Source organism: Corvus moneduloides, chromosome Z (genome assembly GCF_009650955.1).
Source record: "Corvus moneduloides isolate bCorMon1 chromosome Z, bCorMon1.pri, whole genome shotgun sequence".
NCBI classification, from domain to species: domain Eukaryota; kingdom Metazoa; phylum Chordata; class Aves; order Passeriformes; family Corvidae; genus Corvus; species Corvus moneduloides.
This window is the reverse complement of record NC_045511.1, coordinates 57,682,698-57,959,488: the sequence shown is the minus strand read 5'-3', so window position 1 is coordinate 57,959,488 and position 276,791 is coordinate 57,682,698. Positions and strand designations below refer to the sequence as shown.

General features: G+C 39.6%; 1 protein-coding gene across 1 annotated transcript; it reads right to left on the bottom strand.

The window, feature by feature from the left end:
- Positions 1-145,678: 145,678 nt before the first annotated feature.
- MLLT3 (MLLT3 super elongation complex subunit) lies at positions 145,679-267,350 on the bottom strand. Its single transcript, XM_032096795.1, has 12 exons — positions 267,129-267,350; positions 266,463-266,643; positions 207,870-207,952; positions 202,936-203,079; positions 190,751-190,870; positions 182,342-182,947; positions 166,214-166,292; positions 162,443-162,575; positions 160,816-160,915; positions 157,886-157,957; positions 156,031-156,102; positions 145,679-149,293 (listed from the first exon to the last, which is right to left on the bottom strand). Exons 1-12 carry the CDS (start codon positions 267,138-267,140, stop codon positions 149,162-149,164), a joined length of 1,734 nt encoding a protein of 577 aa, XP_031952686.1. The 5' UTR covers positions 267,141-267,350; the 3' UTR covers positions 145,679-149,161.
- Positions 267,351-276,791: the final 9,441 nt, after the last annotated feature.

Below are 276,791 nucleotides of genomic sequence, written 5' to 3'. Positions count from 1 at the left end.
ACAGAGAACAATAAAGGTGCACTGAACACACAAGAAAACGTGAGAATTGCTTAGCCAGAAGAGTCCCCTACTATTCTGATCTTCTGCTTTTAACATTAGTATTTCCCCAATAAGCTGGGCTTCATTAAGTAATTGCTTCAAAATTCACGTACATTGAAACAGTTACAATGCAGCTCTGCCCTAGCTGATTTCCTGCGACATGTGCTGGAGATCAATTAGAGTACACAGGTGATGCTCTTTTGAAATACCAGTTGCACTCCTCCTCTATGCCATTGTTAGAAAAACCTTCATGGTAATCCATGGATAAACCAAAGTAATCCAGTGTAGGCGGGCCAACAGCTCAGAAAGACCCTGATGGGTTCGGGGCAGTTACAGAAGAACTTCATGTGGAAGTCCTTGAAAAATGCAGAGCCCAGACAAGAGCAAGGATATTCAGATGGGTTGGGTAGGACAGAGGTTGAGATCTGGGAAGAGTTTGGTAAACAGCTCAGTGACACTTCTCTGCTTTCAGTGAGATCCTTTGCACATCCTGAAAAACCCTACTGTAAGACGTGAACTCTCAGTCTCTTTGGGGTAAAGAATAACCTTTTACAATTTCCTTTTTCTACCTTCTTCATTTTGAACTCTGGGCTGTTTGGGTTGCCCTAGGCATTGATGGGAAACCTGTAAGTTCTAAAGGCTTAGGAGATGGCAAAACCAGATACACCAAAGTACAGCAGGCATCTTAGAAACTATGTGGCCATGAAAGAGATGTGAAAGGTTACAAAGATATTTCCAAAATTTCAATAGTTTCTAGTGAGAGCCATAGCTGAGTAACACACACACAAAGTGCTCTTTAAGGCCAGAGTCTGCATGTGCAGTGTACATTTATTTCATGTTACATATTGGGAGGTGGTCATTAGTGGCTGACAGTTGATAGAGGGGGCCTGTTGACTATCACAACTTGCGTTTGTTCAGTCTCAAGATGATGCAAGGAGACATGTGGAGATTGCTTTTAACTGTGCTTCTAGAGACCCCACATAGATAAGAATTAATTAAAATACAGATTTACTTCTGTATCCACGTATGCAAGTCTTAAATGAAGTAGCTACATCTCAAACATTCAACGTGTGCCTCCTATACAGTGGTGACAGGGATTAAGGGTAGGCATGCTTATACAGTATCTTGTGACTGCTGAATTGTTGGCTTGCAGTCTGTGAGAAGTGGTCACTTGAAAAAATACCTAAAATGGTTTCACAGCTTCGCATATGGCCCAGAGGCAGGCGGAGATATGTGCGTAGTACCCCGATTTCTATCAATTTCTAAATTAAAAGTGGAAGCAGGTGACTTTTACAAATGACCACAGGGAGAATATGTAGAAAATACACTATAATTATGCTATTATATTCCCTATCGCTATATTATTTACTACCCAGAAGTCCATGTATCTGAATTCTAATATCCATCTGTTTCTCTGTACTTGCAATGATTTTTCTCCCAACAATAAATATGTGTTGCAAGCCAGGGACAATAATATCTGTAACAAAAATTATGTGGCTCACAGTTGGGTATCTTTACCAATGACTTAAGTATTTGGAATCAGCTGACCCATTCTCATATAAATGCAGCCTAATAATTAGGAGAGAAATAAATCAGCACTGTTAAATTGGTAAAGAAGGATAAAAACAATAAAAGAAATCCCCTTTTCCCCCCCCCCCCCCACAAACTTAAACACCAGAGTATATCCTGGTTAAATACAGAATAATTAAATTATTTGAATGAAACAATATTTGCCTCACAGCTGGTTCAATATTTGTCCTTTAAAGAGAGGAGAGAGGGCACCTCTGCTAAGTATTTGGATTCTACACACACACATTTGTATATAGACTAGGTTTTCATTTTTATTTATATTTATTTATATTTATGCTGAATATGTAGTTTTGAATACCTTATCTGTAGTTTACTGCATCATATGTGAGGAGTCATCTGAATTCGTAAGCCACTCTTCGTCACCAATTCCTATTTTCAGGAAGCTCTAAGAAGTAAAACCTTTTCTTTTTTTTAAACAGTATTTTCATTTTATCTATTTCCTTGCTGTTGTAAACCTTCAACTTGGTAAAAGCAAGCACAGAGGTGTTTTTTGTGCTTGAGAGGGAAGGAGGAGGGAGTCAAATGAAAAACCCTAAATAAAAACATGTCTAAGTACCCCAGCAGTACCTTCTAAAGCTGGAAGATAAAGCTGATGAGGAGGTTACCATGACTACAGAGGCGGCATATTTGAATGAAAATGGATGTTAAGCTTTTAAATGCTAATTGCAGTTGGGAACAGGTGACATTTGAAATATCAAAATTATTTCACACTTTGCAATTTGTAACAAGTGAAATAGGATGGAAAAGGTGACAACATAGAGTTAAATTAAAACACTAGTTCTGGTTTCAGCTGAGATACAGTTAATTTTCTTTGTAGCAGCCACTGTGGGGTTATATTTTGGATTTGTGATGGGAACAGTGTTGTTCAGTCAAGGATGCTTTATTACTGGTTTTATTACACAGCCTTTATTGTTCCTCACCCCACTCCACCAGCAAGACAGCTGAGGGTGCACAAGGAGCTGGAAGGGAAAACAGCCAGACAGCTGAACCCAATTGACCCAAGAGATATCCCAGATCATATAGTGTCATGCTCGGCATATAGAGCTAGGAAGAAGGAACAAGAAATGCTCTTAGTGATTGTCTTTGTTCCCAAGCCACCATCACATATGATGGAGGCCTGCTTTCTTGGAGATGGACGAGCTCTTTCCTACCCATGGGAAATGATGATTGAATTCCTTGTTTTGCTTTGCTTGCATGTGCATCTTCTGCTTTACTTTTTAAATCATCGTTATTGCAAACGAGTTTTCTCACTTTTATCATTCCGATTCTTCCCACTACCCTGATGTGTGGTAGTGAGCCAGTAGCTGTGTGGGGCCTAGTTGATGGCTGGGGTTAAACCACAACAGTCTTTTTTGTCACCCAACGGGACTCTCAAAGGATGCAAGATAATGTTTGATTGGGATGTGCTAGATTGAATTTATAGCAATTATGCTGCTTAGCTATTAATCAACAGGCTCCAGTGCTTGCCATGGGGCTCACTTGCCCAGCTGTATATTAGAGTCTAGTGCTCGTTAGTGACTGCTTTTCACTTTCACTGCTTGCCATAGGGCTGTTCTGCTGATCATGTTATTCTGCTGGCCTGGGAACATTCTGATAACAGCCGTGGTGATGCGTTTGGGCTGGCAGATGGCCAGGGCATCACTGCTGATTCTGTGCTGCACTACTGGGCAGGCTGGAACTCCACTGTGAAATCAACTGAAAGGCACTGTAACCTGTGAATAAGTATACACAGGAATGAGCATGGCACCCCAAAGTGTCTGTGGCCATGGATATGCCTGTGCCAGGGTATGTACATCTTGAAGTATCTGTGGCCATGTTATGCTTGTACCACTGCAGGTACAACTCTGAGAGGGCTGTGGCCCAGGCATAAATCCATGCTGCAGCAAGAACACCTTGAAGCATGCATGAGGTCCTGCTGGAGCACCTCAGTGCGTGTAGCGAGGGAGAAGCCCATGGCAGAGCAGGTATGCCCCATGAGGGACTACAGCCATGGGTAAGGCTTTGCTGGAGCAGGTTTGGTCCTGAAGGGACGGTAGCTGTGGGTGAGGAGCCCTTCCGTCTCCTTCCCCCAGATCTATATCCTGAGCATGATGCTATATGGACTGGAATATCCCTTTGGTCAGCTGGGGTCAGTTGTCTTGGCTGTGTCCTCTCCCAGCTTTTTTTGCATCCCCAGCGCACTCCCTGGCAGGGTGCTGTGACGAGCAGAAAAGGCCCTGACACTGTGTAAGCCCTGCTTAGCAGTAATGAAAGCATCCCTCTGTCATCAACACTGTTTCCAACACAAATGCAAAAGATAGCCCTTAGTCCTTATACCTAACTCTATCTCAGACAAAACAGGAACAACATGGATATGGTCTTTATAATTAAAGTATGTTGAATAATTTAGTTGTTAGTAATAATAAGCAAACACATTGCATATAAACCATAGTGTTTATAGAACAAAAACTGTTTATATCACCTGAGTAATACATTCCTGAGGAATATATTGAGCAAAATTAATCAGACTTCTTTAAATTAACTACCATAACAAGTTTCCAGTAGCCCACATTAAAGGGGACACCTAAATTTAATATTCAGTAACTAGAATTCTCAGTGATGAGTAAATCCTATGAGTGCCTTCAGATAGGAATGTTAGTTATTGGCACTCCATATATTGGGAAACAAAACATGAACATATACACAATGGTACAAGTTCTTCACTAAAGTCAAAACCACAAGCTAAAATGGCATGTAGACCAGTATCACTGTGAAACTATTATAGTTTGCTGTCATACCATCAACTAGCCTGGCTGTGGGATTTAGCTGTAAAAGACGCAAAGTGTGTACTTTACCTTCAATTGTAAGTATTTGCTTACTATTAAGCCTCAAGGACCATCTGACATTTCTGTTTATCTTGCAGTGGGTCAAATATTACTTACTAACACATGCCTTTTGAAACAGTCTTGGTACTATTATTATATATCATGATCAGTTGTAATGAAAACTTATGTTTTGTAATAAATAATTTATCTTAAAGGCTTTGAGAGTTTTTGAGGGTTTTTTAAAACTTTGTCTATTTTATTTGTTTGTTTTTAGAAATATATGAGAAATCTGGGGTCTGTACCTGTGTACTGCATAATTACAATCAGCACCATGAACAACTTTATTAAGGAGGCTAAAGCTAACTGCATTTTTTAAATTCCAGTTCCTGCTAGTGAATAATGTGATAGGAAAATATAAACTGAATATAACTTTGAACACAAAAGCTTTATTGGCCACGTTTGCAGAACACTAAATAACATGTTTTTCTAATGTAATATTTAAAATATTAATTAGACATAAGGCAATTGTAAATGTTGTCATTATAACATGCCAGTCTCCTTAAAGGACAGTCTAATTAAATGAAAGTAAAAATCTTCCTTCTCTTCATCTGGGCTTGAGAGGACCATATCAGAGCAGAGCCACAACAGTCTAACATTTAGTGCTATGACAGAAGAAAATACTCTGTGGAATATCATTATTGAAATCCGCTAAAAAATCTGGGTATGTTATACACAGATCATTATTTTTACTTACAGGGTAGTTCCAAAAAACCTATCAGTATTGGGCAACATGTCTTTACCTTTCACATTATATTCTCTTTCAGATGGCATAAGTTGCTCCTCTGAAGCTTTTCATATCTGATGTAACCCCACAGATCTTCCCTGAAATCAACAAGAATGTTTATTTCACTACAATCTGTGGCCTACCAGCCCCATTTATAAGAACATCTGCAAGGTGGCAAGTCAGTAGAGTTAGGAGCAGTTGCTGGTTTGGTTCCACATGTCACATTGCTTGAAGCCTCAGCTTGAAGCCCTCTGCTCCCAGTGACTTGTAGTACTGAGGAGTGCCTCGGGGGCAGAGGTCAAACTTGAGTTACAGCTCTTGGTTTCTTACACAGTTTATCTATGACTAGGACATTGTCCAGAAAGAGCTGGAAAGGAATGTCTCCCACTGATCATGCTCTTCTCACAAACTAAATTGTCTTTGTTGCTATACCATCACACAGCAATTAGCTTTTTCTACCATTTCTCTATCCTTATGTTCTCATAATCCTTGCACTCAGTGAATTACAAGTTATTTGTCTTCATCTCTGCAGTAATCTAGTTTTCAGGTAAATTCTTACACTCTTTTGGATTTATTTCAGGGAAATAAATATGAAGCAAAAATTGTCCTCAAATAGTGAGGTTTGAAACAGTGAGAATTTGTGAACTGTGCTCAACTATGCACAGAGGTGGTGTACAGAGGAGGCAAAATGAAAGAGATAAGAAAATTTTATGACTGAAGTCAATGCTAACACCTTGACACTGCCAGTGAAAAGAAAGGAAGTTCATGAGTCATTTCCCTCTTTATTGCTAGGTCCTTGCGTGCGTAGTACCAATTAGCCTTGCTCGGTTAAAGAGTCCTGCACACGTGCACTGAAAGTGCTTATATCATGGACTAAAACATGCCCAGGTCAGTAGACAAGAGACTCCATCTATCAGCAGAATTTCAAAATTCACAGTGGTTGCAATAGGAACAAAATCTTTGAAAGAACAGCTGACATACTGGACTTTGTGTTTGGTAGTGGTCAAAGCACTGAGTTGTGCTATGTTGAATTTTAGAGTAAGGTGAAAGAGTAATTTAAAGCAGCACTAAAGAATTAGCCCAATGAAAAGAAAAAAACCAGACTTCTCAAACTGACAATGGGATCTGGAACCAGAGTATAAAATAGAAGTTGGAACCAAAATAAATTGATGATTTAAGAAGCTTTCAGAAGACAAGACACACTTTTTTTGTTTTAACTGGAAGACTCTCTGTCATGAGTTAAATAATTCAAGTGTGTGTAGTCTTCCTGCATTCATTAAGAGCTTTTTACAGAAATACACCCCAAAATGTATTCGAATTTCTGAAGCTTACAAACCTGTATTCTGTAGAATTATTTTGATCACGAATAAAGAGCAGTGATCTTTTTGATTTTTAAGAATTAGAATAACAAGCCAGACCAAATAGTAGTTCAAGAGAAACAGCTGAGAATTATTTGTATGGTTGAGATTTAAGATAAAATACAAACACAAGATCTGGAACTATCCATATGTAGTGGTCAGGTTATTTTTTAATCCATCTTGATTATGATGCAGTTCAGTGCACAGGCTAAGCTAGAAATAAACAAGTGAAACATAATTTGAAGGTGGCTGAAATATTCAAAAAGCTTAAATGCATCACCCATTAGACATTCTAAAGGTCACTGTAATATGTTCATTACATTAAGAACAATTTAAGAAGACAGATGCAATTACTTGATCTGTGTTTGTTGGGGATTTTTTTTCCCATATATGTGATCTTTAGTTCTAAGAACATCTGCTCTATGTCGGATTTAAGAGATGTTGACTTTTGCAACTCTCTGCAGCTGGACCACCAGCATCAGTTCCTGCAGTACCCAGAAGTCTCCCTCCAAATACCAAATGGCCAATTCTACCTTGAATGTAATCTCCAGTGATAAGTATTTGCCACCAAAAGATCTGGGAAGGTGCTGCTCCAAACTCGTTTTACTACTGCTTTCAGGTAGTTTTGGATTCTCTCACTGACATTCACTGGCTTGTGGCATCTTGGTTTGTCTCCTTACCTGTGTTTAAAAGACATTAAATTAACCTATAAGTGCAAAATTTATTCAATTTAGCTCCATTTTAATGTCAAGAATGAGTAAAGATCTTTACCGATTTCTCTAATCACTGGGAAAGAGTAGCCTTTTTATGATCTCTTGTCATTTAACGGTAAATGGTATGCACCATGCCCCAGGTCAAAGAAGACCTAACACACAGTTAAAATTAAACCAAGCATTGTAAGTGCAGTATAAAATGCATGTTGGCTCCCTTTTAATCTTGGTGCTCTAGATTTGTATTTCTCAGCACCAGCTAGAGAAAGTAAACTAAAAATATTCTTGTGGCTTATAAAGTCTTTATCACACACATCCGTGATCATTTCTGCAAGTGGAAGTCCGACTCAATGTTTCAGCAGGTAAGTGAACAGTTACAAGCTCAACATTGGATGATAACAGCAGTAGATCCATCAGTTTAGCTAAACTTGTAAATGTTCTGAGAAAATGAAAGTGGGTCTAATCAATGCTGTTGCTGATCTAAGGTGAACTACTCCAGAGTGGGTAAAAGGAGAGTGACTTTACAGACCTTTTGTCAGTGATGGTATTGCAGCTGATGCTACACCGGCAAGGTTTTCAACTAATTAAGAGAAATGGTACTCCTCACAAACCAACTGGCAACTTTTTGCACACAGGCTCTGGCTTAGGATTTGATACAGCAACTTTCCTCAGTATGGGCTGTACAGACAGCTTGAGACACAAATGCTTAGTGCTAAGGGCATTCTCTTCACCTTTAAAAGGATAAAAAGTCTGCTTCTGCATACTGTGCCTGTAGGGAAACTGGGAGGCAAGAAAGGGAAGTGGCACATTGGAGTACTCTCCATGCACCTGGGAACTGCACCGGGAGAGCCCAGGTAATGACAATCCATTAAACTTGTCCTCCCTCCCTAAACATGTAGAGCAAATTATTGACAATCCTTGCTGACCTAAGATTTTTCGAGTCATCTTGCTGGCATAGAGCAAGAGAAAAACAACCTAAAACCTGAAAGAACATGTTCAGATCTACTGCAGGATGTCTTGAGATAAAAGCTGTAGCTCTTTACTGAAGTTTTCCCACCTTTTGTAACGCACACTTCTGTCATTTCTTTAGGAAGAACAGGCCTGGAAATCAGTGTGGTGATACTCAGCTATTTCAGAAGAGTGTAGCTGATTTCCATGCATCTACTGAACACAGCAGGCCAGCCTATGCTAGTATGGTTTTTTTTTCAATAATTAGTTTATTGTCAGACCTTGTTGGAAGAATAGTGAATTTGTAAAATGACAATGTGAACATGTTACATGGCAATTTTGCGTGATTTGGGGAAAAGGGTGTGCTGTGTGCTGAGATTTTGTGTGTGCTCAAGCGAAAGATTGGAAAGTCCTCCTGGCAAAAAGAAGGCCAAATTGCTAATCCACTTTTTGGGGACAATTTCTTCTTTTTGTCCTTTAAGGGGACTTTCTCATACCTCAGGTGTAGTAAGAACTTGTAGGGTCAAGCAGCACCAATAGTGGTGTTCAGGAACAAAGGGCTGGGTCTGTCATTACTTGTAGATGCCCTACATATGTATGAGAGGTCTGTGTGGCCTTTGGTAGCATGACCATTGATGCTTCATGGTTTCCACGGAAATTTACTATTTCAAATCTTATCCTTTGCATACGGGCTGTTTGCTTTATTGTACCCAATTACAGATGCACCGATGTGAAAAGGTTTGGGACAGGCAAAAACACAGTGTGGCAGGGGCTGCACCTTGCTGGAGGGACATTTTGCATGTGGGAAGTAAGCTTGGAATGGACACACGCAGGGTTGAAAGTCACTGAGGTAAGTGTAAGAGTTTATAATGTAAATAAAGGATTTGTTGTTTAGGTGCCTTCAGAGCAGAACTAGCTCCATTCTGTGGCTTGTGTGGGCTTGCCTGCAAACTGTAAGAGCCAAATCTACTTCTGCAAAGTTGTTCCATCTGTGAGTAATTTCCGTCCCTTCTAAAGGGCCTGGGAACTATGTTTTGTTTTATTTAATCTGTGGCCTAGCTAGTCCAAGATTTCAAAATGGATGAATCAGTTGGGGGATTTACCTGAACGGCCAGGGTGGTGCTTAACTCCTGCCAATCTAGTTGTTACTCAGTTTTATCCCAGCTTGATGTTTTATTCTGGGGAAGTGAGAGGGAAAAATTTGGTTGCTTCGAAACAAAGGACTTTGCTGGCAACAGAAACTGGAAGTGTAATTATTTACTGGATTTGTTTTCTCATCAGTTACATTCTGTCAGTCATTTTGTTGAACTGCTGACTAATACATTTTAAAAGCCAAAATTGAATATGCAGACATGATACACTCTTCATATGTAGGCATACTAAACTCAGATTCTATAAAGTTAATTTGCTGAAACTTTACTTGGAACAGAAATTAATGCTTTCCCTTAATAAATTAACATACCTTAGAGCCAAATAGTATCTCTCTGCTCTCCAGAAACTTACATTTCCCACAAATAAGCAGAACACATGTGCCATGAGTTTCAGGGGGGAGTAAAAGGCACAAATTTGAGAAAGGGGCTGCAGGGAGAGAGGTGAGGACCAGGGTGCTTCTGCTTTCACGCGGTACCACATGCTCTACGAATGTGTATATGAACAATGAAATGGAGATGTACGAAGGAAATGTCCCATAGAAGATTAGCCTGAGCTGCCAAGTGGTGTTGCACAGCTGGTATTGGGACTGCTTCTGGGGCAGTCCTGAGGATCCATGGGCAGGTAAGAGCTGTCTGCAGGCACAGGTCCTGCAGAGGGGAGGCATCAGGCAGGGACCAGCCCTGCTTCCCTGTTGCTCCTCACAGATGTCCTGGCCCATGGGTGCAGCACGGTATGTTGGAGACCACCACAGGCAGAGGGAACCAGCTCTCGGCATTCCTCGGGCTGCTGTGAATTCCCAGAGGAGGGCTGCATGTTTGCAACCACCAGCAACCAGATTGTTGCAGGTCCCAAAGCTCTGGAAGAATGCACGCTTTTCTGTGCAGTAGTTCAACCACTACAGCACACCTCCATGAGATTTCCAAATTTTCCTAAAGCTTCAGCTCTAATAGCATACCTGTTTTTTCCAAAGCATATTACTACTTTAACATTTTATAATACGCACTGTCAAATACAATTAAGCTTTCTAACTCTTTATATTTGGTCTCTTAAGTATCTCATCCTGTTGCTGGGACTTTCAGGAGGTAGTAATTTAGTCTTTTCCTACAACAGTTGATATCCTGAGTTATGTTGATGTGAGTGTTGCCAAATTTGGATCTCCCAGGTGCTACAGCTCATCTCTTCTCCTTCTTTCTTCTGAAGAAAAAGGTATTAGCTATTCTTTCAGTAAGTCTATATGACACTCCTATGATTTCCAATAATTAAATTCCACCACAAATTTATAAACATGTGGCAGCCCCCATAATTTCAAATAGTTTGTGTTTTCTTGGGTGCAGCTTTGCCCATTTCATAATAATTCTTCTAATTGTCAGATTCCAGACCTCAGTTTATCAACATATTCCCATTTTCAAATTGATGTTACCAAAAACCTCTGTAGTGGCAAACTGTGATTTAGGGGTGTTGTCTTGCCATTCAACAGTGCTAACTACCTTCAAACTCTCACATCAAATGCCATTTAAGCTGGCTGATTTATTATTCCTGTATGACATTCCACCAACTTTTGGAACCAGTTTCAGCAGGGTCTGTCAATTATGAAATCTACTTTCCCAGCAATTATTTAAGCTGATGACTATTATACAACATTCCACTGTCAGACATCATCAGGCAAGAAAAATTTTGGTAAGCAATCACGTAGTGGTCTGTGACCCGTTTTCCAAAAAAGTTTTTTCTGAGGTGTTAGAATAATAATGTGATTCCCAGTCAGCAATACCCAGGTTTTGTAAAGGGACCAAATTTTTCCTGATATGCAATGTAAGTATTTTTGGTACTGGCTTGGCCTGAACCTCTGACACACGGACAAATTTTAACTTTTTTTATTGAAAACAGAGTTGCAGATGAGACTTTCACTTTAGTTGTAATTATGCAACATGATCTGCATGGCAATTCTTGCTTTTACAAAATAAAATTTTCCTTCTGTGAGTATGAAATTTAAAAAGACCTGAATTAGAAGAGTGGGAAGTTCATGTTTTCTGCCTAGCAAACAAAACTGCATTGTTTTTCCTAGCATACAGGAAGCAACTGAGAAAGATTGCTTAAGAAATAATTTCAGAGGCAATGTACCACACAGAATGCATCTTCAGCTCCTGATTATAGAGGTGATTACTGCTTTGGCCCTTAAAATATTATTTTCCTTACACACACATGCAGGTCCAATGCTCATGTGCTCTTCTGGCTTCATAATTAAGAAATCAAACTTATTCCTACATGAGAAACACAGACAACAGGAAGATGAGTTGAAGAGTGTCTGGCAAGAAAGACTTTGATAAACAATCATGTAGCGGTCTGAGGTCCATTTTTCAGATCTGCAATAATGCTGCTTTTTATCTTCATGTTTTCACACAGTTGTATACTCTTACATTATAAATTACGAATTTGCTGATCAGATTAAAAATATGTACCTTTGCGGAATGATACTGATGTCGTCACACATTCTCATTTAGTGAAGACATGATGCTTTCAATTGCTGCTGTGTTTCTTGAAGTAAAAAGCATATGGGGGCTCATCCTGTACAGTTAAGAAAATATAATTATGCATATCATTAAAGATATCTTCTGTTGGTCCCACTGAGAAACCTTTTAAAATTCAAACAACTCTTTAGCATGCACTTTTGTCTTTTAAGAGGGTTTTCCTTCACTCAAATACCCAAACAGGACCAAACCTTAACTGCTAGAGAAAGTAAGGATGAAACCTTGATGGCTGAATGATTCTCAGACTGCTGTTAAGAAGTAACATCACCCAAGAGACAACACCCTGCATCAGTGGAGTAAAATGGCCAAGGATCATCCCAAAGACAAAAAATCCTGAATTCTACCCATACTAGTATCATTGCTAGTATGGGTAGTACTGCAACCAGGACAAAAATACTGTGTTTTCTTCTCAGTTGTTCTTGTTCTACACTTCAGTAGAGTTATTCCAGGTTTATACTGAGCTGGTCAGATTGACCTTGCTAATTACTTTAGCCACAGCATGACCTCCACCTAGAACAGGCTGAAATCTAGGACAGCAGCCAAGCAGCCTGTCTGTGCAAAAATAACATTTTTGGAATTCTCTCCCTGCTGATCTTTTCACTGCGTGCTACCTGTGATATTTTATATAATCCTAATCAATGACAGTTACATTATTTTGCATTTCTTAGAATCTGAATAATGAGAACACACTGACCGAATAATTTTTCTCTTTTTTCTTTTGCTTTACTGTGCTTTTAGGCTCACATCAAAGCCTTATTCTGTAATGTAAAATTTACTGTGTCAAGATTGAAAATACTGCAGAAGAATGCCTTTACTGAACATACTAGGGGGGAAAAAACCCACAAAAAAGTATTATTAGTTTAAATATTTTGGCAATCCTTATGCTTGTCTTCATCACAAATTAAGTTTGAGTCATATCTTTTGGATAACATAGACCTACTTTTTTCTATGCTTATATATAATATAGATGTTGAACCAAGATGAATACATCTTGGTTCTGCACAAATAGCACTTGCATGTGTTTAAAGAAAAAAAAACATTTTAAATGCAAACTTGGTAATAAAACAGGTGAAAATTTAAACTTTATTAAATGTACCTCTTGGCAGTTTCCATTAATTCACTTAAATTTGTTTTAGTTCTATTGTTCTAGTGGACTGAAAACACATCGAGATGAGTGAGAAAATGGGCCGTTCTGATGTCCATAATCATGTATTCCATGTGTATAGTAACAATTAGGTCTGACCCCAGGAAATAATAAGTCTGGTTTCAAAACCATCACAGGGACAAACAAAAAAACAACCAAATGTCTTGTGTCTATTGGTATACAGAAACCATGGCCATTGCAAGATGCTGTTGTGATTTTTTTACAAGAACAGTAGAAGATTTCATCTGGAGAGGTTATTCCCCCCATCAGATGAGCTTTAATCCTATTTTAATCTCAGTGGGCTATATTAAACAAAAGCAGAAGGTCTGGATGTTAGAACAGATTAGCCTTGACCTTACTGAGATCAGACTTAATAAGTAATCAGGTGTACATAAATGCCATCTACCAGGGCTTCCAATGATGCATTGTGGGTAGTGATAGAGGGACAAAGTAAAACTTCCTTGTACTACGGTGCAAATGAGAAATTATAGCAACCACTGCACTGCTAAACTGTGCTGAAAGGCATACAGTTTGTAGTAAGTTCCCCTCTCTCTATCAAATATTTTACTGTTCCTTAAGGATGAAAATTTACTTCCTGTAGGTATTAAGAAAGGGTGAGGACAAAAAGCTCAGGTGGGACCTGCAAAGGACTAAGTGTTTCGAGTGTGTACAAACTTAACAATACCATCAGTAAAAGACATAAACTGTATAAGGGATGACACTTTTTTAAAACTCAGTAGATTCATCATGATTTTCAGCAGAAACTCTCTCAAGCAGCCACTCATCATCTGATTATAATTTATATTTTCATTGCTGCAAAACCTGTTACATATGAGTGTAGATAACCTTCAGTACAATACCCTGCATTATCACCTAATTTTGCATATGGCAATATATTAAAAGGGCAGCATATTAAAAGCTTATTAAAAGTTCACTCAGAGAACTCGAGATTTTACTCACTTGAGAAACACAAAAATTCAGGTACATTATTAAATAAAGATATTGAGTTTTCATTTCATTTGCATGCTGTACAGCTGGCCTTTGTTTGGTCCCATTTGCAACCAAGTTTTTAACGATTATCTTTTTTAAACTTGTGATATTATGGTTTTTTTAGGCAGTGGTCATGTTACAGTAAATCCAGTTTCAAAGGATTGGTCCTAAACCTTATCCACATAAAGGAAAGCACTGAATTGGTCTCTCCACCAGAGCTGTCTTCTACAGGCAGTGTAGGTGACATAACACAGTGTCACATATGCTAGCTAATTCAACAGAAATGGGAATCATGCCTTCCCCCCGGTCTAGCTCAGCTTTCCTCTGCCAGATGATCTGCTGTTGTGCAAATCTGACCTTAATCATCATAGAACTTCAGCCTAGTGGCTGAATCTGCATTTTCCTTTGTTTTTCAATACAGGTACTATTTATACTATTTTCTATTTACATAGTATAAACCACAAAAAGCATGCTTTGTAAAGAAATAATAGATACCTTCAAAATTATATTTATTAAATACTCCATAATTAACACTAATCTTAATACTTGGGCTATAGCTTTCATTTCCATATTTTTATTTGCATTCTCTGTTTCTATGTCCAACATCATAATCTTTTAAAAAATATATTAATTTTATTTTGGAACACATATAGAATCACCTTAATCTTTACTTCAGCCTTGCAGAGAGACGTACCATGTCTTTTGTTATATTTCTAAATATAGGACTGGTGACTAAAAAATTTAATTTCCTTTGAAAGTTCAAACCTACTTCATATTTTAGCAATACTAATTTTATTACTACTTTTATTACTACCTGCACAGGTATAAATTCCATGCTTGGAATTCTTTTTTCTCCTTTTCATTGTTTTCCTTTCCCTTTCCTTTCCGTTCCCCCTTCGCTTGTCTTTTTCTTTGTCCTTTCCTTGCCTCTTCTGTTACTCTTACAGAATTTTCCATATGTTTATCTCTTCAGTAAGGTCTTGTAACTTTCCTAGAAGATTAGGCATAAGAAAATACCAGGCCTGCTATGTGTTCAAGTCCTTCAGTGCTACTAATTTCACTAACAAATCTCTTCCCCTTGTTTTAATGAGGATGTCTTGGCACATGCAAATTTGTTAGCCAGTTTACAGTGTTAGCAGCTTTGAGAAATATATTACTGTTGAAAAAGCAACACAGAGACAGATAGAATTGCTAAATTGACTGGAAAAATAAAATAGTTTTGATATCTGTAAACAAGAATATGGTTTCCCATTTGTCCTATCAACCTAGTACATTAAAAGAATTTTCTTATCCTCCTATCTCTGAAGACAGTCACCCAAGACAGTATTTTTCATCTCATCTACCTGTCTGCTCATATGCTTGTCTGATCTCTTTTTCAACAGGCTTCAGCCACGCTGCCTTGCAATTTTATGACAAGAGAGCTCCTGCTTAACTACTAGCAGCTGTCCAGCCTCAGCATATCTGCTGTGGAGTGGTGGGGTGTAAGGTACAGCTTACAATTACTATCCAAAGATCTGGTTCATCTCTGACCCTTTCAGAAGCTTAGAGCTTATAACAGTTGCTTCTTATTCCGGACACCCTCTTCAGAATTGTATTTCATCATTGACAGCTGTGTTTTTTCACACTGAGCTGTGCCTTGGGTACTCAGCCTTGTGCCTACCCTGGGGGGTGCCGCCTCCTCAAGGGCGAGCAGCAGAAACCCCTTGCTGTGCAAGCAGTAACTGTGGTGAGAGCACTCTGCTGATTCTAAGTCTGTCAGCACTGCAGTGGGCAGAGAGCTCTGCAGATTAGAATCCTCTGGGTCAATGAGTAAAACTGAGAATGAAGAGGAGCAACACAGAAATGTTTCTCCATTCCATCCAGAGAATGACAAATTTGTAAAACAATCAATAAAATGCCTAGTAGTGGCAGGATTCTTATTGCTCCCCCTGAAGATAGCTTCTTATTGTATTCTGATATTGTATTTTGATAATGATTGTCAAGCTACTAAGACAAAGATAAAAAAACCCCAAGGAATTCAAGACAGAAAGAGAAGTGTGAGACAGAGGTACAGAGATGACGTAACACTTTTTTTTTTAAATAGGCCTCTTGTCCATACTAGGTTATTTTTATTACTGTTACTGCTGTTGTTGGCTCTTTCTTTCTAAGTTACAAACACATAGAAGGAAGGATGCATCTTCCCAGGTATGAAATATGAACAGACTTCTTTACAATCCACATCTGCTTCTCCGCTGGCTTCTGATCAGTGGCTGGATTCCATCTGCAACAAGAAACAAGCAGCAGAGACGTCTCTAGTGAATCTCTTATTTTTAAATAGCACTGGAAATAAACATTGACATCTGGTTTCTTGCCAGCTTGATTCAGAAAATAGTAGAAGAGTTACAGCAGGTTAAACCAGGCATTCAGCTATACAATGGGGTCAGAACAAAGGGTCTTAATCAGAAAAAGCGGTGGCAATCACAGAGGTTTTGTGTAGGGAAGTTATCATTAGTACCCAGAACACTTGGGGGTCATGATTTCTTTTGTCACACAGGTATCACAAAAGGTGTGTAATCCTACACACACACACACATGCATGCACACACACACAAGAAGAAAGTACTTTTTTACTGCAGATGAGCTTTGGGAAACACAAAGTTATTTCCTAAATCAAGCCATCAGAAGTAGCTGAGTTATGGTAGGTCCCTGTGTTGGTACTCATAATCAACTGCAGAGGTGAGGGGAAAAGTGCCTTCCACTGGGGTAGCATGTTTTACGGTGCATTTCCTTCTGATAAACAGCAGGTAGTTATTGCAGTTCAGTGTGTGCACAGGAATTTCTTTAGCTACTCTTCTTCACCTAGAGATAAAACTGCTCCCACTGGCATCTCCGAGAGAGGCATCTTCCCCCTCTTCTCCAAATACTAAGCAGAAGTCTCAAGAGACATCTCCCAGTTCTCTGTCCATCTGTTCATGGCTTCTTAAAGCAATTGGGAAAAAAAGTCTCTCTCTGCTACTACCCACGAGGTATCAGTAACTGCTCTGTACACTTTGCGCTGTGAACTAGTCACTGAAACTCTCAGACTGTAGGTGCTCTTTAAGGTTACCCTCATGTGTCTGCAAGCCATTAGACAAGTTTTGTTTCATTTGTGAATGCGGGAAGCTCTGTGGGCAGCTCTACCAAAATGGTTGTCCGGAAGATTGCTTGATATAGAAGCCATGTCTTACCACTCCTGCTTCCCAGAAAGGGCTGGACATTGCCTGCCAGAGTGGAAATTATGTAAATATGGGATTGGGGCTCTGTAAGTATGTGTGTCTATTTTTTAGGCTTTCTTCTTTGCAAAAGGGTCTAGGGACTGCACAACCCGCAGGAGACCTGCAGCTGCAATGCTTTCGAAGCTTTGCCTGTGCCTACTGAGATCCTTGGCCTAAAAGCTGCTTTGCTCAAGCTTTCATTAGGGTCTAGGATTTGGCTCTTCTGAGAAATTCTTGAGAATTGTAGAAAAAACTGTCACCTTGTTTTCTGTGTCTTTTATAAGAGAGTCTGTCACTACTCTTCTATGTGCAACCTGTCCCTGGATGAACCGTGCTGAAGAAAGGCACTTTCCCCTTCACCAGGAAGAGCAGCCTTATGTAACTTCTCCTCACTGATTGCACAGATGCATTCAAAGAGCCCTGTATAATTTATTCGCCTTCTCATATGCATAGTTCCAACAGCACTGACATGATGTGGCATTTTTGCAAGTGGTGTGGAAGTTACTATGAATTAATTGTCCAGGTGGTCAGGCTGGATTTTGAGCTGGCAGCAATCTTCACCCAGTTGCAGATCAACACAGCAAGCAGTGGTGGGAAATAGCTGTGCTTTTTAAGGTCCTGCTTTGCTGCTTCATTGCTCTTTTTGCTGCTGTTAGCTGAATGGTAGCCATTTAGAAAGATGTCCATTGAAGGTGTTTGAATTGCTTTTAAAGCGAGGTTTCAGTCTTTACCTTCAAGTGGAAGTTACCTCTCTCTTCCAGTGCCCCACCGCCTCCTGCCATTCTCCTTGAAGAGTCGCCGCTGGGGCTCTCAAAAGAATCATGGAGCAGGCAGAGTGGGCAAGAGGAAGAGCAGAGCAGATGCCAGAGTGTGAGTTAGTGTGGCACTATGCTGTGGGTACACTGGTACCAGTTGTGCCATGGAGTACACTCATGGGCATATGTTTCAGTCTGTTTTCCCTTCTCTTAGTCCAGTATGATTTAAGATCAGTAGCTCACTAACACCACTAGAGACAGTGTGTACAGAGATGTTTTTGCAGTTTATCTAGATGTAGATTTACGGAATGTTTTGCAGACCACTAGCAGCAGAGTTATGGTACCACACATCTCAGCCCCTGGGCACTCACTGGATGCATCTTAACTTGCTCTGTTGTAGCTTTACTGCTTTACCTGTGAGATGGATACTTCTGTGAACAGCAGTCATGCCTTGGATTTGCACCGCAGACATACCTCTACTGGGAGAGGTATTGGGGTTGTTAGCATGCCATACACTGCATGAATTAACATCACATTTTGGAAGATCCACTTGGGATAAAGAGATGTTAACAAAAAAAAAAAAAATTAATTCACAGCATTTTCCATCTACATAATTATTCTACCCATAATGAGAACTGGATCATCATAGAATGAAAAAGCTTTTAGTTTTAAAATGATGATTTACCTGCTTTATACACACACACACACACAAAACCAAGACAAAAATACTTTGTTTTTTTCTAATAAATATCCTGTTCTTCTGTACATGCAAGTCTTTTTCTTAACCACTTTTTCCCTTGGTTAATAGCCTGGTATATAGTATGTTCAATAATTCAAGACTGAGCTAAAAATGGGTTTGGTCTACTTTCTTGGAATATCCTCTGGGAGTATGGAGAAGAGAACTGGAGAAGCAATTATTTCATGCTGCAGCTGTATATTTAACTGCTTTCTTTCTCACTCAAGTGGCATCTGCATTCTCACAGCTGAGGTAATGGAGGAAGTTAGGACTCTTAAGTGCATCTGTGAGTCGCGGGAGGTGATTATCACAGCAGCAAGAAATTTACCTCCTTTGCGCCAGGCAGTTCCTTGTGTGGACGATTTCTGATTAAAGTGTCCACTCTCCAACACGCGCCATCATCTGTTTACTAATGTCTTGATTAAGAAGTTAATTAATTAATCAACTGATGAAGGCCTTCACGCATCTGAGGGAATGGAGGCTGCTCTATGATTTGCCATATTTCTGCAGCATACCTATACAGGTGGAAGATAGCACAAGAATTGTCACAAGAGCCTACTTCCAGCTGATCAGTTCTCCGGAGGTAATACTTATGCTTGGGGAACCAATAAATGACTTATTTCCTTTGGAAAAGTCTCCTTGGAATCAGCCTTTCCCTTCAATTTGTTGAGGGCTGGCTTAGTGGCAATCACAGAGTAAAACAACCCTAGCAGAATGAGGAAACAGTAAGATGTAAGATGTAAAAGACAACGAAGATCAAGAAGACTCTGGTCTAACCTGGCGTGTACCTTGAGTGTGAAAGACCATCCTAGTTCCTTGACAGAGCATTTCAGCCACTTACCTCTGAACACCAGGACAAGAGAAAATGGAGCTCTGCTCTGTAACACAGCCATGTAAACTTTCAGAACACTTAATCAGTAGATAAATCAGTTACTGAAAGCAAAATTACAGGAGCCCATGACCTATTACACTGAGGTTCTGACTCCTGGGACTGATATATTCAGTGCAGAAAAAACTTGTGTCAGTGACAGCTAAAGAATCGTGTCAGACCAGCTCAACTCTCTTCAAGCCTCTAGAGCTAACAGCAAATGTATATTTAACATTTTTATAAGGCATGCAGCTTTTCACTGTAGAGGAAATATGAAGAACAGGTACAGTGAAGACATATGACTTTTGGCCAATGTGACCACTGAGCACAGTTTTGAGGTAAAAATCCAAAATACACAAATGGCTTCCAAAATCATAAGATTAAAGAAATGCAGAAAAATACAGGTATTCTTTAGTATATTTTTTCCCCAACTGACCCAAAATCCTTGTAGAAATGCAAGTAGGTTAAATATTTGCAGGTGGGATGTTGATAGTTACAGCCTGTGCCTCTTCAAAGTTTGCCAGCAGAGCACTGGCAGAAAAAGCATTTTGCAATGCTCAGAAGATGAGCTCAGAAGGTCTAGTTCTTTTCCACCAGTAAGAAACATGATGCTTTAAATTTTGCCAATTACTTTTTTATGATCATTGTTAATAAGTAATACCGCAAAGACATGATTGAGGGTGACATACACTGCATCTAAGCTTTTAAACTATTATGAATGCTACAGAGACTCCATCTTCTATATCTTATTCAGCACCTTAGGCTAGCCTGATGAAGCCTCATTCCATTTTGTCTCACTCTTTTCCTACTCTTTCAAGCTTCAGAAACCTTACCAAGTATTCCTGCCTTTCACCAATGACAATAAATGCAAGAAAGCTGTTAACAGAATATAGTAAGATTAATAATCATGCCAATTTGCCAGAGAGGCAACTGAGAAGTCTGCAGAGACAGTCCAAAGTAAATTCCCTCATGACACAGGAAGAAGACAACCACCTCAGTGTGAAAGATCAAGGTTTCATTGAAACCAGCAGCTGAAGAGTGCTGCCTGAGGAAGAGCCAGCTCGCAGCAGCACTTTCCCAGTATGCTCTCCCAGACAGCAGTGTTTTCAGGCTCAAGGACATGTTCTTTTTTTTCCCCTTCCATTTAAGGGTCTTGATGATTTTGTTTTTCATGAACTTCTGTACTCTTCCCCTAAGCCCATTAAAATTATCTCATGGCTGTGAGCTCCACAGCTTTATTCATGGGAGAGGTAAAAAAATTGGTGAGGTTTTAGCTTTATGCTTTCTGTTTCACATCTTCTTTTGACAGAAGAGATGTAGATACCTGCCTTTCATATCCCTCACAAGAATAAAGACCCTATCAATAGCATCCCCACTCATCTCTTTTTCAGGCTGAAGTGCATGGTATGTCCTAGTTCTTCAACAGCCTAGAAGAAGGAAAGTTTCTCCTTATGCAACGAGAGGATAAAATTGAAAATGCTAGACAAAGTTGTCTTCAGTATTTCCTCAGTCTAGTTTTAAAAGGACAAACTCCAGAAGGCAGTTTCTTTCCTGTAAAGCTTTAGCTAAACAGTGCCAGATGGGATTGCACTTCCTGAGGTGTTAACAAGGACATGGCCTGTCCTCTCCAACGGCACAGGCCCCTCTGCTTTCAGACAGCAACAGTTCAGTCTGTGCTATTGATCTGGAAGTGTCAGTTACCACAGGAGGACAAGCTGTTTTATCCCAGGGATATAAATAACAATCTGAGCATATGGAGAAGAGAGTGCTCTTGGTCTAGAACCAGCTTCATATTTACAAGCTTAGTTTTTAACATCTGGTCTAGGTCACAGGGACCAAGAGCATGCCCTGACACTGAGATATTGTCCTTCTTACGTTCTTCTTCAGTCTTCTGGTACTTAGATCGTGTAGGTTTCAGTATTGACCTTGTACTCTTACTTAAGGTGAAGGCCACTCTTGAACAGATGTAGCTGTTAGAAAACATGCTTTTCTGTTTCCTCACAATACTGTGTTACCTTGACTAAGGGAAGAAAAAAATCTGGCTTTGGGGCCCAACTGAATCCATAGATATGGTAATTTGAAAGTGCTTATTTGGCAAATAACTTAACAGCTACAAGACAGGAAAAAATCAGGCTGCTAACAAATTTTGCCATCAGTGTTCAGCTACACTACAACTTACAAGTGGGAATAAATTGTGACCTTCTGAACATCTACAGCTAAACCAGTAAAATTCCAGGCACAAAAACCTTAGTGCATTTCCCAGAAAATTCAGTACAAGTACTTTGTGGTTCGTAAGAAAATTTATGTGTAACATAAATGTTGACCACACATTCACTGTTCTCTTCTGTGTCTGTACATTCACATGTTGCATGCTTTTAACATTATTTCTTAAGACAAATGATAATGTTCAGAGAGAGAGGCAGTACTACTGTTGTTGTGCTATTTTGGTTTGACACATTTGCACAGGAACGTTTGCATTTATTACACACATGGTATTCACACTCCAGTCCTTACTAAGCAACCCATTTCTTGGCATAGTATGAAAGCTCACATTCTCAGGAAGATATGAGGAATCCAGGAAATTTGGGAAACAGGTAAGGAAGGATAAAGCCTAAGTATGTTTTGCTCATCTTTAGGCTTAAGGTTTTGATTAATATTGCTAGGAAACTCCCATCTTGTCAAGTGAAGTACAGGTTAGAAGATATTTGCGTGGTTTGAGCTGGGTGTAGATAATCCTCCTTCTATCTCTCTCAAAATTCAGGAAACTTTCATTCATGTTTCTATTTTCAGGCCTGAAAGTTAAAGAGTTAGATTAAAACTGTGCATTTAAATAATTTGTTGCTATGTGTCCACAAGTTATTTCATCCAGTCCTTTGACTATAGAGGCGGTAGACCGTATACCCCTCTGCAAGGCAGCATTTCAAATGCTGCACTGTTTCTGCATGCACATGCTGTCCAGGGGTGTCTGTCTCCAGTGGCAGGATAGCAGTGCCCTCGGCACAACAAAAGGGCTGTTTCCTGCCACAGGAAGGGTTGCCATACCCTTCCATGGCTGGACAACCCTTTGGCACAGGCAATTCTCTGTCTTCACCAGGGACTTGGAGTTGGAGGCAATGTGCACCTGCAGCCCAGAAAGCGCATTGTATCCTGGGCGGTATCCAAAGCAGTGTGGCCAGCAGGACTCCTCTGCTCTGCTCTAATGAGACCCCACTTGGAGTGCTGCATTCAGGGAAAGGCTTCAGGATGAAAGACAGGAGGTTGAGACTAGATAGTAGGAAGAAATTCTTGACTGTGAGGGTAATCAGGCTCTGGAACAGGATGCCCAGAGAAGTTGTGGATGCCCCATCACTGGAAGTATTTAAGGTCAGGTTCGATGAGGCTCTGAGCAACCTGGTCTAGTGGAAGGTACGCCTATCCACGGCAGGGGATTTGGAACTAGGCGACCTTTAAGGTCGCTTCCAATCCAGGCTATACTGTGATTCTATGGAACAGTGTGTATGCATCCAGAAAGTGTCCACCACCAGGCTTTCTCTGGGTACAGCGTGGACTGCTGTTGTAGACATCAAGGTCCTTCAATCAAGAGGGAGATAAGCAGATTAAGGCTATTACTGCAGGCAGTAAAGACGTACCGATCCTTCAGAATTTGAAAAAGCCTGAAAGGTTTTTTGCTCGTGAACTGCTTTTTGTGCAGACACCCGCGCCTCGCTGACTGCAGAGCGATCATCTGCAGCGTTTTACCACCACCCAGTGGGGGCCGCGGGCACAGCCCGGGACCGGAGACCGCCGGGTGCATCCTGCAGAGCCACCTCCCACCGGCCCGGGTGTTTCCTGCAGAGCTCCTCTTCCTACGGACCCAGGGGTTCTTTCGCCCACCGTGGGCACGCGTAGCTCCCGTCAGTATTCACTGGGTGTACACACCCACACTCAGAGAACACGGGGCTCTTCTTTAAAAAGTGTGTTTCCCGTCTGTTTCATGTGCAGTGGCCGATGATGCAAGTTTCTATTGTTGGTTGTTGTAATAATACCAACAACATTGACAACGATAAAGATAATGATAATTATGATGATAATAATAATAGTAGTAGCAGCAAGAACAACAACAAAACCAACAACATTGTTGGGGGTTTGGGGCAGGTGTTGTTTGCTTTGGTTGTTTGGCAGTTTTGTTATTTGTAGGGTTTTGGGTTGAGTTGGGTTGGATTGGGTTCTGGTAGTTTTTTTTGGATGGGGATGGGTGGGTTGGTTGGTTGGTTGGTTGGGGTTTTTATGTACTTCGTCACAGAAGAAATAACTGGCCTTTGGAATTTCATGTGGTGAGTTGGCCTAGTGATACATTTTTGAAATTTTCAGTTATTCAGCACTGAGTCCTGTTACTGGTTTTTCATTCTCTAGCCACTTCTTAGTCTAAGCTGTAAAAATGGCTACTCCAACAGTCCCACCTGGAAGCCATGTTTGCTGAATGCAAACACAGGACCGTATTTTCTTGCTGGTTGCTATCATTCTCTGGTGGTTAAGGCACTCACAACAGCTAGAAAGTTGCTTTTTTTGCCCCAGTAAACTGTGAAAATCAGCAGTGAGCTTGGGGCATCCCGCACACAGCTCTCACAATACTATGTGTGGGCAAAACAATGCCCTTTCACTGAAACACCTGTACCCTGACACCAGCAGATGTATTGCCTTGCAGTAGGCTGCACCAAAGCATTGCACTGGTCTATATGTAAAGTTTGGTAGCCACAGTAATGAAAGGATCTATGCGATTCCTTTTGGCTTCTTAAGATGAAGCTAATAGAACTGGCTAGATGTTGTAGCAGCATATGGGGACCATAAGAATGATCATATCACATCAGATCAAAGGTCTATCCTGTTTAGTGGTTCTGTTTCCAAGTGTAACCAATAGCAGATGCCTGAGGAAGACTGTAACAGCACAAGCATGTACTGCTACTTTTACACATTGCACACTTGTACTCCACAGATCTTACTGGTCTCTGAACCTGACTGAGCGCACTGGCCTTTCGTAGCGCTCTGTACTTCAGCTTCTCTTCCCTGCCGCAGGTAAACTTTTAATGCCCATTGCTGGCAGAATTACAGAGTTCCAGTTTGATTGTATTATTTTTGCTTTGAAGCCCTTAGTTCCTGTTCACATTTGATGCCTTTTTAGAAGAAATGGTAAACAAACTCCTTTTCCGGCCACATACGATGTTGCGGTTTTCTTTTATACTCCCTTTTTCATTCCCTTATGAAGCATCTACCAAAGAGTTCTTCACATGTGAAAACCATCATACCTAGGATCACCCTTGCTACCCTTTTACTTTTCCTAGCATTCCTGTACCTTTTTTTAAGCTGGGGAACTCTGGCCTAGACCAGAAATATCATTAGAATTGTGTCTGAATGAATGAACTGCATGCAGAAAATGGAATCCAGTCCTTTGTGGAAGGGTGTGCTGGGTGAAGAACAATGAAAAAAGGAGTCACATGGGACACAATCCACTATTCCAGATATTAAACCATGACCTAAGTTTGGAAGGTGACAAAGTGGCTTAAAACCTCCAATTTACAAGTAAGTATAGGAGAAACACAAAATACAGGTGAGTTTTTTACAGTGATTTCTCTGCTGAAATAGGAAATAAAATACACAAGAAAACTATTTTCTGGAATGCTCTCTTTACGTCTCAAGCCTGCATGGTGGCACCACTTCAGGTTTAGTAAGTTAACTTATCTACAAATTTACAGGTCCACTACATCTGAGAGAGCACAATTACACACAATGAAGCACACGGGAATTACTTATTTGTTATGCAGATAAGTAAAGAACTTCTTTCTTGTCATGGCATATTTTTGGCTTTAAATGGAACATCATGGTTCTTGAAATAAGTTTTTCTGTGCACAGATTAAAAACATTTCCTCTTAAGTGCTGTCTGCTTCCAAAGATGGTTCTTTTTCTTCTTGACAGGCACTGAGGCACCTAGGAATATCACACTTTGAAAATTGGAACCACTGGGATAGTCACATGTTTACTCATTTGCTATCCTTCATTTATTACAGAAACATCGGCTACAACAGCAATACTCTGTTCTGAAAAAGTAGACCTCTACCATATAAGGAAAAAATAATTCCCTTGGACTATAACTCAAGGGAGGACTGTAACCTTCTACCTCTTATTTTCAGCTTCAGGAACCTGCTTAATATAGTCAGCGTGTAAATGCTGTACTACACAATGGAGCCTTTTGGAAGCAAAGTGTCATCTCTGCCCTGTTAACAGCTGCAAGGGAAAGTCCTAATTCCTGTAGTCATATGTGCAAAGTCAGGGACTTTAAAGAAGGCTGTTAAAAAATATCCAGATAACAAGATCACTTTCTTCTCTACCCTTAAGAAACATACATACTAGAAAGCACTAGCTTTCTCTCTGAAGTCCTATTGAACTGTTCCCTGCAGTATTAGACAAAACATTCCACCAAGAACTGTGACTCAAAAAGGAAATATCTGAGCTCAAAGAGTTAATAAAGCATGTATTTGAAGTACGGCATTAGAGGCTCGAGGGAGCAGACATGATTCTCTTAACCATGGGATTTGAGGCAGGAAGAAAACAGACATCTAACATTGCTGGGGATACAGATAAACTAGACAACAGATCAAAACTGCCACAGACAAGAAGCATGGTACTTTCCAGAAAAAACTGTTTCATAGAAGTAGATTGACAAGATGAGTTGGACAATAAAATGACCTTAATATCATGAGGAAGGTCAAGGCTATCTCACATCTAATATACAGGGTCATAATTTCAACTACTGCCATGTTGCAGGGAGGATAATAAATTCTCGGTACTCTCATCCTGAAAAAAAAAATCAGTGTAATTTAAAATAAAAAAATAATTTAAAAAAATTTAGAGGAGTGGAAGAAAGGGTGGCTTTTTTTCCAAACAAGCACAATATAAAAAAAAAACCCCAAAGATATATGAATGGAAAAGTTATACTTCTGTGTATCTCTGGCTCAGTCTTTTCACTAATTTTGCTTGAATCATATAAGTATATTTGAAGAAAGACTATGCTGCCGAAGAGCTGTGGACTCTAGCGTGCCCATGAGGAACACAAGCAGAGAACAGAAGGTGCACTGTGTGGAGAGAACCAGAAAGGGATACTTCCACCAGTGTTTGTAACATTTGTGATTGGAGGTTGGCCTGGGAATGAAAAAATTTATTTTGCAAGCTCTGTGGTGGAAGGAAAAAATAGGGAGTTGAAATTGATCTCTTCTGAAACTACGAGTTAGTATCCTATGTTCATTATCAAACTTACTAACTCCAAAATACACTTGTCTTAGTCATGAAAAGGTGGGAGACTTAATAGAGTAAAAATTATGTAAGGCTTATACAGCAATAAAATGCACATAGTGTGTCAACCCTGCAAGTTGTTAGAATTCTGGCCTTTATTGCAGTACCCATCTAAATGTATTCAATCAAATTGATAAATAAGTTAGATGTATTATGGGTAATATCACTGGTGTATTTAACTCAGTAACTGTCTGTGTTAAACAATGATTTTCAAACAGTTTAACATCTTATACCAAAATGGACCACTATGTATAAAGGCACTGTCAGTTCAGACAAGTCAAATACTTCACCTTTTTTGATTCATAAGGAATGGTGTTAAGACAGTTATTTCTCAATCTCTGGATAAAAGGAATGTCAAAACAAGACTGAATTTGCAATCGTGCTGTGTGACTTTCCTGATCCATTTCTTATCCGGTGTTTAGAGAAGACTCAGTGCTTTTGAGGTGGGAGGAGGAAGGAGGGGGAAGAAGCTTTATATTGTCTGGGAGTCTGCAGCCAAACAAATGTACATCCTGACTGATTTAAAGGGTAATTCAGTTTGGAGCTTTTCACTCAGCACCTGGCAAAAGATAAACCAGAATAAGACATTAAAGAAAGTTCATTATGAGCACCCCAAACTCCTGTACCTTCTCAGTGCTCTATTCCTCTAGGAATTTTTGTGTAATTAATGCCCACATCTTTGTCTTCAAAGGTCTCCTGAAATGTGATTCTGCTTGTCTAAAACACAAACAAAATCTTCAGGGGTCTGTACACGGCAGACTGAAGTTTTAGAGTTGTTAGCCAGGGATAAGAAATGAACTCCACTGTAAGACAAGGACTCATCTTCACAGATTTGTTAACTGCTGCTGTTTCGCCAAGACTCAAGGTAGTGTGTAGCACGCACACACAGTGATTACTGGAGGGAAGGTGAACCCGGTTGCTCTGTGCCACTCACCGCTCAGGGATTATGTAGGTTTTTAACGAGTTCATCTCCCAGTGCAAGAGGTTTATTGACCTTGATCTTGATAGCTCAGAAGCTGCACACTAGAGACAAAAGGCATGTTACATGTGTTATTCATGTTTCTCAGTGCACCCCACCAGGAAGCACTGTGTGGCACAGTGGAAACCCAAGAACTGACACAGGAGTCCCATAGTGGCTTTGCAACTCAGTCAACACCGGAGCAGGCTATTCTGAACGAAAGGAGAAGGCAGGATAAAAAGCTGAGCTGTTAATACCTGCTAAGAAGCTCCAGTGCTTCATTTGCTGCGTGAGAACTGAGCATGACAGAGGTGCCTGTCACCAGAATAGCTAGGAGCTGAAGCCCACTGCCACAGGTGTCCTGGCTTCTCCCACGCAGCCTGGGCTATGCAGGCACACAGATTACAACGTGTTGCTTTTGGAAGGCCTCATGGAGCAGGTCTGCACTGCCCAGGGGCATGCAGACCAGGCCAGAATAAAGCGCAAAGGTTAACGACATTGCTGATTAGAGCAGTTGTAATCGAGTTAAGGACATGCTTGTTACTCACTTAAGGTTGCGCTTGACTTAAATCACAAGTCAGTCAGTGTGTGGCTCTCCCGTTATTTCTGCCTGAGGAAGGGTAAAAAGCTCCTGTTACCTTAAGAGCACTTGTGAATACCTTCCTGTTGTGAGCCAGCCGAGTGTAATAAGGCTACCAGACCCTGTCTGCCAGAGCACCTTCAGATAACTCTTTTCAGCTGTCTGCAGGGAAAGTGTCAAGGCTAACACAAAAACACATAAAATGGGCTTTCACATTATGATCCTGCAGTGGGTAGAAGTCAGGAAAGGGGAAAGGGCTGTAAAAATCTCTAATGAGCGATGGCTTCTGCAGGGAAGAAGACAGGGACAGAAGAAAAGCCACAGGCAGCTGCAAAATCCCTTGATGTGGTTACAGCCATGAACCCAAAACTAAGTTTGTTTCTTTCATGGTGCTCATGAAAGAAGGAGATACAGCACATTGTGCACACCCATTGTGTCTACCACTGTCAGTTTCTGAATATCTCACTGTTCATGAAAGTGGGAACAAATCTCAAGATTTTATTTATTGCTGATATGGTCACCAATAATGCTTTCAATTTTGGAATTTTAAGAAAGACTACAAATCTGCTGTATTTTCTTAGAAATTTCCCATTTTACTGTCAACTGGATTTTGGCAGCAGTTGAAAAAAATCATGTTTATAAAATAAAAGTAGGACTTTTAAAATAGTGATTTCATCACTTGCTTACATATCAGTTTTCATTTTTTGCATACCTATGCTTTATACATAAAGAGAGATAATTAAGCTTTTTCTACCTATATTGAAACAAAAACATCCCAGAAGATACTGAAAGATGGGATCTGACATTTCCCCGCCAGTTTTAAAATATTCTAAAACCAGAGATTTAAGAGAGATTTTGGAGTTAAAAGAAAACGTAAACAGACATTTATATACATATACACAGGTGCAGAAATACATGCACACACATCTCTGCCCACAAGTACATACCACGTGTTAATAAGATATTAAAATATGTATATTTCACATCGTTTGAAAACTGCTACCATGCTATTGATGTCTCAGCAGCTTCACTGTAAATGTCATCCTTTGTAACCTGGTATGACAAACCTTTGCATTATTTCAGAGATATAATACTGTTTTTTCATGCTGATATACTCCTTATACTCTCACACTCTTTCACTTTCATACACTCCTTACACTTTCATATACTCCTTAATGATTATTCCCACTCTTACAAATGTTGCTTTGAAATCAAGGCACTCATGCCAGCTTTCTGTTATGACAGCGAATAAATTCTTAAACTTTTCCCATATTAACATATGGATCATCTGTTCATGGTTAATTTATCTCCATCCTTTCATGCCAATTTTTTATAACACTCCATGTGTATTTCACTACACCTATCTATGTCGCCTTTTTTTTCTCAGTGGTACTAATTTCCTGAACAAACACTGAAACTGACTGAGAGCTGCTCCTTGAAGATCCTGGATGATGGCAGCTCTGAGGGATGTATGTGAATCCTTGGGAAAGAGAATCAAGCCATCAGGTAACATTTTAACTGCTGGTTCTGAAAGCTTAGCAGTAGCACATGTGGGACTCCCTCTACTTCAAATGTGGTTTAGAAAACCTTCACAGCAGATCTTACCTTGCAAAGGACTGTTTTGGTGATCTGAACATTAGCATTGCCTACAATGGTTCTATGATGTGGCTTATCCTTCATGAATACTGTTCACTGCTGTAATAGGCTAGTAGACTACACTGCCAGTAGCAGATCATCAGGAAGGTAATGACCATCTAATCAGTGAGTTCAATATACATACTCATATATATACTCATATATATATACATACACAATATATATACTTTATAAGTATATTGATCCCTTACCTTATCTTCTTGCAGAGTCCAGCAGTGCAGGGGAAACTGGGAAGCTAGCTCCTGGTTTTATTGTGATCCTGGTCATTCTAAGAGTAATTTCCTTGTCTTTCAAGGAGATAAAGCGGCATATATTGTGTAGGCAGAAGAATCTGTGTTCTTGTCAGTGACACAGGCCACAGAGGTCAGTGGCACTCGGGCAAGCCCGCTTGAAACCCCTATAAATTTTAAAAGGTGAATGAGACAGATTTAGAGACTGGATGTATTCTGCCTGTGCAGGAGGAAATATAAAAATGCCACTTTGTAAGGGGAAACAGAATATTAAGTCTCATAAAAACCTTTAAGAGTCTATATAATCTCCCCAATGAAGGAAGAATTCTGCCCACCCAGATTTTGTTTTACTGGAAGGACATGGAGAAGGGCACTTGATATTAATGCATAGAACACAAGTGAGTCACCAAGGCAAAAGCAAATGCTATCTTTCATACTCCTCTTCTGCCCCATTCCTCTTTTGTCACCACCTATTTAGATGCAACTCCTTTAGAAGAGGCATTTTGTCACTGACGTAGTGATGAAAACTTTCCCCATACCTCCTTTCCAGATGTTTCTCACTCTCTGTTTCAAAATAAAAGTGGACACAGGCCCAAAGAAATACATATAGTCTCACTCTGTTTAGGAATAGATGTACTGTTTCATGAATTATGAATCTGGATTAGGTTATTCTCTAAGTTTCATAAAAACTATTCTTGTCAGAAAACACTTTGGAACTCTTCTACAGCAACACACTAAGGCAGGTCATAAAACATCTTGACATCGTCTGGATATACAAGGAATAAAATATTCCTCTATTTTTCCATTAAAGTAATAATACTGGATATTTAAAATCAATTTTTATATGACTATGTAGTAATATATACATTGAAGAAGTGCAATGAAAACAGAAATATTTGATATGCAAGGAGATGGGGAGCCTTTTTTGCCTTGCTGTCTTTGGAGTGTGCCCAATCCACTTTTCATCCATGCATTCTGAAGTGCTACCCAGCAGGATAGTTGTGTTGTAATTTTTCACAGTGACAATGAGTCTGACAGACAATTGTGAGATTCTTTAAAACCTGTCTCAAAAATATAGAGAATAGGAAATTGAACTTGGGCTTTCAGATTCCCAAACAATTTAATCCCATCAGATATTGCCCCATATTTTAATAATTTTGATTTTCCTGGAATATCTGTGATCTCCTTAAAAACACTTTTAAGTCAGTACCAGCTCATAAGCCAGCCCTGCAATCTTATGCAAAACCCCCTTTCAAAAAAGGTGACAGTCAAAGAAGGATACCACAAATCTTGGGACCTGCTCAGGATTTCCTCTAGGATCTAGTCTCAGCATTATAAGAAAATGCACTACATTGATCTGTATTTTCTATATTAGTTTTAGTTTTTCAGAAACTGGTGCCTGCAAAGTTTCCTTCACCTTCAGCGATAACAGGAGCGTATTCCTACAAGGAAGCACTCCAGTCATTTCATATTTGCTAAATCTATTGGCTTGTACTACTGTGTCCCTTCTTCTGTGCATTTCTGAACACATACAAGGACCAGTGCTTGCTCCTTCCTGATCAGCCACATACATTTAATAATGTTTGGCATGGCTCTCTGGCAAGGTCAAGTGTGATCTGCAGAGATGCAGCTAGAGTGAGGAAATGATGAGAGAGAAAGGGTAAACCACAGAATAACAGATGGAAAATTTGGGACATATTTTAAAAAGTTGGTAGTTTCCAGGAAACTCAGCTGGAGACCAAATTGAAAAATTTCCAAGCAAAAAGATAATACATATACACATGGTACTCATCTGCTGTCGTTTAAGAGAGGTGTCACAGATTTTCTGAGGGTAGATGAGGACTATTTGGAAGTGGACAGTTTTCCCAGCCCCTGTAACCCCACAGGCTGAGACTATTAAGATACTAGATACCACTGGCTCACAGTACAACTTTGAGCCTTCTTTACAGCACTGATGGAAGATTTGTCAAAACCAAAAGTGTTTTCTATCTTATAAAACTTTCTTATTTCAAAGGGAGAGAAAAGCAGGGATGCAGACCAAGAGAAGGCCTATTTTTCCCACTGTGGCAAACATGGTGGATGTACATACCACGTATACATCTGACTAGAGTAAATAACCAGTGGGTGCTGTTGGGAGACCATTACATGTCTGGGATGTCAACAGAGTTTGAACTAAGAAAAACAAGAAGTGAATCAGGGTTGAAGGGAACAGTAGTGCAAGAAATAGACATATAGATCTTCACATTTATTCAATCTTATTAATAAGCTATTTTAGAATGATAAATGTCCTAGACACAAATACATACATCATAGAGAAAATACAGACAGAATGGCACAGCATATCTTAGTTCAGTTTCCTCTGAGCTTTTGCAATATCATTTATAGATGTGAATTTGAGATCAATATTTAAGATGTAAAAAAGAATCACATTTTGAAGAAAATGAGACATACAGCTGAATGACCTTTCTCCCAGCTACTTTTATTTGACTTCAGGAGTCAGAACACCACTGAAGAAATATTTTGTTCTGTAGAGTAACCATTTGTCAGAAACAAGCAGGAGGGACAATAAATTGCAAAGCAAGGTCAGAGCAATTTTGCTTCCAGCTTCCCTGATTCAGTGACAATATGTTTTCTTTTGTCAAAGCAAAGAAGGAAGGAAACTTTCTTCAAAAATAAAAATGCATAGAGCAAGACACAGCAGTATTTCTGTGAGGATGAATTGTCAGATATCAGGAAGAATGATCAATTTATATTGTTTTTTGAAGAGATTAAGTGTCTGCATCTCCTTCAATTAAAGGGACTGTGTTGCAGGAAGATTCTTAGTTCTCTGACTTCTGGATGCTTACACTTTTCTTCTGTTCCCTTCAACTTGTAGACAATATAACCTTATTTCCCTAGATGGGATCAACCAATTAGCATGTATAGTGCACATCTCTACTTAAAATAGTTCAGGTTGCCTGATTTGAAAAGATAAGAAGATGGAAAAAAGCACTCTTGCAGAAAATGCATTATTTTGTTATTTACTATTTTGTTATAACTATTCTGATAGGTGATAAATGATGCCTCAATGGTATTTGCTTCCCTGAAGTCCATGAAGTGAGTATGAGGTGACATACTAGAAAGTAGATGTCCGAGACTGGACATGATGGGTCTGAGCTTTATGGAAAGAAATTTGTTCTCACTTTTCTTAGGCCCTTGTACAGTGTCATGGTGGCCTTAAGCAATTTTAGAACAGCTTTGCTACATAGCATGGCTGGATGATTTGTAATGTCCAAGCTTCATGAAATTTAAGTTCTTCCAGAATCCTATAATTGGATTATGAAATTTCTCATCTGCAGGATTATGCCTCTGTAAAGGAGCTTGTGTTAGTTGAATCTGCATGTTGGTAAGTCACTGTAGCTTGTGCCATCCATTACATAGAATCTACTTTCTAATCTAACATAGATATAAATTCTAAAATCAACCTAAATTTTAGAATGAATCTAAGTTTGCCCCAATAACAACTTCCAGTGATCCATGCAGCCTACCTGTAAAATACATTTTATCACACTTCTTCAACTCTAATTTATTTTTAAACCTGCTACAAGAAGTCTGGACATTGAATAATTAGATGTAAAAAGGGCTTTTATCTCCAACACTCGTTTTTCCACTATTACTGCCTAACAAACTGAAAAATATAATTTTCTAGAACAGCATAATTACAGCAAGATTTGAGGCTTGGTAGTTGTGACATCTTTTCAGAAAATAACTTTGGGGACTGGAAAAAATCATCCAGAAGTGAACAGTTCACCCACTCTCTGAGAAACATTATAGTAAGTTGTGTAATCAGACAGAATGCAATTTAATGATCTATTGTAGCATACATATATTTAAATTGTTCTATATTGCTTTTTTTGCTTGTTCCTCTTTCACCATAATTCAGCATAAAATTAATATCAAATCAGTGTTTCAGATTCAGGGATAGAAACAGCTAAGCATAATTTCCAATGCAAGCCTGGAAGCAAGGTGAAAGGCAGTCAACAGTATCAAAGTCTGTCTGTATCTATCTGTGACTGTGGCCCAAGAGCATTAAAACGCATGATCATTTTTCCACAACTAGTGAAGCTAAGTATGTTATAAGATGGCTATAGTGAAGGATTTTTTTCAGCTTGAACAGTGCCAATACCAGGATTTGTGGCTATAGTCATAAGGAATGCAAAAACAATTCTGCAGCTCTATAGTGTCCTGAACTGATTTGTGCAATGTTTGCTCGGGCTTTTGCTCTGCATCACAACATCTGAATGCTCCATGATCTGTCCTTGATAGGGGGTCTCCTGAAGCTGGGACCTGAAATCGTTTTCATGTAATAGGGCTGGTTCTGAGTACTGCAAGCATGATTTTAAGAAATTATATTAAACAATGCCACAGCTTTATTTTTTTGACAAATTGTTTTGTATGCTTTGCTAGAAAAAGTCCATGAGGCTGCCTTCCAAATACTTCACTATGATGACTGTGTGCTCACCATACTGTACACACTTACATGTGACAAGTACTTCGCCAATAAACACATGAAGTCTAACACAGACAGAATATTTTCTGCCAAAATAAGCCCAAGCAAATACTTGTCTATTGCTAAATTTCAACAGGGGAGAAATTCCAGCCAGGGTGACTTAACTGTTTAACAAATGTAAACAACACTTGGGGGTCTGAGAGCCTGATTCATGATTTTGGACAAAAACCCGCAAAAAGCAACACCCCACCCATCTGGGCACCATTATACACTGGCAGGACTAAATTCCAGATCCCCACTTGCCAGCTGATTTTGGCAATGCTTTGGCTTGGTGTGGCATGACAACAAAGCAAAGGCTACAAGTCCTTCTTTATCAAGGAGGTAGGTGTTAGATGTCTCAAACCCCCATGTACCGCTCTGCCTTTAAACAATGCAAGCACACAGAAAAAACAAACTAGTGATGTCATGATGCATAGAGATAACTATATCACCAATCTCAGTCCAATTCCCAATGGAAAAATATGTTTACCACGGAAAAGAATCCTTGAAAAACAAACAAGCAAACAAACAAACAAAACCCCAAAACAAAATAAAACCCCACTAAAATTATCACTAATTAGTGATGTTGTTGCTAGTTTCTGGACACTGAACAAACCCCTAACAGACCCAGGCATTCTCCCCAGATAAGCACTGAAGTGAAATAAAACTCTGAAAACCATTACATTTTCCTGTATCCTTGCATTTGGACTTCTCTTTTGTCCTCCAGCCCATTGAGGCTTGCATTTTCTTTCAAATTAGGTATAGAAAGTGTCTCTTTCTGGTGACCTCACCATGAGATTATGTATAAGCAGAAAGAGAATCGGGGGAGACAAGGTTCCCACTGTTTTCAGGCTCTTCACCACACTGTGTTGCACAAAAAGCCTAGCCAATATTGCCTGCTTTTGCCAGCAGAGGACGGTACCTCATCTGCTCAAGTGAGACCTGCTGCCTTAGTGGCAGTCACTAAGGTTTCCCTTGCAAACCAGTGATACTTGCTCTGCTTTCTACAGTTTCAGGGGAAAGAAATGCAGCAAGATTATCTTGTATTACTTTGACTTGGCCTATAAGCTTACTTTATTTACTTGTAGAGGGCCTTTTTTATTCCAGGAAAGGTTTTCCTTTGTGAATTTATTGCATGCAATGATAGTAGATGCTATGGAGACAGATCTCTCTCTGCAGAATAGTGATGGCACAGACCATAAAGGCTGTAGTTTAAGGTCCAGTTCTGAGGAAGCACTTGCATGAACTGCCATGGGAGCTGGGATCGCAGCAGCAATAGGACCAATTATGTCCCATGAATAGTTTCTGGGCAGTGTTTTATACTGTGCATGTGTACATCTCTTCGTCCAGGTGCTTTGCAATCAGATGATCATTCTCAGCCTGCCATAGTTATATGACTCATACTTAACTATTTGACATGCTTCTTAGGACACCTGTGTGAAAAATGTATTCTTATTCTCATATGGAAGGGGACTCAAGCAGGACTTAGGGTAGGATTCACTTCAAAACAGCTGTTCAAAAATTAGCATTTTCCTATTTCAGTGAAAGTAACACTGGCATTTTCAGGTTTCGGTTCAGCCTCATGATACAAGTATTTCTACTGTACAAGTAACTGCTCTTTTAAACTGTTTCTCATTCATTTTGTCTGTCATTCAAACATTTTCTCGTTGAAAATCAGACCAAGAGAGCTGACTCAGACCATACATCTTACTTTCAAACAAATAAAAAGGCAATATTGGTCCTACCATAATTGGCTAGTCCAGCAGCTCACAGGAAGTCTGTGGTGCTGCAAACAGTCACCCTGAGGTTTCCTGAGGCCTAGACCAGAGGCTTAACCACTGAGCTACCCTAACCTTTCTTTAGTAATTGTCTGGTGCATACTAGTTGCCTTAAAAAATCGAGCCACATGATGTACTGTGGAAATATGTCACAAATCATGTATGAGGAAAGATATTGAGATAGAAGCATTTTAAATAATTGTAGAACTCATAGCTCCATGGAATTCATTATTTCCTCTTTAGTCCTATCAATGGTACTAAGAAAGATTTCTGAATGAAGAATACAGACTGGGCCTCCACAAGAGCATAAATTAAAATCACATTTTCTTCCCATTTGTATGTCTTTTCAGTGTACCTACATAAAAGCTACTGAATTTATAGGCCCAGAGTTCCAATTTACCTATATATCAAATACACACAGAAATATTGGCTTTGTTTCTGCAGTTTTAACTTGCTTCAGTAGTGGTCTGGGGAGAATATCTAAATGCATTCAGGGTCTATTAAGCCTTGTGAAACTAGGAGCAAAGGCAACAATTAGTGAGACTTGTAGTGCTTTTTTGTGACAAACATATTTTTCCACTGGGAATAGGACTAAGATCAAACAGTTTCTGTGTAAGGAATTTTATAGGCATTAAAACACAGCAACTCTTCTGGAGTGGATTCAGACCTACAAATAAAAAGATGCATGGTGCTATTTCCAATCTCTTTAGCTTGTGTTTTCTTTCTAAAACACAGTTCAACACAATACCCCATCACAACTTGTGGGTATTTTTTATTTTCATAATATAATTGCCAAAAATCAGAGCTCAAAATGTGTGAGATTTGACAAGTAGTACTGCAATTATTAAACATGGAAATTATTTAATTGAGCACAGTTAAAATAATATTAAGCTAGGTAGTAACCAGTTTCTTCTTAAACCTCTATGTCATCGTAGATGATTTGGTAGCCAAGTATTGAGAGAATCCTTCCTATGAGGGATCTAATAGCCTCACAATAAATCTGTAAAAGTACATACCAGAATAACTCCTTTTCTTTAATAAAATCAATTTTAAACAGTCATGAATAGATTCTAAGGGTGAAAAATCATAACAAAAAGCCAGGAAAAATTAAGTATTTCAGTGGGGACAGGTAAAAGTCCAGATTGCCAAAAACTCCACAGAACTAAGTGCCTCACAAACAGTGATATAATGAGAGATGTGACATCTCAACCAGCCACTATTGGTCAAAATTGAGATAGAGAAACTTCAGTACGTCTCACACTGGAAGTTATCAAATAAACTTTAGATTAAAAATTAATAACATTGTAGGCCTGACTGAGCTGTCTGTGATAGCTGAACTGTATTTGTCAAACTTAAAGTTTTTAAACTTGAGTTGAATACTTAGCATTGCTGAAAGGGGTACTATGTGGGCTGCGTTCAGCTTCACTAATAGAGGCCAAATAAGAGGTGAGGGGTCATTTATAAGGTTGAATAAAAATACAGAGAAACCAACTCCTCTTTAAAACTGTCAAAATTCTACTCTTGGGTAGTAGAAAATCAGACCACTTAAGAAATCAGGCTACTCCAGGGTCCTTAGAAATGCAGGAAACATTGAACTACTTAATAAATTTGCCTATGAACATGAAATTGGGAGGAGCTCGGAGGAGGGGCAGAGAGGACCTGCAGAGGGACTTCAGCAAGTTGGAGAACTGGGCAATCATCAACCATACGAAGTTTAACAAGGGAAAGTGCCAGATTTTTCAACTTGGATGGGGTAACCCTGGTTGTATGTATAGACTGGGGAAGGAGAACTTGGAAAGCAGTGCCATCGAAAACGACCTGGGTGTCCTGGTCAGAGGCAAGCTGAACCTGAGTCAGCAGTGCCCTGGCAGCCAGGAGGGCCAGCCCTGTCCTGGGGGGCATCAGGCACAGCATTGCCAGCCTGGCAAGGGAGGGGATTGTCCCACTCTGCTCTGCACTGGGGCAGCCTCACCTTGAGTGCTGGGGGCAGTTTTGGGCACTGGAATATAAGAAAGACATTAAACTGTTAAGAGTGTCCAAAGAAGCCATATGAGGAGTGGTGAACACTTGGTCTGTTCAGCCTGGAGGAGAGGGGACTGAGATGAGACCTCATTGTGGTCTTCACATCCTCACAAAGAGGGGCAGGCACTGATGTCTTCACTCTCATGACCAGTGACAGCACCCAAGGAAATGGCATGAAGCTGTGTGAGAGGAGGTTTAGGTTGGATATTGGGAAAAGCTTCTTCCCCCAGAGAGTGGTTGGGCACTGGAACAGGCTCCCCAGGGCAGTGGCCACAGCATCAGCTGATAAAGTTCAAGAAACATTTGGACACTGCTCTCAGGCACATGGGGTATTTCTTGGGCTGTTTTGTGCAGAGCCAGGAGATGGACTTGATGATCCTGATGGGCCACTTCCAATTCAGGTTTTACATGATTCTGTGATTGACCCCAGAATGAAAGGTGGGCACATTGCTGAAATTGGAAAGAAAGGTTAAGGGTAGGAGAAAGAAGCAGGAGAGAGATAAGAGATGTTGGAGGCTGGGGTGACTATACTGGTGCTTGGAGGAAACCTAAGCTTGTAAGGCAAAGACAGTTTTGCATCAAGCAGTTTCTTGCTATGGATCCCTTTTTAACCATCCTGTCCCAAGGGATGAACATTACCGAAGAGAAATATAGAAATATCCATCTTATGTATAATCAATTTAAAGCCTTGTCATTTTGGTTATAGCTCTGTTTTCAATGAGCCTCAACCATCTGGTCTAATTGAGATTTTTGAACACCTCATGAAAAACAAACTCATGAATCTCTATGTTTTACACATCTGAAGTACTTCCAAGTACAGTTAAGTAGCAGTGGGTTCTGCTGCTAAAATTGCAAAGCAGGAATACCCTTTGGTGATTTTGGGGTGGGGTTTTTTTGGTTTGCTTTTTGTTTATTTGGTTTGGGTTTGGGTTTTGTTTATCATATATTCTTAAAAAACCAACAGCTTATATTAACTGCACCTTTTCTGCTTCAGGGCTCTCTCACATCAGCTTCCTCCATTTGCAGTTTAATAACACAAGTCCAGAATTCATGTAGATGTTCAAAAGGCAAGAGAAACAGGTAAGGGTTATGGAATGCTCAGAAATAAAGTAGTATGAATCTTCTCCAACCTGACTCGGCATGGTATTTATATTCATGTTCTATTCAGGAAAGTTGCATGCTCATAAGGAGAACCCTATGCTTGTACTACAGTCTTTAAGTACCTTTAGTTACTGTAACAAAGTTACCAAAGAGAAAAACACCAGCCAAAAGGCTGTATTTGCCTTTGAAGTATATGGCATTATTTTTATTTTGTCAGCAAAAATGTGTGTTCAGAAGGAATGTTGCCATCAGCAAACACTTGAGACTTAGAATTAAAAAAAAAAAAAAAAAATTCAAATTATTTCCAGCATGTTCAAGGGGTGAGGATGAAGTTTCTTGCCTTTGATTGGAAGAAGTCAGTAGGGGCAACATGTTAAATTGATGAAAAGTCATTTGGGAAATCAAAATTAGTACAATGTAAACTGACACTTTAAAACAGGAAGGACAGATATATCTGTCATTTGTCTCTAAGGAAAATATTTAATGGTATTCAATGGTACATTCAATGTACATATGATGAGATGTTACAAATGTGAGACACAGGAGCCAAAATACTAAAGTTCTTTGTATTTTTACCAAGAATACCTTGCTGACGAAATCTAGCAAGGAGCATTGGTCAGTGTAGTGACTGTAATGTTATGAAGAAGAATGCTGAAATTTAAACAAGACCCTTAAAACTGCATTGTCTATCTCTTAATGCACAAACTCATAATTCTATTTTGCTACAGGGAAGCACTTTCCTGTTATCCAGGTGCACAGGTAAAGCCTTTGTCTGTGGGGAAGCCTGCCAGCCAGCTGGCATACCTGACGTGATCTGTCCTGCCCTCCACACCTGGGAAGTGCTGGTGGGATACACATTGACATAACTGGGCAGGAAGCAAGCTGTCTCTTCTCTGACTGAGCTTTCTAAACAGATCAGTTCCTCTACTCAGAGGTGGCCCTCTTTCCCCCCAGGCCATTTCTTCTCCACTTCAGACTCTGCAACTTGACTGTAGTCTCAGCCTGATACAAAATCCTGCAAGCTTGCTTTTCTGTGAACCTAATAATTTGTGTGGAGAATGCTTTTCTTTCAAACCCTGCAGGCATATAGCTGATGCCAACAGTTTATTAAAACTGGTCTGATTATTCCGGCTGGTATTTGAGGATAGATGAGTTTGCTTTGTCTAATTTTGAAAACCATCTTACAAATCAGAGATTTGAAAGATGGACTTAGGTTTAAATGTTTTTGAGTTCCTCTTCTTGTGATGAATTGCAGTAAAATGTTATAGAGAAGGTGAAAAGAAGTTAGAATGAAACACAGCAGACAAAGTGAAAAAAAGAGAAGGGTGCTCTGAAAACTGAGAGATGAAGAGTTCTGATTTTAATGTCAAGCATGGGTGGTACAGCCAGGGAAGGATTTTCCATCAATATGGAGTGGATGAAACCCAGACTGTACTTCATTGGAAGAGTGGCAGGGTAGAGGTGGAGGCAAAGAAGTGTAATGCAAAGGCTTTTAATTTAAAGCATGCTTTACAAACTTTAAAAACAACCACTTAAAAACATACATCCAAAATGGCCACTGTAGTTCTAAGCACAGACAAATATCTCAAAGGAACTGGCAATTTTCAGCCCCTCAGCCCATGCCTGTTTTTTAGTCAAGGTGAGTCTACCCTTGAAACATCACAACAAAGAGCTACACCAGCTGATGCACCTCCTACTGTCCCCAGACTAGCCTCTTCTGCTCCTGTATCTGGAGGCTGAGTGTGCACCCTGAGCCTCTGCGCTGCTTTGCTTCATGACATGCCAACAACCCTTTAGTCGTCCAGCATTCACTCCTGACTTCTGTAACAAAATACCTTGCTCCTTGGTGTGTTTGCTGTGTTGCAGCACACATTGTTCATGACAGATATTTTTCAGTGGTAGCCACCGATAAAACCTCATCTAGAATTTTGTAGTCAGGGTCTGCTGAAAGGAATTCACACTGGAAAGGTTTCAGAGAGAAGGGTTCTAGCAGAGCTAGGCAAGAATATCAGAGCAAGGCTGAGAGGGATGTAGCTGGTGTATGCACAATCTGTGGGAGAAGCATTATTTCTAAAGAAGTCCAGCTCAAGGGAAAAGAATGTTATGAGCCAGTCATTTCCCTGGATATCATCTGGGAATTACAGTAGTCCTCATAAACTGAGTAACAAGTCTCTGGGAACAACCTACCCATTACAGCTATGAAGACCAAAACCCTAACTAATCTACATCTGCACCTTGATAAATCTGTGAAAAAGAGTTAGAAACAGCAGTTGCAGGGAATTGCTTGATGACAGCAATCTGTTTGTTGGTGAGATCTTATAAATTAAAAAGTGAACTTTTTTGCATTTTTTTCCACAGGAAGAATGACAAATAACTAAACATCTGCAAGTAATTTTTGAGATTTACCAATTGATTTCTTTTTAATATAGCTAATGTACTACATTCATTTGGCATATTTCTTTGTTTTGATAAATGTCATATAACATGACATGATCTTCTATATGCATTAGAACTTATTTTTGCAACCAAGCAACCATTAGAGCTTAGTTTTGCAACTTATTTTTGCACTCTTATCCAAAATTTCAAGTTTGCCAGACAACACCTACTTTCCATAAAACAACTTCATTGCCTTCAGTAATTGCACAAAATGGAAATTAATTACTGATTGAGTCCCACCTGAGGTTCGTTATCATTTCATGCAAGACTCTAAAGCCTATTTTACATACTGGTACAACATCGGCTGTTTTACCCCGTACTGTCTGAATCTTCCCTAATGACTGAAGATGTATTACATTGCACCTTCAGTAGATTAGACTGTTCCTCAGCAACATTCCTTTGAAAATCATGGGAGTAAATAAGTTAGTTCCTGCAGATATAAGGTGATTAACTTCAGAAGTTGCTGTTGAATATCCTCTTGGATTAGTGATGGAAATGGGAGGATTTTATTGTCACTTGAAGAATCAAATATGTCACCCAGCTGGTTTCCAAATGCAGAACCCAGAATTCCATATGGATTGAAAGCTGAGTGTCTCTGCTAACCCATCCTGCAATCTGCCATTGTTCTCTGATAAATACCAGACCAGAAAAAACTGATGCTCTGAAATGATGACCCAATACATCCCAAGTGTTAGAGTTTGCCAAGGGTTCAGGAAGATATGTTGAATCTGTCGTGTTTCCACTAGTTTCTGTTTGGGGGCATATCTTGTCCTCTAGACATCATCACCGTTGAGAAGTGCTTTAAAATAGAGAAGCAATTAGAAAGGAAAGAAGAGGCACATTTGCAATTAAATGGATATTTGTTTACTGGTGGAAGTGGAGTTCTGTTGACGTCACTGTTTTTCACTATTCTGAAATGTATATGCACCACCTTTGCTCTTTAATGAAGTCCATTGGACAGCAGCTTCTGGGAAATTTTTCCTTTTTCTAATTTAATTACTTTTTCCTGTTTCCCTTTTTTGTCTTTGTAGTTGATTTAGTGCCATGCAGTGTCCCAGATGGTCAGTCTGGGAAGCAGACATGGACATTTTCAAAGAGACAATGTTGATTCCCTTTGGACTCAGAATGACCTCCTCCTCCTACCACCCCCATCACCACTCATTCACAGATTTTAATCCCCAATAAACACAGGATTTAAATATGGGAAGAAAGGTGGGCCGCAACTTGAAACCAGCTAAGGACACAGGGAACCATGGCTGGCATTGGCAGAGTATCATTTAGTGGAGTCTGGTACCATTGTTTGCAGCACAGATAAAACCAGCTGGCCATGTTATGCTTGACGAGAACTGGACAAGGGAGGGAGGATCATATGTGAATAGGAAGTGGTATGAAAGGAGATGAAGAAAGAAAGCTGACATGCTCAAGACAAGGTCTGAGAAAGAGAAAAGTGATGAAAGCCTTCCTGGCTATGCCAACAACAGCAAAATTCATCACCCCTTTCTGCCCTTGGGCAAAATATAGAAATAAAAGGAGCTTTGGAATAAACTCACCACAGAGGAAATACAGGTACTGTATACTGCAAGGTACTAACTTTCTTGGCTGCATACAACTGTCTTATGGACATTTCTTTAAAACCAGATATACATCAGTAGAAAGTTCACCTTTGTTATTTTATCACTCATTCTGAAATGGTAATTTTAGTACTACATAAGAAAATAGGGATCTGCCTTTAATTTATGCTCTTGAAGTTGAGAAAAGTGAAAGAAAGAGATATTTGATCTCAAAACCAGATAGTTTTGCAGCAATATCAAAGCTGAACTGTTGTTAATTTTGAGAGTTCTGAAAGTGTAGCTAGTTTTCTATAACTTCTGGTCATTATTCCCACCTCTGAATAAAATGAAAAAAAAAATTACATAAGTTTGAAATTCTTTGATTACTTATGGAAATTAATCACTAAATAACTGTACCTGAGGGCTGTAATTACAGGTATATGAAATAATACTACACAGGTAGAGATTGGATTTTTTTTTTCTAATATATCGTAAAGTTTTATGCTGTGTTTTAATTAAAAGCAGAAGATTTTCACTATATATGTAGTGTCAAGCTATAATTTCTTCTTAGCATATATTTTCTCTACCGTGGGGTGAAGGGGTAATCACAAAATAAGATGATGAGAAAATTAAAAAGTATCAGTACCTATTCCTTTGTTTCAAGAATGAAGCATTTTTACAGCAATGTAATGTTACAATCAAAATAGGTGACATAAGGGGGAGTGCGCAAAAACCACAGAATTCAGCAAACGTACTTGATAGGAAATTAGGGCATAGCACCAAGAAATCTTCCTGAAACTGCAATTCAACATTTTGTTTAGAAAATAAGATATGCACAGATACGCTTTTTCCTTCTTACAAGTCCATTGGCCAGCATAATAGGGGTATACTTGCCTCAGGAATATCAAGCATTTACAAACACTGTGAAGATCAGTGGCTGGTAAAATTAGAAAGAATCTATTAGATTCCTCCACTGAGACAGGATAAGCTACAGAGCTATTGCACTGCCCCTGCCTATTTGTGCCCTTACTCAGCTTTCAATCCAGAGAACATGGGTGGAGAAACTGGCCATAGTGGGAGAAACAGGACCAGTGAGTTTGAAAGAAACTTGCAGAGGAATTAATCTTGTTGTGGTATGGCGTAGGAGCGTAGAATATCAATCAACTGAAAAATGGGGTTCGTTAATTCCAACGTTTACAGAGCAAGTTGCTTTGATTAGCAGTTTTGATCAGACAATCCCCAGTGAGAATTTAATTATACTAGAAAAATTATGATTAACAGTTCAACAGTTAACTGCTTTCCTTCTTCAGATACACATCATGCTAGGCTCTTTTCTGTTGCCCACACAATGTTAGTACACAGACGGTGACAGTCAAATAATGTTGTTCCATATGCAGAAAAGCCTTAAGGAATTTCCTGCAGTCAGTAAGATATCTATTCTTGTAGTATGTATCACAAAATGTCGCTGTGCCTCAATGTGATTTAGTGTGGTCCCTAAAGGTATTTGGCAGTTTTTGTGGTCTGACAAACTCCCTTGAAATCCAAGCATGTCTGACTTTTCTTTGGTGTGCCATCCTGCTTAAATGGGACCAGAACTGCTCCACCAGCTCCTATGCACAACAGATGTTAGGTGCATATCACACATATATGTCAGCTGTACCTACATGTAAGTCATCCCTATTTCAGCATCTTCCTCCACAGATGTCAACCATGCCTCCTCCAAATTCAGTGATCTCATCTGAAAGGTTCTAAAAAATGTGTAGACATTAAAGCTGCATAGTAGAAACAAACAAGATCACTGCCTTCTACAAACTCTGCGGAAACAGGACTGGAGGAAAGGCCTCTGCTGGGTTGCAGCAGAAGCAGAGGCAACTGCTAGAGGAGTGCTTCTGTTTAGTGATGGAGGGGCCAGCTTGCACAAACCTGAATTTTTTTCTGTGGAGATTTCAGAAGAGAGACAATTAGCAGTGCAAAAAACCAATATTCCTCAGCAGGCTCCATGGTGGAGCTGGAACTTCTCTATTTCTCCCCAGAACTCTTGGCCATGTTGATCTCTTGCTGCTTTCTCCATGATTCAGTGACAGTTTGTTTACATTTGAATATTCCCCTTCAGTTCTTGTTCAGACCCCCACAGAAATCAGTAATAGGCTTTTAATTACTCATTTAGTGAATGAGAAGAGTTAGGTGGACTGCAGAAGGCTTTGATGATACTTAAAAGGTCTTGAGTTTTCTCTAAATACGAACCCAAGCTGATTTCCCAGAGTGACTCTTCACCCACTAAATTCTGGCAAGGTTTCAAAACTTTGACCATCTTTCCTAATCCTGATTCTCAGGAAGCTCCGACTTTCATTGCAGGCAAAAATTGAAATACTACCTTCCCTGCAGTCCAAACTCCAGATTAGACTGGGCACAGAGCTGATGTGGGCCACATTTTACTCAAGACTGGTCTCTGGAATGGGAAAGAAAGTAACTTAATGAAGAATTTAATAGTAGTAGGTACCACAAACCTTCCTGACAACAACTTTTTGCAGGACACAGGATAACCTATTTAATACCTGTAAGGTTCTGTTGTAAAATGGGGGAAATGGGAATGAAATAACGTATTTTGTTGTGTGATCCTCTGGCCAAATGTATTCACATTTTACTGAGATATCCAAGGATGGTTAAACAGATTTGACTGAGCAAATTGGGGCATTTGGTTACCCACAGGATGATTCAAAGATGAAATCTGGGCATTTTAATAGACTAAAATTTTCTGTATTTGTAAAGAAAAAGAGATAAGACGCTGCTTGTGTGAAATTATAAAATTTAGCATTTTCAGCAGAAACAGTGTCTCCTATTAGTACTTTGCAGCTGTGCCTGTACTGAAACAAAAATGTCACTGGTATATTTAAAGTTATGGGACCATATTCTCTACTACTAGGATGTAAGCAATTTTGCCAGAGTTCTCTGAATTCAGGCATTGGTATCTCACTTTAATGTCCTTAAATCTGTCTTGACATTAAGTGCTTAAAGAGAGCCAGAGCAAAACTCCTCACTGATGTGTTGGAACTGGAGAGACAAGAACTGAGATCTGAGGAACAGAGCCTGTAAGTTCCACTGAAATCCAGAGCTGGGCTTTGGAGATGTTTTCTGAATGCAAGGTTTTGACCAAGAGGAAAGCAGGTGTAGAGCCCTCACCAATGCCCTGGTCACCTGACAATCCTTCTCTGTTTGTAGGGATCTCAGCTGGGACATCACCTCTGTTTGACATCTCCAGGTCACAGCTACCAACAGCCTTGCAGTGACGAAAGCCATGCGGAAACAGGGGATGTCAGTAAAGCCATTGGGACTAGAAATAGTTTTTCAATCAGTCAAGTTGCCTTGGTTTTCTGGATTCACTTTAATTACCTGCATCCCAAATTTCCCATTGAAATAATGTTTAGCAAAGGCCTACATTTCCATGCAACTGTGAAATATACATCTGGTTTCCAAGGCAGCAGGTAATCATTAGGGGAAACTGATAGGAATGCAAAATGAAACGATGTTTACAAACTGCTCTTAGGACTCATCTTCGCGCTCAAAGGCACTGAAGAAATATATGCCAAGCTTATGCTGAGCAGCAGCTCTTGTTATCTAGGCAAAATTCCCATTAGCCTCCATGCATGCAGGTTAACACACGGCATTTTTACATCCCATCTCCATCCAGCTTCTGGGTCAATGCTCCCTGTACATGTGTGCGGCCTTGTGTGAACCATGTTCCACTAATCTGCTTAGCTGGTAGACCAAAAGTGGCACAAATTCAGTTATATTTAAACTGACTAATCATGTACCATCTTTTCTGCATCTTGGAAATTACAGAGTAAGATATCTCATTCAGGACAAGTTATTATAAAATCAGATTATACAGCCTATACTAAAACCACAGTGCCTATATTAAAAGCATCTGTGCCTAATTTAAAAGACAATTTACACTTATTTCCTCATTTACACTCTTATTTTTCAGTCCCCAAGCCCTTCAAACATTTTCCAGTTACTTTCAAAATTCATGTTTCAAGTTCTTGAACTTGACTGGTGACAAGCTGAAAACATTTGCCTTCAAATAGTGGCTATCATTTTTGTTTGACAGTAATGACACTGCTCTTCCATGACCTCAAAAATTATGTTTGTAGCATATAACAGCCATGTAACTTACCACCAGCAACAGAAGGACTCAGTTAACTGCAACAGGAAGTCCAATATGCTGAGTTTGTCATTCAGAAAAACAGAAAATAAAAAGAGAAACAAAAAGCAGTCAAAAAAAACAAGCAGCAAAAAATTCCACCCCTTTTCCCAAATCAAGGCATTTTCACCCTCTTTAAATGTTCATCTGCTCTTAGGTATGTATCCCTGATCACTACAGACTCAGAGTTTTTAGGGAACATACCTGTAAACTGAAAATCAGTCCATATAAGTTTGTAATTTTCATGTGAAATGTTATGGTCAGTCTTTGATCTCTTGACTGGTTGTCTGTGGTCCTCTTAAGGACAATTTTTTTATACATTAAAAACATAAGCAAGAGAATGCAGTAGTAATTACATTCTTAGGTAATTGGTATGTCTTTTTAGGGTGGCCCAGAGAGTTATATTAGCTCTTTGAGCTGTGTAGTAACAACTTGATATATAGGGAATAACCCACAGTGCCTAATGTTTTACGATAAATATTTCACGGAAGAAAAGTCAGAGTAAACTACATGTATCACTTTATTGGCAGCAATCTACAAAAGGCTAAATCAACTGGATATGAGAAGGAAGTAGTCTGCATTGATTTGTATATCTGGGGAATTCCTTCTAATAGGAAAGTTCTTAGCTGTCATTGCATTCTATATGCAATGTTAAACCAGCAGTAATACTGACTGACCCACGGCTGCTCCATAAAAGCTTCCAAACTAAGAAAGGGTGAGCATGAATTCCTGCAGAAACTTTTTTTGGACTTTTGTAGATCACTTATGAGATGCTTTGCTGAGACTTTTTAACATACAAGCAAAGCTTTGTCCTGCCTTGATGAGCAGAGAATCTATCATCGTGCAGCTGTTCTTAACAGACATTTTTGTCAGTCCAGGTACATAGGCAGACACCTCCATGGTACTGGCCTGATGTTCCAAGACTGGTGCCAGGATAGCTTTATTTCTGATGTTTGACAAGAGGGAATAAAATTCTCTAAGCCTGGTTTTGGTATGCTTGTCTTGTTTATGCCATCTGAAGTGAATGGATTTCTCCTTCAAAAGTTTAATCCTGAAGACATTTGTCATGTACAGCTCAAGAGACCAAGTAAAGCTCACGTGAGTCAGAGATAAGCCACTCTCAGCTGGAGCCTCTGAACTTCACAATGATAACTAGAAGTTAACAAAATTGATCCAAAGCAGACCATGTACAGAAATGTACATGTACAATATGGCTATTTCTACTTTTTTTCCCAGAACTATTCCTCTCACTAAAGGACATGATTTAAGAGGAAGGAGAAAATCTGAGCTGCCAACAGCTGCTGTTTCAGTAGCAATGAAAGTGTGGTTTGCATGAGTACAGCCTTCTGTCAAGCACTTGCATATTGCAATGGCAGAGGTGACTCAAAAACACAATTACAGGGAGTATGAAGGGAAGGAAATGGGGCTGGAAGAGAACCTTCATAACTTTGACTTGATGTTAAGAGTTTAACATTCAGGAGAAATCCAGTTCTCAAGTTCACTCTTCCTTGGATCAGCCCTCATGCTCTCATCCTCAAGCAACTCCATGCACACATTCATTATATGCTATTCCTGTCATGGTGAAACCTCCTCCATCTTCACCACTTTTCCATTTTACTGTCCTCTCCTTCAGTCTCCACTGCCTCATTTTCTTTTTAAATTATATCAGTCTGTGAAACTGTATGTAACTTGCCCACATACTGGATGAAAAGAAATCTCTTGAAATCATATGTTCTCTCCAGAGACTAGGGTTGATTGAGCTGTGATTCTACCTCAGTTGTTCTATCTTCTTTGTGATTTTCTGTAAGAAGGTTATCTAAGTCAACAGCAAACTAAGTCTGTTTAATTTAGCCCACAACTAACATATCTGTAGGGCTAAACAGTACAGTATTCATAGCAATATTTTTCTGAGCACGTTTTATTATAATAATTGGTTTTTGTTTTTTCTCATGTTTAACATCATAAAGAGAACTACACCATACATTCCATCTCCTATATATTGTTTTTTGATTGCAGGTGGCATTGGCTATCCTGGGGGCAGACAGAAATAATTTTGAAGCATAACCTACTCATGGTAAGATTTTCTGCTAAAAATCAAGGAAAGTAGGGAAGGTTCTCTCTCTCTTAATACATATATAGATACATTCATTTCCTATCTTCCGAAACTATAAACTTTCTCATTGTCCATTTAATCCTACTAAAGTGTCTACTCTTAGTGGTATCTTGCTGCAGTGAGTATCACAAGCTAATTATACCTTATCAGCAGTGGTGGAAAGAAAGCCCTCCTTTTTCAGAGATTAAGTTATGCTATTAGGACAGACATTGCACAGATACTTGAGTCTTTCACAAGCGCAGGAAAAGCAATTGAAGACATTTTACACTCTGTTTTTTCTCTGCTACTGTCTTGCACACATACAGGTGTAGCAGGAATACTGTACCATTCTGATAATTGCCAGGAACTCTCTCACACACAGACAGATGAAGTTGGTCTGATGAATACAGTGAAAAAGCATTTGGTTTTAATTAAACTCAGTGGCTATGTCTCACCATTGAACAAGAGCACTGAACATTTTTTCTCAAGAATGCCCCACAAAGATGAGTTATTTTGTGCCTGTAAGCCTTGGAGAAACACTTCAAGACAAAACTTAAATCACTGTTTGTTTTAAGTAGGCCCAATAGGGGGATGTAATAAAATGTGCTCACCCCTGTCCTCCATGCAACATAAAAGCAATGGGAAACTGTAGGGTCTGAATCAGCCGTCAGGCAGTTCCCACTTCATTCTCTAAATGGAGCAATAAGATTTATATTGCCATAGTAAAATAAACATTGCTGCAGTGTTGATGCTATCTGGCAGAGACAAACTTCACTCTCCAATACACTCCTGCCCTCCCTGATAAAACAAGGGAGAGCTGCATGTATAGTAGCTTGATACTCCCCCCTTGCCTGCTACAACTTCTTCAAAAGCCCTGGAGATCAATGGGAGGCTTTCCCATCAATTTCTAGCTGGCTTGTGATAAGACCTGCAGTGTTCAGTATGTGCTACACCAAAGCACATACTGGAGTGGCTGTCTCTGACCAAGAGAATACTGCTGTAGCAGGAAGCTATGTATTTAGTCCACTTATGGTGTGGGAGACATGGTCACCTTCAGTGACAGTGAGATGTGTCACAATCATCTCTCTTTGCCTCAGTTTTCCTTGTTAGATAGTCATCACCATCTTCTGTGGTCATGTACTTTGTCACACACAGGTGGGAAACTGTTTAGGCACGGACTATAGTTAACATTAGCCTGGTAAATTCAAACAGAAACAGAGTCTGCTACAGTTAAATTTGTTCATATGCCATCACAGTCAGTTCCTGTGCTGGATGAGGTGGAAATAGACCTGGTCTCAGAGCCAGAGAAGACATCTTCTGAGGAATCATATACAAATACAGGCCTGGGGGATCTTCATCATTGAAATGGTTCTATGTGAACCAGTTGCAGCACTGGAGGAATCCCTGCATAAGAATATCAGTGTTGGTCCTTGACTTCACCAGTGTGGATCTGGGGGACAGAGCAGCCTTGAAATTATGTGTACTCCCAACCCTGTTTACTTTACCTGCCTTTGGATAATCCATTTAAAGAAAGACTGGGTAAGAACACATCTCCACAAGGGGCCGTGGAAAAATAGGCTGTGAAAGGCCAGCACTGGATTATCACAGCAGCAAAGCTGTACTGCAGTACAGTGTATTTGATCCTCTTTGCACTGAGGGTAATGAGGAAAAGGAGGACCATGAATATGATGAAGGGCCTTGAGGGGAAGCTCTAGGAGGACTGCCTGAAGTTGCTTGATTCTTCCAGCCTGGAGAAGAGGAGCCTGAAGGAAGACCTCATCACAGTCCTCATCACAGGAACAGAAGAGGAAGGGCAGGCACTGATCTCTTCTCTGTGGTGACCAGTGACAGGACCCGAGGGAATGGCCTGAAGTTGTGTCAGGGGAAGTTTAGGTTGGATATCAGGAAAAGGTTCTTCACCAAAGGGTGGTTGGACACCAGGACAGGCTCCCCAGGTCATAGCACTAAGCCTGCCAGAGTTCAAGAAGCATTTGAACAATGCTCTCAGGCACACGGTGTGATTCTTGGGCTGCCTTGTACAGAGCAGGAGTTGGACTTGATGATCCTTGTAGGTCCCTTCTAACTCAGGATATTCTATGGTTCTAGGAAATGTTTGTAGAAGTTTATATAGTCTTTGTAGTTGCCTTTACCTATTTCTAAGAAGCATGAGCAAGACTAAGAAGAGGAAAAACTCTGGGCCAGAGAAAACTTGTAACTAGAACCAAGGTTCATAGCTATTCATGGAATTATAGGAGGGGGAGAATAGCAGGAGACTAGAGGGTAAAAAGTTATAACCTAGATAAATAGCTTGATATACTCCTCACATCTCTGCTAACTAGGATTTTTTTACCTCCCCTTGCTTCTCATGTCTGAGAGCATCTCCACATCTACAGCCACTTTTGGATCGCCTTTGACTGCAGCTGCCCTGCAGTTGCCCCTGAGGCAAGACAGTGGTCACAGAGATGGCAAAGGGCTTACAATCTGCCAGAAAATGACTTCTACAGTGCTGGAAGAATCCTTTAGCAAAAGGGCAGAATATCATCAGTTGTCTGGTACTGGGTTGATACTACTATCTATGATACCACAGTCTATGAAAAAGCAACTCTTTCATCAAATACTGACAAAGGTCGTTGAGAGTTCTATTGCTGAGCCTTGCTTTGTAGTGCTCAATCAAAACTCCAGGCCTTGTCTAGTAGACTCCAAAGAGGTCAATACAAACAATTTCTTTTGGGATTGACACCTTGAATTTGTCAATTTATTTTTAAAAGCACTCAGTTTAATCTTCTTCTTAAAAACTTGGCTTCCCAGACACTTTACATTCTGCCAAGAACAACTTAACAGAAATTCTAGGCCTCCTGAGAAACAGCTGCAAAGTTTATGCTGGAGATCCTTGGCAAGGTCTTCCTCTGAGTAAAGCCAGTGGTAAACAATTTCAGTACAATCACTGCTTTGGCATTGTCAATAGATGTTCTATGTTTTCTCTTGATTACATCAAAACCAGGATTGAGTTCAATGCTTGTCTGAGCTATCATAGTTTTCAAATAAGGACTTTCTTTACAGAAAACACTGGGAGAAAACATTATAGGAGATACTACAACAGTGACCACGAAAAAAAATTGTGCAAAAGCAGATTCTCATTGAAAAAAGTCCCCTTACACTGCAGAAGAGGAGAAGTATCCATCAGATACAGCAAAGTCAAATGACTGGCATTTTTATTTGTTGCAAGTTAAAATGGCATAGTGTACCTGATTCTCCAAACTCTGAAAAGGAAGGCACATCAATGTAAGGAAGAGATGAAGGTCTTAGAAATCAATCCATTTGATAACGCTGATAGTGCTACATGGAAAAAGTCAAATACAGCATCATTAGGTAGCACAGTAAAGACACGAAGCATAATTTTGTCTGGTTTTATTTTTTTGTCCCCTTTTCCATCTCTTGCAATTCCATTACCTCTCTAGAGAATAGCTTTATGGGAACAGGAGGGGTACAGTAAGTGTGAGGTGGGCTGATGAGCTGATGGTAGGTAATAATAATCAGAGGTTAAAAATTAGTAGTTTCTTTCAAATTATATTTACTTTAAAGGACACAACGAGGCTTTTTTGGCTCATTTTCTCTCCTGCAAAATCATTAGCAGGACTGCACATAGTACAGACTACCAAAAGTAGAAACACCAAGGCAAAACAGTTCATTTAATCTGTAGGCAAAGTAAAATATTAATTACTGGGAATAATATAAAGAGGTACCATGCTGAACAACATGGTTCTTCATGAAGCACCACGGATGAAACACAGATAAAACAGAGACAAACATACATCACAGATTCAAATGGGGCATAGAGAAGACACCAATAGACAACTAGAATGACAAGTAAATAAGACTTGAAGGTAATATAATTCAAGTGTCAGGATTATCATGTGTTGTGGCTTAGGAATGGTGCTCCCAAACCAGTGTCCCCACTAAAACTGCCCAAAACCATACACCATTCCCTCCCTCTTCCTACTGTAGCAGGATGGAGTTGAGAATTGGAGGCAAAAAAGGCAAAGGGTTCATATAAGAACAATTTACTGAAAAGAGCAATGAACAGTAACAGCAAAAATGTTAGTATCAGAGGGTATAAGAAAAAGAAAATTCACATGAAAAAAATAAACCAATAATAGAAAGTACCAGACAGATCGTCTACCACTTTTTCTTGACAGGGAGGAACCCCTTCTACTCAGAAAAAAGTCCCTTTCTCCCACCCCTGGGACTGACATGAAGTGGTACAGAATAAACTCCATGTCCTGGCTACCCCCTGTCCCAGCTACCGCAAAAAATTAATCTGGTTCTGACCTGAACCAGATCATCATGGGTTCTTTGATATTGCACGTCTGCTTGGTTTTCTCTCTCTTTTTTTTTTTTTTTCTAATTGTACTTATTAAAATCTTTAATTTATTTTTCTGCTTCTAATTGCATGGATTTATCATAGTGATTCAGGTAAACACTGGAAGAATGATTCATTACTTGACTCTACTCTCCCTCAATCATAGTGACCAAAGGATTCTCAGCATTGCTCACATTGTGTTGAAGTAGTAAAGGATCTCTGGCTAAATGAATCGGGTAACTTGCTCATACATTACCGGGCAAAGAATTCAGGATTTTTGTTCTACACTGGGCTTCAATCCCTGGCAATGATGATAAAGCTGAACTCAAGCCCTTTGAGAAAGCCATCAGGGATAGAAATTGTTTCAAGTCTTTTTGGTTATCTCTCTAAACTCCTTTCATGCTCTGTTCCATGTCATACTTGCGCTTCATACAGAGCTGCATGGAGGGCAAAGGCTACATGTGTTTCACTAAGCTGCTGGCGACAATGGAAGGGGAGCTGAAAGCACATATGTGGAAACAGAAATAGTGAAATAATGGCAGGGATTGCACACGAACATACCAGTGGTGAGCATTCTCTCTATTTTTATGGCGCAAGTTTGGCTCCCATGATCAGCATAGGTATTATGCATTAGAGCATGGAACAGCAAATGGACAGGCCATTTTAGTTCCAGCAAATGGCATGAGTAACATAACAAAATGTTACCCTACTTGTGCTTGTGATCCGGTCACTGGTTCATTGTCGATGGTATTTGCTGTAACATGCACTGGGAATTTTCTTGCAATCTTGGCAAACCTCACTGTACAATTAGCATTGCTTGCTTTTACAGACAGTTTTTAAACACTGCCATCTAAATACACCTCAGACTGCTCCAGCCTTTCTTTCAGCAGTTCAGGGCTTGTGCCAGTAGGATTCTCTTAAAATGACTTGAGAACACAGAACTTGTTAACAGTAAGAGTTGAAAGCCTGCACCTCCTCATATTTAATCCTTCACTAATGAATTCAGGAATCTGCAAAGAAAAACTTATATTTTTAGCTTTTGATTTTAACTACATGCAGGAGGAGAACAACCACCAAGTCTGAACTCTTATATATTCCTAAAAAGTGTGAAATAGTGCCGAGATTTTCTAGACACTACCATCCTGAAGTATAATGGTCACCCAGGTGCCAGACACTTGCTCTTCTTAGAGGAAGTAATTAAAAATATGTTCATTAAAACACATTATCACATTCAAATTTCATATTTGTCCTAGATATCCTAGGAACAGATTTTAGAGCAACTTATGTAACACGTAGAGTATTGACCAGTGATAAATTTGCAGCCAGGTAAACCAGTAATTTTCATGCTAATTCTATTCACTGAATCAGCTGCCACTATCAGTTACATAGCTGTGATCCAGTCTGTCTCCTGCAAAGGATTAGCATTTGCAAATAATTTGTTTCTCTGTTATTTATTTTATGTCCGAAAGGCATTTCAATGCAGAGATTCACAGAGTACAATCCTTTCCTGTTCAACATTTCCACTGAAATATTGGTCTAAGGTCATGGTGAGCTGCTTGAAGAAATATATTAAAAGGTTTTCAATTTAAAATTTGTAAAAACTGTGCTGGAAACCAGAAAAACACTGAGGTCTGGCAGCAGCCCAATGGTTTAAAACACTTTGAAACAGCTGTTCCAGGGACACAAAGGAAGTCTATGGTCTCAAGTCTGAACAAAGCTTTTAGAAGAGTATTGCATTTCACACAGTAGGAAAAGATAGCACGGCCATTACCAAAGGTACGTGGAAAAAGACAAGAATCTGTAGGAAAATACTTTAGCTATTTCTTTTGTAGTTATTTCCATTGTAGATATTTGTTCATTGTCTGATGCTAGAAATCAGGTTGTCAGTTTTCTTTTGACAGCAGCTTTTTCAATGTTCCTATGCCTTTTGCAGCCCACCTGGTAGGCTATGTCTGAGGAGAGGTTGGCAGGACTTCAGATATTACTAAATCCAAGTACACTGCAAAAAAGAAAGCTGGGGGTGGAGGCTCTAGTTCTGTGATTACCTCTGCAGGTTGCTGGGGACCCTGGGAATTTTGAAACAGTAAATCAATGAGGAATCCCAATATAGTTCTTCTGAAGGGAGAAAGGTTTATCTTTAATACATCCTCTGTGTCGGAAAAATTCACATATCTGAATTTTCACCCAATCAACTCAGAATATCAACTAAAAATAGAACAAGAGTAGGAAAATGCAAACATTTCCTCATTCTTTGAGAGGACCCCTGCACAGACCGATCTTAAGTGTCATTTCCAATGTAAAATATTCTGTGATTCCGTGCTGAAATCCATTTCTCTACCTGCAAAGAACACACTTTGTTAAAAACTGTTTTACTGCAATGTGCTTCAGCTGGGAAACGCTTGTCCCTGTGCGCCATTTTCCACTGCTGGGCATGTTGCATGGCAGCGCACAACTGGCAATTGCCCTGTGTGGTAAGTGGAGTTTGCTGACTCTGGCTGTGCTACCACAACTTGCTCCTTCGCTGGGGCCGCTTCCAGGCAGTGGGATTAGGATAAAAGCTCCCCATGTGACGCCTATTTCTTTTCCAGGCACATTGCAACACTTGGCTGGCACGAACACAACAACAAACCTGGGTTTACATAAAGAAAGGTAAATAGAAATAGAAAAGCTATGTGAGAACAATGTAGCTCTGTTAAAATTCTATGAATAATTGTAGCCTTTGGATTGTGTTAACTGCTGGACATTGGACAGAAGTTTAAGGGCATGGATTGTTTGTCATTTCTTATTGTGGGAGAAGGTTTCCCATTATTTTCTCAACTTTTAAACACCAAGAGTAGAACGCGACACACACTTTTCTGATTGCAATGAACTTGTATCTCTGAAGTGAAACCTGATTTATGTATTGAAAGAAGCAAATGAACATGTAAGCAATCCTTCCTTCTTTCCTCCAAGATCAGTAGAAAATAAACCCAGTTTCAGGTTCAGGAAAAAAAAATCTGTCTTAAATAAACAATTATAAGCACTGAAATCTAGAAGCGCTGTGTGTGAGAGGAGATAAAGCAAACCAGAAATTTTTTACTTCTATTTAAGCACCTACAGAAGTGATAGCCATTTGCTGAATATTGACAGAAGTATTTGTTCAATGTAAAACTGAGACTTAGACAGCTGTTTAACAGAATTTTCTTCATAATTTCTTCATCCAAGTTATGGCAAATTTTCAGCCCAAGCGTTAGTTAAAGGTAAAACTTAACAACTCAAAATAAAAATGAAGAGTGGGAATTTATTAGATTGGTCTTCAGAAGCATGAGGAATGATTAAAGGAGAAACAGAAGATAAATGGCTTGCTGATTAGACAAGAGTGAAGAAGGAAGAAGATAAGACCATTTCCCTCCAGATTCACCAGTGCAATTCTAAAAATTAGGAAGTGGCCTTCCTGCACTTATCCATGGAACTGCAGCTTGCCAAAACCAAAGCCAAAGTTGACCTCAACAATAGGTATATCTTTCCGAAGGAATGAGGGAATACCCATTTTTCATTGCTTAAAAGGCCATAAGAAGCCCAATGGGTCTGTGTAGTTCAGCTTCTAAGCAAAAGCCACAGTGAGCTCTCATGACTAACTGTAAGATCACAGTGCACTGCATCTTAAAAGTACGAGGACAGCCATGACCAAAAATTAAAGTATGTAAAATTCTAACCAGATTTGGGAATGATCCATCCAACCAAACCATAGCAAAATTCTGTCTCTGTGAAACACTCTGCTCTCTCCTGACTTGGATGGTATTTATGACACATCTGAGCACCCCCTCAACATCTGGGAGAGGTGGAGACAGAGAAAGTGGGCATAATGGTCATGGGCCAGCCTGAACATTGTGATTTCCAGTTGTCCCTTCCCTCACATTAGTTAAACCCAACACGTGTGACAGCTCATCCTGGCTCCCTGGTGTAAGCTTGTTGATACATACAGAGCAAAAATCCTTCTTGAAATTAACATATTACCCCCAGAAAACCAGGAGGAGAAAGAAAAAGAACATCACAGGTAGTCTTGACAAATATGACTGCGCTGCCTTTTGAGAATCTGGTTGATGGCTTTAGCAAGTGAGAAGGTGAGGAATGCTGCAGAGTCTCTCAGGCTGCTTTTCACATCTGGTGAACATTAGGGAGGAAGAAACATGGGGGATGTATTCTTGAAGAAAAAGGAAATAAATAAACCTGTGTACAGTGAGAAATAAATCATGAATCACAGTTGGAAATATTGTGCTCTCCTGGAGAAAAAAAGGGATGCTTTTGACTTTGCCCAAGCAAGTTTTAAAGAAACAAGGTAACTTTGGATTAAATTGTTTCTAGGTTTCCAGCAGTTTCCATTGCTATTTCCTTTGAATTTCTCAACTCTTATTTCAGAGCTGCAGTCGCTGACAGCTCTAAGAATAACTACCTGCTTTCCAGTGAGTCTTTATAAGGAAAGCTTTTTCTAGGAAATGAATAAGGAGTTTTGCAGGACAAGAAGGAAAGAATACATAAAAATAGGAGAAAAGCAAATCATGTTTGTTTAAGATGCATACATATTTCTTCTGAAGTATTCAATTGTTAAAAGACTGAGAGACTTGCTGTGACATTTGATCTCCCAACTATTCTTTACTCTACAATCTTGTGTTTTAGAAAAGTGCAGTTTGAGGGAATTCCATCAACCTATATATATTTTCCTTTCTTCTCAGAGAAAGAGGTACCATTGAGGTCTCCAGTGTTATTTCAAAACCAGTTAGCTCTTGGCTTTTGAAAAAATAATTTTGAGAGTGTAAGAGATTCTAACCCCACAAAGTGAAATTAAATGAAATTCATTGAATCTTTGTGCTCAAAAGAACACACACGCATAAACAGATACAGATATAGAAGTGCTCTACCCTGCAGAAATACATACTGTGGGACAAAAAAAAAAAAAAAGGCAAAAAATGAAAGGTGAGTTGTATTCGATTCATATTGTTCATATTCAACACTAACTATAGAACAAGAAAGCCAATTAGATTTATTCCACCAAAATTAAGTCTAGTAAAAGATAACCCAAGTTTCAGGAAAGTTCATCTCTGATTGGTATAGGATGTCAGAATGCAGGATGTGAGACGATACATGAGTATGTCCAGAGTTTCAGAACTACATGAAAAAAACTATTAAGGAACAGATGACCTGAGCAAGAACAGGTTAAATAGTGACAAGTACCTAACTACAAAGGCAATTAAAGTACCTGGAAATTAAAGTACAGGGAAAAACCCTGGAAAGAGAGTAAGATTGTTATCTGAATGGGACTGTTGCTGATGACATTTCCCAAAAAGCAGACTTTCAGGCCACAGAAATGTTAACATTACATTCTGGTTTGTGTGGATACTGCTATACTGAAGGATTTCTATGTTGAACTGCTTCCATGGAGCTGCTTTATGGTAGGTTTGGATAGTTTCCCTTCTAAAGCATGTTGGAAATTTAAGAACCATAGATCACTTCTATGCCTGCATCTGTGGAGAAGCATTTTACGTTTTTCTTTGATAAGCAAGTTTTTTGGAGAAATAGAGCAGAGGGGTTTTGGATCCAAACACAGCATATGAGAACAAAGGGACAAACTATGTCAATTTTATACTTTCACTTGAAGGTTACTCTGATGTCATTTTGAGCTCCCTTATCTTGGTTTATCTCAGTATATTACAAATAAAGAAATTATATTTACATGCCAGAAATTGTAGAAACATTTTATTTCTTTAATTTTGGCAACCAGCCTTCAAGTAAACGATCTCACAAAATGAGTTTTGTGCATTTTTGAAAATGAACTAATTGAATTAATTTTGGTTCACCATTCCACATAACAGTATTGACAGATACCAATATGAGTACAAAGAAGTTCCAGATGGGCAGACGAGTGAAAAAGGAGCTACAAGTTTTAGTGGGGAAGGAGAAAATATCTCTGTGGAGCCTAATACAAACCTTTCTGTTTGTTCACCCCATCAAGAATTACAAGATTTCATAGACACATGAGTAACAACATGAAAATATTCAGCAAAATAACGATGCCCAATTAAAAGAGATTTGACTGCGACATCACTCAAATGTAATTATCTATTTTTGAGAGGAGTCAACAGCAACATTTAAGTATGTATATACTGTACCTCACAAGAACAGTTGTGTACTAAGATCTAACATTATTCTTGACAATGCTCTGGAAAAAGACTCACATTTTGCCTTTAAAAGGATGCTTGCTCTGCTCCACAGCTGCTAAAAGAAATGTTCACTTCAGAAGGCTCTAAACCCAGAGGCTTTTACCATCCTCAGAGTTTTATTTTATGTAAATGAAAGAGCATACATCATTGTGTCAAACAATGTACATTTTTATTAATCTCCCTCTAAAGACAGACTGGCACAGTGTCCAACTCCCACATGTGTCTTGCTTTCTTCCAGTGAAACTGCTGTCAGGGTGTCAGCTGCTTAAAAAGAGCAATATAAAATTAACAGATAAGTGAGAATGATAACTTAGACTAAGTATTAAGAGGACAGGCAGATAAGAAATGGCAGAAGTGCCATAAGACATCACAGAAACACACACAGGCATATAATTTCATTATTATAATGTACAATCCTTGATGTAATGCTTTACCATACTCTTTGAATGGAAAAAAAATCGTAAATCTTGTTACTACTTCCATAAAAGAATTTTCTTTCGGTGTCAGATAATGACAGCACTTGAGGTGATCATGCCTAAGATGAACCTTGTGGATCCTTTCTAACTCTGAATAGCCTGTGGTTCTTTGATTCTGTAAACTGAAATTGGTTTACAACCTCCTGTGCTTGGTTTTTGTGATCTTTGACTTGCGAGCTTCTCGTTTGTTTAAGCCGTTCTCTGCAATGGGAGGCACTTTCCACCCTGAAAGGACAGGCTTGTCTTCAAGTGAGTGTGCAGCGATTTAGATTCTGCCCCACTTACTTTGTCCTGAGAGAATCCATCCCACTGAAGGATTGATGCTCCCTCAGCAGTCTGCTGCATTTTGTTTCAAGTGACTCGTGCTTAAAGTGGTACATCCAGCAGTCCAGGTCAGAGCAAGTGGATTATCCCAGTTTTTAAGTATTTTCTTAAAGAAAGACCCATAGCGTTATTGAACACAGAGTGGTATAGCATTATTAACAAACCTCCTTTTTGCAGTAGGTGCTTACCTGCAGTTGCTCACTACAGCACACAAACCCAAGACAGCTGTGGCAATTAACACTGAATAACTCAATCATTGTGGCTTAATCAGTATTGAGAATAAACCTCAATTCTAGTTGTTCTATTGGCTTAATGATCCAAAGAAAATGTAGAAATAGGATTTTATGTAAGTATTTTCTTAGGGTACCTGTTATCACTGAAAAGTCCTTCTCTAGCTTGTGACTTTTTAGGCAGCTTTAAGTTGCCTTTTTTTTTTTTTTAATGTCTGCGTGTGTATATGTGTGCATTTTTGTGTAATAACCATGGATGTTACTAATTTTAATAAAACACATCCCCACCACCCACAGTTTATCTTGGGGAAGGATTCCGTGCAATATTGCTCATGAATACCCCCGTCCTTGCTTCTTCCAAGTACTCTAACACTGGAGTCCCTTTTGGCTTCTGCTAAAATAGTATACTATGTCCTAGCAAGGAATGGTTTACAGACAAAAAGTAGCATATTTTATTGGATGGAGAAATATAACTGAGGAAAAATAGGACCTGTTGAGTTCTTTGGCACACAGACATTGCGCAAGGTGCCTATCTTGATGAATCAGATACCCAGGTCCTTCTACTTAGAAATATGACTCTGAATGCACAGTCATAACAGGTATCAATTTATTCAGCTATATCAACTTCCCTCAATAGTGCTTGGACTGCCTATGACTGTGTCATTGTTGCTTTGCTGCTTATTCTTATGGGAAATTTTGCTTAGAGCTCTCATTTCCATACTGCTGTACATGCACAAAATTTGAGTTTTTATTCATACGCACCCTCAAATCTTTTTCTGAGCATCTCACCAGCACTTACCTTACAACATTCCAGACATTTAGGAAAGTAATTATAGTATTCTCCTAATCACAGAAGTAAAGACTTTGAGACAGAGAATGTGTCCCAAGTCACCAGGTAAAACCAATGCAAAGCTGAAAACATAAAGTGTATTCTCCTGGTTGGCCCTGCAGTCTCTAGAAACATGTTATTAAGGCTGCTTTGCAATCAAAGCTATGACTACAGCAGGAATAGAAACAGTAGATAGATTCACTTTAACCTAGGAACACTAGCATGATCTTCAGCAAAGGCAGTGCAAGTCAGCTCTAGACTGTGAGTGGTTATTTATGCCGCTAGCTTGCACTGATATCTCTGGTGCTGTACAATCTGTGCTGCCTATAGAAAAACAAGCAAAGCTAGGCTTGTAAGGGCTGAAATTGTCCTTCTGACTGCAGTTATAAATAGCTGCAGTCCATTGCTACATATTTGATGTGAACCTTACAAACCAAGCTTGAGTCCACCTCCCCCACAAGACTAATAATTTTTCCATCCACCTCTCACAAGAAGAGGAAAGAATCCATTCAAACACTTCAAACACTGTTGGTTTTTCAAGCACTGCTGTCCCTGTCACCTCCTAATCAGCATTATAGCAACCAATTATTTCATTATGGATTAGCTGTGAATGGATGTTATTCAGAATCAGAAGGATTCTATGGCAAATCCACTTAGGGAACATGTTATGCAGGATGGGAATGCACCAACTCTTTGCAGCTTCTCTTGCATTGCATGTAAAAGTAGTTCTAAAGAATACAGCTTCTTGGAAGGACCATCAGTCAGAAAATTTCTGTATGGAGAGAGCCCTGGACAGGACAGGAAGTCACTCTCAGTAGTTGCAAGGAGGAAAGAGTCAGACTGACCGGAACAGAATGCATTGGGCTTGCTCTCCTTTCTGACAGTGTTCCTTTCCATTCTCACCACACATCTTCTCATCAAGGTTTCTCTGGAGTTGCAGCTGAGTTTTGGAGCCAGGAACATATTCTAGGCAAGAGGCTGCAGGCTTCCTTCTGTCAGCATTGAAAGCACCACTGACAACATAATTTGGATTTCAGCACACATCCCTCTGTTGCTTGCACTTCACTTTTCATCTGGAAGCATAAACCAAGAAAGGGGATGGGTGTTAGATGCATTTTCCTTTCACATTGTCCTCATCTACAATATCAAACCCTTTAATGGATAGCTACTCAGAGCTGGATGGCTTTGTCTTTGATCTAACTGTTGGCACTGTTAGATGTTCAGGTGATTTAGAGCCTTTCTGCAGACTGCACGTTCAACTCCTAACTGAAATAGAAATATTTGACCTCTGTGGCTTCTCAGGTGTCCCTGGTATGTAGAGATGAGGAAGGAGAAAAAAAGAAAGAAGGGAAGAAATATTGTGTTAGTGTCAGGATGAGGCTGAGATCAACAGTCAAATAACTTTTCATTCTACCCCTCTGGTTATCTGCACATTTTTATCTGTTCTGATAGTGTAAAGAGTGGGAGTCGCTATGAGTATGCAGAATCTTGAAAAAATCCTTAGGTCAAATCAGACTTGCTAATGTTAGCAAAACTGTGGCTAAGTGACTTGAGGACAGAGGAAAATGTTCTAAAATGCATTTTCTTCCTGATTTCAGATCTTTGAACCAATCATATCTGCCACTCTACCGACCAATTCCTTCACGTAGCAACAACTTAGGCAGGTCCAGAAAACACAGTATGAACATTCAGAACTACAGCTAATAACTCATAAGAAAAGAGGATTCTATAGCAGGAGTAAGCCAGAGGCAGCCACCAAAGAGTTACTACCAATTTACATACAGATAAGAATTTCATCCAAGATATAGACATAGACATCCAGGACATAGACATAGAGCATAAATCATAAATCACAGAAAATAGAAACATAGAATGGCTTGTGTTGGAAGACAACTTAGAGATCCCCTCGTTCCAGCCTCCCTGCCACAGGCAGGGAAACCTTCCATTAGACCAGGTAGCTCAGAGCCCCGTCCAACCTGGTCTTGAACAGTTCTCTTCTGAGAAATGACAGCAGAAAGAACAGGGTAGGAACTTACTGTTTCTTACCAGAATACTTTGCTCTAGGCTTCTTTTGATATTATTCCTTCTCTACTGTAGGATTACAGATGCATTAACAGTAAATGTGCAATCGATTCAAGCCTCCCATTGTCTAGGAAGAATTTTAAATTTAATTTGGGAATATGTTGATGACTTTATGATATTACGGTACTCATGCAAAATATCATTAAACTCACAGTTGCAGACACTTGTGAAGAAAGAACAGTAATCTGCAAAAGGTGATGGTTGTGACTGCTGCTTTAGTAATTATTCAATTAGGAGCAAATTGCTATGCACTAAGGCATCAAATAAATTGATGGTCACTAATTTGAACTTGATTGAGAACACTGAGTAGTTCAGACTATCATTATGTCCTCTTTGATTGGGAAGGTTTTTTGCTCACATGTGGCAAGATTGTATTCCTTAAGGAGAGTGACATCATTCAAATATTTGATGTGACGCAGAAGTAATTTCATTGCTTTCTCAGATGCATTTTAATTCTCTTAGAATGAATCTCCATCTGTTGTTCTTGATAATGAGCAAAGGCACCCAATAACCCTTCTGGTAGAAATGGTGTTGCAATGGGAAGCAAGACCTCAGCTTTATCAAAATGTCAGCATCATATGAAGGAACTTTCATGGTGTATTGGTTCCCAAACCTGTGTAAACAGCACTGGTGAATCCCACACTGGATGATCCCAGGTCCAACCATGGCAATTCTTCATTTCATCACAGAGAATTTTGAACGGTGTGGTTTAGTTCATCAGACAGTGGAGAGTTTTTAAGACCACGTTTGAGTGATTGTTGGTAAGCCCAGACACTGCCAGCAGGTATGCTGCGGTGCAGACAGAGTGCTCACAAGGCTGGCACTTACATGCAGATGCCTGAGATCTTTAAGTGAGATCTTCATTCAGATGTCTCCTTTTGCCTAAGGAGGAGACGTGCTATGTCTGCTGCTTCTTCAGCAGAGTTTGTCTTGTAAGGGGGAACAGGAAGGAAAAGCAATTTCTGCACAGAAGCAATGCTCTAGCCATCAGCCCTCCATCTCATCCCTACATCCCCAAGAGAGGGGAAGGGCAAGAACAGGAAAAGAGATTGAATAAGTCAGATTGCATTTACTGTCATATTCAGTCAAGACAGGCTTGTGCCAATCCCTGATGTGGGGCGTCATGGTCAACAGTGCCTGTTTCTCCATTACCTTCTCACACTTTCCTGTCTATCTCAGCCCAGCCTCTCAGTCTTTTATGGCCTTACAAGCGACAAAGGAGGTGGTCTTGTCCATCTCATTTCCAAGATTTGCCACCAAAGTTATCTGCCCACATAACTAGGAGGTCAGCTGAGCTGCCTGTCCCTACTAGTGTTTGTCTTCCCCAGCTCTTCTTCACATTCCACCTTAGAGTGCAAGCTTCTTGGGTCACTTGGAGCCTGCCACACATTGTTTGAAAGATGTTTCTCACTACGAAGCATTAAGAACAGCCAAAGCAATTAGACTGAGGGGGAGATGGACTTACTATCCTCTTGATCGCTGTTTATTTTTCCTTTGTTTCTATTTATTTATTATTAATTTCCACTGGAATTTTATAGCTGCCAGCTGGCTCCCAGACTGAGAACCAGCAAACATCCTGGGGAGTTTCCAGTCGCACTTCTCTGAGCATGTATCCCACACTGTACTTCAGGAAATTTTTCAACAAGGTTTGTTTCAGTGCATAGACCCAGATAGACTGGGGGAGGAACATGGCTGACAAATCTTGTCTCTCCCACTGTCCTTGGTAACAGATCTGAGTTTGTTCCAAACAGTAGCTTCTTTTGTGTTAGTACTTTCAAGGCCCCTCCCTTCATATGTGAATATGGTGGTAGCACTCCTCACTGGAGGCTACCTCACTGGCAAATGAGTATCATCTTGTTATTTCTGTGCAGATGGATATAATTATGTTATTATAACCTATTATTAGTAAAAGGCCTCAGCAGAAAAGCCCGAGACTTCCTTAAGCTTCACTCCAAGCAGCAGCAAAGCTGTTCTTCTAAGCCTACACTAGAAAAGATACAAATTTCCCAGGTCTAAGCTATGCAAGAATTTTAAAAGTGGAGAGTTGCATAATAAGCTAGGTTTGAAGTATGGTTCTGACTAAGTAACATTAGACAGTAGTTTTTGTCCAAAATTGAGACTGGAAATGCGATCAGTTTCCCACTGAAGGTGATCACAGATACTTACAAGTTATTAGGATAATTTGCTCAGGAATGCATAATTTAAATTGTCACACATATTCCTTGTTCAACAATAAGACTGTAAGGGTTCTAGGTAGGAGCTATGCTGTATAAAAGAGCTATATAAACAGTTATATAAGATGCTGCCATCTTCATTCATAGATGTATATATAAATGATCTAAGTTCAGTTTATGATTTTAAACAATTGGCAAAGTTTGTGAAAACCCAGGTGCCTCAACTATTCCAGGTTATATTTAGGCATTAAGAAAAAAAAGTGAACTGACTTTTAAACGTGCTGCACAAAGAACCTCCAACTGCAGTCAATTAGTGGCACATATAATTTAAAAGCACATCCTGACCACACACGAACATAAAAACTGCAGTTGGCCAGATTGCAAGCTAGTGCGTAAGCTTTATACCAGTTGAGAGCCCACCCTGATATTTCAAGAGATTTTGCAGCAACGATTGTCTTCAGGTGGATCTCAAGTCCATCATCCAAAGAAGCTGCTTGTCCATTTCTCAGTCCTGGCTTTGTTTTTAGGCAGTGTAAATGTTTCAGATATTCAACACCTCTGAATAGAAACTGATAGAAGTGTTTTCATGCACTTAATGTAGATGTTGTCATTCAATGAGTTAAAAAGAATACCATTAAGAAGAAAGAGAAAGGATTTTTGCATGATCTAAAAGCACTATGACATGCACATAACCTTCACTGGACATTTCAGAAACACAGGCCCCTTTCGAGAAATTACTACACCTGTCATTGGACAAACAGGAACACCACAAATCTCTTCCTAAAACAAATATGTGTGTGTGTACATGCCATTTTGTTATTTATCTGCAGAACAGAAACATGGGTAAAACTGCAGAGATGATACTTCAGTAGCCACCATTGGAAAAGAGTTTCTAAAAACAAAGTGAAATACAGAATTCTGAAAATACATTCCAGTATGGATAGTCTAGGTGGACAAATTCTGGGGTTTTTGCCCCTTCAGTAGAAACTTTTGAGAAAGAAAAGCCTCTACTACCCAAATCAGGTTTTGAAAGTCACAGCTTCTCCTATATTTCAAAGTCCTATTCAGCTAAATGGACAGGATATAAGAGAAAGGAACTATCACTAACACTGCTTCTCCATCCTCACGTAGACATTCACCTTTACCACATCAGACAAGGAAGGTGTAGAGAATGTCTGTCTAATGTGCAGAAACTCTTAGAGGAAAACTCCTAGCAGGTTTTCTCTCATAACACTCTAATAAAAAATCAGAAGGAATGGGCACTATCTATCGCACAATACCATCTTTTCTTCAAATTCCAAACATAAACCACATGTGGCTTGTGTTGCTTCCTCTTCCTTTGCATTCTTTACAGATGTTGCATTTCTAGAAATACTCCTCTCAAAACAGTCACTCTGTTTTGACTTTTTTTTTTCTGAAATGTGTTTTTAATTTTTATCTCATGCTTTCTGGAGTTTAAAGGGAAGCATTAAAGATGACCTAACACAATGACTGTGTGTTTTGTAAACATAGAAAGAGAAATTTAGAAGTGTTGGCAAATAACAGTGAAGGCTAAAACACAAATAAAAGTAATTTTAAAACCAGTATAAAAATACAGTTACCAACTTAACAGAAAATCAATCAGGTGTAAACCCAAATTCTCTTCAAAGACTGTAGATTTTTGAGTTTTATTATAGTACTATCCTCCTACTGACATCCTCCATACGCACAGCAGAAGTATATTTCCAAACATTTTTGGTCATGTTAAATGATCTGACTCCTACAGTAAGGTGAAAGTTGAAGGAAATGGGATTATTGGAAGAGCTATGGAAATGGTCATGTCAATTTATCAGAATCTGGACTATGGTGAAAGACAGGGACTGTTTTACGGAGGAGAGCTCCCGTTCAAGAACATCAAGATAAGCTGAGTGGGAAAAACATGGTATTAAGAATGGATTAGAGGATGACAATTTTGATCTGTGTAGAGGTCATGATGTTTCAAAAGCTATTATTCTTAATTGACACAAAATTAAAGCTTTCAAAAGCCTTTGTGCAATGCAGTGGTAAAGAAAGCTGCATTTTCAGATAGAAAATATCAAGTGTTTCATTTAGATCCTTTGCCTCTTTTTCTCTCATTACAAAGTACTAATAAGACAGGCACTTCAAAATTATTTCTGTTGAACATTTGATCATAAATGAGGGGTATAAATACTGGTGCTCTAAAAAAAATCAGCTTTTTCGAAAAAGAGTAATATCCTGTTGAGAATACAGTCTGCAATCCATTTATGGAATGGAAGCAAGGAACAGAGATGGTAAATGGCTGCTCAAGGTCACAGAGAATGTTTTTTGAATCCAAAACTCCAAACAATACAGTACCTCAGTTACAAGAACAAACATCCTCCCACTGTACCCAAAACTAATGAAGGTGCTGGAAGCAGAAAGCACACATAATTTTTCTCAAAAGCTGCCAACTAATATAAGAATTATCACTTGCTGTTAAAGTGTTTCAGATCTCTCTTTGAGATATGTATTACTTATGCTCCACAAGAGAATTTATTGCTAACAAGGTCAGCACCAAAACCACACACCATCAAAATGCCTTTGTGAGTGTGAGGAGAAATTCCACCACATAGATTTCTTGAGGGTACAATGACACAAAGGTAGAACTTGACCTCAGCAGTGATAATAGATAAGAAACTTGAAACACAAATGTTTTCTTACCAGGATGTCTAATGCCTTGCTGAGACAGTCTGATCTTAAAGTACACTGACTTTTTAGGATGAGAAGCACAAAGTGTCCCAGATACAGATGTCTTTAACTCATCATCTGTCTGTCTCTTAAGACAAAGTCCAGTAAGATTTTTTTCTGAGAAGAGTAAGAAGGAATTTTTCAGCCAGCTGAGCTGGAGCTACAAACAATTTTCTTCTGTCTCACATGAACATGGTGGATTTCACTAGTACAAGGGCCAGGGTGCAGAAGGCAAACCCCCAGCTAAGGGGGTGCACCTTGCTTCTGCGTGGACTGCACCACGATATCCCACCCTGGTATGAGCACAAGGGGCTTGCCAAACAGCCACCCCTACAAGCAAGCCTGCACTGTAGGATCTGTAAAGTTGAAGCAGCCATCTGTGGGCAGACCGTGGAAAACCCAGGACCCTCGGTCATACCCATAGCACCACACCAGCTGTTTCCAGGTGACTGACCAGAGTCTGGACCAGCGACTCAAAGGGACTCCTACTCAGCCCAAGGATTTGTTAATTGACTTCCCAAACTTAACAATATTCCCAGACTCCCAGTGTTAGTCTTCTCCTCCCTGCTCCCTGGCCATGGTGTCTCTCCCTTATCCATTTCAAAATATGCAGATCTAGTTACCGCTGGTTTTCAAAGGCAAAGAAGAAATATTGCTAACCAAACTTCATACCCAGAAGTTTGTTTGCTAAATGGCAAAGACTCCATCCTTATCCCTAAGAGACCATCTTTACTTCAGAGGATGAACAAGAGGTACCCTGTTCATCCACAGGAGACATGTGAAGTCCTGTAAGCATGGATTAGAGCAATAGTATTGACACACTGACAGTACATCAGTCCCTAGGACTGCCACTGAAACCTCTGTTTTACATCTTATCCTTGTATTTGGTCAACTTGAGGTAAGCATGACTTTGTCAGTTTTAGGTGTACTATGCTACATTAATTTTAATTTCCTACCAGATGCAAGAGGTCTAACTATATCTACTCTTTGTACATCTTTCAACTTCCTGTATATAATGCTACCCATTGAGGGTTTGTGAAAAGATACACAATTCATTGTAACAGTCCCATCCACTAGGTTTTTTCCCCAGCCAGCTCACCATGAGAGTAGTCCACAACTATTCTTCTTAACTTATGGAAGTCCTCTTTCATCCCAAACCTTGCAGTTCAAACTCAATCAAATCTCCCTCTGAAATCACGGCCTGAAAGTTTATAGAGTTTGGTCCAAATTTACAAAATCATTAATGGTTTATATCTGAATTAATGGGGGAGGGGGGGAGGGTATTCTAAATTGTCCCTTAGGTTACATCTCCTCCAAAGTGTCTACCTGTTTGTAACACATGTGGCTTTTATGTTTCTGTGTACTAAAGGATCTGTTCAGCAGCTGGGACTGTGAAACTGGGTTAATGTAATCAGCTACAAAAAAGATGCTGAACTGGTTGTGGAAACTTATTTTAGATGAAAAGAAAAGGAATGGCCTTTAAAATGCTGTTCAGAAGGGCATGGGGGAGGAAAGCAGAAGACTGCTTTTTGTACGCTGGAAAGCCTGATTCTATTTTCTTTCATTTCCATGAACAACGTATCATTTAAACTTTTTCATCTCTTGTCAGCTCTGTGGAAGACCAGACATAGGAAAGAAATCCAGGCCAGCAGATAATCCAGGCAGAACATAATGTTGATTGCACAAATCTGATTAAAAGCAGAAAAATTAAAAGATTCTAAAAACAGAGAGAACCACAAAGATTAAAACAAAAGAGAAAAACATTTTGCCAAGTCTTGACAGTTAATGCAGTTGAGATTCTTAGTTCAGGATCAGCAGACAGTCAAGGTTTCAAAAGTGGAAAAAACCACAGAATTTGATATTTGTTGGAGATAAGGACAAGACATACAGAAAAACAAGAAACCATGTTAAAACTGGGCTGACATGCATTTCTCTCACGAGAAAGTGGCACAAAACAACAGAAGTATTGTGAAATTGAATTAGGTTTTGTGTTGAAATAATGAAACAACTGCTATTTTTTACTGATTTTTACTGGTTTGACAATCTGAAAATCTGAGCAAGCAGGGCTCAGACAGGGATATAGGAGCTGGGATTCTCTCTGTCACAGCTCAAGGCTTCAAGGGCATCAGAGGCTCTGGCTGCCAGACAGCTGCTGCCCTGCCAGATCAAGGACAGTTGGAGACTTCATTTTTAAGCTGTCTTGCCTTCCTTGCTCCAGTGGCACTTGCTGGTTTTCACCAGCAAGCTTGTGCATCACAAGCTTTCCTTTTTTAGGTTAGAAAGAAATGGCTGAGTTGAAGCACTAGAGAGGACAGTTTGGGGCGATCCTTCTGCAATGACTTGCTCTCATGGTGATTCCAGAGAACCACTGTCAGCTCTCAAAGTGCTTTGCAAAATAAAGCATTGCTTTAGCAAAAATCATGTTGCTAGGAGCACTGTTGTTAATTTCAGCCATGGAGCTAAAGTCACTGTAAGGGACAGGTTCTCACCATTCTACTAGCATTCCAGATTTCTTTTTTTTTGCAAAAAAAAGCAAAGCCATATGTGCTTCCACCCATAAAGGCAGAGTGACTTTAATTGTCCTCTGAAAATCATGATTGAAATCACCCTGATTTTGCAAGCCAAAATTTGTCAAAATTGCAAAGGAAGCACTGCACTGCAGTTGCCAGAGAAGGGTGATTTGTGTGCGTGCGCGTGTGTGTGTGTGTACACCTGACACTCACACATGTGTGCAGTGGAGGATGGCTGGCTTGGTGCCACCATGTGCTGTTTACCTGTGGAGGGGTTCACACTAGGCAATAAGCAGGAGAAAAGGAAGCAATGTCTTTCTAAAGAACTGAATGCACTGGTGAAGCTGAGCAGACGCACACAGCAGATCTTGCTAACTCTGATTATCAAGTTTGTAATGCTGAGTTGTCAGTTCTACTACTGAATTTACTCTCCCTTGGCCTTTACCCAGAAAAAAAGACTAGGTGCTTCTCAAGCCATGCTCATTAAAACAATTGCTTCCAAGATCAAGGAAGCCGATGTGACTAAGTTGTTGTTGCAAAAGCGCTGCTTTCAGCTTAGGTCCCCAGTGCTATGACACTAAAATTACTCTAAGCCTCTAAACACACAGCAGACGTTGACATTAGTGCAAGCCTGGAGCTTGTTGATTTGCTTCTGAGCAGTGACCAGCTTACTGATGCAAAACACCAGTACTGAAGTTTGAAGAGACTGGGGTAAGGCAAGGGACAACCTTGCAGCTCTGACACACACATGCCCGCTAACAAGTAATAGATTCAGCTTCTTTCATGTCAATAAAGGTTTGATAGAGCCCAACTTATTTGGTCAGACAAAGGGACACCATGTGTACACAAGAGAAAAATGTGCATTTGGCAGGGAATGGGGTCAGATCACTTGTAAAATTCTGAGCAAGCTTTCCTGAAAAAAAAACCCCAAACATTTTCTCCTCAAATAAATATTACAGTGTGTCTATGCTTAGTAATACAATATTAATATTGAATTACACTTCATGTATCAGATGAAATGAATCCTGACATAAAGCTTTAGCAGAGAAGTTTCCTTTTTCATAGTTACTGAAATGCTTTTTACAAGTGTTAGACTCTCCCCCTCCCAAAACTTCTCTCACGGGTAGTGAAGTGGGTTGTGTTTTTTTCACGCAAATTGCACGTAACAAAAGTGAGGTAAATGTGATCTCGCAGGACACTGTAAATACATAGTTAATATAAGCACCTACTCCCTTGAAGTGCCTACTTCTTGGTAGAAAGGCTCTGCTATTTTTTTGATTGTTTTGCCAATAATCTGGAATGTTTCTAAGGAGGGATCTAGAAAAGACAGTCCAATGCACAGGAAGGTACACTAGGATAATTTTCTCACATTTGACACGATCAAGAGACCCTCAGTAACCCAAACCTGTAGTGGATGGTGATTGACATACTGTGACTAAGGAGACAGTTCTAGGTCTTGATGCCAACTCAGACACTGCATCACCAGCCTTGAGGGGCTGATTTTAAGATTGGAGGGGTCATTATTGCCTCCAGTACAGGCCATTGCAAATCTCATGCATCACAGGCATACTGTGTATCAAGGTGCCCAGCTTTAGACAGGATCCTAATCCACTGGGCTTTTCTGATAGATAGGCAGCCTTGTCTGATGCTGTTAAAACGGAGCAAAGGACAGTTTGCTATGGGTGACATGCAATTAGAATGGCATTTTGTTCATGTAAAAAATGTTTTGAGGTCTGATTTTGCCAGTCACACAAAAAGTGACAAATGCTCATTCAGCAGCCTGAAATAAATTAAAAAATTGTTATTGTTTGCCAATATGTGAAAAGGAGCTGCCTATACCAGCGTGGCAAAGGAAGAAACTGAGAGGTGAAATTTCATGAAGCTGGTTTTTAACCAGTTAAGTAAAGATTTAAGTAATGAAATTTAATGACATTATTAAAACTGTCTGAACACAAGGGTGCCCTAAAGCATTCATACCACTTGTTTTGATATCCCAAAAATGGTGAAGTAGAATTGATCTATATTCATAATTTTAATTTTATTTCAAATTTGATACTATTTACATTTTAACACTGTAGCAGGTAGATATGTAGGGTGCTGCTTGTACTCCTTCTTTTCAATGAAATAACATAAAGCAAAGCTGTGCTTTTCTGCACCAAAATGCATCAAAATTATAACCATCTCTCTTTAAATTATTTTCATTAAAGATTACTTTCCGTTCCACACCTGAACTTAAAGATTTACCTGATAATATGAAACAGGATTTTCATACTGAGGATTTGTTGGATACTTCAGTTTAAATGGTTCATTAAGTTGAAAGAGTAACACACAATTTTCCCTTTCATTTAAAGGATAAAATTGTCCCACTTTCATTCCGTAGGTGGGAATAGACTTTGACTGATGTAGGCTAATACCTAGGTCTGCCTTTATTTGCAGAACACACTGGCTTTATTCAGGAAAGATCAGCCATAAAATTATGGACACTCATGATCAGAATCAGGACACTGACATCATTTATTCATGTTACACCAGCAGTATGAGCTCCAGTATTTTGGAGTTGTTCTGTGTCCCATATTCTCCTCCCATTCACAAATAGCTTTTCAAGGCAGCTACAAAACAGATACCTTTTTTTTCCCTAAGATGTCCTTTTTCTAATTAAACTGGGCCTTAAGGGAGGAGAAAAAACAAAAGGGAGAAAAATAATCCTTCCTCGCCTGCAAGGTACAACATGTTTTCAGAATTTAGGGTCTGGGAAAACCATGTTGGATTGACTCCAGTTACTTGTCTTATAGAGGGAATATCTATCCCCAAAATAACTTTCATGGTTGTTACTTGCCAATTGACACAAATTAAGAACAGACAGTTTTTCATTCAATTTCTTCTTTTTTCAGGTCTCTAATTTCATATTTCTGTTACAGCTTCCACATCTTATTCTCCACCTCCCTCACTTCCTTGTATGCTGCTATAAAAAGAAGCCTTCTTCCTTCTTCAGAGATGAAAGCTCTATTCAGAACTTGAGTGTGACTAATGGAAAGCAATGTTTTCTAATATAACTGAGTGAAGAAAGGTTTGGAAATTATTTTCACCATGTGTCCTCACATTTGTTTTAATGTACCGTTGTGTGATTCACAGGCAATGTTTAATTAATTCTGTAGAGAAGTAAAATATTGGCTTTCTGTAGCATTCTGTTTACTAAGAATAAAAAAATAAAGAGTGTACTTAGATCAAAACATTCACTTTTCACTACAGCTAACAGCAAGAAGGAAAAAGAAATTGTTTGGTAGGTCTACAAAAAACAGGGGTGTCAAGGCAGACTGAGGTGAAATTAACCTACCTCTAAGTAAGATCATGTGGTTTTAAAATCAGGTACCGGCACTGGAAATAAAACTACTTTTGTTTCATCTTTCGTCGTATATAAAATTTAAAAAATGCACCTCATCACTTTGATGGTTACTTGATATCATATGGCAGGAGGCCTTTCCCTTCATCGCTCCTGTCCTGGCAATCAGAGAGGTATGTGGACTGTAAGAGGGCACAGATTTACAGAGAAAGGAACGCATGATGGGAAGTTGAGGCCAGTCAATATAATTGACAGAATAAAAAGACCATTGTAATCACTCACATGTTACTTAATATTTTTTAGCAGCAAGTGCACCTGTCTGTACTCAAGCACCTTTTATTGGATGTTAACCAGGTTTTCAACATGGAGCTGGAACAAAGAGCAGCACACCTATTAGAACTTGCACTATGGGATCTCTAAAAGTCTCATATGTGCTGTTGAACAGCAGCTTGTAAAGGAATAGCCCAACTCATTTTTCTCTATCATCTGACAGTTTAAAAAACCCTATATAAATATGATTGGGAATCTTCAGTGCCAGTGAACAGCCCAGGTGTACTCTAGGACATAGGAACGGTGCAGGCCCATTTCTGTTGATGGGCAACTTCAAAAGTTATTCTGAAAAAACATGTATATAAGAAAATAAATTCAGCAAGGAAACAATCAATTATTTTCTGAAGTGTTGCTAAAAATAAAGGATGAGAGGGGGAATTTTGTGGACTTGCACTAAATAAAAGCAGAAAGAAATTCAAACTGAATTTTAGTAGATTTAGCAAACCACTGAGTAATGGCTTAAAATGTTTTGGGACTGTTTAGGAATGAATACTACAGATCTTCACAGGCCATTAAGTTAACATAAGCCAAGAAAAAGACATAAGTCAAGAAGCCTACGGCAGTTTCATAACAATGACCAGACATCACTTGTATTAAGCCGTGTTTCTATTATTGTCTATTAATAGGCAATTAGTTACAGCATAATGTGACAAGTATACTTTTACTCCAGATCAAGCGGCTAGCTTCTTTCATTTTATTTTCCTCATTACAATTGATGAAGAAATAAGAGAAGAATTACAATGCAAAGGGCAAGCTAGGTGCAATTGCCATGTCTGCTCCATGCTGGGCTGAAATTCCTCAGTGGACTGTCTTGCATCATATAAGGTATTTGCATGCCCCTGGAGTGTCATTTATTCTTAATTCCTTTATGTAAATTGATGCAGTTGTTTGGCTTGTGAGCAGCATGGTGTTAGTTTTTACAGCTGATTGCAGAGTTAAAGAGTGTTAAGTTTAGAAATACATTATCTCAACAGAAATATTCCGGAGCTATGTCCTCAGCTAAAATAGTTACATGAGGGACAAGAGGCCTGGAGAAGCCAGCCCTTTATGACAATGTGTAGGGCAGGGTCAATTTTGTTGTAGAAAAGATCCTAGTTGGGACTATTTATGTTAGCATTCAGCTTTTGTTGAACACCTCCCTCATAAAATTGGCCTCTCTCTGCATATTAATAAAGCTTTTTGTTTCTCTGTACTTCTCATTAAGAGAGAAGCAACAGATTATGCCCATGGGTAGTATTACTGCTGTTCAGCTCCCACCTCTCCTATTAAGTATTCCCAGGCCATTAGATCTGTGGTAAAGCAACGTTGCCACAAATTTTCCAGGGGAAAGACTACAGCACAAACAGACTCTCAGGGAGAAAAAAAGAGGTGTCCTAGCTGATGGCTAGGCTTACACACAGAGTCCTGCAGCTCCTTCCATATTCAGGGGACATCACCAGCTGCTGAAAACCTGTTTGTCTAGGGGCCTGAAAAGAATCTACAAAGCAAATGCCATGGTACCTTTGGGCACAGGTAGTGCTGGGAAACAATGTAAGATTAATACAAATGAATAGATTTGAATGTACTGAACAGAACTGGTAAAAAACCTTACAGCTATGTTCTCAGGTATTTGTGCAACCTGCTGATGGAACTGAATGCTAAAAATGCTCATAGAACAGGTTTAACAGCTCAGCCTATCTTGTCTGTCTCCTATATAAAAACCAGATTTTACTTCAGTGTAGCTTCTTTCTCAGCCACAAAATAAGACTTTAATTTTTCCTATATGTGCTTTCACAATGACTTTCCATGTACTACTTACATGCAGTTTTGAATACACACTGTCCAGTGTCCATGGCAGGCTTAATGAGACCAGGCAAACCCCCACATTAATTCAGTTTTCCTTCTCTTAAGACCCAGACAAACATGTCTGCAGCACACGACTGCACCAGCTCCCTTCAAGCCCTGTTGAGCTCTGCTCTACTGTGGAGTACATAGATGACCTCTGTGGACAATCTTCATGTCACCTATGTGTCATAAGTTACTGGGGTAGTGAGGGGGTAGAGGGGTGCTTCTCCTTTTGTGCCCCTAGAAATTGAGAACCCTTAAAATCTTTGATGTCTTACAGGCTTACAGTAAATAACTGCAAAAAGGCATAATAGGGAACACATGTCAAAGAGGCAACGTTTTCTAGTTGTAGAAAGTATTGGGAAAACAGTGTGAAAATGAAAGGATGCATTTGTACCAAACATTACAAAAATGATAAATAGAATTTTTTTATACTTATAAAAATTGTTTTTAAAAGTTATGGCTATCCAGTCTACCAAGTAATAGACAAAAATATGCAATTAATGTGACCAATAAAAAAGTAAAGCCTTTCCCCATCCCCTTAATTCAAGGGTAATAATTCTTTAAATAATTTTTAAAAAATGTTGAAGATCACTTGTGAGAGGTGAGGAGAGAACAAGGTGAAGAGCAGTTATTTCCTTTCTCTATACACATTGCTATGGAAAGAACTGAGCTCCAAAATTTCCAGATGGGTTTTCCCTGTGATGGAAAGAGTCTGTAAGTTCTTGACATTCCTCCTGAGTCAGCTCTCCCAGTAAGCCAGTCCTTTGCAGAGCAGGGCATAGCAGCATCTACTTCTGCTACAGTGGCATCCAGGACAGTGAATGGACTCATGAAAAATTTCTGTTGTGGAGAGTCCTTCATTTTCTTGAGACAACATACAGTTTTGCAGCTTAACTATGCTGCCTTTAGGTATATGTCTCTTTGCATAGTCATCTACTTAACAGAATTGAAGCTTAAGACACCCTAAATTTCAGCTTATCAATGCACCAAATGCATGGTTTTCTTGTGCTTATAAGCAACAAAATAGTCTGCCAAGTGTAGAAGAGCAGGTAAGCTCACACAACACTCTTCCTGATGTGAACAGCAGAACGGATGTAACTGAGAAGCTGACAACACTAAACAGTGGCAAATTCTGTTTATCTGTGATTGCTCTTGTCCCCTGTCACACTACTGACTTCATAATGAAAATCTACTATATTCAAAAAATGTTAAAAGGAAAGGAAAAATGTCAAAGCCACCACACTGGATGAATGCCAATGCACACAGTTATACATATACAAAAGCAGTTTATTCAGAATTTCTTTCCTTTCAGTTTGGAGGCCCCATGGCACTGATGAGAACTCCGTGCAGTTGCATACATTGTACTTCACTGACTGGGATTTTCTGTGGCTGTGTTATTAATGGTAAGTAGTTGGTAAATGTTTGAATCATGGCACATGGAGATAATATGGAACAGTACTCCCTGTGGTATTGTAAATCTCTAAAACTGATTCTTAAACTAGTTGAGATGCAGTCTAGGGTTGCTTGTTCAGGCTTAATTTGACTTATCAGCTATGATACCATTTGTATTTGAAGAGAAACAGCTGCATTTTCAGCTACTAAAGCTGACTTGAACACTTTATATACAAGACCAGTTGAATCAACACAGATACAGTCTCTTTCATATTCATTAACTGTCCCAGCTGAAAAATGTTCCAAAGCAAATAAATGAAGCAAACCCAAGCAATAATAGAAGTATAACATTTCAGTGAATGGAAAATTATCTGGTTCTGAAACCAGTGAGACCCTTCCCCACCCAAGCGACAGAAAACCTTTTATCCCGTCATGCAAGTGACTAATGGGTTTCTAAAGGTCTTCTAAAGAACAACACTACTCCCTGTGTCTTAAAGTCACATACCACTACCCCTCAGAGAGGGCAATAAAAATCCAGGCCAAGAAAAGGCATTTTTTCCTGCTGCTGTTTTGGTTTTTTGGCCACTGGATACTGGGAGCCACCAAGCTGGAGACTCATATATGCCTGAGGTGGACTACTGCACTCCCCCACTACCGCAGGCCATGCATCCCAGGGGATGATTTTCAGGATCTCATGCAAAACTGCAGCTGAGGGAGACAAAAAGGGACTGGACTTAGTATGTTCAGGGGGCTGGTAGTGTGACCATCCTGGAGACTCCAATGCACTTTTTTTCCAAGCAAGAGACTTGTCACAAGCTTAAATTAAGAAATAATAAATCAATTAATTTTATTGTTGTCTCCAGCCTAATGCACATTAGCCAAAACTAATCATGATATCAAAAAAAGAAGTAAGTTTAAAATTATGCCTGGGAACATGCTTGGAAATCACACTCTTGTCTACCAAGAGAAATGAAGGCGCTTGGAAAGTGCTGAGGAAAGAAATCCTCGTTATTATTGTACTTTAATCTCATTATTACTAGTTTTGCCTGTGCTGAAGGGAGATGAGGGAGATGAATAGCCTCTGAACAGCAGAGGTCGCTGGGCAAAGCCCTCCATGTAGCTAGCCAACAGCTTCTCAAAGCTTTATATGTGGCACTGACATCTGGCACGAGCAACCTGAATACATCTTTACATAAAACATGTTGGAATAACGCCTTTCCATAGGCATTTTCCAAGCCTGGACAATACTGCCATCTGCGTCAGCCCACCTCAGCACAAGACAGAACCCAAACGACGTGGACAAGGAACACTTTTGTTTTCCTTCTAAAGACATCTTTCATCAAACACTGAACACTGACATGCTGCCAAAGCTCCTTCCTACAAACAGCTTCAGAGAATAAACACATCCAGTTCCAAAAGGAATTTAAATTTTCAGTAATATTTTTATATATTTCATTAAGCAGAACAGAAATCCTAAGCAGGATGGCAGAATGGTTCCCCAAGCAGCAGGTGTGTTGGCAGGTTGGAGACCTCAGAGAGTGTAGTTTTCACTTCCACTCACAAGGCCCAACAGGGGCCAAATGATGTCTTTATGGAGATTTTTAATTCAGTATTCTCATTTCAATGGGGCACAGGGGACAAACCTAACATGTTATTCAGTTTACAATGCAAGATAAAATAGACAGTAGATACTTAGCCTTTAAACTCAGATAAGCAGTAGAGAGCAGCATGTAAATGACACTGCTTAGCTGGAAATCCAGGATTTCTAATAAAGAAAAATAAACAGTCATTAAGCATATATTGTATCCGTTTCACATAATACACAGCAGAGCATTATAAAGGAAATTGGAATAATCAACTGTACCCTTGTTTATACGAGCAAAGTGAGACAGAAATCTAGTTTCCATTATGACACTCCAATTGTGTGAGCTGGATTGTGAGATATTGAGAACGTTGTGAGATGCTAGTAAGTCAGGTAGAAACTGTTTTTTAGTAACATCTGTGGCAGTTACTAAATAGAAATTAAACAGAGGTGAATTTAAGTGCGCAGGTAATTGAGAAACACACAACAGTTACAATAACTGGATTTGAACTGAAAAGCAATGCTTCTCATCTTTTGACTAAAACGTTTTTGAATCTCTGTTACTACATAACTGCACAGCAAGAGTAATGAAGCCCAGTGAAGAGAAATTCCAATGGCTTACTGCACAACTATTTCTCTTTTCTGCTAACTTCTGGAACAACAGAAGTGACATCTCACTCCATTCCTGACAGATCTGAGACGACATAAGCCGTCATCTCAGCAGGGAATTCATCATGGGCAGTTGAGAACTCCAGCTACCTAAAAAGCCAGTATTCAGTAACGAGACAAATCCACTCTGGGTAAAAGGGTGTGGGACAGGAGCAAAATATAAGTGTCTGTAAAGAAAAGACTGTAAGAAAATTATTTTGTGCTGTGGGACTTAGAGTCATCATGACAAGAAATGGATTCTCAGGTTAAACCCTGTCCCTAGGAGTCAGTACACCAGGCAGAATAGCAATGATTACCAAAGTGATGTTTATGTACAAGGACACACGGGGTTCTCCCTTGTCAGCTGACAGGCAAAGGATGTCCCTTCATCACTTCTTGATCACCTGTCAGGCAGTTATCATCAGTGCATTCCAGAGACTTCATGGATTGCTTGTGTCCTTTTGGGCCGTCTCTCCAGCAGTTACCAGCGTGGCTGAAGTCCTCCATGAGGACCAGGACCTGTGAATGCAAGGCTTCTTGCAGGTGTCTCTGAAGGCCTTGTGTACTCACACTTCCTGATTAGGTGATCTGCAGCAGACACCCATCACAACACAGCTCATATGCTGGTGTGCTCACTAACCTTCAATCACAAGCTCTCAGCTGGCTCACTGCCCATGTTCTGTCAAGGCAGACCTCCATTCCTTCCCGCAATTCTCTCACAGAAGGGGCTTAAACAAACTCCTTACCATCATCTTCCTGTCTTGTCCCTCTGAAAACCTGTATTCATCCATGGCAATAATCCGGTCATGGGGACTATGCCACCACACCTCCAAGATTCCTGTAAATCCATAAACCTGCGGAGGCAGACAGACCTCTAATTCCACCTATGTGTCCCCCAGCCTGTGGAGGGACAGACACTTCTGACAGGCAGTCAGTCATGCTGGCTTCCTACAAAACATGTGATGACTTTCCCTAGCTATGGTGTTTAGTCTGAATAGGGTGCTATGCTATTTAGACTGAAAGCCCCAACATGTAAAGGTCTTGCTGATACAACACAGGCTGTACAGAGCCATTCAAATCAGATTATTCACATTTTCCATTTCAGTAATGGAATATTACTATGGACCTGTCTACCAAACAGAAGTACATATGCATACACCTATAAAAACAAAAAAATTGTACACTAGCAAGAAATACCAATTCATAATAATGACAGGCAGCACACGAACAAAGAGCTAAGTTAGCTGCCTCTAGTAAGATCCAGTACATCTGCCTGAACAATAAATTACTGTTGCTTTAGTGGGTGTTTGTGAGAAATGCAATGCCATTTACTCCCCACATGTAATAATTTTGGGTATTTGTTATGGTTTCATGTTATGAGAATGGCTGCTCTGAAATAACCAACGGATGTATTTTACAAATCCCCAATGAAATGAATGGTGCATAGAATAAATAAATCTCCTTTTGTATCTGTACAGGGAATCATATAATTTGGTTTGTTCTTTTGCTTTCCTCAGGATGGCTGAACACCTGCGTACCTATAGAAACTAGTGAAAGAATTCCTTATTTTGTTTTGCTTACACATGCAGCCTTTGCTTTATCTATTACACTGTCTTTTTCTCAACCCATGAGCTTTCCTACTTCTACCTTTCCAACTCTCTCCCCCATTATATGGCAGGGGAGAGAGCGAATGGCTGTGTGGGGCTCAGCTCTCTGCTGGAGTTAAAGCATGATAGAACTATTCTCCGCAATGGGTATTCCCTCCCCTGATACAGCAGGGGCTGATATACCTGAACACAGTCAGGCAATATAGTTATTAAATTGCCTGACTCCACCTTCAGTGCAGGTACACTGACATCTGGAGCCTGGTGGTGCAATTTCTTTGCACCTACACCCATTTTCTTTGGCAGCTTTCCAGTACACACCACAACAGATAATAATCCAGCTACTAAAATATGTCTCTAAAAGAAACACAAAAGAGTTAGAGAAGAGTCACAGAAGACAGAATGATGAGACAGAAATGGTGTGACATTAGGCTGGTGTTCAGTCAATAATGGGACTCCATAGGGCTCCATCTTCGGCCCAGTTCTCTTCAACATCTTCATAAATTAATGACTTGGATCCAGGACTTGAAGGAATACTAAGTAAGTTTGCCAGCAACACTAAACTGGGAGGAGCTGTTGACTGCCTTGAGGGCAGGGAGGCCCTGCAGAGACACCTCAGCAAATTAGAGAAAGGGCAATCACCAACAGTATGAATTTTAGCAAGGGAAAGTGCCAGATTCTGCACCTGGGATGGGGCAGCCCTGGGTGTAGGGACAGACTGGGGAATGAGATTCTGGGCCTGGGTGTCCCGGTCAATGGCAAGCTGAACATGAGTCAGCAGTGCTCTGGCAGCCAGGAGGGCCAACCCTGTCCTGGGGTGCATCAGGCACAGCATTGCCAGCCTGGCAAGGGAGGGGATTGTCCCGCTCTGCTCTGCACTGGGGCAGCCTCACCTTGAGTGCCAGGGACAGTTTTGAGCTTCACAATATAAAAAAGACAATAAACTATCAGAGAGTATCCAAAGGAGGCCAGTGAGGATGGTGAAGGGTCTTGAGGGGAAGTCGTGTGAGGAGTGGCTGAGGTGACTTGTTCTGTTCAGCCTGGAGCAGAGGAGACTGAGGAGAGACCTCATTACAGTCTACAACTTCCTCACAAGGAGAAGAGGAGGGGCAGACATTGATGTCTTCACTCTCATGACCAGTGACAAGACCTGAAGAAATGGCATGAAATTGAATCAGGGGAGGTTGAGGTTGGATGTCAGGAAAAGGGTTTTCACCCAGAGGGTGATTGGGCACTGGAACAGGCTCCCCAGGACAGTGGTCACAGCACCAGCCTGACAGAGTTCAAGAAGCATTTGGACAATGTTCTCAGGGCACATGGTGTGACTCTTGGCCCTGTGCTGGGCTGGGAGCTGGACTTTGATGATCCTGATGGGCCACTTCCAACTCAGGAAATTCTATGATTCTGTGACTACTTCTGTTGTACCTCCAGAATGTGAGGAGCAGATTTTCATTAATTTCACTAGCCATCCACACTACCTTCAGAAAGTAGAAACAGAAAAATCCAGACTCCTGTAAATTGCAGTTTTGCTCTCAAAGAGTATTTATTACATAAAACAGACCTCAGGAGGTTTAAATATTCATGGCTTAAAACAACAACATCTGCTCCTGTTCTATCTAGCCTAACACATCTTATGAATACAACCCATACCTTGCTACGGCTCCAAAGGTCTTAGTGGTTCTTAGAAACTTCAGCAAATCTGTTAACTGCCTACCAAATCTAAAAAATAAGATATCTGGAGAATAAGAAATTATCTAAAGAAATAAAAAAACACTTTTATTTTCTGGATTCCACTTTAGGGACATAAAAAACTTTCCACTTCTAAGGAATGTTACCAAACATTTTCATATTGAAAATGAAATTATGATCAGACTGAAGACATGGCTACCCATTTCAGGAAACGCTTCAGTAACATTTTTATTTTTATAGCCAGTAAATAGCTTGATGAAACCACCACAAAGCTGGTAAAAACAAAGTAGAAATAGCAAAAGACTATTAATTTGTGGTTTGCACAAAAAGGAAATCTTCATAATCTCTACTTGTAGCCGAGTACAAATGGACAGGTTAAAAGCGAGTGCATTAGTTCTATTGTAACACCTTTTGACAATTTATGTCAAGAAAACAAAAAATGATACTCAGATTGCTGTGGTTGTCATAAAAAGTAAGAAGAGAACCACAAAGTATGCTATTATGTTCACTCATTATTAGTATCATTATCTGAATGTTCTTCTACATATCTTTAGTTTTCCAGGACCATCACACTTAGCTAACGGAAGGACTATTTGGTCCTGAAATAACACAGTAGGAAAGATGTAGACAGAAAAAGCTGCATTTGCAAGAGGAAATATAAAATATAAGAATTCTGGAAAATAAAAGATAATTAGTATGGCACTAGTAAGCCAAAGGACTCTGTCCCCACATTGCTGACAACAGCTATAATGTAACACCAGTCTGCAAGACAGTAAAAGGCAGTACATCTGGCACAGTTCAAAACATAAAATATGTCTAGTTTTTCGGAGTCCCTATATATGGCATATTAAGATTACTGTGTTACTACTTTCTAGAAAACTGAAGTTATTAAGTTCTTATAGTTTTTTTCTCTCATATAGGAGTGCTTGGTTCTCATGGGTATACAAAGAGGGGAAAGGGCTCAAAGACAAATTATTCAATCAAAAGCATGGAGCATAGGATTAGGATTCCCTAAATCCTATATTCTCTGTATCAGGTTCATTTCTTTTCATGGTAAATGTAACAAAGGTTTCTCCTTCATCCTTTCATTGCCTTTCCCTCCTTGTCTGCTAGTCTGATCCTTCATTTATGGCAGTGGAAATCTTTGAGGAGACTCTGTATGAATTAATCTTTCTGCCTCAAATTTTGGTGCTTACAGAAGTCCCAGTATAGACACCTAAAAATCATCCTGTCTAGAAGACACAAATTCTTCTTTGGAGAATTCAATTATTCCATTTTGGTGTGAATAGGAATTGGAAGAAAATCAACAAGTAAGTGTTATTGACAATGCTTGATAAAGCTGATTATATAATCATCCTAATTCTATATCCATGTAGAAAAAGAGGTCAGAGAATTGAAAATTGCCTTCTGAAAACATGTTCTGGAACAACACAAAGCTACCTGCAGAAAATTTATTTTGAATTTGTGGTCCTGTCCAGTGACCAATGGCATGTTAAATTCTCACAAGGATATCCCCCAGACATGCTGCCTGCTGTATGTGGTAGACCCTGTGTGCTGACACCATTTTCTTTACAGGAAATTCATTCACAGAATAAAAGTGATATAGCTGACAAGATGGAAATATTTCTCTCTTTATAATATTCTGCCTCATGGAAAAGCAAGTAGGCTTTTTCCTGATTATTTTTGGCAGAGGGAAGAATCCCACTGCCTTTATCTCCAGCATGGTATCTGGAACAGGACTACAGTGTAAAACTTCAGGGTAGTGTTGCCAAAAACATAGTTATCCCAGCACACTTTCAATATTTTCCATAAACGTAACTAATTTTTTTTTCAGCTCCTATCATCATCAGGTGTTTTCACAAACTGGGCTTCTGTACACTTCTCTGATCTCTTAATTGCTTTCTATAGTCCCTGAGTAGCAAAGTCCTTTCTGTTTCTTCTCTAGTCTTTCCAGTGAATCTGTAGACTTATGCTTATTTTTGTCATAAAGGCATGAGAATGTGTTTCTCCTCTTCTGCCCACTCTCTGAATGTTTCCTTTGTACTCTGAAACAGTCAGAACTTTTTTATATCCAGCTGAAATTTCTGCTTCACTGAAACCTTGAAAATATGTCAAATACTTTTAAGAAATTAATGTATGTGTCTGTATCATTGAAAAAACCTTTTCTTATAGCAAATACCCAGGCAAAAATTTCAGCACATTATTGATGATATCTTAGTAACCAGTGAACACAGAATGACATGAACATAGTGAGACATGAGCAACATTTATTGTGGATAAACTTCTCTGCTTAGCCTAGGCAATTATAATTTGTACAACTTAAACTCTCCTCTTTACTCATTTGTCCATTCATTAGGATCCAATGATTTAGAGAAGCTGGACAAGGCTTTACCCTACTTTGAACATGATTACCTAGGTGATTGGGAGAGATTGCAGTTAACCATATTCTTCTTCCAGTGAGCTCATCACAAGGCTCCCAGCATCATTTGTGACTGACTCCCAGCACCTGGAAAGAGTTTAAAGAGGCAAACAACCACAAGTTATAACCTGGATGCAACTCTCTCACATGCAGTCGCACAAATATGACAGCGCAAATTTACCTGTGTGGCTTGCCCTGGGCAGAAGCGTTTTTCTGACAGCTAGTTAAACAGCTCATGTCCCTCTGTAGTCCTATGCCAGAGTCCTGAAGACTCACAGCATTGGAGGAAGATGTCTCATTACTAGCAGAGCAATAAAACACCTATTTGTCTGTACACAAAAATTAGTTGATTTGTTAAGTGGTACTTGAAGGTAAAATCAGGTAATGTTTCAAGAACATACAAATCTCCAGATTCATGCCACTGCAAATAAGTATGCTTACCATCCCAGGACAACTATTTTTCTCTTTGGGAAATTATGTGACAACCTGTCACTGAGTCTGGATTTAATCCTTTAGTCTGGACTATCGCAATGGAAAACAGCAGCTTCTTACCAGCAGATGTCTGAATTTAGGCACCATTTGCAGAGAAGCACACTGTGGAAGTACTGATAATCCTCTGCTTCAGTAAACATACTGCTGTCTTCAAACCTGCTGCAGAGAGAACTAACTCTTGAATTAGGACTGTTTTGTATGCCTACTTTAACAACAGAAAAAAGGACTACAAACTGCTATCTGTTCAAATGTGTGCAGATACTGAATGATCTGTAGATGACAATCAAAATAAAAGATCAGATATCAGACTCTAATGATCATTTGATCTCCTCATGAAGGAAAACAAGGCGATTTCTTGGGTGATAACAGCGATATAACTGTGCTGACACAGAGCCGACATCTGTCAGAGCAGTGATGTCGTACTGCAAGCTGTTTGTCAAACCAGCCGGTGTTCTGCTGAATGGGGCTTGGTGCACTGACACTGTTGGCTACAGACTTCCTACTCCCTTACACATTTTAGACTTTCTACCTTCATATTGCAGAATGTGAACCAAACCTTTTGAGTTCTTAGAAAAATTTCTACTGCACAGAGAAGCAGAAGAATTCTCAGAGATCCATTATTTCATTAAAACCAGAAAGTAGAGATGTTTGCTTACATATTTTTACAAGGAAATGCAGAGCCATCACCAGAATCTGCAGTAAACTACATTCAGAATTTTGAGCAGCCTATCATGTAGGTGATATTGTGATGTACAGTTTCATATGGACATGCTGGAGAAAAATCTGAAAGCATAATAATTAGAAAGAAGTAAAATTCTGTTCATACACATTTTTCGAGTTATCAATAATTACACTGTGAGGGTACTTTTAGAAGACAAGCACCTCCAGCTGGCATATCGGGCTATTTCTTTTGTTGGCTTTATCTGAAATTTATAGTCCTTAGTTACCTAAATAAATGAGAAAGAGAACTCAGAGAGAATAGAAACGAACATGTGTGGATTTAAAAAATTATGCCTATTGATAAGCCTTTAAAGATTCAAGAATACCTGAGAGGTATGATGAGAGAGGAAAACATGAATATTTTATCCTTAAAGTTCTTAAACTAGAAGATTTTATAATGCATAGCCGAATTATTCAAAACTTAAAGGTTAATTCTTTTTTAAAGTAGTATTGCTATCTGGGACTTGCTTACCCTTTTCAACATAATCTTTATACTCTCAGACTCTGTTTATTCTGTGAAGGCCAGAACTCCCATACCAACAATGAAGATGTCATCTATTGTCATGAAGCAAATCAGCAGTTTCAGACTTTTGGATCTTGGCAACAAGGCTAATCAGTCATAGCAATCCGAGGGAAAATAATCCAAGGGCAAAAATGTTTGAAAAAATAGCGCTTTCAATGAAAAAAATATAAAAATACAAAAGTCAGTGCCCTCCCATGAGAACTTCAGAACTTTTCAGTAGTGCTGTTTTATGGGGAAGCCTTAAAAAGCAATGTTAGATCTATCTCTACCATGAAATTTATTTGACATTATGAATCTTACAGATTGTTTGACCTATCCATTTTGAAAGATCTCATCAAAAGAAAAGCTTTTAAAGGCTTTAAGTTTAGCATAGCATGGTACTTCCTTTGGATAGCTAACAATGAGCTTGACCAGAATGCTAGAGTTTGAATACTACATATTCTCCTTTGCATCTAAAGCTAAAACCTCTTTTATCTTTCCAAGTAAAGCTGCTACAGAATTCAGCTTTTCATGCAAGTGGCATATCCTTAAAAACTTGTCTTTTCAATGCAAGTCCCTGTACTCAGTTTACCCCTAAAACTGTGCCCCGAGAAGAACTGATTGACCAAGAAAGGAAGAAAGTCTCAGCTGTCAAATACTAAATACACTGAGCTGTCCCACTCGGTGGAGTCTCTGGGTCTAGAGAGGGTTAAAGTCAGAAGAGCAATAGAGTTAGTGATGGTTGTGAAAGAACTGTGAAACGTTTTGGGGAGAATTACAGCTTAATCACTGCCTCTGCTGTGCCACAGTGATACAGGTGAGTTAATTTCACATCCACACAACTTTCTGTGAGATCTGATGTCTCACAGCTGCACTATACCACAGTATGTCCAGCAGCAGATCTCATGCAGGGAATGAAATTAACTTATGTGACTGTCACTAGTCAGAAATGTATGCACATCATCTCACACTGCTTTAAATTTTTGAATGTGATTACTCCACTTAAAATTAAAGGAGATCAGAATCATACCTCACCTTTCTCAGAATCAGTCTCACCCACACAAAGGAACATGATCAGAGGAATGGAGCACCTCGCTTATGAGGAGAGACTTGGGATTGTGCAGCTTGGAAAAGAGAAGACTTCAGGGTGACCTAATTGCAGCCTTTCAGTACCTAAAGAGAACCTACGAGAAAGATGGAGAGAGACTATTTACAAGAGAATGTAGTGACAGGACAAGGGTGAATGGCTTCAAACTGAAGTAGGATAAGTTTAGATTACATATTAGGAAGAAATTCTTGACCGTGAGGGTGGTGAGGCACTGGCACAGGCTTCCCAGAGAAGCTGTGGATGTCACATCCCTGGCAGTGTTCAAGGCCAGGCTGGATGGAGCTCTGAGCAACCTGATCTAGGGACACGTGTCCCTGCCCATAGCATGGGGTTTCAAACAAAATTTTCTTTAAGTTCCCTTCCAACCGAAGCCATTCTCTGATTCTGTGATAACACACAGGAGAAGCAAGGCTAGGAGGAACTCCTAGAGCAACCTCTCTTGAATTACAGAGTGGTGGCCACAGTGCAGGATAGTAGGAATTTAGTTCAGAAAAATGCATGGGAAATCCAAACCTTTCACTTTTGGTGCATGTTATTGATGAAAACCTTTCATGAGCCATTCAGATGATACCATTCAGAGATCACACACAGAGAAGCACCACATAGGGCTCGTAAATAGTCTACCTCGCCCTTGCTTTCTGAACTTGTGTGCCTTGTAACTTCTACAGTTGTTCTAATGAGGTCATACAGCCAGAGAAGGAAGACTGGACTACAGTTTTGCTGCTCCAGAAGAATCATCATACAACCGATCTCCTAGTAGTGTATACACTTGACAGTGCTGGTGCAGAGGGGCAGTGTAGACTGCAATGTCTAAATGCAGTGGGCTACCAGTCTCCCCCACTTGCTGAGCATCTCCATTGGAGGAAGAAATACTGGTAACACAAAACAACCAAAAATCTTGCAGAAGGACGAAGAAAACTTGAACTGGTGTTTCCTGATAAACAGAAGAATGAATTTTTAAAAAACCCTAACAAACAGGGCAATGAGTAACAGCCAGATAGGAACTCAAAGACATTTTCAGAAATAAAATGCTATTCATTCTATTGTGATTTAGGGATTTAGTATGAGACTACACTTCATTACATTGCCTTCTAGACTCTGCTTTGCTGTGAAACAAAAATACACTTCAATGAAGACCACAGCACAATCTAGTGCTCAAGTCAGCCCTAAAATTGTGGGCTTGGCTCATAAATTCACATGAGACAAATTAGTATTTAAAAATATTTTTGTTTCAAGAGATTGTCCATATCAAGACAGCATCATACACCTTGAGGAAAGAACAGTACTTCGGTCTCTTGAGCAAATCAGCATAATTTAAATTATTTTTGTATTTTTTCCTAAAGCATTCTTGAAATTCAAAAGCCTAGTTGTTGAAACTAGACTATATTATGTATGCATTTATCTAGCTTCTCTTTGCAGGCCTTTCTTCTTGGCAGGGTTGGTATTGAGGGACATTTCCCATATAGTTGATTGGTGCTGTATTTTCTCTATTAGGCTGGTACAACACACAGGAAATTTCCTAGAGAGTCCAGTTAAAATTTTGCTGAGGAAGTAACACTGTTGTTCACTTATGAACTTTCTATTCAGTTTTAGAAAATAAAATGAATTCTACATACTTTTCCATCCAATCAAAAAAACCTCAAGACCTGGGTTTCTCACTTCCACTCTCACCTTGGATCACAAGTAACTTGCCCACAGCTGTCTCAGTCTGTGATGAGGCACACACCTGCAAGTGGTCTTTGCATCTCATCTGTTCCTCCTAGAAAACAGAGGTCCTATGATACATGTTTCTAATACTAAGCCTAAAATCGTAGCTGGAAATCTACAGACACACCAGAAAGCAGGTTCTTTGCTACAGTGCTGTGACTAGAAAGAGACAGTAGCAGCAGAATGAAATTTCAAGTGAGGTACTGTAGGCAAGTACAAATATTAGCACAGAATTCCTGTCATTCTTGATAAACGTTAGCATGTCTGATTGATTGCATGCTTTAAACACAAGCCTCTATATTAAGCACAAAATTCTAGTGGAAGCTAGCCATTTTCACCTGAAGAAGATTTAAACTGAGCTCTTGGTCCTAGACATTTCTTTTTGACAAGGCTATGACAGTTTTGTTGCAAAGCTGTGAGAGCAAATGGCAAGTGTCTATAGTCTAAATTTCACTATATCATTGCACAATTTCTCAAGGTGTATTATATATGTAATAGTAAAATCATGGAACTTGAATTTGTAAATAAGAAACAGATCACACCCACAGACTGTGTTTGTGTATGGATTTCTGACATGAAAAGATATACACACACCTTAATTAGATGTCACAACTGTAACCTTACCCTTGCTTCTAATATGTCTAAAAAAATCCTAGAAATCTAAGACAAAGGAGGGAAGTTTTCTATGGAAATTACTATTAATTTAAACACTTCCAAGGTCAGCTCTGTTCTGCTGAATTCAGCCGGAACATTATACCATAACTATCTCTCATCTTGACCAACAACTCAAAATTTGATATACATAATTTATAAATAGTTGACAAGCAGATAATTATGCTCTTGGCATTGATTTTTTTTTGTATGAGGCACCAACTTCTTTTCCTGATAACTATAGTAATTAAAAATGGATAAGATTAAGAGACATTTATTCCAGACTTAATTTTATGCTTTTGGGCCTTCAGCTGCATTCATGAATTACCTTCATTTCCCAGCCTTAAGGCCTTGGATCTATGTGTGGAGAGCAGTAAATAGTTTCCTAGACAACAGAAAATCAGTGGAGTCTGTTGATGTCCAAATTCAGGGCTCTGAGCAAAAATGCAGCCCAGAAAATCCTAGATGATCTGTGCTCACATTTCAGTTTCACTCTTTCTAAGTAGAGATAGCTACAGAGATTCTGGGTTGTGCCCGTTCCTGTTTCTGCTTTTTTTTTCAGAGGTAAAACAGAGGGTCCATGATACAGGACAAATGACAGAGAAGAACTTCTTCCGTGAGCAAATCTTGATGTGATCATTTTCAGTCATTCTTCATCCAGCATTTGAAACAAATTCCATTCTCCCAAATTGAAGGCCCCTTTCCCACTTAAACTGACAGATTTTGGATATTATAGATGCACAAACTTATCAGGTGTCCTACCTTCAAATTTACTCTATTGTTTATCTCACTTACTTTTAGTGCTGATTTTTCATTCATCAGAAATGCACAAAATCCGGATATTTGAAAAGACAGGAAAAGGGAAGCAGGATGGCATTCATAGCTAAATACACTAACCAATGTGATAATATTTAAAAGCTCATTTGCACAGAGACTTCCAAAAGCATAATACCTCTGGAAGATGAGAGCACAAGTGCCAAAACAAATGGAGAGAAAAAGCTGGTAGTGTTTTCCATTCCTAAGCTTCTTCCACAGCTTTATGCGGCTTTTTATCCACTTCTGTATTTTCAGAAGTCAGTTTCTACTCCTCCACTTTATCGTATCTGTCTCCACTGCGAACTTATCAGCTGATCCCACAAGAAGTGTTTTTCCAGAACTGTCTGTATCTCCACAATTCCTCAGATTCTGACACCAAGTCCATTTGCACATACTATAAAAGCATCTAGCAGCTTTTAGTGTGCTTTCTAGCTGCATGTTAGCAAGACACAAAACACAAACAGCTTTTAAATTTGCCACATGGCTTTTCACTTTCCCTCTCTTGTTCCTTTTTCTTGTTTCGCAGTAAACTTTGATTCAGCAAAGCACCAAAATTTACCATTGACTTTAAGATGTGGTTGTAATCCTCACCCAAGTGGCTCCTCCCCACCATGAAGACAAGTGTGTGTGAGCACACAGAAAAATGTGTTTTGCTGAACTGGGACCTTGTACTGTAAGTCTTCCCGGGAGGCACCACTCTTTCCATGCATTTGCAAAGTACTTAGCACCAAGACTTAAGACTGTATGGACACTTGAAGGTGCTCCTCAGTGAACAACAGTCACAGTGGTGGCAGCTACCAAACTTCATCATTTCACAGCCACCTAGAACTGAGAATCCAATGATGTCTTTACACATCAAAGAGATTTGCTGGGAAGTCATAAAGATTGATATGACACATTTAAATATACATTGCTATGTGGTAGAGAGAAGTCTCCTGAAGCCTACCATGTTCCCAGCACAGAGGTGCTATAGTCCCAGCTCATTCCAAGCATCTGGAACTTCGTGTCTAGGGAATAAGAGACATTGCAACCTGGATTATTGGATTTCAAAAATTTGCCTCCAAAGAAAGGCAAAGGGTCACATTTTCAAGGTGAACAACACCTTGTCAATTGCTTGAAAATACCTAGATGCACTACCAAGAGCCCAGTGTTCTATAGAGAAGGATAGATGAGTCCAGTAGAGATGGTGGGTTATACACTGCTAATTGACAGATCCCTTATCATTGTGACCTTCTGCAGAGATTACATAAGTATGTAAAACTGAGACGGTCGCAGCAGCTAGCTAGCTGTCAGTAAGATTTGCCTAATGAGGCAAGAGTTCTTGAATTATCTGTGTCAATGTACCCCTCTTAGTTCCACTAAGCTAATGGATTTGTGTGTGCTTTCCACTGTGAGCAAAAGCTGAGGTTTGTTTTTTAAGACTGTCATTACACATTTTTGAGGCGGCATGGTCCACATGTTTCCCATCCTAGGTACAAATACATAGATGGTACCAGATGTTGTCCATTGGACAGAAAGGAGCTAAGCTCCAAGCTGACAGCTGTAGCTGATGAGGTCATCAATACAGTTTAGAGATGGAAAGAGTTCAGTGGAAAAAAACATGTCACTTCTTCTTTTTCTCTTGTTTGAAGTCACTGAGCTTCAGGGTTCAGGGGAATTGTTGCTTTGACTTTATTCTTCCGTAGACGGGTGGCTGCCTGCCAGTGGCAGCTGCATATAGGATCATTTGCATTGCATGAGGAGTCTCTTGTCTAAAGGGAAGCTCTTCCTTCCCTTAGATCATCTGCTTCTTTAGAGTCAGGGCCACTGTTTCACACAGATTGTATTCTTCCTTTAATCTTTTCTCTCTGCTTTCTCTGTCGTCGTTAACAAGTATCCAAAGCCAGGTTTAGCAGTCTCATCTGGGATAGCTGAAAAAGGCAGTCAATGGACAAAGAGGGAATTATTTGATATTCCTGTGGTTACATACTTCTATGAGAGGATTTTTGCAGTGGACATATGCTCTCTTACATCACCATGTTACAAGCAGGAGTCTAAGAAACTGTTGTTTGCTGCACACAGAATGGATATTTAACCTGTCTTGGGAACAGTGTTCTGTGTTTGCACCTCATGTAGACAGTGGGGTACCCCTCCCAGAGCCCCACATCAAACAACTGAGTGCCTTTCATCTCCAGGAGCAATGCAACTCATTTCTTTTGCACCTGACAAATCAGGGACAATCAACTATTTTAATGGGTTTTGTGGGGGAATTAAAGAGTGAGGGAGAGAAAAAAAGTTCCCCTAGAATGATATTATAAAAGCTGTGACTAACATATTAGCAATTTGGCTTCATACCCTGCACACGGGAGAGTACCTAAAAGTAAAATAAGATTAAGTGACTGTGATATAGCTCAGGCGCTCAAGTCCAAACTTGCTGGATGGTTGCCTTTTCAGATCTAAGGCATACACTGTAAACACTCCTTTCCATATTTAGGATATAAGTTGTCTTTTTATCTTCTTTTGTTTCCTCCATCTCCTCTTAGCTCCCTCCCAGAACTTTCAGTACACAAGAGTAGGTGCTTTCCTGTTGTCTGATACAGGTTTAAGATTTGCTGTGCATTGCCTCTCTGGTTAAAGACAGACAGCAAGACCCAGCCACAAGTAAGGGCTGTCTCTGAATTCCAGTCTGTAGAGTAATTTTGCCTTCAAAAGGTAAGAATCTTATAAACTATAATAAAAACCACAAGTGGTCAGAACTAATTACAGTGGCAATAGCATTTTAATACATGCCATCTCATAAAGGAGAGCAGACATGGTTTTAATAAGATCTTTCTTAATGTAATCAGCTAAGCTGATGAGAAAAAAAAGTGGAGAAGTAGACTCTTTAAAAGCCTTGTTAACCTCCTCTGTGTTTCAAAACTCTTTTGCACCCTCCCAAAAGAAAGGAAGAAAAAGAAACAAGGAGAACAATCATGAGAACATGCTAGACAGTTTGTGAGTTCACTGTGTCTTTGCTAGATACACACACATCAGGGACTGACTAGAAAGGGGAAAGGAAAAAAAAAAAGCACAAAACCCCCAAAAACAGCAAGAGGAAGCATGTCCAGGCACCTAATCTTTGGGAACCTAGCCAGATTTCATTTATAGCCAGCCGAGTCAGATTTGCCAGCTGAGACTCTCTCCCTCTCTGTGTCTGTAAACGGGTGCAGACATGGTGAGTCAGGAAGTCACAGTGAATTACTGTGGAATACCAGGAAGAACAAAGTGCTGTTAGCAATGGTTGCAACCCAAACACTATCAAAGATCTACTTTTTGATTGTGATTTGTTCTAAAAGCAATTCAAGCAATTCCTGAGTATCCGAGAAAGAAAGATGGGTCTGATTATTGCTTGTTTTATAGGTAGTTTTTGTTTTTGTTAACAAAAGGTCTGTTAAACCCCTGGTGCATAGTAACTATAGATTCCACTTGGTTCATTCCCTTTGAAGTCAGTTTGCTTTTGTTCTTTACCTAGCTTGATGCAATTTTCTACAAACTAATTTGTATGCAGCCCTTATCAGAACCTGCCACCCAGAATTCTGTATGTGAATTTACCATCAGGAAGAATGAATTTTCTGTAGGGACAGAGATGGATTTTGTGGTGGGAAAGTTGGGGATAGAACAAATATAAATATAGAAAAGAAGAAGGAATTCGGAAGGAATTCGGAATTCGGAATTCGGAAGGAAGGAAGGAAGGAAGGAAGGAAAGAAAGGAAGGAAGGAAGGAAAAGGAAGGAAGAAAGTGAAAGAAAAGAAAGAAAGAAAGAAAGAAAGACAAGAAAGAAAGAAAGAAAGAAAGAAAGAAAGAAAGAAAGAAGAAAGAAGAAAGAAAGAAAGAAAGAAAGAAGAAAGAAAGAAAGAAGAAAGAAAGAAAGAAAGAGAAAAGAAAGAAAGAAAGAAAGAAAGAAAGAAAGAGAGAAAGAAAGAAAGAAAGAAAGAAAGAAAGAAAGAAAGAGAAAGAAAGAAAGAGAAAGAAAGAAAGAAAGAAGAGAAAGAAAGAAAGAGAAAGAAAGAAAGAAAGAAAGAAAGTTATTGCAAGCACAAGTAATAAATATGGGAAGCTGAAAATATTTGGAGAAAGCCTGACAATAGCATACCTCTAATATGATGGCAGAGCAGAGGGAGGGATAAAGCTGCAAAGAACAACTAAAAATCATGCTTTCTTTAAATGTCCTGCATTTTTCAAACTATTCTGTACTTCTCATGCTGTGGTATCCAGCAACTGAGAACTAAAATATTCTGCAAAACCCTGAAATACTCAGAGACTCAGAAAAGCAGAACAGCAAAATTATAGGCTATGTCTAGAGAGTAGAAAAAAAAGTGATCTAGAATCCTGTCTGCATTACATGGTTAGCGAGACTTGTGTTCCCTCTGCTTTGCTGTCACTTTTTTCTATTATCTACCATTGAAAATTTGCATTCAAAACTAATTTAGTGAGGACAGTAGAAAAATTTTTGTGTATACTAGCTACTGCTCCTGTGTCAAGGCCACTTATGGGATTGTGCCAAAATGTTGCAAAAAATTAAACCAAATTACTTCTAGGCTGAACACAGTGAATTTTGTTTTGAAATCATCTAAAAGAATCACATTTAGCCTTAAAAAGAAGAACTTTTATAAAGAAATACTAACAACAGCCAGAGTTACAATCAGTGGAAAATATTTTGGAAGGGCTATTAAAACTCATACTTTAGGGCTCAAGCCAATTATTTATCATGGGCCAAAATGAGACTTAATACAGTGGCAGGGAAGGAACAGGGCAGCTTAATCCACATCTGCTTGCTGTTATTTTCCACCACTGTCTTTGAATGGTCTCATCGATCTGAGACAGAGGAGTCTGGAATAGACGGACCTGAAGTCTGATCTATTCAGACAACGCCTGTGTTTTATTAGGCTTATTTTGTTTAGCAGCAGCACTGTTTCTGGCATTGCACTGTTCCCAAATACAGAGAGCCCTGACTAAGCTGAATCATCATGAGATTGAACTGATGCTGATGGGAAAGCTCAACACTCTGCAAAGCTCATCATTTCTCACGTGACAGTGCCATGAAAGCTTCTGCCCTCAGCTAGCCCGATGCTCAGTATTCACATGGCCTTCCCACAGCCCCTCTGAGTAAGAAGCATGTTTCCTGCGACTGCCCTCAAGAACACCCCACCCCTCACCCCTTGTTGTTGGACTTGGCAGTTCATCCCTGCCAGCAGAGGTGTTACACTGTTTCAGAGTTGGTTGCTGCATTTCCCTGTAAGTGGGTGAAGAATCTCCCAAGGGTTCAAATGATGGTAAGGTTTCTACTCTGTAAGGTGACTATGCAGAGACCTTCCCCACAGCTCTCACCTTCCCCCAGAAACTCAAGCTCAACACTCAGAGACCTGCCTGTGAACAGCCCAGCTGACCATCTGGCTCTCCTCAGCCTGCATCACCCATGGTGGCTGCGCTCCACATGCAGCCACAGCTCAGGTCCAGCCTTACTGAGCCTTCCATACATGTCACTGAGCTCTCAGAATCAGCCCATTGCACCTGCTGCTCATGTCTGGAAAGTAAGGCTGAAAAAGAGACTACAAACTGTGAAGCAGCTTCACTGCATCTTGAATAGCCATTGAGCCTTGACTAGCCATTTCCCACCCAAAACCAGACCCTGACTGTAGAAGCAGTACTCTCCAAGGACATGGTCTCCTGGTGGGCATCTCTCCCCAGAAGTTCACCCACAAATTGGAGAGCTGCTTGGAGCTAACGTCTTGGATTTCAGGATGAAGTGTGTTGTCTGAGAGGGTCAGTTTCTTTCCTCTTCCGGCGTGTTGGCTAAGGGGTTAGCCATGCCCTTCTAATACATAGACTCAAGCAGGAGGTGGTGGTCCTCCTTCTGCTTGGCCTCAGTGTTGTCTGTTTAAGGTTTGGCTTCAGGCTCAGTTTTGGCTCATTTCCTTGTGCTCTAAAGAAAAGCAGTAGTGGCAGAGAGACTTCCTTCAAGTCGTCATAAAAATGGCAGATGAAGATGGTGTATTCAATGGTTATGTTTACTTTTTAAACAGATGATGCAGAGTATTACAGAATCATAGCATCATTTAGATTTGAAAAGACCTTCAAGATGATTAGGTATAACTGCTAATGAAGCACTGCCAAGCCTGTCCAGCTGCTCAGAGGCCAGAAGTCTTCTCCATTTTCCTTTTACTAAACAATTTCACTAAACCATGAAGTCATGAGTGCCAGGTGCCATGCTTTGCTGTGAATTTGGTGCTTCCTTCTAGATTCACACAGTGAATTTTAATGCTATTACTGGACGGAACAACCTGTTTATCACTCATGAAAGACAAGGTTTGCTTAATTACAGTTTCTACATGCTTCACATCTAACTGACTTGCTACTGTTATGCAGGCTAGTATATAAACATCAGCCTCATTGGTTAAAATGAAGTCTTCTGCGTAATCAGTCTCAAACTTAAACCAGGCAAGAGTAACTATAAACCACTTTTTTTTTTTCCATTAAAGATCTGATTTTCCTCATTTCACACTTTATCTAGAAGTAGTGATTTGCTTTACAAGCCGGACTTCGCTAACTCAAGAGATTTAACTTTTAGTTTGGTTAAACTGGGATTGTCACAAGTGTCACTTGAGCCCTGAAACCCTGATAGTGTTTCAGAACTTCTCATTCAGCAATTGAGTAACAAGTATTTCTGCTAATGAACAAATTTTCTTTACTCAGATCTACAATTTTTTAAAACTGTTTTTCCTTATTCAAGTATCATTCAAAGCATTAAGGGCTCCACTGAGAACAGATTTTTTTCTGCATCCATTTTCATTTCTTTCAATTCCAGGAATCACAAGATACACATAAAAAAATTTCTTGTTAAACCCTTTTATTTGTTAGATATTGAAAGAATGAAACTAGCTAGCCTAACAAGCTCCCAATGGTGCTACTGTTGACAGTGCTTTTCAGGTCTGAGTGAGAGAAAGAATTCTTTTAAAACAGAATTTGTTGTCAGGGTCAGTAGGCACTTTGGGCTGTGTTGCATGCTCAAAATCTCTCATTATATATCCTGCATCTCTGTTAGCATACTAGCTAGCATACTTCTCCAGAATTCATGGGCCCGCTCTATCTACACAAATTTCTGAAAAGTGGCATTTTTGAGAATATTTGTGGCACTCTACAAAAGATACTGCAAAGTAGGAATGCTTAAGATTTACTGTGAGGAATGAGACAACTCTTGGTTCTTAATTAAAATAATTAAGAAAAACTTACTAAAAGAACAATCAGTAAAAAAAAAATTCCAAGTACAAAATAATTATAAAGCCAAAAAAAAACCTGGGTCTGCAGTGATTAGAGACCTTGTTGGCCAAACCGGCTCAAAAGTCCCAAGGCAGAGGCCTTAGAACGCTGGGGTGACTTCAGCTAGCCCAAAGTCAGAATGATTAAATTGCCTTTTGAAAGAGATAGAGGCCTGTGCTCCCAGCATAATGCTTCAGCAGCAGCTCATGTGAGGTGAATGGCACCTCTGATCTGGTGTCCAGCAGTTTTATAGAGTCTGGGTCCCACCCGTGACCGCCCACTGTCCAGCCTCCATGGTCCTGGATGACTGGTGGTGTCTTGAGGTGAGGTAATCTCAGTCTGCCAATGGCTCACTGTTGTCTAGGGGAAAAATTTCATCGCCTCCAAAGGCGGGAAAAGTCCTCATTAAAATTCCAAGTTGCCATGGTGCTGAGTTGCAGGACAACAGCCAGGTTCTAAATACAGCTCTTTGTCAGTTAGAAGGTCTGCTTTTTGGCAAAGCTCAAAACTCACTTAAAACTTAAAAAGATTAAGAACACTTGGTAAAAGGTCTAAAACTGGGTTATAAGTATTTCAGAGAACTCTTAAAAACAGGGTAATTAACTTGGACACATACAGGAATTAAGACATTGTGGGTTTTTACACTTTTTAGGGACTAAAGAGGGGAACAAACTTGTGGAACTTTATTAACAAGGGATTTTTAACGAGGAATTATGTGAAACACTCTTTAATCAACTAATTAGGGGAATAACTTTGGAACTTAATAATTCTCAACTGGGTTGATGGGTAATTTGAATAAGCAATTATTAAACAATTAACAATTAAAATTTGAAACACTTAATATGCAAAGGCCAACACTCCATTTCATATATGACATTTAGCCACTGTCAGGACCTCAAAACAGGGCCTGATCTACATTGACAGGACAAAACTCTCTAAGATCAGTGCTTTGTGCTCAGGTCAGGTTTTCCTCCTGTGCTGGTTTTGGCTGGGATGGCGTTAATGTTCTAGATTTGTGCTGGAGAGAGTGTTGATAACTCACAAATGTTTTCATTATTTCTGAGCAAGTGTCAGGGCCTTTTTAACTTCTCATACCACTCCATCAGAGTGGACTGAGGGTACACCAGCAGTTGGGATCCCAGATCACATGGTGGTGTGCTCATTTTATAGAGAAGGGAAGAAGAAGGAAGCAGGGGGGACATTTGAAGTGATGGTGTTTGTCTTCCCCAGTCACTGTTACACATGATGGAGCCCTGCTTTGCTGGGAATTGTTGGACACCTGCCTGCCCATTGAAAGTGATGATTGAATTCCTTGTTTTGCTTTGCTTGCATGAGTGACTTTTGCTTTACCTATGAAATTGTACAGAACTCATGATGTTTTTTAACTTCTGCTCTTCTGGTTCTTTTCCCCGTTCTACCAGGGAGGAGTGAGCAAGTGCCTGTGCCTGTAGTTGCTATCTAGGGTTAAACCATGACACCCCCAAATATGCAAACAAAATGCTGTGCGCTGACTCAGTGCAGCAGGAGAGGGCAGGGAAGTGTTTGATTGCACTTCAGGTGGTCTTTCTACCCTTACGTAAGGCTTCAAAAAGGTTGCTGATACACTGATACATGAAGCTGATGGACAGGGCATGTGGAAATATCTCTACGAGTCATCCCCATTTTCTTCAACAAAAGTCATGAAGAATCTGTAAACCATGATAAAATTACCTTTGTTGCCCACAGTATTTATTAAAGGTATTTATTAAAAGTGTTACATGGGTTAGCAAGCATAGTCCTGGAAGTGATGTTCTTGCAAAGGGGTGCTTACAGCTTCCTCTATGACCTAACAGAACCTATCAGCTGGCCAGTTTGAATATGGACAAGTCTTTAAGCCACTTAAAATTGTGACCACCTCTGTGATACACAGTTAAGAATAGACAAACCATCCCACCCACCCCCCCCAGCTCTCTCTCGTTTCCAGTGCTGGGACAGGTGGCTGCGGGCCCCACGCAGGGGCCAGCGGGCCCAGCCCAGGCCCTGCTCGGGCCAGGCCGGGCCGGGCCACGGCCATCCTGGAGCGGATGGGCCCTGTTCCACCCATGGAACACCCCCCCCCCCCCGCCCCCCCCCCCCCCCCCAGCCCTGCTGTGGGCAGCTGGAGGGGCTCGGCTCCCCCTCTCCAGTGCGGCCAAGATTCAGCTGAAGCTGCACCGCTGTCCGGCAGAGATCATGTGACCAACAGCAATAAGCAAAATTCCAGCTGCAAGGCCGAGGTGAGATTAACTCTTTTAGTGCTATGAAGAGCTGAAAACCTGAGGGAGAAGAAAGAGGAGATGCTTAAAGCTGAAATTCTGTTGTAAAGCTATGATGTATCAGAGTACCCGTTGTAATTTCATGAAGGCATGGGGGTGGAGCGCTCAACTTGTGAGCAAAAGCACCTGTGCTGAGATAGGCAGATGCTAAAGCAGCTGTAATTTCATGAGAAGTTTGAACAGGGAGAGATGGAAGTGATGAGGACTTTTGCTCCAAATGGAAAAGGAGAAAACTTCAGTTCCTAGAGATGCTCCCAGAGATAGTTCTAGAGATGAAGATGAGGAGGACCCTTTGCTCCCAGGGAAGGAGAAGGGCCTCTGTTCTTAGCAATGAAATGCTCCCAGAGATGGGTGAAGAGAACTTTTGTTTCTGAACAGCTCAACCTTAAAATTGCACCCCAGTAGCTCAATATTGGACCCTTGAAAACAATTACGGGAAAAGCTGCAAGTCGTGGGAAGGGACTCTCACGTGATGTGAGCAGAGAAGCAACCCAGGTGGCTGTCTCGTTGTGATAGTTTCTCCATAGCATGAGCAAGAGAGACTCCTCTTCCTAAATGGACTGAACAAGGTTATTATGGAAGTGGTAAACAGACTGAACATCTCAAGGGTTGTCTTTTTACATTGTCACTTGGAGAAGGGAGAAAGGTGGGGGGAGAAGAGTTCTGAAGGTGTGGTATGATTGGTTTTTTTCCTCTTTTAGGTCTGTAAATAAACTTCTTTATATTCTTTCAAGTTTGGTGCCTGCTTTGCATTTCTCCTAATTCTTATCTCACAGAAGGTAAACAGTAATGAGTATTTTGGACCAAACCACTACACTAAATTGGTGTTTCTGCCCGGTTACAAACCGAACGCGCTACAATGGCTTACATAAACAAGATCATGCACTGTCCAGTATTTTAGGAAATCAGCTGGAGTTTCCTCATGTTGGCAGGATCAAGGCTCAAGTGTTATTTTGAGAGTTATTTCAAGATACTGCCTCTGTGTGTGCTATGCCTCCACCTCTTCTATTTCTGGCCACTACAGGTATCTGCAATAAAATGAAGTGACTAAAGCATAACAATATTCATTCAGTCTCTCCCTGTTTTGAACTTTTATGTATAACACAACAGTTTCCCCATTGTATTTGGTATGTGAAGCTGTTTCATGAAGTTACCCTTATTTATAAAGAGCTTTAAATTGCAGCCTATTTGCAAGAGTTTTGTTTCATATATTTAAACACGTTTTTGAGACTGGACCTGCAGACCATTTGACCATACAACGTACATTACAGCACAAACAAAACAGCTCTTGATACCACACACAGAAAGTGTGTTACATGGCAATTCAGCAAAATGGACTGTCTTGGTGGTGAGTCCAGCCACTTGCTACATGCACCAGACCTGGAAGGGTGGTCCTGCAGCAGCACATGCCCTGACAAGATGAGTTCAGGTGGAAGACTGAAAGGATACTCCTGAATTTGTCTGCAGCTTCTTCACCTGGTTCATCAGCAGAGATGTAGCATCACTCAACTGATTTGCACATTGGCTCCTAGCATTTGCAAGCCCATGCTGAACAGTGCAGCCTGGGATATACCACAGACCCACTACTGTAGCACTGGCTTAGCAGCAACGATGCAGTTGTGCTCATTGTCAAAGCTGTCCTTTGTGCTTCCTCCTGCCCTAGCAGCATTGTCACAGAGATACATTTGCAGGTAAATCCCATTTCAGTAAACTAGGTCAGGGAAGGTACGGTTTGCAATACAGCCTTAACCAAAATATTTCTTGATTTCAAATCCAGTGCAGGTGCCTCGTTGCACTGGTAGAACTTAAAGGGGCAGTCACTAAAAGGAGGGAGGAAATATTTATGTTGATATCACCCCTTTCTGTGATCAAACAGTTGTGCTCTTGCACTGGGAAGCCTGCAGATGTCCAGTAATGTGGAGGGTACCCGGTGTTTGGGCAGGTCCTGAACACAGCCATAATATTTGGAGAACTTTGCTGCTTACAGATGGCTGAGCAGAAAACTACGAAAGGTCAAAGCTGGAAGAAATTGTGTCTTGGAATCAATTCAGCTTGTTTATATAGACCTTCCAAATGCATACCTGATGTACTCTTTCAGAGACCACTGCTACTATCAAGCATTTGATGACAATAAAGTTGTGAAAGATTGTCAGGAACATTATTTAATCTCCTTCATATTTTATTCCTCTATACCCAGGCTAAAGCTAGAGGTAGCTCACAGCAGTAGCTGATGGATTATCTGACAAATTGTTCAAGAAATTTGGAAGGGATTTATTAGTCCAAAGCCAGTGTACACTAGAACCAGACAAACGATCCAATATTCCTATTCCTTTCTAGAAGCCAATGAGTTTATTATGGAGGAGAGCCGAGAACTATTCTGAACAGTGCCAAATATTTTCCAGAGTCAGAAACTACTGAGAAGAAAGCTCCTTTTTACTGCCAAATGCCTGAGGCCAAAAGGGAACATGGATAAATTTCCCTGTGAGAAAAGCTCAATCCAGCAGATGTGGAGGAGAGACATTTGGGCCAGAGGGGCCAGGTGGGTACATGATGCCATGTAGAACGGTAATACCTGCTTCTTTAGGCAAAGTATTTTAAGAAACTACAAGAAAAGAAAGAGTGTAACTCCTAATGGCGACCTCATTAGCCAGCACTCAGGGAGAAGGGAGAGGAACAAAGAATTGCTGGAAAGAGAGAGTTCCTCCAAACTTCAGGTGGCACAAGGAGGACATAAATGATCCATTTGTTAGATTCCAACACACATCAGAACTGTTTATCAGCAGTTATGAGGGGATTACACAATAAAACTTTCACAGGCTTCCCCCTTGGTGGTCTCTCTGCAGAAGTTAAGATCTCAGAAGAAGTAATTCAAAGACAGCCTGCTTTTTTCACCACCAGCATGGTTCCCAAGCACTCCTTACAACCACTTTTGGCCACCTCAGCCTGCCCTCCCCTGAAGTTTGGATTCATTACTGCAGCCCACCATGCATCTTGATGCCCATTAACTTGAGCTGGTGTCAGACCATATGCTTGGAAATGCCACTGTTTCCCCCTCTTTCCAGAGGCACTGACAATGCAGTGTTTCTGTGTCTTTCACCCTAGCAATCACCCTTTCCTCAGTGTTCTTCCTTCCAGCTGGCCACAGCATTACAGCCCCAGCATGCCAGCTTCATGCATGCCCCAAAAATGCATGGTCATCTGGTGACCTAGCCTGATGCCAAAGGCTGTCTATCACAGATTACCTGCATGAGACTGCTCAGTAAAATGCTTTGCCTTTTTAATAAAAATACCTGAATTAGATGTTGCATTATAAATTTAATAATTCATTCTCTTAGAAAGGGAAATGCTTTGTACACAGATGGTCCATCTGATGTTACAAAGAAGTGAAGTTATAGATGATTATGGGTGTGTCAGACCACCAGATTAGTCATGGCTCCTTCTAGTAAGAATTGGCGTTTGTCCTCTTGATAACTAACAATAATTCGTGATAACAGAAAGATAATTACGAGTCAAAGTAATTACACTGTGCAGGTAAAATATATCTGAATAAAAGCTTTGTCAATAAGGTGAGATCAGTAAGAAGAATTTAGCCATCAATAATTTTGTGGTCGTATCCCTTAAAGATGACTAGTTACAAGACAAGGTAGCAGCCCTCTACGTAAGGCAGTCATAGACCTGCATGACAACCATTAATGGGGACCAGATGTTTAAACACAGAGGCATGACCTTGCAAGACTTTTGGAAACATCTAGGCAACCCATATGAAGAAGTTATTCACTTGGACAATAGGGAAAGATGTACTTAGGCACCCTAGTCGAGCACATAGTAATTATTTAAGTCATATATACAGTAGTGTGCTGTTCTGACCTTCTCAGATATCTCTTGGAGAAGGTCACTGTTTCATGAAATGTAATGAGTTTTAGAATTAGATCCAGTTGCACTTTACTCATGCCCTGACTTTAGAGGTTCTTAGATCAGCCTGGCAGGAGGTCCTGAAGAGAACATTTTTACTTGTCTGTGCCAAGTCTCCTCTAGTGGTAGCTGCAGACCAAAAGTGCTGCACAAAACTAGAAAGGTGCTATTTCCAAGTATTTCTTTTGAAGCAGGTTTTCACAATACTGTATTGCTTTGTCAGCTTTGAAGAATAAGAGAATTCTTTGAGTATAAAAGGCTGACAGCCAAAAGCATCTGCAACAAATAATGATGCTAGAAGTTGTTTTCTTTGAAGAACAAACAGAATCAATAGGAATTTAGTACTAAGTGGGAACTTCCAGCAAACAGAGCAAAAAGAGCCGAGAAAGCATACATTTTCTCTCCAGAAGGACATTGGGAAAAAAAAAGGAAAAAGAAAAACAGAAACAGATCTAACTCATAGTGAGAGAAATGAGACCTTTTGCTTTACGGTGGCTGTTATTGGCACCCCTCACTGCACAGGCAGAATAGCAGCAGTTGATCTTTCATGAACAAGACTTAGCACTGCTGAGATGCATAAAGAAAACACAAGCCTTGCTCTTTCATAGTGCAAGTAGAGATATTGCCCATGAAGTGTTCTTGTAGTCACTCATTCAGAAAACAATTTACTGGGATATACAAACTGTGTCCTGAATTGTTCTGGGCAACCTGTAAACTGGAGCTGTTTAGCTTCAGAAGCCTGGGCTGAACTTTTTCCTGTAACATTTTATTTTGAATACAGATATGATGAAAGAATCATAGAACGGTCTGGGTTGAAATGGACCTTTATTAAAAATTATCTAGTTCCATTATCCAAATTATCCCTGCTCCATCCCTCTAATCATCTTGTTGGACCTCCTCCGTACTCTCTCCAACAGGTCCTTGTCTTTCCTGTGCTGGGGACCCCAGAGCTGGATGCAGCACTGCAGGTGGGGTCTCACCAGAGCAGAGAAGAGGAGCAGAATCCCCTGCCTTGCTCTTCTGCCCATGCTGCCCAGGACACATTTGGCTTTCTGGACTGCCAGGGCACATTGCTGGGTCATGTCCTACCTCTCCTCCACCAGCAACCCCAAGTCCTTCTGGGCAGGTGTGCTCTCCATCTTTTCATCCCCCAGCCTGTGTTGGCACCAGGGATTGTCCCCCACAAGATTCCCATGGACCCACTTCTTGATCTTGTCCAAGTTCCTCAGCATGGCATCCTGTCCTTCAGGTGTGTCAGCTGCACAATTCATCTTGGTGTTATCTGCAAACTTGCTGAGGATGCTCTTGATCCTTTTGTCTATGTCATCAATGAAGACATTGAACAACATTGGTCCCACTATGGACCTCTGAGGGACATCATTCATTAGTGACATCCATCAGGACCCTGAGCTATTAATCACTACCCTCTGGCTGTCACTATCCAATCAATTCCTCATCCACCTAAGAGTTCACCCATCAAATCCATCTCTCTCCAATTTAGAAAGAAGGATGCTGGGGGGGTCTGTATCAAGGACTTTACATAAGTCTAGATAAATGGCACCTGTAGCCCTTCCCTTGTCCAGTGATGTAGTTTCTCCAACAAAGGCCACTAAACTGATCAGGCAGGACCTGCCCTTGCTGCAGCTGTGCTGGTTATCTTGAATCACTTCCCTGTCCTCCATGTGCTTTAGCACAGCTTCTAGGAGGATCTGTTCCAGGATCTTCCCAGGCACAGAGGGGAGGCTGACAGGTCAGTAGTTCCCAAGGTCCTCCTTTCTAAACTTTGTAAAGATCATTGTACCATGTTGTCCTTTTTCCAGTCCACTGGGACTTCACCTGACTGCCATGACTCTTCAAGTATCATGGAGAGTGGTTTGGCAACTCCATCAGTGAAATTGCTCAGGACTCTGGAATGTATCTCATCAGGTTCCATGGACTTACATACATTCAGGTTCCTCAGATGGTTATGGACGGGATCTTTACTTACAGTGGGAGAGACTTTGCTCCCTCAGTCCTCATCCTGCTGTCCATCTACTTGAGAGGTGTGAGAAGAGAGGTTGCCATTGAGGACTGAGGCAAAAGCATTTTGATTACTTCAGTCTTTTTCTCATTCATTGTTACCAGGTTTTCAGCATTGTTTATCATTGTTTACACCTTCTTTGTCTTTCTGGTTAATGTACTTGTAGAAGCCTCACTTTAGCCTTCCTTATCCCATCCATACACAACCACACTGAAAAACACCTTTAAAAAAATCACAGAACCTTAAGTATGTGCACTAAAAGGGATTTTTTAAAGGCAAAATGGTAGGGTCTCACGTGTATTTTACTTATTCATATTGCCTTATCTTACCTCCATTTTCTGAAGAGCCAACAGAGATGCCACAACCAAGGCAAACTGTCTTTCTTCCCTATCTCCTGTTTGGAAACCCTTCCTCTCATTGGTTCTTTAGTGCTGGCTCAAGGGGGCAGGAGAAGAGCAGAATAAAAAGAACCTGAAAAAGAGTCAACAGATGGCCCTGGATTGCAGTGGAGATGGAAAACAAATTCCTCTGACTCACAGTAAAGCAGTTTGAGCAAGGTTAGGGAGTGAGGAAACATGACAAGCCAAGAAAGAAGCAGCTGCAGCAAGGGGAGGAGTAAGCATGCACTCAGTAGTCTTCTGTTTTCTACCAAACAGAAAGGCTGGGCAGCTATTTCACCCTCCTTCACCTGTCTCTACCCCTGCCCCTTTCACTTATTTCATGTCTCTTCAATCCATATTTAATCTCCTGGTTCCGTCTTTTTATACTTCCTCACAAGAGAATTTGGGCTGCTGATGTTAGAATTGCAATGTTTTCAGTTCCTTTTGATGGTTAAGGGCTAACAGAAATTGATCCTGAAAAGTACAACACAACAGAACAAACCAAACAAGACTGTTTCACATGGAAAAATATTAAGCTTCAGAAATGGAAATACTTTTTGGCCATGCTGTGGTTTTTAAAAACTTGCCTGTTGAAGACTTTCTCAATCCAAGGCAAATTTTCGAGCAGAAGCTTGAGGAATAACTTTAAGGAGTGTGATTTTATAAAGCCCTGTCTGTGGTAGGCACACTGAGCACATCTATATACTGCAAATATGACCTTAGCCTCTTAGTCTTCTCTCTTTCATTTTTTTTCCAGAAAAGTTTCATTATGAGTCTGGTTGACATTTCTGAAGAAAGGGATTTGAACTTCCCTTAATAGCCCTTGATCTATTTCATCACCAAGGACACTTACAAATTCTCATCTGCACATGTGAGTTGCCCAACAGATAGGCATGTCATAATTCACTCCTGTGAGGAAGAGAAAGAGGCCACTTACAGGGACTACTGGTCTGATCAGAAGAAAGTGCAGGCATTAGAAGTCCACTAGCTTAGACTAAAGATAGCTGGGAGGAAAACATGGCTAATTCCTTAGTCTCCAGTCCATTCTCCCCTGTTGCTCTACAAGAAGACTAAAGTCTGATTCCAGAGCAGATTGCAGATTGCCTCCTTATGTTTACCTGACTGCCCACAGTCCCATGTGCTTGCTTGCTGTTAGCTGAAGCTACACCAATCTCTGGTGACCCTGCACTTAACCTTGTCCCAAAGCTGTGAAGACAATGAAAGTTGCAATAGAAAACAGTGGCCACCAGCACTTGCTGTCAACTGATTTTGATGGAAACCGTGGAGATTTTGGAAGGAGGGCTGCATTGAGACACCGTAAGCAGCACATACAGGAGTCAATGGTTTTTGTAATCAGGCAGCATCAGTTTCTTTGTAGTTTTAAGCACACATACTATATGGCCTATTTGGGAGACACTCCATGCTATGTCTTTCCATGCTCACAGCACTAAAGCTTTGAAAATTGCAGTAGGAAACATGTCATTGTACATGGAAACAAATGCCTGAAGTCAGCTCTCTTTGCTGTTGATCCTCAGAGGGACAGATCTGCTGAGGAACTGAACTGTATTTTGAGATGACATGATCTTTAAATATTAAATAATATGTGAGCACAATGATGTGTGCAGCTATGCCATCACTTATAGACTCCAAGTGCTGTAACCTTCACCTCTCCCAGCCACAGGTTAACTCTTGCCTACCAAACTCCATTTTTTTCCAAAAATAACCACTTTTTTTGTGCAACAGCTGAACATAATCTGGCTGAGCTTTCTGCCAGAGGGTTATGAAAACTGAAATTGATAAAAGGATTCCATTTGAGAGACAAAGCTAAATGCCAGCACTGAGTGAGTGGACAGCATTTCTGGTGATGTGTGTTACTAGGTGATCCATGTAAATGCAATAAATTTATAAACAGAAATTTACTTACGAGTATCTAAAATATAGGCCTGCAAATCCTCTTGGAGATTGTATTGGGTTTGCATGGGTAGTGTTTTTCGTAGCAGGAGGGGCTACAGAGGTGGCTTCTGTGACAAGCTGCCTGAAGCTTCCCCTGTGTCCAGCAGAGCCAATCCCACACGGCTTCCAGAAGAACATGTCACTGGCCAAGTGACATGTCACTGGCTCTGTGACAACATATTTAAGAAGGAAAAAAAAAGTGGCTGGAGAGATGTATTTGTGGCCAATGAAGAGCTGAATGAGAATATGAGAGAGGAACAACTCTGCAGACACCAAGGTCAGAGCAGAAGGAGGGACAGGAGGTGCTCCAGGTGCTGGAGCTGGGATTCCCCTGCAGCCCATGGTGCAGACCATGGTGAAACAGCTGTACCCCTGCAGCCCATGGATGGAGGATCCATGAATGTAAAGATCCACCTGCAGCCCACAGAGGAGCCCCACACTGGAGCAGGTGGATGCCTGAGAGGAGGCTGTGACCCCATGGGAGGTCTGTGCTGCAGCAGGCTCCTGGCAGGGACCTGCAGACCTGTGGAGAGAGGAGCCCATGCTGGAGCAGGTTTCCTGGAAGGACTTGCGACCCCATGGGGAACCTACACTGGAGCAGCCTGTCCTTGAAGGACTGCACCTCATGGAAGAGTGACCCACGTTGGAGCAGTCTGGGGAGGACTGATGCCCATGGGATGGGCTCACACTGGAGATGTTCATGGAGAACTGTCTCCCATGGGAGGGACCCCACACTGGAGAAGGGGAAGGACTCCCCTTCCTGAGCAGTGGGAGAAACAACATATGATGAACGGACCATAGCCCACATTCCCTGTCTCCACACACTGCTGGGGGGAGAAGGTTGAGCTGGGAAGGAGGAAGGGGTGAGGAGAAGGTGTTTTCAAGGTCTGTTTTTACTTCAGAGTATTTTCCTGCTCTGATTTTTTTAGGAAAAAATGCAGTTAATATCCCAAAATTGAGTCTGTTTTGCCCATGACAGTACTTGGTGAGTGATCTCTCTCTGTCCTTATCTCAACTCATGAACCTTTCCCTGTATTTTATCTCCCCTGTCCAGCTAGGGAGGGGAATGATAGAGAGGGTTTAGTGGATACTGTGTTAAGGAATGCTGCACTCAACTACAAATCTTTACTTAAAGGTGGGGTTTGGGCGCCCAGTTGCGAGCTCTATGCTTGTATCTCTTCTGGGAGATTTAAATCTCTTTAAAAGCCTGTTGTGGACCAAAGTTTCAGCTGCATTGCCCTCCAGCTGTAGCTCAAGTCAATAGGTTCAGTAGGACAATAATATTTTGGAAAGCATGTGTTCTGTAAGAACACCTGTCTGCAAGAAACACCACAACTCTGCTTTCTCACATGAACTTGCATACATGCTCTTTTAAAATGCAGTAGCCATGTTTCTCCCTTATTTTTATGACTAAGTACCTTACAACATGCAGAAATAATTAAAAATACCAAAACTGCAGGATCGATTACAAAATACACAAAATGGCTACAAGCAGCAGGAGATCCGTTTGAAACTTGCAGTGAAGGTACAAAAGGAGCTCTTCTGAGCCCCAGCTGCAGCCACCAGAAGCTGCAGTTGACTCTGCTTGCTGTCCAAAAGTCATAGGTGTATAGCACACCAACAGGTGGGTAAATGTGAGTGGATAGGGAGAGGGGAAAATGGTGTGAATGGTAAGTTGTGTGTCCAGAGTACACTTACTCAAATACATTTTCATTCACATGATACACATTCAGCTAATGAATTTACGTAAGCTGTATTTTGAGAGATTTAATTAGGAAAGCATTTACTACTAAATTACTACATGAAGGACTGTAAATGGGAAGTAGGGAACCTGAAACCAAAGAGTTGATCTGAAGCAGATTTGAGAAATTTCTCTGTATGTGCAAAGATAGTAATGCAGTAAGTAAAAAGGCACTGCATTGAGATATATTTCTGTCGTTCAAATGGCTCAATTTGGCATTGCCCTTTAACTTAAGCTAAAGTTTTTGTGACCCATTAAGCAAATGCACTAAAAACAAGGATTCTCTGCAGAGGCAGATTTAGGTTGAAAAGTGGAACTTTGCATAAAAGTTCAGCACTCAGCTTCAGTGAATTGTGCATCATAAAACCCCATGAGCACAGGAGGTGCTTTAGGTACACACCTACAGTCTGCACCTATAGTTTTCCCATCACAGAGAAAGTCCTCCCCTAACGCTACACACACACAAACACACACACCCTCCACTCTCTCCCAGCACTACAGGCTCTGCGTATGAAATACAGCCACTCTCAAAAAGCCCAAGGTTTTGCTGCACCAAATGGATGATCCTCATCTGTTCAGAAGACCTGCCAGATTGTCATAAACAATGGGATTGTGCCAGCCAGATGAAGACTACTCTCAGAGGGTATTTTTAGATCCAATACAATACTTTTGATCAGTCACACCCTCAGTTTCCTCCCCTCCCAAAAAGCTTTTCCTTTTGGGCCATATGTTAGGAGATGTCTCAAGTTGCATCTTTCCTCCACAATGTCAAAGTGATGACAGGTGAATTGTCACCCTAAGTGCTGTGTTGTATCAAAGGAGCAGTTCCAAAGCTGCACTCCAAATGGCTACAGAGGAAACACCCTGGTGCTAACTAAAAGCAGTATTTAGGAAAAGTAAACACTATCTAACCTTTCTCTCTTTTATCTGCCAAAACATTCATTACTTTCTTCATTAATTTTGCTTGTTTGGCCCTCACTGTTGAACTATTACTATGGCATGGTCTAATTATGGTTACAATATACATATGCAAGTCACTTCTTTTGCTAAGCAGACTGGATTGGTTTTGTTTGGTTGATTGCTTGGTTGGTTCTTGAGTCACATATCACACAAGCCACTGTGTTTTGGACAATTTTTCTTTATTGTCTATGAAGACAAAGCTCTGTTTAATTCAGGTTTTAACATCTTCTAAACCTTTCTTAATCACATGAGGTGAAATCTTAATTACTATAGCTTACCTTTCAATTTCTCAGTGTACACACTTTCTAATTATTTACAGCTCAACATCACTATCTCTATAGTATTTATATTCTTCTGAATTAAAAAAAACATTGTTAAAGAACAGACTCTCTAATGGAATAAATGAACCTAGCTCCACTCTCTTCTGTGTATTGACATCAACTCCACCAGCAGGAATCCAGCATTCAAATGGTAAAAAATGTCACTCTTCCCTTTCCCTATTATATTTTGAAAAAGAACAAATAAATCATTCTGCAACTGTAAGAGTATCATCACAAAGACACTTATAAGACTCATGCTTACAAAACCTTTCCTTTCATTCTGCAAAACCCTCATAGTCTAGTCATTATTTATTATTATTATTTTTTAAGAAAGAAAAGTTATGCAAAAGTTCATAAAAAATCACCAAAACAAAAGAGCAACAGCAACATCACTGAGGCAATAGAAATAAGCGGATTTGGACTTTCATTACAGCCTGGAGGAAAGTTTTGTATTGAATTCATTCTTTAAAAAAAGCAAAACCGAAAAAAAACCGAAAAGGAAAAGAAAAAGAAAAGGAGGGGGGGCGGACAAGAAGAAAGGAAGACTGAACAAGTGAGAGTTTTGTTGATGGTGGTAGTTTAATGACTTCCCTTTTCGGTGCTCTTTGACTGCTTTCCAGCCGCTCCCCTCCTGGGCCCATTTCTGTGGCACACTGGGCTTGGCTGGGTGCCAGGGTGACAATCAATGTCTAAGCAGCCTCGTCGGCCAGAGATTATTCCTTGGGTCCCTTTGTTTTATTAGTGAGGAGGTGGGGGGCCACAGGGGTGATTTCTAAACTGAAACAGGATGTCCCGCTGGTGTCCCAGGCTGTGAAAGTCTCCATTTCACCGGCTGTACCAGTGATGCAAGATGGCTTAAGTTAATCCAGTGAGACTATGCTGCAGATTTCTTCTTTAGCTTTTTTCCTTTAAGACACAAAAACCTCAGAGGGATGCCGCCTTAACAGACAGCTCTAGGGAGGCTGTTCCTCAGGATAATAAGCCAACTAGAAAGTATCATGTTAAAACATGTATCTGAATATACCTATTATCCACAGACAGAGCTTTCCAAATTAACTGTGATTCAGTCTTCCAGACAATTATACAAGATGCTTCAAGGAAATAAGTGACTGTGCAGGTATGCAAAATCACACACAAACAGATATTAGTCAAAGAGTTCTCAAATTCAGGCTTTTAGTTTTCTAATGCCTTGTATCGCACATGACATGTCAGCAGGTTAAAAATCAGAAAGTAGTAAGTTCATCAGAATTTTGTTCAGCATCTATTGTTTTTTAACAATAAAATCTCAAAAAATTGTATGGTTGTTATGCATGAACAATATTTACTGAGTATATTTGTATTGTCTATGTTTTTTATTAAAGAAAGCAAAGAACAGAGCAGTGCATTAGAAAATATTCTAAATACAACATTGTTAAGCTCTTACACGTCTTTACAGAAGGCTTTCTCTAATAAATAAGTAAAGCTTTTTCTGTATATCCTGCTGGTGTAAAAAATGTAATTCACACTACAGCCATTTTTGGCTGGTTTAGGTAAAATATGCCATCTCTCATTACGAAAGGAGTTTCTTTACTGTTGTCATCAGAAATGGTTTGTAAACATAGTGTCATATTTTACAGGTCACTTCTGTTCACCGAGCTACATTTTTGTATGGGTACTAAAAGCTGACAAAATTTAGAAGATTCAGCCTTCGTGGTTTCCCAGCCATTCCCCAATCGAGAGACCACCACACCAGACAGAACTTCAACCACTTGCACAAAATTAGTCTCACTGGGTCCACAGCAAAACTGGTGTTGAGGAACAGTCTTCCTCAGACCCAAAGTAGCAGCTGGTGCCCTGCCCTGAACTATTCTGGATATGTACCACAAGAGTGATATTTGGTTTCCTACATAGCCCAATGGATTTCAAACAGGTTGCTACAGGGAAAAGAAAATTGAATGCACAGTTTATGTCCACACTTCGTGGATACAAAATGCAACAACATGGATGAATGTGGAATTACCAGAAGAAAAAAAAATACATAAAAAAGACAGGTAAAAATGACCCCTCTACCCTTACATCCTTAATAGCTTAAAAACGGAAAATTAGAATAAAGGAGAAGGTTCGTCAGCCCAGAGAGGCTGAATGGGTAGACAGGCTTTGGCTAATTCTGAGGCATGTTGCAAAACACAGTATGCAGATCTTAATTTCTTGCTTGAAACCTTGGGTGCTGCTTGCAGGCAACATAAGATTAGGTGTTTCCCATGTTGACAGGGAACAGCTGTATTTCACAGCTATATTTCACAGCCACAGCTAGGTGCCTGGGCAGGAACAGTGAATTCACAGAAAATGAGGCTTCTATCAGTCATGAGTTTCTCCCATCCACAGAATGGACTCACTGCAGTTTGAAGACACTTCTCTATCCTTGTGATACTAACTGTCCTGCATTTTCCTGCTTCAGCACTTAACATGACTGGAAACACTTTAATAGTTTAACAGGAATAATGTTTTACCAAATATAGAGATACTGTAGTTGTCATGGAGACCTTGTAAAACTGGAATGGAGAGAGGAAAGCAGCATTGTCAGTACAAATTATGTGAGATGTGACCCAAGAGGCAGTGCCTGTATTACAGTGTAAATTGCCCTCAGTCCAGTCTGTAATCCAGGCCAGCTCCCAAGACAGCTAAATATCATCACACCTTGTGGTAAGTGTCTCACACTGAACACCTTAGTGAAGAAAAGAAAAGCAAAACACCATCAATATGAAGATCTACATGTTTGAATCACTCTGAGATTTCCTTATTGCTGGGCAAGGAGAATGTGTACCTGCCAGGCAGATGCTTCAGGACCTACCTACATTCTGGGAAGAGCCCAGAATGAGGCAGCTTCCATCTTTCTTCTGGTTTCTTTGCTGTTTTATTTCCACACACCATCAGTTATGCTTTTCATATTTATTTTTATTTTAAAAAGAGCACTCGACCCATTAGATGTAATGGCTGTAGTCAAGTAAATAACTTGGAAACATACATATATTACCTTTTCCGCTTGGGAAGTAATGAGGATTTGAGGCAGCACAGAAGACAGCCACTTTCATTTCACAGTCAGGGTGAAATATGATGTATGCACAAGCATATGCTCACATTTTGCTTGCTGAGCATGAAACCACTCCTGAGGAAGGAAGAATGAAAGTTGTCAAAATTTCCCAAGAGACAGACACACAGCCGAGCATTGCAAGCATCTTTCACCTTCATTGCCATGCAATATATCTGCTATTTATTTCCAGAAATCAAACAATATAACAGATAGACATTTTTTGCTTTTATAGCCATATAAATATGGTGATAACCACACCACAGAGCTGTGGCTACACTCAGAGCTGAAAAGGAAACTTGTATGTCCATAGGTCCCTGTTCAGCATTGTTCCCTATATCCCTCTGAGGCTGCACCATTTTAACCACTAGTAGTCCTACCAGCATTGCAAAAGGTCATTATCACCCCTTCCCTTCTTTAGAGACTACTTTTCCAGTTCAAGAGTAACACATATGATCATATGAGCACAGATGCTTATATGAGCATGAATTTTAATGGCTGTGTGAAACTGCATGCACAAAGTACCTGAGTGAGGGCACACTGACAATTCACACTGAATGAATGCAGCACAGATTATTCCTTTCCTTATGATCAACTTTGGTTAAAGAATTATTTCAATTCTTAGATCCCAACAGCTAACAACAGAGAACTCTACTGTATAACAGAATTTCTTTGGTGTTATTTTGTGATTATACACACCAGAACAAATTATGATCTATAGGTACACAGAAGACTGTTCTGGCTACTAAAAAGGGAATAAAAATTACTGTGCACTTTAAGTTACTAAAGAAAATTTTGTGGGACTAATTGGGCTCAAAAGCAGATTGTTTAGTTATGTTATGATACAGTCTTACTTTTTTTTAAGTCACTGTGATTCTGACATGTCAGAATTTTTTACCATAAATTGTATATATATATTTGTGTATGCCTGAAGATAACTTAATGTACATTTTTGCTGTCTAGAGCAAGATTTACAAACCTACAGAAGATATTATTACTGATCTCTGATTTAATCTCTGATGAAACCCAGCCATGCCGGAAAGTAATTTGTAAAGATCTCCCCAACTCTTGGGACTCCTTTCTCTCTTGAATTTGAGAAAGCCTCTGACAAGCTCCTTTTTCAGCTAGCCCATACTTTTTTTTAAGCCCATGCTCCACTGAGACAGCAGAACCAAACTACAGTAAGCATTCAGAGCTCCAAGCTCAGTTTTAGAATTACGGCTGATTCTGCAGATGCTGCAGAACTTGCGTACAGTGAAAGTAGTGGGGATTGGTTCCCATCTCAGGTCCTGTCACAGTGTCCTGGCCTACTGGTCCCTGCCCCCACTTCTTGATAATGTCAGACAGCTGCAGCAATAACACATTGCAGCCAGCACAGCCTGCATGCCACTGCTAGTTTTTCATGGCTTTGTAGTAGACTTTATAGGCAACACACATTCTGTGTGTGTGATGAGAGGAAGGGAAAAAGTGAAAACAAAATGTGAAGTGTTATCTTTTTTCTTTCAGGATCAGAAAGATCAGATAGGCAACATTCAGCTTGCAAAGACATCTTTGCAAAGAGCTGTGTTGAAAGAAGTACTCTCACATCACAGGGTGGAAGGACTGCTCCTCTGTGTGGTTTTCCAAAGGTTGGAACAATCAATTTTACATTCTCACTTACTGTTCCCCCACCAGAGAGCAGAGAGTCCACAGTGTCTGAAGCAGCTATTCTTCCCCCAGGCTCCCTAGAATCAAAGATAACTGGACACTGAGGGTGACAAGGCCTGCTCATGTGGGGTGGTTGTCATGTTAGCTTTCTTTTTTCTTTTTGTTTCATACTCAGAGCTCCTAACATTTTCCAGTGATGGAGCAGAACTCCTGGCTACCTGTTCCGTAGGCAACCACAGCATATCTTCCACCAAGCAGTCACTGTGCTGTGCTGTAAAACAGTGTTGGAAACACAAATGCTGCTTTGAATATTTAATATCACTGAAGATCCAATGCAGAGTATTGATCTGCTAAAGGTGTAGAGAAGTCACAATCAAATTATCTTTTATTTTCTAGATAAAAAGCAGTGAAAAATATGCAAGCACTCAAATATTCAGCAGTTCACAGTGATTGTAACATCTTTCTTCTATAAACATCCTCTTCTATTGTTAACATTACTGTTCCCTTTCTTAGTTCATAAAATCATAGAAGAATAGAATATGCTGAGTTGGACAGGACTCGCTAGTATCATCAAAGCCCAGCTCCTGGTCCTTCAAAGAACATCCCCAAGAGTCAGACCATGAACCTGAGAGCATTGTTCAAACACTTCTGGAACTCTGTCGGGCTGGTGCTGTGACCACTGCCCTGAGGAGCCTGTTCCAGTGCCCAACCACCCTCCAGGTGAGAAAACTTTTCCTAATATCCAACCTAAACCTCCCCTGACATAACTTCAGGCCATTCCCTCAGGTTCTGTCACTGTGCACCACAGAGAAGTGATCAGTGCCTGCCCCTCTGCTTTGCCTCATGAGGAAGCTGTAACTGCAATGAGGTCTTCCCTCAGTCTCCTCCAGGCTGAACAGACCAAGTGACATAAGCCAATCCTCATGCCTTCCTCTCACAGTTCTTCACTGTCCTCGTGGCTCTCCTTTGGACACTGTCCAATGGTTTAATACCTTTTTTATATCGTGGCACGCAAAACTGCCCCCAGCACTCGAGGTGAGGCTGCCCCAGTGCAGAGCAGAGCGGGACAATCCCCTCCCTTGCCAGGCTGGCAATGCTGTGCCTGATGCCCCCCAAGACACAGCTGGCCCTCCTGGCTGCCAGGGCACTGCTGACTCATGTTCAGCTTGCCAGGACCCCCAGGTCCCTTTCCATGGCACAGCTTGACAGCATCTCATTCCCAGTCTGTCTGTACATCTGGGGTAAACCCATCCCAGCTGGTAATATCCCAATCATCTACAATTGAAATGTTGAGTCTATTATTTTTTTTCCATTTTTTAATTTGTTTTTTTTTGTTGTTTGGGAGGGTTTTTTTAGGGGGGTTGGTTTGTTGTTTGAGGGGTTTTTTGTTTGTTTGTTTTTATCTAAAACATGGCTCTGATTTCCCAGCAACAATATCTCAGACATGCTGTTTGACAAATCTTAGAAAGTGCCTTTTTAAAGCATTATTCCAACATGCTTCACAATATGTTTCCATTTTATTCTTTAATATACAGGTTACATTTAACTAATCCCTCGTGTCTGTACTGTGTGTGAGACTGGCACAGTGTGGGTGCTCTGCCTTTGCCACATGCAACTGCAGCAAGTCAGCTGTGAGGTAGAACCCTTGTGGCTGCAGATGAACAGAAAGGAACCCATATATTGTCAAAAATTCAAAATCATAATCTTTCAAGCATTCAGCGGCCGAATACAAAATTGATACTTCAGGATGATACTTTGTGATACATAAAAAGACAGAGACAGAGAAAAGGAATGTTTGCCGGAACAATGAGTTTCTCTGTTCAAGGCAATGAAAGAGGGAAATAACAAGCCTCTGTAATTATTTTAAACGCAAAACACTTGAGGTCAGTGTTTCCAGGGTCTGTAGGTTTGGGATTTTTGTTATGCCTTATGTTTTTTATTGTTTTTTCTTTTATATGGTGACTCTCCTTCATTTCTTTGGTTTTGGGAAGTAGTAAAGGTGGCACTGAAAAAGTCTTGTTCATGAAATCTGTGTTCTGGTTCCTTTTCTGCCACTGACCTTTCACATGACCTGAAGCAAATAATTCTAAATCTGCTTTTTTCTGGACCCTAGATAGCTGGTTGCCAGTCTATTTTCACAGATAATAACTAACTTTAGGGAGTTCTCCAAAGGTTTGAAGATGTTCCTCTGTAATGCAGTAAAGACCAGCATTATGAAGTCACACTTAGCCTTCTATGAGGTGGCTATCTCAGTGGATGAGGGGCATCAGTACATCTTGTTTTCTGTTGACTTTAGCAACACTTTTGACACAGTCTCTTGTAACTACTGAAGTCAGATAAATGGACTGTGAGACGTTATTACAACTGGCTTAACTGCCAGGCTTAAAGAGTTGTGTTCAGTAGCATAAAGTCCAGCTGCAGGTCAGTCAGAAGCAGTGTGCCCCACGGGTGGATCCTAGGGCCAGTACTATTTCATTCCTTCATGAATGTCCAGAAAGACTAGACAGAGTTTGCAGGTGACACAAAACTGGGAGGGGTGGTTGCTAGAGCAGCTGGGTACCAGCTCTGGATGGGTATCAGCCATCCAGAGGTATCTGGACAAACTGGAGAAATGGGCTGACTGAAATCTCATGAAGACCGACATAAGGACATGCCAAGTCCTGAACCTGGAGAGAAGTTAACCCATGCACCAGCACATGCCCAGATGTTGACTGTCTGGAAAGCAGCTTTTCAGAAGGTCCTGAAGAGTCATTGTGGACAGCATCTGACTGACGCAGCAATGTGCTCTGACAACAAAGAAGGCCAACAGCCCCCTGTGCTCCATTAGGAAGGTGCCAGGAGGTGGAGGGAAGTGATCCTTACTCTCTGCTCAGCACTGCTGAGACACACCTTTGTGCTGGACAAGTTCTGCTCTCCACATTAAAAGGGTCACGTGGAGATAATGGAGAAAACACAGTAAAGGCCAGGAAAATGGTTAAGGAACCAGAGCATCTATTGTACAAGGAGAAGCTGAGAGAGAGCTGTGGTTATAAAGTCTGGGGAAGGGCAAGCTGAGAGGCATGTGTGTAAATATCTGAAAGAAAGGTGTAAAGAAGACAGAGCCAGACTCCTCGGTGATGCCCAGTTAAAGACCACCAGACAAGGGATGCAAACTGAATTTCAGGAAATACCACCCAAACACCAGAAAACCCTTTGTTGTGATGGTCATGCACTGGACCAGGCTGCCCAGTGACTTTGTGAAGTCCACCCTTGGAAATTCTCAAGTCCTGACTGGACTATGACCCAACTAATCTGCTGTGGTTAAGCCTACTCTGAGCAATGTGTGATGGTCTAGATGATCTTCAGAGACCCCTTCCATCTTCAGCTGTTCTGTGATTCTGCATGTGTTGATATTAGCCTTGCAAGCTAGTGGCAGAGATATCTGCCGGTGGTTAGTTGACAATAATATTTTGCAAAATTTCTAACAGAAAACTTACAGAAGTAAAAATCTTTGATGTTGTTTTTGTTGGAATAGCTACTCTGGTCTGTGGTGTGGTGGTTGGCATTTTTTGCCAGGTGATTTAAAACGGACAAAAAAGCTTTTTCATCAATGATGTAACAAAAACAAATTGCTACACTTCAATTCAATTACATTCTTTCTATCACAGATCTGCTCATATCATGCCTGGGTCTCTGTTCACCAGCTGTTGCTTCCTGAGCCTGACTCATCTGCCTGACCATGGCCCTGCCACCTTCAGCCTCCAGGGACATAGGATGATTCTTCCCCTTGGTCAGGAAAATGTCTGTGTGTTTTCTCTGCTACATAGACCTTGCACAATATAACTCTGCTTTTGAGACAACTAAGAAAGATTATGCTGAAAGGATTGTTACTATGGGTTCAGGTATACCAGCAGCACTGTAATCTCTTCCAGTATACCTTTCAGCATGATTTCAAAAAACAGTAGCTTGTTTAATGGCTCCTCAAGACAAATCTGTCTCAGCATGCCCATTCCTAACAGGTTACGGCTGAAGAGAAATATCCCATATGGATTACAAACAGTCGTCTTCCTTTTCCAGTTGGAAAGATACCTAGAAATACAGATAGTGAAGCAAAGGATTTCCAGCTGTGACTTTCTTCTTGAACTACACTATGTCAACAGGATGTCATAGAAGAGATTAAGAAGTTGTCGTGAGTTGAGATAGTTCTTTCTTTCTTTCTTTCTTTCTTTCTTTCTTTCTTTCTTTCTTTCTTTCTTTCTTTCTTTGTGTTCTCTGGCTTAATCAGTCAAAATTTAGAGATAGCAATGCTGTGCTGAGCTATAGTTAATGAAAGTATTTGAATCGTGCCTGTGTGAGAAGCTCTAAATTCACCCTGAGAGAGGAAATGGTACCCTGTTTCTACATGGATTTTTTTATTGGTATTACATACATGGTATTGTGTTTGGCATAACCACAAAAAATAACACATTCCACATTACAATTGCCATCTTTTCAAGGAACATATGTCTATTTTTCCCTGCTTTATGCAGTGAAGAAAAAGATAATATAATGCATTCTTTTTCATCATCTCATAGACCAGAAACCTGGCCACGACAACCAACTTAGGCTTTCCAGACCTGTTGCATTTGTAGCTTAGGGTAGCTCCTGAGCTACAAATTTCCATACAGAAATAAAAGGCAGAGATAAATTTCTTTCTTTGGCACTTTTGACAGTGACACAGGATAAGACTAATCCCTAACATGCAAAATTTAAGCACTTAAAACTGGTATCAACCCTTTGATGGTTCCACTTTTAAAACAAGCACAATAGATGCAATTTCATCTATGTAACATCCAAGCATATCCATCTGCTGCTGAGGCACAAGGCTGTTTCTTTTAAGTAATGATTCTTGTCAGTTATTTTGAAGAGAGGGCTTAGAATATATTTTATGCTTCAGTTTACTCTGATCACAGCAAAGGTTTAACCCAAAAGGCACCCGAATTTTTACAACAGGTTGCACATATTTGCATATGCTTCAACACTGCTCCAGAGGAGAGAACAAGAAAGAGCAACTTACAATTCCCAAAACAAAATGAAAACCCAGGTTCCCAAGGCTGTCATAACATTTTCTACTGAGATTTACCATGGCTTTTCCATCAGTTAAGGAGATAGTACATAATATAAAGGCCAAGACATCTTCTCCCTACATGAGGAAGTTGGACTGCAAAAACACTGGCAACAAAACAAAAGAAAATTCATCAGCTAAATTAACAGATGTGATGTATAAAGTCCTTTACATTTATTAGCCTACAATGTGAAGATGAGCATGTTATCAGGATTCCTTTTTCAAAAATGGAACACTGCTGGCTAAAAGTATCAAAATGTTTAGTATTTAAATAAGGAATCCAGGCATTTCACTGTCCGCTCCACATGAATATTCTACCATGAGGGCTGCAGTTGTTTCAAATTTCCTACTTACACCAAGTGGAATTGATGCCAGACAGCAGGTTTGCTTGTACAGCTGAGCTAAGTTTACAGCCCCTCTCACTTTTATGGACCCAGAGAGCTGACTGGCTAGTATGCTTCATCCACTTGAAATACAATCAGGGCACAGCATGGAGAGCAAAACTGTTGCCGAAGTCAGAAATTACTACATTTGTGTAATTTTGTTTCCATAAAGCAAATAGTGTTCCCAGTGTCCCCAGTGTTTTCAGTGTCTGCTCTTCAAAATTGTCATTCAGTTCATCATGCTTATTATGCATAAGGTCGTGAGTGTTACTGAGCGTTACTGAGTGTAATGTTTATAGCTAGGTAGCTGAAGTTAATGTGATGTCTTTAATAAACTGCTGAATTTCTGCATCTACTGTTAGCACAGTAATTACAGGAGGTAAATAATGGAAAAATAATGTTATCTTTAACCATATGCCTACTTTTCAAGGAAGACTTGTAGTATAGGAAAAAGCATATCAAATGTAAATAAACTGTCTGGACCTTCAACATGAGTCCTAAGGAGTGTTTCAGGCATCATGAGTTTAAGTCTGACCTCTTTGATTTTTCTTCTTGAAATGGTCATTAGCTTTTCATAAAGCAACAAAGAAAACAGAAGTCATACTTCTTTTTTTTTTTTTAAATAAGAATAATATTGATATCTTTTGAACTGTAACATCCTTACTTTTAACAGACTACCCCTAGGCTGAAATTTTTCATGAAAAATATGAGCTTCTAAAAACAGCAATTATATCAAAAGATATTACAAAACATTTGCTACTTATTAAATCCCAATTTGAACACCGTACACCAACATAGTTGTTCGGTAATAACGTAATATTTTCTTCACTGAAGTTCCATTGAAATCCCAGAAGTTGTCCCGTGGAAGCTGTAGAAAAATCATAACTGGCATATCCAGTATGAGAAGGAGATATCCCAAACCAGAACTCTGGCAGCTTACAGACAGAGTGGTAGCAAGAAGTCTCACAAGGCTGGATGCAGCTCATGAGCAAGTTGTACTAATCCTACCCATGTCTTCCCTGGATGTGTACTATCACCAGTTGTTAGGCATTTTAACTGGTCTGGTCTGATAGTTTCAAAATGCCTTACCAATGTCTCCCCTTTCCCACGGCACAGGAGATGTCTGAATAAATGCCAGTAAGAGTTGCACTCTTTTGCCATTGTCTGCCACATTAGTGGGCTTTGACTCTGAGGTCATTATATGCAGCATTTGAATGCCACAAAGTCTGGGATACCGGATTTCAGCAGCTGAGCTGTGCATAGCTCCACAGAAAAGCACAGCATATCATTTCCCTTTAAAGTATGACGGGAAACTGTATAGGCAGAACATAGATTATCTGAAAGTGGTGCTTGACAGAGAGATCCAAATGCAGCCTTCAGTTACGACAGATGTCCACAACTAGGATTCACTGCATATCTTATTAATGGCCAAAGTATGGTTACACAGACTGTGTATGATGAGAAACCAAGAAGTAAATAAAGTGGCATTTAATTTTGGTCTGTAGCTGAACTAAGGTATTTGGTATAGTCCATTCTAAGGATTATTGCTGCATGATAATTATGCTTTCCAGATGCAAGGGAGGATGTCAAATATACTGCTGGGTTGTACTGTCAAGGTGTTAGAGGTAAAGGTTTTGATTTGGAGGATGCGTGAGGGCTAGGTGGGCAGCAGAACATGACCAAGGGAAGATTGCAGAACCTCCTGCCAGGAAGAGATGTTATCCGACACCAGTAAGGGTCAAAAATGTTGCAGAGTAGAGGCAGTGCATGCTGGACTTAAACAGACACCTTTAGAATATGTCTAGAGATAATAATTCTGAATTGCCATGTGGTAAAGCATAGGTTTCAGATGATTTTTGTAGGAAAATACGTTCAGAGATAACTGAAGGTATGGTTTCTCATCTAGCCGGTCCATTTCAACATGTTGTAGGATGGTATCTGACACATTCTTTCCATGGCAGCAGCACCATGTACTACCAGTCCTACTAAAGGTGTATGGACAGAAATTCGCACAGTACAGTGTATTTTGCAGGTTACTGCTGTCTTGTAACTGTGCTAAAGAAAGTACTGCATGGGCATTTAAGAAAATAACGTGGAGTGCACTCATTCATGTGTTAATATGTCTGTATATTTTCAGCCAACAGACCCTGCACCTTAGCAGGGCACAAGTGTCAATGACGTAAGTTCACAAGTTACTTTGAAAAAAGGTAAGGTTTCAGAAAAAACCTCCAAGAACTAAATTCACAAAGATTTCGAAATAATCAAAGGCATTTCTGAAAATCACTGAGTTTAGCACTTCTCTTTGTTTAATCAATAAGCTTGTGCTAGTGTTTAAAACTGGTTATATTTTTATAAGCCAGGAAAGCATTCATAAGGTCATATCATTACACCGTGCCATATCTGTAATTTGTAAAGCTTATTGCATACTATTGCTTCTGATTTTCATCTTCTAAAACAGATCGACATAAAACAAGAAGTAGGAAGATAGGTCAGTGCTTTGCCAGGCAGACAAAGTTTGGAGTTCTCTGTTAGATTCAGTTCAGGATTAAAAGGATAAAATTTTCATCTCCATTCACCAAGGGATCAGACCTCTTTTTAATAGCTCCTCCTGGTTCTACAAAATGGTTGACAAACCATTAAGCTAGCATCCAAGACATCTGCTGAAGATAGGGCACTAACTAAAACACAGAGAGTAATTCCTAAATATCACATGTTGTTGCCATATTGAAGATATAAGAGAATTACACAGAATCACGGAACCAATTATCTTGAAAAAACCTCTGAGATCATCAAGTCCAACCTACAACCCAACACCACCTTGTCAACCAGACCATGGCACTAAATGCCACATCCAGTCTTTCCTTAAACCTCCAGGGATGGTGATTCCACCACCTCCCTGGGCAGCCCATTCCAACACCCAATCACTCTTTCTGTGAAGAAATTTTTCCTAATATCCAACCTAAACTTGGCCTACTGCAACTTAAAACTGTATCCTCTTGTCCTAAATAAATCTAAAGTAAGAATTACTTTAAACTTGTGCAATGTGCCTATCTGTATTACGGCCACAAATAATTATTTAGAAAGCCATGTGCAAAGTAGCTTACTAAATAGAGAACATAAAAAATGGAAATCTTTAATAATGATGAAAAGGTTCCGTCCAAAGACCTGTAATTCTTACCCTTGAATAAAAGAAAATTATTTGTTAAACAGGCTTTTAGATGCTTTAAGGCCAGGGTATCATTATCATCTTTGCATTGCAGATCAAAGACTGAAAGAATGTGGTTTCAGATACATTTTTTTAAACCAGAGTTTGGGTACAATGCCTGCAAGGTACTTAGGATAACATCACAACAGAAACAGTTTTAGTTTCTATTTGTTCCTTTAGAAAAGCAATGAAACTTTAAAAAATGGGTCTTATGATAGCAGGGAAAAAAAATCCCCCAAAAAATGGCTGAAAGAATACTTCTTCTCCATTCCAAACTTTGATGTACATTTTGATTACTGCTTGATTATAACATCTGCTTGGCCTGCTGAATCCTTACTTCAGGCTTACTACAAGGTAGCACCTCAGTGAATAACTGTCCTAAGTGAAAAGGTAAACATTCTTTCAAGACTATTTTTAAAGCATTTACAGTAACAGGCTATGGAATACTAACCTTGATTTATGGCATTCTATTCCCTAGAATGAAATTATAAACCATTCAGACTGTTCCCACATTTCAATTAACATTTATGGGTTTCCTTATTTGCAAATAGAAGTCTGTCAGGGAATGGATCTATCAGAACGTGGTTAGTTCATGAACCCAGTTTTGAAGGAACTGCTTATAGCATATAGTCTTCACATTCTGATCTGTTGGAGATACTCCACGAGGCCCAAATCCATGACTTTGCTCCCTATTGTCCATGCTACCTGTCTACATAATCTTCAGTGTGCTGTTTTTACAGATCCATTGGCTATGTAAAGCTTGATTTTCAGAAAGGCTGAAAATTTACTACATCAACAAAACTCAAGTGTTATCTAAATTAATGAATAATATTGAAAGATATTGCTGTAACACTGTATTACACCTTATATAGTGGCTTCTACCTATTTAAAACTGAGGTAATGAAACCTAACCTTTGAGTGGGACAGTACTTTGTACCCCACCCAAAACTGATGGAAGGCCATGAAAATGCTGTAACTAGTTTTACTGAGCTTATGGCCAAATGCTTTGAGCCCATTATTTATAACAGAATTACCAAAAATATTCACGGGGGCTTTATTCATCACATAATTCTATGCTGCTTTGGTGATCATTTTCTATGGTGATTCTAGGTGGGTTTTTCACAGGGTTTTGATTTTTTTTTGTGGGCTGGGGGTGGTAATTGCCCAGCAATTGTCTAACTATCTTGCATGCTTCTCAGTGTGCACTGACTTTACAAGGCATAACAGATTTAGATCACAGCCATTAACACTAGAAACATTTGTTTTCGACTCTGAAACAAGAACGGCTTCTGAATATGTGGGATTTAAAATTTAAGACACACAATTCACATATATTTGTCTCAATGATTCCTTGACTGTTTTAGTACCAAAAAAAAGTGACATCTGAAAAGGCAAATCAAATGTACATTCCTTTGGGAAAAAAACAAAACCAAACTGTGCAGATGTCTCCAATCTTCTCCATTTTCATAAAATATGAGGTGGCTGAGAATGAGTCAAGGGGAATTTAAGATCTGAGTTCTCTTTTTAACTTTACAGATGTCTATTTCATCCAATTTTTTTCATTATGATCCATAGTAAAAGAGATTCCTTTGCCTTTAAAAGCAGAAAAAAAGTAAGATGTGAAGCTAGATGATGAAGACAACTAAAACCCAGTGCAGGTGCATCTAATGGGGAATATTGCCAAGATCTTTAGAACTTTGACATTTGGTTTTAGAGGAGTGAGTGCCTAACCCGTGCAAACTGATCATGATGGTGATCCCTTCATCAGAGATGGGGGTCCACTGGCTCTCAGACATGACACTAGCCTGTGGCAGACACTTTGCATTAGCATGCTTTGTGTATTTCATTGCTCTTTACAGAGTATTTTCAACAAAGAAAAGCAGAAAAGCAGATGGGAAGTTTTTCCTGTTCATTTTACTCAGTCCATCTTGTTCACTAAATACAACAGGAAAATAAATATACTCACTTTCTCTTCATTTCCTCCTTTTAGTCTTATTCCCTGTCCCCAAATTTGCCAACAAGACATTCCTGTGTGTAGTTAGTGGTTGAGGAGAACAACTATCTTGTCTAAATTAAGCTGTGTCCTGAAGTCTGAAGTTCATAAGACAACATTTTTTTTGGTAAGAACTAGTTAATTCTTGTTTGTCATCTGTTCTCTTTACCTTCCTCTCCAGGATTTTCAGTGGCTCCTGTGAGAAACAAGGCCTTGGACTATAAACACCTAGGCCTGACAAGGATTTCTGTATCGAATACAGTTAAAATGGGTAGTAGTATAACAATTATGGACTCCCCAAGATCTCACATACTATAACTTCCTAGTTCCCCTTAAGCAAGAAAAGGGAGACCCTTTCACCTCACTTTATTTTTAAGAGGTTGCAGTGAAAACTAGTAACCAAGCAAAATACAGTGGATTTTTAAACATACATATATGTGTATATATATATATGTTTATATATATACACACAAAAAAACCCTGTGGTGCTATCTTGCCTTTAATATTGCTGGGGAGGCAACATTCAAGTAGTTGTTTTTCTTATTTTAGCATTTATACACCAGAATCTCAGTGCAGGGCTGAATCTAATTAGCATAAATGCAACTATGTGAAGATCAAAACCCATGAAAATGTTTTGAAGATTGAAAAGGCTGGAAAAAAGGCTTAATTAAATACAACCACAATGTGCCATTGGTTTGGAGAGAAACCTAAACAAACTGCAGGCTTCTAGATATATGATTCCATTTTAGGAAACCGAAGACGGTGAAGTCTCATTTGCTCTAAAGGGACTAACACAGAGACATAAGACACTTGCTGGCATAGAATTACTCACATTATTCAAACTACCTATAGCTTGTTTATAGATTACTGCATTTAGTGCTATTAACTTCAAATATGCTGATTCTCCGTATCTATCTTACAGTATTAGTGCAATATTCATGAAAAGATTGCTCAGTAAAAGAAAACTAGAGTAAAAAAAGATAAGTAATCAGCTGAGATAACTTTCTCTTCTGCTCTGCATATTTATGCATCATTTGCTTAAAATGAAATTTCAGTCAACCCACCACCCACCATTGCAGTTTTCTACTGCAATTATATTTTATTTCTCTTTGAAAGGGTGGGGAGTTAATTATCAGCCATTAGTAAATTTCTACATCCTCAACAAAGCCATTGACAGAGTAGGAGAGACTTTTCTTCTGCTATGAAGTTATTGCATCTCATCCAGTTTAAAACCTGGTGTCTGTATCTTTCTTCATATTTTACCCAGGCTTTAGCTTCGTTTATATGTATGGTATGGCATGGAGAAAACACAGAGCCAGCAAGGAGTGAGGGTGGGAGACTGAGAGAAGCATGGGAGCGCTCCTCAGATTGCAAAGTCAGACACAGCAAAGCAAGCTCATGGGTGTCTGGAGCTACAGACCTGAGAACACCAGGGCATGGGACAGGAAGGTGACACTTGTTCTCCAAACAGCTCTTTAGATGTCTGCTGCCAGGGGATGGTTGTGGACAGCTGGGGTTTCTCTGGCGAAGCACCTCTGCACAGACGAGAGAGCAAGCTGGAGGTCTCAATATTCAACAACAGAGCCTTCAAAGTCTGAAAATACAGACAGCTCTGCACTCGAAACTGAGCCCCTTAAGATTTGAACCCCTCAAAATTTTAATCAATCTTCACAATTTTTTTTTTGTTGTTGTTCTAATCTGTAGCTACAGCTATAGAGTTATGATTAGCAATTGCATTGTGAACATTGTGTGCTTGGACAATCTTCTGATTTAGGGAAAAGTGAAGACAATCCCAAGATGAATGGGCTGTCTGGGCAAGAGCCACCAGGAGTGAAATCAGCAGAACTGATCAGTAGCTGAGGTTAAGGTAATTCTGACAGTGGGTGATTACGACCATTGACTGATTGACCACCTACTCAAAATGAACCCCAAGCTCAAACAGAGACACAAATTGCACACGTGGACTAATTAGCATGAGAACTGAGAAATATAACTAGCAAACAGGGGTTTGAATAGTAACTAATACAAAAGTTATGTAATTTGCAATCAATGAATGCTGATGCCTTTGTTTAAGAAAATGTATATAAAAAGTGTGAAGTTCTGATGATTGGTGAGCCAGCCTTTTTATGGGCTACCATCTAGCTCCCTACTTTGTGCAAACTAGAATAAAAATTGAAATACCTCTCCTCAGTGTGTGAATTGGTGTCATGCACCAGATAACAAGCCTGCGTTCAGGACAACACACTCAAGTACCATTAGCAGTGTCAAGAGAGGGTGGTGGCATTTTTTTCACACAAGCTCACTCTCTGGGACACTGCAACACAGTATTTTCAGTTTTCTGTAGGCAAGCACTTCCTTAAACAGTGTTTTGAAGAAACAGTGTGTTGAAAATAAAAGCTGTTGGGGTGGCTCACCCTGCTCTCGGGCTGAAATCATCAAACGTCAGTCACCAGAAGAGATCACTGCGGTCTAGGTTACCTCCCCCTGGGTGGCTCCCAATCCTAAATTACCTCCCCCTGTTCCAGAAAGTTCTCCCTTTTTTAGTTATTAATTGGTTCCCTGTTATGACTCCTGCCTCCCTGTTTTCCCCATTTGTTCTGAAAAATTGTATCCTCCCCTCTGCTTGTACCCCATTGGTTGTTTTCTCTTTCCCTGCCTTACTCCACCCCCGCATAAAGGGGCTAGCCCGCGTCTCCTCGGGGCTTCGCTGGTCCCTGGACACTCCTGCAGATAAACCTGTTGGAACTCACACCAGAAGCCCCTCCCGCCTTCTTTGCCTCCGGGCTAATGCCAGCCTGATCATCGGCTGCCCGACAATGTGCTTCCTCTGAGAAGGAGCCAGCACACGCACCCATCCCACGCCGATTCCACTGAGCCGTCCAGCGAGGACGCTGTGGAGGCCAACGCTGCGTCCCCTCTGCCCGAGGGCAGCCGGGGCTTGTGATTACAAGCCCCCGGTTGCGTTAAAAAGCCTTATTCATTTTATGTCCACAGCCCATTGCTGCTGAAGGAACACCACAAATGCCAGGATGACCTAGAGAGTCACACATCCTGTTCCACCTCACTATTACTCTGCTCCTTGTCAGCCTCCCTCATGGTGTTTGAACCACGAGCAAAACATAATAGTAAAGACAAGAAACAAAGGAAAAGGGAAGAGAATGGAATCAAAACTGGAAAACAAAGAATGTTGGGGTCTCCCCCCCTGCCATGGAGCCCTGGGAGATGGGCCCTGGGGGGGAGACACGGGGTTTCCCTGTCCCTGTCTCATTTCCCATTGGTTGGTTTGTGTTCCCTGTGTGGCCAAGGACCCTCGGGTCCCGTGACTGCGGAGCTCCTGAGCAGAGTCCCGGCCATGCGGCTGGAGAAATAAACATCTCTGAAACATCTACCACGAATCTGTCCATATATACTTTGTTTCCACGGGACTCCTGGTTTGATATATGCGTGTTACAGTAATCCCTGCTGTAACAAAAGAATGCTAGAAAAAAGAACTATCTTTTTTTAAAAGCCGGTAAATTATTGTTTCAGAACAAAACAGAATTTTTAGTGAAAGAAATATTAGTAAATTAGAAATTTTAATAAAAAATTAAAATTAGAAATTTTAATAAAGAATTTTTAGTGGAAGACAAAAACCTTAAAGCTAATTAATGTTCCAAATCAGTTACAGGCTCATATTTTCACATGCATCTGAACAAACAGTATACACATTTAGTCATGAGCTCTCACAAAGACATTTAAATATGGTTTAATTGTCCCTTTCTTTCTCCTTTTTTTTTTCTTTTTAACTACTGAAATCATCTTCTTTAATTGCATGCCAAAGCCTGAGAGTGTTTAGTGGCACTTGAAAACATTGACCAAATAAGCAAACCAATTAGATTAATTTGCACCAGAGGTACTGTGTGCTTTTGGATAATACACAGACGGAAAAAAAAACCCCTAACATTTACTAGTTTTAAAGCTCTGTTTGCAAAGCTTTGTTTGCTTTAAGGATTATGTCTATGTATCCTGCTACTCTTGATTTTCACAGAAGAGGAATGGGATGTACACATCCTGTCACAATGTGGGTCCACAAAATACTTTCCAGACTGAAAAATACAGACTCAAAAAATATTTATTACTTCCCATTTTCAGTCACAAAACAATTCAGAAAACATGCTGTGCATGCCTCTGAAGAAGGGAGGGCAGAAGAGAGGATCACAAAATAACCCCTCAAGTAATTAGCAGATTATTTATATTTACATTTCAACTGTGCCACAAAGAGACAAATGCTTAGGCTTACACACAGGTTCTAACTTTTCTACTCTACTTTTGAAAAAGTTCTCTACTTTTTCAATCCTTTCTTTCTTTAGTCCTCCCCTTTCTATATCATAGGAAGATCGGTAGGAATTTCTTTTTGGGATTGGCACCATGTAGTCTTTAAAGTTACCCAACATTTTAAGCATCACATGTCTTTTAAATTCCTATATTTCTCCTTAAAAGTTTGAACTCTGCATCCTATGCAACAGTCACGGTAGACCGTTGCAAATTCTCTAAAGACTTGTGTATTGCAGTAAGTGACTGGGTATCATGGTTGAAACAACTAGCCCAACAGCTGTTGCAGAGCTGGTGGCAAAATGGAGAAGTTATACAGCTCTTTTGAGCACACCTAATACTTCTGAACTGTATTTAACTGAGAAGCAATGAAAGAAAAAAACTGACTGTAAATATTTTTTTCTTATTTAAATTTATTAATAATAAAAAGAGCTTCAGAAGTCCCCTGTGAGATAAAGGAACACTCTTGTGTTACCATACTAAATCTAGAACTGAAAAACCAAGAGTCTGATGATGGTCAGAGGGAAGCTGACTGTAGAAGCAGGATTAGGTTCCAATAATCATTCCCTCATGGTGCTGCTGTGCATAAATCTGTGTCTCCATCAAAACTTGTAGTAGCTGAGGATGTATCGTCAGCTTAGCAGAACTGGTAACTTGGTGCACAGCAGTTAACAAGGATAGAGTAGTTGCAGTCCTAGGTTACATTAAAAAAATGTAACCTAAATTGACTACATAAATGGTCCATGACTTAGGTTCCATATGGCACCATGATGGACAGGGTCAAAAAATCCACTAACCTTCCCATGACAGCTGCTTCTTGCTGTAGCACAGGCTTGAGCACCCTGTTTGTAGTAACTGGAAGATGAGATCACTGAGCATGGACCGTGCACACTTTGAAATCCAGTCAGATCTCCTACTTTGATGAGGACTTGCTATGAGGTATGAGAACAGTCTATGGCCCGTGTACAAAGAAAGGGGATTATTTTGATCACATGTGAGATATGCCTTCCCAGATGGGTAACAAGAGAAGATGTCAGGAAAGATGAACTGATTTTCTCCATGATAAGATGGCTAACTACCCTCAGCTTTCAATCTCAGACATGAAAACGTTTACCTTGCAGACCGGTTCAATCAATGCACTTTTGCATTCACACTTCTAGCCCAAGGTCTGTGATAGTATGGCACTGTCTGGAATCAGACCTGGGCTGTCTAGCCAATGAACAATGGGCTAATGGAGACTCATTGAAAGCGTGTTTGATTCTGTTTCAATCATTTGATCTATTTGTTTTCAAAAGCACAGCACACAGATTGAATAGGTTGGTGTTGCTAACTTTCCCTGGTACAATAGTCCTTTTGAAATTGGTGCATAGCTTAAAACAAATTCAGTGCAATTGCTCCTGGGCATCTCAATTTTTCTTATTTTGTTTTGGTTTTGTATATATATATTATTTAGATGGTAAATTTCTCCATGATGTTCAGAGACCGATGGAGTGCTGTGTCTACTCACAGTGCTGTGTAAGTAATAATTCAATCTCCAAAGTATTGTAAAAGTGATTTACAGTGAGTGACAATAAGTGATTCAATAAGTGTTTCAGTTAAGGCTGTAGGGTACATAGTAAACCTCTTGCCTGCAAAACCTGTTTCAGCTACTGTGGCTCTCTGCAGATCTGTAAAAATTCATGGTTTTAGTTACATAAATTTGGAGACAGCAAATTCACCTCAGAGTTTCAGATGCTGTAAAGAGACCACATTATTAACAATTCATTTAAGCATTAATAACCATTACTTTTTTATTAAAATATTTACCTATATGAAATCAACTTTTAATGTTTTCGGCAATAGTAAGAAAATAAAACTCCAAAACCTCAAATGTTCACTAACAAAGAATAGTGAAAGAAAAGTTTATAAAAAAGCCAAACACCCCAAACCTTTATGCAAAACCAGCAGACAAAACACTAAGTATTTTCAGGTGCATTACCTTTCAGACTAGTTTTGCAAATCTCAGATGCAGGCTGTACAGAAAGTGTAGCAAATTGAATGAGTTCTCTGTATACTCCTCCTGTGATGCAGAAAGAATAAATATTGACATACTCTGGCTGAATTCTTTACTCTTGATTTTAAAGGTTTATCAAAACTCTCTGGGGACTGCTGTGGAGTTATATATTGAAAGCATAGAGACCTACTGCTGTATCTTAATTTCTTGAGGTCAGATATTGTGATCCAATATTGTTACCGACTCAGGCAATTTACACCCAGTAGGAGGCACTTGGATGTTTTTCTATAGTCCCAATACTACGGTACGTGATTTGGGCAATCGATATTCATGACAACATGACACATATATAAAATACTTAGGCAGGTGGAGAACAAAATGGGGTAAAAGCCTCAGTGACTGGGGGACCCTTTTGAAGAGTAATGTTAATGTCACATATACTGTGGAAAACTTTACCATGTTGTTTTGGCAAAAATTTTCAAATGGTTGTCATTCCTGTTCTCTTCCAGAAATGACAGAACTGTGAGGCATAAAATCCATAGCGTTATTCTTTCATCTCAGAACAGAGAGTGCAAGCTCAGACTTTTAAATGCTTTTGATGCTTTTAAAGCCAATACTCAATGCAAAGTATGTTAAACCAGTTTAAAAGAAATGGCTTCTCTATCATGTTTCAGCATTTGAGGTTGTAATACAAGGCAGAACAGTCTGAGTGCTATTTTTTGTTTCTGTTGCCTTGATAAGGTAAAGACAAAAAGAAAAAAAACCTAAACTACCAGAGATAAACTGGAGGATTACCAATAGACATTAAGTAGGACATAATGAATCAGTAGCTCTGCTGAGAGTTTAACAAAGGCATCATTGTTCTGCCACAAAACAGGGGTGAAAGGTTAATCAGAGGCAAGAGCATACTAAAATTTGGGGACAGGAAAAGATATTAAACCTTCTGAAAATATCAAAAGCTCACTTTTGAACTTTTTCACCCTGCGTCTTCACCTCCCCTGAAACAAATCAAGATATCCTGATCTCATTAAATGATTGTTTAACTTTTCTCAGAAATGTATTCCATACAGCCTTCATTCTCCAAGTGAGGAAAACCTGTCATTTTTCTATATTGACTCAATTTCCTATGGTACAGGCTGCTTTTGTGTTTCAGCTTTTGAGCACCAGAAAAACTTTTGGCAGTTTCACATTCAGAGCCACTGTACCGTGATTTTGAAAGACTCCATAAAACCATGTCTGATATTCCTCCACTTAAGAAATACTCTCTGAAGATTAGCCCCACAAGACATTATTGTATTGGTTTGCATTGCTCTTACTCCTTCCCTCTAGCAAATTAACATACCTTCATCCACATCAGTCCTTTGAAATTTTTTTCCTAAGTAAATTCTAACACTATTGTTAATGTCTCATGCTCTCTCACCTCAAGTTGTATATATGTCAACACCCTGCATTCCTGCCTCTCTCTAGCCCAGTCTCCACCCCTGAAAATTTCTTATGGTATTCCCATTGAAAGCAATTAGCAGCACCAAAGCTCATTCCCTCCTTCCTGTTAGCAGACACAGTACCTTTCCTCTTGGCCTGTTTGCCTGCAGGCAGGACAGTTGCGAAGACAAGTGTTCTCCGTTCTTGTCACAGGTCCTTGGCAAGGGCACTCCATGTGCCTCCTTTCCCTCCAGGAGACAAAGCCAGTAACTTCAAGACTGCATTATTAATTGTCTTTCAACTTTGGTGCTATAACTGTTCCTACCTTCAAAGAAAGAGTCTTCCACCTCTTTTTCTTGTATGTACCCTTTACACTGCACCAACACTGCAAATGGGTACCTTACTATTTATCTATTCTCTCTGATCAGCCTCATATTTGAACAGCATGAGTCAAATGTTTCACCAGTTTTCTAATGCTCCCTTTTCTTAAATTCTCCTTCCAACTTGGAGGAAATTAGACAATTATAACTCCTTAATTTAGAACGTATTTCACTTGAGATTTCAGTACCAAACAGTCCTTGGCCTGTTTTGAGATACAGTGGCAACTTCATGCCTTCTAAATGATTTCTGTTTTTTCTGGCTTCCACTGAAATTTAGAGGACAAATTTGGACAAGTCTTTTAAGACATTCTGTGGTCCTTCTGGATCACACTGACCATCTTCTTCTAAGACCACCTATAGTATACATGGAAATAGACTTGAAGCTGCATCAGAGGAAGTCCAGACTGAACGATGGAAAACACTTCTTCACCCAGAGGGTGGTTGGGCACTGGAAACTAGTTCCCTGTGGAAGTGGTTGTAGCAGCAGCCTGACAGAGTTCAAGGAGCATCTGGAAAACAACTTAATCATCTAGTTCAGTGTTAGGTGATCCTGCGAGGAGCAGGGAGTTGCACTTGATGGGTCCTTATGGGTCTCTTCCAACTCAAGATATATTCTGTGATTCATCACAAAGTACTTTGGTAGGAGGAACAAATGTCACATTGGGAAAAAAGAAGAGAGCATATCCATACTTTGTACTTTATGCATCTGTATTAAGCAGAGAATACAGTTAAATTAGAAACTTAAGTTGCAGTTAAAAGAAAAAGAAAACCATGCCCTGCAGGTACTGAAAGAAAAGGGGGGTGTGATTCAGTTTGGTATGAAAGTAACCAAAAGTATATACCTTAAATAGCGCAAACTGGACACTTAGAATGAAGGGAAGATCACTGATTTTAGGGACAGGGAACCAGGGACAATTTTCTGTCACGTAGCATTCTCAGATTAAAACCAAATGTCATTCAGACATGAGTTGTAGCTCAGCAACACACAGTTGGGAGCAACCACACGGAGAAATTCAGCATGTGTTATGGAGATGCTTGATATAAATGATCGCTAATGACATGTTGGACATGAAAACTCATTCACCAGATCTCCTGGAGCCAAACAGATATTTCTGTTGGGTTTTACGAATCCTACTTATCATATAATCAGCCTGGATTTCTTCAAGTCTTTCTATAGCTTCACTCCCATTTTACATTTCACCTTTTATGGTAAAAGAAGTCACTAAAGCAAAAATTCTCTCTGTTGGGAAAACTTCTAGCGTAAAAAAAATATTGTCCAGAAGTTTTTATGTGTCATAAGTCCTTGACCTTTCAGGGAAAGTTCAAAGAAGACCACAGTCCTCTTAATCCTTTATGTTACACAGAATTTGTTGCTAAACAAACCTTACATTTGCTTCATCAGTTTAAGTTTGTATATCAATGTGTAACTAGGTGTTGTTTCACTAAAAAAAGGGTATTTGTTGCCTAGTTTTCTGGCATCTGTCTTGAGAGAGAATGGGGGGGAAAAACCCCACTAAAACTCAGCAAATTATTTCTCTGTTTATATATCTTCAGATAAAGAATACATCCCCAGTTCTCCTCCAGACCCTTCGTGCTGCTCTGACAATAGGAAGAGACAGAAAACCCTTGTAACTGGTTACCTGGCACCCCATTCATGAGAATAAATGCCCCAGACTGGATGACAATTGCTTTTCCTACTCTAAACTGCACAGCAGCCATGGTTGAGACTACATATGATCGAACTTTATGGTCTGATAACTGTCCAAGTCATAATTATCCAGATTTTATTTAGTGACCATGGATAAGCTTGTGGGATGCCCAGTGTCTTCTTAACCTTGGATTTTGCTGAAAGGGTCTACCAAGCCTTCATGTCTAGGGACAAGGCTCAAGGAAGAAAGGAGGTACTAGGTGTCAACGAGGAGTTCTAATATCTCTGGAGCAATCCTGTCCCCCATATGTGCATAGGACCTGAAAGAACACATCAACAGGTGCTAAGCAAGCTGGCTGACATCCCAGCACAGCTATACCCTAGCAGCTTGACAGGTCATGACTATAGGAAGGCAAACGTAGTACCTATGCCTTACAAACAGAAAAGAAGTGTGATCTAGTGAACTACAAGCCAGTTATCATCTCAGCTTCTGGGAAATTCATGTAGGGAATCCCCTTGGAAATTTCTTCCAGGCATACGAAGGTGGTGGTTGTGGCAAGTAGCAACATCATGCATTTACCAAGAGTAAAAGGTGAGAGCAGTGGATGTCATTTACCACAACCTTAGTAACCAACCAATTCTGCCGTGGTATTTCCATATTCAGGTTCAGGTGCGGACGTCTGGGTGGGGAGACAGCTGCATGGGTAAAAAAAGTGGTTGACTGCTTAGGTGTAAAGGCTGGTGATTAGTGGTTTGTGCTCAACCTGGAAACTGGTTAGGGGTAGCATTCCCCAAGAGTCTGTTGGGATCTCTCTTGTTTTACACCTTTATCAGTGTCTGGAGGGAGAAGATGTCATGCACCTGCCTCAGCTTTGTATGTGACACCAAGCTGGGGTGCCTGTAGTCAAGCACTTGATGGCAGGGCTGCATGACCTAGACAAGTGGGAGGAAGGGGATGATGATGACCCTGTGAAATTTAACAAGGGCAAATGTTGAGCTCTGCTATGGAAGGCAGAGTGCTGCAGCACTGCAGACTGGGTCTGGGGAGCAGCTCTGAAGGAACAGACAGGTAGGAACCTGAACAGGTGCCAGCTGCGTAGTATGTGAGAGCCATGGATCATCCCCTCTCCTCTCTGCTCAGACCACATAAGAAATAATAATTTAAATACAGGAAAAACATTGTCAGACTGGTGAGAGTAGAGGGAAGGCCGCCAAGATGGTGGGGCTGGAGTTCTCTCTGCAAAGAGAGCTTGTAGGACCAGGGCTGGTTCAGCTGAGGGGAGGGATGACTTTGCGGGCACTGACAGGAGGGGATGGAAGAGACACAGTCAGGTCTTCAGCAGTGCATGATGGGAGGGTAAGAGGCAGCAGCCCAAGGTGACGCATGAGAGGCTCACGCTGAAGATGAGGTGAAGCTTTTTCCTATGAGGACGGCCCTGCAGTGGAGCCAAGGCACAGGGAGGCTGGGTTGCCTCCTGGTCCAGACCCTCCAGCTGAGCTTGCTCTGGGCAGAAACTGGAACTGGAGAGCTTTCCACATCCCTTCCTGTTTAAAATATTATATTATTTTGCTTTTCTGCTAACCTACACATTCTACCTCATGCACCTACCCTCTTTTTCTCCACAAGAGCCTTGGATTAGAAAACCATCAGGCTGTGGCAAAACAAAAAGCATTCAGGAGCTTTCCAGGAAAGTTAGGAAATCTTTATCACTACTTCAATGCTATTAACTAAAATAGGTTCTTACTAAATTCTAGAACGTGCAATCAGTTCATTCTATTTCCTGAATTTCCCTCACAGCAATCACAGATTCATTCTTTAACCAAAGCTACCATAACACAAATATCAAAACCATTACTAGTTCAAGACATCACAGTAACCATTGTGGTTGGATAGTCAGGTTTTATATCTGCTCTCCTTCTAAGAAGAAACAATTGGAAGTTTACCATGGTGTTGGAGAGACTCACTGCCCAGTCAGCCATGGTGACACAGCAGCATTATGGGTTTTCCTATTCTACACACACTATAAGTTCAGTAGGAAGTCTGAAGGCCACCTTGTGATTCCACCATTAAGATCTTGATCCTGCAAACACCTCTCTGACAGCCAGGTAAGTCTTACAAAGAAGACTGTAAACCACATGTATTTGTTGTCACAAGTCTGGGAGAAAACATAGCATGATCAACTCTTTTAATAGATATTTCAAAATCAATCACCATACCACAATGACAGAGGCACATGAATCCAGTGAAGCATGCTGCTAAGATGGGACTGTTCAGCCTAGAGAAGTGAACACCCAAGGATGATCTTGTGAAGAAGACACATCAATACATATGGAAGGTCAGGAGGTGATTAGAGACAGCCAACAGGATTTTAGGAAGGGCAGATCATGAGTAAGTTAATGGCCTCCTACAGTGGAGAAGGGAAGAGCTAAGGATGCCATTTACTTACACTACTGCAAGGCCTTTGAGAAGAAGCCCTCCATAGCATTCTTTCTACTAATTTGAGAAGATGTGGGTTTGATGAATGGACTGCTAGTGGCCAAAGAATTGGCTGGAGGGCCACATCTAAAGAGTTATAGTCCTCAATGTGCCAGTAACAAATTGCTACTACCATAAACCTCAAGGGTCTGGACCATGAAAAACAGTATATCTCCATCAAGTAGTGCACCCTCAGCAGTTTCCAGGTGACAGCAATATGAACAGTGCAGTAGATGCATTGGGGACATACAGAGGGACTGTGAGAGGCTTGAGAGGTAGGCCTGGGCAAACCTCATGAAGTTCAACAAGGCCAAGTACAAGGTTATGCAGCCGAGTCAGGGCAACGCCAAGTATTAAGTACAGGCTGGGCAGAGAATGGAGTGAGAGGAGCCCTGAGGAGAAAGGCTTGGAGATACTGAAAGACAAAGAGCTGGATGTGACCTGGCAATGTGCGGTTGCAGCCAGAAACCCATCCACATCCTGGGCTGCATCCAGAGCAGCGTGGGCAGCAGGGCCAGGGAGGGGACTCTGCCCCTCTGCTCTGCTCTGGTGAGACCCCACCTGCAGTGCTGCATCCAGCTCTGGGGTCTCCAGCATATGACAGGTCCAGAGAGGGCCATGAAAATGGTTTGAAGCACATCTATGAAGACAGGCTGAGAGAGTTGAGGTTGTTCAGTCTGGAGAAGAGAAGGCTTGGAAAGACCTCATTGCAGCTTTCCTGTAACTAAAGGGGGCTTATTTGAAAGACAAAGATACCTTACCAGGACCTATAATGACAGGACAAGGGGCAATGATTTTGAACTGAAAGAGGGTAGGATTAGATTTTAGGAAGAAATTCTTGACTGTAAGGGTGTGAGGCAGTGGAAGAGGTTGCCTAGAGAAAATGTGGATGCCCCATTCCTGGAAACATTCAAGGCCAGGTTGGATGGAGCTCTGAGAAACCTGGTGTAGTGGAAGGTGTCCCTGGTCATGGCAGGGAAGTTGGAACTAGGTAATATCTAGTAGTCTCTTCCAACAGAAACCAGTCTATAATTCTATGATATAGTAAGTGCATTATTAAACATATAATAAGAAAAATTATTGTTAGTATATAAACCAGAGCCAACCAAGTGCATTTGGACTATAAGGCAGTATACCAAAATTGTTGAAAAGGCTCCTTTAAAATGACTTCCATTTCCTGTGAATAGAGGGAGATCTGACCCAGCTTTGGTCCTTGGCTAGAAACTACTTATCCAGGAAGAAGAAAAGCCTGTTCTTAAAAGAACAGTTACATAAGGCTTGTAAGAGTGTGCCTGGATGCAAAAAGGTACATTTAGTTTACTTGAACACTCAGTTCCTGAGAAAGGGCCAACACAAAGAGCTTCCCAAAGAATCTGACAAAAGCCCAATGGGATTTCCAAGGAGAAACCATGGAGTTGGACCAGACGTTCTCTCAAGGTCCCTCCTAACCTCAAAAATTTTGTGAAGCAGAGTCAATCTTGCTTTCCTTGCTTTAATTCCATTTGAAGAAGAAACTGTAAATCCAGCGTTGATTTAGGCCACCAGAAGTTCGGCAGATGTTTAATGCATCACATTGTCATGGGAAGAGCTTGAGCCTTGATGTTTTATTGTTAGTGTCACTATCTTTAGAATGTAAATCAGGAATTAAAGAAGACATTGCATTGATGGAGGGAGAACAAGTCTCTCTTGCCCCTTCCTCCCCCACCTGCCCCCCTGCAAATATAAATCTGTAACCACAAAAGAGTAAAGAATAAGAAAATTCATCTGAGCAACGAGCACCATGGTTAATTGTAAACATAATTCAACTTAAACCAAGGCACTGCAGAGTTCTATTCCATAGTTGCAAGACAGTAGCAAGTGCCTATTGCAGCAACCTATCCTCATACCTGTGACAATGCAAAGAGAAAGGGGTGTTTAGCACAGAAAAAGCCGACACTTAAGTTTTTACATAGGTGGTGAGCAGATGTCCAAGGGAGCTTAAGCAAGAGATAGCCAAAACTAATTGAGTACCTTAATCACTTACTTCACTTCATACACAGGCTGAGATTCATGCATTTCTACAATAACAATAAAAATAACATTTCTAGGCTGCCCTGCTTGCAGTGGTCCAAGAGACCATCAAGTCACATCTCGATCTTAGACATGTCCACTTTAACAGAAGCTTATTCTTAATTCATCCAGTTAATTACTATACACTGTGCTAACAAAACCTGACACTGATGAAAACAGTTTTAACTTCTTATGCGCAAGACAATTTTTAAGAGAAAACATTTCAGAGGCTCATACTTGCTGGACAGAAGTAGGACAAAAACCAAATAGTAAAGGAGTCACTACCACGTTTCACTTTTGTTTTATGCCCTTCCCAAAGAAACAGTCACATCAGAACAACCCCACCCCAACCCTAACCAGGTGCCTAGCAAGCGTGGAACTTACAGTCGGGGACTAACAGAGTTGCAAAAAAAAAAATTAAATGTTTAGCTGAATAGGCAAAGTGAAAACGTAGCTGCTCATAAAAGTTGAAAGAAAACTGCTTCATCTTGGATAGCCTGGGTGGTACTGGCTAAGCATATCATGAATGTTTCCTCTGCACCACTCAAAAACTAAGCCCTCCTGCGGCATTTTGCACCATTTTCTAGACCACCCACTCAGATGAGGATACACAAACCACATGTGCTAGGAATGTCTGCCCTGCACTGAAAGCAATATCAGCATTATGACCTTATTCGTCACACAGCCAGAGCTTTAATACAAACTTGCTTGTATTTTCAATTCCTTTGATTCTTTAATGATTTGTATGTAGTCGCTGGCTATTAGATGCTTAACGATTTGAAAGAGGAATGTAACTGTAGGAAAACCCCAGAATTATCACAGTAGAAATATTTTTAGCAAATATTTCCTGTCCTTTTCCTCCCCGAAAGAGATAGGCTTTATTTCTAGGTCTTACTAAAAAGCTGTATCTGACATCTTCACAAACCCACTCTTTCCTAACCAGGACTCAGACCTTGCATTCTGTCTCTCTGTGAGCAATGATAAAAGGTAATAATTTATTCCTTGCTGTGATGAGAAGGGTGAAGCTTACTAACAGAAATCCCAGCTTTACAGCATCTGTTCTCTGAAGGAACATAGAAAAATGCATAACCCATTTGATGGGAAGATTCAGGAAATGGTTACTTCCAGTCAGAATTATACTGAATGATAATAAAAATACATCTGCTGCATTCACAGGCCTACATTTGACTTCACTCAAATTTCCAGACTGGAAAAATTAAAAGTAAATGAAAAATGCAAGATTATCACTTTGCAGTACAATCAGTCTGGCTGAGGTAAAACATAAGACTGTAAGTCAGATGCAATAGTGAAACAAATGTGAAACAGACATTAGCATCCCAAACAATAAAACAGCCTAAATGTTTTTATGTTGCTGCAATCTCAATCTCCCTCTGCTCTACTCACCAACAACTGCAGCATATTTTACAGTAGCAAACCAAGGCAGTTGTATTACTGCATCTCTTCTTTACACCTTTTTTTCTTTCCCCCCACTCCACCCCACACCCCAGGGCCTTGTTCTCACTGTGGTAATACTTCTCTTTCCTGTCTAGTCACAGTGGCATTTCTTGCTGCTCAATCAAATGCAAGGCCCTTACAGTGAGTATGCTTTGATGTTAATTTATCTGTCCAGACACAGAGCCAGCCTTGTAAATTTCATTGGTTTACCAGCATTAGTGCACTGATTAACTCCCAAGCATGCGCTAGAACACTGCAGATATACATGTTTCAGGATATATGTGTTTTAGTCGCTGTTATCTGTTAGTAAGGCTTTTATGCGCAGCAGTAGAACTTCGTACAGTGTACAGAACAGCTTCCTGGTGTACACTACATTCTGCTGTACACTGCTTGACAATTAAGAAAACCATCAAGACTCATTAAAACACATGCTTCACACTTGCTGAACTTTGGACCATGTCTTATTTCACTGCTTATTTTTGTAGTTCCTGCTAGCTCCTGCTGTGGCTGAAAACCCAACAAAATTTTCATCGTGATGCTTAGTTTCTGCAAACCACGGACCAATGAGCAAACACAAAACAGACTCTGTAGACTGAAATAAGAGTTTACTAAAAGATAGTTTGTCATTAAACTGCAAGTGGTAAAATAAGGGATATGGTGTATATGAACAAATCAAACATCCTATCATCAGAGTAAGATAATGCATACAAAAACCCCAAATGAACGAGGCAGCTTTCACTTCAGACAGTTCTACAGCTTTCCCATCAATTTTGTAAATTAAGTAACAGGTCTCGAAATCAATGGGTCATTCAAGACACCCCAAAACACTGGTATAGCTTCTAGGAAAGGAAGATTGTACCAAGTAAGGACCAAGGACTCAAACTAGATTGTGAAAGTACTTTATTTCACTGTGAGAATGGGAAAGAAGAACAATGGGTCAGGCAAAACCCAAGAACTTGTAATTTCCTTCCCAGAGACTAAAAGTAACTTTAATAGAAATACACCGGGCTCTCCAAATGCAGTGTACTGTGTGCATTTTGTTTCTGAAATTGAAAGCACAGACTTTTCCTAAAAATACCAAACCAATGAAGAGAGAGAGAAATGATCAACCATTTCTTACAGTCCAAAGCTGAAGACTGAGCACGGGTTTAGTTTTACCTTGGAAGACTCTCTTCACTTCAGTGTACGAGAGGAGGAAAGGAGGCCCCTTCCTCATTTCTAGCTCTTTTTCTTTAGCATGGACTAAGATGGCCTTCAAATTTAGATGATACTGAAATTTTTGTAAAGCCTCTCAGCTGATTAGATTTTGTAAAAAAAAAAAACCAAAAAACCAAAACTTGTCTACCCAATTGGACATCCACTTTCTGAGGAGGAAAGTTACTAGTGAGAAAACTGTCTTTGCTACTGGATACAACTACTGCTCTAGTAACAGTGACTCACACTGAGGATTACGTTAGATATTGGAATTTACTTCTAATCTCTGCCTGTCTGGTCCAAATTCTCTCATAGAACTGTTTTAAACAGCTTTATGTTAAGTAAACTCCAAAACATTTGTTGCCAAAACACTCTAACCCATCCCAAAAATCAATGCTCATAGATGTTACAGACTTCTTAACGGGTCTACCCCTTCTAAAGGGTATCTTCTTGTTTTTCCTTTAAGAGAAATATGAATGTCTGAAATTAGGTGAACATATTTACTTTGTCTCCATATACAAAATTAGATGAAAATAGCTAACTTTAAGATTTAGATCAAAACTTAGTCACTCTATTTCTATCAGAGTGTCGTGAAAAAGTCAACACACACATTGACAACAACAGGCTATTTTCTTCTCTCTCTCATTGAATTAGAAAATTTAAGAGTTTAAGGACGATCCACAGCTTGCATGAAATTCAGCACTGATTTGATACCGTAATTGCTGTCATCTCCCTTTTATGCCTATTCACCTAGTTTCTCTTTTCCTCTCCCCCTGTTCTCAGTGTATAATAAAGCTTATCTGGTATTTTAAGGGTAAAATGATTCATTTCACCATTTCTAAAAAAACAGTGCAATAGTCGTACTAGAAGTATCCCCTTCTGAAACTCAATGAGTCTTTACCACAAGACTTAGTTAGAAAAGTCTAAATGGACAAAGTTCCATATACATCTGGTATAACTAAAAGACAGGAAAGTTGAACACACATTTGTAGACCAAAGGTTTTTAAGGTTGCTTTTAGATTACCAAACATTTTTATATAAAACAATCAATAAAAATTGAAGTTTATCCCCTTTACATGCACCCCTTTTCCCTTCCCCATCGTCACCTGCCTTCTGTCAATAGTAAAGTTAACATTACACTCCCTCTCCTCCATCCCCTCCCCAATTGCACATTAAGACATGGACTTAAAAGAACAACATAACGCTTCAAGTATGCTTCATGCCAATCATCAATAAGAGTCATAACATTACTGAAAAAGTACACTTATTCTTCGGAAGCCTAAGGAGGACTTCCTGTGGAGTATGATCAAACAACATTTTAAATAAGAAAAAAGCCCCCAAACCCAATACGTATCGTGCCCTTTCAAAAAGAGTAAAGTGTAAAATTTTCTTTGGACTTAAAGAAACAGTATTGAGATTCACCATCTGAATAAGAAATAACCCCAATAGTTTTTCAGTGCTGCACAAACTGTGCACATGAAACAGTAAGTCATAAAGATACTACTGTTCAGCTCTACACATAGAGACTACATGTGGCATATAAGCATACACATGACATACTGGCCTGTCTAGTAACAAGATACATCTTTTAGTCTGGTAAACCTGAATAAACCTTTGCATCCAGAAGTATTTTAAAAATTATTATTTTCTCTTTTCATTTAGGAATTTGGATTTTTAATATAAGGATGATGATTTCATCAAGAAACCATCAGCAATGTGAGAGCATGAAGCATTGATGTGAAACTGAGTACACATACTCTCATTTGATGCATAAATGAGGATCCTGATTTTAAGAAACAATGGATGGTGTGAAAGAATACTCATTTTTATAGACAAGAAATTCTTCTGGAAACATAATCAGGTTATTGAACAGATACCAAAATCTGGAAAGTTTAAAAAGCATATATGCATGTGTGTGTGTGTATATATATATATATACACACACAGGTGTGGTACACATATATATATAAACACACACATCTAGATGATATCATACATGTATTTATTCCAACATTTAACTGTATAACAACACATTTTTTTCATTTCAAATAAAAGGTTTTAATTTAGCAGTTGTAAAAAAACAAATGAAATAAGAAAAAAATCCCCAAAACAAACTAAGCAGATCATATACTATATGAACAAACAAAAATGGTATGCAAAAAGTTTTATGGTAGAAGTGAATCACACACTGGCAGCAGAAGAGTGTTGAAACTCAAAGTAATAAATAGCTCCAAATTTAGCATTTTCTACAACATTTTCTTTAAAGACAGGACCAGTACTTTTTCTTCTATGATGAGCTCCTGCAGAACACCTTCACTCTAATATATATTTTATTTTGCAACATTTAAATGGACACAAGAATGTAGACTGCAAGAGTTGCCATATTCAGGACAGTATACATAACATTTTTTGTTAAAAGTCTTACTGGTTTATTCACTGAGGCTAGACAGCAAGTCATATGAACCTATTTGGTGCACTTTTTAACCATGGTCAATATCAGTAGGCAGATAAAATCAAGGACCTGTAGTCCAGCTTGCTGTGGTCCAACCCACTGTGGTAGACAGGAAACGAAATATAGGACCACTGCTTGGTCACCAAGTTTTTATCTTGTTTCCTGGAACTGCAGAGGTGGAATCAAGACTGTAGTGTTTTAATTGACTAAAGAAAGACAGCAAGAAGTGGCATTTTAATATGAATAATGTTACTAGGCTTGTGAAAGTACTGCATCAAAAGAGCACACAAGGGACCCCACTACTTGCAATATCTGGTAGTGTCACTCAGTGACTCACTGACTTTAGGATACATGTATGCGATAATAAATAGATCAGTTATGTAGTAAGGCAGTGTGTTGAACATGCATTCATCTTGTGGACTTGAACACCACAGAGAGAGATACATGATATCATACACATTCATTAGGAACAAGTATTTTTTGTTTGTTTTCCTGTGTTTGTTTTTCAAGGCTATCCAGGCAAACTCTTCCAGAGCATTTTCTTCTTGAGAAGAGTGGTCCTCTGAGTCTCGTCACTTTTTCTCTCCCTTATCAAGAGACTGGCTTTAAGGAAAAATAAAAGCTGAAGAGGTTTTTGTTTTTTTCCCCCTCCATTTTGGTCGCATCATTCTGCAAATGTCATTTAAAGAACAGTTTTTGATGCAGCCATATGCTGAATCCTCAGGAGGTTCCAGATGTTTCCAGATAACTCTGTAGTTTACGGACTGTGGTTTTGTCCAGTGAACAAAGATCAAAGTCAAAGGTTGTATTTGTGATATGAAAGTGTCCAGTTTCTTCTATAAGATTTACTATCTGAAAGAAAAGAAAAGATGCAGTTGGAAATTCCAGTAGTTTTACATGCCCAGTGAAATTATTAATAAGTACCATGCGAAAGGCCTAAAATGAGTCAAACTGCCCCAATATTTGCAAGTTTAACCATTATCCTTATCATTTGCTTCCTTTCTGACATGCATTATGTCAGGTCCAGACTACAGTACCTTGGGTTTTCTTTTTAGATCATCATCAACCATAATGTCAGGATACCTATCTGCTGTTCCAGCAAACATTAGCATTGACAACGTATTTTTCAAATGTTCAAAGAAAATCTGCTTATTTTCTAATTCAGTTTAAAAAAACAAGGGGGGTGGGGGGGCAACATTATACCCTTAAGCTCAAACAAGTAATTTTAAAAATCCCAGGTAGATCTCTGAAATATTTATTATGAGCATAGCTGCTAAGCAGGTTACAGTAGGAAATAATTGGCATAAGCCTTTCTGCAAGCAAGAGAAAGAAGTAAATCCTTAGAGAGTCTAGTCCATAATCAAACAAAAAATACATTCAAGAGCTCTTACATGAACTGTTAGTTCACACACTAGCAGTCACTTTTTGAGTGACAGAGTTAAATCTACTTTTTTTTTTAGCTATATCAACCATGGAAGGACTCCTAGCAAGGTCATAACATCACTTAGGTTGTGGGGTCTTCATCCTCGGAGATATTCCAAAGTCACGTGGCATAGTCCCAGGCAACTGGCTCCACATGACCCTGTGACCTTCAGAGATTCCTTCCAACCTCAAACATCCTCCAATTCTGTGAAATCAACAGCAGATACCTAACTTGTGCCTTTATGCAGTTGTGACATTTTTAGTCTCTGAACTGTAGCCTATAATTTTAAAGAGTGCTCATACTCAACACGGAATTGCTGTAAAAATAATTCCAGATATGTTAAGTTCCAGGATGCACACCTACCTTGGAAAAAACACTGAGCATCTTGAAAAGCCAAAGCATTATTTGTTATGGAGGGCTAACACAGCGCCAACACACTGTTGATATAAATCTCTTACGTGCTGTTTTGAGACAGACATGCCAAGAGCACACAGAAAGGTACCCCACCCTGAAGCAGCCTCTGGGTAGCTCATGGACCGACAGAGCAACACTGCTCTTCTCAGTCCTTCCAGCCACCCCTTGTGCAGCACTCAGGCTGCACTCCAAGTCCTGTCTGCAACATCCAATTTGAAATCCATTTAGTTTTGGGGCTTCCACAGGCACCTCCACTGAAACACTACTGCAAGATATTCCTTGATTGTTTTGAGCTTTATTACTCTGACTGCAATTCCTTTTCCACAGCTGGAGCAAATACAGATGTATGCACACATGGGTTATAGAATGTACCTTAAAAAGACAAATATGGTAGGAATAACCAGCTTCACAAAGAACAATGAATTTAAACTAAACATTTTGTAGTTTTCTGCTCTCCATGTCATTATATAAACAGATATTTTTTATTCTCAGACCACAGAAGTAAAGACTATGTTGATGATAAATGAAATATGAAATGTGTATTGTCAGGCATGGAATGACACAGCCCAGGACAGATTAAATAGACTGGAAACAAGATGAAATAATAAAAGGAAAATGCTTGTTACAATGAAAATCTCCCTTTTCAATCAACTTTATTTTCAAAGGTGGGAAAAAATAAAAATAAAATCCATTTAATTTGGTTTGCAGCTGTCCAAAATTCTTAAAGTACTGGAAAAAAATCCTGCTTTTATTAACACGTCATTTAAATCTGTACCTCTTGGTTTCAATTTCTTTTCCGTATGGGAATTTTTAATCTAAAATTACTAACTTAATTTGTTCACTTGTTGATTCACAGATTCTTGTAACACTTTTCCATCCCCTACTGTTCTGCAATTGACATGAGAAAAAGAAATCCAGTGGGAAAAACTGATTGATACCAGAAGCAAACTTTGATATGTATTGTTATTCTCATTTTTGGCACTCTCTTGAGCCTCATCTAAGAAAGAAGCAAAGGTAAGCAGTCAATCCAGCCTCCTTTTGTAAAAGTTCGGAATCTAATCTTCGGAATGCTCTTTGAATATCCACAGTGAGACAAATAAATGGCTGCACAAGAAGTTTACAGAAGCAGAGGCCAAGAAAATGTAGCTATGTTGAACAGCTCTGTCTAATGCTTGCTTGTGTTACTGTGGAAGACTACCACCCCCGAGTAACCCCCACTGCAATATACTTGATTTTAGAAACAAAGATTATACAAAAGCGTTAACACATGTATTTTTAAACAGCACTGCATATTTTAAGAAATGGATAAGGACTTCTATTGATCAAGTTCCACTTTGGGCTTTTAAGCTCTAGGTCAAGGGAAACATAAACATTTTAAACATATCCCTCATCCAGCCCCCAAGAGAGATACAGTCGCTATGTCTGGGCACCTGGCAAATGACTGAAATGAACCCCAAAGGCTTTAATGGATGTACAAAAATGTATCAAGATAAACCCAGACAGCTCAATGAAAAACACCTGCCTGTGTGCCAGTCAATGAGGAGTTCATGACTTACTACTAGTATTAGCATATGCATCCTTGTGCTATTCAGAAATTCTTCAAACAGAATAAAAGGTTAAGATTAGTTGCTAGGATGTCTGACAGTTCTAACATTATAAATACAGCATTAAAATGTTTTATTCTGAGAGCTCAGCCTGCTAAGAACAAAAATACCCCATTTGTTCCTGCTGTATAAGCTTTGCTTTTCTGCTGTAAATTACGTCTCTGTTTACATAATGTCTCTCCAGCTCAGTTTCATCATTATCCATCATAGTATAACTATTTATCAGCCTTTAAACAAGCAAATGAGTGTGTTTGTATAAGGAAGCCAAAGTGCAACTAATGACAGTCATTTTTCAATTTATGGAGGGTTTTAGGCCATGTGATAGTTTCCAGACCTCCAAGCTGCCCCTGGCAGAAAATTCTAAGAAGATAGTTGCAAACCAAAGTTAAGCACCTTGTGGACATGAGCAATGTAATTTTCCGCCATGCTGCATACTCATTTTTTCCTTATGCCTGTGCTGCCTAGTGCACTGGCTTTCAGATTTTTTACCCGCTGAAGATATGACTTCTGATGCCTCAAAATAAGATACAAAGCCTTACCAGAAATGTTACTGCCTTTTGTGGGGTCATGCTAACATTTTCTGCACTGAAAATGCAGAGTTAGAAACACTGCTTTAGCTAGCCAAATTTGAATATATTGGACATGCAGCATTAACATCTGATTGCAGACTCAGTTAAAAAAAAAAAAAAAAAAAAGCCTCAGCACTGTAAATTCCAACCTTTTTCTTTACACTGGAAGATGTGGTAGAGAAATTTGTTTGTAAATGTAATTTCAGACCAGTTTCTGTCTTGACAAGGTCCAATATTCATATAAGAACTGCTCAGGTGATTCTCAAAGGACTAATTTCTTGGTCAAATGTTCTTTTTCATATGTCTTCTCCCTCTCAGGAAATTCTTGTATGTCTGTAAGTAGCGTTTAACATCAAAATTACTTCACTATGTATCTAGGCACTTGCAGTGCAGTATCACATCTCTCCTGTCTTCTCCCTTTCTCAGCTTCCTTTAACAAAGTGTCTCAAAGAGAAATGCCTCTCTTGGTAAAGAGCTACATTCACAAACAGATACATTTTTCTCATTTCCAATTTGGCTGCATTCCTGTTTCCTGTCATGCCTATGGACTTGGTAACAACTGGGATTGGAAAAAAAAAAAAAAAAATCCTTTTCATGTCCCTCAGTGTAAGTTTGAGAAGCCGGTGCTTTTACATCATATCAACGCCTTCACCATTCTTTTGCAAGTCCCTTCTCTGAAAATTCTTTCAAAGTCTGTGTGCAAGAGACTTACCTGCCCTAACATAAACTAACAAGATGACAACTGCCATCCAGGAACACACGACTCCATCACCATCCCACTTCACACCAACACTACCTCTAAAATGCTTGCAGCTGTCTACAATTTTCTGTTGCATATTTTTGCATTTGATCCCTCTTCTCACGCAGTAACCATAATCCCGTTATGCAGTTTTGCACCTTGCTGTTCTCACCTCTGTACTTCCAACAATCTCTATATCCTTGTATTTCTTAGTCTAGAAGTTTCATAGTAATTCCTAGAAACTTTCTCAGCTCTGTATCTTTTCAATTTCTGTGCATACTGGAAGTATTTTACATTAACTACATAGCTGCAAAGCAATAAGGACATGAAGATGGAACGGCAGATTATTTTTAACATAGAGAAGCACTGATTCTCTGCAAGTTATCCATTCAGTATTGGGAAGATATTTCTGTAAATGGTTAAAATCATATGAATTAATGAATTGCAGAATATTAAGGGATTAAAGGTTTTAGAACTAAGCTGTGTTTCGTTTTATAGCAGCGTAGACCATTCACTAGTGAAGACATGCTAACAGACTACTGGTAAGTAACTTAGCTCTTCCACTGACTCCTGGTAGACCTCTGTAGCCCGTATTATGCTGTTACCAGGAGAACTGAAGCAATGTCCCAGCCTGCAGAGTCTGGCCATAAATCCAGCTTTCACTGGGGCTGTACCAACAGCCTGCAAATTCTCTGAACCACGGGAAACAATCTGCACGAACAATTTCCCCCAGGAAGGCAACACCAGTTCTACATCAACCAAACCTTCATAATACAAGTAATAATGTATAAGTAATCATGGATTACAGCATTAAAATACCTCACTGTGAATGCAAGTTATGAGGCAAAGTTCGTGAATGAATGCTTTCTCTGGTTTAGTAAGTAGTCTCCAGAGGAAAAAAAACCGTCTAGCTTAAAATGCATAAGAATATACTCTTCTTTTTCGTTTACTCAGAATAGGATACTCTAACTTTCCAGCTCAGTTATGTTTCTTTTAATATGATTTTTCCTTGTTTTAGTAACATCCCACAAAGCTTACTATAACAGTGCTCCAATATTAGAATGAAGACAATTTAGAAGACAAACCCATTATTTTTCTAACAAAGACAAATACTTCTTCATCACCAAATAAATGCTGCTAGTGAGAAAGAGAATGAGGGGTTCAACTCGAAGCACTTTACTTACTTTGAAAATATTTCTTAGGATGGCTGAATAATTCCAATTGGAAAGGATTTTGCTAGTCCCAGCCCCTGCTCAGAGCAGGCTCAGTTGTGGAGTCAGATCTGGCTACTCCAGGCTTATCCTGTCAGGATTTCAAAAGCTCTAGACCACCATAAGGGGAAAAAAAGAAGGTTTCTTGCTTGTTGCTATATCTGCTTTGCATAAAATGTTTTGAAGTTGATTTTCTTTTTCAAAATTCCACATGAAGCCACCTAAGCCCTACGGTCTGGTCTGGAGGCTGTCTATACAGCCCCAGTGAAAGCTGGTTTCATGGCCTGACTGCCCAGGCTGGGTCAGTGGCTCAGTTCTGCACTGACAGCTGATAACAGCAGTACTGGCCACAGATGTGTATCAGAAGCGATACCATTTGGAAGCTATGCCTTGGATAACTGGGGAAGTAAGTGCTCAGGAAGCAAAGATAGGGTGTGAATTTACAACACAGAGGCTTTTCCAGATTCAATTTTCATGTGAACTCTTTGAGAATTAATGAGTAATGTGAAGTGGACAAGGCGTTGCAATTCCTGTCTTTTAGCTTCCTGCAAAATAATTTCCCAATGTAGATAAAAATTTGGCTTTGCCACCACTCCGAAAGCATGCTTTGAACTAAAGCCTTTGTAGTAAAAGGAAACTTGGAAGGCAAAAATACATTAAATATGAAGGGTAACCAATATGCATCATTGTGTGTTATAAGATGAAATCTGACAAAGCTATCAGAATTCATCTTTAATTAAGAATATCCTTAGCCAAGATTTTTCTTTTCAGTGACCTCTCAATAGTTTCCTCATCTTTACTCACAATATTGAGCCTGAACTAACAAAGTGGTTAATGCTGGAGCTTGCAAAATATTGTTAATACACTTAGTCGAGAAATTTGACAAGTGATTGCAATCATTTAGAAGTGGTAAAAATTTTCCTCTTTACAACATCTCTGAAACTGGGACATAACTGTGTTAAACATGATAAAACCATCTGTGCTACAATTGCACCCGCTTTGCTGACAGTGCTTATTGTTTAATCTTCACAATTTGCATCCCAATAGTACCTGACAATCCCACTGAAAACCAAGAATACTTTCTTTGCTCTTACTGTTGCTTAACATTTCAATAAATTTGAAGCCTTTTTGGTTGTACACGTCCATATTTTGCTCGTTCTACGACTTCAGAAGACTCAACGAATATATTATATTTTTCTTCAAAGTGGACTTTGCTTTGAATTCCATGTTTTCTGCTTGCCATAAAAAAAAACCACTTTGATTGATTCTGAGACAAGGCTGGTCATTTTCAGGAAAGAGGCAACAAGATTTTTTATCAAGTGACAGTGCACAGCTATATCCATTGTCTCATCCTGTTTTCATAATTATTGATATAGTATGTTAAGAAACGTAACAACAAACTTAAATTTAAATTTTAATTTTTTTTTAAAATCTGTCATTTAGAGAGACAACACAGTTTAAAGTAAGTGCAAAAAATTCCCCAAGCTGCAGTGTAACAAGTAATTGACTTCTGTGGACTATACAGGCTTATTAAACCTGATTACAGAGTTTTAAATAAAGGCAAAAAAAGAGATGTGACTTCACAATTTCAATAAGCACACTGTGATAGTGCATAAGAGTGCTCCTCACCTGCTGCAGTACATGTCTCTCTCTCAATGTCATTAATCTTCTGTGGAGCTCTACTAGTTCATCAAGATATGCCTAGAAACAAACCCCCCCCCCAAACAACTTGTTAATTAAGTCATAGCAATGTAATTCATAAACTTCAGATGACTTCAAAACCAGTACAAATAGAAATCTTATTTTAAATCTTGGAATCATATCCTGAGTTGGAAGAGACACAGAGGGATCATTGAGTCCAACTCCTGGCTCTGCACAGGGCACCAAGGGTGACAGCATGTGTCCGAGACCATTGTCTATTGTCTGAGTTTCTTGAACTCTATCAGGCTGGTGCTGTGACCACTTCCCTGGGTAGCCCATTCCAGGGCTTGACCACTCTCTATGTGAAAAACCTTCTTATAATATCCAACCTCCCCTGACTCAGCTTCATGCCATTTCCTCGGGTCCTGTCACTGGTCACCATGGAGAAGAGACCAGTGCCCACCCCTCCTCCTCCTCTCAGTCAATGAGGTCTCCCCGCACAGTCTCTCTTCTCCAGGCTGAACAGACCAAGTGAGCTCAGCTGTTCTTTGTAAACCTCCTCTCTAGATCCTTCCCCCATCTTTGCAGCCCTTCTTTGGATGCTCTCTAATAGTTTTAAATCCTTCTTAAGAGTATGTCACCCAAAACTGCACACAGGACTTGAGGTAAGACCAAACTCTTCTTTGAGGTGTATTTTTTTATTAATAGTCGGCATTCCCTAGCTCAATACAACCCAAATATAAATTTTTGTGGCTTTTTAAGATACTTGATGCTGACAAAAATCTTCTTAGGTGGTCATTTGCTGTCGAAGATAATCTCTGTATCTCAACTGTGCCAAAAAGCATCAAAAGACTGGGGATGCCAAAACACCATCTTTAGAAAACATATCCCACCTTTCCACGTAAGAACCAAACCCAAAGTCTCACAATCGAATCAAACTTTTTCTCTAGAGGTATATAGTTATTTCTTTTGTGTCAACAGGGAGATATAAAGAGAGAAAGACTAAGCAAAATTAATCCAAAGGTAAATTCCAGTGCTTCTTCCCTGGGATGACAAACATGTCCCACCTCTCCCCCCTGTTATCAACTTTCTCCTTCAGCCTGAGCCATCAAAACCTTTTTTTTTTTTGCTTGTAAGCAGAGAGAGATATGGCACTCAGCCTAAGCAACCAAAAAGCAAACCAAAAGATCAGAGTACACAGATAAAAATCTAGATACTGCAACTTGCATCTCTTGCCTCATGTTATCACAAAATCTACACTAATACCAGCAAGAGCCTTCAGAGAAACTTGTCCATAGTGGGCAATTGTGCTATGTTCACTCACGGAAGGATTGAGAGCTCTTGCCCACAACCAGTAGACAAATCAAGCTATCCCAGTGTTAAATGGTAACAGTTGCTTCATGTCATTTTAGTTAACACGCTAAACCACACTGCCACTTCCCGAAGCACAGCCTTCAGAAAGGATTCTGGAAAATAGATGTGGTTTTTGTTTCCCTGACTGATTGATTTCCTGGCTAGGAATGCATCTGTGAATTCTCATCTACATCTCATTCCTCTGTGAAGCACAATACAAACTCGTGGTGGAGAGCAGATAAAATAAACAGATGGCAGATTCCCAGCTGGTGAAATTTGCCAAATCACCTGATTGAAAAGAGGGAAAAAAAAATTCAAAATAGGAGAGAAGTTAAAAGAATTACAGAAAGAAAAAAGAGAAAGATCTGCACCTAAATGAATCCAAATCAAAGATGTACTAAGATTTTCATTCTGTAACAAAGATTGGCATTTGGTAAGCACATTAGTATCGTATTCTGGAGTATTTTATTGCTACCTCATCATTATTTACCTTATCACAATCCCCATTCTTCATTTGTTTATCTGCTTTGTTTTGCTTTATTGGACTTTTCACTTCTAATATCTGGAAAAGAAAGAAAATACTGTAAAAATTAAATGTGTCACTGGATACAATTATATATGGAAAATTCTGCTGTTAATAACACAAACTCAAAACTGAGCTTTTCATTCTTTAATCTGTGTAACCTACTCATATTTTTTAGAACAAAAAGTAACTTACAGCAGAAAATGCTGAGGTACAGGAATGAGGTGATAGTGATACTATTAATCCTTAAAAGAAGAAATTTCATGTCATTTAAAGCCTTCTCACCACTTTTTTTCCCCTATCTTTCGCGTGCTGGTTGGACAGGAAGTGACTCGGCAGATACAAGATGATGCTGAGGGTCTCTCCAGTGCCTTTGAAATGTCACATTATCACTGTACTTTTCCTGTTCTTTTTTTCCCCCCAATGCTATCTCTTTTCTTTGACAACAGAGGTTTTGAAACAGTCCTTGAAATGACTGCATGAGTTGTAACTGAAAAACAAAGCGATTGAAAGTAATTTCTTTTGCATTTATATGGTATCCTTCCTTCAAGGCCACTCACATCTATTTACTATCACACATACAAACCAAGATGGCTTCATCTGATACTGAAACAGATCCAAGAAGAGCACATTAGCAAGAAGCAGGACACCATGCATGATTTGAAACTTTTAGGACTGAAGGCAGAAATATTTGGGGGAAAAAGAACTGTTGATTGTTCTTTCAGTTTTTTCCACAGAGAACACTTTTTTGAAGTTAAAAGAAAAATCACCATATCATTCCCAACCTAGAATATAACCAGTTCTTCTGAAAAACATCAAAGAAAACTAAGTAATCACAGATAATGGGAGATTACGTTTCACCCTTCACTGTAAGTGAGACTAACATCACTAGCATGATTAACTCCAAAACCATACTGAACAGCCACAACACAGGATAAAACTCAGCAATTAAAACAAGGAAATAAAGCCTGTAAGAACAAGTCTTCTAGAAGCCTTGCTGACATTTTTCCCCAAGTCCTCTCTCATTTCTACTTCCCTTGGTTTAAATGACTAAACTGCATATATGCTCCCCAGGCTGACCAGCATCTTAAGAATACACCTGGCAGACAGCTATTTCCCTATCTAGAGAGAATGACTGCAGATATGAGTTAACCTTACTTGATTTACTTAGCCGAGAGTGGTGCATGTTCAGAATCAAAACATACATTTTTGAGGAATTATTCTAGTCCTTTTGTTCAACACCTTCTGGGGTTACTGCTGTGTAGGCCAGGAGAAGGAAAGTTTTGTGTTGAAAAAAACCCCCACCCAACCCTACAAAAAAACAGACCTTTAGTCATGGATTCAGAACCTCTTAGATGCTTTTATTGTTTTCACAGGAAGAAAATTCTTGGTTTCAAATAGAACCTTACCAAGAACACAATATTATTTGAAAAAGCTGCTTCCTTACAGTGCTCTTGATGTGTAGTTAAAATTTAAGATCTTAAGCACTCTTGTTTAGATGAGATACAGCACTAATCACATCTGAGGAAGCTTATACAAATACTAACTCTGTCTTAGCTCTTCAGTTCTATAAAGGAACTTAGTCAACACAAACCTGATTTCAATCAGTAAAAGATATCATCCTGCAAAGCAGCACTACGCTACCAAGAAGAGATTTCAAATGTGGCTGTAGTTCACACAATTTGAATTCTCTCAATGCTTCCCGAAATTTCCAATTTGCAGCTCGATTACAAAATTTAGCTCAATTAAAGAAAAAGAAGAAGATTTGTGACATTCAATTTTAGCTGGCACACAGCTATTGTTTGGAGTGTCTAAATGTGGAGGCAGACCTTCTACTACATCACCAACAGGCAAAGGAACACAAAAGGTGTATCTGAGTGGGCTGCTGATATTGAGACTTATGATTACTTAAAAATTACTTGGGCTCTTTAGAATCCTCATTAAACAAGCCATAGACAGATTTTTTATTTTTCTTGTGCTTATGTGTCTAGTAAATGCAATATTCTTTATCCTTATTAGCCAGCTTTTATACCTCAAGACTATATCTTAAAAACTTGTAACTTTTGTATGGACATCTTAGAAGAGCCTACAGCAGCAGAAAATAAGAGTATTTTCTGGACATGGAATCACCTTCTCTCTGTGCACAAAGTAACTTCCAAAGTTAGTGAGGCTTTTTTCCCCCAGTGTACTTGAACTTAGCTAACATGTATAATAATATTTGAGGTTTGTACTATAGCTTGCATTGGAAATGTTAATAGAAAAACAAGAGCAAGTATATAATATCTGCCAGATAATTGAAGCAATTATAGAGAAGAGAGATAGAAAACACCCACCCATGAAACTCACCCTCTAAACCATGAACTTGTGTTAGTACACGTAGACACTATTCTAACTATATCATAAGCGTAAGTAGCCATTTATTGCCAGTAAGTGTCCTGACAGCTTTGTGTATGACAATTGACACTGGGAATGAATCATGACTCCTTAAAATAACTGACAAATGGGGTATTTTATTTTGTAATGAATGTAAGTTCTTATACTTAATTTTATATTTAGAGAGTCTTACTAACTGGGGGTGAGGTACCTCCCAAAAGCTAACTCTCATTTATCCCTAGAGTATTTTGCAACTCCAAGTAATTTACTTTCTTTTCTTTGAAAAACCAAACTCCTCTATGTTGCTACCTCAGAAATAACAGCCATGTTAGCTCTTACAAATGTGGGACAAGTACTCTGATGCAAAGTAAAAACTATTGTGTCTTCTACTGCAGTAAAAAAATACTGTAACTTTCTAGATAAACATTGGTGGGGGGGAGGGGAAGAGATGAATCAATAAACTCTTGAGTTTGATGCTAACTGTATCTACTGCTAATACAAAGCCAAACTGCATTTTTTTTTACCTGGCTGTTGCTGGTTTTCAGTACAGGTGGTGCTGGCTCATGATGCAGCGGTGAGGAAGCTGAGCTGCTGTCACTATCGCTGCCATCACTCAGACTAACCCTGCAGAAAAAAAGAGCCACAGCATTACACCTGCAGACAAAGGGCTGTCAAAGCTGGTGAGCCAGCCTCGGACTTTGAGGTGGAGACTTACAATGACCAATCCCTTGCTAAGCAAGCTACTGTTAATCAAGGTCACATGGAAGAGAGGCATATGAGCAGGGCTGCACTCCAGAAAAAACTCTTCATAGCACAAAGAAGGAGGCTGCCTGCCTGCACTTGGCTGGGATGAAGTGTCCAGCTAACAGCAGCTAATGTTACAGAAATGGTAAACACCTACAAAATTGAACTGCTGCTCCCTATCTCGGTTCACATCTATGTCAAAGAAAGAAAGTGGTCCTTAGGGATACTTTTCTGCTCTTCTAAAAGCTTTCCAAACAGCTGTACTTCCCACCTGAACAAGTGTTTTACTGAAAAGTTCCTTGTTTATTGTAACACACTTTTTCCTGATTAAAATTCAAAAACTTAGCACCTCAGGAGAGGTCACATGAAAAAGCCCAGTTCCTAATTAGTTTCACCCTTCATTTACTTACAAACAATAGGGAATATTTTTTGTTGGGAAAAACCCCATTAGTTTTTTGGGATAAAAAGACACAGAGAAATAACAGCCTTACAGTTCTATTAAAAAACTGAAACAAAATCTCCACATTTGGAGACAAGCTGAGCTTGGAACAATCCTTTACACAATCACTGACACCAGCAAGTTCTCAAACTGCTAGTCATCTTGGTCTTTTTCTCCTTGATTCCAGCTGCTAAAGTACATCAGGGAAGAAGCTGACATTCATTGAAGTTCTCCTATTACCTTCCCATTCAAGCAGTAGCTGGCACTGGCACTCAGGTGCTGTGCACTAACGTAAAACCCTCTGAATTACATAAAGAATCTAATATGAAATGTGTTTGAGAGAGACAGTTTCAGGTTTTCCATAACTTTGAACACCATTTAGATGGAGCTTCAAGCTGCTTGAACAGCAGATGAATTTTGGAATGCCCTCTGAAGGTTGCAGCAAGGATGCAGAAGCTTTTTTTAAAAATCAAAAATTAAAAAAATTCCTGTGACAGATGCTTGCTTTACCTTCTGATGCACTTTTACTCATTATTTACTGCATGCAGCACAAAATTTACTTGAAATTCAAATTTCATTGATTTAGATTCAATTTAACAGCTTAATCTAAAACAGGTAAGCAGAGCGGTCTTGTGACTATGTATAAAATAGCTCATTCAACAGCTGAAGGACAATTTCCTCTAATTCGGGCCAGAGAGCAATTATAACTCCTCTCAAGTCACAAAGGCATGAAATCAAGTGAAGTCAAACAAATGAGGATCATCATAACCGTATTGATTAGTACAGGAAGAGTTTGTATCAGGAATGGCTAGTTCTGTTAGTTTTTAAAAGGGGCTCTTTTCCTCTAGAAAGAGTGAATTTTCTGCCCATTTGCTATGCAGCACTCTGAGAACATCAGACCTCGCCTTGTTACTAACAAGCACTACACGTCTTGGTCAGCAGGCTACTTGCAATCACAAGACACTCACCTGCGACTCCTGCTTCCTCCTCGTGTATTTACAGGTTGCTCCAACTCAGAATCATTGTCCTTCTCATCTGCTTCATCTGATTCATCTTCATTATCATCTGAATGCAGATCTTTCATTATAGTCCTCAAAGGACCTGAAACAACAGAGACAATAAAGTACAATGAAGTTTACTTCCCCGGGTTTTGGGCAATTCACCCAGCTTTGAAAACTACCTTCCCCACACAGTGTGGAGAGAGGAAAGTCTTAAACAAATTAAGTGATGCACTGGGGGCTTATACTGCAGGGACCTGTCCACTTATTTGTGAATCTTTACTCACAAGAGCAACTCAGTCAGCTTCAACAGACTTACTCATGACAATGAAGTGACTCACATGTTCAAGTGTTAGAACAATTTGCAACCTAGATCATAGCTGAAGTAAGTAAAATACTGCCATGACAGGAGAAATTGACATGAAATGTATGCTTGCTAGAAGCATGCTTCTTTTGCATTGCTCGGATTTAGTATTTTTTGCTTTCTCAAAGGGCATTATATGTGAGTAAAGATCTACAGGGACATATTGATCAGTACTAGTACATTTGTTAGGTTAAGCCATGTATTGAGAAGTTGGTTCTAACAAATCATTCTGACTAAATTATACTGTACAAGGCAGTCATTTTGTCTTCTTGGTTTTTATATATTTAACTTCAGCTGTTCCCATTATTTCAGGGTCAATTTCAAGTTGAGTAAGCACTTTGCCAATGTTGATTAAGTACAATCAATCCCACCCAACACTGTATTATCACTTTTTCTGCATTTACAAAGCTTGACTTGCTCACAAAACTGCATTAAACTCAGTTTGGGTTTTGATTTTTACTCTTTTTGCTCTAAGAGACAGAGCAAGAGGAGTATGTTTCATAGATCTGGAAAGTGTAACACTACAGCTACTTGAAATAAGAATGGGCAAAAGCAGATTAGAAGAGGGAGGAAAGTAAAATTCATTTAACTAACTTCATTTAACTATGAAGTACAGACCATCTGAGACATCTGAGACAGAGAAGCAGTAATTGAAAGCACCAGTGATGGCTGTAGGAACAGCAATTAATATTATGGTTGTGTAATTCCTTCAGTCCAAGAAACAAAGTACGAAGAATTAAGTAAGAAACATGAACAAAGTGAGCCTGAGATGAAACTTTCAACTCTCTATTTACTAATGGGGAAACTGAGTCAAGGGGTGTCCTCCCTGGTGACTGCCAGCAGAGAAGGCAGACATCTGTCAGTCAGTGCCATACTCATAACAGGGACAGTGTTCCCTTCATGGGAGGAACAGTTTTACGGACTATTCCAGACGTAAAAAATGTTCAGGCCATAGGCATTTTGACTAGTTTTGTGCAAGTGACTTCAAAGCTGATTTATCACTAATGCTGCACTAGAACTTTTGTAAATTGGCACAGTTTGGACAGGTTCAGAGCACTGAACCTTTTCTCTGGTTTCACACCCAACCAAATGGTGCTGATGGGCAAATTCCTGGTTTACCAGACATCTGTACAGGTGACAACACGGAAGTGTTTCTTGTCCATGCACCTACTGCTGATATGTAGAAGCAGCTGAGCTGTGCTCCATTTTCTGTCCCTGTTTGGATCTCAGGCAGACAAAACTCAGCTGTTTGCATATGACAACTTGTAGTCTGGCTAAATAAGTTATCATCTGACCCTTGAAGGAGGGAAAGGGCTTTTATAGGAGCAGTAATAAAAAGAAACTTGGACTCCTGAGAGACATCCATCACTGACAGCCCCATAAGCCTTGAACAACCTGTCATTCAAACAAGTTCTCCCTTAGTGGAGGAGCATGTCTGGGAGCCTGAAAAGCACGTTGCTAGCTAACTTTTCAGCAGACTTTTCTAGCAATCAGCAAAGCATTAATTTTTAGGTCTTTTTTTTTTTCTAGCATGGATAGCAATTTTCTGCTCCTTGCTAACACTTACTTTAAAATTCCATAACAATCTTTTTAAAGGATTGAAAAGTTGCTACCACCTAAGAGATCAGAATAGTTAAGGAGAAACTGAAAATTAGGAGTTGCCCATAAGCAAGTTTTCTTTGTAAGGAAACAGAGAAATATCAAAGCAAGCCCCAAGGACAGAAGAACTTGAGGAACCTGAGGTTAGCCCGCTGCTTATGCAAAAAGAGGTGAAGGAAGTTCATGCTGTGGTTTTTTGACACCTGAGTAAGCACTGGAATCTAAATGCAACCAAAAAAGAGCCAACAGACCTGGCAAGTAACTTCTGGTTAAGGGAAAAAGCATGGCTTCTGACCAGAGCACAACATACAGGGTGAACATGCCATGGTATGTCTGGTGCTCTATACCTCTGATATACAAATTCATGGCCTGGGCAATGAACACGCTTAGTTAATTGGGGTTTCTGGAACTCCCAGAAAGAAGCAGGAACCACTATTTACTGTGGCAAAAAAGAGAAGACATATATATACCATTTGCACTTCAGAGCTGGTCACATCAGAGGACAAATGTCCCATCTATTCTAGAGAACGTATAAAGAACTGAAAGACAATCTGTGATATGTCACATATGATCCTGAAGAGATGGATGGGACCGTCTGCTCAGAAGAAACCACTAAGTCAAGAAGTTTGTCCCCAGCAAAAGACAACAGATGCAGAAGAGGGTATCCAAGTCATTTGGCTTATAATGGACAGGTGACGCCACTAAGGAGGTTTTCATGAGAACAAAAATGGGGGTTCAGCAGGAAGTGTATCTGTTTACTCTTAGGTAAAAATCAACTGCCTGAAACCAGTCATTACCACACTTCACTTCAGCTCTTGCTTTCTTTTGCATGGAGTAACACTGCCAGAAAACATTAGACAATCAGTACCAGCCACCTGCAGAAAGGCAGAAGGACAGATATGCATGATGTGACAATCTGTTTAAAATCAGTGTGTCTGAGGTACTAATGTATTGCCATAACCCTAAATCGAGTCTACCACTGAAGAATATAAATGGCTAAAACAAACAAATTTGTTTAGTCAAAGGCTGCTTTTTTAATGCTCCCTATCCAAAGAACAAAACAAAAGCTCATTAAGAATGTATCAGTTGTACAATCTTCTAAACCAGAGAAAGAAGCCAACCAGGAACTAAGTAGTTTAATAGATCATGGAGAACGAATATCAAGTTCTTTATAGAAAACATGCCTTGGCAAAGCCCCCAGGAAAAAAAATGCATTCTTTACTGAGTTTCAAGTAAACTGAAATCATTAGCCAGAAAACCAAAATGCAAACTTTAAGTCTAACCATCATCCTTCCCTGCCATGTATCTGAAGTAAATACTGTATGCTCTTAAAACTTCCCAGTAGTATGGGACAATCACAGCCTTTGAAAGGGTCTACATAAACACATCTGTGGGATTCTGTTGGCTGCCCATGGGAAACCACACTCTTCCAGAGCTTCAGATAGAGCCAGGTGCCATGCCAGCTAACCCTGCAGAAGGACAATTCCGAAAGAGCTGCTCTTTCGGTTTTAGCATCTGTTAAGTGACTGGCAAGTATTTAGCCCTTCAAAACAACCAATATTCACACCCTTTTCTCAGATTCACAGTTTCTCTCTCTCCTTTTATTTTGCCCTTACAGCCACATCTGAAAACAACTGCAGAAAAGTCTCTAAATCAAAACTGTGGCCAGTTCAGGCAGTGAAACACAGGAGAAAAGAGGTAATGAGATGCCATGATTCTGTTTCTATTGGCCCCTTCATTTCACACATTCCGTTCAATTTCTTTTCCTTTATTGGTACCTTGTTGTCTGTTGTTTTGAGATGGTGTAAAACTGGAACTGGAACTGGAGCTGGAACTGGCAGGACTGGGCTGTTCAGACTTAAAAGAAAAAAAAAAAGAAAATAAATAACATTTTAAGAAACATTTTTTTGCCAAAAAAAAAACCCCTCTTACGTTAGTTACTGCCTAAAGTGTTCTGTCAAGAAAAAAGAACTGTGAGGCCAAATAATACTCAAAGACCTTTATTTCAGGTGTCAGTGAGGCAAACATTGTTGAAATTACTATTGCACTCACCATACATACACACTACTACATCATGTCTAACTGCTAAAGCCTAACAAGAAGTTTCCAATGCCTTGTTTGAAAGATTATACAACATGAGAGCTGAAATGAGTTTATAATGAACCTAAGGCATCTCTGTCATTGTCATATGGCAGACACAACATTTTTCAAATTAGCAATGACATTGTGGAATTGAAAAACAAAAGACCTGAGCAGACCACACTAAATGCCCTCAGACAGTTTTCTTTCATGTCCCTTAGAAAGTAAGTCTTAGTATAGGGATTCAAATTAAACTTTTATGCTGTTACTGAATTTCTGCTAATCCTAACAGTTTCCATATGTATCAAAACTCTGCAGATTGTAAATGTGATTGACCAGAAGGTATGCCTAGTTACAAAGAGAAATGATCTAGATTTTACCAACTAAAAAGAGAACCAAATTTTTAAACAGGGTCACTAAAATCAGTGTATATTATTTAACAAACAGTTCTACACATTTTTTTCCCTACTTTTGTTTAAAATGTGTAAAGTTATCTTTAAAATTCATGAGAAAGTCCTATTACTTCATGGAAAAATTCTGTGTGTTTTGCTCAGTGTTTCTGGCTTATGAGGGCAGTACTGGAGAGTCTTCATTCCTGCTGCCAGGTTGCATGTTTCCGTATACTTTTTGGCTGACTCCCAGACTCAGTGGTACACACTTGCACACTCACCTGTGTACGTGAGACAAAGTATGAATCTGGTATGTGGGCAGAGGGGATGCTAACTGAGAACACAAAACATAGTGGCCATACAGAAGGAACAGTGAAAATCAGATTAGGAAATAATGGTCTAAACATCTACTATTGAAAAGAAAACCAGCTTACACTTTAAATTTTATACAACTGCATTACCATGATGTGTTATCCAGGCTAACAAACATTTTCTGACTCTCCTTGCCTTATAATTCAGACAGAACTAAATTGTTCTCAAAAATGACAGCAGAAATATCCAGTCTGTAAAACTCAGTTTTCACACACACAGGCTACCTAAGGCTAACAGCTGCTTTTTCTCCATAAATCAATCTATTGTTGCCCTTTATAACAGAGGGGGCAGATTTACTGCCTTTTGTTGCCTTTTCTCAGGATGAGAGGTGCCTATTTGGGCAACAGAATGCTTGAGAAAAAAAACCATTAACATCTGCTCTCCTTAAATTAACACCAGCTCCAGTTCTCACAGAGTCAAAATACAAACTCCATACCTGACTGTGTGGGTGTATGCCACTTATGTGCAACTGAATCAGCCCTGTGCAACAAAACCAAACCCAACCAGCAACACAACCCACTTCAGTGTACTGAGAGAGATTCTCACATGGTCTACAGCATCAGACCTTTTTGAAACACACTGCAGCATCACTTGACACTGCTCCAAAAATCATGTACTTCTCAAAAAAATTTTTTTTTCCTTCCTGAGTTTCTGTAAAACCTTACAAGATTTTTAGCTGTAAAATAATCATGGATGATATAAAGCAGATGACGCAGTGATGAAGAACAAGAGTCAATGCAAACTTTAAAGACGTCAGCAAACTAAGCAAACTAAACTAAGTTCAGTCTTCTAGCTTCAGGCTACTCTTATACATCTGGTTTATCTGTCAATTTCTGCTTCTTGCAACAAAATTACAAGCTGAGAACTGGTTTCTGCAGATTTCCATTAACTGTATTTTTCCTTTATTAACTTCAACATGAATGTCAACTTACTGAAGATCCATTCCCTTAAAAAAATAGAAAACACTAAAAGACTATAATATTCAGCTTTCAAATGCTAACATTCTAAAAATCAAAAAATCACATAGATGCAGAGACTATTTCACTAGTAAAACTTCACTACTTTCTTTTTTAACCAGTTTACTTGAAATGAAAAAAGGGGAAAAGGCCTAGTCTCATTACAAGGGCTGAAAATATGAGTGAAATTGCTCCATGTCAAAATTTTCTCCCAGCATTAACTAACTTGGTCAGTATCACAAGAACAAATGAATATTAATACGCATAAAGTTATATGTTTTCCTGGTAAAAATTTTGCTCTGCTTTAGCAAGATCACTTTGAGAAGTTAAACCACAGAAAGTCCTTATGAAACACATATCATCATCCATACATATTTTAAAAGGGTTCCTAATAACTTTTAAAACTATTTACATTATTTCCTTAAACAACCCTATCTGAAAATTTATTTCAAGAAATACGGATTAGTATAAATATTAAAACTATTCAGTATTGGAAATGAAACCTTCATTTTTTGACTGAGAAATCTGGGTGAGAGCGCACCCAGAGGAAACAGTTGCTTTTAAGCTAAGAATGAATGTTATTAACAGAAAAGACTTGCCTTTTCAGAAGGAACTAAAAATATGCCTTCCATATATGAATGTGGATTAGTGCCAATAGCACCCATGCCTCTAGTTAACAGAGGGTGTCTTTTGTCACTTAAGCAATGCTTTTTGACAGTTTTACAGGTTCTTATCCGAAGGACTTTGGTATTTATTGCTTTACACACTTGGGCTTTCTACTCTCATCCCCTGGTTCCCAATCACCAAATACTTAATTTTTCAATGGGTCTGAAATTAGCTAAAGTATGTCTTTCAACAATAAAAGTTTAAGACAGTATCAGGGAAGAGCTTTTCTCCTATGGCCTTTTCCTGTTTTACCAGTTTTCTCTTTCTACAGACACGCTAACGAGAGTTTGGGCCCAAACTGTTCATTAGCGCAATGACCCGATATGATTTATCTTTGACATTCTTCGACAATCTACTTTGTTTTAGTGCTCTCACAGTGATGCACAGGAGACAGTGACTTCTTTATTAGGCTTGATTGAGGGATCCTGTGCTTTGAAACTGTTCAGCAAAAGAAGGCAATTTTCTTTAGCCCAAGTTTTCCCTGAAAAGGTATCCTTTTTACCAGTGATTTTTCTAAATCACTTAACTTCTCTGCCATTTCCAAATTCTTGTCTGTTTTTACAAGTAATTCAACAACTCGCTCTTGAACTGCAAAAAACTTTCAGGCAAACCCACTTGTTTATGATAAAGGATATAATAGATCTGTTTCTGTAATATTTCATGTTTGTTCCAATGTGTACAAATTCTTGGGGCTGTCTGGTGCAGGGCCAGAAGCTGGACTTAGATGATCCTTGTGGGTCTCCTCCAACTAAGGATATTCTATGATTCTGTGACTCTAAAAATAACCCCCATCATTTCAAGCCCCTTATTAATTCTTACATCAAGAAATAGAAGACATCTATATGTATGTTGTTGACAATGGTTTTTCTTGCCTTTCCCTGAACCATTCTTGAAGGAAGCTTACAAATTGTTTCTTGAAGTAAACATTAAGTGGTGTAGCAATATCTCATTTCATATCAGTCTACATATTTCTTATTTTTTTATGCATGATAGTCTAAAGACGTAAGTTTCCCAGTGCTATACACACTGAGAAGTCTATACACTTGAAACTACTTATATAGCTGAGCATTGCTTCCACTTTGTGCAAATTTAGAATTTCTGGGAGGAGGAACATGCTCCCAGCAGGACAATACTTCTTCTCTTCCCTAACAGGACTCCTGTACTTACAGCTTCTACTGCCTCTTAAGCGCCCTATCAGTGAGCTCAGCTTTTAGTAGAATAATTCAACCTATCTGTAGCTCACACAAGAGGTTCCCACTGAACATCATAAAACAGCTTTTCACTGTGAGGGTAACCACTCATGGGAACAGGGTGATTTTGGCATCTCCCTCCTTAAGAGATATTAAAAAAAAACCCATCTAGAGAGGGTCCTGGTCACCCAGCTCAAAGTGGCCCTGGTTGAAGAGGGCAGGTAGACCAGATGACAATCAGAGGTACCTTCCAACATCAACCAGTCTGTGATTCTTTGAATTTGAAACATATCCTTCACTTAAAATGTAGCATCCAGAAAGTACCTTAATTGAAAATTAGCAACTCTTTCCTCTGAACAACTGCACTGGATGAAGTGGGATTTGCATTTCCTTAGAGACTGTCCTACTGAAACATGTATCTAATTTTGAAATAAAATCCTTTTCCTTCTATTTTTATGAACCTATTTTATTTTACCTTTATAGATAAAAAAAAAGAATTGAGACAATGCTAACATAAAAACTCACAAATACTCAACACTTAGAGAAGATTCATGCACAGGAGACTGAGCTAAAAAAATGCAGATAAAAAAATTCTTTTGCAGAACACTGTACAATAAAACTGAAAGATGAAGCACTAGTGAAGATTGTTCTGTAACCTGTAGGGTATTTTTGCTGAAAATATCTTACTGGAAAGAGTGGCAGACACATAGTAAAGCAAGCAAAAAAGTACAGGAGGGAAGATCAAGGTTTGTCTTGTAGAACAGCTGAATACTACAGTTTCCATGGATTTCATGACTACAAGATAATGAGTGAACTAAGGATAAAATAAACTAAGAATGGGTATGGTCACATGAGTATGAACACGGTCCTTAAACATGAGAGGCAAACTGATGGAAGATCTCATCAGATAAGCCTAACCAAGAAGGATAAAGACTGTCCCGAATATGTAGGCAATGATGGCAAAGACAGGGTTATATGAAGGCTTTTGAAAACTGGCACTAACCACTGTGTTATTTAGACCACATTTTCCCAAAAATGTCCAAAAAGACACCAATATTTGTGAAGAATTGATAAAGTATGAGCAGCACAACATGGGGAATTTAACAGTTTTTTATTCCATACAGTCTGAATTATATGGAAAAAAAAAATGAGGCCAAATGATATAAGATGAAGATATGCTAAATAAATCACTTGTTTGAAGAACATTGCTCATTTTATAAGCTCAGTGGCATGACAGCCCTGTGATGAGAGGATGGCAACTGTCCCTCTGTACTTCTTTAACTGTGGAAAGGCCAAATTAAGCTGACAAGCAATAATCTGATATCGATTTTCTGAGAGTTTGACCTAACATTTTAAACTTTCCCTTTGAGAACTTCCACATATTCTATAAACAAAGCTGTCTTAAGCCAATGAAGGAAATGTGCTTTGGAAAGAAGGTCTAACTTCAACTTTAGTACTAAATACAAACCAGAAAATTCAGTCTAGGCATTAAAGCCAAGGTGAGAGTTTCATTCAACTAATCTACATCTTCTGCTCTAACGGGATTAATAATGTTAGAAGATAGGTGGTAGTTGTTCTGGCCAGCCCCTACAGCTGCTGTGTTGGAAGCCAAGACTTCCTGATTCCCTTCTCTTGCTCTATTTTATCTACTGTGCCCTGTGTCACGTATCAGCACTGAGAAGGACAGATGCTGATGCATACCCAGTTCACTGTCTGGGAAATTAAACAGACAGTTTGCTGTCACTTTTGGGGCAGCAGGAAGGTGGTTCACCTAAATTCTCCGAGATATGAGGTTTTAATGTCAGGAATTCACATACTCCTATTAACAAAAGGAGCAACTGAAGAACCATCTACATGTAAAACTGCTTTTATGGGTATAATTATGTACTATGGTACACTTCTCCACATCAGAAATTTGGTCTTCTCAGCAGGTACTCAGAGACTTTACAAATTCACCACAATTCCCCTCTATTCTTATGTAGCTCTGTCGAACACTCCCAGCATGACCCTACACTAAAACTTTACTATGTGGAAAGCTTGTCAAAGTCATAAAAATCAAGTAAATACAGACCTAAACATTTGAAAAAGAACAGCTTTTTTTTCCTGAAGTCATGCTGCACAGGCTCACAGGCTCTTGAACTCACGTCCCAGAAAACCGAATTGTTCAAAATTTAACTATAAACTACAGAGAGATCAAGTGTAAATCTTTGCTGGCCCTGTCAGTTTTACAGTAAGCTTCATTGTATTTACTTTTCCATCAAACTTAACTTGTGGGATTTAAATGATTATCTGAAAACCTCAGCTTTTATTTATTGTGCATTCCAGTTCCAGTGAAAAGCTGTAGAGAGAAAAATACAAAAATGTATGTTGTCCCCTAAAAAATTCTCAAGTCTCTAAAACAAAACAAAACTCAACTCCTCAAACTATTTTTCAAAATGTTGTAACTTTCAGTCAATCTTGTGATACTGTAAACTGAACAATGGTTTTTAGATGTCATGTTTGGCAACAAAATGCTCTATAGACATTTTTTTCTATAGAAGATCTGAGACATCTGATAAGATGTTTCCTAAGCACTCACTCTGCAATAATGTCATGTGTTTGTCTAGTGTTTTCACAAAAGATCACCCATATTATAAACACACAGATCATGCAACACTGATTCTCTGAGAAAAAACCCACAGAGCAGATTTCTGTTGTCTTATCGGTCCTCTACCATTTACAGCTGACACATCTGCTTGCTGTAACTTTGCCTACACAAGTACTTTTACAAAAAGAATACTACAAAAAGTGATTCTTATTTAAAACTCCTTATCTCTGCTTCTCTGATTTAAAATAAGTTTTTGATAGTGCAATCTGAGCTTTATATTAACAGTTTTGCTTCTGTTTCATAAGACATAAGATTGCAACACACAACAAAGAAAATCTCTTTCAAAAAATAAGAAAATCTGGTATTTGTTTATATTTAAATAACATTTAACTCAAATCTCAAATTATAATTAATGTAGTGTAATGCATTTGTAATGTAATTGACAGTTATCTGAATAGGTACTTTAACCACTGAATGAAGTTACTAAAAATATTGGGCTATAACTACATTATTGGAAATACTGGCTAAAATAAAATCTCAGGTAGGACAACCCACATCAATCTTGAGTTTTACAGTGTTCAAAGGATCAAAACCATTGTATATGGCACAAACAAATCAAGTTGAACCGTCTCATCTACCAACTGCTTCCTTTAGCTAAAATTGTAACATTTAACATGCAAAATTTTATTTACTCTTACTAGTCCTCTCCCAAAGCAAATTTAAGCCACCAAGACCAACAAGAATGGCTTCCTCCTCTGCCGTTTTCCTGCACTGAACCCAAGTAACTTTGCAACTGAATTGTTATTGTCCAGAATACTCAGACCATGGCATTTTACTTGAAGATATTTTACTCTTCCTGTAGAAGACACAATGCAATAAGCACTATCTTGAAACTGCGTCCTTTTCATCAACAGAATAAAGCTGCATTGTAATAACTAAAATCCACTAAAGCAGCATGGGCAATGGAAAAATATCATTCATATACTGAAAGAAACTAAAATTGTCACAGCCTGTATCTAATTCTTTTCCTGCCACAGTTTAGACATTACTTTTGCAGCCGATAATTCGTATAATGAAACACAAACAGGTTACTGTATGTAACCTCCTCCCACTATTTAGGTAATACCTAACATGACCTCACCCAGAGCAGCAAAATCACTTGGTTTACTTCTGTCCTAATCAAAACTGTTCACCAAGTATGATATTAAACAGCATAAATTTTGCAATGGTTTTCTGATTGGGGTAATCAATATTGAGGCACTGATCCAGCTACTGCTGGCCCCAGTTCCTGTCATCCCATGATGTGCGAGTCATCTTTCCTTGGGGAGCTCAGGCACCGGTGGAGTTGCCTGCCTGTTAACGTCAGCAACAAAACACAGCTCTGCTGCTGATGGGGTACTTATTATCAGTTGCCTTTAAAGTCTCCTTTCATGTCGCCCTGAGATGATGATACCAGTTCTGAAGATATGTAAACCGATTCTGTGAAGTGTAAATAGCTCCATTTATCCTTATCTTCTAACTCTGTTGCATGAAACATTAATTCTTACAACTCAGAGCATCACTTCCTTACATTTGCCAGATGGCTTGCAACACATTAAGTACACAGTAAGCAATTCCTTCATGAAAGTTACCCACAGCAAGAACATGTAACATGTAGGTTTGAAAAACCCTACATACATGTTCAGGACTCAGGCAGCCCTATCTTATTGTGCTACACATGTGCAAGGACTGCCATTTTCATTATGATAAAGACATTAATTACCAAACTTCTTGGTCCCTTCACAACTGCACAGTGTTACAACAAAGGAATCTGATCACCAAAGCTACATGCATCTACTTGTTTTCAGCCCCAGTGGGAATGAATGGCACGAGATATTGCTGCTCAGAGAGGGGCACTAGAGACCCCACTAACATACACAATCCCAGAGGAAGCACAAAGTACGCATTTTTATTTTCTAAAGATTTCTATTTTCAAGGGAAGATGACAGCCTGCTTAGAAGCCTTCAACAGAAAATGTTAGGTTTAAATACTAACAGAGCTGGATGTTTCACTCAAAGCTTTTTTGGGTTTTAGGTTTTTTGGGTTTGGTTTGGTTGGTTTTTGGTTTTGGTAGGAAAAAGTGTCATCTTTTTCTAACAAAAAATGTAAGCTGTACTGAGGAATTGACTAAGTCAAAACAGTACTAATGAATAATGACTCAGTGAGTTAACACAAATTCACACCAACATTCTTAAACAAGTTTTCTATTGCCGATGTGGTGATCTAGAACCACCTTCAGTGAACACTCAAAATATTAATAAAACTGGTTGTAGGTATGACACTTCCCTTAAACAACAATAGCTGCCTGGCAGAGGAGTGGATAATGTTGTCAAGAGGGAAAGGCAGCTGCCACACAGAGGGCAAGAATGAAAAATGCTTGATTACATCTGCTTTTATTTATTTCCTGTACCAGGCTCACATGCACACTTCGATACTGGAAGAACAGTGACACACAGGCAACACCATCCCGGAGTCTGGGCCAGGAAAACGATGTCTATCAGAAGCACCCCTTGCCCATTCCAAGAGGGCCCCCCAGCATCCCTCTGCAGTGCCAAACACCCAGCACAACCCCAGGGCTCCACAGCACAGGGAGGTGAACAGCAGTCCCTCCCTCATGAGTAGGCAACAGACTGTCATTCCTTCTGCACAGGCATGAGACAGGGTACACGCTCACTGCAATAGTAAGCTCAAGCAGCCTTTATCCTGTGTTAGTAACATTTAAACTTCAGGAGATTATTGAGTCCTTAAAATATAAAAATTAAATCGTGTAATTATGGTGTCTCCTGGAGAGTTCATGTCAGTCATCACCAGAGTACAAGCCTCTGAATGGGAAGAGTTAACAAAATTATCTAATGAATTTCATGGAGAGTTTGGCAGCAAACTTTCAAAAATACATGAGTAAACCATGCCATTTTTGCCCCCAAAAAAAGAACTGTAAACTTACTGGTTCCACATAAAACATAAAAGAGCATAAAAGCCTTGAATAGATCTAGCTATTGTAGGTAAAATGCCAGCTGGTAACTAACAGATGTTGGATTTTATTTTAACTATGTGAAGCCATTCTTCCCGATCACAACACAATTTATATAAGTAGATAGATAAAGCAACTTCGAAGCAATAAAATCCCAATCAAGAAGATCTCACTTCATTATGATTAAAATAAAATATCCTGTCTTTAATATTTTATTATTTTGACTGCAATCCACCTTGGCCTCTTGAAATTGTCATTACTTTAATGGACATGAGACAAAGTCTTTTTATGCCACAAACTTCCCCTCCCCCCCCCGCCCAAACAATTAAAGTATTGGCACTGCACATAACCAATTAAAACCCTTACTTTTGCAGCATAGCAGGTGAACAGGATTTCCAGTGCTAAAACATAGAAAATATGGCCCCAATTCAAAACTGCATTGATGCAAAAATTTGAGTTTCATGTGAGTAGTCACAATGAAGCAGATGTAGTCAACACTTTCAAATGAACTAAAATACTGAAGCCTGTACTAGTAGCTTAATAATGATTAATGTTACTTCTGTGGTCAAAACGTGACATTGCCTAAAACTAAAAAAAGCCCAAACAGACTTTGCCTCAAGAATACAAAATGTCATGGCTCTCATAAGATTACTTTTGCAACCTGAACATATAATCGTATCTACAAGAGTTTGTCTCCACTGCTTTATTTCTAAATTCTTAACATTTCTGCAAGCCAGTGATTTCCAAACACACTGCTAACAAAACTATCTTGCTTTAATGTTTGAGCTTGCTGCCCAGAGGATCTCTACTTGTCTCTCATGCTGCTTCCTCATTCAGCAATAGCTCATCTCACCATATACAGAACAGCCTAATATGCACCTAGGTTTTTGTGGGTGAAGGCAAAGCATTTTTCATAGCATTTTAGCATAGTAACACCTAATTAACACAGGCTAAGTATACCAACTGAATGGGGCCATACTACAGTAGATGCTAATGGCCACAGAACATAATTGTGCCTACTGCCACATCTCTAAAGAGGTCTGATTATCTCTGGCCACTATTTCTCTCTGAGGATGTGTCTGGATGGAAACACCTCACATTGTACAATATTTACCTATTTGTGACAACTGAACTACCTCCTCGACACAGGAGTACTATGTCCAACAATACCACATGAGTGGCTGGCATGGTTTAAGAGCAGCATTAATTCCTGGACTAGAAACAAACAAACAAAAAAGGCATTTAATTATCATGCAAAAAGTGAAGAATGTAAGGATATGACAGCTGCAAACCCACAGGGCCTGGTCTGCAGTGAAGGACATGATCAGTATTAACCCTGTTCTGCATCATTAAACATCTTGAGAGTCACAGTTTCACAAATAAAATAAAACCTATCTTCTCCTTTTTTTTTTTTAAACCTTTGGTAATTACATGAAAACGGCACATGGAGCTCTATCTCACTACTGTTCCTTCTGACTTTAAATACTACCTGAAAAAGCTTTGACTTTGGCTCTAAGCCCTGGCAGAAAGTAGGCTTTTTCAGCTAACAAGGGTCTGGAGGTTTTACAAGACCATGGGGGTTTTCAAAATGTTCTTCCACTTTTGCAATAGTCAAATTATTTCACCATGTGCCAGATTGAAAGCAGCATTTTATGGATTCCTTTAAAAATGTACTCATACTCTAAGGCTGCTTTAGGACATGCAAGCAGTTAATTAAGTACAAAGGCATAGTCTGTGTGATCTCTACTGTATTTTCATTATTCTGTAAAGGCCTTCCTGAGAAGGAGATGGGATTTTTTCCTAAAGGCAAAAGATCCACTAATGTGCTCCACTCTTAATTATTGAAACTTACCCCTGAGCTGTCACATTTTCCTAGCATGCATTTCTGCTCAGATTGTATTTCCATAGGTTTTGACAAGGCAAAAGGCTGCTACCATTACTAATGCAGTGACATGTACAGGCAAAATAATCACACCAGAATAAATTCATCCAACAGAGACACATGGACTGTCTAAAGAATCCACCAAACCACTGTCATGCATGGCAGACTCAAAGAGTTGTTATTCAGTTCTCTACAACTGGAGATACATGGAGAATATTTAATACCTGAGCAGGTATGTATGATCTGCCCTATCTCCTTTGTGCCTTCCTGGTGCAGCAACTTCACCAACAGCCAGGTAACATTTTTTCCTTCTTACCCATCCAAGCAAAACCAGCACTAACCAAACAAGAAGTATCTGAGCATCCCTTCTGAAATAGCTCCACAGCTTAAAAGAGGCAGCTCCAACCATGGAAAATGCCTCACTCACATCCAAAATTCTGTATTTCTCATATATCTCGTACACCAGCTTGCAGCTCACACAAATATTACAAGAACACCATCATATTTCAGACTGGCAGCAAAATCAAGGTCAAATCCTTTTTTTTTTATCATGTTGCTGCACTGTCCCACACAGGAAGCAAACAGGTGGAGTTTTTATTAACTAAAACATCCTGTAATTGAATTTAATAGCAAAATCTTTGGAGTTTTGAAGTGGACTGTGTTAACATGCCTATGCCTCAATAAAACCATAAATCTGCATGCTTTTACTCTGTACCTTATTTTGTATGTTTCATACCAAAGCCAGTAAAATAGTTTTTCAGCCTTTATGTGTGATTTCTAAACGAACTCAAAAAAGACCCCACGCTCTTTGAATACCTAGTTGATCACTAACACTGAAGTCCAAAACTTTAATTCATGGATGTATTTGAAAAGTGACACTTAAAAAAGCAACATGAAGAGAAACACAGACATTTGTTTCACTTGCAAACAGCTCAAAGTCAACAGAAAAACAAAATTAAAATAAATACAGCAGTGCGCCACACTACAGTGTATGCCAAACAGACCACAGAGGAATGATCATATATGGTTTTGGTCTAAGTCACACACAGAAAGACTATTAAGCAAGGGCAGAGAGTTTATCACTAAGCAAGGGTGATTCCCTGTATTTCCCGTGAATTTTACAGAGCTATCTGAAGCTCAAAGAAGACTGACTGACTACAGGACACCAAAGGACAGTATCCGGCTTTCTGAAATACCCTCGAGGCAACAGCATGCTAACCTGTCTTGAGCCTGAAAGGCAACTTTCAAGGGACAGCTCCAAGGGAAGATCAACCATTGGCAGACACACTTAACGACCTGAAAAAGAATGCACCTCTCTCAGGGGGTGCTGTAACTCTACATCTTCTACCTCATGAAGGCAAAGGCCATGTTTCAAGTCTGCATGCCCAGAACTAGGTAGAGTATGATGCCAGTACTGTGAAGCGTTGAGCACGCTCTTCTTTTTTGTCTGAAATTCAAACCCATTGATTGATATGATACACTCCACTCCAATTCACTGAACTCAGGCTGTATCCAAAGAAGTCAGGGGAGCAGCAGCACTGCCATCCTGTAGCACCTTCCCAGTGAAACAACACCTCTGTTTAATGATGCTTGTAAGATTCCTTTACCACAGGGACTTTTCAGAATGTCATCCTTATTTTAAAATCCCAAATCCAAACTTCACAATTGAGAACTGATAATGGACTACCTCTAATTCTGAAAACCATCCTGTATGTGACCAGCAACAGTAAGAAACTTATTTCTGCAGGAAGGTCTACATTCTATATTGCACCTCTTATTACAAATTTATCATATTTTATAGGTAAAGTTATGCATATGAATATATGCACATGCAATACCAGTAAAGAGAACAGTCACCATTTTGAAACACATGTGTTTGAGAATGAGACCATCTCTTACTCCATGTAGTGAAGAAACTTCAAAATTCTTAGCAAAGTTATTCACAATTTCATTACATCCAATGTATGAACATTCCATTCATACAGTATTATTGTGTTTGCACGATGTCATAAATAAAACTTGAACAGAAAAAATGCACCTGACTCGAAGTTAGTATTTTTGCAGCATTCTAACAATTTTCTTTTAGGTACTGATTTGTAATATAATTTGTTATACCTAACCTAAATTTGCTGAATTGGGTATAGTGGTTTTGCTTTCTTGAAGACTCTTAGGAATAAATCTGGATACTACCAAATATACTCCCAAATAATGATAGATTCTTTGTTCATCAGGGCTATGATATCCACCATTGTAACTGTATCAGAGTAAGAAATAACATTTCACTTAATTTTACAGCATATTATTATGCCAGGATATGACACTAAAGAAGCATCTTCCCAGCTTCAGGCAACTATGTTTGTTAGTATCATGAAGCCTTGACAGATCTGAAATTACTGGTATTGTATAGAAAAAGCATTGTCGTATTTTTACTCCCATTGCTCTCTGTGTAACATTGCAACTTCTCACCTTTTTCTTTCCTTTAATATGATTATGTTTATAGGATATACCCTTTATGGATTTAGCAGTAAAGTTTCCTGAAACACTTGGAAACTTACCAATACATACAAAAAAGTCCAAACTATTTCTTCCAACATACAGAAAATTATCTCTATTACACTGCTTGGTCACCTTTCATTAGATTCCCTGGTTAAAAGTGGTAAAATGTAGAAGGAACAACTCCTTGTGAAATTCTGCAGACATTCACTAACCAGGCTGCCCAGCTCTTTCTCCCACAGCACTTGCCAAGTGTGTGACTCAGGCACCTCAGGGGATTATTCCATGTTTCATGGATAGTTTTTCTTTAACTAAGGATATTACTGACTTTCTAAATAATATCCCATCACTGAGTGGAGCCATACTCAACCTGATTTATTTAAGGACCACAGTCCAAAAGGGGCAGACATCCTTTTCACTCATTCAGATGGGGAGCACACTGGCCCCCTTATGGAAGACCTGGGTCACAGAAGACCATGATCTAGTACGTCAACGTTAAAATACATGAGAGCCCAAACCAGCAGGATTTGCTTCTCTTGGCGTGGACTTCAGCAGTTTGCCCTCTCAGTAACAATGGCTTACAGACCTAGAAAACCCTGAATCTGCTTTTTAGCTTTAGTACAGAATTAAGGAACTCCTTAGGTCCTACAGGTCAACGGCAGACAGATGATGCACTTTTGGAAGTGTACTTGTGTCAGCCTATGGAAAATACAGAAGTGCTCCCATTATACCATTGGTAGTGGGCAAGAGATTGCAAGACAACAAAGAGGGAAACACCTATCAGCAACTAAAAAGGATCAGTTTCAACCACTGTCCAGATATCTTCCACATATCAGTTATTTGCAAGTTGCTACACAGCATACACCTCTGCAGAACCTTTTGTAAAATTCCAGTTACATTGGATTTTCTTGTCTCAATTCCTCTGTCTTTGAAAAAAATAGAGAAAAAAAAAAAGTGTATGTGCCCCTACATGGCATTTATTTGAATGAACAGGAAATCCAAAAATCTATTTTAACTAGCCAGCTATACTGAGGATAAATAGCGTGTCTCAAGGCTAGTGACAAATTAAAATAGAACATTGAGCTTTTTGAGAACATGAAGAATAATTCACACCAAGAGTGACAAGTGTGTACATTTTCAGGTTTAAAGACAAACTGGTTAAGTTCCAAGCTATAATGAGAATGCCACTCCAACCACAGAGTATCCCCAGTGTCACGCTGTAAAGCAGGGCCTGTCCTATTGTATACCTTCTAAATTTTACAGCCTTTGCATGCCCTGAGGGACCAGTCATTAAAAGGTCACTTCAGAAGTAAATTACCTTCTCCCTCTTGGGAAGTTTCTACAAAGTAAAAACCTAATGCTGACACCTCCCATGCAGCAGGGCATTTATTGTCTGCTCCAGAGAGGGCAAGCAGGGTTATGAATCTGATGGCAATAACAGAGGCACAAATCAGGAAACAGAGAAACGAGAGAATTTAACAGGAAAGGCTGGGAAGAATTCCTCTCTACCATGCACACTTCAGCTCTATCCATAAGCACAAATAATGGCACCAAACAAGGCTTCTCCTACCATGCCCTTCCTTCTCTAGATGTCTCTATAAAAGATGCTTCTGAAAACCAAAGTTTGCTAGGCGAATGATTAAAATCCTAGTCTTAATCATAAAACTAAACAGCAAATCACACTTGAAACATATGAGCAGGCACAGTAGACAAATATTTTCAAGAAAGCAAATTTCCATTAAAATGCCTTTCTTCTCGGTAAGCCTACTACTTGGGATAGATTCTCCTGATCAGAGTGAGATTCTAGGAACTCCTCCTCCTCCACAAAACTGGCATAATTGACAGAACTGCCTCTTTTAGCAAAAAAATAAGTAACTCTCTTATATAACTGCAACCATGTCCTGGATTTACTGAACTCTCTAACACCTGAAAACAAAGATTTAGAATGTGAAATACAAGCACTGAAATCCATTTCCTTTTCTCTCAAAAGAAATGCTAATTTATAAAGAACATCAAAAGAGCAATATTGTCTATAGATATCTCCCATATGCTCACTGTCATAATGTTGACATTTAGTAATTGAGTAGATTTGAATAGGCAATACAATTCAACTAGAACAAGCATAAGTTTGAACATGGCCATCAACATCCCTCAGTTTGGACAACCTGCCAGTAGACAGGAAAAAGAAAGGGATGAACACAAATTTGGTGCACAGTCCTGCAGTCTGGGAATATTCAGTAAGTACTGAGTAAAGTATTAAGCAAAACCAAACAACCACTTACATCAGATTTGGAGGACACATTTTCCTCCATGTCAGAATCACTGGGATCTACAATATCATCAAATGGTGGCAGAGAAGGCGTCTTCCTTTCCAGTGCATCATTTTCAATTTTGACTCTCCCCACCTTGAGCTGAGATTTATCCTTTGTCTGTTTTTTGTCAGCTGAACAAGTAAGAATCAGTGGTGCGGCAGTAGGAAAACTTTTAAATAATGAATCCGAGCTGGGTTTTTTTCTTTTTCTTGCAGAAGATTCATCAGCGTCCAGCATAGAGGGCCTTTTTGTGAGAGTCTTCTTTTCTTGCTGCTGCCCACATGTTATGGTAAGGACGGGGGTATTTTCAGATTTTGGCTCCTTGGATATCGGTTTGGGTTCCTTGAAGGCCATCTTAGGAACCATTTTTTCATCTTTTAGTGGTTTGTTTTCTTTGGGTTTCTTAGAGGATTCTTTGGAAAATTTGTTATGTTCCCTGGAAGGTTCTTTGAAGGCACTTTTTTGTTCTTTTGAGTCTTTAGAAGTTTTTTCTTTGTGCTCCTTTGTTAACTTCTGGATCTTTGAAAAACTGTTACTGCTGCTGCTGCTATTTATGTTCAGGATCCTAGCTGGGTCCTGCAAAGAGAAGATGCAAAATTTTACTTAAAAAAAAAAGGAAGAACCCTTAAATCCTCAAAAGGTAGACACAATACAGACATAGTATTCATATTAAAAACTTGCAACTGCAGGTGAGTAACCAGGAATAGCAATAACTATATAAGAACAGATAGAAACCCTTACATTTGGTCAAAATATCTGTTACAAACTGGTGGAACATGAGCAGTTATCACTGCTTGTCAATATCTGCAACAAAAGTTAGTTTTTATCCTAGGCATTATACCAGTCCTTTTAAAAAACCTTGTAAGATTAACATAAAGGCAGTTTAGGAAATGTTTATCATCACCATTACCTGTGAGGAAAATAAAAACACAAAGAAAAATTAAGATATGAACATAAGATGTCAACAGAATTACTACAGGATCAGAGGAAAACACAATGACATTTCAGGCAAAGTTTGACTTCTCTACTGTGATCTTCCAGGTTTTGCCAGATCTTTTTCCTCATAAACAATAACAACTCTGGGTCCAGCCCAGTTATGGAAGATTTGATTGGACAGACAATAGTCACTGCCTTTTTATGGAAAACCTCCTAAAGCTGAAAAAGCTTCCTTCTTTGTAAATACTGGAATCTCTACTGAGCCTTTAATTGTATTTTTTTTTAATAGAACTGTTTTAAGTGAGAAGTGTTTCTCAGAATGTGGTGACTCAGAGGACCTATAAGAGAGATAAAACCAGAAGCAGCAGAGCAGTATCATTCCTCACTCAGCTGAATTTGAAAAGTTGAAGTGGCAAGGAAAGTGGTCATCTGCAGCTGGAATGAGAAGGAATCATCCAGAATGGGTCATACAGGATCCTTTCTTCTGAGAATTAACACCTGGCAATCTTTAAAAGACAAGAACATTTCCAGCACTGCCCTCTTTCACTGAAACTGCCAGCAGTGGGCTCTCAGTATCTCAAAGACACCCAGTAGACTACACTGTTATAAACACTAAACCCAGTAGACTAACTGCACTGTTATAAACACTAAATACGTGTCCCACTCTATACAAGACAAGGTCCATTTTTATACTACTTCAAATCTGCAAAGTGACATTTCAATTTACAGGAACCTATGGTCGAGAAGTTTACACTGCTTACTTTCTTCCAGGCTGATTATAAGCATTTCTATCTGTATGTTACCCAGAAAGTGAGAAACTTTTAGAAAGAAACACATTAATGTGTATTGCATACACCCTTTTCCTTTACCTAGAATGGATGTGTATGTAGATGTGGTGTATCTGGCTGTCTAAAACTGCCACAGATTTACAGAACTGTAGAGAGGAAAACATATTCAGCTTGTCTTCCACCTTACCTAACCACCCTTTTACCCACAACACAGACAGAGCTGCAGAACTGCAGTAGAAAGTAAAGGACCAAAGCAGGACACAGCCCGCCTCATCCTCCACAAGGGCTGACTAATTTTAAAATAATGCACACAGTACAACTGCTCTGAAAAAAAACTATCCAAGAAAATGAAGCAGAATTAACATGCTAATGGAAGTCATGTCAATTAGAGGAGAAAAGAAGACTGAGACTACATCCACTGATGTGCTTCCTTGTTCGTATATAGCTACTTATAACTTGTCCAATCAGGATGTGTTAAGTCAGTGTTTAATACTCTAGGACCTGAAAGGTCTACATGAAACATGTCTAGAATCTGCCATATCTTCCTTCTCCTCTGTAGCAATAGGTAGAAATAATTAAGTAAAAAAAATTACTTAGAAATGCTCTCCCTTTCTCATTACCTTATTTAGCGATACACTGAGTTTCCACGCAGTGGTACATAAATTATTCAATTCCATGTTTTTATGAGATGCTTCTTGCATATGTACTGCAAATGTATTTTTGTGTCAGATTTGGTAAACAAACTATATGTTTATATAACACATATATCAACATTAACATTGGCCAGAAGCATCAACAATGAACAATACTATAATGACATTTGAATGTCTAAACATAAAGCACTTCCTCATTTCCCACACCAGCAATTAAAAAACAACAAAAAAAAGCACTTAGCACTCCTTGAGATGTTTTACTTGAGTCATAAGACCTTTCCTTCTTTAAGATCAGAAAAAAAAAAAAAGTTGACTATTTCCTTTGATGCAAGACCAGCACCAGAAGTTGACTTATGAACTAATTATTAATGCTTCTAGTGTCACATCACGTTCTATCATGCCAGAGCTGTGTTGCCCTGGGGAAGAATAAAACATGTGTCATTACTAAACTAGATGGAAAAAACATCTCTCTTACTGCTCTCCTTATGGCACATTATTTTACATATAGCACACGTATTTTACATTTCAGAAGGAGAGTCTCATTTTAGAGGTTTTCCAACAGATGAGATCTGTGAAAATGGTTCTAGGGCACAGTACTATTAAAACCAAAAGAAACTTGAGATCTGTCATCTTTTCAATTTTAAAAGCAGACTTTTTTCCTCTTCCTACAACATGGAAGCTGATATTTTCATAGACATCATAGTACAAATAAGTGACATACTTATGAGATATACCCCTCTTACACGCTCTCTTAGAATCACCCTTTCTTAAAGGCAGCCAACCCACTGCTTTTATATCTGCATTCATTTTCTAAGTAAAAAGAGTATCTTTTCTTATTTCCTTAATTTCTGCAATGACCCAAAAAGAAGCCAACAATAACACAGAGGAGACAGCAAGAGGAACATAAAATCTGTATGACAGAAAAAAGTCAAATTATATTCACCAGTAAGTTATATCAAACCTAATGATGAACACAGGATGCTGGTGGGGATGAAAAGTGGCTGAATATTCGTATCATGTACAGCATAGATCTTAATGAAAATCAGAATGCACTTTCAAACCATTTTCTTATTTATCAGAATCTGACAGTGTGTTGAAATCTTTCTTTCTTTTCCACCTTAATAAGTGTTGCAAGAAATAAGAGTAAATTAAGTAAAACAAAACAGTCTTTTCTCAAGTTCATGCAAAAAACTGGGATCATGGGGTTTTGACAGGTAATATATCTGCACACCATAGCTTACATTTGTGTATTCATCAAATACACAAGCAACCCAAGTCAACGTTAGCCTTTGGTATGTTGCATAACAAACAGCATGCAAAAGAATAATACAGGAACACAGGCATGTCAAAATACCTGCAGATATCATCTTAAGCCAAGTAACATCATGTACATACAGTATCTCAAGATTCATAGTACTGCTATATGAAAGGGGCTAACATATCTTTAAAAATATGTATTTTAGAAAGCACAATAAAAATCTAAGATTTTATCAGCAAAGGAAGTCACTGTGCTACTGTGACTGGTGTACTCAATTCCTGCTCAGATTTTGGCCAACACAGCTCATGCTAAGGCCTGAGATGGATTCTGGGAACACACAGAGCATATTGTAGGCAGGACAGGTGGCCAAAAAAGGTAAAGGGCCATTACGCTGCCATGTTCACCTGGAAATTGCTATCTCCTGCAGCCATCATCTTTGGCAGTTTCATCACCATGTTCTAACTTACAGGAATTACAAAAACCATACCTCCAATCTGAAAGGCATAAAGCATCAGCTTATCAGGAAAAGCCCACCTTTGACTACCAGCTGGACTGCTCAGGCTTTCACATTTCCCACTGTGAAACAGTGTGCCAACATTGTGACAGAGGAGGAAGGATAAGCACCCTCACACTCAGCTAGGTAACCTTATTTTTTTATGGATGCCAAGTGCATGGATTAAGAGTTACATATCATAAACTAAGAAACTTTGTGATTTGGGAGGTGAATTCACTTTATAGACTAATCTGGGCAAAGGGAACACAACACTGTGTTTTCGTATTTCTTAACGGGCTCATGAAATTAAGTTTAAATCACAGAGCACATTGTCCTGTAAATTTGAGAGACACAAATGGACTGTGATAGCTGCTCAATAGGTAACACATTTGCAGATTAAAACAATTCTGTAACTACAGGGCAAAAAATGCTGCTGAACTGTACACGTTACAGAGTTGGGTTCTGACTTCACACCACAAAATGTAACTCCCAATTTGTCTTAATGTGAGTTTGAATAAGCAGTAATTTCTGGATACCATTGCAAACCTCAATTGCTGACAGGCATTAGGAACCTAATTAAGAAATGGAGCATTTGGGAGGGGCAGAGGAAGAAGAGGGGCAGGAGCAGTTCATTATATTTTATGAAGTCATTAAATTGAGCACATTGGCATGGCCTTGTCAGTGTACTGTACTCTGAGTTCAGATTACAAATTTAGTACTAGTGATCATAAAAAAGTGCATTGTTTTCATTTTTAATTTTAAAATTTTATGCCTATTGAAATTATGTGTCCACATTAAGCCAGTGGACTAGAATTTGTCTCAAATATGCCTATTGCTCTCAAGAGGAAAAGAGAAGAAAGATATCTAAAAGTATTTCCTTTCCTAATAGTAAAAGCAAATTCAAATTTCTGTTGAATACAAACTTGTTTATTATTGAATAACAACATTAGCTGATTGGGGGGAGGGGGGGAGGGTGTGAGGCAAAAAACCAAGAAAGTGAACTACAATATTTTGAGAACCTCCAAAAATACTGTAGGGTAGGAGGTGAATTTACCTGCTTCCCACAAAAATTTACAAAACTTTCCACACTTCAACTTAGCCCAGCCCACCAAACCGTTATGATCAGACATCAGAAGAATCAGAAGCAGATGGAGAATTGCAAAGCTCACTGGTTTAACAGTGAAGGCCAACTGGGGGAGCATGAAACAACTTATGTTTTATCTGGCCACACACAGGAATAAGAGCTTTTGTTTTCTTTGTTTATAAAATAAATCTCATTTCATTACAGCTGATACTACAATTCATTGCAAAAGCCATAATCATTCCCTCCAAAAACCTAACCAAGCTGCTTCTCTATTCTGTGCATGTAATATTTATATAATACAAACAGGCATAGTAATAGCACTGATTTAAAGCAACACAAGTATCTGCAGTCAGCCTGCAGCTATTCTTATATTCTGAAAAAATGCATAAAGTAAAAGTTTTCATACGTGTCTGCCGGATATCTGTACTTCCAAGATTAAAGCTCTTGGTTTAGAATCAAAATACCGGGGCTCACTAATACCATCCCCATTAAATTAGATGAAAAAAATCACTTCAGAAATACAAACATCTCTACTTAATATATGTTTCAGAAGAGAATGTGACAGAAACTGACAGTTGTCTCTTACTTCATACCATATTGTACTCTTCATAAGTGAATGGTAAACCAAGAATACCACTTTGTTACAGTGGTTTTACTGTTGTTACTTAAATTCTTATCTAACCATAAAGTTTATGTGGTACTTTGCAGTGGCAAACAGATAAGCATAAGGTTCTGTTTTTTCCATACTTTAAATTTAAAACTGACCTCAAAGTTAACTGTGGTATTCACAGACAAAACAAACCAAAACTAGGCCAAGCACATCAAAGGGTTATTGCTGCAGCAGAAAAATCCCAAACTCCCCCAGTGCAGACATCTGGAGTACACTTTTGGTACACGCAACTTACGCCCAAGAACTATCAAGACTTTCCCAAGAATTATCAAGACTTTCCTGCAACTCTTATTCTAGAGGTATATTTAAATGAAATTTGGACACTGAAGTTTTTCCATCACTGGGGTTACTCCAAAAGACAAAAACAAAAATCTACTTGTACAGTTGCTGGAACTTCCCTACACTCCAACCAGAACAAAAATACTAAACACCAAAATTCAAGGCTTTTCAGCTCCAAGAACTTATTAAAAACCCCCAAACTTTACTGTTACATTAAACCCAAGGTTATCTTGTGTTTCCATTTCTCAAGAACAGCGTATGATTCTCAGCAAGGCAGATATTTACAAGTCTTTCTTTATGAGATAAAAGAACAACTGCTCTTAAGTGTGTGTTCCAAGTTGGACAGGCTGAACAGGAAAAATCAAATAGCCACATATTGGATATCCACATATTGGACTGACAAAACTAGTGTCTGAAAAAACATCTCTCCCCACTATTAAAAATTCTAGGGATGGAATCCTGAGATGTCATGCATGTCTAACCTCCTCAGGCTTGACTCACCTAACTGCATGCTATGGGCCAAACTCTGCAGATGTTTGAGTTGCTTCAGCAAGAAATGACAGATTTCAAGCATTAGTTTATATGGCCTAGTGCAGCAAATACACACTTCACACTGCTTCACTCCATCACACTCCACACTCGCCAGTTTTCCACATCAGACAGAAGTTCACTGTCTAAATGTGGTTTGGAAAATAACATCCCAGGTTAACACTTGCTTACAAAACGTTGAGAGATTCAGGACTTACCATGGTGTATGGTTACTAGGCAGAGCATTAGTACAGGACTCAGTATCATGTCAGTACCTCTTTGAAGTCCTTCTAGAGGTGTTTGGGTTGCTTATTGACCCAAGCCTCAGCACACCTCCTTTGGCATGCAAAGCAAGACATGGGTGAAACAACATTACAGCCAACTCTTTAGAAGTGATTGGAAAATGAACTCTGGAGAGCTACCTACCAACATCACAAGAACCCCTATCAGAGAAGGAAAAGTGTGAGACCAACTCTTGTTTGGTATCCAAGTAGATGGAGGTACATCCTAGTCTAACCAGCAGCACCTTGCTGCAGCATCTGGTGTAGCCAGCTGCTTTTCTCTGAGGCGTTAAACACTCATTTTAGCATGCCAAAGTAAGCACCTTCAGTTTAATCCTCAGATTATACCTCTGCTTCTCATGAGGAAAATAACCACACTTCCATATATTCTTTAAATGTTGCAAGACCACCTGCATTAGAGATTGTGAGGCACTGATGTACAATACACACCAGGCAGAAACATGTCAAAGAACATTTTTTGCCTGTCCTTGCTTATTATGTATCCCTACTATCTTTTCATAGGCATACCCTTAATTCATTACCTGACAATTCATGCAAGATATGAGATTTGGCATAGATAATGAACATGAAAGTTATTAATAAGAACTGGTATTGCTCCTTGCAGTACATGCACTGCAAGATTAAGTACCATAACTCAAATCGACAAGACGCTACAAAAGAAAATAAAAACCCAAACAATTTAACAGAACAAAGAAAAGGCTTGCGTTGCACTTCTTATCTGAATAAACAACAACATGTTGTTGAATAAACAACAACAATGCTATTTTCCCATAGCATTGGTTCATTTCATGTCAAGAAATTACCTGCTGTTTCAGAAAATTCATCTGTATTACTCAAGAGGTTCCTTGGACTATAACTTTTTACCATATTTTAAGTTGGGGATTCAATTTGATGTCCTAGAGACCAATGACACATTGCTGTCTTTGAAACATCTAGAAAAGAATTAACTTCTGGAATTTAAACAAAATAAAAAATCCTAAAGAACACAACTTCAAGTTTCACTCTACACAGTTATCCTTAAAAATGCTTAATAAATGAAATGATTATTATAGTATTATCTAGAGTCTTTACATTTCCATGGATCACACTTCCATCACTGTAATCCTCTAATACTACAAGAGACTATCACAATTCCTTCTGGAAAAGGAGGAAAACAATTTTACAGGCACGAAAACCAGAGAACCTTCACCGGCACTTGTTCTCATAGCCATCCTTGTACCGCAGTATTTTCACACGGCAAACAGTACGTACACAGCAAAGAAATATCAAGACCTGCTGTCATTGGTCTACACTAAAAGATTGCAAAAAAACCTAGAATTTTTTAAATTAACTTAATTATCAGGAAAATCACCACTGGTTCAACTATCATCTAGTAAATTAAGTCTCACCTTTGGCCCATGAGATGATTTCTTCTTCACTTCAGAAAAAGACAGTGAGTTACTGGGAAGGCTGGGGAGATGAAGGCTCTGCCCTGAAGAAAACGATGTGCCATCTGACATTACCATCATCTGTCATAAGAGGGAAAGCATGTCAGTAAAACATTACCACCAACAACAGAGTCTCAACTGCCTAGCAAATCACATTGGTAGGAGAATAAAAGTCCAACATATCCATGTCAAACACATCTCAAGAGGGGATAGTTTAATGGAATCACACTGGTAATTAATTAATTTTCCCCAAGAGTCTGTTTTGCCCATGATATTAACCGGTAAGCAACCTCCCTGCCTGTGTCCTGACCCATGAACCTTCCCACCCTATCCTCTCCCCCTGCCCTGTTGAGGAGGCAGAGTGAGTTACCAGGGTTAGCCAAGGTTAACCTGCCACAAAGAAACACTGTAAAAACAGACTGAGGTTTTAAAGTAAAAGCAGTACGTCTCTAATTCCAGCTTTTAACTTCAAGCTTCTGCGTTATCTAGAGTACAATAAACTGGGTGGCTTGTAAGCAAGCAGACAGTTTGCTACTAAAAGGGTCTAGCTCCCTTTCTTGATTTTAAAGACTTAAGTACAAACAGATCATTTCCAGAAAGCACACGTAAATCAGCCATTACTGAGCGGTTACCTGACATGTAAAGATTAATCCTTCCATCTGTGGGAAACCCAGCTACCATCTTGTCTTCTGCTCCAGTGTTGCTGTGCCTGGATTTTATGATTCCTACCACAGCCATTCATTTATCTATTGTTTCAAAGCTCTAAATGCCAAAGACGGCTTTACCTGCTGTCTGACAAGCCCTGCAAAGCTGGAAAGAAAATGCAGAGCTCTGCACCTGCAAGGAAACATCCCTCTCTTCCCACAAGCTCAAAGTGGTGCTGGTTTTGGGGATGCCATATGTGGTTACCCTTGCCTCTTCAGACGACCAAAACATCCTCTGACTCAGGGGACAGGAATGAGCTGACCCATCGCATGCCTCAAGCACACTACATTAAAAATACTGGGAAATCAAGGATGTAGATATGTATATTCAAATGCTACCTCTCCAAGTCAGGATGATATTTTATTGCCTACAGCTTCCTGAAAACAGGATTTCAATTTTAAAAAAAAATCTAAAAAAATTATTTAAACACCACTCCAAATGAATCTTGTTGCAGACCACCTTGCTCAAAAGATACATGGTAACCTGGGGAATATTAAGAGACATATCTAGGTAACAAAAATTACTTTTTATCAGCCTGTTTTCAACACTGTAGCTAGATTCCAAAGGCGGAAGAAGACGACAATTAAGCTGTTCCAAACCAGAGCCTGCCAAAAGCCAAAGTCTGAAAAATCACCTGTCCAAGAGCAACGACGTTCTTCTTGTAATCATGGCAATGTTGATTGCAATTAGGTATTGTGAATCACAATAAGTGATCCTTTTGCTGGAAAAATACTTTTTAATCTCAACTTGCCAAGGCCTTTGGTTGCATTAAACTCAGCTGTATAAAAGAGAAGGCACAAGCTCACAAAGAACAATCACCCAGAAGGAAAATCTATAGCCACATGTGCACACCATAAACCTGCACAACAGGTAAAGAAAATGCATGTCCCCATCATTATTTTCTCTCATAGAGCACGTCAAATGGGTGTTAAATAATATTGTTCTTTAAGTGAAATTCCGCAGTATTTTTTAAAGCCACAAATTTTTAAGAACATATCATTTGCATAACACCAAACAGTCATTCAGAAAAAGCAAAGTTACCCATTAGTTACAGAGTTTACGCAGAAATTTTATTGCCCAAAGTAGTTTTGTTCATACATTCATATGACAAAAAAGATGCATATCCATGTGGAAGACAAATTTAGTCAGGAGAATCAGCGTTTGCCCTACCCTGAAATTAAAACCAAAGAAACAAAAACTTTGCCAAAATTCTTTCTCCTAATGTTGGAAGCTGCCATTTTCTCCCTGAAGCATAGAAGTCTGACTCACTGAAATAAACTCACTGAGGTTTAACCACTGCATAAATTTTCTTTTTAAAATTCAGAAGCATTGTAGTTTAGAAATATTCACATATTCATGATTGTACACAGGCATTCTTAGAAAGCTGACTATTTTTTAAAGTGCATGGACTTCTAAGATAACTGAGTTTCTGGCAAGTATTTGGACCATTAATAGTCTCCATATTACAGACTGTTTCAAAACAGGATCACAGTCTACAGAAAGATTTAGAGGGATGGAATGAACAGCGTTAGTACCATGTGAGGTCTGATTTGGTAAGTCCAGTTACACATAAGAGAAAATAAATCCTTCACTGGTTTTAGGAAACAAAATCTGGACATATCAAACCACAAACCCTACAAATTTCACAAACCCTATAAAAAAATACTACTGTAAATTCCAAATTTTTATGTGATTAACAATGCATGCAGTTAAGACTGGACTTCAGTTCAGACTACAGACTATACCACCTTTAAAGCTGACAAAAAGATGACAGGAGACCAAAAAGTCTCATGTAAAATTAACTCTTTGGTGCCTAGATAAAAACCACACACTTCTCTTTCAAACAGATCTCTGACAGAAAAATTATATGCTCCTCATCAAAGTCCCCTATATAACAACAACAAAAAAATTACTTTGACCTCTCAAAGAAAGAAGTTAATATTAACACTAACTAACATCCAATATGTTTGTTTTCTTTGTCAAGATCATCTATGTAAAAAGCTCCTATATTACCAACACTTTTTTGAATTAAGATGTATTTCCATTTCGGCTAAATTTAGGAAAGTGACAACTACATATCCAGTTTAAGGTTATGGGAAGACGTCTGCTGACAGAATTACAGCAATTTCTGCAGTGGGTAACTGCCCTTTGTTCCCCCGTTAGTCAAACACAGAATCACAGGCTGGCAGATGTACTTCCACCAGCTTTCAGAGTAAGTCCCTACTTTCACATTGCTTCTACCACACTGGAAACACATGCTGCTTCACTGTGGGCCTGCCTGTGTACGTGCCTCTATTAAGCCAAGGCTACACCAAAGATGGAAGAGTGGGAATGAGCATATCACAGCAAGACACTACTACTGCAGCAAGAAAAAAAGCTCACTGATCGCATAGCAATAACTCTCCAGCACAACCTACATGCACTTTTTTCACTTGTTTCCTCCTTCCTGCATTGCAAGTTTCCTGCTATCTTACAGCTGCCTAGAGATACACCTCAAGAGAAGGGGGACATGGCTGCAGCCCATACTTGAGCCAGGCAGCCAGGGGCACCTGCAGCTGGTACTTGTCTGCACCCACAATGAATCACTTCAGTGACAAATCCTTTGGAACATGACTAATTCTTCTTCTCAGTCCCTTCTGAAATCAACAGGTCAGTGGGATCAGCCAGACTAGTGGAATAAGACATTAAGTACTGGTGTCAATGAAGCAAGGTGAGACAACAGTAGTCTTTAAACAAGTCAGTTTAGACAGCCATATAACCACACTCTGAATTCACAAACACGCAAAAAAATGAAGCTCTAGTTACAGTTTTGCTGTTCCCTCAAAGATTTTGCTTGACTGTATTTAGCAGAGCAGAGATCTAGCTAACTGCAAAGCTTGTCTTTCATGGGACAAACAATGACTGTAATAGAATGTGTAAAAGTAGGGCATTAGCTGGGCTTGTTCACAAATATTTTAAGTGTTTTTATAAAGTGTGGATTAGGATACCTGGTACTGGATAAGCACTAGAAAGATGGCCAAGAGAGAACAGTTAGTTTCAGAGTTTAATACCAGGGTACATATAATACAGGAGCTGCAGAATAGGCTGTATGGAGAACCATGTCAAGGGAGGTGATTATCCCACTCTACTCTGCACTGGCGTAGCCTCACCTTGAGTCCTATGTGCAGCTGTGGCACCTCAGTACAAGAAGGACATCATCAGACTACTAGAATGTGTCCAGAGGAGGGCAACCAGTGTGTTGGAAAGGCAGCTGACACCACTTGACTTGTTCAGAACATAAGGCTGAGGGATGACTCCACTGCAGCCTACAACTTCCTCGAGGGGGAGCTGCTGATCTCTCTCACATAATTTAACTGCTCTGCTGGTAGTGCATCTTCCCTCTAGCTCACCAAAAACTCACTTCACCAATCTTCAGCTGTTGAGCTTGTATTTAAAACCTTTGTCTACCAGTTGCTTTAAATGAAAGACAACTTCCAGGACAAGGGCAAAGGAAAACCTACTTTTCCCCCCAAAACAGTGCATAGAGGAGAGCCACTGATATTCACGTTATTGGCTAGGAATAATCAACCTGAAGTGACCAGTCTCCACAACATTTGAGCTGCTGGCGTCTTAGAACCATAGAATGGTTTGGGTTGGAAGGGACATTAAAGATCATCTTGTTCCAATCCCCCAGCTGTGGGGCAGGGACGCATTTCACTACATCAGGTTGCTCAAACTGCCATCCAAACGCCCTGCAACACGGCATCCACAACTTCTCTGGGCAACTTGTTCCAGCACTTCCCCACCACCACAGTAAATAATTTCTTCCTGATATCTAAACTTACTCTCTCTCAGTTTGAAGCCATTTTCCCTTATCCTAACAACACCTGCCCTTGTAATAAGTTTCTCTCAGGGTATTTCTAAGGGCATTCCAATTGCAAGACAAGTGAGTGCTATGGAAAGAAAAACTGCCATGCATTTAATTTATGTAGTTCCATCACTTCTGAATGGATCAGAGAACAACTGTGCACTACCAATAACCATAATGTAATAAGGAACTCTCTTCCATCATTCCTATTCCAGCAATTTGGAGAAAATTATTAAACTGTAATACCTTGTGAATTGTAGTAGCTTGTACTAAACCTACTAACAATTGATTCTGAAGTCTCCTTAAAGAAAAAAAAAGAATGGACATTTTGAAGACAACATTTATCTACCAATATATGCTTGACAACTTGGAGTACCCATGTACCCAACAAGAACAACTCACTTTCAAAACAAGATCTTGCTTTTCATGTCCTTATAACATGAAGAATGAGGAACAATCTTAAAATGTTCCATGAAAGCTGGTCTTCTTTAATTGCCTGTTTCTACAAATGCACACAACTGCAGGGTGCTGCACCAGGGCCAGGGCAACCTCTGGTACCAATCTAGGCTGTGGGATGAACAGATGGAGAGCAGACCTGCTGAGAAGGACTTGGAAGTGCTGGTGGAGGAGAGGCTGGACACAACCCAGCAATGAGCACTTACAGCCCAGAAAGCCAAACGTGTCCTGGGCTACACATCCAAAGCAGGGTGGGTAGCAGGGCCAGGGGGATTCTGCCCCTCTGCTCTGCTCTGGTGAGACCCCACCTGCAGTGCTGCATCCAGCTCTGGGGTCCCAGCACAGGAAGGACATGGACCTATTGGAGAGAGTATGGAGGAGGGCCGCCAACATGATTAGAGGAATAGAGCACCTTTCCTACCAAGTACAGGCTGAAAGAGTTGGGACTGTTTAGCCTGAAGAAGAGAAGCTTTGGGGACAGTTTATAGTAGCCTTTCAGTACCTAACGGAGGGCTACATGAGAACTGGAGGATGACTTTTTAGCAGGGACTGTTGCAATAGGAGAAGGGATAATCATTTTAACTTCAATATGGTAAATTTAGACTATCTATAGCAATGAATTTTTTTTACAATGGTGAACCATGGAACACATTGTGCAGAAAGGTGGTGGATGCCCCACCCTTGGGAACACCAAAGGTCAGGTGTGTGGGGCTCTGAGCAGCATGATCTAGTTGGAGATGTCCCTGCCACAGCAGGGGAGTTGGACTAGATAACCTGTAATGGTTCCTTCCAACCCAAACTGCTCTGGGATCATGCCAAGCCTGATGCATAGGAGTCACAGATCTACCACCCCACACACGTATTTACACAGTCAGGAACTGTGTGAGCTGTCACAGGTCCAGACCAACACAATCGCCTTATTAATGCAAATTAGAGCTCCTACAGGTGAATGAGCCACTATCAAAAATCTGTTGCCTGTCTCCCAGTTTTTAATTTTCCTGAATGAAAGGAGGCCATCAATAAGCTGCAATAATCAGATCCACAGCAAGCTACCGGTTGCAGTTTCATTTACTGCGCTGCTCATCAAAGAACACCCTCATACAGCATATTCAGAACAGGCAGTGAGCTTTACCACAGTGTGCTGCAGAAAAATTCCAACAGCACTTTCAGTAAGAGCTACAAGATACATATTAAAATTCCGGGAAAAATGAACCATTACTACGGCATTTCGGCAGCACTCATCACAAATGGTACTCATCATGCACCAGTAGCAGACAACTGGACCTCTTTGTGTAGCTCAGGGCTGCTGCACCCTGTGTCATTTTACAGCGAAGAACAGGTTCCTACACATCACTTCTTTCAACATTAAAGAGTGCATTTGAAATATGGGGGGAAAGTAGTAATGATTTTAAATGACCACAGCAGCACTAATAGCTTAAGCCATGATGATAAAAAATCAGCATGGACCCCAGCACGAGCTATTGAACATGGGTATGTGGACCTTGTTTCAAAATTCCAGTGGGTAACACACTGCTAAGAAAAACCTAGCAGTAATACAAGTTCCATTAAGGCTGAAGTTCCAAAATATAAATCATTACCTAAAAAAATACAGTCATCCCGAACAACTATTATTTATATTTAAACCAATATAAAAAAATTTTAAGTTATTTGCTTGAAAGTAAAGTAATATGTACTTTAAGAAAATTCAATTACTTAAATATGAAAAGCATAACATTAAAGATAATCTCTTCCCTAGAGCAGCATTATACCTAAGGTTGGTTCTGGGAAGAAGCCAACTATTCCAACTGACACAGAGGAATTTGCCAGGAAAGAGGGAGGATGGAGAAAAGAGGGAAATCCCCGTGATTTCATCTTCATTACATGGATTATGAGCATAGGTTTTAGAACTGGCACTATGCAGACATCTCAACTGACTGAAAAGACATTTCTCAAACCATTAAGCAATAAAACCACAAAGATAAGAAAAAACCCTCAAACAGCAGAATGCAGTGGGTTTTGGCAAAACCTACATTTTTACCTTGATAATTTTCTCTAAAATTGCACTTCACTCAGAATAATTCTTTGTCTCTCTGACTCATTAACAGATTAACTGTCTTTAAGGAATGAGCTGTCTTGTTACAGAAGCAGTGCTCTTGTATTTCCTAATGAATTTTACAGAAAGCAATAGTAAAGGACACATCTGTCATGAAATAGAATCATTACTACTCCAAAAGTGACCTATTTCTTGCATCCTCTAAACATGAAACCTCAAGCCATTAACAGCCATTTGCATTTGTGATAAAGCAGTGAATGTTACTATTTTTGCCCACAGGGGTAACTGCTCTCTAAGAGGTAGAGAAAAGGTTTTTCCTTTTAGGAAAGAAAATTCAGCTATTAAATGTTGTCTGTATACTCCTGGATTAAACAACCAATTTTGAGCCTCCTGCCAAAAAGGTGGAAATGTTTAATTTCCAATTAAATTTCCAAAACAAGACAAGCATTTTTATTTAAGTATTTGCAGCTATAAGAGTATCAACATGCTATCTTAATGTAGACTGAAAATATTTTCACTACTTTTTACTGCAAGAATTGAAATTAGGTTATTTGTGATATCATATTCAAACAAGTGACACCTGAGCAAATCTTTTTTTCCAGTGGCAAAATTTAATTCTAAGATATTAGGCAGCTGTCATTCAGCATCTTCAAAATTAATTTATTTCTACTAGCTCATTAAACAGAGTAGGTGTAATTTTCAATTTTTTCTTGCAATTGAAAAACATGCAAGCCAAAAAAGCAATAGAACCAGTGCTACTGACAATATAAAATACATAAATGGAATCAGACCCTGTTTGCAAGTGTTTTCTGTGGGAATCAACATTCAAAATCTACTTCTTCAAATTTGAAGGTTTCTCTTAATGACTATAATTTCCCAGTGTCATCTCTCTCTTCTGAAATCCATATTCAGCAATCAGAGTGCCGTCTCTTTTTCCTCAGGGTCTCTCTCATGTTTTAAGGCTGAAACTGATCACAAAACGTAACTGAAAAATCTAGGTAGGAATGACCACATAAGGGTCAATGCTTACTGGTGTTTGCATGATCAAAACTTCATTCCTACTGTACTTACTCAAGCATAATTTCGTGCTGTGCCTAGACAATGAGCTGTGTAGGAGACTGCATGTATACAGTTCTGTCACTACCAGTAGCTTGATGACTTGCTTTGGTAAGACACAGATCAACTAAAAGTCACCATCTGTATCCAGGGTATCCTCGGGGATTTCAAGCAACAGATTGCTAATTCACATGAGTATACATGTATACCTGGTATACAGATGATGAGATACTACACTGAGTAAATGGTGCAAAAAACTCTCAGGGGCAGCATTTCCACAGCAAACCTTTGTAAAAGGAATGTCATTCAGAATATGTGTGTGTATATATATATAGACATAAAGATATAGAACATAAACAATGCATGGTTTGGTTGAATTTGTCTAGTGTACTCTTGAAAATGTTTTATTTCTTCTGTAAACATCTCCTTTTTTAATTACAAGAATAGGCTAACTGAAAACAGGTGAATGGTAGAGATGGATTTGAGCATAACTAAACCTTTTCAAGGCGCTGTGGGAAGTTCAGTGGAGAAAATATATTTCTGAAAGTGGAAGGCTATATCCAACTGGCAAAGTTTAAGACTGAACCCAAAATTTCTATTTACCTTCCTGATTAGAGAATCTCTGAAGCCAAATCAAATCCTTCTTCTAAGGGCTGAAAACGTAAAAGTCTCTTGGAAAAGAAATCAGCAAGTTGGTGACCTCCTAATAATGAAGACTGACTGCACATTTATGCTTCAATTCTGGTGATATCAAATAAAATGCTACAATACAAATATTCCACAGAGCTAATCTACATGATTGGTACCACCCTAAATGTCCTGTTTGCCTTAACTAAAGTGGCCACAATGGCACTGCAAAGGCGTACTACACCTGAGTTCTGACCTTCTAATTACTTGTGATGTCCCAGTGTTACACTCTCAGTGAGCTACAGCATAGCCAGTATCCCTTACTGGACACAAAGGATGGAGAAGGGTAACAAAACTTTCTTATCCTGAAAGACAGAAGAACTAGTTAATGTTTGGGCTGCCACAAGATATATGTGTGGGGGAAAAGGGGCATTGAGAGCATCCAAGAGATAATTCAAGGAATCTGCAGCAAAAGACAAACACAGTGGCAAGCCTATACTGAATATGGCAGCATGCAGGTACCAGGTGAGCCTGCACTTCTCCCTCCAGAAGGACATACTATTTGTAATATGCATATGCTTATGCAAATGAGAAATAAGCATGTTTTGTAGTTCACGCCAGTCAGTTCATGAGATAAGTGGAGAAAAACCAATCAGATCTGGGTTTTGAGGTGCATAGAAATCATGCAATTTAGACCATTATTTAAAAGTTTCTAAGCAAAAGCCCACCACATTAAAGCCCACCACTCAATGCTACCACTCAGTGCTTTACATTAATACAGTATCTCATTCATTTTGAAGGACATGAGCTTCATTTTGCCAGATTCCTTGCCTATCAAAATTCAGCAACTTGTTACTGTTATTTTTTCTTGAAGATAGCCATAAGCTAGAAGTATTAATTGTTTTGACTTATTTTTAAGTGCAAACACCATCTCATACTTTATTATCCTGTAAATGCTTTTCTTGGCCTAAAGCATAGAAGTTACAAATAAGTTAATGCTCTGTATAGAACAGACAACAGACTGAATTCACATACTTGGAAGGGAAAGTCAGCTTTTCAGGGTTTCTACAGGAGTCAAAGAAAAGCCTGTTTCCAGCATTTCATAAAGTGTAATGGGCTTCTCAGCACCAGGAGATGTAAGCCCTTCACAGAAACTTTTAGGGACAAGACAGATAGAATGCTATTACATTACTTCTGTCAAGCTGATCAGATAAACTCCCAGGTCACAAAGTCCACAGAGGGATGCAGAAAGCACTGATAACTTCAGGAGAAGGTAATAATTTCTTGGACAGAAATCAGGGAAACGGAGAAAAAGTAAAAGCCGTGCAGGCTGAAGCATTCAGAAGACAAAAAGCAATGATGCAATGCATTTTAAGAATGACCACACTGATATATTCAGGGAAAGAATTTGATCAAAACATGCCACATTTTATTGTTCCCACTTAGGCAACATTTTTGCTTTTGTAAACTCAAGAAAACTAAAATTAAAAGGAACAAAAAAGTAGCAATAAAAAGGAAGCTTCCTATTCTAACCTCTTAAACCTTTACTCCCCAACCCCAAAGTCCCTGCTGGCATTATTTAGATTTATTACACTTGTGGTTAAAGCTTACTAATCTTATCCAGTCTCTTGTTAACAAATATTAAAGCAGTGGCTCACAAAGTTTTCCAGAATACAATCTTGATGTTTTATTTGCAAACACACTAAAAAGTCAATATATTGTTGAGACACAGATACCCTCTCGCTCCTAATAAATGCAAACACAAAACACTGCTGATGCTTCTATTTTGATTTTTTTTTAACAGTTCTCTTCTATAGACAGGCAACAGGGTCTTTCAGACTATACGTGCTACTTAGTTTTGCTTTGTTTTCGAAGATTCCCTTCAGCAGACTGAAGATTCTCACACTAGCTCCCTCTTATCTTCAGCCCAGAACCTACTATTGTCTAAAGATACCAAAAAGGGTTACCCACTTTTATGATGACTGTTTCAAAATAAAGATAGGCACTGGCACTAACACTTATAATTTCACAGCATGAAGGCTTTCTTAGCATCTCTATCAGCGACTTGCTAAAGCAGGCAAAACACACTCATGAGGTCTGCAGAAAACAATCAACTGGGGAGCAAAGCCCTTGACACTTCAGAGCAAGCAGGGCTTGCATGAGGGACCCGGACACCTGGATGAATGGATTAGCAGCAGCCTCATGAAACACAGTGAGGACAAATGCCAAATACCAAGTACTGCCCCAGCAAGGCAGAGCCCTGCAGCCATGCTAGGGCTGGAAAACAGCTCTGGAGCATGCCCTGGGCATGGGAGGGCTGTGAGCTGAGCCAGGGCCCAGGCAGCAACAATGGCTATCGATGGCTATTCTGGTGAGGTGTTCACAGCCCTGGGAGCCAGGGGAGGGTCGGAACTGTACCCTCTGCTTGGTTTTTGTCAGACTCTATCTACATACTGCCTACAGTTTGGATCTCTAACACAAACGCCAACAACAAAATGGTGGGAGGTGAGAGGAGGTTACTGAGACTGTGGGGAGGGAGACTTCACGCTGCAAGAAGTGGCTACAGGACTAGAGCTGGCTCAGGTCAAAGGAGGGATGGCTTCAGGGGCATCCAACAGCTCCTCCATTCCCTCCCATCAGCATGGCACTGATCAGAGGGAATGCAGAAGGCATAGGCTCTTCACAGTGGTGTGTGGAAGGAGGGCAAGAGGCAGCAGCCCAACCTGACACAGGAGAGGCTCAGGCCCATGAAGACGGCCCAGCAGTGGAGCCAAATCCAGGGAGAGTTTCACACCCTGGTGAGGAGGGGTGAAGTCCTGAGCAGACCCCATGGCTGAGCCTCTGACAGTCCCTGGCAGAGTGAATTATGCTGTCATTGTGTGAAACACAGCAGAACAATTTCCACTAACAGACAAAGCGTAAACCTAAAGGTTTGGCCTTTTGGGCCCCCTCATCCCTCCAAATGGGAAAACTTCCTTTGGCTTTTTCACATCACTTAATTCTGGCAAGACATAAAGAAGTTGGTACATTTTTCTGATTCAGACTGTGTAACATATTACATAAATTTAGGCAGGTTTGTTTATAGTTAAAAGTTTTGACTTGTTCTACCTTGTAACTATTGAATTTATTCTGCTTAATATAGAACCATTTCTCTTTCAATGAAAGACACTATTTTCTCATTACTTCCATCACAGGATCATGTATTTAAGGAAGGCACATGATAATTTGTTCACCCATTCCCCTTAAAGACACACACCAAGCTCCTGTATGAAGTTAATCACAAAAACACTTCACTTAAGTAGTTTCACAGTTAGGTCAATCTTTCTCATATAGTAATCATGCACCAGCAACAAGCAGCAACATCTTTATTGTGATGGCTTTTGACATGGGTGCAAGACTCACCCCTCCTGCCTTCAGCAGCTTTCTTCTGAATTCCTCTGTTGGGTTGTTGAATGTGAGCTTTTCACAGCGGAGGTGATTTACTGGTGGGTGGCCTTCAAGGTGCAGGAATAAGTCATAGTCAAACCGAACTTTCTTAGGTTCTTCCTGAGGGTTGAAAATAACCAGATAGAAACATCTAGCACCAAAACTAACTAAGTTGAAAACAAAGGCTACATAAACACTGTCAATTAAAATGACATAATTTTTAACCATTCTCTGTGTTCTCAGACACATATGGAATTAATCAAGCGTCAGTTGAGCTACAGTAATTTAGAGAATCACAGAAGCTCCTATCAGCCCTTGATAACACAAGGTAAAATGCATGAATTTCATGAAATCCTGACAAGGCTTAATTGACACTGTTAAGTCATGATTGGCCCAGGCTATAGACAGGCATATAGGCAAGTATCATGATTCAGCTGAGACAAGGTAACTAAATCAAAAACACAATCACATTTCTGAGCCCTAGAGAGTATTGAAGACAGTGTAGTAAGTTTTGAACACAAATGTCTCCACTGAAGCTAAACTATCGTTTTCTTCACAAGTTATAGAAAGGGGGAAGTATGAATCTACTGCAGCCAACTACACTTGATCTCTTACTTATGGGGTCTGCTCATTTCTTAAAGAAACTTCATTGCCTTGAACAAGTGTGGTCAGATAGATTTAAAGTGTTCCACCAGAACTTTCAAGCAATTAAAATTCTCTGCCACTGCAGTGAAAAAATGAAATTGAATGTTCCCTGTACCAATATGGAAAGAGAAAAAACAGAAAAGGCAAATTTATCTTGGGAGATATCACCAGTGCTCTAGTGCTCTGAGAAAGCCTCAGCTGGAGAAGGACACTGGTGGCATCAGACAGACTTCAGTATCTTCTATCTGGTATTACAAACTGTGTACATTTTGTGTTACACATTTACACAATCCTTCTAGAAGCTGTATGTGCATTAAGTGCTTTTTTAAGATGCTATTAAGTGGCCCTTCCTCCAAAGGTCCTGATGTGCAATGGAAGTCACAAAAGCCTTAGAAAAGAACAAAAGTAAAATGGCAACTTGAAAAAAAGTTTCAGGAAAAAGGGAACCATGAGGGAAGAGTAGGAAGAGATACAGCAGAACCCTAGCACATATCCAACACTGCATATAATCAGAATACATGCTCTGTTCAGTGACAGATGCTTAAAAAATTCACATTAAGCACGTTGAATTTTGATTCAGGATTCCAAGTATGGGAAGAACAGAAAGCATACAAATCTCAGTTATTCTAGAAGTTAAATCAGAGGCTTCAAACACAGTCAAGGGACATCCTGATCTGTCCCATCTCTAGACATGGAGCAGAAACAACAAAAGGACACCTGAACTAAAAGTCTTGCCATTGTCTGTTTCTGACAAAAGAAAGCAGTTCCTCTACATGGACTATTTTCATAGTTCTGTCATAGTTCATAGAAATTACAGGTAATTTTCAAAGGCAAGCATGGATGACATTTCTTGTTGCTAGAAATAGTAACATGATTTCATACAAAAAAAAATTGAAGTCATTTATTCCCTGGTCTGCTTAGAAAACTGCAAGTTGCTATAGGCAGCAAGTTGGTACCAGCAGCTTTGCCATAAAAGACAAGTTGCAATAATTCATAAATGGTAGTCTTCAAACAATTTTGTGGAAAGTCAGATGAACACAACCAGCGACTAAAAAGCAGACTTACTACACAAAAGACTGCCAGTACCACTGCACTGCCATTATTTCAGAACAGGGAAGACAGAATGGGCTGCAGTTTATGAGCCTTATTCTATACAGACTGCATTTTTCCAGAGTAGAAGTCTTTGACCTAAAAGCATTTTTAAGGACTTCATCTCAATGACAAACTATAGCCTGCTGTTGCTGAATTTGGGGGCAGGGGTTGATTGCAATTTCTGTAACTCTTTAAAGCTTAGAATATTTTTCTATCATGGTGAAATACGTATTAAATTTTCTACCAATTTCAGTTTAGTTCTGGGAACATAAGTCCTTTAATCCTCTGTGCTCCAGGCAATTTCCTGTACCCTACCTCCTTTCTCTATCCATGAGGGTATTTTCTGAATCAGAAACTGAACAGTACTCTACTTTAATAAATTATAATGGTATGTCTCCTCTTCCTCCTTCTGTCTATCTCCTCTTTTTCTGTATTGGAATACCTGTGAACTGCCTTGTCGGGGGGAAAGAGCAGCTGAGCCAGAAGAAAGTAGTAATTTGCCAGCTCAATTTTTGTCCCACTCCTCCTTTGTATTGCACCCACCCCAGGGAAGGGCATGCTGCTGCAGCTGTGTGGGGGACTAACTGACTCACAGTCCAACTGCTGCTTGTTGTATTCCACGACACCAAAAAGGGGTGAGGGATGTTTGCAAACTTCCTAATCCCACGTGTTGCTTGAGGGTAAGGAGAGCCGTAATCACTGCTGCCCTCTTGATCTCAGTCTAAGGCACAACTTCAGCTGGGGAACACCTGAGACTTGCAGTCTCCACAGTGAGAAAAAGAAGCCACAAGTCTGAGTGGAAAGCTAAAAGAAATGTTGGGCAGGAAGCTTTCTGTAGAGATGCTCAATGATTGACTCCCTGTCTTCTGCTTTGTCCGTGGGATGAGCATTTAATAGATGAGTTGAAGAGACTGGGCTGCTTTTCATTAGATTTCCTGAATGAATCAAAACAGCTTCCCTAATAGAAACAGAGCTAAAAAGCATACCAAAAATCCAATCAACTCACTGAGGCAGTTCTGTTTCATTTCCAACATCAAACAGGGTAAATCTGAAGATCTGCTCTTCACAGATTGATACAGGGAACATGTCAGAATTACCTGCTCAAAACCTACAACTTCCAAAGTGCCTGAGCAGAATTATCCACACCTCACACCTTAACAGGGCTTTCTGTGAAAGATAAAAGAATACTGGAATACATACTTGAAGGCACACACAGCTGATCTCAAAAGAAATTTTAAGTGATCAGGGTTCCAGAAAAAGTCTTTTACTATGCATTTCTATTTTCTTTCTGTTTTAGTCTTTCACCAAGCATTCAACACATTAAAGATATAATGTTGACTTCATTAAAATAATAATTTCAAACTACATCTTGCTAATATAAAATAAGCACACAGATATCTTTGAATCATGTTAGGTATCGTAACAGCTCCATCAAGGTACATGACATATAAAGGGAATCTAAATAACTTTGGATATTAAGGTAGTGTACATTAAACTTTGCAAGATTTTGCTCTTTAATTTCACACAAATCCAGTTGTTTTTATCTGAACTAGTTATTAGTAATGCAGACCACGTTATGCACAATTAAAGAAAACCTCTGTATTTGCTATTTGAGAGACTCACAGTAAGTGCAGCAATTACTTAGAATGTGAGGTATCACAACAACGTAAGTTTTGTAGAATGGCACTGGGTTTGGTTTGAGCCTGGTTATGTTGAACATAATGAGTACTCCCATACAGTCTAAAAGAATGCTTTTTAACAGACCAAGGATGCAAGATTTAAAAAAAGATTGTTTTGAAAGATCAAAACCAGAACCAATTATAAAGATTTGTAATACTAAAATAGAACAATGAGTTCATTAAGTAATCAACATAATCAAGACTGGTGTCCTTTCCTCGAGTATAAGTGGCTCTTAAACTTCTTTAAGCATTGTTTAAAGTCTGTCCACTTTTTAGCAGGGCTAGTAATTCTTCTGAATAGTTACATTACACATCTCTTTTTTAGTAAGGCAATTTTAATTTCACAGAGTTATCTACTAAATACTGTCCACCAAGAGTCAATATTGGGTGCAATATTGTTGAACTTCTCCATCAGTGACTTGGACGAAGGGGCAGATGCCTCCTCAGCAAGTTCATTGATGACACAGAGCTGGGAGCAGGGGCCAATACCCCAGAGGGCCGTGCAGCCCTTCAGAAGGGCCTCGACAGGGTAGAGAGATGGGCAGAGAAGAACTGTCTGAACTCCAACAAAGGCAAATGCAGGATCCTGCACTGGGGAAGGAATAACCCCAGGCACCAGCACAGGCTCGGGGCTGATCTGCTGGGAAGCAACTCTGTGGAGAAGGACCTGGGGGTCCTGGTGGACAAGAAGCTGTCCATGAGCCAGCAGTGTGTGCTGGTGGCCAAGAAGGCCAGTGGTGTCCTGGGGTGCATTAGGAAGAACATTGCCAGCAGGACAAGGGAGGTGATGCTACCCCTGTACTCAGCCCTGGTGAGGCACATCTGCAGTGCTGTGTCCAGTTCTGGGCTCCTCAGGACCAGAGAGACACAGACCTGCTGGAGCAGGCCCAGCAGAGAGTGACGAAAATTGAGGGAATCTCTTTTAGGATGAAAGGCTGAGAGAACTGGGCCTGTTCAGCCTTGAGAAGAGACAACTGTGAGGGACCTTACTGTTTACAAGTGTCTGAATGGGGGCATCAGTGGATGGATCCAGACACTGCTCAGTGGTGCTGAGCAATAGCACAAGAGTCACTGAGCGGAAACTGATGCACAGGAAGCTCCACCTGAACATGAGGAAGAACTTTTTTACTGTGCAGTGACCGAGCACTAGAACAGGTTGTCCAGAGAGATTGTAGAGTCTCCCTCATTGGGGATACTCAAGAACTGTCTGGACACAATCCTGTGCAATGTGCTCTGGGATAACCCTGCCTATGCAAGGAGGTTGGACCAGATGACTCCCTGTGATCCCTTCCAACCTGACTCACTCTGTGATTCTGTGAAATACAATTACGCATTTCCAAATATTACAGTAATCTTGGGTTGAGGAACAACGTTGATAAAGACAGCTTTAAATCTAATTCTTAACCAAGTTTACAAACTAAACTTCAAAACTTAAAAAAACCCCTAACTTCCCCATGTTTTTTTTTTCCTAATGAAAAACGTGAGATTCCATACCTTGTTTTTGAAGTAAACCTCAATTGGTAAAATGAAACCAGCATATCCAGATTCTTCAACTTTGTAGGGTGGGTCCTTGCACACTGAAACAAAGAAAAAACAGTATTAACACAAAAAAACCCATGCTTGAAATTCGTAAGCAAACCACATGAGTAAATCTGAGACAATAGTTCTAAGTGGCATTGATACAAAACTGCACACACGTGGTAGGATGTATCTGCAGCACAACTCAACCTGAATTTTGCAAGCAAATTTTTCTTGCCTGCATAAAACCTCCACTTTATGGATAGGAAATCTTTATTTCGAATTTGAAAACTTTATTATTGGGGAAGGGGAAACACAACACAGCATTCCATCACACAGTGAAGAACATGAGGAAGGTTAACTATGGTATTATGATAAAATAATATCCAGGTTTTCTTACAGGATTCAGCTTCTGTAACAATACAGTGAATATTACTAGTTATAATACAGTTTTTTCCTTCAAGTTCCCAGTTTAATGCAAGGGCTTTTAATTACTTCAAGTCCCCACAGTACTGAACAGGAGATCTCTGAATAAAGTGGCATTAGCTGCCAACTCCAGACAGTGACAAAAAGCAGGTTGTTACACAACTTGGAAAAGAAGCCATCTCTGCCTTCTCCTGTTTGACTGCATGGCAATCTCATTACAGAATTTAAAGTCCATGTAACACATTAGCACAAAGGGCAGCTAAGCTTGAGAAACCATGCCTCTAACTGCAGCATCAACTGAGATGCTTCCAAATGCTGCATCGCTATGTATGACAAATCACGTCTACTGCACTACCATCGCAGTGAAGGTTTCTCTACTGTAGATTGGTAGAATAATGCAATTAATAACAGAAAGGGTTGACTTCTTCAAGAAACATTTCCTCTAGCTCTCTCAACCTAGCTGACCGGAAAAAAAATTCAAGCTCTCAGATGAATCATAATTTGCTCAGATGTATACTCCTTTCAGAATTGCCTTGTAGTTTACAAAAAGAATGTATTCCAATCAACTGCACAGGGCCTGATTACCAAAATTATTCTTTTTAGCAAAGCACTGCAGATGGGCACTTAAAATCCTTTATCATCCTGAAAACATGACAAGGCCCTTCAGATACATCCAGGAATATAAATATACGTTCCCAATAGCGCAATCAGTACTTCGGCTTTCCGAGGACATGCAAGCTTGATTAATCCCCAAGTAAACAAACACAGCAGAATTTTCTATTACTACCGTGCCATTTTCCTCCTGGTTTGCTAGCACCAAGCCCCTCAAGAGCGAGGGGGATTACAAGTCCTTGCTCACATGCTGCAGTTGACTATCACTACCTAGTTCACTCCATTCAGCTAACAAAAAGAGCAAGAATAATCGCCTCTACACACTTCTGCAACACTGTCTTCTTGAAGCTACAGAAGTTACTTTGTTTCATCTGGCAGAAAAAAAACGAGGAGCTACAGTTTGCAAAGCAGGATTTAAAAGGTTTCGAAAAAAAGCATTATGATGATTGGTCAAATCTAAGAAAATGGTTTCAGACTAAGGTCTTCAGTTGGAAACTGGAAGAACATCCCAGAAGTAGTATTTCACCTTATATTGGTACATCTTCTCGTAAAAAGACTTGCCAGCATTTGAAAAATGTAAATATAATAGTCCTAGTTAAGCACAGAGGTTACAGTAATACACATTGGCAATTTTTCAGTCAACGATAAAGGAGTCTTCCTGCTCCTTCTGTGCCTTCAGAAGACAACTCGAGGAGAAAGCCTTCACAATATTTTTTGAATGTTCATGTACAGAAGACTGAAATCCACTTAAACAAAAATGGGGAAAGATTGTCCAGCAGATATTTAATCAGATGGAAATGTAGAGGCTTTTGAAAAAGTGATTTCAGGCTGCATATTTGTGACGAGTCACAAATATCACATCAACCACTTCCCAAGCACTTAATTGGTGCAGAAAACCTCATTAGCATAAATATTTTTCATTGCTTCCCTCATTTAGCTCTTCTTGCAGATTTACACAGCTGTTTGCCATGCTGAATAGCACCTTATCAAAGTCTCACAGTCCTTTAAAGAGTCTGTAACAGCTGCCAGTTTTGACAAAGCCTGGAAAATGGTCTACAGAACAATCATCAGGAAACCACTCTGGGTGTCTTCCCAAACTGAAAGACAGGCTTTTAACACAAGGAAAATTCTAGTCTTGTGAACAAAACCTTCCTGAAAAGAAACAGAAGTGACTGAACAAAGCTCAGTGCTATTGTGCATGTGTAGACTGCAGCTATTACATTTTTCTCACTTTTTTTGCGGAAGCCACCACTGGCAGAAGGTACTGACAGAAATGGCATCTCTGGGCACTCTGAAACAGCACTCCCTAGCCTAAGTTCTTTTTGTTTTATTAGACTGTCATAAGGAGTAACCAGGGCTGCAGTGACATGTATGGTTTAGGCAAGCCAACAGGAAATCATCCTAGCAAGGTATGCTGAGCAGAGAAAAGAGAAGTGGCAAGAGTTATGTAAACCGCAGAAAAGAAAGTAAGAAAACATACAAAAAAACCGAAACCAGACAGGAGAGGAGAAGAGGGGAAAAATCCTAAACCTGTCATGCCAGAGGTAAAGAGAAACAAAAGCAAATTGCAAATATATACCAACAGAACACAACCAACAACAGAAACTAGGAAGGAGTGATTTTGAAAAAGGAAACATCTGGAAACCCTAACAAATTTCCCAAAGCTTGCTAGAAAAAAATTGGCTATGCTAGACTAGGTACGTCAGCAGAAAACACTATCCTGTTACAAACAACTTCCCCCAGATCCAGAGGGAGAGAGGCATTTCACCTCTGACTGCTCCTTTCCTTTAAAGTCGCACCTAAAATGCATTTCAAGTGCCAGACCAAATGTCTTGAACACCATTATCACTAAGACTTAATTACTATAGCCAGTTTTTTTTCTCCTAAGGAAAAAGCTTGTATGATCATGATTTTCTTCCTCTCTACTGTATCTTTTGACTAGGTGGTCCAAGTTCAAGGCAGTCTCTACCACAAAAAACTGGTGTCTGAGAAGGCAGTTCCAGAGAACATCTTCACTGAGATGCAGGAAGAAGCAGGCAACAGCATACAGAGTAACAAAACAATTATAAGAGTGTCTCCTGTCACAAGAACTGTAGGTCCAGGAGAATTCAAAAAACATGAGCAAAATTATACATATTTCTTTAGATGCACTGGCCAGATTATAAAGGGGGGGGGGGGGGGGGGGGGGCTGTTGCCTTTGTAAGGCGAAAGAAGGCGTTTAGCTCAGTTGATAGAGCACAGTGCTAGTAACACCAAGGTTGTCCATTCAATCCCTGTACAGGCCACTTAAAATGCTGGACTCGATGATCCTTGCAGGTCCCTTCCAACTCAGAATATTCTGTGAGTTCATGGCACTGACCTGTTATTGTGTCTTTGCCAGAATAATAATTTCTCTTCTCTCATAAATGAAAGTTTTAGTCTTAACATATTTGCAAATACATCTGCTAAACAGATAGATCAACTAAAACAATTTTAGGTGCAATTTTGAAATAAAAATAGGAGCTCATGCAACACAATCATACAGCTGAATTCTGTCCCTTATGTTCATCATGTTTCATTGTACTGTGGGATGAACATTGCTGTAACAAGCAGTAACTTGGTATGCTTAAGGCCACAGAAAAGAAATTAGATCAAATAGCTAAAGCTATTGTCAAATGCTGCATAGGAGCTTGAATATAGGTGAAACCAAATGACTAGTCAAGTTGTAAAAAGACAGAGCGAAGAGTGGAAGGCATAAAAGCTAGAGCACGAAGGCTCAGGTCCTAGGACATGAAGAAGGTGGAAGGACAGTTTTCCTTAATGCTGAAGAACCATACACATGCGCAGACAGGTACAACTGCTCCGGTGATGAATTCCAGTACTGTGCACGCCTCAGGTGCTCACCTAGAGTATACGGTCACTTAACCTCCAGTGACAGAGGACTATTCAGACACTCAGCTGCAATGCTAGCTGTATTACAAACAATTCACGAACAGGAATAGTCAGAAGCATACTGGTTATGATGATCCATTCATTTTGAACTGCTTTCACATACCAACAGGTTCCAGTTATTCACAGACGATGAAAAGTTATTGAAATGCTCCTCAAACAAAACTCTGATCTCCTTTTATGACCAGGTGACCCGCCGGGTGCTAGGACATGGGTTGGACTCAATCCATGTTGGAAGAGATGGAGGTCTCTTCCAACCTTGTTATTCTGTGATTCTGCCTTCCAGCAAGCAATTGCAAGTTATCAGTGGGCATCAGTAAAACATCATCATTACTACTACTTGATTTTACAAATAAAGATTGTTTCTCAAGAATGGTTCGGTATCTGTTTAAATTACATTGCCTAATCATACTATCAAGAGGCCCTGCAGAGAGACCTTGACAAATCAGAGGGCTGGGTAATCACCAACTTTATCAAGTTTAACAAAGACAAGTGCCAGACTTTGTACCTGGGATGGAGCAGCCCTGGATGTAGGGTGAGACTGGGGAATGAGACACTGAAGAGGAGTGCTGCAGAAAGGGACCTTCCCAAATCAGGATATTCCATGAATTTGTAACCCTCATTCTATATGTAAGAAAGAGAGGAGAGTGTTCAGTTCTCATCCAGTGCATCCTACAACTGAATTCTTTTGATAATGCCTGCAGAATGAGTTACTCAAGATGACAAAGCCAGAACAAGCACTGATTACTATCTGTCCCCTGGTCTATCAGGAGAATAGACCTTTTCTGCAGCTCACATGAACAGCTTAAATCACTTATCTCAAATGATTTATTTCTTTATTCCACAAATGAAGCACTACTTTTCTTTCACAAATGCATTCCCATGGGTTGCATCAGACATTAACTGACACTGAAGGAACAGATGCAATCAAGCCACAATGACACATTTTACTAACAGTGACTACACTGAAGCCTTTGGACATAATAATAATAATAATAAAATTCTAGTTAAAGCTATCTTTCTTAAAAGCTTTAATATGAGATTCATTTGCCAGTCTAACACTGTTGAACACTTCATTATGAATAGATTTTTTTTCTTTGTTAAATATACAGTTAGAATATATATAGAACAAATAAAGGCAAAAGTTCCCTTTAAACAGACTTCAACACAACATCAGGATGATGCAGAATAATGTCTGCAAGAATTTACACATATTTTATGCATCCTGCAGGATATTCCAGGTGGGTGCTTGTAAGAAGTGATGCCTTCTTAAAGAGAACTGGTTTAACCACAAGTTTTTTTGTACTAGTATTTTATAGATATTTGCCTATTACTTGCTCATATTTGACCAATTTTTTCCCTCTATTCAACACCACCTTCATTAAAAGAAGTCTCAAAACCAAGAAGTGGCATTCATTTTCAGAGGAAGGCAGATTGTGGAACAAAATCCCTCCTGCATCAATAAGTCAGCTTTATATATTCAGCTGTGATTTCTAGAAAAGCTCTTTGACTCTGCTATCCTGCAGCTCACCTTGCCAGCTGGAGGGGTCCAGTACTTGGATTCTTTATTAAAAAAAAAAAACAAAACAAATCAAAACAAAAGAGCCTGGAAGAGAATGGCTCTGTTATTTTCTAACTTCAGGCACACCTCAGCCATTAATACAAAAAAAATTCTAGGCAGGTTCAGACAAAAACTAGCAAGAATTACTAAGTTGAGCATGGGTTAAATGGTACATTAAATGCTAGGAATAAGGAGTGCCCATTTGCTTTATACTTTATGTTGACACGTACTTCATGAGAAAGATAAAACCCCGTGAAAGTGAAAGCACAGAAGGTACTAGAAGTTCAAAGACTAGGCTCTCAGCACTGCATTTACAGATATACTACATTCCCTGCCTCACATACAGAGTGACCCGATTCCCACCACTTCCACCAACTGGATAGGATAGCAAGATGCAGCTTATAACCCCTTAAATAAAGTGAACCCTAACTAAATTTTGGACTGACATTTTCTATCCTCACTGCCTACTGCCTGACCATTGAATAGCTTCTTCATCAACTGAGAACAATCTAATACACAAGATAGGAGAGCATGGAAGTCTCCAAGTCTGTGGCTGAGCTTGGACTCAGCCACACCTAGGCTCCATCAGGAATTTAGAAAGCAAGGGGGTCCTCTCTAAACCTTGTGACTCAGCAGGAGGGTCTCGCTTACCCTTTTACATGCTTACTCTGTTCCACCTCTGGTCTCCGTGTAAATCTATATCCAATTTTGCTTTGTGTACTTCATCCATGTAATAAGTAATAGAGTGAACCTTGCCATTGAACTTTTTTAGTCACAAATTTGTATTAAACCTGCTTTTGCTAATACCTTTGACGGTGATTTTCTAAGTGACCTAAACCACTCATCTCCAGTCACTGTTACATGTGATGGAGCTCTGTTTTCCTGAGGATGGCTGAATGCCTGCCTGCCCACGAAGGAAGTAGTGAATGAATTCCTTGTGTTGCTTTGCTTGCACACACAGCTTTTCCTTCACCTATTAAACTGTCTTAATCTTGACCCACAAGTTTCTCACTTTTATCCTTCCAATTCTCTCCCTCATCCCACTGTGGGGAAATGAATAAGCTGTTGGGTGGTACTTAGATGCCAGCTGGGGATAAACCACAACATTAACGCTCCAGGACTTCCAGCAGAAGGACCATTTTCCTGATATAGAAAGCTCCTCAGGCAGCTGCACACTTTCAAACTTCAGTACACATTGCAGATGGTGCAGAAGCCCCTCCTCTTGCCTGAAGGACATGGAAAGCTGTCAGCTATATTCTGCACACACAAGCAACAGTCCTTAGACAGACATTCAGAATTTACTGGAGATGTCCAGGACCACTTATAGTTTATGCCTTCCATCCCTTCTGTCTGCTCCCTCAGGTTTCCTCCAAACAAGATGGGAATGAGAGAGAGATGGGAAAAGAAAAAAAACAAGTATTTTTAAACTGAAGTAATTCCTACATTTCCTGCTTTAATTCTAGATATTATTTTTTTCAACACAAAGCATTTCTCAAAAATTGCTGTTAAAAAATATACATGTTTCAGGTATCAGTGGAGTAAGGGACTTCCAGAAAGCACCTGATCTAGAAGTCTTTCTTAGACAAGCATGACACTAAAGCAAAAGAAAAGCCCTTGAACAACTGAACTGCAGCTAAGGCTGCCTGGATAATAACATAATAAACCAAACAATTATCTTTGATGGAAAACACATTAGGTATAACATTAAAAACTCTGACAATAAATGTCAATTTGCCCTGTAGATACCATTAGTATTTTAGGAGTAATAAAAATTTCCAGTAATTGTGCACTAGGTACATTCTCATATTTGTATAGAAGGTACAGCTCTTGGGACTTTCTCTTTTACTGAGAAAAACAGGTGCAACAATTGCAGGATTTGAAATAATTTCTTTCTTGGTTATTAATTATATACCTTTTCTTCCCATTGAAGACTTAGCATAGAGAATATTTTTTCTTAACTTCCAGACAGATACCTAAAACAATAAATCATATTCTCTATTTTAACTTCATTATGCTGTGCAAGCATCAAAATGGGAATAAGCATTTCAGAGCCAACAAAGTCAGACTCTATACCAGTGATGCCATAACTGTGTCAAAAACTTGGGGTTAAAAAGGTTTTACAAGCAACCCAAGACTAATTTTTTCCATCACATCTCCATCCTTCATGGTTACTGTACTTCATTAATTGCAGAATGGGTCAGGTTGGAAGGGACCACAAGGGAACATCTGGTCCAGCCTCCCTGCTCAGGTAGGGTCATCCCAGAGCACATGGCACAGAATTGTGTCTAGACAGCTCTTTAATATTGCCAGTGAGGGAGACACCAAAACCTCTCTGGGCAACCTGTGCCAGTGCTCTGTCACCCACCCAGTGAAGAAGTTCTTCCTCACGTTCAGGTGAGCTTCCTGTGCACCACTTTCTGCCCATGGACTCTTGCACTGTTGCTCAGCACCACTGAGCAGAGCCTGGCTCCGTCCTTTTGGCAACCCCTCCTTAGATACCCATAAACACTCGACTCCATGTCTCTCTGGTCCTGAGGAGCCCAGAACTGGACACAGCACTGCAGATGTGCCTCACCAGGGCTGAGTACAGGGGCAGCATCACCTCCCTTGTCCTGCTGGCAGTGCTCTTCCTAATGCACCCCAGGACACCACTGGCCTTCTTGGCCACCAGCACACACTGCTGGCTCATGGACAGCTTCTTGTCCACCAGGACCCCCAGGTCCTTCTCCACAGAGTTGCTTCCCAGCAGATCAGCCCCGAGCCTGTGCTGGTGCCTGGGGTTATTCCTCCCCAAGTGCAGGACCCTGCAATTTCTTTTGCTGAATTTCAGAGAGTTCTTTGCTCTTCAGATGTAATATACTGAAAAATATAAATTTTGTTTGTATTGTCTACCTGATTACCCTCCTGAAGCCATTCAGAGTAGGTGTACATACAATCATGGATGCTAGTCTACCTCTCATAATTATTTAGAGTGGCACTAAGAGCAGGAAAAGAAATATATCTCCCCAAACACATTTTATTCATACCATTCACTAACAAATGCAAAAATACAATGAGCTGTGTTAACTTAAGCAAAACATAGATGTACTAATATGATATGAGCTTAAACTATCAAAGTGTATTGCTAAGGCTAGAACAATTATTATTTTAAACATTTTGTTTACATGAATCTGCCTGGTTTTTCTGCCTGCCACCGAGCATTACTTGTGTAACAGAACAATATAAAGCTCTACAATCAAATATATCCTGAAAGGGAGAGACTTGCAGTTTCTGTTGTTAATCATGTTAATTGTTTACAATTAATATGATGTAAATGTATGCTTCAGGCATAAACTGAGTTTAAGACCTGTGTTTGCATACAGGTGAGGGAACAACAACTATACTATTACACTGTTAGGAATTTTGAGGAAAGAAAACAGCCATGTGAGGATAATGAGAGATTTATAAGGAAGCAGCATAGAAAACTACAACTTTCTTCAACCAGAAATAATTAAACCCGCAATGCTGTTTCTGACCACTGTAGCATGCCTATAGCTTTATTCTTCTGCTTAAGAGAGGCAGAATAGAACAAACTATTTCAACTGGAAGAGACCTACAATAATCATCTAGTCCAACTGCCTGAACACTTCAGGACATAGCTCAAGTATGTTGTTAAGGACATTGTCCAAATGCCTCTTAAATGCTGACAGCTTGGGGCATTGACCACCTCTCTAGTAAGCCTGCCCCAGTATTTGACTGCCTTCATGTTAAAAAAAATGCTTCCAAATGTCCAGTCTGAACCTACCCTGGCACAGCTTTGAACCGCTCACACAAATCCCATCACCAGGTCCCAGGAAGAAGAGATCAGCACCTCCTTATCCACATCCCCTCCTCAGGAAGCTGTACAGGGAAACAAGGTCATCCCTCAGCCTTCTTTTCTCCAACCTAGACAAACCCAGAGTCCTCAGCTGCTCCTCATAGGACACTCCTTCCAGCTGTTTCACCAGTTTTTCTCCCATCCTCTGGACACATTCAGGGGCCTTCACATCCTTTTTAAATTGTGGGGCCCAGCACTACACACAGGACTCAGGGTGAGGCTACACCACGGCTGCATCCAGCAGGATGATCCTGATCCCAGCTGGTGCTGCCATGTCTGATGCAGCCGGGATGGGGTTTGCCCGGGCACACAACTGCTGACTCACACTGAGCTGCTGCTGGGAGCTAACCAAGGCTTCCAGTTCATCCTGTTTGTTTCTCACACTCCATGTGTACAAACATTTCAGATACATGGAAAGATACATATGCACACACCGAAAGGTACAATATATTAATTCACAAAATGCTAGCCACTGATACATTTCTTCTCAAGCTCTGAGCTCTACATTCTGTACAGCTGACAAACTCCCCTTTGCACATAAAATGGAAATGGAAGGGAAAAAAATAGAAATTGGGCCATAAAGGCAGAAAATCTTCAAAGTGGCACATGGTCTAAACCCTGAATAATTGGTTTTGCTGTAGGCCAATTCCAGAAAGAAGCGAACAATCAGTTTTTAAAAATCCTTACCTTAAAAAATGCTATCTTAATGAAATTGTATTTGCACTAATAATCTGATGGAAATCTGTAAAACAATAAAGTGACCAAGCTGTTTAAACAGACGTTTAATAGATCATAGCTACAGTTTTGCCTAAGAAAGCTAAGTGTTTTCTTATGCATGAAAGCCATTCATCATGCAGTACTTCAATTCTGCTCTTTTGAAAATATCAAGAAAAAAGTGGACAAAATTGCATTTGCAAATTGGTCTTTTTTTGTTTTAAAAAATGCCACAAAATTAATTGGAAAGCTACTGACAGAAACATCACCAAGGTTTTACTCATTTATATACTACAGAGTAAATAATTTCTTCTGTAATCCCTAGCCTGTATTTGTTTCTGAGAGAAGAAACACAGCGTTGTTTCTAGTTTTCCAGTCAGTAACATCTTTCAAATTTCACTGTTGAGTTGCAGGCATTCAGTAATAAGGAAACAGTTTTGTTAATAATTCTGGAGGAACACTTTAGGGGGTTGTAACTATTTTAGTTACGCAGATACTGAAAATAAAAGAGAAGTGCTTCCTAATAACACTTACATAGGAAAAATGCTAACATTAATTTTTTTGACCAAATACCCCAATCTTTGTTCAGACAGCACTACCACACCAAAAATTCTTTTAGAATCACTGGCAAAACTAAGTTTTGGGGTTGTGAAGAATACTCCAATGGAAACACTAAATTTTTTGCTCCTCGCAATGTATTTCTCTTGTCTTGGTATGCCTCTGGCACATAGTTTCTCCATGTATTGTATTTGACTAAATAACAGCTTGAAAAACAGAGAGTAGAAATAATTCAGTGTAAACATCTTGAACAAAAATTAGAGTGCATACCACCAGCCAGACATACAGGAAACAAGTAATCTTAAACCACCATTGTTTCATTAGTGGTCACGGCTCAAAAAGACTGCAGAGGAACAGAAAACTTTACACTTTTCTTCAGTTCTGATAAGGAGAATATCATGATTCACTTTGGGTGAAGAAAGGCAATTCAAATTTGCAAAATGATATATGTGTGACAATTTCCTTAAGTCTAAAAAATATCCTCCATTTAACACTCATTTATAATTCTTTCAGGAATTGGAGTACATATTGTCTAGAGGACATTAAATTAGTCAAAATGGAAATCAGCATTTTAAGCTAGCATATCAAGTGCTTTCAAAGGAGTCACGCTCTCAACTTTTTTATATAAAAGCAGATTTCCTTGCTTGGAGACAATTTATCCAAAGCATTATTTCCCACAGTAGATTTGACTGACAATAATTAACTGTACAAGTAGGGTTTTCAAAATGTGATATATTTAATTCTGGAGGTTCCTTACCTTTCTTATTTTTTATTTGTTAGTTTCTTTTGGTTTTTTGTTTGTTTGAGAATTTGGTTTTGGTGGTTCTTTTTGGTTTTTTTTTCACTAGCAATTGCCCTAGGAAACTGTGTCAATATATACATCCTAGATTTTGTTCCCAGTATGACCTTCACAGATTTGAGAAAAGAACACTCCTAAGCACAGTCTGCATGCAATTCATTGTTCAGTTAAGAAACTAAAAGAAAGGCTACGTGCCTGTTCCCCTAATCAGAGCAAAACTCTAAGCAGGCTTCCCCACTCATTTTTCCGTATGTTTTCAGAAGATTAAGTCTTTCCACCAGCCAAGTGTTTTAAAAATATCATGATATATCAAAGACAGGTGATGTTAGCTTTTAAATTCATTATGCTCCTAGTAATTTAATTCCAAAAAGGTAAACTCAACAGACATCAGGCGTCAGGGTCCCTTTACCCCTGCCATGGGGTCCTGGGAGAGGGGTCCTGGGGGACAGAGATGGGGTCTCCCAGCCCCTGCTCAGCCTCGTTCCCCAGTGGTTGTTTTGTGTTCCCTGCGCGGGCAAGGACCCTCGGGTCCCATGATTGCAGCAGTTCCTCGGCAGAGCTCCGGCCATGCGGCTGGGGAAATAAACATCTCTGAAACATCTACCAAGAATCGGTCCATAGATATTTCTTTTCCACGGGCCTCGTCTGATACATGTGTTACAGTATCTGCTCTGTAACAATCAGGCACAAGTTTGACTGCCACATTTTTAGAGCCTCTGTTTGTCTTTGTCTTTTTCTTTAAAATTGCTTTTCAACCCAAGCTAGAACTCCAAACCCAGGCATAACAGAAAAATTGTCTCCTAAAACACCATCCTTCTCCCTTTTTTCATTCTTGTGACATGATATTCTGCTGCCATTTACCATAGTTTCCCCTGCAGGTAGGTAACACTGGAGCCTTTGGACACTTTTGGAGACTTGTAAGGGATGGCAGACAGGGAACACCTAGACCCAAGGACAGCAACCCGTAAGTGCAGTTACTAATATTCATATGAATGGCAAAGAAAGTACAACTTGTGGCTAAAAAGCACATGTCCTTATTCAAAGCAAGTGGCAGAGGAAGATGCAACAGACAGCAGCAGAAAAATCTCACTTAGTGCAGAAGCTGGACAAGTAGCACCACAAGCTCTGGGTTGGGCACTTGTGTAGGCACTGGAAAGGGTTCCTCTGTGCAGGTGCTGCTCTGCCCACCCATATTTAAGGGAGCACTTCGAATCTTCTATAAACCCACGTAAACCCCAATACTTCTCCCCTAACACAGACCTCATAGCAAGTGAGGCTGAACCTCTGCCATCACACATCTCCCCTGCAACAGCAGCAATCAGCAGCCCCCACTCAGCCCGGACACAACACTCAGTATCACCTCCTTACTCCACACCACCCAGGTGCACTTGTGTTCCCCATTTGCTTCCCTGCCACCAGTCATAGTAAGGGCTACTTCTGAATAGTCTGTTATCTGACAAATTGAACACAACAGCAAAAAACCCCTTCTCCTTAAGTAAGAAGCTCACAGATCAGAAAAATGCCCACCCACAGCCTCATGCTGAGAGAGCACTGAAGAACCTTGCCACAAGCAGAATCCAATATACCGCAAAGAAAACACTAATAAAACTGAGGCTGAAGACTCTCTGGTGCACTTCAGTACAAAAACCTGAAGCAAAGCCAGTACCATGCCAGTAGGAACCCCACAGCTGAAGGCGCAGAGAACCCTGAGGTGGAGTGGAGTGAGACGGATTTTGTTTTAGAACACAACTTCCACATCCATCTTCAGGAACCGAAGATGCTGTGAGCAGGAACTGAACTGCTGTGAGCAGAACTTCAGCCATGCACTTCAGGAACTAAAAACACTTCCATGGCTGTTTGCCATGCTGTTTCAAACTGAGATTACAGGAAATGCTGAAGGAGATGGAATAAATCAGTCACACAGTTGTGCCCTGTAGAAATGCCTAAACAAGCTTTCTGCAGGTCTTAAGATGAGAGACATGCAGATCTCTGCTATTTAATAATTATTTGTTTTTAAGAGTCCTCCAAGCCAAACCTTGTTAAGACAAGTAAAAGTAGGACTAAACTAAGAGAAGCAATCAAAGGACAGATACTGAAAACACACATAGCAAATGAACTACTTTCAGAATTTACTGCTATCTTCCAAAATGTCCTGAAGTTACTTTATGAAGAATATTTACTTATGTACACAAAAGACAGCATGACAAAAAACAATTAAGCTGTATAATGGTCCACATAGTAGTAGCAACGAACATTCTTCCCTTCCCTCAACTGTTTACATCCCTCTGCAGACAGCACAAAGGATCAAATCACCTTCTGCTTCAGGGTAGATTTTGGGGAAAAGATAAATTAACCACATCTTTTCCTTGCACTTTGCTTTAGTTAAGAACAAAAGTAAAGACAGACAGACTGAAATTAACATTGAGCCATTCTGAATTTTTCCTTCAGAAGCAATCACAAACAGACATTCTTAAGCTTTCCCACAGACAGAGCAAGCTTAAATACTTGAGACACCCAAGACAAGAGTGAGCAATAGTAGGGATGGCCACTTTACAGGTAGCGGTACACACCAGGAGAGAACTGCCCAGTCATAAAAAACCCACAGCAAAGTCAGTCTTAAAACAAGGCTAAAAGTTGAATGCAGGGTCAAGATGGTATAACCAGCTCCTACTTGAAGATTTCAGAACCAATAAAAATATGAGGGTGGGCTGGAGAAGTAGCACATAGACATAATGTACTGCAGGAAAAAAATCTTAATGAAACAGAATGAATTCAGAACATTCACACCAGCAATCTTAATTCTGTTTATTAAACAGGCAGATTGTTTTGACTTTCATCATTCTTAATGAGGTATTTTTCAATGTGAGTGCTATTCACAACACTTATTAATGACTGAATGTAAGACAGGTAGCCTACTGGGAAAAAAACATTTTGATAAAAGAGAATTATGTTATGTTCCATCTGAGCATAACAAAGGCAACCAGCTGATTTAACATAACTTCTTACATTTAACAAGATAATAACAAATGGTAATCAATGTAGAGAGAAACATGTAATAAGAATTTTAAAAGACCTGCATTTAAACTGTAATTCCATTTTAAGTAATAGTCACTTAATACTTACTCTTCTTTATGTTCATAAGTAGGTTATCTCCATAACTGGATGATTGGCTATTTCAGTTAAATATGTATCTGCTCTTTTGCAGCGTAATATAATTACTCGAGGTAACAGAATTGCTGTAATACTCATGAGATGGTAACTTGCCCTCATGCCTTAAAAGATTAGAACAAAAAATCAGGAAAAGCTCAGAAACCTCAAAGGAAGTATATTAAAAAGCATAAATTGCAACTCCACTGAGAAGAGCTAAACTAAATATGTGACACACTTTTCTCAGGTAACAATCGTGTTCACAAATGCCACTGACACAGCCCCAAAATACACAGGAAAACTAACTACCTAAGACAGCTAAGACAGCCCCAAACATGCATGCCCTTTCACAAAGAGATGAGAATCATTTATCTCAATTTTTAGTCTCAACTCTCATCAAAAGATTCTCACGACACTTCCCAATAATAAGGACAAATTACTGTGACTTCGAAAGACATCAGTTACCTAAAGAGGTCACTGAACAATATGTGCTAATATTCCCTTGGAACTGCCCATCCATTAAACCACCTAATCCACTTAATCTCTATTTGCCATCGTATATGTAAATGAACACACAGCACTTGAGTGTTTCAAAACTGTAATTACTTTAAGAGACACAGTAAAGCGCATGCAAATACATACATTAGCTATAGGAAACATAAGAAAATGCAACAATATCGTAAAGAAAATGCCAGTGGAACTGTCGCTTTCTGAAAGTGGCCTATTATGAGCATAAGCATCTAATTTCAGTCTCATCTTTAAAAAAGATGCTTCACAGCAGCAGTCCTGCAAAAGCAGCAGTCTGTGGCACTAAACACACTGCACTTCAGACTTACAACATCCCAGAGTGGACTCACAGATTTGAACATAGAGTGGCAGTGCAAGTGTTCTTCTTCACAGGATAACCGTGAAGCTTCTAGGCAAGAGAGGTACAGCACTTCTGTACTTGTTCTGGCTGGGATAGAGTTACATTTTTTCAGTGTCTTAAATGGGGCTACCATAAGCAGATCCTTGTTACCTACCCTCAGTAATCATGCTGGAAGCCAACACACCGTATTGCCTGTGAACCTACAAACTACAGCTTGTGAAAGTGTTTAAGCTCAAGTCTATATATTTTCCACAAATAAGAAATATGTTTGCTAAGTTAAAGTGATCAATCTCCACTGTTATTTTAATGTAAATATCATAACTATTGAACTATGCAATTTTCACCTTTGTACCTTTACTGGCTGCTTTTACAGCAGAGAATTTGCCAGGAAACCCCCAAGGTTCGCCTGCCAGTGACCTAAGCATTTGGCAGAGACTTTGGAGTATGGCTTCAACACCATTAATTGAGTAAGTTCCATGGAACTAAGAAAGGAAAAAACCCTGGCCTCACACTAGTATATTGACTTGTACCAAGCACTTTCTTTGGTTTATTTCTGCCTTTCTCTTTTGTCATCCCCCAACTGACCTCCTGGAAAAGTAGGTAGGTATGTACAAGAATCCATACATCTGCCTCTGACACTGCTGTTTCCTGTATGAACAACTAAAAAAATACAGCTATGACTGTCCTAGGTGTTCAGATAATCATAATTCTACACTGAACATTTGACAGCTGCCCATATATTTTAGCCTTTGAAAGCATACATAATTGTGTAGGCGATGTAATGCCTGGACTGCAAGTCAATCCATCCAACTTCCCGAAGGAGACTAAATCTGCATTAAGATCCTCAATTAGAGATTAAAAAAAACTTTTGGTTTGTCTCTCATATCTTCTTCCACAGCTCCTCCAAAATGCCTGAAGTAACTGTCTTAAAAATACACATTGTTTTCAACACTCTTGGTCCCTCAGCTTCGGGCTGCAAGTTTAGGGGGCATGGAATAAACTTCATGCTGATTGTCTGTCTGAGAACAAAGATAGTGACTAAAACCACTGTTCTTTGGGAGCATAGCGTAAATGCTTCAATAATATCCCACTTCCTCCCCTGGAAAGAATTTCATTTAGTAACTAAAGGAGACAGGAGTTGCTTATTACATATTTCTAAACAAACCTTTCGGGTTTTTTTACTTTAACGCTTTGAACTAGGACAGCTCATTCATTTCCTACTGTCTGTTTCCAGGAGGCACAAAGAAGGATCTTTTTCACCACACTTTTAAATCAGAACATGATTTTTAAAAATTGGTGGAGCCTGTTACTGTTTGACACCCATCAAACAATTGGGAAATACTTCAGATTAAGGGTTATGACTGGGAATCAGTTACCAAATTAACCTTGAATATAATGCTTCTAATTAGTTACTCACTTGGGAGAAACATGTGGATATGGAGTTACCAACAATTCTTTCTAACTCCCAATTCTCATTCTCTTCGACTGTGATCGTTCTTACCTTTTGAAGTTCTTGCTTTGTTCACTTCCCTCTAGATGTTGTTAATATTGACACATTTTGAACATGCAGTGTTCAAGCTGACATTCTCTATAAAAAGGGTTCCTTTATCCTCTTACTCCTAGCAAACATTACCAGTCTTCCTCAGAAAGCAAAGGCAGATGGACAAACTGTGCGCATGCTTTTGTTCCCCATTCCTTCTTATCATCCCAAGAGCAGGTACTCAGAAGAATGGGGTTCAACATTTACTGTTCTGCCTCAGAGGGGGTCAGTAAAATGACTACAGAGAAAGCAGTTTGTTCATCCTTCCCTAGATCTGCTAGGGCCCATGCTGAGAAATGTAACATTAGAAGAAAGCAACATGATTTTTCAGAAGTTACAGAAAAACGGAAAAGCTATAGTCTTAGTCTTGAAAGTTTCACACAAGATAACAGACCTGTAATACTGTTTCCTTCATCACCTTGTCAGCCTGTGGCTACAAAACGGGGAAAACAAAAAAACAAAAGAACACATACCATTAAAGCTTAAATGCCTCACAAGAAGAATGAGGGTTTGACTAAGACAGACAAGCAGTTCTCAGAACAGCCCTTACTTCATCCAGATTTTGTATGGGGTGTGGCCTGTGTGCCTTGGGCATCTTCACCTGTGACCAAGGCTTCTCTCCAGGGTGTCTTTTAGTTTCTGGGGGAAGGATAAACTTCCCACATTTCTGAGGAGTCAGCAAGAGTTGATGTGTATCTAGGCTGATGAATCAGGAAGAGGGACAGTGGAAAAGGCCAGTAGCAATGCCTTTGTTGCATGTCCTACACTGGTGGCACTAATTTGGGACTGTCCTTCTTTACACAAGGTAGTAATTTTCATAAGTTATGGAAAAAGTTAACATCCTCAAGACTCTCATGGCTTTCAGAGGGATATGTAAAAGTGAGGAAAAAGCCCTGGTTCCTTAAGGAAAGCAGTAGAGTTTACATGTTTCTTATTGCCAGCCATGCTGGTTGAGATTCACTTATGCATTGTTTATAGTATAGGTTTTAATTCATCTGTTCCCACTGAATTTGATTGCCTGTCTGCTTTTTGCTTACAGTAAAAATTCCTTCAACAAAGCATTTGTATTCTGATCATCTTGTGAAGCATACTGTTTTTCCCCCCTCACGTTCTATAAAATACAGTTTTCCCACAAGAGCCCCTAATATGTACCATGTGTATCAGGATGAAATTCCCAGAGGCTAGTAGCTTATTCAACTTGTGAGAGTCTCCTTGGCACCTACACATTTTTCCATGGTTAAGTCAGCTGTTGCAGTAAATTAAGTATTAAGAATATATTTAACCCCTTGGAACTTGAACTTAGGCCACAGCAGTTCCTACTACCTCTGATTTTTTAAGAAGTTTATTCATTCAGTTTTGTGATCAGTAACATGATTAACATTCCAAGTCAAGCTAATAGAAGCTTGAAATACAAAGTTATGACTTTAAAAAAATTAAAAACCTTTTTTAGGGCAACTCTAAACATGAAACTATCTCCTTCCCTGGTGAAAATATGCTGCTTTACTGAACTTTTTAATATTTTCGGTGTGTTTTGTTTTCCTTAACAGAATCTCTTAAGTCTACAGTACCACAGACACTTAAGAATAGTCAACCGCTTCAAGACAAACAGAGTAGTAACTTAGTTTACATATAAGTGTTTGACCAAGGAAACTAGTATTATTGGCACCAACTTTCAGAGGATTTGGGTGGGGTGGGGGGGATTGGGAACACCTCGTTTAACATCACCTACAAAATCAGTGGCAGAGTCATGAACATACAGACACTAGGGACTGCTGACTAACAAGACATGGCTTTACCCATAAAAACCTTCCATTTTGCTAGACTTGACAAAGTTGAACCTGAACCTGGCCTCATATTCAACATTCACAAAAGGCACAAAATAAATCAACAAAACCAAACGGATCTTTCACACACATCTGCCCCTAAGCTGCTCTGAAAATAACATGCCCTCTAGGCAGCAATTACCTGACATTTCCTACCACTTATTTCAAAGTGACTTTAAAATTCTGAGCTAACACTTGGGGATATATCACACAACCACATGCAAACATTTTGTCAGTCTTAGTACTGTTGAGCATCAGTGACAAACCATAATAATTCTGGACTATCAATGAGAATTTACCCAACTAAAGGACAACAAACCTTTTCTCCCACTAAGATTAGGGTTGCTTTTGAAAAAAAAAAAAAAAAAAAAAAAAAACGCCTAAGGGGGAGCCCTCTAAAAATAATAACAAAATGTTTAGAGTACTGGTTCTCTGAACAGCAACAATTTGCCTTGCTTCTAAAACAACAAATGAAAGACAAGGAAGCATTGACTTCAAGAGGTGGACCACTGCAAATACAACACGTGCATGAACTGCAGCACAAGACTCGCAGTTACTACCAGTCAATTAGCAGCAACAAAACGAGGTCATCCGCAACAGAGAACTAGGTATGTTTATACACAATGGTATGTTTATTACACAAGTTATATGGCAGGGACCACTTCTCTTTCTCCAAAGTGTGACAGCATTAGAGATTACTAATAGATTTCCTGGTTTGTTTGAGCAATGTATCAAATAGAGACAATTTTGTTTCTAAGTAAGACTTCTTTACAAGTCTTACACTAGTACAATGTTATCCTAGAAACCTATTTGCTCAAATATTCTTAGGGTAAAATATGTTTTTCTTAAAGTAGAGAAACTTTCTAGCTCTTGATAAAACTCTTGAAGGGGAAACCAGAATCCTAAGCAATGGTGACTACATGTTTCAGTTACACCCTTTCCTATGAAACCCTCCACTAAAAAAATTAAATTCAGCTCACTACAGAAGCAAAAGCCTACTGCAATTGTTTCAACTTCACTAAAACCAAAGAAGCTGCAGTACTTCTTGGCTGCCATTGATGGGAGATCAAGATTTTCAAAGGCGAAACTGGATTTTTCATAGTTCTTCTTGCTGGGGTGAATTGTATTTGCACAGGATAAAGTCATACTGACTCCACTTTACATTGGTTCTTACCAACAGGTGGTGCAGACATGTCAATGGAAAAACATATTGGGAAGCAGACCTTAATCAGGATGTACAAGAAGAAAACTAATATGACTAAATGAAAGCTGAAATATCAGTTAATAGTTTTCTATTCGTTTCCTTGTTTCATGAAGTCACATTCAAGAAGCCCTTTTCTTTTTCTCCAAAGCAGTTATTCTGTGCAATTTGCAGAAGTGTTATTTTCAGTGGTTTGTATTTTAAGGGAGTTAATGCATGTGAACAAAAGAATGCTTCACCACAAGAGCAGATCAGACTAGTGAGAATTTTTACATTTGGCCATCAATATCCATGTTTTGCAGCCAACATGAAAGACAGTAAGCAGGTCAGGATAATTGCTTGTAATAGCCCGTATTACAAAGCGCTGAAAATATGACTACTGAGCTGTGATACTACAAGCAAAAAACAGTCACGGACTGAAAAGCATCTCCTTTGGGGAAAGGACCACTCACTATCTTATCAGCTAGCCTTACTGCAGCATTCATCATTTAGGTAATTTTAACATGCTTTGAGAAATTATCTGCTTTTCAATTAACACACCAGCATTGCTAGAGGGATCATGCAAACTACAGTAAAATACAGTAAGGCCAATGTCTCCACAGCTTCAGCCTGCAGTAAAGGTCGGTAAAAGAAGGAAGACATTTTCTCCTCACTGTCCATCCTACAGATGCACTTACATAATTCCAGTTCTTTAGTTTTACTGTTGGAAACTGGCTAGTCTTCATGTGCCATAAATATTATTGCTGTGAATTCACTGCTGGCTCACTTGTGAAAACACGATTCTGTTAAAGTATCCCCAGTTCTTCTTTCCTTCATTTACTTTCATAAATACCTCCAACTTCCACTATCTCATTTCAAGCCTCAAAATCAAATTGATGTTCAAATGTGGTTGTAAATGCTTTCTCATTTTTTGCAGTCATATCTGCATGCGCTAATGTCTGCACAGAGAAGGAAGGTGTTTGCATCCTCATATCTGTGGAAGTGCAGGTTCTCTCTGCCATACATCTTAAAGGCCAGGCACATGAACAGCATACCACGAGTGGTTAAGTGGATACAAAGTTTGATATTGTTTCATGACTGTGCTAGTCTACCTTTGTATCTAAAGGCAAGGGGAAGAAAAAAATTCACTAACCCACCCAAAAGCATTGAGCCACGGGTTTCAAATTTTTCTTCTGCCTTTAAATGGCATGCTTGACATGCAATGTAATCCTTGCCTCCCATAGAAAGGTGCTAATAACAACCATCTTTAGATGCAGCCAAAGTAGTCCATTTTCCTTTTCAAGGGAAGATACCTGGCAGGCAGTCACAGCAGAAAACTGTACGGTTGCATGCACTCAGAGCATCATAGTAATTGGTGACAGTGACTTAATTGGTCTCCCCTACACTTTTGCAACTCAAATTAATTCAAAGCTCTATTGTTTCTACATCTTTCTGGCATGATGCTTTATCCCCAAATTCTCCTTATTGACAAGATTTTTGAAGTGACTTCACAATACACTCTAATTCACAGCATCCTGAGACATATCCTACATAAATTTATTAAGCAGAAATCAGAAGTTAACTAAACAAAGTGGAACTCATCTATTTTGCAACTGGCTATTTTTATCTGCTTTTACAATTGTAGCTAACTTCACATGTAGTAAACAAAATGTTCTAATGATACAGATTTTCTGGCACCTTTCTTGAACCTCTCAGTTCAAGATAAAAGGGTAAACCAGGAACACCGTGCCTTCTACAGTCCACCTCAGTCTTGAATATAAAACAAATAGAAACCATTTTCATATCCTAATGCAAACACTGCTTAATCTATAGCAACTAGCAAAAGGTGATTATACACTTCCATCTGATCCTCAGTTCTGACTAAAAGGCAAATTTTCCAATGGTTTTCTCCAAATCATCAATGTGATTATGTCAAAAGACAATGTAAAACTTGAATTTAGAAACACAAGAGACAGTTTACCCTATTGAGCAGAGGGAAACACATAACACAACCAACCCTCAGAGATTTATTTTTTGAATAGGCTGGGTTTTTTCTCCTCACTTTCCATATCAGAATACAGATCCTCCTCACTCCTTTAATGATGAAGTATTTTCTACTAATGATCCATGGCCAGCTACTTCTAGAAATGAGGAACACGAGCTACCAACAGTTCTTGGGATGGTAAGCAAGTAGAGGGTCCTTCAGCTCTCTTTGGCTGAGAAGCTGGGAGACCTTACCCAAGCCTTCAAACACCAGTGAACCGAAACGAAAAAGAGATTCACAACCAAGACCGAGACCTCTGTCTCTGCAAAAGCTCCATTCCCCGTTGTGTTTATTCAAAACTCCAAATGGAAAAGTGGAAAAAACTGGAAGGGAAGAGTTTTGTAATCAGTTTTCCTAACATTACATCACAGAACTTAAGACATATGCATGTATAGAAGGCAGAAAGAATACAAAAATGAAGCAAAATTCAAAGTCATGTGCTAAATGAGGAACAGTTATGAAACCTGAAGAACCCTATTCCCTGTTTAGCTGAGCAGGTATACTGCACGCTGGATGCTGAAATGTGTAAGAACAGTTGTGCTTCCACAGTGCTGGTTTCTTTCAGGTTTTAATACTACTGATGTCTACATAAACTGGTAAACAAATCCAATAAAAAATACCCCTACTTCCTACTCACTACATACATACTCTTATTTGGCCTCTCTTATTTATGGGGTATACAGTTCATTATGAAAAGCTTACTAGCACAATATAAGTTTTTTTGGCTTAAAACAAACTAACAAAAAGGAAAAACCTCTGTAAGGATACCAAAGGAGGATCAGAACATGATCTATATCCTGCTGCTTTCTGATTTCAATAGATATTTTCAGATGCATAAAAGCACATTTGTCACTGAACAACTTCAGCAAACAAATTACAATCACAAATTCTGTAGTAAAAAAAAGCGCAGACAACCTTAAAATAAGAGCTGAAGTTCTGTTTTTCATTCCAGACATCAAGTGTAATTGTATACTTACTACACATGCTTTTTATTTCTCAGATCTGCAAACCATTTTGGTCAAATCCTCAAAGCAGGTATTCAGACCCAAGGTCACTACAAACATACTTCTCTGTCTGTAAATCAGTTTTGGTACATTTGTGGAGGATTTTCAGTTTTCTTAAAACCACAATAAGGCTTTTCACCATGTCAAATTGTTATTTCTTACTGGCCTTTATTCCAGCCTTGTAGGCCTTTGTTATTGCAGGCTAACTGCTATCTTCCAAAACTACTATTTGAAAAAGCTTATTCACAGCCACTTAGAAAAACTAAGCAGGAAAAAGTGCTAGCATTGTGTTTTGAATGGCACAAAGCATGAGAACATACCTCTAACCAGACTCTACAAGATATGGGCAGCTAATTATGCTCTTACAACTCTGATGCGACCTCTGACTCACAGGAGAAAAAACAAAGCACACAGACAAATCGCTACAGAAATCCATGTCCTCACTCCCCTTTTCCCATGCACCAGATTTCACATGACAAGCCATTTGGCCTTTGATTTCGCTACTTACAAGCCCCTCCACCATCTATCCTCCTAATCCAAAATCAGCCTTGTCAGGATGCTTTACAGGGTTAGTAGTTCCTTTCTTTGATTTCACATTACCTCTGCTTCTCAATGAATCTTGTATCCAGTCCTGGTTTTATTACTTCCTTCTCCTATTTAATAAGGATTTTACTCTGACAACTCAAGGTGCTTTCCCAGTTTCTCCTTCTGTAGCACTTTCATGGTACCTGTCACAAAACTCATGTTGCCCACACAAAGAGAAAGAAAACAGAAGCTACATTTAATGCGTAAATTCAAAAAATTACAATAAATACAACTGGCGAGAAAAGCCTCTATTCTATTGCTGTTAAAACCAGTTAGTAAACAAACTTCTTACATAAACACACAGAAAAGAAAGACTGCAGGAATATCTATCTGCTGTGAGAAGTCCCTTACCTCCTAGTGAAATAGTGAATTCTCTCCTTTTTATCAATAGTGCTCTTGAACTTTCAACTCATACACTCTCAGGTCTTGTTTACCTTCCTGGAATGATCTAACAAAGAAATGCTGGGATTCAAGAACCTGCTCTCTCTGGAATTCACTGTGCTTTCTAAGCATTTTAATTTAATTTCACTTTATTGGGGTTTAACCAATTTGGCTTACGCTTGCACTACTTTATACTTAACAATTTTTCTGTTTCTGGAAGGTAATATTTATTACTCATAACATTTTTGACCCAATAGAGAGACCTCTAGAGCTCATAAAGCTCAGTAAAATAGCCAATCAGCTGTTATGTTTCAGCTATTACTTTTTAGGCAGACACATCCTGGCAGCTTTTTGTTTTACATTCTCAATCCATTAATTTGTATTTATTATACAAATATCTAGTAACAAGCTGATTGAATCAAGCAGAAGACACATCTGGAAAGAAGAACCTTCCAAACTCTGTCTATATATGTTAGTCACAGGCAAAAAGAGCTTACCACTTAAATGTTTTGCATCTCCATACTAATGAAGATCTGTAGTGCTACCATAACTGATCTTCTTTCCAGATTGTACTGTACATAACTGTTTTCCATCACTAATAAACCTATTCATTTTACAGCCATGAAATTCTAAAAATCTAAGGACCAGAGACACTTAAGTAGTATCACTTTCCTAACTCTATAATGTATAGCAAGTATAAAGGTAAACTTGCTAGAATTAATCCAAAAATTTTTTTAAAAACCCCATGATTTATATGTCAAGATAATTCATTCTCGGAGGTCTGAAAAGCAGTATCTCCTATTTCTGTATGATTTTAATTTGTGAGAAACCCCCGTATGATGATCTCTGTCGAGGATTATCTGCTCCCCAATTAGGAAGGACTTTACAACAGTTTTTATTAGAATAACTTTTTTATTATTATTTTACAGACAGAAAATTCAAGTTAACTGGATCAAATGGCAGAAATACAATGCATTCAAACACCATTCTGCTTTCGCCATCACATGCTTGTGAGCATGCCTATGCTTCCAGTCCTGTCCTGCTGACTCTCAAAAAAAGAGGATTCAGCAGCTCTTTCACTCCTCGGTGAGGGAGAGCACCTATATATCTGCCGAGGTCTATGTGTGCATTGCATGCATTTGCTACTCACCCCACAAGCTTCACCCATCTCTACAGTACAGTACGTAGCTGAAAGATAGCTAGCAATAGCAGCAAAGATGACCCGCAAGAATTCTGACAGAAAAAAGGCAGGATCTAGGGGGACGACTGTCTATAAGGATATTTTGTGATCCTTGAAGTGTGTATTTGGAAGCTGATCTGACAAGAATTAGACACAGCTTGGTTTTTTGCAGATCCAAACACAGCTTCTGAAGGAGATGTAGCAGCTAGAAGAGTTCAGAATGTAGCTTATACAAATAAAGAATTATTATAGTAAGTGTGCATATAGTAAGTGTTAGGTATTTGATGCCAGATCTGCTTAATATAGCTTACGTACTGTCTGGTACAAAGTCCAGCCTAGCACCTTCTCCAAGGTGAGGACAAAAAACATCTACCTCTGAGCAAGACCTGTCATCTACAGCTTCCAAAGTTCAAACTTCACTTCATGACTGTGACCTAGCTGTGAAATGATTTTGTTATTTTTCAAGTAATATTTGAAAACATATTCCAAGCACAAAACTAAACAAGAAAGGGACCACAAGAAAAAGTGGTTAGTCTACTGCTTAGCACACCCTACTCCCAATTTCACAGTTTAAATGGAATAACTATAAGAGGTATTAGCATTTCTTGTTCAGATTCCACAAGTACAATATACACCTAACAATTCAGAGCACTGATGCCATGATCCTTGGCCTCCTTACAGGCCTGACATCTCTGTACTTCATTAAATTAGTACCTTGCATCAAACTCAGTTTGAAGGAAAAAGGCTAGTGGAAGATGAACACTAGAATGCCACAGACATTAAGGCCACCAGCACATTCTAGCAAATCTCTTAAAGGACTACAGGCAACACATTTAAGACAAGCAGCATCCATTTACAAGACACGGGTTCTGCATGAACCGAAGGTTACTAACACAAGACATCATCTTTTTCCTCCTGTTAGACATCAGTTTGTCTCCAGGGTATCCATAGTTACCTCTTGTGGGAGACTTGTGTGCTCAGTGCTATAATCTTTGCATATGCTTGGAGAGACAATCTATCATTTTTGTAATAGTTTTTATATAGAAACAGTATTTGAACCGTTCAAACATGAGAAAGCATTAATTGGAAAGTGTAAGTGTAGAAATCACTTCTAGAGTGTATTTTGATGTCTTTGGGTGACATTTCTGCTCCCACTCCTCTACGCCCTTAAGACTTAATCAGTCCACTCCTCTCCCCCTTTCAATTGTTCTGTCTTTTAGAGACCAAGGCCTGAAATAGAAGGGTTTTCATTTTTCTCAAAAATACAGTAATTCTGATGCACTAAGGAACAAAGACAGGAAAAAAGAAAATTACAATTCTGAAAACCACTTAATATAGACTTCATATTAGATTATACTCAATGCTTTCACAAGACTAATGATGGAAAAAGAAATTCACAAATCATCCCACAGCTTTTTAAAAAGGTTTCTTTTAAAAAACAGAAAAGGTTCTCAAAGTTTCACCCAACTCTGTTAATTTCACAGTACCTTCAACCTCTCTATCAAAGACTTTTGTGTAACAGAGCATCTACCTCAACCAACCTTCCATGGACTAAAAGAGGTAAGCAAAACCAGAAACAGCCCTTCCCCAAAACACACCTGCACACTGAATTTCTCAGGCAGAAAGGGTGTTTTAATCTATAGTACAAGTTCATATCCAAGCAAATCACCATGATGTGATACACACACAATCCAATTTTAGTAAGCAGATTCTAGAAGCAAATCAGCAGTTTAGGTACAAAATCCACCTTCTTATAAACAGACTCCAAAATGAGAATCAATTTCTTTAAGAGCTAAAAAGCCTGAGAAAGAGATGCTCTTACCACTTCATTCCTCTTTTCATTAGGTGGCAAGTCCACGTGTGACTCCCCTTTCCACCCCTGCACTCAGGGGCAAAGCAGACTGGTGTGGGAAAGGAAATAGGTCCTGCCAGGCAGCAGGGAGACACTGCATTCCTTCACAAACACTGCTGCCAGAAGGGAACCCAGAGGTCTGTTTGACACTGAAGGCTGCTCCTTAAATACATCACATACATCACAAATACCAAATTCCACCCTCTCTACCAAGAATGGTACAGTGGAGACAACAACAACAAAAAAAATCAACTACACTAATTGAAACAGCAGTATTTCGTGACACTGTTGACAGCACTTCTGCCTACTAACTCCACTGTCTACAGCACTCCTATTACATTCCAGTAAGAAAAAGCCCCACACTACTAGCAAAGTAACCTTCAGAAATGTGAATTAGGTAAAAAAATGGCTAAGGTTTTGTTCAGAATGTTAACAGGTCTTATTTGCATGTCACTATTTTAAGTCCAAATCAAAAGCAAGAAGAGGGAGTTTAACTAGGAATTTCAATTGGTTTGTAAACAGTTTAAGGTCACATGAGGATTACTTCAAGTTGTCTTTATTAAACTAACAATTTAATGCTTCTAGAGGCTTGTTTTGAGAACTAACCACTGTAATGACTTAAAATGTTTAGTTCAGAAACTTAGGCATGAGAAGTGTTGCGGGGGAATGAAAATCAGTACTATTTGCTTTCTGAAATTATCATGCTTGAATTACGTCCACCGAAAAAATTTTATTTTCATGATCACAGTGATTTAATAATCACTAGCATTTGTGGACACATGAGTAAGTACTGCAGGAAATAAAGCAAAACAAAGAAATTCAGACACACACCCCTGCAATCTGAAATTTGGTATGTATAAAAGTCCTTATTTTGATCTCTCATTTTGGAATTAAAGACAGACACTGGTAATACATTACAGAAAGAAGTACTTACTAATCCCAAAGCAACAGCAAAGAGGGGTACAGTAATTCCAGGGGACAGTGAAACTGAGTGGCAAGACAATTATCTGGCCCAACAATGTCTGTCACTAGAACTCGGTTCCCCAGTCAAATTATTTAATAAACACCAGATTCTCCAGGTTTGTATTAAAGGCAACTTTATTCAACTCATTTATACCAGGGAGTATTTCAGCCAGTCCACATTCCCTCAGATGATACAATTAATTGCTGCCGTGTATGAAACCTCCCATCCCCTCTGCTTAAGTCCAACTGCTGGCTGCTTGAAATGTCACAACTGGCACTACACCACGGATATCACAGCTGCTGAGTAACATTCCTTACAGGCCCCTCATTATAGGGACATTAGGATCAGCAGTCAGCCCAGTCCAGCTTCGCTGCTCAGTATCCTGCACAGCACAGTTTTCAGCTCGCCTCAGAAAGCCTCTGCTCTGTGTAACAACAGAGAGCTTCTCATGGCTGGTGCACAGCCAGCCTGCCAGTTCTGCCACTCACTGTCTCCCTGAAGATCCCTGCTGAAACAGAGCTGTAGAAATGCTCAAGTCAGCTGTGTTCAAGTTTGCATCGATCATCCCAGCACTGAACTAAGAATTTTGAAGGGAAACACTCACAGAAGAAACTAAAATTAAAGCATCTCAAACAAAATCCCTGCTTTGGAAGAGCTGCCATCAATATGCTGAAAACCAAAATCTGATAGAAAAACTCTGTTGGTTCTGACCAGCTAAACTTCTGCCAGAGCTGGAACACAGGAAAAAAAACCTAAACAGTAAACTCCAAATATACAGACGCATAACCTACAGAAAACACTAATTTTTGTCACTGCTCATGAACAAGATAGACAATCCTGGCATATGTGTCACATACAAAAGGAAATAAGTGAGAGAATCAAGATTTTTCACATTTAGTGTATTAACTGAAAGTGATTCTACTTTTAATCTTCCTTGGTTTACCTCAAACTTCAGCTCTATATCAGTGTCTGAAGAGGTATTCCATCTTAAGATGTCACAGCTCCCAGAAATACCTTAGCTACAAATATTTAAGACAAAATTTTTGTGATTTCAATAAACAAAGGAGAAGGCGTGACAAGAAATGTTATTTGGTGCAATTAGGTTGCATTTGGCTTTCTGGATGGCCCTGTGGCTTCTTGAGCATGACTGCAAAAGAATTTTTACAACAGGCGCCTTTTTAGTGATGTAAAATTGCTTGAGTCAAGCTCCCACCTTTCCCTACTGTAAGGAAAGCGTCCCATCACCAGGTTCACTTGTGTTACGCTGTACATTAACATCACAGCTGACAAAATCTCATGGATTGGGCAGCCAGTGAGCAGCTAACCATCTGTACACTGAAAGGGTTTATCTCATCTCATCTCATTTCTTTCAGTTAGTCTAAGATTGCCACAAAGATACTGTGCCTAACTCCTCTACGTGTACATGGACATCAAGAGAGGCTCCCAGGAAGCACTAACTGCAAAGTCTGCCTCTCCATCCCATAGTGTGCAAGGCTTGTTAACTAATACTGATTAAGGCTGTTTCTCCACTTCAGCCACAAGTTGCAATAGGATAATGAAACCAGTGGTCATGCTTTTAAATTTTTCAAGAGGAGGTCTTGAACTGTGTGTAACACCACTGAAACAGCAAAGACTATTCACCATATAGGAAGTTAACAAGCATCTCTTCTCAGGACTAGAAACATTGTACAGGCTTCTAATGAGGCTTTAGGAAAGGAATATACAATGGGAAGAATGTATCTTTAGAACTTGCATTTCAGTGGTTCTAAAATGTAAATGAAATTGCCTGATGGTAAGTAACTATTACTTAAGTCCTACAGTTTTAATACATTCTTAGTACCCACAGAAATCAAGAGATTCCTTTGCTTGAAAGTCTACAATTAACTCCTAAACGTTTAATAGTTAAGTCACAAGTACCTTCTGCATAGTTAAGATTTATTATAGAAGAGCTTTAGTCAGGTTGTCAGTAACTAAGCAAGTTGCTATGCTTCTATAAAAACAGGAAAGAAATCGATGTTAGAGGAGTAACTTCCTGCAGCAGTTGAGAATTAACAGACCAGTGCTAAGGAAAGCACCAGATCTTGTGTAGCCAAGGTTGATAAGCAGTCACTGTTCAAAGACCAAGAGCACTTGAAAAATCTCCCTGCCTACTTCTCCTGGCTCAGTGTGAAAATCGATCCAACCGGTCACCACCAGGTGACCAGTGATCATCACCAAGGTGATCAGAAAATACAACCCTGTTGCTCTTTACAGACTTAACTGCTCGTAGAAAGCAGACTATTAGCATACCTTTACTAACCTCAGATCACTAAGTGACCTCAGCACCTCCTGTCTCTTCGGGTCTGAAAAAAAGGTGCTGTAGACCAAGCAGAGATTACACTGTATGTAAATTCTCATGACAGTCAGTTAGTAGAAGAGGCTTTTATGGAACTGTAGCTCAAAGAAAAATATTGTAGTCACTGAAACAGACCTACAATAAGACACTGTTGTCTTCAATATGCTGAGAAAACTGTGTAAATTTTGCTGAGGTCCAACTGTGATGAGCACTGCTGGAAGTGAGAGAACAAAAAAGAAGAGGAATGAATGTCACCTGAGGGACTAGAAACATATGACCTGGGTATCATATAAATCAGCTAAGGCCCAAATAAGGACTGTGTGCATGCTTTTAAGCTTTGGTATGTGAGGCAGAACATGCCAGTCTCACTGCACAAGCACACCACATGCTGACCTCAGCTAATAAAGCAGTCCACTCAGCCTGCTGGTGTTCCAAGAGAAATACATTTTACCTGCTGGGCTGTTGAAAAGATAAGTTAAATAATTTTCTACTGAAAGAAGAGGAATCAAAATACAGAGAGGTGACAATAACAGTGGGAGGAAAATTTCTGAGAGGAGATGATGGGAGAGAAATTCATCACATGCCAGTTCCATACTCCCTCTTTCATTTGGGTGTGCAAACACACACACAAACACTCCTATGCAGAAGAACACTACAATGCTTAGGAGAACTGGGGGTACACAGTAAGCAGAGCTTTTTTGAATACAAGTCATTAATTGTGCAAAGAGGCCAAGCTGAAAAGTGCAAAAAGGGAATCTAAGGGATTACCTGTGGACAGTCCACGAAGGTGTTGGGGCTTAGTTTCATGCATAAAGGGAGCAATTCTCTCCAGGAAACACGTAAGATTGGCAGCTCTTGTGCTTAAAGTTCTCATGTTTGCTCTTCCACCCTTTCCCTTGAACAATTTCAATATCAATTACTGTTGCTGGAGTATTACTCCAGGGAATGAGCTAGAGACCTTATATCCAGTCTGGTCTCACAGTGGGAGCTCTGGACTCAAATCCAGCAGAGCTGGACTCTCTTCCTGGTTCTGCCACCAGGCCTTCGGGACAATTTGCCACCTCTCCAGATCTGTAAAGAGAGATACATATCTCTCTTCTATGAAGCTGATTTCCACAGTCAAAATTAATGAGCCAAATACTATCATGGGTGAACCCCACCAAATCTTAGCTGAAAACTGAAGTAGCTACCAATGCTTCTACCCCATATTGTGCTCAGATAAACAAATGAGTCAAAAAAATCCACCTTGTTCCTAAAACCTACAAGCAAATTTCACTGAGACCTTCTCTCCAAAATACCACAATCAGAAACATTCATAATCATGAAGAACAGGAATGAAAAAGGAAAGGTATATGCCAAGACCCCACTACTCCTCCCCTCCCCTTCTTTCCTTCCCAAGGGCCAGCAAAAGCCAGCAATAATCATCTGCCAGCAGAGGAGCTGGGTTCCCCATGCTAAACATACTGAACACAAAAGGCTAGATGAGAGCTGCCTGGTAAAGCTTTAAGTGTGCCAAAGGAGCCCTCCTTGTTCTGGTTTAGAAAAGAGCTGTGCAAGCAATGCCACATAAATCTGGGGAGACCATTCTGGTGTCTGGTCAACCACACAGCACAAGCACACAGGCCCTCCCTACTATGAGTGAGAAGTTGTGAAGACAGAGTAAACTTGAACCCAGACCAGCTCACATGCAGCTGACTCCAGACACCTGACTGGAGAAGGGGAACACAACAAACAAAAACAGAGACTGCTTTGTTAGGTACGGGAAGGAGTTGACATAAATAGTCTTGTGAGTGATTTTGGGACATGGACACTTTTCTGAAATGCCACATATTTGTCTGACAAGCTAACAAACTTCCGTATTTATAAGGACATAAAGTGGTTATGCATGGCAGAGCTTATTCATGCATTAGATTTAGTGCTACTGCCTATGGATTCCTGCATGTGTGCATTCATGGACAGGTCAAATCTAAAATAAATTTACAGTACTACAATATGTGATTACTACATGACAGGCAAAGTTGCTGGATGAAATCAGTCAGGAAGTTACAGTCATTGTTTTGTAATCTGTAAGAATAGCCATATAGTTAACTCAGAAAATATTAGAGAAAATCAATTCAAAACTGAAAGTGATAACTCCTCTCTAGTGTTGGAAAGCAATGCATCAATAGATACAACTATTCAGAGACACAAGTGACAGAACTTGCACTCAGAGTGTAATAAAAAAAGCTCATGCCTTTGTTTAAAACAGTAAGAAGCATCAAAATAAGTTTCCATTTCCAGCCCTCCTCCTAGGCTGTTGTTGGCTTGGGGGGAACAGTTCAAGTGGCTTTTTTTGGTGGGATGGGGGACGGAGGGGAGAGAGCCTGCTTTATACGCACTGCCTACACTGAGACTGGTAATTTACCGCCAAAAAAACCACAAAAGGTACTCGAGAGTTTCATTTTTAAATTTATGTCTGTAAAGGTTGTTTGTAACAGTGGTGGTCACTGACCTTCCCATTCAACCTGGAGAGAGTATAAACTCTCTTCTTTTATCCTTTAAGGTTATTCATCACCTTGTTTTCACCCAAAACTTGAAACGAAGCTTTTCAGATCACCAAAGAAAAACATTACAAACTGAAGTTTTTAGATAGACAAAAAGATCACAGACTAGTTTAGGCTGGAAGAGATCTTTAAAAGATCACCTAGTTAAGCCCCCTGCAATGAGCAGGTACATCTTCAACTAGAGCAGGTTGCCCAGAGCCCTGTCCAATCTGACCTTCAATTTTCCCAGGGATGGGGCATCCACCAGTTCTCTGAGCAATCTCTGCTCACGTTTGACCATTCTCTTTACAAAGAAGTCCTTACACCTAATCTAAATCTACCATCTTTCAGCTTAAAACCATTACCCCTTGTCCTATCACAACAGGCCCTGTTAAAAAGTCTGTTCCCATCTTTCTTACATCTGTTTCAGTAAAATTCCGTATTTTTTTGATACTTATTTAATGCAGTCTAGGAAAACAACATTAAAATACTGCTACTACATTTTCAACACTTCAGAAGGACCTGTACAGACCACAAAGCATGCCTGCACACAGCAGTTCTGTTAACATCTGAACTCAGGTATCCTCTGGTCCGATTCCCTAAGCCTGTATTTCCCTGTCTTGAACACTTCCTGCTGCCTCCAAGCTCCTGCCAGGGCAAAAAGTCTGCTGGTGATTTTACCTCCCCTCCATATAGAGCCTTGTTTACACCTACAATCTGCAGAGGTAAGGAATTGCTACCAACCAGGATCACAGATTTTCTGTACTTACCTGTCATTACATATTGAAGATGGCATCTGTAACATCAGGACCAAGTAGGACATGCTCTTCCCAGAAGACACTGTACCCCTTTGTAGACAATCTGTCCCCAGCTTCTGATGGTTTACTCTTCTAGCCTTCCAGACAAAACTTTCGGCATTCCAAATTCCTCCCATTTGGCTCAACCTCAGCAATAGTATCCAAAAGTTAACACAAAAATCTGGTACTCAGAAACCCTGTAATTTCCCTAAATGCCTCAAATATATTTTCTCTATCAAATGTAAAAAGACTAGGTTTGTTTTAGGATATAAACCAAATCAGAAAAGGGAAGATCATGGGAACTTTTTCAACTCTTGAGCTATGTTTATGCTAGTAAATGTACTACTTATCACTGAGAGCAAACTGCACTACTGCCATTTTCCTCCCTTTACACATATAATGCCGAAGTGTGTTCGCGTGTGTGCATGTACACATATCCTGAACATTAAGACAAATCTGAAAAAAACCGATCACACTAGTACACATACTGGCAGCAGACCTGAGCCTACCTCCGTAGAGCACAAAACCAGTCATAAAGAGAGAAGACAACACTGCTTGGCAGGATCCTCACGTTATCTCCTGTTTACACGCAAATTTTACTTGCTCTTCTCACCTCAACTAACAAATCGAGACACAGCTCGGAGACCAAGGTTGCCCATGCTTTCTTCCATTTGTCAGTCCTGGCTAATGGTACCGCCTGAAGACAAACCATATCCATAACAGCTCCCTGACTACCAGGAAAAGTTTCAACATTTTCCCACAACAGAGGCTAAGGTTGGAACAGAGAGGCTGGAAAAAACCATTGCTTCTTTTGATTAAGAAGTTTGAACACACCAACATAAACACTGTACACATACCCACTTTTCTTGTGTCAGTTTCCAAAGTCATGGATGGTTACAACTGGAAAGACTGGACATCTTTAAGTGTCTGTAAGTTCTTATATATTTATGCTATCAATTCACAGCATGTCTTTAGGAAGGCTATCTTCTTACACTTTCAAACCAGCTCTACCACAATATATTTGGGCGAGGAAAAGACTTTTTGCACATTCTCTTACTCTTGTGTGCACTTTAGTTAAAGTATCCTGCAATAATGTTCACATGGGAAGCCAAGGAACATCTCATATTTCAGAAGCGGCTAAAAAGAATATCCAGCAAAAATACCAGCCCTTTAGTAAGTACATCTGCCTGAAACAAAGCCAAGTTTCAACACATGCCTGTATGTTTTAAGCACTCATATTGACTAGACTTTTTTTACATTATTTGGACTGTCAGCCATAGTCGTATCAAAAGGAAAAAAGGAGACTTAAACACTGAAAACAATCACACTTATGATCAATGAACTGATGAATAAACTGATGAATTTGTAAATCTTTCACAAAAAGTTAAGTTTAAACTATCTAACACTAAACCTAAAAGCCCTATCTGTCTGAAAGATGCCAACATCAGCACTGTATTTCACTGTACACCGTCACCATTAAAGAACACCTGGAAGATTTGCAACAAAAACTGCTGTAGCTCCCAGCTGTCTAGCAAAAAAACCCAATTATCCAATACAGCCTAAGATTTTTCAGAGTATACTCCTCCACAGAGGGTGCCACACACCATTTTACTGACAAACTCTGAGAATAAACATTCCATTTCTTCTGCATGTAAAATCATTCAACAATTTTTGCCTTGTACGTTACATCATATGTTCCAATGCTATATTCATCCAAATTCTACACATTTTGTTTTGTTTTTCTTAGCCTGTCCTGCATAAATCCAATCTTGTTCCATATATATATATATATAAAAATTATTTCTCCCTTTTTCCCCACCAAGTGGCTAAGGCATGATTCAGCCTTTCTAACCATTTAAGCATCTATTTAAATTTTCTATGTTTACATGCATGGCATTGAAGCACTCCTTTAAAATTCGCTTGCTCTCTCCTCCTCCCTTTTCTCCCCAAATTCAGTCAAAAGCTCATTTTAACAATAAACTGAATGAGCCAGGTGAGCAGCAACAAGACACAAAAGACTCTCCAACAGGCAAGGCTCAACTTATTGCAGGTATTCTGATGTTACCTAACACAGAAAAACAAAATCTGCCCCTAATTTTTGATTTATCTTCACTCCCAATATAATAAACTGTACCTTACAAGCACAGAGCTGTAATCCTACATACTATGTTTTTCCTTCAGATTCCTAGATCTTTCTTTAATGTAAAGTGACTAAAAATCATTTGCCTCTTTCAAGGATCAATCTTTCAAATCTCTGCAAACCTCAAGGGTAGCTTTTACTATACAGTTAATCACTTAAACATGGCAGGCAGGAAGAAAAAAAACCATGAACTAGAATTACTAATAAAAGAGAATGAGAAGGGTTTGGATTTGTAATAGTTGGAAAACTCCTTTTCAAACAGGAAATACTTTCATTCCTTAGAAAGTGAATTTCTGCATCAAGTACAGCAAAGAAACAATCCAGGGATAAATTCAACTGACTTATAAGGAAGGATAAAGATGAAGAGAGAAAAACAGAACTTTGTCTCAAGTATCATTAAGATGCTGTCACATTTGACTCTACTTCCCAAGCGTTTCCTGAAACAGCAGTGCCTCTTAATTCATCTTAGAGATGTGAAATCTCAGCTAGTTCAAGTTTCTCCATGTTTGTATTTAAATTTTCTTATCTTTTTCTTTATAAAGCCTTCCAAAAAGCCTTTAGGTCTCTAGCAACAGATTTATCCTCTTTTCCTCTTGCGGACCCCAATTTTCTTATGCAAAATGGGAGAGTCTCTTTTGTCAGTTGTAGCATGCCAACACTTCAGATTCAGAGCCATAAGCACAGTAAGTCGAAACATTCTAAGCAAATCTTCAAAATCACAAAGGACTAAAAATTATGTTTCTCTAGTGATTTCTGTTCATGCAATGGAACACCCCATACAAAAATCCAAAAGCTGATGAAACCAAATGGCCTCTCGGCTCATTACTACTTCTCCGACCATAGCCAAGAATGGGTGTCAAGAGAAAACAATAATAACAAGGAAGAATACATTCAGGCTTCACACATACATTTTCTCCATTTGAAATCATGCATCACTGAAAATTATGAACGAATTTAAACAAGCAAAATTTGAGCATTTACCCAGGGCTGTGGATGCCCCATCCCTGGCAGTGTTCCAAGACCAAGCTGGATGGGACTTTGAGCAAGCTGGTCTAGTGGAAGGTGTTCGTTTCAAACCCCCATGGCAGGGGTTGAAACGACATGATTTTACGGTCCCTTCCAGCACAAACCATTCTGTGACAAGCAGTAACTGCTGCATTCTAACTCCTTGGCCACCTTTCCTAGCGTAAACTTCTCTCATCACTTCCTGAAAATGCACAAGCTTGTGATATCCACAGCACACTGCACCTGTCAGTTTCACAGTACAGTTTCTGACAGTGAAGATCAGGAAGACAGTTTTGGGCTGCATGCATAACTTCTTTGCTAATATCAGGCCTCTAGCTACATCTTCTGCTACATAACAGAGCAGTTGAGGTTGGAGGGCACCATGAAATTCCCCTTTCTGTCCTGAATTCTAGTCAGCTTCAGTGTCCCTCCCTCTCACCACTTCACACCTGAAGCAGAAAGGGTTTCTCAAGCACTTGGGCAGTTGAAGTTTGAGCATCTTAAAAGGATGGAGACTCTGAGTAGTATCACCCACCATTTGACCATCTGCACAGTTTTGAAAGGAAAAAAGAGGTTTGGTCAGTTCAGTTGGGACTTCCAATACTTCCTCGTGTGCCCATTACCCCTTGTCCCATCAGTGGACACTACCGAAAAAGCCTGGTTTCCTCTTCCTTACATCTCTTTCTTACTTAAGGTAACTCAGTGTTGAGCTTACCACCAAAACAACAAACTGTTGCTAAGTATTTCTTTGTTAACCATGTGTAACTTTCTCACATTTTCTACAGTTACATTTAAAATGCACTTAGTGCTGGATGTTAAGTTACAATACATATATTGGTACGTCAACTACTATGTTTAAGTATGTTAATCTAATGCAAACACCTTCCAACATCAAGACCACGAACTAAAGTTTAACACACACCTATTTCAGCTTTTCCAGAGAGAGTAACCTCCCATTAAGTCAGTTATTTTTTAAGATTTATAAAACCATACCCATAACATAATAATATTTCTTTGTTACAATATTATAATGGCAAAACTTAAATTAACATCATAAGCATTTGGTAGCTACCTGGCTATCTGTTTTAGGAAAAGCTGTCTGGAATAAATGAGCCATGCCATGAACTAAATCAGCAATGTAAACTCTAAATATTTTACCAATAAAAAATTTATTTATATCATAGCCATCCCCAAACAACTTCCACGAAGTCAGGAAATCCAAAGTTGCCTGTTAAGTACAAAATGAGTTACCTCTTAAGTACAATTTCTCTCTATGAAATGTTAGCAATAATCTATTACTTTTCTCCTACTAACAGTGGAGTATTGGCAGGGGAGAAAAAGGAAGAAAAAGAACTACCCCCAAAAAACAGATTTCAGAAAGATGTTAAAAGAAGGTTTTTCGGTACTGGAAAATGGCTCAGAAAAAAAAAGTTGGACTATTCTAAGTATGACATTAAGAACAAACTGCTTCGAATTATAGTAATCAGCACCATTTAACATATTTTACAGAAATCAAACAATATAGTCAATTCCCAAATAGTATCGCGAGAAAAAAAGGTGCCATTATTGGTAGAATCCCTTTTTTTCCAAGGCAGTGGGAAAACAGAATGACAGAACCTTAAAAAAGACCAAAGGCTTTAGGCCTGCAAACACTTAGGCAAGTACGCAGCTTCATCCATGGGCCTCAGATGGTTTTACCACTATGTTCAAGAATTTGTATTTTTGGGCCTGAGGTGTTGGAATTTTTGGCTGTTTTTAAAAGAAACCTCATGTTTCAAAGAAAACTATGTTAATAAAGATACAAAAGGTTTCATTAAGCTAATAATCTTTAAAAAATAAATGAACAAACTTCGAAAATTTTTTCAAAACATATAAAAAATACAAGTGCATGTATTAGACTTTTAAGATATCTGAGGGTGCCAGAGGGGAGGAGGGGGCTGCAATTTTTTCAAAACAACATCCAGGTGTTAAAGCATAGTTCTCATTGAACTCAAACTACAGTCCACAACTGCTCATAACTGCAGTAAAGGCAATCCAGACTCTCCTTTTATAAAAGCTTAAGCATCACGAGGCAGGATTAGTTGCATACACAGCATGAGCAACCTGCTTGCCAATTTCATGTAGGAGACAGTGTTGTCGTCACTGACATCACACAGAGATGTTAACAGTTTTGACCTTTTCTTAAGCAGATAAAAACCCCCAAAATAACATAATAACAGGGCGAGGAAAAGAAAAAAAGAAAAAAAGACACCCACAAAACCCAAACAAAAAGCTGAAACAACAACACCTATCTAGAACAAAGCAAGTGAAAGAAAAATCTGCTTGAATTACAATGTATTAAATGACTAACAAAATCTTATTCAAATTTTTTTTTGCAGGAGGATTTCATCATGAGACTTATCTCAAAACTTACTAAGAAGAGTGAATTTACACCTTCTAATTTTTTTGTGGAATAGTTTTCTCCCCTTGGTTCTAGGAACAACTTATCTTGTTGTTACATCAGGTATTTTACAACCGGTAAGTAAAACCTGTTGGATCTAATCAAAGAAGTCTTCACTCTAGTTTTCCACTCATTGTCCTTTACAATCTCATATTCTTTGAGGTTTCAAATTTCTAACGACATGGAGGAATTTCCCTCTCTCCTCCAAGCTGTAATGCTACAGGAGAACCAGGGTCACCAATGTTTGTAGACAGCCACGACAGTTTCTGTGTCTCACAAGAATGTTAATACAGAACTGCATCTGCAGGCATATAAGTCAAAGCATACTCAATTAATTGGTTAAGGACTTGTGGGTAAGACTGCTTTGCTTAACACTGCAAAAATACTAAACCTAAAACACCTGGTGAGTATGTGCTCACCACTTGTCCCACACACTTCCCCTGAAATTTGATTCTTGACAAATACCCACAGTACATCTTCCCTCCACAGAATGAAGAAGACAGAGAAAGTCCAAGCATTTACTATACACACTTTCAAAAAAAACTCCTACCACTTCCCTCACCCGACCTAAGGCAATTCTACAAGCCAGGAAATGCCTGCAAAAAGCATTTAAAATCTGAAAAGTGGAAGACCAACTTGAGCTAACCACTGTAGACTATCCCTATTTTGGATGAAAAAGACCCTCTTTACCTTTTTCTTGTTTGTACTCTTGCTGATTTCAAGGCCATGCCTTCTCAAGTTAACCCATTCAAAAGCTTGGAAGGGAGTTCAGTTGCACTGACACTCCATGTATTTAACTTCTGAAAAATCCAATCAATTCGTTTCCAACTATATACTATGCTGAAAGGAATAACTACAATTTCATTATAGAAAGTCATATACAGTTTTAAGATTTTTAATCAAATGCCTTATGGACAGGTAGATTCTAAGGACTTGTACGACAAAAGATTGAAACTTCAAATTACTTTGCTGCAACCTGAGAGGCATAGCATGCAGCACAATACCATTGACTTCAATTGGTGCCTTAATAAAACCACTTCAAATAGGCCTTTTTAAAAAACTTGTCAGAAAAATTTTGCATCTGGCCCCATTCATTTGACTTTAGATGCAAGATAAACAAATTGACCATTATGAGAGACAAATTTTTGGACATGTGATTTAAAACCTTCTTCTCCCCTCACCTTGTGTAAATGAAACACCTCTGTATTCCATATTTATTAACCCTATCTTGATGACACCAGAAATCTCTCTCCATTGCTAAAATTTGTCCTGATGTCACATCCTGTCTTTTGAACACTGCTGGCGCCTGGGAGCAAGCAAAAGGAGAAAGCAGCAGACTATTCTACCTTTTCAGACACTCAGTGAAGACAAGAGTTGTCCTTAGTGGACAGAAAACAGTCCTGGTACTTGTGCTTACTCTCAGCAACACAAGCCAAGAATTTTTTTCTTTGTTGTTAGTGAGGCAACAAAATCTGTAATCTAAAAGATCACAAGTAACTACGGCCACAACTTCTTTTTTTTTAATTATTTTACATGAGCATAAAGTCATGCATCCTGAAGCCAGCAGAAACATGGAAGAGGACTCTAGACAGATGAAGTAACCAGTTGCTACTCTACAATTTGGCAAGAGTATTTCATTTTTGCCAAGCAATTGGCACCAGCCTTCAGGCTTATATGAAGAAACAGTGTTTGCAGCATTCTAGCCCAACCATGTGCTACCATTGTCAGGAATGCAAAAAACACCCCATGATCCTAACAATGCTGTTCCTTGGCTAGATGCTGTGGAACGGTGCTTTAGAAGTCTGACATGCTGTACCAAGTGCCAGAAGCACCACACGTTTAAGCCCTGCCCATTCAGAAACAAAAATTTATTTTACTTTCTAGGATATGGAAGATACCCTTCTGCTGTAGAAGAAAGACTTGATATCTGCAGACAACTGCTCAACTTCAAATTTCCACCAAATTCAGGCTGAGGGCATGAATCAGGAAGTGATGAGTTATAAATAAAAAATACTCACTATGAGAAATAAAAGCTTGCACCGTTTTTATGAAGTCAGGACTGTTGCCAAGTTACGAATTTCTTACGGAAAATGAACAGGTGGTTCAGCTTCAGTATGGATCAGCACCTCTGTAGAGTGTTAAAGTCGTGGTCTTGGTACACAACTGTCAAAACCATAAGAAGTAGCCTGAGTCAGTGCTCACCTCTTTTGTTTATCCCTAGAGAAATGTAACACTGCATCCAGTTAAATCTGTCACAGACATACCAAATCAATAATGCTGTCACATTTTAGTTACATGTCCACCTGCAACCGTAATGCTATAAAAGCCTACTGAGTTATGAGCCTGTAGTAGAGAGAATTCTGAGCACTGGGCAGGCACAGCTCAGCTCCCACATCACTGACAGACCACAGCTTACTCTCCATCACTAGTATACCATTCAGTTGATGAACACTGCTATCACTGTGCCAGTGTGCCAAGTGGAGGCTCTTAAAACAGCACATTGAACAAAGTGGCATATCTTTAAGTGTCACTGTAATAACCTTCATCACTCCCATCAGATCTGGAGACAAAAGAAAAAAAAGGTTGCTCATTTTGGTCAAATACCATAGAAGAAAAGATGCTATGAGGTCATTCCCTTTTTCCCTGCAAATATCAAACCCAAGAAGTAGTCTTATTATTTATTTGGGGATTTAAGATTACCAGTCAAGAAACCAATTAGTTTAAATGCTCTCACACAAAACCAAACCAACATAAAGAGTAAAAAACTCAAGGACGTACATAGTACATAAAAATCATACACACAACTTGCATGGATACCACAGATACCTGAAGGTGTAAGCCCAACTTCGGCATGACCACACTAGAAGTTTTTAAACCCCTTGCTTAGTTGGGCAGTGAAGTTTCCTGGAGTACCACATGACTTTCATACTGGTAACTTTGCAAGCATTGAAATAAAGAGGGAATTCACTGCTCTTCAGAAATGTACAAACTAAAAATACTAAGATAGCTCCCTTTCCTGGCCTTCCTTATCCACTGAGTAAACAGAGTATCACAGGCCACTTCAAAAAAACCAAAATGTATCACTGGAAAAAGTGAAGAAAAAAGCTTTTTTAAATATTACATTATTTTCTTTTTAAGTGAAAATAAAAGCTTTCTATTACCCTTTTCTTATTACAGATCTGTATGGTTCCTAGTTGGCAGATAACCATTTGTCAGCTAGAGTGGAAAATTTTGCCTAAGATTTGCAACTTCCTTTGGATCTTAAAAATTAATACTGCAGTCTCCTGTGCATGCTGCATGCTCCCATGCTCCAAAGTCTGCAGGTCTCAGTAGTGAAATTCACTAAAAATACAGTTCTACAGTAAGTTAAACCTTCTTGTACAAAAGTGTCAGAGCCAAGACCACAATACATCAGCAGCAACATCAAAGCAATACTTATGCATTCAAGGAATTTAAGGATGTCTTTTGTTTTAACACAGTATCTCATCTTGTGTGACAAGCTTCCACTGAACAAGATGAGCCATCCATTTTGACAGCAGGCTGCACCCACACCTATCAAGTCACACATGCACTCTACTAAGTTGTTTGCTGTGTGCATGAATCCAATTGTATTTACAAGAGCTCTGAGAATAAAATTAGTTGTCTAAAAGCCAGGACAGCAATCCTTGAGAAAGTGGAAGATGAGAACGAAGTATTTAAGAGGGGTGTTGAGCAACTCCAGAAGAGCTTATTTTCTTCCATAACTAAGGCACAGTAAGATTAGTCATAATGCACTTCAGCTTGGTAGATGAGCTCACAAGCTGCAAATCACTTTCTGCAGCTAGAGACCTTATTTTATAGATGTTTAAAAGGGATCACGTTCAGGGCTTTTTTGCTATAAACTTTACACAGGAAATAATGACATAGCAGCAGCAAGTACAAAGAAGTGGTATAAACAAGACCTCTTGTAAGGACCCATTACCTTTTAAAGTCTCTCAGGCACTCTTAGTGCTCACAGAAAGAATGGATGCACTTCAGATTCTTACCCAAGAACTACAATGCAAGCACAAGTGCAGGATACGCATATTAGCAAATGGAAAATAAACTTCTCTGGGTGCCTCGTCTAGTGAGCAGAGACCAAGATAATCAGAAATGCCACATGATTGCTAGTTTAGAAGCTGAGAATGAGGACAGTATGGAATGAAAAACTCATAGAGGCACTTCACCTACCACAGACTGCACACAGTTCCTTTGCACAAAGACAGTCAAGGGGAAAACTGCAACCAAATGAGACCACACAAGCACATAAAGTAGAAGATACACAGCAAATGCACCCCCTCCTCTCCTGTGGACTAGCTCACAGGTCAGAGACGCCCACAAATCACAACAAACTACATCAACTTTTAACTTAATTCTGTTTCACAACACAAATAAGATCTCAAACTTATTTACTACTAGGAACTTGTGGAAAGTGAAATCATTATAGCCATGATGTTACAGCAGACGACTGGAGAGTCCCCATTCACATGCCAGTTAAGCATGCCACAAGTCTGAAAGCGACTTGAGATACATCCAAAGTCTCCACCCGGTTACTGCTCCACAACTGAATGACTTTCTAACCATTTGGAATGTAAATTACATGAGAAACAACTTAAGCTATACAATGCTTAAACTATCAACTGCACAGTCAAGTTGCACCCAAGTTACCTGAAGTGATAAATCCTCTAACGACATCGTTTGAATGGCAATTCAATTCAGGCCAAATATTAAGTTGTGCAATTTCTCACACGTCATTGCATAGAAGTATTTGCACCAAGTATTGGTCCTTCATCTTGGATCAACTGTACGGTTTCCATTTCTGGCAATGCTTTTCAAGAAAGGGAACAGAACTGCAATACAAAATTCACAGAATCCAAACCCTTACCAGCTACTTTTAAACAATTCCATCCCAGCAAGGATATTGTTAGCTCACTGAGAAGCCCAAGAACTGAACCTTTTGCACTGCTTTATAAGAGGGACAATACTTGTCAGGCCAAATTACAGATACTAGCAAGAGAAATCATGAGACCACATTCAAATATCATAAACCGAGAAGAAATAGCTATGTCTAAAAACAAGTTTTAGTTACTGAAAAAGACCCACAGTCTATATGACAAGCACACACACAAATCTTCAACTGTTTCTTTGATCTTTAACAGATGAGTGTGAAAGCTGGAAACCTACTGCGGGTATAACCAGAGAGGCTAAAACCCATTGAGAAAAAACAGGTTTAAATCAAGAGATCTGGAAGGAATGAATTTAAGACAAATCCCTCAGTTTATTAAAATGTCCAGTCACCTCCAGATACCACAAGACAAGGGCAAAATAAAGAAATCAGTCTTTTTACTGGCAGGAGTGCTCCTCCTGGTAGCAAGATGAATGGCATTAATTCTTGAGATAAAAATCTCTTTCAGAGATTTGCAGAATAAGAGCTAACAGGAACACCAAGATTTGGTAGGGCAGGCCAGTACTAGAAGTGTCCAGCCTTACTCATGCATCAAGCTAAGTTCAATAGCAAACAGAAGTTTCACTGCTTCTTGAACAATACTAACATTCCAAAAGAAATCAGCAGCTTTCTAGAACCAGAAAGAGATCAGAGACAAAGAAATCAGATGTCCCTAATCTATTAAAAATAGCTTGGGTATCTGCAGGCCTACACAGACCAGCAAAAGGATGATTACTGGAACAGAATTGTTAGCCTCTGCTATGCTCAGCATGCTGTACTGGGTCACTGATTTTTCTGGGTCTCAAATTTTCATTTTTAAGTTGGATCATTTTTTCCTTTCATGCTCTACTGTATTTACAGCGTATAGACTATTGCCAACTAAATGCTCAACACTGGTTGCAACAATATGGCCTTGATGCCCCTGTAGTTGTTAAATACTGGAATTTTCATCTGCTACCAACTGGTTTTGTCACTTTACCAAGTGACCTGCAGTTCCACATCTCTTCAGACACGCATACAGACATGGCAACAGGTCTCCTATTCATGGCAATTAGGTTCTAATGCCAAGTCACATCCCTTTAAATGCTATGTTTTTGTAAGAAATTACCTTCCTGCACTTGCTATTACCAAAAGCCACTGAATGGTAACCCAGAGAACACTCCTTCCCCACATCACTCCCCTACACTGGGCTCTGGGATAACCTTACATATATAGTCACATGTTTAGAGTATTTTGTACAGCCAGGTGAAAAACAAGACAAATACAAGTAAGTTAGTGCCACCAGCTGCTCATCAGCATAGAAGAAAGAAAAACTCCTTTGTGGGGATCCAGTGGTTCCTAACCCCTGGTTTCCAAGTAAGATTACCAACATTTCCAAGAGGGCTTCCCCAGGCAACCAAGAAGGTATCAAAGTACAGCTTCTGTTTGGCACATGTAACTTTTCAGTCACAAATGGTACCCAGACAAGTAATTTGGAGCAAGACTTCCAGAAGACAGCAAGAGCATCAAGCTTATACTCACAAAAGAAAAATAACTGATCCAAATTTTCCAGAACTGAGGTCACTTGGACTACTTACTCACACTGCTGCATAAGTTTGCATGAATTCTCCTTCTGACTTACTAGTAATTAAGTTCATATTAATATGTACATTTTGGATGGCATGATCTAAATGTACTAAATTTTTTAAAAAGTGCAATTTCACAGTGCAAGTACAGTATTAAATATCCTTAAAGTAGACAAGGTCCTTTTTAACTTTTCTTCAATTGAAAGGTTTCTAAACCCTATTTCCTTTTTGTTCCTTTGAGAAAAATGGAGAAGCAATTAGCATTTACAGCTTAGTTCCTGCTTCCAAAATACCCCTTTAACTTTTTTTATTATTTTTATGGTGGATATAAATCGCACCAAATTGTCAAATCACAGCTATTTTCTATGCTACCTATACAAATAGGGCTGATCTCTGGCAAGCCATAAAACAATTATGACTGAATTCCTGTAGCCCTTTGATATTCCAGCTTGCCTGTAGGGCTTCAAAGCCATCTTAGGGCAATGCTAAAAATCTAATTTCCAGAAGGCACAGAAGGAAAATAAGGCATATCAATTCTCACATGTTCAAACATGAGCACACCAAAACCTTAGCACTGGGATGATTGTGTTTGAAAGTGACTTAGAACAAGCAGATAAGATACAGCAATGGTTCAAATCAACACTGCTTCACAGAAGGTAAAGATACAGACACCTTGAGAAAGAGGGCATAAGGCGCACTACACCTGATTCCCCAGCACTTTCTGCAAGTTGGGAAGCACATTTTCCTGCTTGAGCATTCAGCTCTTACCCCTTCTTGTGTGAAAGCAAAGAAAGGGGTGACAAATAATCATAACCCATAAAGGGAAATGCAGAAACTGCCTAAATCTGCAGAGGAAGCAAAGATATGATCCTTCCCCCTACGGTACTGATATTGCCAGTAGCAAACTACAAATACATAGACATTCAACAATGACAGGAACCTGAGAATTTATATAGGTGTGCTTTACATTTCTATCATTATTATTTTTAATATGGAAGAGTCTCCCCCTCATTTAAGCTGGGGATGCTGGTTCTTTCTGTACTAACATGATTTGTGATAAGCATGAAAAAATCTGAGAAAGGCAAGGGGACAACACTATAACCCCTTTAAACAACTCCAGCAATACTTTTGCCTCTTAACCTGGAATTTCAAAGAGATTCAACCAAACAAGTTGAAGTCTCATTACTATATTTCTTTACATGAGAGAAGCTTTCATATTGGCCAAAGAAAACACTATTTGAGTAATATAATTCACATTGGCGTAGACACACAAAAAATGCATAACATCTTAAAATTCCATGCTATTTGTCTGCTGTTTTTTGGTCGAAAGCTAAAAAATTTTTGCCAGTAATTCCTACTGTGCACAGGCACACATGAATGTAAATACACAGAGTCAATATTAAATCAGAATTATGGACTCTCTGCTCTAGACTTGTATAAATGAGTACATGCATAATTTGTATAAATGAGGCACATGCACCCATGTGACATTTTTTCTCCTCACAGAATGAATTTGCAGGTTCTAGAGGTGCTATGGAAAATTAGCAACTTCCAAAACCACCAAATCACAAAACCAAAACAAAACAAAAAACCAACAATGACAATTTCATTCTAAATCCATCCTCTCAAGAATAAGTACCAATCTGGTGATCTCTGACAAATGGATCGGTCAATAAAGTGAATATCAAAAAAGGGAGAGTAACCTTTAATATCTGGCCTTTCCTGATTAGAACCCACCTTCCATCCTTTTGTGGCACTTTTGAAAAAACATGCTTCTCATGATCATTTAGAATTTTCACTAATTTTTATGAAGTCCACTCTTCTTAACTTTGGGAAGGAAAATGGCAAAAACCCTTTCAATCCCATACCTGGCCGTTGCTGGAGGCATTTTGCACGTAGGTAGTGTATCCCTAATCTGCAGTTAAATCACTGGGTCCCCAATGGGCTGCCACACTGGTTCTGTGAAAACTGTTATAGAAGTGGTTTAGACACCAGCTATGTAACATTAGTGTACAGTAAAACAGGCTGCATAAAAATGTATGAAAGAAAATAACTCTCTCCGGAGAGCAGGAAGAAGCCTTATCTTCAGTGCCTGATTGCATGCCAGTCTAATACACCATTAATTTCCTTCAGTGTTTTTCATACAAAGACACAGATGCCAGTTTTCTTTATTTTAGAATAAAACTGTTCAGTAAAAGAATGTTCCAGAAATTTTTCTGAGTTTAGAATAAGTGATTGAAGTTTCAAGGCAAACAAACGGATCTAATCACTGCATTAGGTTCCAAAATCACTTATTGTTATAAGCTACAACAAAGCCTATAAAATTACAATACATGTAGACACATTTACAGATTGTGTGCTAGCTCTATATCTTAAAATAGTACATACATATCAAATGCTCATTAAACTGATTTCAAAAACCAGAGGTTAATTAAGATTTTAATCAAGAAAATATTGTTGTCTAGATCTAAGGACAGACTACAAAGGAAGGAACTTAAACCAAAAAGTAAAAATTTTCATTGTCTAGAATACACATATTGACAACCTCCCAGATCTAAACTACGCCTAAACACAAATTGAAAAAAACCCACAAAAACAAACAAACAAAAACCCCCAAACAAACAAAAAAAAACCCCACAACCAAAAAAAAAACCCCAAACACCCAAGCCACAATTTAAATATTCCATATTGAAACACAATAGCTACTTTTAACTGTATGCTTAAAATGTCAATCTACAAGCAGTGTATTAGTATTTCAACTAAAGTAAATTTCAGTTCAGGCATTAAGACAAAAATGTAAGGAAATACCTCTGCAGTCCAAGATCAGTAATCTAATACAAATAAACTTTTGTTTCAATACCTGCAAGGTCTGCAGCAATTGTTTAACTTTGCCTCTATTAAATCAAACTTCAAGGAAGTAACCTAATGTAGATCTGCTTCATAGAAACCAATTTGTTTCTACTGAGTTTCCAGGCAACACCCAGTCGAAGAGCAGCGCTAGGATGGGATAGCAGTGCCTGCAGAAGCAAACACGTATTTTACTGAGGGTGGCTGCCTTACTTGATTTAGGTTCAAGGGCTCGTCTTGGCATATTTGCACACAACTAGCAAAGACACTTAAAGAGCTTGGATGGAGTTGCTTCACAGTAATTGATACACAAATAACTTACAGCATTTTTCAGTCAGCTGTAACAACTTTTATTAAAAAAATTACCCAGGGAAGATTTATACAGAGAATAATAAAAGCCAACATTGCTAGAAGAAAGGATACTAGGTAATTACAGAGACTGGTTGGAGAGTTATTACCTCCCCATATTTGCACAGAGAAGAGTTTAAGACCACAAGATAGGGAATACATTTGTGCTCTAGTTGCCTTTTTCTTAAGAAAGAGTCTCACACTAAGACCAACCCCAAAAAAACAAAATTACAGCCTGAGAAGTCTTCCCGAAGTATCCCTATTCTTCAAATAGTAAGGATAATGCAAATGTATTGCTATATGGCCACTCCTATTAACCTAACTGTAATGAATTAATGAGTAGACTACAAGTTAAAGGTAGAATATTTTTTGTTGAAAAGACATCACAGCAATATTCTGCAGAAATAGGTTAAAACCTGGCACAACTGAAAGGGGCCAAAAAAAGCCTCACGAAATTTAAGTTGGGACCTTTTGTTTTAGAATACTTACTAGGTACAAGTGGAAGCATTTACAATACTCACAGAAGCCACACACTTAATTAAAAAACACTTCAGACACACTAGTGACAGCCAGGCAAGGAAATAACAAGTTGAGTACCAAAAAGATTTAGTCTTAACAGTGCAGGAATTTTATTGCAGACAGGAGCAGACCTTTGCAGCTCTAAGAGACATAACCTTAATAGTAGCAACAACAAAACAGATTAGGAACCTTCACATATTACAGAGGAATTCTCAAGAACATTATCTTCTGATTTCTGTATTGCAAACATAGATTTCTTTGGAAATCTCTCAAGGAAAGACTAAACAAAGCAATACGTTTACAAAACATACCTTTTGGGGTTTTTTTAACTCTCAAAAAATATATTATGCTTTCTAAGTATTTTTCTTATCATATTCCTTGCTATTGCTCTTGCCAATGCCAGCTCATTATTTTTTAGATATCTGAAATTTACCTTTTGAGGACTTTTTTGTATAGTTAACTGACTTTGCCCAAAACTAGGTCAACTGCACTTCCATCCTCTTGTCAGCTACTAAGTTTAGGGAACAATTTACACAAATACTTTCCACATTCACTCTTCCAACACAACAAAACCCATCCACAGCCTTCCTCCCCATTTCTTAAAAATTCCAGATCCTATGCAGAGTTATCCACTGGCAGTATATGTTCACCTCTGTCTCCTTGTAGGCCTGTCCATTGGGCCATTCCCTCGCATGCTGCCTGTGCTGCACAGGAGCCAGGTTCTGGAATACAGTGCCTGCTGGGCCAGCACTCAGCAAAACAAAACCTCCAAGCCCTGCAAGACACAGACGGGGCAAGCAAGCGCACACTGCACACAGGACACGGACCCTACACAGCACCTCCTCTTACTAAGCACTACTCTAGTGAAAGGCAAAAAGTGGATATTGGGTGCAAAGGGCTAGGCATTGGATCTGGCTAAAAAGAACTAATCTTACTATTCTGCTTATTAGCATCCATTTCTTTCCCCTAGCAAAAGCTTATGTCACAGAGACAAAACAAAACACCACCTCAAACAAACATGCAATGGTGCACTATTCTTTTAAAAGTTAAAAGTTTTCAGCTTTTTATGTTTAGGGATATTTAAAAAACCACTTTTTTAGGACTATTTCAAAGCAATATTCATTAAGATCTTTTCACAGAAACAGGCTGGAGACTGTATACATTTCAATATACATTACTCTTTAACATAGTTTTGCTTTTCCTTGTAGCCATATTAAGTCATTTTACAACTTGAAGAGTGTCCAGAATTACAGTGTGCCCCCAGGCTGACCAAGAAGAAAAGAACTAACAAAACTTAAACAAAACAAAAAAATACCCAACAAGTCAACAAAAAAAAAAAATTGAAAAGCACAAAAATAAAAATCATCTGGCAGTATCCTAGCTAAAAATACCTACCCTTGGATATTACCACTGATTTGTGCAGCTCCATGTTCAGAGAGCACGCAAGATTTCAAGTTTAATCCACCTCTCTCTCCTGCTTTTCAGTAAAGCATGGTGCTAGTGCTGTGATGACACAAACTCCCACTGTGTAAATTGTTTTTACCAAGTTCTTCAATAAAATATTCACTTGGAATTTTCATTATGTAAAATGAAATGTGCATATTTTTTGTTACTATAGAGCCTTGTACTGGATAACAAGAGGAATTAAAATTCCACTTAACCATTTAATACCTATCAATCAAAATTCTCCAAGAAAAATTCATTACGAGAAAGGCTGCTTTGAGTAACAGCAAACATTTTTGAACCTGCCATTTTTCCACACAGATGATGGAAAACAACTTGATTGCTGGCCTCTAGCCCACAATGTCAAGTAGTTCTGTTTCCACTGAATCTCCACATTATTCCTTCCTGGATTACTTGCCCTTTAAAATTTGCAGATGAAAGGTGAAATATTGTCTCCCTCTAAGTACACATAGTCCTCAATGTCCCCTACAAGCCTACACCTATCTGTCAACCCCTATTTCAAGATGTATGTTATGTTCACATTACTACTATGTAGAATGAGCAAAACAACTAGTGTCTCACTGAATTGGGTGGAATTCTTCTGTACAAGCTTTAGAACACCACGTACAAATAGTAAATTTAGACTTATTGCAAACCACAGTATATCACAGGAATCATCAGCAAAATCAATCCACATCACACTGCTCATTCAGTTCTGCTCTTGTTTTGCTTTGTTATGTATAATTCCCTTTGTCATTGTAACCATTTGAAAATAGAAACACCTATGCTGGTATTTACCTTTATGAACAAGATGCCCTATGAAAAATACATTCATCCTACTGTGTATAGTCATACATTGTTTTACATAGAATTATGGACAAGTCACTGAAGTCATACAATTGCAATTTGTATGCATCGGCTGCTCAGAATATGTCTGAATTGCATTTAAAAGAAATTACATTTGATCTTTTAGATGACGTTACAGATGTCAAGACCTCTGTTACTAGAGTGTGCACAAATTTTAAACTCAAACTCATACGGCACCACTGGGCTCATCCAGGGAGCTCAGAGAAACAAACCTGTACTCCTCTAGAAAGCCAGAGTCAGTGCAGTAGCTTGGCACAGGATGAACTGTGTGATACAGCCCATATTTGGCAAGCAAGGGAGAGAGTTAAGCCAAAGATACTGATAGGAAACTCTCTGATGACATACATATATAGATTTAATTTTAAGATCAATTCCCACACAGATATTTAAGTAAGCATACAAATATTTTATATACTAGTCTATTCTTCCAGCCCCTTATATACTAAAAGGCACATCAAAAATGCAAAAATCCCACAAAAAGCAAACAACATATTGAATTACAAGCAAACTGTTTTATGACAAGATGAGAAATCATAATTTTCATACAAACATATACCAGTGATAGAATTTGACTCTTCCTTTGCCTTCATATATGCCTATCAATCACTTCCAGGAAGGGAAGAAACAGGATGATCACCTATCAACTAAATTCTGCTGTTTAAAATTGCAGGTATTCATCACAAGAATCTCACAAAAATTCATGTAGTCAAAATTCAGCAGCCTATGGACCTAATTCTGGATTAAACATTTATAAATTAACTGTGTTTTCCCCAGCTATTGCAAGCATCATCAAAAGGCTTTACATTCAGGTTGCCCCTATCAAATTGTCTTTTTTATAGATTCTACCAGAACAAATGACAGATTAATCCCCTTCAACATTTCTCCCCAAAACTTGCATGAAAAATTATAAAAAACCCTAAAACCAATCTCAAACCAAACACAAAAAAACCCCAATCCTAACCATACTGCACAACCTTGTTACAAGAATAGCCTTCATACTTAAACAGTACCACAAAAATATAGTAACAAATCTATGTCCAACATTTTACAACTTACTAAATCTTAACTGACATAATTATGCCTGCAGTTCATATTGCCTAACCTGTAATTGCAAAAAATACATGGTTTAAACATTTCTGACACATTTATTTTTCTAAGGATAAAAACTCCACAGATGTAAATAGAGTCACAACAGTAAATACTGAACAACACAGTTGTTTTCATTTTCTCAAATACATGCTAACAAATTTAACTATCTCCAGTTTTAATACTGAGGTATCTTCTCCCTCATCTTACTAAAAAAAAATGTGATAGATTTGATCTTACACAGAGTAATCTGGTTTTCTCTAATTCAAGCAAGTGTTATTCCACAGCTATCCAAAAATCTTTTGTACGACAGCCCTGAAACTACACTTCCTGCCATCTAAAATCTAGAGGAGTTACAATCAGCGAATATTAATATTGTAGCTTTAGTAAGAAGTAACTAGAGTTTCTTAAAACTAAAAATACTGTTTCAGCAACTAAACGCTATACAAATTTACCCTAATGGGAAATAAATAACCAAGGTTAATCCTTTAAAACTTAGGAGAGTCAGAATTGATTGGCAGTTTCTGACAGAAATCAGCATTTGCCCTTGCAGAAACATGCTTGCAGGGAGAAGAAATGTAAATAGAAGTAGCACCCTTCCCATGCAGGGAAATGAAAAAAGCACACACTGAACACATAAATCACAAAATTAAACCACATAAACTGTGCAAATAGACTTTAAAAGGTTTCTGACACTGGAAGATGTAGCAGCCCTATTATTTCCCTTTTTTTTCCACACAGTTTACTTCTGAATAAAGCCTAAATACTGGCTTTGAATGTGATTATTTTTTGAGCCATATCAGCGAGGGGAAATTATTTATTGCAAATCAGGTTTCCTGTACACATAGTATCTTAAAATCACAGCCACCAAGTATTTACTGATGTCACTCGTGTCAATATAAAACGTGATAGCTTCCTTATATTCAAATTCTTTTCACTTCCTTTTAAGTCTGTGAAATGCCCTTTTGATTTGCATCTGGCTGAATTAGAAAGTTCACCTAAAACCACATGTATTCTTGAAGCCATTCACCTTTCTATTCAGTAGTAGCAAAATTAAATCTCAAGTTTCCTGTTAAACAAATGAAGTTCTTCACTAGATATCAGTCATTTCATGTGACCATTTTGCAACTAAGAGCAACAACTGCCCTAAAAGATGCAGTATCAGACCCGTATCTGTTAGGTGGATGAAGAAGAAATTCCTGTGTGCCTATCATACTTAGATAGTTAGGCTCAGGCAAATTTAAGAGAGGAAAAAAGCAAAGAAAACGGACCTAAAACTAATATAAGTTCTTACAAGTATAGCTAAATATTCTACTAAAATACATAGCACAAAACTGGTTGCCTGTTTAGTGATCTTGATGGTCTGCCTGCACTAACTGGTATGAAAGGAAAACTTCAGTCATCTGGGAATAATCTGCTTGTGAGTCCCTATCCTCACACCACTCAGTTCACTAAAATTAATTGAGGTAAGACTCTTGTTGACTTTAAATGGAGCACAAAAAGATCTTTTTTTTTAACAGTTAAAAATCATGGAAAGGAAAAATTATTAAGCAAGAACAGCAAAAGGCATCTTTTACAGTAGATAAATATATTTCAAACTGTTATGATTCATTAAAATCTCCTTCTGCATTAACAGACAACCTTAATGAAAACAACCAATGCTGGAAATGTGAACTTTCTAGAAGACTATTACAGTTGGTCCTTCCTGTAGAATACCAAACAGCTTTACTTCCACCACTTTGCCATATCACTGTAAAACTTACTGAACTAAGAGATGCACTAAGCAGCGTTGCTCTCAGCTCCACAGAGAAAAGTAACATCTCCCACTTTTAAAGTTACAACATTCCAGTCACCAAACCAGCATTTTCACATTGACTAAGCCATTAGCACAGAAGTTCTGCTCACCCTTTTTTTTTTTTCTTTAATAGGACAAGTTTAGTTTGTCAAAATGTACTGCTGATTAACAAATTTAACTACTTGGAACACACTAGTTCCAATACTGTTTTTGAGGTGTGCTTATGGGTCATCAAAAGATACGTTTCCTTATCCAACTGAAAACCTGTAAGAGAAAGAGTAAGTCAGGCAACTGTTGAAGAGCATCAGCATTTGTTAGGCAAGAAGAAGAAAATATTTCTACATTGCCTAGTATCCACACAATTAACGAGACATTATGATGCAAGAACAACAGCTCCTCTTATGGAGGCAGTATAGCAGTGGATCAAAACTAACCACCATCTGGTGACACACCTTGTTTCACAGACATGCTTTAAAATACTTCACTTCTACACACATGACTGTTTTCTTCACATGAATAATGGAAGGTAAGTAGCACATGCTTTGAAATAAAGGTAGAATCTTAAAAATTCTCTGTACCTTCTCTTAATCAATTTACATCAGCATCACAGACAAGATTTCCAAACAGCAGCATTTGTGACTGCATGATGATCCTAGCGAGCTTTTGTCTAGCAAATGCTACTCAAAATTGAGTCTGGGCATGACTCTACTCTCTTTAATGTGACAAGCAGTCTGCTCTCTACCCTCCCCATGAAACTACTCATGGAAATCAGACAGCAGGAGCAGGCCATTAAATGGGATGAAGTAAAAAGAACCAATCACTGCACACTCCTCTATGCTCCACCATGCAAGGATAAACTTAGGCACTCAGTCATCGTAAGGCAAACAGAAAGCAATAAAACCACTGCCAAGCTCAGGATTTTAAGGTGAGACAGACTGAAAGATGAAGAATACTATTTTATTAGATCACTCAAGCTTATCTACACTTTGTCCCCTATTAGTCACCATCACCCTTCCATCCTACCAATACACACAAATCAACCTACTCTGCACTCCAGTGACTGACCACCACTCCTAGCTACGTTGCCACCTTAAAACTAATGCAGCTTTGGGATATAGGACCCTGCTTGCTCTGTAGCAACTATTAGCAGAACAAACACTTGGACACACCTTTGCAAACTCACTGCCAACATCTAGTATTTCCAAAATTTCTAGCATAAACAGATAAGCAAAGCCACAGTTGTAGCTGGCAAACTGACAGTTTATCCAGCTATTCTCATAAATTTGCTAAGCAAATGACCTGGCAATAATTTATCTCCCTTGCCTCCCTTGGTAGCTGGAATTACTGCACCCCTAATAAAAAGGGATCTAGCAACAGAAATACTTTATGAGCTAATAACACCTGTGTTAGCTTGTTGATTTATTATTTTCAAGCTGATCCGTGAGCTGTACAGATAGACCTAATGAACTAAAATTTTTCCTAACAAGCATACATCTTAGAGCAGCCACTCTTATCATGAATGCAGAGATAAAAAGAACACTTATCAGACACCTAGGTGTTATAATGGCTAGCAGTTTACCAGTACTTGCTTTTGATTAATATTGTACACCTAATTTCAGCATGCTAAACCCATGGCTCAGGAGAAGTTTGCAAAATTACCAAGTATCTCCAAGTGGTAAATTTTTCTATGCTAAAATAATAAAGAATGTAACTGCAGACAAAGTGATGGAAAACAGGTAGTTTGACTAACACTTCAAACATGCATATAGTTCCTACTAAATATGCAACACTTGAGGCATCAAACCAAACTAGCAGCACTGATTTACAGAGACCAAAAAAAACCTTAGAATACTTCTGCCAAAAATTTTAACAATATTTCTAAATTAGAAAGACAAACTGCTCCCATTTACAAGGCACACATTTCCACTACCCTTTTAAACACTTTTCAACAGCACAAAACATTCTAGGTAATTCGTATGTGGATCGTTCCCCCAATGTGATTTCAAGGACCTGAAATTTCTTCAGCATCAGTAGTTTTAGGAGGCTAAGCAAAGCCCAGAAGTGAATGGAATGCCTACCATCCAAGTCATAATCTGTTGAATGAGACTGGCTGCAGAGTTCTCCTACAATCCAAGGCATATGCTAGAACTGTACAAGTCCTCTCCCAGCATATATAAAAAGGCATCCTTCCCAGCAGCTGCCACATCATGAAAATGATGCATACAAACAAAACCCCAAAATAAACACTTTAAAACAATGACTTAAATGACTGTATAACTGAACTCAGCAGCTGGAGAAACAAAGCAAGTAGCAAATGATGTATCCCTCACTTGTAGAAGTCCTGGACTATAGTCTTATCAGCAAGCTCCACATCACACCTAGCAACCAAATTTGGGCAGCAGACTAATGTTCCTGGAGGCCAGACAGAAATTAAATAAATATAGCGGATAATAAAAGCAGAGAGGACCACCACCAACCCCTATGCAGACCAGGCTTCAAGGATTAAGCATATTTTCTACCACTGATTTCATACAATACCTCATCTAATTCATTGAATATGGATAATACTATCACAGCTATTTAGTCTACTTAGACCTGTTCTCAGGAGTTTTTCTGCCAAACTGTTTAGATTGATTTAAAGTCATGGTTTTTTGCGCAAGAAATAGAAAAAAGCAAGAGGAAGACCTGCCAGGGCAAGCTGGGCAATTTAATTCAACAGTAATACTGCAGTATTCCATACAATTCACTGAAAACTGTTTGTGTAGTACTGCACTGATTTACAACAGATCTAAAAAATATACTGACTCTATGAAAACAAAGGGGAATTAATAGCATGTACTTCAGAAGATAAACTCTGGAGCATGAAATACTCTAATTCTTACGCTCTGAGCAAAGGAAAGTATTCTAGAGAAAACACAGTAACTGACATAGAAAAAGTCACAGCTTGGTATTTCCAACTGAGAAATATTAAATCAAACTGTATGTTTTTACCCTACCACAAAACAAAGCTTTTTTATCTCAACATTGAAAATTTTTGTCTTTTGCTCCGTGAACATTCATTTTATCCCCACCTAGTTCCAAGCAGACAGTATTTATGATGATGCTGTTCTAAGGAACCGGAGAAGTACTAGATGCCAGTAAAGATTACAGATCAAATGAAAGATAACTCCTAAGCATTGTGTCTTTATAGATAAATAAACCTGCTCACTTCTTTTATTTGTACTGTTACCTCAACCAATCCCACTAAAATAATTAAGACAAGCAAAAGCTCGGGAAATAAATCTGAAAACAAAAGGCTTCTTACATGTCTCCCAACCAAACTTGTCTGGGTACATATGCACCATGCATACACACCTTTTGAGACCCTTTTATGTACTGATGAAAAGATGAAGCCCAGGAGATGAACAAGCAGGGTGTTGAGGGAGTCCAAACACAAGTACCAAAATTGGAACAGGAATACATGTACAGGCATCCCTATTCCATTCATACAGGACATTAGGAGAAAACAACACTAGCCAGAAGAAAGTAACACGTGGGCAAAGATCGCCAGTGAGGACCTACGCTGCGACAGAAGCTATCTCCGTGCCACGCACAACTGAGAGACCAGAAGAAGTCGGGACCCACATCCACGGCTGGACCAAGCTCTGCGACCACGGGCAACCGCGAGTGGACATCCCGCAGCAGCAAGTGCGTGACGGGGCAGAGAAGAGCCCCTCCCGACCCCTTTCAGCCCTACAAGCGGCGGGAGAAGAGCCCCGGCAGCCCACCACCGCGCTGGAGGCCGCTTTTGTTCTCCACCGAGACGGGTACAGACCCATCGCCCGCGCCCGCTCCGGGCCGCCTCCAAGCGCTCATCCCACGGGAGACCCCATTACCTCTTTTCGGCCTGGGGAAGCTCTCGTGCAGGTGAAAGATGACTTTCTCCACAAAGTGCTGAATGTTGCTGTGCTCAGGCCCTCTGACAAACACCATCCAGTCGTGGGTGAAGCCCTCTACGGTGGGCTTCTTCCTGACCTGGGCTCGGTGTCCCAGCTCCAGCTTCACCTGGACGGCACACTGCGGGGGAAGAGGCGGGGAGCGGCCGGTGAGCGCCCCAACAAGCGAAGATGGGGCGGGCGGCCGGGGGGAACCGGCCCCATCGCGGGCGGTACGGAGACGCACGGACACAGCGGTACCATAAACACGGCAAAAAGGATTTGGTAGGGGGAGAGCTGGCAAAACCAGCAAGGCACCGCTGCAACAACAAAAAAACGACCCCACGGGCGAGGGCGCAGAACAGCTCTCGGTGCCACCGGGAGAGCGCGGGGAGGCGACCCAGGGTTCGCTGTCAGGAACGCTCCGTCCTGCCCTCGGCGCCTCCGCGCTCGCTGCCCGCGCTGCGGCGGCAGGACCACGGCTCCCTCCGAGTGCGTGCGCGCGCCGCCGCCGGGAGCAGCGGAGGCAGGGAAAGCCGCACGCAAGGAGAAATTCCCGGTCACGCCAACCCTCTCCCGGTGGCGCCGGGCACCGCGGGCCGGAGGAGACCCGCGGTACTCACTCACCGAGCCGGCCATGCCTGGGGCGCCGGTTCTGCCGGGGCGCTCGCTGCCGTCCCCCACCCCCACCGCGCAGCCCTAATTCATGAGGACGTGGAGGAGATGGCGGGCGCGCAGAGAAGCGGCGAGCGGGCGGCAGGCATCCTCTGTTTCGCTGCTCGGGCCGGCTGCGGCGGCGGCTGCCGGCTCTGGCTCGCGGCTCCGGCTCCCCGCGCTCCCGCTGCCCGCGCTCCCGCTCCTCGCCCGCGGCAGCCCCAGCGCTCGCCCCAGCCCCGCCGGCCAGCGCAGCGCCCACCGCGCATGCGCACCGTACGCCTGACTGACACCGAGCCAGGGGCACAGTAGTAAGTGCCGGGGGCGGCACCGGCGCGACGCGATAGCCAATGGCGTGCGAGCTCCTCAGCTGGCCCCGCCCCCGCCCCGCCCCGCCCCGCCCGCCCTTAAAGTAACAGGTTGCGGCCCCAGCCGGCGCCCGCGGCGGCGCCACGCGCCAGTCCCGAGCCGGCCCCGCTGACTGCGCTGCCCGCACCGCCCGCACCGCCGCCACTCGCGCAGCGGCACCAACAAACGCCTCCGAAAGGCCCCCGATGAACCCCCTTGCGAAAACAAAGAGAGGAGGACAGGACGGGAATGCCCGACCTGCACAGGGATGGCAGGTGGCGATGGGCACACCGCAGGCAGGAAATAACAAACGGGATTCTTTAACTCATGTTAACTCACCAGCTGCTATTTTTACCTGTAACAGGTTGAGAGTCTCTTAAAACGCGGTTACTCCCTCAAACGTCTCTGTATCTCCTCCCTACTATAGGAGATAACGTGGGGATTCCTGCCACGGCAATACGCCACTGAGGAGCTGAAGTGATTTACTGTGAATGTCTAAGTCACGGTGCTGACGTTCGTGAGATTACTGTTTTTCAACAGCCATAAAATTGTCAAAAATTGCCGGTAGTAACTTTTGGCACGTTGAAAACTCATTTAGTCTGTTCGATGATTATATTTTTGACAATCTTTGCGAAGGCAGTGGTAGCCCAGTGACTGGACACACAGCACGGCAATCCTTTCCGAGCGCAGCATGCCACACACAAGTAGAACACCCTCCCTGGGCCTTCCAGGTGTCACCAAGAGATGGCGCGCCGAGTCCTCGAGCTAACGTCCTCATTTGACCTCTCCAGTAGACCACGATTTCTATCTTCTCTCTTTCCATTTCGGGAATAAGCGCACATTGTCGAAAGTCTAGCATGATTTAATAATTCCTTCGAAACTGCTGAGATGAATCTTCCTTTTCTTTCAGAGGTTGTAATCCCTAATTGATAAAATCAATACTAAGAACTGAAAAGGATGAATACAATTTGTAAAAATTCCACAAGTTACAACGTGATTTGAAATGTATGTGCATATCCATGTATATGAATATCCATGTTTTAAAATTCTCACGTGCATTCCTGAAACTTCACATATCTTCTAATAATCTTGCATTAGGCAAGCCAGCCAATGTAAGAACTCCTGCTGAGTCCATAAACGCACCAAAGCTGATTCTGGTAAATTTAAAAACTTTGTTCTTGAGAAAGGATTATGCATGTAAGCAAGGACAGAGAGGCTGGACCACCACCGAGCATAATGTAGTGGGCTTCCAGCTCTCAGGACTCATCTGAACAGAGCATCATCTTCATAACTTGGAATTCTACTGGGAGGAATGGAGCTGGATCTGGCGTCCTTCTACACTGACTTATTTCTTATGTATTTGGACAAAATTATTTTTCCTCTTGACTTAAAATGGGACTGAATCACTACAAGCTGTTTCCCTATAATACATATCAGTGTCAGGGTGGAAATGCTTCTAACCTCATTCATTCTAAGTGTCTTTTTAGCTACTTAACTGAGACCATTCAGTTGAGTAATCACTACTCAGAAACATCTGCTGATTCAGGCTCAAATCTGGAAAAGAAAAAGAAGTTGTTTGATTTTTGTCAGTTGTGAAGCAATGTTGATTTTTAAACAACAAAAAAACCCAAACACAGCATTTGTATTCAAGCTGAAGAGGTTGAGATGCAGTTACAGCCATGATCTAAAAATCTAAAAATTTCATTAATTCCAAACATAATCTTTGGCTGACAGGAGTATAATCAAAGAATGGTATCGAGCTGTTGAGTGACAAACTGGTGCAACATTTACTTCATTTTGGATTAACAGTTAAAATAAACATTCTTTGATATCATTATAGCAGATGGATGTAATTATGTGCATATGAATGTGCAAAGACACTGGCTCAAAGAACTACAGAATTATAAAGGTGAAGGCAATTTTCTACAAGTGCTATCCAGTACTGCTTAAACAAGGTTTACCAGGGAATAATTACACAGCTGCTGGAAAATAAGAGACGTTTAAGTTATGTTCTTAGAGGTATTTAACAACCTAAGTGTTCATTTAATCAACTCCAGGAATGCTGAAAATGCTTGTACTTTTTATGTGTGCTGAAATAACTGATACAGCTGTAGGCTTCCTGGAAGGCACCAGTCCCTGTGTTCAGACCTCTTCAGACATACCTGCATCAAGCTGTGACATGTGATGCATAGATGCCAGATCCCTGACTTAGGTGGAACATGGGTCAACCTTTCTGCTCCATATATAGCTAACTGTGTACAGAGCATAGATGTGTTAGCGCAGCATTACACCTGACCTAACAGGAGCTGTATTTCATAGCTATACTGTTGGTGATTCCACACAGTGGAAAGGAATTGCTGCTATCATTTTCTTACACAAGGCAGATATATCTTATGCCACAAAAAAGGAAGACTGTTTCCCAGCTCATTTGGATACACTGAATTGTCTTCAATATTTCAAACACAGTTGTTTTAAATTTCTATTTGAAGTTCAAATTTTGTGACTCAAGTATATTGACTGACTCTTAAATAGGCCTTGTTTTCAAATATTTCAAAAAAAGCAATGAACTGAAAAAGCTAATATTACTGGCTATAAATGAAACCACCGTGCCTTTTAAATATATCATCAGTCTGAATTTCTCTGTATTTGAGATATTTTAATTTCCTTATGAAGACAATATAAAAAAATCATAGCCAATCTTGCTCCAAGCCAGATATTGATTACAATGGTCTGAACCAGAGCAAAAAGTTAAAATAATCCTACATCTGATCTTACACATACAACAAGGAATAAGTCTAAGTTTCTTTGTAATACCATTCTAGTTACCAGGAACTAATGGCAGAATGTCTGGATTGGCTTTCTTTGGTTAGCTACACAGGATGAACAAATGCCAAGCAGCTTGAGCCAAATGTGTGCCTGTTTTCAGGTTTTATTGGCTTGTCAATTTCTAATCTCAAATCAAATAGAAAATAAGAACTTTAGCTGGAAACATATAAACCCCCTTATCAATAGAAAAGATCTGCAAGACGAAGGGCTGCATGATTTAGAAAACAATATAAAACAGTTTATAACTCACCACTGGTCACCTCAGAGGGACGTAGTAATAACAACTAAAGATAAATGCAAAAAGGGGTCTTGGCTATGCACAATATTACAGTATAAAAGGTTAAAAAAAATTTTTTTATTGACCTCCAGGGACACAAAAGGAAATTCATTGAGAGTGGAAAAGTCTTGTTGAAAGACCTACAAGGAAGTATTTAGGGGTTTATTTCCTCACAATGCTGGTGCCCCTAGAGTAAATGCTCCTGTTAGTCAAAGAAATAAAGTCAAATTCTGTACTCTGTTTAGACCTGTGTAATGACTAAGTTCAGAGAACTTCTTTTGGATTTCCCCAGCCATAGCCAGGACAGTCTGATCACATGCGCAAAGGCGGTATTAGGGAGTAGCTTCACTGAAATCAGTGTTTTCAGTTCCTGGCCTGACAGGAAATCTCCCCATTAGCAATCAGGCAGAGCAAAAAGCAATTATGTGACCATCTTCACTCTGCATCAGGTTCTTGTGGTGGCAGCAACCTCAGTTTGAATCCAAGTCATGGCACCAAAAACACTGTCGTGGATTGACCCTGTCTGGATGCCAGGCACCCACCAAAGACTCTCTCTCCCAGTCTTCTCTGCAGCTGGACAAGGGAGAGAAAATACAACAAAGGATTCATGGGTTGAGATAGGGCTAGAGAGAGACTACTCATGAAATACCATCATGGGCAAAACAGGCTTGAATTAGAGATATTAACTGAATTTATTACTAACAAAATCAGAGCAGGATAATGAGAAATAAAATAAGACCTTAAAAACACCTTATTCCCACCCCCCCCTCCTTCCCTGCTCAACCTTCTCCCCCCAGCAGTGTGTGGAGACAGGGAATGGGGGTTATGGTCCGTTCATCACATGTTGCTTCTCCCACTGCTCAGGAAGGGGAGTCCTTCCCCTTCTCCAGTGTGGGGTCCCTCCCATGGGAGACAGTTCTCCATGAACATCTCCAATGTGAGCCATCCCATGGGCATCAGTCCTCCCCAGACTGCTCCAACGTGGGTCACTCTTTCATGAGGTGCAGTCCTTCAAGGACAGGCTGCTCCAGTGTAGGTCCCCCATGGGGTCGCAAGTCCTTCCAGGAAACCTGCTCCAGCATGGGCTCCTCTCTCCACAGGTCTGCAGGTCCCTGCCAGGAGCCTGCTGCAGCACAGACCTCCCATGGGGTCACAGCCTCCTCTCAGGCATCCACCTGCTCCAGTGTGGGGCTCCTCTGTGGGCTGCAGGTGGATCTTTGCATTCATGGATCCTCCATCCATGGGCTGCAGGGGTACAGCTGTTTCACCATGGGCTGCACCATGGGCTGCAGGGGAATCTCAGCTCTTGACCATCTCCTCTCCTTCTGTACTGACCTTGGTGTCTGCAGAGTTGTTCCTCTCACATATTCTCACCCTGCTCCTCTCTGGCCACAATTACATCTGCACAACAATTTCTGTTTTCCTTCTTAAATATCACAGAAATGTTACCACCATCTCTAATTGGCCCAGCCTTGGCCAGTGGCATGTCCATCTTGGAGCTGGCTGGCTTTGGCTCTGCTGAACATGGAGGAAGCTTCCAGCAGCTTCTCATGAAAGCCAGCCCTGCACCCCCCCACTACCAAAAACCTGGCCATGCAAACCCAATACACCACTGTATTAGTTATGTAAGTTGACCATAATCCAATTCAGGAATTTATGCATAAGATGACCACCATGTCTTGGTCATAGAATACTTATGTTTTCTATAGTTTCATTACAAGAGTATCAGAAAGGTACAAGACTACACTAATCTCACACTTTTATTGTGAGAACCATAAACCAGCCAAATCTTCTTTATTCCCAGTATCACTAGAAAATGAATGAGAATCTGAAATGGCTTAACATTATCTTGGTGAAAAACTGCTGGTGAAAACCAGATTTTTTTAATCAGTGATAAGTACTCATGTAGCCACTGGGTCTTAACTGTCCTCATCTTTAATGAATTCATGATTATGCCCTCACTGATTCAGAAAGTAGTTTTATCCCAACTCTATGGATGGTGAATTGAAAAAAGAGACTAACTAATTATTTAACCAGGAGCAACCAGATAAAGCATGAAGGTTAAAAGCAGTTAAACACAGTGAGAAGAAAGTTTAGCCCTGAAAAAAAAATGGAAAAAATTAAGAAACAGAAAAAGGCATGTAAGCAAAGTTAGTATTGGAGAACAGAGAAACTGAAATACACAGCTAGTTCAACAATCAATAAGAAATTATTTGGCAGATGTGGCATTTGAAAGAACATTGCAAAGTTTAAGGAATACATTACACACATATTTTCAGAAGTCTGGCCTTAGGAGCTTGATAAACACATTTCAGAACTCTAAACAGAAAACATATGAATCAGAAATAGCAACTTTCACATATAAGAAAGTTGTAAAGCATGACTGCTCACCATATGGGAGTCAGTCAGTAATCACAGTATAGTGAGTAAGCTAGAAGTAATATTTATGAAGTCATAGAGGGGAGCAAAACAGAATTAAGATGGGTGGACATGTTTTGCCAGCTGCTGGAAGGGGATCAGTGAATCTGCAGCCTGTATATTCTGACTTGCCATACAGGCTGCAGATGCCCTTCCATACAAGCTCTGTGTGGTCCACTGAATTCAATAGATTTTAGTAGTAAGCAGCTGGACTTCATTTACACTCTTCCCAATGGTAGGCACCCCTCAATGAACAATGAATTTCCTATCAGAATACTTTTCATCACCATGTGACATAAATTCCAGACACTTTTACATATATTTACAATTTCCAATAAAAACTTCCCAGCTCTCCAAAAGATACAAATGCAAAAAAGCATGCTATCCTAATTTACTGCAATTTCCACCTTTCAATGCTCTGCTGCCTCATCCATTCTCCATTTACCTGTTCCTCAGACAGCATATTTTAAAGTGACCAAAACTATACATTTTATCTGCTTCAGACCGCAAATACATACAAATACATGTGTGTGTGTAGAAAATATACACTATATATACATACAGAAACATAGAGCAAGAGCAATAGTTTCCCAGCACATCATTCATCAATATTCTGCCCTTGCATCCCCACCTCAAGGAAATCCTTGAGAGACTAGGTTAAAAAGGGGCAATGATTCTTATGAAAATGGATGCCAGGAGCCTTGCAAGTCTGTGGGGGGAGTTCTAGAAAGCGATACATTCTCCCCTCAGTCTCATTTTCTCCAGGCTAAACAGCCCCAGCTCCCTCACGTGCTCCTTGTATGTTTTGTCCTCCAGATTCTCAGGCAGCTTTGTTCCCCTTCTCTGGATACAAGCTCCAGCACAATGTCTATTCTGTAGTGAAGGAGAGGTCCAAAACTGAACACAGGGCTCAAGGTGCAGCCTCACCAGTGCCAAGTAAGGGGATGATCCCTTCCCTGGTCCTGCCAAAGTCACATCACAGCTTGAAAACACACACTAAGTAAATCTAAACAAATGAATAGTCTTGTTAATCTCAATGACAACAATTGGAATACTCATCTATTTTTAATTACTCCTGAGCAGTCTTCTTGTAGTTTTGTGACATCAGCTAATGTTCATTTAAAGAAGAAAAGTGGAGGCATAAAACAATCTAAATCACATCTTTAACTGCATTCCTTGAATCCTCCTTAGGTTTTGCTGTGCTGCATCATGTAAGCAAAAGCAGAATGCAGTTTGTTGTTTTGGAGTCTAGCGAGGTTCAGCTTCTATTACTCGCCCTTGGCTGTTCACAGTTTATCTCGTTCATTGTTGCCTGTGCAAGTAGTAAGATGAACCCCCTAAAGACAAAGTTAGATCTGGATTGTGCAAAGGAGCATCAGTTACATCTGCCTGCAGTTTACTTGAAATGTTCATCACCTGCTCACACTGGTGATGTTTGGCCCCACCATCAGACAAAAACATAAGGGTTACTGGATTCAAGACACTGCATCTTTTCAAAGTTATATTATCCAGCACTAAAACGATCCATTTGTACCTGTGTGCCCATTGTGGCAATAAGGCTTGAGCTGTGTACTGTTTCAAAAATATTTCCGCCTTGTTTGGGACACGAGCTCGTTACAGTGTATTCCGGAACAAGGAGGTGACTTCTTTCTAATACTGTAGCTGCTGCTGCCACTGATTTAATAAAATCAGATCTAGTTGTACAGAGTAGTATGCAACTGGTCTCTGGTGAGGTCCTAATTTTAATGTTATCACTCCACTAGCTATTCATTTTCATTCATGCACATATAAATTGAAAGGCTTTGTAGGATCTATGAGCCTGAGAGTGAGAGCTGATGTCAAAGATTTTTCTCTCTCTCTAAAAACTCTGTCATGCGATACAATCAATAGGAAACTGAAATGGCCAACAGTGCTAGCAATTAGTCTTTGTCAGAAATATGCCTCAAACTTTCTACATTACCCTTCAGCAGAGCAAGTGCTGTACAGGCAGTCAAAAAACGCTGTGGGCCTTGCTTGCACTAATACAAAGGGAGTTTTTATCTATGAGCTCCTACAGGATAAAGTTCAGTATGGCATTTCAAGCCTAGTCTTGTGAGTTGCAGAGTACTCCCTGGTGAGAGTGAAGCAATTTCCACTCTTATTCATCTCAATAGCCTGTGAGGATACAAATCAGGGATTTTTTTTCTCATTTCTACCCTCACACTGGCTTTACATTGAAGTCCGTGGAAGCTTTGCATGGGTGGAGTGATGGCCCTTCATAGCTGACTACTGTTTGCAGCAAAAGCAGCTGCATTTGAAAGCTGAATGCATTTTAAATGAGCCTTCTTAGTTACAGTGGCTAAAGACATAGCTGACTAGGCAGGTCCATTTGCTAAAACTGTATTTCATTACTAGGCTTAAAAGATTTAAAATAAATGTATTTCAATAGCGGTAGGCTTTGCTGCTATTGATTTCTGCAATATATTCTAAACTGGAACTTTCCTTATTCCTCTGCTTCATGATTAAAGCTAGAATTGCTTTCTGGTTTGGATAAAATTCCATGTAAGAAATGAGATATGCAGATTAGGCCATTATCAGGGCTATTACTGTATGATTTTCATTTGCATAGTAACCTTCACTGGGAGACCTCACAGCGTATTACAAATGCTGCCAAGAGAACCTTCTGGCATTTCTTGGAGGCCATTGCCATGCATCACCCCTCATGGGATTAGACTGGCCCATAATAAAACAACCTAGAATACCCTAGAAAAAGTGTAACTGGAGACAAGGACTCCTGCCTAGTTTTTCTCCCGAAAGAAAATTCACAAGCCTGAGAACAGGGCAGTTTTCACAGATTTGCTGACCTTTTCAAGAACTCCTGTCACACGAACTGGAGGGTGGTAAGCCTATTTGGCAGCCCAATACAAGCTAGCTGAATTCTATTTTTATTATTTTCTGTATAACAGATAGGCCATGTTGGGGTCTCCTCCCCCTGCCATGTAGCCCTGGGAGAGGGGCCCTGAGGGCACAGACACGGGGTTTCCCTGCCCTGCTCAGCCTCGTTCCCATGGGTTGGTTTGTGTTCCCTGCGCGGGCAGAAGGACCCTCAGTCCGGACTGTGAGAGTTCCTCAGCAGAGCCCCGGCCATGCGGCTGGGGAAATAAACATCTCTGAAACATCTACCACGAATCTGTCTGTCCATATACATTTCTTTTCCAAGGGACTCCTGGTTTGATATATGCCTGTTACAGTAATCCCTGCTGTAACAAGGCCACATTAAGATCAACAGTAAATTGTGTTGGACACACCTCCCAGAGGTGTCATGTTTCTTTCAAAAGGGAAAATTTATTTCAAAAATTTGCTAGGGAAAGCATTTTTCAGCATAATCTGCAGCTGATATGAACTGCTTTGAATCAAACCCAGTTATGACTTTGGCACTGATGCTACCTGCATAACCTCCAAGTATTTCTTCTACTTTAATGGAAGACCTTGAAAGCTAGGGACACCACTTCAGGCAACTACAGAAAATACATATCCACGTGACAGCCAGGCTCTATTAGCCTTGCCAGTCAAAAGGCAATCAAAAGCAGTGTCTGTCTGCAAATTTAAGTATGTTCTTTAAGAGATATCTTCTGCTTTTTTCCTGCTTCTAAGGTATCAGTATAGAAAAATATGTTATTAAAACAGATTGAGACCACAGGACAGTAAATCGTTTCACAAAGATGAGATGAGTTCCTTTTGTCTCAAGCCACGACTGAGTCTCTGGGGCTACCAAAAGCCCTTTGTGA

Bases quoted from the DNA above. Each gene is read 5' to 3' on its own strand.
- MLLT3 (XM_032096795.1), bottom strand. The intron at 203,080-207,869 runs GTATGGAATCTC...TTCAACCCTCAG, and splicing joins AGGTTTACTTCAAAAACAAG to GAAGAACCTAAGAAAGTTCG. The intron at 182,948-190,750 runs GTGAGACTTAAT...TTCTCTTTGCAG, and splicing joins AATCATCTCATGGGCCAAAG to GACCCAGCTAGGATCCTGAA.